Genomic DNA, 206,872 nt, shown 5'->3' with positions numbered 1-206,872 from the left:
ATTCCCAACTAAAAAACATGTTTCTAATTTATATAAAGCACTGGATGATGTTTCTCAAAATACATGGTACATTAAGGATAAATGGGAATTGGAATTAAATATAATAATTGAAGACAAAACCTGGGAGGACATGTGTGAAGGTTGTCACAAGGGAATAAATAGCCAGTTGTGGAAGGAATTTGATTGGAAACTCAAAACTAGATATTTCAATACTCCTCTGGTCATTTCTTCATACGTGAAAACACCATCCATAGAATTATGTTGGAGAAATTGTGGGGGAGTTGGAGACCATACACACATTTTTTGGGATTGTCCAATAATTTCAGGGTTCTGGAAAAATGTTAAAAAGGAAATTGAAAGGTGTTTGGGGTTGAATATTCCTTCTGGACCCGAGTTATTTCTGCTGGGAATTATACCCGAGGAGTTGCGTGGATGGAGTTACATATTAAGGATACTTTTACTGATTGCTAAGAAAATGATAACAGTAAATTGGAGGGAGGTAAAACCACCTACTATAACCCAATGGAAACAGAGACTGAAGCAGGTTTATATAATGGAGGAAATGACGGCAAGGTTACAATTAAAAATGGAAAGTTTCATACTTAAATGGACTTCTGTAATATTGTACTTGGGTGTTTCGGTGTATGTGTAGAGGTCTAAGAGTGCTGAGTAGGGGTTGTTGAGTCTATAAAAATGCTTCGAATGTTGGATATCTGCTGTATATTGTATTGTATTGTGAAGTCATGTCTCCTGCTGTTCCCTGCCTTGTCCTGTACTGTCTGAGGAATGCTGTGTTTTTGAAGTTTGTCAAGCTGTTTTTCTGTTTTTCTTTGATTTCTTTTATTGTCTCTGTTTTTGTTATGTATTTTTGTTTTCTTGTATTCACATTTATGTTTGATTTCTGTTTCATTGTTCGTGTTTCATTTTTTGAAATAAAAACAAAGTTCAAAAAAAAAATAACGTGCCATCCTTACTAATCCTGATCACCACTGAAACAAAATCCACACTCCCTTTGGCTGCTATGGCAATATAAACCAATACAGTAATTTATTTAATGTTGAAATTTGAACACTGTCAGAGTTTCGATAGCTGGGAGGTTCCAAAAGCTCAGACAGCTTTGCAACAAGGATTGGAAATCGATATGAGCAGGGAGACACCAAGAGCTGTGTGTGCGCGTGTGTGTGTGTGTGTGTGTGTGTGTGTGTGTGTGTGTGTGTGTGTGTGTGTGTGTGTGTGTGAGTGCGAGTGCGTGTGCGTGTGCGTATGTGTGCACGTGCATGTGCATGTGTGTGTGTTGGGGCACGTTGGAGGAGCAGTTGTAGATGATGAAGGTGTTTAGAGGAAGGCTCTACAGTTACTGGGCAGCCATACCATACTGTAACATGATAGGATGAACAAATATCCTTGGTGAGGGAAACATGACACACATACACAGATATACACACACCCACACAATTAGGCGTCTTTGTTTTTACAATAGGGGTGTGATGTGATAATTAGGTATACATTCCAAGCATATTGTATATGCTTGCAGGTAGGCTATTTATTGTCTGCACATAGCTGTGTTCATGTACAGACGCTCTAACTCTCCTGTCTCTCTATCTCTCTGCTGTGTGTGTGTGTGTGTGTGTGTGTGTGTGTGTGTGTGTGTGTGTGTGTGTGTGTGTGACTGTGTGTGTGTGTGTGTGTGTGTGTGTGTGTGTGTGTGTGTGTGTGTGTGTGTGTGTGTGTGTGTGTGTGTGTGTGTGTGTGTGTGCCTGCAGTCTGTGTGCACATTATATATATATTACCCTCTGTTGTTAAACTCTGACGCAGGCTTACTATTATCACCATGCATATTTCATGGGTCCCAGATGACACACGTATCCATTACTGTCCTGACCAGCGCTAGCGTTTACCTCAGACCATGATCACAGTAGAGAGATGAAGGAGTTCCGCTAGAAGTGGGAGTATAGTGGCTGGATAATGCAAAGACAAAATGTGTTAACTGTGGAGGGGAGGGTGTGCAGGTACAGGAAAAAGGTTACAAAAAGTGACAATAGCTGGAGAAAAGATCGATTTGTGGTGACAGAATAGATGTCCTTGGATAAAAGATGCATCGGGACAGGAGGGGTCTTTTGGAACCTTGTTACTGACAGATTATTGATTGGTGAAATTGCTGGCAATTATGTGAAGGTGGTTACTGTTGCTATGAGATTGATGTACTAAGGAGAGAAGACTCACTTGTATAATCCGTCAAATCGGCACATAACAAAAACCATGGCTGACATTCAGGTAAGAGCTATTCAAAATATATAGCCCAGATTGTCAATTAAAGTAGAAAGTATCCTTTTTCTTATTCAATAATGCAACTGCTGTGGCTCATCAAATCAACATTTGACAATTTCATTAATTTTAGCCTATTAGCCTACTATAATTACAAATTAACCTGGAATAATTATTTCCTCATACATCACATTTCAGCAAAGTATCTGTTTAATGTCATTCAGATAGTGTTTTAAACATGGTGTAAGGGACTGTTATCCTCTTTACAACTACTTTTTCATTGACATTTATTGAATAAAATCATGTGGTTTCTGAACTAGTGTACATTTTCAATTTCAACAAGCCCTGAATCCTGCAATTTGTGATCACGCAATATCATTGGCTAACAGCCCTCCTAAACCCCTAACCACACCAACCACATGCCAGTAACTACACTTAACTATCTCTAACATAATGCCTAAATGCAAATATTTTAACCAAATACCTAAACTTAACCATCTCTAACATGACACCAAACATTTAACAACCAGGATTTATGTCGCCTCTGCATGTTCGCACAATTCATCGTGGGTAAGAGCCACTACCTAAATAAATAAAAGAAAGTTTTCTTCAGTTACTGTAAATTAGGGGTTAAAAGTATGTCTCAAACAATTCAGTTCGGTCACAAACAAAGCTCGACTTACACCTGTTTCTTTGTGCAGGGAACTACATCTCCCATTTCCAGTGCTGGCATTTCAGGCTCGGACAATGCCTCTGAGGCCTTCCTTCCAGTTCAGCCAGATCTAATAGCCAGTGGGTCTTCTGGAGAGCCATGCCAGATTACTCCAAGTCCCACACACAATGCCCAGGCAACACACCTTCAACCCCAGGAGCACCTCAATGATGTGTGCACCGTGACTCCCCCCACACCCTCTGATGGCTGTGTCCTTACTTCCAACTTGACATCGATGCTTTCAGCAGACCAGACTGGGAGCCACAGCGCCACTACACGACACGACAGTGGGTCTTCTGGAGAGCCATGCCAGAGTACTACTCCAAGTCCCACACACAATGCCCAGGCAACACACCTTCAACCCCAGGAGCACCTCAATGATGTGTCCACCGTGACACCCTCTGATGGCTGTGTCCTTACTTCCAACTTGACATGTATGCTTTCAGCAGACCAGACTGGGAGCCACAGCGCCACTACACGACAGCCAGCCGTTACCTCGCTTTACCCAAGCCTCGAACATTGGTCGTCATCATCTCCTCAAGCGCCTGCTAGTTCCAAAGTGATGGCTGTGTCATCCATCACCCCTGCCACTCTCCTCACACTCATGCCCCACTTTGGTCCTGCCATACAGCAATGGGCAGATGGTGGCCATCGTGAAAAAGTATACCCTGACCTATCATCTTTTTCTGAGGTCAGCCCGGAGGCTGACACTCCAGACACAGCGGCTTCAAACCCTGGTGCCTCAGCCATGCTCATGCCGTGCCCACATCCAATTGTCAAACTCTCACCAACTCCCAACAGTGACAATCCTCAAGACGTTCAGCAAAGGAAGTCATCTGGAGGGATCCCAGTAGAGGAGGGATTGGTTGGGATTACATTACCCAAAGATCCTCCTGATCAGCAACCAGGTATACAGTAACTGAATGGTAAAACCGAGGCTGATGGATATAGGATACTGTAGTATGGCGACTGGTAGTGTGGGTGTGTGGCCAAACTGTTCCGGGGATTCTGCACTAAATTTGACCCTCTGCTCTTATAGTTGAGCTATGCTTAATGCCGATTTCATCAGGGAACCTGTATATATTTCAGAGAAAAGATGCTTTACTTACCAGATTTACATACACTGTAAACCCTCATTTCCTTTTGCAGTTCCTTTGCATGTATTGTATGTAAAAACAACATATAGGCTATGCATAATACAATCACAAATTTCCATACATTTACATTACATAATATCGCCACATCGTCAGTTTGTCCATAAGGTGTTGCAATGCTTCGGATAAGTTCTGCATGCCGCCATGTTGCCTTTTTGGGCAACAGAACTTCATGATGCATGTGTATGGACCTCATTCAGAGCTCACATCAAAGCTGCCTCCAACCTCCCCTTGTTAAAAAGCACAATGTTTGTCTGGCCCCAAACAAACAATACCATACCGGTATTTCACTTTGTAATTGTGGGGACATTTTTGAAAGTCCATGCTCAGATGAGTGTTGAAATTATTCCAGTCTAGACCTGCGTGCGTGCGCATCCTGTGCATGTTTGGAGACTTTGGAGACTTGCTTTTTGCGTTTATTGATAGGGAACAGTATACAGACAGGAAAGGGGGAGAAAGATGGGGAGTGACACACGGCAAAGGCCGTCGGGCTCGGAAGTCGAACCACTCCGTCCGGCTGGCTCGGCAGCCTAGGTCCCCAGACGGTTGAGCGAACCGTCTGGGCCATATAACTTGATTTTTTAAGTATTCTCACTATAAATGCTATGGACACTTTCATACAACTGTTCAACAGTTCAAGTTGTTGACAATGACATGCATCTTCTCTATAAACAGATTGATAGCACATTCTTCTAATTATAATAGTGCGAGTAATGTGAGTGTCAGAGTACATTTTTATACAGAGTTAATTTTATACAGGATAGAAGGAAAGGTAGGTAAGTATTTCAATGTGTATATTTCAAAGGTCGCGTGCACGCATCCGCCTGGGTGGCGGCAGACTGCTGGGCGAGTGCTGGCGCTTTGGCATGGGGGGTCAGATCAACATTATGGAATGAATTCTGTACTGGCCATATATGGAGCGTGTCTTGAGTGTACAGGGTTTGATGAGGTCAGATCAACATATGGAATGTCAGAACAGGTCAGCTTCATATGGAGATCTAAGGGTGGCAGCGGGGTCAGTGTCTTGAGTGTACAGGGTTTGATGAGGTCATTTCAACATATGGAATGTCAGAACAGGTCAGCTTCATATGGAGATCTAAGGGTGGCAGCGGGGTCAGTGTCTTGAGTGTACACTGTAGTGTACAGGGTTTGTACCCGGCCCAGGTAGGGCCAGGCTTTAAGTTTTGGGCCTGTTGAGAACTCTAGTTTTCGGCTGTACTGTACAGGTACTGTAACAGCAAACATTTAAACATAGAGAAGTCCTTACATACTTTTTAATGAGTCAAGTTATGACTGTAATATTGTAAATCGTATATGACTGTGTATATTCTTATCTCTTACAGATGGTCAGCCTTCACAGCATGTCTGTCCACCTTTAGAGATCCTGCTGGCTGTCGGCATCCCTGTCTTCATAATGTTGGTCATCGCTACTGCCATCTTAGGTGACCGGCATGTTTCCAATACTGTAACCTAGTCTGATGTAGATAACACCAGCCAACTAGCTCTAGCTTCTAAGCTCTACTATTATATAGCCTACCATGTGGACTCGGAGTATGTTTAACCAAATGTGTTTAAATATTGTACAGGATGAACTTTATTTTATTTATTAGTTTGATACTTAATTCTATTTCCCATTCTGTCTTAATTTAGCAAGGTAGAAGATGTGTATAGGGTTATAGGGTCATAAATAGTACTATGTGCCATCTTGCTACGGTAGCATTTTTGTCGACTGAAGTTAAAACACCCATGGCTAGCAGGGATTTAGGGAATTGTGGTATTTGATTTGAGAAAGTGCAGAATTTGTAGGCCTACATATAAAAGGTCAGACAGTTGGAGGTTGAAGGTACTATATAATTGATCAAAGCTGGTACGAATGTCTTCTTTAAAGAGATAGTGCTAAAGCTCTGTCTATCCCAATGAGCAAATATGGAATCAAACATTGCTGGTTGTTGATACTGTATTATGTGTAGCAAAGGGAAGCATATTCTAGCCAGCTTGTTGTTGCTGCTGCCCGATTTTCAAAGATGATAATTATGATTAAAAGATTAGTGTATTGTCTGGGTGTGTGCTGGCTGTTGTAGCATGCCAAAGATTACAAGATTGTGACTCTAATTGGCACCATCTGATATGCAATATTTAGTATTTTGGCTGTCCAGAAATATAGCTGCAATTTTGGCAACTTTTGACTTGTTCTGTTGTAATGAGCCTTTGTTAAGTCTTGGATTCCTACCGCACAATAATTAATCCAGTATTGGTCGAGAACAACTGTTTCCTCCACCATGTCTCCTAATTGATGAAGCGGCATGGCACCTCTGTTTCCTAATCCCTACAACTATATATGTCCCATTGAAGAAGAACCTCTGTACACCTCCCTCCCACTACATCCTATTCATGAAGCACCTTTCACCTCTATGTCTCATTGATGGAGACTTATATATTTTGCTATGCTTTTTTGTAATTTTACCTTTCGGTGGCTCTTGTCAGCAGTCAAACAATGAATTGTCACGTAATTATCATAAACTAGAAAAAGTGCCCTTCTGGGCACAGGTCTCCACCAGGAGGATAGGACTGTGTGAGATGTTTGGCAAAATGTTTAGGATTAATATAAACATGTTTTTGAGGCATTTTGTTCCAAAAATGTGTTTTGCAAAAATCAACCTGTTGGTGGCGCTATAACAGGCCAATGTGAAAAGGGTGGGATATATTCCTCAGCCTAGTAAGAAAATGTGTGAAATATTTCACGTAAATTGCATGCTGCGTTCATGATTTGAGGCTTTTGTTCAAAACGGGGCAATCGTGCAAACTGTGAAAGCTAATTATAGCCAATGAGGATGGAATATGAAATATCGGACAGATCCGACTTGAGCACATGACCATAGAGATAGTGTGTAACGATTTGTGAGATTTTTGGACAGAATCTGGAGGAGTAATATCAAAAAATGTGTTTTACAAAAGTTGGCCTCCTGGTGGCGCTATAAAAGGCAGATGCGGAAAATGCAGGTCAACGGTTTGTCCTTGGCCTCTAGGGAGTGTGCATGCAACGTTTCACACAGATCGGTGCAGTTTTAGGTAAAACATGTGAAAAGCTGCCTCATGGTGGCGCTATAACAGGCCGTTCTGGAAAATGTGGGGCAGAGGTTCATCGTTGGCATCCAGGGAGTGTGTGTGCAAAGTTTGGCATCGACCAGGTTAACGGTGCCGGAGATTAGCTGGTAACGGACGGACGGAAGGACACACGGACGGACGCACACACACACACACACACACGGACGGAGTGCAAAACGGACGGAAGGACACACGGACGGACGCACACACACACACACACACGGACGGAGTGCAAAACATACTCTCTCCCCATGCCTTCGGCCTGGTGGAGACAATAAACACATTGGGTTGGGGTGCAACAAGCATGGATCTATAATTCTGCGTCATTGTTGAAAAGCTTTGTGGATCCCTGTCCAAGGACAATACAGTAAATGACAACTACAAGGAGTGATGGCTCATTGTAAGACAATAAGAATAATGTATGCACTTGACTTATTAGTACTCATTTATAAATTGCAGAAACCTCTGATGTATGTACAGTATGTGTGACTCTTCCCTGGGCGTATATCTATTCTACGTCTGAGCATAGACATGGTAACGCCCCACCTGCCTCTGATTGGCCTACCGACACTGCTGGCCTTACCAGACTTTCCTACTGTATGCTGGATAGACGTAGAATAGATATACGCCTTCCCCGGGGGTGTGTTGTCAATGGTTTCCTAGGAGGATGCATCAAATCTCTGGTTGTTTGGGGTGGACTAGGCATCATTTCCCTGATTGGCCAATATGATCCATCGGTTTCACTGATTGGCACAGCTTTGCGTTACGTTTGTGCCGCTGCGGCACTATAAGTGGTAGCGTGTACAATGGATCTACAGTATAGGCGAAACATTGATTTGATTCCATTTCACAGTCCAGATTTTTGGAAGCCCTACATACCTTTCATAAATAATTACTTGCGTGAGTAGAGCGCGCAAGTACTGTAATCGGCTATGTCGGTCGTATGTTAGTGGCATCCCTCGGCCAATCAGGGATTGGCTGATGATGTAACTAAGGTACGTTTGGTGATCGGCTGGGTATGTATGTATGTATGTATGTATGTATGTATGTATGTATGTATGTATGTATGTATGTATGTATGTATGTATGTATGTATGTATGTATGTATAAGAATGGTGGTCACTTATTGGCTGTTGATGGTGACGTAACTAAGGTACATTTCAAGGTTGTTATAAGGTCAATAACAGGTCTAAAGGATTTAGAACAGCAGTTGTAATAGACATTAGTTAGTAGCAGTACTGGCGCGCTCTGCTTGAAGTTGGCACCTCGACAGAGTGCATCTCTAGTTATTTGTCCATGATCAGCATGTTAATGCCTACAAAATCTAATTGATTATTCAGCATATAAGGTGATGTTTTTGTGACTTTATTGTGTAATACTAATACTAGACTCCACAACACTGTTCACTTAACTTCCTTGTTTTTCTTTCCGGTGTATTGAAATTAGTGAAGTTCCTGTGTTTCCCCTCAAAACCACAAGACGTATCTCTTCTATGTTCGATGAAGACCAACTGCAGCAGCCCAACATACCCAACTGCCCTGCACAAGAACCCATTCAACCACACAGGAAATATCAGTGCAGGTAAATTATACCGTATGCTTAGCATTAGTACCGTCATTGTTTCACCTCATTAGTTTAACCCCTCCCATTTCTCCATCATTGTGCCTCTGTCAGCCTGCTCAGATTCAACCAGCGATGGTACGGGCAGTTGGCGTATTGTCGGGGGGACGTTGGCGGCGGAGAATGATTGGGGCTGGCAGAGCAGCTTACACTGGAGAGGGAAACATGTATGTGGAGGGGCAATCATCTCCCCACGCTGGGTCATCACTGCTGCTCACTGCTTCATTGAGTAAGAGCTGGAGAGTGGTAAGAAAGGTGGAATTATTGAGGACACTGATTGTAGGGGGAAAGACCCTGAAGATGGAGGGGCCCCTTCAGGGAGACATGGTGATCCCATTCTATTTTAGATGTGTAATGCCAAAGTAAAGTTAGACTTTGTTGCACAATGATGAAACCCAATTAAAATACCATGTATATAATACCTATAATAAATTAGGCTTTAAAGGTGACAGAATTTCAAGTTGCATAGGAAAAATCACACCCGTGTGAACTGAGTGGTGCAAGGTCTTATACAGCCTGATCAGCTGTGGTCTGACGTAATGTCAGTGACCATAGTAACCATGCTCATTCTTTTGGGCCCCACGTACAGGTACACACATGTACACAGACACAAACACGTATACAAACACGTATACAGACAAAGCTGGTTATTGGAGTGGTTTGCACCACTCAAAAATAGCACATCACATCTTATACTATATGAGAATATTTAAAAACAAATCTCCAAACTGTGCAATAAACTTCTTACCTATAGGTTTTAGTGATGGAACAAGAACTATATTTTCCCACAACAGGTACAACATGGTGCATGAAGAGGACTGGCAGGTGGTGGTGGACACAGTCAGTGTGGCAGATGAGTCTCATGGAAGACGCTACAGAGCGCTGCAGGTTCTCTATCACCCCCGCTTCAACAAAGACAACAATGACTACGATGTGGGTCTGCTGCGCACAGTCACTGACATCCATATGGAAGGTGAGAGGGGAGGGTTCCATCTGCTGGATGTTCATCTCCACACAGTTTATTGAAGTCTGCTCCTCAACAGCAACATTTAGATTCAACACTTCACAGTTGCCAACTTTGTACAGTCAGTTAGCTGCATATTATAGGATATAACTGGCACGTTGTAGAATTGACGATGACACACACACACACACACACACACACACACACACACACACAGTCACACACACACACACACACACACACACACACACACACACACACACACACACACACACACACACACACACACACACACACACACACACACACACACACACACACACACACACACACAATAACTCTTGTAATCATCCCTTCGTTTATGTAACAGTATGTAACAATGTTATTTTAGGTGGAGTCCGACCGGTGTGCTTGCCGAATCCAAGTGAGACGTTCCCAGCTGGAACCTCGTGTTGGATCACTGGCTGGGGATACACTCATGAAGGGGGTGTGTTGCTTGGTTACGCCCACACTACGATTTCATAGAAGTATTGTCCCCTCTGATCATACTGTTTATTGTATGTTGACTGTCACTTTATTATGTTCCCTGTTTCTTCAATCATCCATAATATTTATTTATTTTTCTCTTCTTTTTTAAGCTCTTAATTGGCATATTTACAGTATTTTGTATAATTTCCCCTTACATGTGTTCCAATGCCCAGTGCTATTCTATAGTCTAAACTCAGTTTTATTTGTCATTTGTCAGTTGTCACCTTTCCTCCCCTCATTCTCTTTCTCAGGTCATGTGTCAGATAATCTGAGACAAGCTCATGTGCAGGTGATATCTCAGTCCATATGCTCTCGCCCAAGTGTCTACGGCTCCTACCTAACTCCCAGAATGCTTTGTGCAGGGAAAATGGAAGGCGGTTTGGATTCCTGCCAGGTACCCAGTTCAGTTGCACAACATTTCAATGGAATCTTGTGTCAGATAAGACACATTAGTCAACAAAACTGACATACAACTTTGTCAACATGAAACAACACCCATTTATTATTTTGATGACTGATAAAACGTTTGTTCGGCCCATGTGGTTTGAAGGGAGACAGTGGAGGCCCTCTGGTGTGTCAGACAGCTGAGGGAGACTGGAGACTGGCAGGGATAGTGAGCTGGGGAGAAGGCTGTGCACGGCGCAATAAACCAGGAGTCTACACCAGAGTCACCCAACTGATGCACTGGGTTGGAAAATATTTAGAGGTATACAGAATATAGTAATCTCAGTGAGTGCACTGTGGCACTAATTTAGGGTTAGGGATTTTGGATTCTACTGAAGCCACCCACCAGTGGTTTGGATAAGTGTCCACAAATCGAATGATGTTTAGGTAGTAAGTAAATTACACTGTAAAAGTTAGTTATTTATTTTATTTATTTCACACAATCTGGGGAGATTTACAGTACGCTATGTAATACGTCCTAGTAAAATAAGGGTGTTCAGACTCTACTGTCTTTTATGTTTACTTACCGATTTATATATTATTTACCCTGGAAAAATGCATTGTATTGATATGGTGTATGACACTGACAGGCCACATGTTCTGCTTTCACAGAAGGACAAACCAGATGAATCAGAGGAATCACCAACAGCCACTACTACTAGTAGTATTACTACCACATCATAGTTGTTGTTCTTCTTATCACTGCATTTCATGGGCCAACGTGATCATACTGAAATAAAGCACAGTCAATTGTATCTGCTTCCTTTCTGTGTTGTTGCAGTTTATGTTTTACCAGGTACACTAGATCGGTGGTGGAAAAAGTGTCGTATATTACAGAGCCACATTACGATGAAATATCCATATAATGTTGTATAATGTCATGTTGTTGTGCAGGACAAACCTTCACTAGCTGAGTTCCTGCATGTAAGTTCTGAGAGGCTTGATATTAGCTGGCCCACAGACACATTCCAAGGAGGGCCTATGTGATCAGTTGAAAAGGTCTGCTATGAAATTGTAAAGGCTATTGTATTGAACCGTGGATACCATTGTGTTAACAATCTATAGAAGTGACCATCTACTTAGTATGCGGTGGTCTGGGGACGCACATGCACGTGCGTACACACATACAAGGGCGTTGGGGTGCACACCCTACATGCACTATTTGGGGAGAATTATAAAGAGGGTCTCAAATGTGCGGAGATCCAGAATCCAGGGAGAATCCAGTGAGAATCCACAGAATCCAGTCAGAGAGGTCAGTCGAGAATCCAGTCAGTCAGAGTGAGATCTATAGCCAGGTTCCAGATGAGATCGGGGACTGCTATATGGGACTGCTCTAGGATGGCTCTGGAGTTGACTGATCATGAATTTGGTAACTAAGCTTTGTCCTTAATAAAATGATACAGAAATAAGGACATGCCTGGCCTCTCCAATCATTTATGCAACAGGGTAAAAAGTGCTTCCTGGACACTCAATATATGACAAATAATGGCAATACACTACAAATAATGGCGAGCTAGATCGTGGCCTCATTGTTCGCGCTCGGGGGGGCAGTTTGCTCCTCTGGGACGGATTGAGGAAAAGAACTTTGTTTTGTCACGGAGTGTGTCTGGGAGTGCTTGGACTTGTTGTTTAGGTGATTGGAGTGCCATGACAACTTGTAGGGATTCAGAGTATTGGAATTGAGGATTTAAGTTTAGTTCAGTCTGCTCGGCGGGGACCGTCATCGTCTCTGCTACGGCTACGGTCAACCAGCGGCTTTCAGCAGTGGTGTGCGTCGTCATCACCATGGTTTTCATCACCACGGCAGCAGACGGCCGGAGAGAGGGGCTGCAGTCAGGGGTCAGCGAGCACCACCAGCGTCACCTCTTCAGCAGCGATCGTGAGGGGGGTCCGTTCTACTCTGCTCGGCTCGGCGATTCAGTGTTCAAAGGGAGGCGTTCATCAGCCGCGGGCACCGAGAGGAGGAGGCTCGGCTCAATTCAACAGTTCTACAGGCTCCCAGCAACGCATCACTTTGCAGCATGAGTTTCTGCCTTGCAGTGGCCTACTCTGTAAAGAGTTGCAGTGGCTTTTACGGGCGTCAACTTCTCATTTTCAGTCATTTTGTCATGACTGAAAGGGGGGAGATGGAGAAGTCAGTTCAGTTTGGGAGAGAGGACAGCTCGACAACAATTGTGCGGTGCATCAGGACACTGCATGCCATGCATACAACCTGTTGGCATGGACAGCCTCATTTGGCCATGCTGGCTGAAGGAACAGTCGACGTGAGATAACGAGAGGGGCAACGGTTACAGAAGAATCTTTATATCAGATGAATATCGTTACATCTGATTTCAAATGTGTGTCTGTGTTTGTCTAATTCAACATAATAGGCATGTATGTTGATGGTTTTGTCGTAGGGCATTTGAATTAGAGAAATTGACTTGATGGGGATGAATATGCCTAGATTTGGGAAAATGAATAATAATGTGTACCGGAATAATATTAGTAGATGTCTCTTTGTTAGACGAGAGGTAGTGGCCCTGCCGTACGCTTAAGTGTAATCCGTCCTAAGATTAGATAAAGGGCGTATTGTTATTCAACTAAATTTGTGAAGGGGGAAAAGTCAATGAAGGTATTTGGCCAAGACTGTGGAGTTATCTATTGTTACATAGATTACTCTGTTTTTTGACGTATATGTGTTGGAAGTTGATCTGTGAATCAGCTGCATGTTGTGAGGGATTAATGCTGATACTCAGATGTGATTTGTACCGTTATCGTTCATTGGGTTGAAAATAGTGGGGTTGTATCTGATGTTATCTGATGTTTTTCCCCGGCCTTGGAAATATGGAGGGTTGAAATAATGTATGGATAATTTCTGCATGTCCTAAAGGAAAACTAAACTTTTGAGGGTCAATAGTATTGGATGATTATAGCTATAATTTAGTCATGACATTAACTGAAGCTAGGTGTTTTAGATGTCACGATTGAAAGGTTATAACACACATTGATCTATAATTGGAGTGCTTTTGTGCTTTTGAGTAAAAGCAAAAGGGGTTGGAGAAGCGACAATGTATGGTGTTAAGTGTCAGATATGTGTACTAATCATTTATGCCATTATTCATGTTTGAGTTATGTGATTGTTGAAAGTGATAGGGATTATACTACAGAGAAGTTATTGGGGTGTAAACGATTTTTACTGTGTTTTTGTGTTAAAATGAAATGAAATGAAATGAGATGAAATGAGATGAAATGAAATGTAATGAAGTAAACACAGAGAGAGTCAAGCATACTGATGATGAGGATGTAAATGTAATGAAGATCACTGGTGATGATTTTAAGTAATTTGAATGCTGGAAACTTTTGAGGGTATTTTTGGATTCTATTGTAATTGTGTGATTTCTTTGAATTGCTGATGTTCCAGTAAGTAAGTCATGTATCGGCCAGAGGGAGGATTCTAATGTGGCTCCTTCCTATGAGTTTTGTGACACATGTTGGCTCATGTGTCAAGGGAGGAATGTGTCGTATATTACAGAGCCACATTACGATGAAATATCCATATAATGTTGTATAATGTCATGTTGTTGTGCAGGACAAACCTTCACTAGCTGAGTTCCTGCATGTAAGTTCTGAGAGGCTTGATATTAGCTGGCCCACAGACACATTCCAAGGAGGGCCTATGTGATCAGTTGAAAAGGTCTGCTATGAAATTGTAAAGGCTATTGTATTGAACCGTGGATACCATTGTGTTAACAATCTATAGAAGTGACCATCTACTTAGTATGCGGTGGTCTGGGGACGCACATGCACGTGCGTACACACATACAAGGGCGTTGGGGTGCACACCCTACATGCACTATTTGGGGAGAATTATAAAGAGGGTCTCAAATGTGCGGAGATCCAGAATCCAGGGAGAATCCAGTGAGAATCCACAGAATCCAGTCAGAGAGGTCAGTCGAGAATCCAGTCAGTCAGAGTGAGATCTATAGCCAGGTTCCAGATGAGATCGGGGACTGCTATATGGGACTGCTCTAGGATGGCTCTGGAGTTGACTGATCATGAATTTGGTAACTAAGCTTTGTCCTTAATAAAATGATACAGAAATAAGGACATGCCTGGCCTCTCCAATCATTTATGCAACAGGGTAAAAAGTGCTTCCTGGACACTCAATATATGACAAATAATGGCAATACACTACAAAAGTACTACATTTTGTTAAGTAAAAGTATCAATACTGCAATGTAGAAACACTCTGTTACGAGTAAAAGTTTTCGTAATCAAAATCTACTTGAGTAACAGTACAAACGTAGTGTCATCAAAATATACTAGAAAAGTACCAAAACTAAAAGTACTTGAATGTCACATTTCACTAGTAATTCTGTATATAAAAAGTTTGAGTATGGAAACAAGCCTTGAGGGCTTATCTGAATTATCCTTGAACTGTTAATAAAGTATTCAATCAATCAAGCAGGGCTAAAGTGGTTTAATATAGGTTTTGTAATAATAATGAAAATCTACAAAGTACTAAGTAACTAAACAATTCAAATAATCGTAGTGGAGTAAAAGTACAATATTTGTCTCTGAGATGTAGTGTAATACAAGTAAAAGTATAGAAATTTGAAAATACTCTAGTATAGTAAAAGTACCTCAAAGTTGTAGTTAAGTACAGTACTTGAGTACATGTACTTAGTTACTTTCCACCACTGCAGTAGATTTACTATATTTACCACATAAGTGTTTTCATATTTGTTGAGGAGATGTAGGGAGTAGCGTTGGTAGCTTGCAATTTTCAAAATGAGGAGGATGGGATATTTGAAGAAAAAGGAGGAAACTCGTTTTTTTTTATTGAGGTTCTGACAATTGGGAATGGACACTGGCACTGTAGTTTGCACTTTGATACAGTAGGTGGTGGTGTGCACCTCACAATACCGCCACAAAACCTTGAAGAAGAGGAATGACTATGACCAGTTTGACCACTGTGCGATAAGGTACAGTTCAGCCTAAGGAGAACATTGCAATCAACGATGACCCGTCACCTATTGCGCCATCATAACAATATTTGTGATGGCAGAAATCCAGCTTCCAAACGTATGACAGGGTAATGTTGTTCCTTTATAGTTCCTGAAATGGTACTGTTAGGTGGACTATTGCATCAGTGTAAAACTGGAGGGTTCGGGAAGTATTTCGCCATAAACCGCCGCTACATAAAGTTATTGGCAAGTTAAGTTAAGTTGTCAATCATTAGACAATTGGCATTTTTTGCAATAAGTTACAAGGACAGGGATATCATATACACACACCTCAGGTAACATACAGTTGCCGTTGGAATCGGAATTGCATGTCTGCGAATAATAATACCCTGTTCAGACGATTGGTTTACGGTGCTGATACTTTTGCTCGTTTTTTTTTCCCCAACAGTTGAAACAGAATGTGCTCGGTCATAAACATGGCAAAACCTGTCCAGGCTCTGGCCTTCACGCTTTGCATAAGATCAGCAACCAGGAGCTCGAGTCATGCTGCAGCCCACAGCAGACTCATCCGCACGGGCGTACCCAGCAGCCTGCAGCCCCTAAACGTCTCCCGAAGAACTTACTGCTCCAGGGCGCCGCTGGAAGGACTCTTCTTTAGACAGGTGAGCTTCAGTCATTGGCTGTTTGTATGGGCGGCAGGGGGAATATTATATCTAACATTAAACGATACGATACTTGAACAAGACATCCAAAACGAGAAATCCCTACGACCAGGGATGTTCTGACTGCCCAGTGCCTAGAGGAGGGGGGGGGGGGGAGTCGGGGGGCGTGTCGGGGCCACGGGGCTTATTCCTGGATCCCGCGAGTCTCTGGCAGACTCCTGGATTGTCATTTCATCAGAACACAGGTAATTTTTATATCTACTCTGTTAAAAGGTTTCTGGGGGAGGAGGACCACCAGACACCCGCTTGGGGGTGTGGGCAGTGCATGCAATCATTCAGAGATGTTGCAAAGTTGCATGGTTATTATTAAAGATGAGTCTTACATTGCTTCAGTCATCAAATTAATTATTGAGGAAATTGTACCCATCATATCCCAATGCTAGTAAATCAAGCCTGATACAAGTATCAAACTCCCCAAATTCACTAGAACACAGGTGTGCTACTCTGTTAAAATGTTCTGGATTCCCACAGTCCAATGTTGGCAGCCCTGACCATACCAATCCACATGCTTGTGGTATGGAATCCTGGATGGTTCGACTGTGTTGGAGTTTGGAAGCACTCGCTTTTAGTAAAGCAACATCCTGCTGCCTCCTGCATTATGTGCAAATTCAAAACAGGTGGTACGCAGGGCGTTGAGTGATTATCGAGCGCTTCCAAACACTTGGAATTTGGAATGAATTTTTTTGACATAAAGTAGCTCATGTCTACTGTGGATTTTTATGAAACAAACACTTTGCAGATAGTAAGAGGATCGTTCAATTCTAAAAAGGGCGTGGTCATTTTGGGGTATTTCGCCCCGGATAGAGAATTTCTCACAGTTCCTAAATTGTTTGCGGGGGTCATATTAGCCAAGAACAGTTGATATTCTCTGCTAAATTAAGTGCATACATAATATCTTAGCCAGGTCCTGGAGTATTTGTGTCCCCAGTCTCTCCCTGTTTCCTTAAGGCAGAAAAGCCACAAACATCTTTTAAAAAAAAGTTAGACTATTTTCTATTTAATTAATTGTAACAGTAACTTTTATAAATGATCTACTCCATCACCTCATACCCAATGTCATCATGTTTCTTCTTTATATCTGTTCAGTTGTTTGAGTCAGTGAGCAGTACCTATACATACCTGCTGGCAGACAGAGGGACCAAGGAAGCAATACTCATCGACCCTGTCCTGGAGACTGTTGACAGAGATCTGAAGCTTATGGATGAACTGGGGCTGACTCTGAAAATGGCAGGTATGGTTCTAAAATAAACTATTAATTTATAAAAGCTAATATGTGTGGTATTGTGTAGCTGTGTAAACCATCTTGAAGTATTTTTTTCTTTCTTCGATAATGCACACTGGGTTCAATCATCCACTTTGACCGCTGTGACTAACCATGTTACCGTGTCCACTTTGGTGTAAACTCACTCCTCAGCCTCACAGCTTGATTTAGATCATTTATGCATAAAATGGAATTGTTCAGACAGCCTTTGACAAAACAGTGGATATTAATAATTTAATATTTTACTGTCATGTAAAAGCTCAGACCACTTATTAATTTATAATTAATAATGATAGATAACTCAAATTGCTAAATTAAACAACGGTGTGTTTTTTGCATGGATATTTGGCTATACTATTTAAAATAAAATAATTAAAAAATATATATAATTTATTGATACTTTTGTCCCGTTTTATTATTGTTTCTCACCAAGTCCTTTCCTAGTCACTACGTCTTTAGCAGACCTTGTATTGAACTGTGCTTTTCCTATGTTAATAAAGTTTTCAATCAATCAATCAGGAGAAAACAAATAAAAGTAACAAATAAAATGTAAACTAATGCAATCCAGTTATTATGTATCCTTCATTTCATAACCATTAACTAACGTTACCGAACACTCCGCTACTGATTCAACATACTAATTTGGTGAACAGACCAATTTCCCCCAGACCAATACATTTGTGCAGTGGGACACACAAATTGTGCTTATTGTCGGCCACAGATGCTCAATTACTGACCCAAGTCGGCTTGTTGTGTTAGGGCCTCAATGCGCATCCTCTTTTTCCCAATAGTAAACACCCACTGCCATGCAGACCATATCACAGGCACAGGGCTGCTGAAGCAGAGACTGATAGTGTTGAAGAGTGCCATCTCTAAACACTGCGGTGCCATTGCAGATGTGCTCCTGTCAGACGGAGACCAGATTACCTTTGGAAATTATGTAAGGAAGAAACTTTCAACACAATTTACCGTGCTCAGATCTAATTTGATGGCTATAGACCAATTATTTGTTTACAAACATTGGGTCTGGGCACATGGTGACTGTTTCATGTAATCAATTCCCAACAGATCTCAAAACCTGTTGTTTTGGGGAGCGCTGGTTTCAGTCCTTTCAACCTCCTCTTGTGAGTTGGCTAGTGAGATGCACCCTAGGAGACATTTATACTTCAAAGCGCAACAGTGTTGTGCACAGAGAACAGCTGATATACAAGCTCACATCGTATCACAGATGTGACTGTTGTGAGCGTAGAGGTCTGCGTGCGTGACACCATCACGGGACGAAGCATACATTATACTTGATGGGCTGCAGGTGCGCGTGCAGACAACCAGGCTCTGCTGCCGTGTTCATGAGCGCACCTCCCGTTCTTATGACAGCGACTGGAGGTGTGGTTTTGAGGACAACTGTTTTGAATTGCTATTATTGTTCAAACAACAGAAACCAAGGACTATATATTTCAAGGGCAAGAGATCACAATAAAATTCCTAATCATTCTTCCTCCACACTGGGAGAAAAACAGCATCTGAAAGTTTGATGGGGCATTTTTTACACGCGAGTGCAGTTAGAACTTTTCCATTGCATCTTATAAGAGGTGGTGTTCTTCTGCTGCCTTTATGCACACGCATGCTGTTTCTTATCAGTGTGACGTCGTCTGTTAAGGCGTATATTAAATCTTTTTTCATTTTCATATTCGTCTCTAGACTAATGTGTAACAGTGGCAAGATAGTAGTATATAGAAGTATGACCTGGAATGGAAGTCAGGTAAAAAACAAATTAAAAGCACTATCTTTTATACAATTAGCCAAAACACACTAATAGATTTTTTGAATCTCAATTGAACAAATAAAAAAAGCATTGAAAGCTGTGAGACTGAAAATGGTCTATTATTTTACTTTCAGAATGCTATCATGCACTATTTGACCATTTATTTAATTGCTGTACTACAAATAAATGGTCAATATTTTCCATTATCAGGAGTGTTTCACCTCTCTGTTTCTTTGCTACACTCTGCTACACTTTATTCAATTGTGTTTACTCTGCCACTCCCTGCTTCCGCCACAGTACTTGACAGTGAGGGAGACTCCAGGACACACAGATGGGTGTGTAACACTGGTGACGGGTGACCAGAGCATGGCCTTTACTGGGGACGCACTGCTGATCAGAGGCTGTGGCAGGACAGACTTCCAGCAGGGTATACTTCATTCATCAGGAAGTTATTTAAAAATGTACAGGAGGTATTTATTTACCAAATGCTCTTGATTCTTGAGAGACTTACAAAGGTAGGTCATAGTAAGTGCCATGAACCTTCGGTCTGGCTTATTAGCCAGGCTACCATGAACCATGAAGTAAACACCATTTCTAACATTTATCTACACTAGTTCTTATACCCCGTTTGAATATATGAACACCAAATTATGCACAGTGTTGGTAATGCGATTAATGGTAATATATCACATTATTGATTGGGAGGGAATTGTTAACGGATGAGCTTGGGAAGTTGGGATGGGCATAAAATTAATATTATTATTAGGCAAGTGGTCTGGGGGGGGGGTCTGTGTATTCATGGGACTCGCATAAATACGTGTCTCTCTGTCTCACACACCCACACACACACATTGTCCAATGTATCCTTACTTACTTTTGACTAAAAACAAGGTATTCTGTTTATTTTTGTAATGTAGCTTAATGAACACATGGTGGCAGTATTAAATGTTTTTTGCCATGAGTGACATTCTCAACATAACTTTACTCCTCTTTCTCAGGTTGCCCCAAGAGGTTATATCAGTCAGTTCATCAAAAGATTTTCACACTGCCTGCTCACTGCCTAATCTACCCTGCACACGACTACAAAGGTTAGCTGAAATTCCCACCTTCCTTAGTCTCATAATAATTATTTTTGGTTAACTGATTTTAGATTAAATTAAATGTATTATTGGCTATTTATGGTAAGTACTACCAGCTTTGGATACAAAGAAACTGCACTTTGCTTACACGCTTTATTGTGAGAGAAAGAAATTGTGAATAAGTCCAAACTTACAAACATCCATGGGCTATATGTAGAGTAGACGGTTTTAAATAATACTGTAGATGAAGTATAAGACTGCCTGTCCAAATGTTGACCAGCCACATCCTCTAACCTCTTATCATCTTTTGAAGCAAGTCCAAGATAAAGTCAAAGGTCATCACACCTCAATTTCACACCTCAATTGAAACTGATCAATTATCGGTAACCATACGCATATCTTTTGGACGTGTCCTAAGTTACAGCAATTCTGGAATAATGTTTTTAATGACATTAACAGAGTGTTTGACACTCGGATACCACAACTGGGTTTGAAGGTAGGAAAAAGGTGTACCTCCTCCAGATATTGTTAACAGCGGCCAAAAAGACTATCACAATAAATTGGCTGGGAAAACACCCTCCAACCCACGAACAATGGCTGAATAAAGTAAAAGAAATTAGAGACATGGAAGAAATTACTTATTTGGTGAGGCTACAAAATGAGCAATTTATTAAGAAAAGGACGCCCTTCGCACGCATCGAGATTTAACATTACAAAGATGTATTTCTACAAAGAGATCATGAATGTTTAATGTGATATGATTGTACATTATGTGGGTAGATGCGCACTGTGACAGTATTTATAAAAATATGTATGGTACGTTCTGTAACTCGCATATACTATTTATCATACTCTTTGATTGATGGACCTCTTTGATTTGATTGATTCCCCTCTTTCCTTTTCTCTTTTTTTATTTTCTTTTTATTTCATGTCCGTTGACTGAACTACTCGATCAGATGTTGTCTTTCATGTTTACATTTCTTCACTTTATTATTATTGTTAGTATTATTATTTATGATTATTATTATTTTTCAAATGTGTTACTTTTAATGTTGCTGCTGTCTCCTTGGGGAGACAATGTTGTACTGAGAACTGAATGATGCTATGATGCTTGTGTATAAAATGTATTGTCTACCCCGGCAATGACAATAAAAACAATAAGTTGAAAAAAAAAGAAACTGATCAATATTGACTGGATGTGTTCCTGTCTATTAGGTCAGACAGTGTCCACGGTCGGTGAGGAGCGAAAGTTCAACCCCCGTCTGACCAAAAGCCTGCAAGAGTTTGTGGAAATCATGAACAATCTGAACCTTCCCAAGCCTGCTAAGATAGGTATGGAAGAAGAAAAGAAAAAAAAACGTGATTCTAGTAGTCAGTCTCTACTACAATGCCTCCATTATCCATGCACATAACACTTAATCCCTGGGGTATACTGTAAGAATTATCATGTGAATGAGTATTATCATGTGAATGAGTATGACAAAGCTGGATTCATCTCTGTGTTGCACAACGTTTTAAATATGAAACATGCAATGGTCTCTCCAGCTCACATTCACATTGGTGAAATTACTGTATAGTCAGCATTACTTACTATTTCAGAAAATTACATTGCTTTACTTTCTGTTTTTTCCCTTGTCAGATATTGCAGTGCCTGCTAACCTGGTTTGTGGACTACATGAGGTTTGAGTATTTAACAAAAGCAATGCTGTTACTGGCAGGCAACATGATCAGATTTACACTGTTGTGTTGACATAGGATTAACCAAAGCTAAATATTTGAATTTGATGTCAATATAATATTACGTTAAGGACAAGTTTGTATATTTTAAGTTTAAATGATACTTGCTGTTCATCAGCAAATGACAGATGAAGATCAGTTATAATTTGCTACACATGCACAGAAGCCTAAAAATAAAATGACTATTAAGCGATGTTTCAAAATTTTGTAGGGAATAGGGAAACGAAATGAATTATGCATATTCGCTATTGTACCATTATCTATTTTTTTAATAAATTTTGATTATTCTTTCAAATGTCAAAATGCGTTGCTCTTTGTGCAGCTGCTTGGTTATTAATAGCACAGAAGTTAAGAAGTAATGCTCAGACAGGAATGTTCTATTGAAAGTTTGGTTTAGTATTCATGAATGCTCAACTTAGACAATTGAGTCCTTCCACATGGCCTTCCCAGTGATTCCGGAGTCCTCTTGCCAAGGCAACGTACACACACACACACACTAAAGCCTTTTTGCATAGTAGGAAAATGAAACTCCTGTTTGCATTCAGATTTCAGAATCACTGAAGGCCATGTTTCCACTGTGAGAGTCCTTGTCATGGCTGTGCATGCCTGCATTCATATCTATTTATTGAATATGGCTATTAGAGTCATCTATTGAAATTCATCACTCTGTACTGAAATATAGCATCCTCACTTGAGAATGTCCACAGAGAAAACATATCTTGTATTGAGTATTTGTAGGGGATATACTGTATGCTTACTCTTCATGTCAGTCATTATGGCCCATTGACACTGTCAGGAGAGGAAGACCGGTTTGGGTGGATGTGCATGCCTTTGACCTGATCACACATAAACCGCTGTTCACTGCTTACGCTTCTGATCGTACACTTAAACCCCAAGGTATCCTTTCTTGTATTTCCAAGCAATGCTATATTCTCTTCCCACGTGAATATTGTTTACCCGAAAAGGTAATTGTATCTGCTTCTGCGGCTGTGAAATGCCTGCAAGTGTTTTGAACTCACTTGAAAGGCACATGGCAGGCTGACAGAATGTCTCTGTGGCTGCTGTGAACTTATGACTGACTGAGTGAACAATATCTGGTAAAAGAGCAAAGAAAAGTTCATTATCCATGTCACATGCACGTTGCTAGCACACAAATAAACACACACGGTCCAGCTGTCTGTCAGAGGCAGACAACCCTTCTCTCTCACCTAGCTTATGCTCCATCAGGCACACCTGTAGGCCTACCACATCAGGGGCGTGACCGACCATGTATGTATTAGTGTTACAAGTGGAAGATAGGCTATGGTGTTTTGGTGGCAGTGTTTTTTTTTCATAGAAAAGCCCTGTTTGGCTTTTGAAAAGAAAAGATGCCACTGCCAGCTGTTCTTTTACCCACTCTGTCCCCCATCTGCTCAGCCTCAGGTTAAGCCCCCCCCCCCACACCATCCACTTAAACAGTTTGCCACCCTGAACGTCCTCTGCCCATACTCTCCCACACGTCACTGGAAAAAATAATCTATACTCATTCAGAAAGAAGCTGTGAGGACTCGGAGGCGGTAGGGCAGTGTGATAAATGCTTTTCAGTGAAGGGAGAGGGGTTCTGCTCTAAGCAATAAATAACCAAGGGTCGAGTCTGAAAGGCGGAAGAGGTGTGTTGGCAACTTGGCACTGTGCCCAAGTCAAGTGACATTGTAACGACGTAGAACTATAGCTCCTGTAACAAAGAAAGTAAAGTGGTGTCGTCGCGCCAGTTCTGTGAATAAAAGTCCCACTACGGTGGGGACTGTACTGAAACTGGCGGTGTTGTTTCGAGTCGAGCCGCGCGCTTCACACAAAAAACTTTAGTGCCCGCCTCCCTTGCTCTCGCACATGCACTAGTACATTCCATTTCACCTGTTGACGCCGACAGCTCAGTGAGCTGCCACTTTTCATGGGAAACTATTTGGAGAGATTGAATCAAATCAAGCGAAGATAAAGATATCAAGGCGTAAGACGAAGCTGTCCATCCATACAGAAAACAAAGCAGAAACAGTGGACTGGACGGACGCTGAGAAAGTGAAAGCGCGCTGAAGTTCACCCAGTCGCTCTTCTTGACTTGCCAGTTGCCACAATATGCAGTTATTGAGGAACTATATCACTTTTCACTGAATTTCTGTCCGTTTTCTCAGGTAAGGTTTATTTCTCTGTGCCACTACCGTTCGTAACGAGTAGTTTCAAGTGAAGTTAACGACTTAATTTGTCACATGTTCACGTATGTTGACCTATTTAAGATGACAGAAACACTGAAATAATTTGTTAATTCATCTTTAATGGTTATTATCAAAGATGAATGAACAAACTTGATGTGTAGGGCGATCGAGTCGTCAATTAAAGTTTGGATTTCACATTTAGATAATTAAAGTTGCCAATTTAGTTTTTGTTATGCGAAATTACCTGCGCGCCTGCGAATGCCTACACACTTTCTTTGTCAATGAACAATCGTGGCTGATGCAGAATTACACTACTAACTTGTACGCGCCCTTTGCCCTAAATATGAGACATGATTAAGATATTTTTTTCATTAGGCATATGAGTTGCAATGGCCTGTTATTTATGAGTCTATACCTACAATAAGAATCATTATCCCATGGCAAGCTCAGTTTACGTTAACTCCCACTTTGTTTACAATGTTCTTGTGATATCCCCCGTTATCCACCCTCATCAGATTCAGAACAGAGCATAAACAAAGGGTGGGAGTGTATAGGGAGTGCTGCTGAGTGAATGAATTTCCCTGGGAGGGTTGGTGTCATGGGAATTCATAGGTTTGCGTTCAGTCATTCTCTCACACGCCTTGTTTTGGCCATTATGAACAAATCTATGTCTGAGCCCTTCCTCCCAGACTGTCATTAATGGCTCACTAGTTCCCTTGCATCAGGAGAGAAATTCTCAGGCAAATGGAATCTCTGTTGGAGCTGTTGAACGAGCACCAACGCCAGCAATAGTTACACGGGAGCCTGTGCCAATTAGTGCTGCATTGAGCACATTCCGTACTATACTATGCACAAACAAGATAGCCTAATGTGTATTACTCTTACTGAATGTAGAGCAGTAGCCTACAGCAGTTGTGCAGAGTATGCAAAACGTTCATCCATATAATTTAAATATGGGCATATGTATGCTTAGCCTGTATAAAAGCATAGTTTTTACTAGTTTGCATGTAATAACCATTTCTGACACATCCAGGGACTCTACCTCACACATCACAATAGATTTGATGATAAAGTTAAAAGTACATTAAAACCAATAAAAATCTGCACACCAGTATATTGCTCCGATTGTGGGTATTTTCTTTGATAAAGTACATTGCCACAGAATATCCTACAACCACCTGTGTTCTCAAGCCACCAGTTAGCAGTGAATACATTTTATGCCCTTGCCTTGCCCCTAGGTAAATGGTAAACGATCAAGGACCAAAAGAGACCTAGTGTTTCTATGACAGCTTCCTGCCTGCCGGCTCTCAGCCAATAGCTGTGTGCAGTGGGAGCTGAGGTCACTGGGTATTCTGGGGCACTTGATATGTCTGATGTCATTGTGCTCCTTCATGGCAGGATGTCATCGTTTGTAAAGAAATTGGAAATGTGTCTGGAAATATTGCGTGAAACACTGACTGACTGATGTCATGATGTTGAGTCTATAATTGATTTGACAGACTAAGGCTTAGAGATGGGTCTATTTGACTGAAACGACAACCTGTAATTTTGGCCTGTAAGTAATATGTCTCTTGCCCTTCCAGTCCACTGGCCTAACAACTGGAGCTGGTCTTGTACCCTCTGAAGATGGAACAGAACCAACATACTGCAGAGTAAACTAAATATAACATTTGCTTAGATTGACTAATGAAGTGTTATTGTCGTGCAGCCAATGTCCTTACAGGATTTATTGCTGACCGTGGCTCTGCAAAAGTCATAGCCAAGATATCCGATGGCCAACTACGGGACCTTCAACCAATCTGTGGTTCCCTGATTATGCAGATCTTCCTAAAATGGAACTAGAGAAAGCTTTTGTCTTGAGGGCAGTTTTTAACAAATACAATGAAGTAAATGTGGTGGTGAAAGTACTGCCAATGTGGAATTTCTGCTTTAGCCCACATGACTAGTACCCTCTTGTCCTTACAGGAAATACCAGTAAAGCTCAAAAGCACCAACAGATTAGGCCCTATCAAGACTACGGTCAGTTCTATTTAGACTATACAAAAGCCCTAAACAACCATGTTTCTGCCATAGCAAGATTTTTATATTCACTCTAATCAAGAGAATCATGAAGCATAGGTTCAATTAACTTTTTGAATTAATCATTGAACTGATACTGACTTGACTAATGACTATGACCCAGGCTTCTGTGCATTAATTTAATTCAAATGCCTCGGAAACCCATCCATCCATCTTCAACCGCTTATCCGTAGTCAGGTCGTGGGCTCCACCAGCGTCTTCCAAACTTCCCTCTCCAGAGCAACATTAGTGACTTCCTCCTGGGCGATCCCGAGACGTTCCAAGGCCAGTGAGTCGATGTATTTCCTCCAACTGCGCCTTGGTCTGCCCCGGGGTCTCCTCCCAGTGGGACGTACCTCGAGGACCTCCCTAGGGAGACGCCCGAGAGGCATCCTAACCAGATGCCCGAACCACCTAAACTGGCTCCATTCCAGGCGAAGGAGCAGCGGTTCTACTCCGAGACTCTCTCGTGTGACTGAACTTCTCACCCTATCTCTAAGGGAGATACCAGCCACCCTTCGGAAACCCAGACGTTTTTATTTCCAGAAAGAAAATGTGATCAAATGTGGTTAGACTCTACTAGGATCAGCTGCAAATTGCAGACAGGTGTTTTTTTATGGCTGTTTTGAAGGAGGGTAAGGAGTCACACTTTTTGATGTCTGTTGGTAGGGCATTCCACATTTTGGTGGCATAGTAGTAAAACAAATGTAACGCCATGTTTGTGCCGAATCTGGATGGAAAGAGATCAGTGAACAAAGTCTTATAATGTTAAAATGTGTGGAGTGAAAGGATGTTCAGTATGGACTATAGGAGATCAAATGCAACTGAAATTAGAACAGTGTGGCCTGTGGCCATAGGGTCGGAGAAACTTCACAGTGTGGATTGTCAAGTGTGATGTGAGAGTAAACTTGGCTGCTTTGAGCACATGGTGAGATAATGTGACAGAGATAGTGGCATTCCTCTCTCCCTAGTCCCCTCTAACTCCTGTACTCCTTCACATTTGGTGTGTGTCTTGTGTGTGTGTGTGTGTGTGTGTGTGTGTGTGTGTGTGTGTGTGTGTGTGTGTGTGTGTGTGTGTGTGTGTGTGTGTGTGTGTGTGTGTGTGTGTGTGTGTGTGTGTGTGTGTGTGTGTGTGTTTTCTGGGAAGTTATAATATGCTGTAGCACACACACACAGACACACACACACTCTTGAACTCTGTTTATTCTCTTTCTCTAATCTCCCATGCCACTCCCCTGCTATCTAGACCAATTAGTGTGGGCTCATTAAAACAACATTTTGTCATTTAATCTTCCTCTCCATCATGTTTGCCTCCCTTTGCTGCATGACTTTGCTCTCTTTTTGCCTCTTTTTGCTATCCAGCCCACTCTTTCTCACTCACTCCCCCCCCCCCCACACACACACACACACACACACACACACACACACACACACACACACACACACACACACAATCATGCACTCATTCATTCATTCTCTCTCACTCTTGTATGTGCATTGTGTTTGTTTAGCCTTCTGTTTGTTATGTTTGACATGTGCCTGTGTTGACATGAAAGCGTGGACTTTACTCGTGAATGCCTCTGGGTTGTACTGGTGGTGATACTGTATCTGCTGCTCTGAACTTTATCTAGCCTAGAGGTCAGGTGACAAACACTGGTTTTACTTAAAAGCTGACAGCTTTTATTGGAAGCATGAGCATCCCATGACGTGCAAGCATATAGAGTAATTTGATGTGGCATTTAATGTAAGTTATCATTTAATGTACCAAAGTAATGTACAGTATATTTGCAATCCAACCATATTATTTATCATAATCGGCAGTGAAAACACAGGAAGGGCTTCGTTCTAAAAGCTGCCAAATGTCTATATATTTTGGATATACTTATTAAAAAACTTTGATGACAAAAAATATATATATATTTTGGATAGAACATTTTAATTTTTTTGCACTTTTAGAAGCAGCTGTCCTGTTGTGTAGTTTTTGAGTGGTGCAACCACTCCCTTACGGAGCTATGTGTGTGGGTGGGTGGCTGGGAGAGCCCGCCTGGGGAGCAGGCGAACAGTTGCCCCACGTGTAGAATATGACCGGTCGAAGTGTCCATTTCACGGGGGAAATTCCATCGTCAATAGCAGTTTTCCTTTTCTTTTTTTAAATGATAATTTTTCCCATTGTTTATATTGCATCTGCAACTTCAAACCTGTAGAATAGTGACACGCCCACTTTGGTTTCCAGTATTTTTTGGTTCCAGTTCTGATTCCGAACCAAGTTTTCAGGGTTCAGAACCAATTCATTTTCAATGGAAACACTCAATTAGACGAGAAAAATAGAACAGAACTGGTTCAACCCTGGTGCAAAATATAATGGTCCTCCACCCGGGCGCGTTCCTGTGGGCATGGAAATTTCGGGCACCCCCACACGGAGTTGCACCACTCAGTTCACACGGGTGTGATTTTTTTATGTTGCACTAATTCTGCAAAAACAATGACCCCTCGGGGACTAATACATTTGAAGTCCGGCACACTGCAAAATACTCAACTATAATGTCACTCTGAGATTGTAAAGGGTTATTTTTGTACTCTTTCTGGGTTTAATGAACACTTGCTGCGAACTCTGCCCTCCCTGCCTCTGTGTGCCAGTCCAGCTGGTGTTTGGAACCCCTCACTCAAATACAGCATGTGGGTTGTATATTTATCTTGATGCTCCTTCTCCTCTGCCACCCCCTTCCTTCTTTCCATTGCCTGTAGCCTAATAAGGTCTGGATGGAGAAAAAGAGAAAATAAAGAGAGGACAGAGTGCCTGAGGAGAGGGTGGGAAAGGGTTTGACAATGGGAATCAAGAGTATTTTCCCACGTGTGTGTGTGTGTGTGTGTGTGTGTGTGTGTGTGTGTGTGTGTGTGTGTGTGTGTGTGTGTGTGTGTGTGTGTGTGTGTGTGTGTGTGTGTGTGTGTGTGTGTGTGTGTGTGTGTGTGTGTGTGTGAGCATTGTGCATACTGTACAGTATGTACAGTACTGTACATATAGCTTGAAATATACCCATAACAACAACAACATGTACTGTAATGCACTTTGATGTTACGGTTTTAACGATATTCGCTCTGGTTAACACACTTAAGCGGAGCAGATATAGGATTACACCATGAAGAGTCCTTCAAAGTGTTTAACCCCTTATTTTATATGCATTAATGCATATCTGTGGGCAAAGTTATGCTGTAGTATTGCATTGATCAGTCTTGTGGTGTTTATGCACCTCTCACTATGATGCACTTAAAAGGCCATGTATACCCCTGTCCTTAATGCAAACCCTGAAAAACAACCCAAAACCACCTCCCACCTTTCTTATACTATTACTTCCCATTTACCTCTCAAGGTGTTTTCTCTATTATCACCAGCCCAGTTTCTGTAATCCTGGAGGGATTTCAGTGGTTAATGCTTTAGGTCAGGGCTTGTTATTACTCAGCTGTGATAGCCCCTCTGTGATCTGTCACCTGATCCCTCGCACGCCTTCAATCAGCCACTGGATCAGATTACCACAACATTTAGTCAAGTCATGCCAGCAGAGGCCCCCTAAACTTTACCTCTCATTAAGTATCACCCCCACCTCCTCCTGACCTCAGAAATGCCCCGGCACACTATGGACAGCTCCAGGAGCCAATGGGAACCAGGGCTGAGGCCACCGTGGATCACACAAGTGGCTGGAGGATGGAGTCCAACCTCATCGGGGGCAGAGTCTGATACGGAGAGCAGCAGCACAGAGAGTGAGAAGGTAAGTGAATGTCTGCAACTCTGCATCCAAGTGATGCTTTTTTTTTTTAATGTTTTTTTTTGTGTGGCTATTGTATATTTCTAATGTAGCGTTCTGAATTGATGATTTTGTATGGTCAGCTATATAACATTTTCATCCACTCACAGTCCCGTACCAAACATCTAGAGGTGGGGTCAGCAAGGGTCTTGCCATCGCCCTCCATGTTCCAACAGCGAATCACAGAGATCGATCATCAGAAGGAGGAACTAAAGATTGAGGTGAGTTGATGAATGAAACTATGTGTCACTGATGACAACTCTGGAAAATAATTTGTCATGATGTCTACAGGAACATGCTTGCTGGCCATTGTTGGGGCCCGTTTGCCAGTGAACAGAGAGTCAAATCTGTTGCACAGGATAGTTGAATAAAACGTCTTCAGCTTCACGTTGCAGCCATATGCCATTTCCAGATGCCAACATACTCACAGTGAAATGGCATAGTCATCTGTTTCTCGGGCACCATTCACTGTCTATGATTATGATTATCTACTGTCCTCTCAGCTGCAGCTGGAGATAGCCCTGCTCCAAGGCGAGTTGCAGACGGAGAGGAAACAGCTGCACAGACACACACAGCAGCTACAGGCACTACAGAACGAGGCCAAACATATTGAGAAGCACAGACACACCGACAGACACAAAGTAAGAGACACTCCCTTCAGGTATTGTCTACCTGTCGTGTTTTACAGTGGTTCATAGTTGCCACACATGACGTGGGGAAGTGACTTGGCATGCATTGCACACGAACATTTTCCTATTGTGTGAATAATATACACAATTGTATGTAACCCTTTTGAGTTAATCACATAGAGGGTCAACCGTCCGTCTTTTCTGAGAAAAAACTGGGTGAGACGAAGAACACATTTTTATAACTAGAAATGCACTCTGTCGAGGTGCCAACTTGCACAACTTGCACAAGTAGGCAAAGTCTACATGGCCAAGTAGGCCATACATGGCCTACTTGTGCGCAAGCAGAGCGCGCCAGTACTGCTACTAACTAATGTCTATTACAACTGCTGTTCTAAATCCTTTAGACCCGTTATTGTCCTTATACCAACCTTGAAACGTACCTTAGTTACGTCACCATCAACAGCCAATTAGGGACCACCATTCTTACCCCGACATACATATACACATACCCAGCCGATCACCAAACGTATCTTAGTTAGTCATCAAGAATGGTGGTCCCTTATTGGCCGGTGGACAACACCGACATGTCATACAGTGGACAACACTGACATACATACCCAGCCGATCACAGTACTTGCGCGCTCTGCTTGCGCAAGTGGAAATGTGATGCCTTGGAGCCATAATCTCTTTCTATAGCAGAGGGTATGCAGTCTCTTGATCAGCAGCCATTAGTTAGACAGAAAGAAGCCAACTTAGCGTCCAACACATTACAATAGCTGCCTTCAATAAACTGAACGTTATGTTGACTTCTTCTACACTTATACTACTAGCATTTATGAAAGAAAAGTGACTTGCTATTGTGCTTCACATAAAACTGAAGATGAAATGTAATTAGCAACAGAATAAAAACATTTCAAACTTAACTGTGACTTTAGGAACGAGAGAGCCTGGAAAAGGAGAGGAGCAGAGTGGAGGAGTTCAGGAGGTGCTTTGAGGAGAAGGAGAGGCTGATCCCCAGTCAGCCAGAGAGCCAGAGAGTGCAGCTGGCACTGCAGCTACAGCAGGTGATGGCCTGATCTGCACAACAGCCACATTTACAAATGACTGTCTAGCTCCTATCTTCACTACTGTATACAGACTACAGCAACATTGAGCAACTGGTATTAGACATTTTAAACTACTGTCACTCATCATTGTCTCCACCAGGCTGAAGGCATAGGGAGAGAGTATGTTTTGCACGTGTGTGTGTGTCCGTCCGTCCGTCCGTCTGTTACCAGCTAATCTCCGGCACCTTTAACCTGGTTGATTTTGCACACACACTCCCTGGATGCCAACAATGAACCTCTGCCCCAAAGTTTCCAGAACGGCCTCTTATAGCGCCACCAGGAGGCCGACTTTTGAAAAACACATTTTTGGATATTACTCCTCCAGATTCTGTCCAAGAATCCCACAAATCGTTACACACTATCTCTATAGTCATGTGTTCAAGACGGATCTGTGCGATATTTCATATTCCATCCGAATTGGCTAACATTGGCTTTCAAAGTTTGCAGGATTTTGAACAAAAAGCCTCAAATCATGAATGCAGCGTGCAATTTACGTGAAATCTTCAAGGACTTTCCTACTAGGCTGAGGAATATATCCCACCCTTTTCACATTGGCCTGTTATAGCTCCACCAACAGGTGGATTTTTGCAGAACACATTTTTGGAACAAAATGCCTCAAATCATCCAATTGCCATCCAAGGCGTAAGAGAAAATGTTACCCTTTTCACATTGGCCTATTATAGCGCCACCAGGAGGCCACAACCTGACCTGCCCTGGTGGAGACCTGTGCCCTGAGGGGCACCTTTTCTAGTTATATACTACTATAATATACAGTTCAATTTGTACCTTATTTTGGTTATTGCCAAGCTGGTACTGAGGAAGAATGTATGGATCTCAAATTACTTACTTAACTTAATCCTCTTCGTGCTGGATTAAACATAATTACAGATTATTTGTAATTTTAAAAAATTAAGTTGTGTTGTTGACAGTGTCACAGAAATGAAATGAAATACATCTGCTACTCTGTGAACTGCCTTAAGGACATGGTGATGTGTGTCATGATATACTATGTTGACGCTTGACGGTGCTGCAGTATACTATATATATATATACAGTATATCGTCTGTCTGTCGCACATTCTAGCTGTGTGCCTTTCAGTGATTGCGCAGTACCTGTTTTACCTGATGTGTCTGAGCTAAAGACACAAACAGACTGTTTTACCTGATGTGTCTGAGCTAAAGACACAAACAGACTGCTTATTGTACCTGGTGTCTCTCAGAACATAATGATGACAGAGACATGGAACTTGTTTTATGGGTTGCATTTAATGAATGGTTCCGTTCCACCCAGTGGCTGTTTGTTGTTCCATGCTTTGTGAAGTCACAAGTGAACTGTTTAAGGGCATTTGACCAAAACAGGTTTGTTACCTATTTGCTTTACGGAGCAAAGGGCATACTGTAGATGAAAACAAGTGAAAGAGAGAGAGATCTCCATGCTGGCTCGCTACTGTTTGACATCACATTTTCTCACTCTGTTTTCACGTGCATGTCCTGTCTTGTTTTCTTTGTCTTATCTTTTGTCACTTCTGTGCTTCCAGTGTTATTGTCTTTGTTTATACTTCCGATGTGAACTTGGAACAGTGAATGCCGATAAGCATTGTTTGATTATTGAAATGAAAAGGAACTTCTAAACCTCTATGGATTAGCATCTATCGATAATCAAAGTTGTACTCTAAATTCCATTAGAATTACCTTGCTTTTACCAGTGATCAATTATTTTCTTGTAAACAGTAATAGCAGCAAAAAAATATATATATATACTTTTCAAAGCATGGCTTGCCAGTTCACACTTGTAAAAGAGACTGAAGTCCCTTGTCTTTTTTGAGTGGTGCAACCACTCCTATAGACAGCTATGTGTGTCCCTGGGTCCCTGGCTGGCTGGCTGTGTCCGAGCACGAAAATAGCGTTTGGTTGGTTTTCACCACCAAGTGTCACTGTTGTGCAGCCTACACACACATTGAATTACAAACATTTGGACAGTGAAGTTCATTCTCTTCCAAAACGGAATCATCATTTGCCAAGAAGATCTTCCAATGTACATTAGAAGCCTTAAAACAAATTTGTCTCTCTTGTACAGGAGAGAGAGAAGATGGAGGCTGCAGTTCGGACCTTTGATGACTGGGAGTTCCGTGTCTTGGAGCAAGAGACACACATAGATGAAGAAGAGGAGCAGAATGAGGAGGACAGAGGAATGGAAGTGAGGAAAGAGCGAGTGGGAGAGGGAGAGCTGGAACGGGAGATCTCAAATCAGCAGCATGCTATCAACACCACACAGGTAAGCTGTTAAACAGAGAATTTCACAGCTGCTCCAGACTTGTTTTACAAGCTTATCTACGTTGTCATGTGCTCTTAGTCACTGTTTACTGTGGTTGGCCAGCACCCAGCACGGGATTAACTGCTGCTCAGTCCATTGAGTGCATTAGTGTGAAATAGGGCTTTACACACACACTCTCTCTCTCTCACACACACACACACACACACACACACACACACACACACACACACACACACACACACACACACACACACACACACACACACACACACACACACACACACACACACACACCACACACACACACACACACACACACACACACGTGTTGTCTTTATCTCTCTTTCTGTCACTTTCTTTTACTTTTACTCTCACTGTAAAGCAAAGTATTTTCATTCTAGTAGAATGATGTGCCTCAGTTGTTTTTAAGCATAATTAATTCATGCAAACATACACGCATGCACGTGCGCACACACAGCTCTTTGTTTCCACAGCCGCCAGGGCGTGTTTGAGGGACCGTCCCTCAAACTGCCCCCCCCCCCCTTCCACCACCTCCAAACAAACACTGACATGAGCGTGAACTCTTCTCTCCTCTCACTCACCAGAATCACCCTGTCGTCAGTAATGACATTAGAGGCCGCCCTGAGAACCACAAAGGGGAATGATGAAAGAGAGGAAGAACAGGAGGTGGGGTGGGATTGGTTACAGGTGAGGAAGATGGGGAGACAAGGAACGATGGAGAATGAAACAGGAATTACTAGCAAAGTTCAGGGCTGGTCCATCAACTAAGAACTGAAAGAAAGACAAATGGGAGACAAGACAACACAGAAGTGGAGTTTTCACAGAGGGACTGACATGGGGATTTGAAGAGGTCTTTACCGCAGGGTGACCATGTTCAAAGATTTTGAAAGGCTTTTTGTATTTTGGTGCACATTGTTGGTTTCTATGACTTAGAATTAGAATTAGGAAGGATTAGAAGGGCACTCGGGTAGCGCATGGGTAAAGTACCTGCCCATGGGTAAAGTACCTGCCCATGGGTAAAGTACCTGCCCATGGGTAAAGTACCTGCCCATGGGTAAAGTACCTGCCCATGGGTAAAGTACCTGCCCACCACTGTGGAGTCTAGGGGTTTGAACCCAGCATGGTACTTCCAGCCTTGCCAATCGTCTATACAAACACAATTGGCCCATGTTCACGGGAGGGAAGCCGGTTGTAGGGAGAGTGATCTTTGTCACTGCACATGGTCCTATTTAATTGGCAGCACCTGTCAATGGGGAATGTTGAGCAGGATGGGGATTGGGGAATGTTGAGCTAGTAGAGGCGTAGGACGGAGGCATTACCTCTTCCCGGTAGGGGCTCCTCAATGGCATGTGAACCAGTAGGTTACAGCAGTGACAGAATTAGGATTAGACGGGTATTGGCTTAAAGTCCCTCAAAGTACATGACTGAGCTTTTTATCCCTGAAGTGATATTCTAAGTCACCTGACCAACATTTGTACATGTAGTGTGGCAGACTGTAAAGGGTTTTTTCCACACATATTTTGTAGACGGTAATGATAGCAAGGCCTGAATTTCCATCCAAATTTATAAACTAAACTATTAATGTGAATACACCCAGAATTTAAATAGATTCCAGATTGTGTCTCTTATGGTTTGAGAAGCGAGGCAGACTGCAGAGAGAATGAGAGCTGAGAGCTGAAGAACAGATGGGATTGTATGTGGTGGAGTTAAGGGAGTTTACTCAGCTGCACTGAAACCTCACTGGAGTTGACAGTTCATTGCTATACCTTTCTCTGTCTCTGTCTCTTTCTCTCTCTGACACATATGCTGTGTCCCAAAGGTGGAGACAACGAGCACAACATTGATGTCAAACAATCATCTGTCACATTGGCGAGCCTTTTAGCCTTGCTCTCATATATCGCTCTCATGCCCCAGCCCTTTAACTTGCAAATGGTTGTTTGATTTGCATTGTTCCTCCCCAAATGGACTGAGTTGCAATGACACACTGCATCGATTCACTGTCGTGTGATATTGTGTGCAGGAAAGTTTTGTTTACCTAATATTACAGCACATCATTATAGGCTACATTACATAACCTTGGCCCTAACAGCTAAAATGTCTGCTGTGGTAATGCATCTTTTGAATAGAATGCATGGCATTGTGTGCCGAGGGAATAATTCCCCTGATTTTCAGGAACGAGTCCAGCAGTTGGAGCGGCAGCTGAAAGAAATGGAGAGAGAGAAGGAGAGGGAGCTAAACGCATTGAGGAAAGAGAAGAGAGACTTGCTCCATACAACTCAAAAGGTAGGCATAAAAGACAAGTTTTACTGAGCTTCAGCATGTTAAACATCTTTTTGATTTAACTCTGTTTCCTCTAGTCTATACCATGTCTCTATCACCAGAGTCTGTTGATCTTCAGGTCAATTCCATTTATTCATCAAACTATTCACTCATTTGTTGGTTTATTTCTTCAATATTGTCCATAGACTCGTTTGATACGTTTAGCTCTTTTGTCACCATCTGTAACCTAATTTATTTATATTTAGTGGTCCAAAGTGTGTGGTTATGAGATGCTAATTGAACTGTGGTCAGGGTTTGTGGTGCAACCAATGGTATGCCTTTGATAAGAATTATGACAGCACCAGTTAAAACTAGGGGAGGAGACGGGGACAGGGAAGGAGTAGAGGGAGAGAGAGAGAACCTCAAGCTAGAGGGAGGGAGAGAGGGAGGAGTAAGAGATATGAGGGACGAAGGGTGACTGTCTGCTTTTGTATGACAGAGAGGAATAGAAGCTGGGAAGCAGTTTTTAAGTCCATGCAACAACAAAAAAGCAACGGTAAGCTCAAACCGATCAATTTATGGGCCTCTTTAGTGTGTGTTGTCAGGATTTCACTGAGCGGTTCTAGGTTAGGGAATGTACAGAGCTGGAGGGAGGGCAGAAGGGAGTGGCAGCCTACAGGAGGAGAGAGGGGCAGGCTGTAGGTCTGACTGTACAACCGGCTCTGTGTGACTACAGTGTGACTGTAACGTCCTGGTGCTGGATGATTATCGTGAGAACCTGCTGTATCAGGGAGAAGCTATGCTGAATACTCCTTCATAGCGGCCAGTGCTGGCATGCAATAGAGAGACAGACTAGAGTTAAACAAATGGCACATGTGCTGACTGAATTGCTCATGTGTTTGTGAGTCAGGGAGGGAGGGAGGGAAGGAAAGATAGTGAGAGCGATAATTCTTTAACTCATTAGGGCGATGCTAGGAAGTGGAGACAAGATTCCATTCTTAGTCATGTATGATATGTCTGTTGCTGTTCTCTTTGCCTCTCGCGGAGTATTTGTTACAGCTAAACATTGACCCCAGCTTTGTAGCATGTCTACTGGTGTTTTAGATTTTTTAGCCCGATTCATGACAGTTTAAAACTGTTTTTGTTGTTGTTTTACAGCAGAGTTTTTAAAGCTGAGTCTGACTTTGGTCACTCTTCTATCAGATTTTAAAAGAAAAGAAGCCACTCACCGATTGGTCAAACATCACAGGTTCCGCCCCCTGCATGATGTCACTTTCTCCGCCAACCATTCACAGTTCACCTCAGGTATGCTTTGCATCACCACAGATGGATGCATATTTGTATGAGGTTTAACGTCACCGCATTCATTTATGCTTATGTTTCACAACAATCTGCTACTTTTGTGCCAGGAACCATTTAAAGAATCTGCAAGTTTACCCCGACGACGAAGCTCACACCGCAAACTCACTGATAGGCCGCTTTCAGTACAAGGTGAGCTGCAATTGGCATTTATTAGTTTTCTTTTGTGATGTTATTAAACCAGGAGCACTTTGACCTGTAACAATGGGCCTTTCTCTTTCCATTCTTACCATTTTGTCCGTCTGTTTGTTCAGCTCCCTCCCTTTTCGTTTGAGTCGAAGGTGTGTCATATTATTGCTGTGCTATAAGCAAGACTTACCTGTATAGACCGGATGAGCCAGTAGAGTTTCTGTGTATTGGGTTGACTACTGTGACTCAAACTGAGTCACTGCTGTGAGTCAAACATTATACACACCTGACAGAATGTCAGGATAGTTAGATCTATGTTGAGGGCTGTGTGTGTGTGTGTGTGTGTGTGTGTGTGTGTGTGTGTGTGTGTGTGTGTGTGTGTGTGTGTGTGTGTGTGTGTGTGTGTGTGTGTGTGTGTGTGTGTGTGTGTGTGTGTGTGTGTGTGTGTGTGTGTGTGTGTGTGTGTGTGTGTGTGTGTGTGTGTGTGTTACTTATTACCTAAGAATGAGGCTAAAATTGTGAAAATAGCTGACCTACAGGGACAACATCTCGCATTATGGAACTGAGTGAAACTAAATGTAATGCCTCAACTCCTACAATTCCAAGTGCTTGTCGGGGCGGGGGATCCCCAGTTCACATTATGCTCATTTTGGGGGGCCACGGCCTGAAAAGGTTGAGAACCAATGGATTAGGTGCCGATTTTAATGTAATTAGTATGTAGATTCATTGCGTGATTCCTCCCTAAACATTCTCCCATCCTAGTATCTCATTGCTTTGCTTTCCTCGTGCCACCTTATGTAACACAATTTGCACCTTAATGCGTATTGTCCTGGTGTGTTTGGCTCTTCTCTTCCTCATGCAGGCCTGGTGAGGACAGAGCCAGACAGCCAGAGCCCAGAGGCCCTTGCTTCCCCCCTCACGTCCCACAGACTAAGCAATGGGCACAGCAATGGGCACCGACTTGGGCATAGCAATGGCGGCGGGCTCCTCACGCCGTGCAACAGCGCCAGCAGCTCTCGCGCTGCCAGGTCAGTTGTGTAGCTCTTTTGATGGATGTCAAAGGAATAGAAATACAGTGCGGGGGGTGAGGGTTGATACACTTGAAGACTTTTCATGGAGAGCACAGAAAAGGAATGTTACTGATACTACATTCCATTCTACACCGGACAGTCTTTGTGGATGTGAATGGTTTCTAAAAACGACATAAAGTTGGTTGAAGTTCTAAGTCTAAGTCACACTAGCAGTGTGCATATGACATTTTAATTTTTTACACATTCATGTGACCAGCCCATGACATCAGTGACGTTTCCTTGACTTCCATTATGAAATTAAAGTTAAATAATAGAGAACTTATGTAATTAGTATAAAGCATGAAGTGGAGGTACTTCTAGCCTACTGGCAGTTTGCACAATAAATCTAGGCCTGTGATAGGTACAATGGTTAGGCAGAATTAGCTCCTGACTGACACACACACACACACACACACACACACACACACACACACACACACAGGCACACCACATCTGTAAAAGAACAGAAATTTGGGAAAGTGAAATGATTATTATTACCGTTGATGGCAGTTCTCTATCTAAAAATACCAGGACATTTTATTTTAAATAATGCATATTAGCAGAATCTGTGTTTTGTTTGTAATTGTTTATATTCTATTAGTGTGATTTTTGAGACCTGCTTCTGCATGCAAAAAGAGTGAACGGAATCATTACTTCTGCTTCCACTCTCACAGCGCACAGACAAAAGATAAAGATGATCAATAATATTTTGACTTATATCATGCTCAACATTGCTTTAAACAATGTATTGTCATGCCCGCAGCCCGTGCCTGGGACTGCTGGACCTGGTGGAGATAGAGAAGAGGCTGAGGGAGGCCAAGGCGGAGAGAGAGAGACTGCTCAGAGAGAGGGTGAGTCACCTGCAGGAACACTGACTGACAGACATTCCTAATCGCCACCGACACACTGCATTAGACATGGCTGTCTGACCGTTGATGGACACCCACGCAACTCACACGTGACCACCAGACCAAGAAAACAGCCAGCAAGCAGACGGCTGGACGCCTCTTCTAATGCATGTATTCAGTATGGGCCACAAATTAGGACGGTAAATGTTCAGCCATATGCTTGTGATTTGGCTCTGCGGGTGAAGCCTTGTGAGTTCACTGCCAACTAAGGTTGTTTGCGATTAGATTGGTTGTTTTTCAAGTCGGCTTTACAACAATGTAGTCACTCTTTTTTTGTTTTAGGAAAATGGTAAATCAATCAACTGAATAAATCAACTTACTTCCGCTGTGGTGGTGTGAAATAATGTGCTTCTAATGTGTTTCTGTTTTATAACGTAAGTAAGCATAAAATGGCAGCCATGTGAATATAGCAGAACTCGATAACAGAACTCTGTATGGACTATGGACACAATGTTTTTACAGAGAGCACCATGCCCAATTGCCCATGTTTCATGCAACAGAGTTCTTTGATGCAAACCTTGAGGGGATATGTAAAAATATCTCAACCTCATTCGTGTGTGTGTGTGTGTGTGTGTGTGTGTGTGTGTGTGTGTGTGTGTGTGTGTGTGTGTGTGTGTGTGTGTGTGTGTGTGTGTGTGTGTGTGTGTGTGTGCAGGAAGAGCGGCGGCGTTTGTTGGTGGAGGAGAGACGACAGAGAGAGCTCAGCTCTCCCAGCAGGACAGAGCCATCAGAGACAGAGACACCACCGAGGACAGGCCCTGACCCACAGGAGCAGCCAACCCCCACGTCAGTCCCCACCTCCCCAGAGGTAACCAACTACAGCACCAAGAAGCCTATCTCACAGAATTTCCCCGCCCCCCTTAATACGCCCCCTTTCGGGGTTAGTGGTGATAGCGTGACGTCACTCCATAGACGCTTCATGTTAACAGAGGTAATTTAAGAAGTCTACAACTTTTGTTTTCTCAAGGTAAGGTTTGTTCTATCTGTTCGAGCTGATTTACCATATTGTTTGCTTCATAATAATATTGGTCTGTCACATTTTTACATTAGAAAATGTACTTAGATTCTCCAGAGAAAAAAACGTGTAAATGCTCATGTTAAAGTCACCACTATTTACCGGAAGTGGGCGTGAAAAACGGGCTGTGAGATAGGCCTAGTATCAGCCTCAAGTCAGACAGAGGCTAGTTCCAACTTACTACACATGGTGTAGATTTAATTGCCATTTTTGCCAGGTTCTTGAAAAGCGCCTGGACTACATTTGTACCAACCACTACTGACGACCGTAAAGATGATTTTAGTTGCGACCTTACTAGCGACCTAGTCATGATTGGCTGACTCCTAAGCCAATGATAGAGTCTGAATGGCATAAGAACGCCACAATGCGGAGTGAGTGGCAACAGAAGCTAATGTTATGAGCTAACTGGAGCTAGAGGACCACCATAACAAAACACAGTGAGTGAATCAACAAAAGAACGTTGGAAACGAACAAGAGCTTGTTGCACCTGGCAGTTATGACAGAGTCATACTTGTTTTTTCCTATCCATCGATCAGATCAACATGGCGTTGACTAAACCTGAGTTATACTTATTTGTGGGCGGGTGTCGCTCACCGAAAACAGCTGATATACAAGCTCACAAGTCGTCACAGTGTGACACGTGAGCTTGTTGATCAGCTGACACTGGCACGCAACCAAGTAGAAGTCAGGCTTAGGGGAACGGAGTGGACACTCAGTGTTTGTGTGTGTGTGTGTGTGTGTGTGTGTGTGTGTGTGTGTGTGTGTGTGTGTGTGTGCGTGTGTGTTTTCAGCAGCACAGCCTCCCCCTCTTCCTCTCTCCGAACTTTGACCTCCGGGCCCATGTGGAGTCGCTGGGTCACGGGGTGGCTGGGTGCATGGGTCTGCGCATGACCCCACGGCGCTGCGCCGGCTTTCTGACCAAACGAGGGGGCAGGGTGAAGACCTGGAGGAGGAGATGGTTCCTGTTTGACATGGACCACCGACGACTAGCGTACTACACAGGTCAGACAAGGCCAGCAGAACGAAGCCTGATTTATTAGTTGCACGCCAGTGTCACGAAAACAGCAGGTCTGCATGCTCACAATGCGTTGTGATTGGCTAAAATCAAATGAAGTCTTCTTGTGTAGTTCATGATGAATGAAGCCATTGCAAATCACAATTTTGTAGTCAGTCTATATTTACCACACACTGTACTCTCTCTGTTCTCATGCTGCAGACTGTGATGAGAGGAAACTGAAGGGGGTGATATACTTCCAAGCAATAGAGGAAGTGTACTATGACCATCTACGTACAGCCACAACGGTGAGTAAATCTGGGAATAAATAATAATAAGTGTGTCAGTTTAGGTTATGATCATTATAAACCTCCACTGCCCTTGCAGAAGGTTTTCTCTTTTCTGTTTTGATCAAACTCATGTTGAAATTATTTAAAAGTGAAAAAGCTGTTATAAGTGAGCACTTATAACAGGATTTGTACAGGGTCATAACCCCTGATGCTGCTGGTCAGATTGTTGACCAGCAGGATTTCACTTTTTCCCTTTTGAGTATTTACATAGGGATTTTGGTCTTTGTTCTTATATTTTGATTAAGGATACACAATATGTCGGTCATATACTGTAGCTAACAGTGACAATAATTGCGTTAAAATGTTAGCATTAGACAGATTAAAAATAAATCCAGATATGGGTGGCCTGGCACAGTGGTAAGTTTCTTGCCTACCACTGTGGACACTGTGGGTTTGAATCCTCTATACCAGGGGTTCTCAACGTTTTTGGCTGGGACCCACGAAAATGCTTTGGCCATGTCTCGCGACCCCCGCCCCACCCCCCTCCCCACCACCAATACAAATTGGCCGCTACAATAACCTTAATAATAGAGAAGATACATCATAAATACATACTGAAACCAGATATAATCATTAAGGAAAGTTTATGCATGCACTATGTGTACTATATGTAAACTCTAAATTTCCATTTTCCAGCCAGTCCGTTTTTTAATGTCTTTTTTTAAATATTTTGGGGACCCCCCAAATAGGTTGAGAACCCCTGCTCTATGGTACTAACGACTTGGTCAGGCTTCTATATGATCCCAATTGGCCATGTTCGCGTGAGCCATAAATACCTTCTTTTAACCTACCATTTGCAATGGCTTCTCAGCTCAGTCTGGGGTATTTATAATGCATATACTGTATCTAATGTGCGGCTGAGCATAGATATGATAACGCTCTTGACTGGATAGTCTGATCTCTGCTGCGAGGTGGTGGAAAATAAGTAAGTATACGGTATCACTATGATACAAGAGAACTGCCTGTAACTTGTAAGTTTTATTTTTGTAGAAGAGGCACACTAATATTGTTTATGCCGTTTGCTTTGATTGAATGATTGATTGAACATTTACGCCGTAATATGATTTGATTTGATTTCATTCTAAATAAAGTGTTCTAAATAAAGTGTTTATTATTGTGTAATTTATTTGTATGTGTAAACGTGAAACATTGTACTGTAAGAAGGTCTCTTTTCCCTTCACCTTTATCCTTTTTAGTATAATAGTATTAGTTTACTATAATTAGATTAATACACGATAATCAACACTAACACTTTATTTAGAAGTACACACCCAAATCAAATCATAGTACATCGTACACGTGTGTTCAATCAATTATTCAATCAAAGCAAATGGCATAAACAATATTAGTTTGCCTCTTCTACAAAAATACGCATGCCAAGCTGTCATTCTCTTGTCTTATTTTCCCAATGCTCATACGCATTTATAATATTCCTCAGGTTGATTCAGAACCATGAGGCTATATACCTATTCATCCACTAGAGGGCAGTCACACATTTTGTCTGTGTAGACTGAAAAACATAAGATAATTTAAGATTAGCAGCTAGTCAAACTGCTATCACTGCAGCTTTAATCAGGCCTAAAGATTTGAGCCTGACCCGGCCCAGTAGACAAACATTTGGCCTGAGCCCGGCTCGAATCCTAAGAAAGATGTGACCTTTTTTTTGTTGAACAGCAGTAGTCTTTTTCCTCTTCAAATATATTATTGGCTATTCATACGCATAGCTCAGCTTCACAGTCATGGAGCTCACACAGCATTTTTCTTGAAGAAAGAGGGACCATGCAGAGAAAGGTTTTCCCTGCCACTACTGGCTCTACAGTTGACAAAGGTCGCTAGAGGTATTGTAGTACCTTGAACCTACACTCTGAGCACTGACAGATTCGACAGACAAACCCCTTTTCATTTTACCCTGTCTGTAGGTACTGTACTTATGTCAAACCAAATAGGCACTTACCATGGGTACATTATGACTAATGTACATATATTCCTAGTCCTTACACACATATTCTTTATTACTTATTCTTTGTTAATGTTATAGCTGCTACAATGTTGAAGAACCAAAACCAAATCATTGTAATAACCGGCCAAAATCTCAATATTGTGCATTCCTACTTTCTATGTGACTTGACATTTGCAAAACCTTTTACTTGGTGTTTCCTTTCTCCCAGTCTCCAAGGCCCAGTCTGACATTCTGTGTGAAGACGTACGAACGCCTCTTCTTCCTTGTGGCTCCCAGCGCTGAAGCCATGAGGATCTGGATGGATGTCATTGTCACAGCAACAGACGAGCACAGTCGTTACTGACCTCAACTCTGTGAGCCATGATTGGAGCTACTGACCTGGCAACACACTGTATACATTGTTTACCATATCTAAGGGAACAGTTTGCTTAGTTTATCCTGCAAATCTCTGACCCGACTCAGAAGCTACTTTGAACCCAGGATTATGAGACCTTGCTTGGCCTGCATGAGACTTTAATGTGTGGTGGATATGAATGCCAAATGGTCAAAATGGAAGAGGATTCCTAGGTGATGTGGCAGGGTCAAGGGCACTGTTTTCCTGTAATGGTGCCACACAAGTGCTTGCACAAGTACACTACTGAACTGCTATATAACAGTATCGGCTTTTGATTCGCCAGTTTGGCTGACCGGGTGTCATTGTCATTTGGAGATTTCACTGTGTGGAACTTTATCTCCCCCTTGTGGTCAGAGTCAAGTATTACAGGAAGTGCGCACTACAAACTCTATTTTCTTCAGAAACGGTAACAAACACTGTGCATTCAGTTTTAATATTTAACTTATTTGGTGATGTATATATGGATGTGATTTATATTTGAATGAAAACATACACTGTTAAGACTGCACTATTAAAAGGATATTCATACACTAATTCATTAATTTCTTCCGTGCTGTATACGGTGCGGCTAGATTAGTCGCCTGCTTATACAGTACACCTTCCCTCACTGATTAATTTCCATGGGTCGAGATGGCAAATGGAACATGCCTTTTCCCAAATACTCCAAGCCTGATGTAGTCCCCAAGTGTAGTGTTCCTGCCCAATTTGTGACTGGTATACCTCCAAATGTAGAGGTCTTGGGTGCAATCCTTGGCATACTCAGTCCAACTACCTCCTCTCAGATCCGAGCAGCTGCGAAAACAAATCAAAAGTAGGCCTATACATACTATGTCATCACAAATATGAATAAAAGCCATACTATAGAAGATGGCTTGTCTAAAAGCCCCACTAATTACACTCAACCGGACCAAAGTTGTTTGAATATTTAGTTTGACATTACTATCCATAATAGCTGATATGTTCTGTGCTGCAGCTATACGCAAAACGTGAAATGCACTTAAGAAAAAGTAATTATATTCACCATGTGTTAAAGAAAATAAAAATGTCATGTTATCCTGTCATCAAAAACGTCATACAATACTAAGACTATGTTGTACAAGCACTTGACATGTTGTTACATAAGAGATTTGGTGGGCTACACACACACACACACACACAGCTACCGGTATGTGTGGCATAATGACTTAACTTCCACCTGAGGATGTTCAAACTGTCCGGTGTTATGTACATGTTCCGATGATGGAAACCTGAATGTGTTACAGCAAATACACCAGATGTGCTAATTGTTAAGGACAACAGTAGGGAACAGACAAATTGTGTTTGTCTCACCTTACTACTAATGTCATGTTTTCTTTCTGGGCTCTGTTTTGTTTTTTTGCCCTCTAGTGGAGGATATTTCGCTAATTCGTCTAAAAGTGCCAAATTTTGCACAAATGTAGCCCAGCTGGGCATGCTCTAATGATTTAGGGGTCGCCACAGCGACCAAATCCATATGGCCACCATTAACAGCCAAAATGGCATTATGCTTTAAGCAGCATGTGACGTGTCAAACTAGGGAGTTGTCATGATTCTGAATGCATTCCAGGCATTAGTTTGCTAATGAAAAAATCACTCCTTGGGCTAAATTCACCCATAGCCACTTGCCCAAATATGCCCAAATGTGATGACCTCATCACATTTGGGCACATTTGTGATGCCGTTTTTATCCCTAAGCTCCTCAACTGTGACTGTCACTGCCACTGGACACAGTGAACCAGTCTTTTGCTCTGAGACTGTCCATAGTTCGAGCTCTTTAAGGCCAGTCAATATTTTATTGAAACAATATTTCAAGTAATTATATGAACATGACCTAGTGACATTTTGCATCTTATTTTCCAAGTTTTGTCAATACAACACTAATAATCCACCAAAATAACTTACTTCTTTCTTTGACCTCATTCCAAATAAAACAATGTTGCTTTATCGCCTTCGTTATATACATTGTATACACGCTGTGTGGATGTTGTCATCCACTCATGGACTATGAATTAACACTGAGATGCTTTATGTTCTATTTCTGTCATCAAGATAATTTGAGTTTGTGATCATGATCAATTATCTTATAGTATAGAATAATATAGATTTCAGTTTGGTTTAATGGAACAGATTTATGTTCAGGACGATTTGGTTGTCTGTGTGGACTGCTGTTCTTGTACTCTAACATTGTCTTATATTCATATAATAACTTTATTTTATTATCTATGACTATAAATTCTGAGAATGTCTGTCTGACTAGCTGACTGACTGTCCTTCACATATCTCCAGAATTGCTCATTTGATTAACTTTACACTTTTATATTGCTGAGGACCCAAAACGTGCATTAGTGTTCTTTGAAGTATGGCATCTTACTTTAATAAGGTAAAACGTTAATAATCTTGTTGCAATGAGGTATAGATTACTATTAGAGTACAGTATGTAGTACAACATATTCATTCTGTTTATGATGTTTGGAGATCTTCAAGAACTAGTATACTATGATGTGTGTTACATCATTTACTTAAAATGTTTGTGAAATGCATCTTTAGTAACAATAACATTCTGTTTACTGTAGTGTATATGTCCCCCCCCCCCCCCCCCCCCCCCTTATACTTTTTGTAGTCTACTTATAAAAATCTCTTTTATAAGTTGTGACATTTTCAGGCAGGACCTTTTAAAGAAATTCAGAAAAGTACATAATACGAAAATAGAAAACAGAACTAGTGTCTGGAGGAACAACTGAAGTCGTGTTTTAAAGGAGATGGTGGACTTATGAAAGAAACAAAAAAATCTGTGCTGTGTGCCACTCCCCCTGACATCTGTTGTGGCTGAACACCCTGTCAAACCAACAGTCTGGAATGTGGCATCAATTGGAACTGTTTGATTTGTCAACGATGGTAAAGTGTCAATTAGGATAAATCCGATTCAGAATACTTTTGAAATTAGACTCAGTATCTTAAGGAGAAGGAGTGTGTAGATCAGTTTGGAATATTTATCTGTATGCGGGTTCAGAAGGGATAGAGGAAACATTTGTTTTGTTACAGAATTAGCTTGTAGTCTAGAAGACGAAGGTGGATTACTATGAACTTCATCCTTGGTTTTGAGGTAAGAGTTAAAACCTTGGCATTCTCTAAAGGCAATTCATGATAATAGAGTAAACTGAACTAGGCAAACTGCATTAAATTCTATAAAAAATATATTTTTCTTACAGAGAGACATGACTGCACTTCTTCAATTCATCCTCATACCCTGTCTACTTCAAGGTGTGATACTTCACATTTTAATAGTTTGATGATTTATTTTCTTTTATATCTGAATTTAATTATGTTTTATCATGCTTCCCAGGTATTTTATGCCAAGACTGGGTAGCCGTCATGCCTCACAGTATAGACGCACTGAGTGGTTCCTGTGTGATCATCCCCTGTAATTTTCTCGTTGGCCCTGGATGGGATTCCTACCTGGATTCTTCTTGTAAAGCTATATGGAGAAGAGGCTGGAGGCGAACGCGAGTGTTTGATTCCAGTCTCACCAATGGAAATGCGATCTCAAACATCTTCCAGGGCAACCTGACAGGGAATTTGCTTCAGAAGAACTGCACCACCATCTTCAACAACGTTCCACACCATTACGCAGACTATTTCTTCAGACTTGAATGTGATAACGATCTGAAGTTCAGCTATGGAGCAAGTGTCAACATTAACGCAAAAGGTTTTTACTTCTGTTTTTTATCTTCTTTTTTTGTCCTCTTGGCTAACCCTAGGGCGTAAGTTTGGTTTTAACATTGGTAGGGCCACACTCGCAGTTGGACCATCATGTGTTTAGTATGGCACGTGCCATGTGGCCATATATGTGGTTGCTTAGATGTGGAGAGTTGTCTCCTATACAGTATGTTGAAAAGAAGAGAGTCCGCACACAGGATTGCTCCAATGGTGTTTTCTTTTTATTGAAACACCATAATATAAGACACAACGTTTCGACCGCAGGCGGCCTTCATCAGTATGTGCCTAAAATAATTTAAGTTCAAATCTCCCAGTTAGAATCACTAAGGCAAGCCATTCATATTAAGTCTGCCTGATATCCTCCTGTTTCTGCCCTTCTAATGGTGCCAGATTCTCCTGATAAAATGATGATCAGAATGTCAAATTTGTCAACATGTTTGTTTTGAGCTATTTTGGGGATACAGACGTGATCAGCCTCTCCTCAGACTGAAATGGTTCTGCACCTTAATTGGATGGTAGCCAGTGTTTGTGCTGTGCTGTAGCATTTTATTTTTGTGAGAAGCAGAATGTTTGGTTAAGCGGATAATATTATAAAATCTATATTGATAGATAATGATAGACAGACTATATGTCCCATAGGGACGTATAGTATACCTATATATACCTCAACCTATATGCCAATGGGCCAACCTGTTTGATCTAGCAAATGTCCCATCTTTGCGCTTTAGACACTCTGCCCAGACCGACCATAACACCATCCAGGGTGGAGGTGGAGGAAGGGACCTCAGTGACTTTGAAATGCACGGCTGCAGTCCCCTGTCCCATTCTTCCCCCAACTTTGATGTGGACAACCGGCCTCGGTGACATTGAGGAGAAAATCCAAAGCCAATTCATGACCTCTAATCTGACCTTCGTCGCTTCTCACCTCCATCATGGACAGAAGATCTCCTGCACTGCTCTCTACAAACGGCAGTCTAGCAACAGTGACCTCTCACTTGAAAGAAGTTTGACCATTAATATTCTTTGTAAGTATATAGTATCTGTCAGGAATAAACCACCTAACTCCAAACAAATACTGCCTCATCAAAGTTGGTGGTGTGACTTTATATATTGTCAATTACTTGCCTGAAGCACCTTTTAATACTTTCCATTGGTTCAATATGTTTTTTAACCAACACACAGACGTAAATTGTGTTCAATGATTTATGGAGGAAAAGAAAAACACCTTAAAAAATCGAGTTAGGTGGTTTCCTCCCGACAGCAACGATATGTTTTGTATATATCTTTTGTTTTACATTTCACATATTGTATGTTATGGTTGCACTGTGTTATGCTACATGTATACATTTCTACCAGATCCTCCTAATAACACATCAGTCAGCCACACTGGTCCAGTACTGGAGGGCACCTCTGTGACTCTGACCTGCAGCAGCAATGCCAACCCAGCTGTGGAGACCTACACCTGGCACAGAGTTGACGGAGATCAGGTGACATCAGTGGGTTTCAGGAGGATGCTTTCAATCAAAGTCTCAGAACACAACAGCCAGTTCTACTGTGAAGCCAGAAACAAATATGGGACCCAAAATTCCTCAGTCATTCAGATAGATGTGCAATGTAAGTTCAATTGATCATTGTGATGTCAGCAAGAGAATGGGGAAAAAAATGAAAATTACATTTATCTAACAATATGAGTTTGTGTCTCCATTGTCTCCAAGTTGCGCCCAAGGACACCTCAGTGTCAGTCAGTCCATTTACTTCAGTACCAGAGGGAAGCACTGTGACTCTGACATGCAGCAGTAAAGCCAACCCGGCTGTGAACAACTACACCTGGTACAGAGCTGACGGAGACAGCAAGGACATGGTAGAATATGGACATGGACAGACCATTACTATAGACGCTGCCGATCTGAGCCACAGTGGAAACTACTACTGCGAAGCAAGAAACCACCACGGGGAGGATATAACAACACCAGTGGAACTTGATATTTACTGTAAGTTTGATTTTCAAATGTTTTTTTGTGGCTTTCGTCTTTATTTTATAGTTTTTTTATGGAGGGATAGACAGTGGGCTGACAGGAAATGGGGGGGGGGGGGGGGGGGGGGGGTGACATGCAGTGAAGGCCGTTGGGATTGGGAGTCGAACCCGCTGCTGCACACTGCCAGACTACCAGCCAAGGTGCCTGGACCGCTGAGCCACAGCCCAGCCCTGTAAGTTTGTTTAACACAATAATACCACTGACGTGCATATATATATGTTTAGAAGCGACAATTACTCACGTACAGCTGTGCCACGCCACACACGGTTTGGGGCCAACAAGTCAGTCATGGGCTGCACACTATAGTGTCTGGGCCATTGACAAGAAGGTCATTGTCCTGACAACCTCCTGTCTATGTTAATGTCCTCATCACTGAGGTCTGTTGTATGTCTACATGCGTGCCAGTGTGGAGATTGTGTGTAGATGTTTGTTCTCTTTTGCCATAGTGGGGTGTTTGCTTATCAAGATGTCATTTCCAGATGCCCATAATGGAAACATTGTTTCCATCAACTGAATACCACTCATACTGTACATCTACTGTTAACTTAAAGAATACATGTTCCTAAATTGTTTTACTGTCATTCAGTATTTTATAATCCCATATACTCAGGTTCCTCCTGGCAATTAAAATACTAAATCCATAATAAGTGATGTCTTTCATCGAAGTCTGACAAAGAAATGTGTTTTCAGATTCTCCCAAGAACACATCAGTGTCAGTAAGTCCCTCTGGTCCAATACCAGACGGTAGCTCTGTAACACTGAGCTGCAGCAGTGAAGCCAACCCAGCAGTGGACAACTACACCTGGTACAGAGTGGAGGGAGGAGATGAGGAGGCCATTGCTTTTGAGAAGGACTTCACCTTCAATGTCACCAAGCTTTCCAGCGACGAGTACTACTGCCAAGCTCAGAACATCCATGGAGCTGACCACTCAGAGCCCATTAGTATTGATGTCAAATGTAAGACACATTGGGCAGTATTATGCGTGTCTTAAGTACCAGGTCTTATGACTTAACTTAAGACCTGGAGGCGTGATCAATGCCATTTGGCTATTCTGAGTAGCCAAACAGCATTGACCACGCCTCCAGGTCTTAAGTTAAGTCATAAGACCTGGTACTTAAGACACGCATAATACTGCCATTATCTAATTTCATTTTAATTTACCGTACCTTTAGATTTGCTTCATTTTATTTTGATGTTGTGATTCCTTTCCAGTGTGCAGGCAATATTTGATCTCAATCTTTGGAATGTTTGACATTGGCATCTTAGTAAAAATGAGAAAAAGGCTGCACACTCGTAGCCACGATGCTGTATATTTATTGACAAGAATCCAACGTTTCGACCTAGGAGGAAGGGAAGAAGACCATTCCCTGAAGAAGACCTCCTAGGTCGAAACGTTGTATTCTTGTCAATAAATATACAGCATCGTGGCTACGAGTGTGCGGCCTTTTTCTCATTTTTACTCATTTACTGCCTTAGGCCAGCACCTCACCAACACTGGTGTGCGCCCTTTCCTGTTTTGTCTACCTGACATTGGCATCTTGACATGACATCTTTCATCTGGAGACTGTTTTGGCCTTTGTTTCATAACTATAATACACGTTGATATATTTGCAGTTGCTCCTGTGATCCTGACCTCCTCCGGCTGTGTCAGGATTTTGTCTAAAATCAGATGTTCCTGCGAGAGCCACGGTAACCCGCCTCCCTCTCTGCAGTGGGAATTAGCTGGAGAATCGGTCAATGGCTCCGGCGACATCACCATTAAAGATTTGTTCCTGAGCAGCACAGTTCTGAGAAGCCTCATCACTTTGCGTGAAGTCGTAGAAGAAGAGATTCCAACTTTAGTCTGCCTCAGTACCAACACAATGGGATTTGATAGTTTTGCTTTCAACATGTCCTCCATTGAGACTCAACCAGGTATCATAATAAAACAATATACATATAGTTAATGCTTCTTCTGTCTTCCAGAAATTGCGTAATATTTAATTGTATCTTGTAGGCGTCCATACGACATCTCTGTTGATTGGCTCTGCTGTGGGGGCTGTGGGAATGATGCTCCTCTGTGTCCTTATGGAGATCATTTGCAGGTGTTTGACACCTTACACTCACTTTGAATATGAACTTCATGACATTTTTCATTTATAATAATTAGCTTTTTCCTTGTATTCAAGAATGACATTTTGCTTTGGTCTCATGCAGGAAAAAGAAAAAGACTCCTAAAATAGGACTGAAAGAGACATCAGAGCCGTTGGCTACTAATGAGGTAATGTGCTTGGAGACACAGTATGTAGGACTATGTTCAAACGTCTACATACAAACACAAGCATTTAAGGCAGACGACAAGCAGCAACAAAAACGTTTTTCACATTAAATTCAGAAGAGCATAAAATGGGTTTATTTTATATATAAAAATGTTATATAAACTTTACACATACCATCTGATCTAAGGAGTGCACCTCCAACATTTTCTAGTACTTAACTTACACTACAGTTATTATGAATTCAACAGTGAATGTTTTTTTTAATGACCCAGTGAGTAGAACGGAAATTGCTTTTGCTGTAAGTTTCTAGTCATATTCATAAGTATCCATGACTGGCTGCACAATCCAATATCGCAGTGACGTTCTCCATCCCTAGACCATTAAAATGTGCCCTATTTGTGTCCTTTTAGGCCACCTCACCACAAGTGGAGGCTATTTATGCCAATAAAGCCATGCTGATGGTGGGTGGAGCAGATGATGTAGAGACTCCCCATGGTGCAGGAGATGATGGAGAATGTCTCCATGGTGATCAAGGAGGTGATGGAGAGGGTCTCCATGGTGATCAAGGAGGTGATGGAGAGGGTCTCCATGGTGATCAAGGAGGTGATGGAGAGGGTCTCCTTGGTGATCAAGGAGGTGAAGGAGAGGAAGGAGGTGATGGAGAGGGTCTCCATGGTGATCAAGGAGGTGATGGAGAGGGTCTCCATGGTGATCAAGGAGGTGATGGAGAGGGTCTCCATGGTGATCAAGGAGGTGATGGAGAGTGTCTCCTTGGTGATCAAGGAGGTGATGGAGAGTGTCTCCATGGTGATCAAGGAGGTGATAGAGAGGGTCTCCATGGTGATCAAGGAGGTGATGGAGAGTGTCTCCTTGGTGATCAAGGAGGTGATGGAGAGTGTCTCCTTGGTGATCAAGGAGGTGATGGAGAGTGTCTCCATGGGGAAGGAGATGGTGGAGACACTCTCCATTACGCCACCGTGGATTTTGCAGAATTACAGGCGAGGTCAGAGGGCCAGTGTGAGGAAGGGGAGATCAGAGGACTGGCTTCCAAGACGGCCGAATATGCAGAGCTCCGTTTCAACTCTGGAGGATGTAGCGGAGCAGAAGCTGACGTGGAAGAGATGCCAGCAGACACCGCTTTTGGGCAGGGGAGCGACATGAATGATAAAAGGGTTCAAGCCGAGCAGGGAGATGGAAATGGGGTAATAACGGAAACAATCGTTTCTGGTCTTCCAGAGCTGTAGGACATATATAGTTCCAGGTTTAGTATTCACCTGTCAGTAGAGGCCCAACGGGAACATTGGAGGCAGAACAACTCATCAAACAGTCTACGGCAGTGGTTCTCAACCTGTGGGCACTGGTGGGCTAAGAGGGTATTTTAATGATATAATAAGATAAGATTAACAATAAATAAGAACTTCAATTATACTATGCATTCCATTGATCCGAGGTGGTGGAATTGTTTGATTGATCAATAAAATGAACTGAAAATGCACGCGACCCACCCATCTGACCACTTAACACAGTGTGAAATGTCGGGTGTGCGGTCAATGGGGTGGGGTGCAAAAGAGGGCCCTGATCCAGAAAAGGTTGAGAACCACTGATCGATACCATGGTGAGCTGCATAACAGTCAGAAAGAGTGTTAACTGGAGGTCAGGTCACCAAACCTTATATGTCCGAAACGTTTTTTTTTGTTGCAATAATTGCAAAAATTGCAAAAGGATGAAATATATAACCCTTAGACCTGGAACCCTATACATCACTATAGCCTACATTTCAAACCGGGAACCCCTTTTGGGGTAGTTGTTGCTATACAGTATGTACAGTATATAGCAACATTCTTTTCATTTCATTTACATTTTTTTTTATAATTTGAAGTTTTTCAGAAAACTTAGGTCAGGATTTAGAAGGCAATTTTAGAATCGGCCTCAGGTCTAAAAGGGATATGGTTTTAGACATATGGCATTTATTTTCTCTGTCCCGACCATTTTCTCTACTCTACATGCTAAAAAACTTCTCAGAAATGTATTGTCCTCAGGTTATTGACCTCCCTCTGTATGATGTTCTGCAAACTAATAATTTACTGTTGTCTGAGTTTAGTAATGTTTCTAATATCCCTCTTGCTGTCTGTATTAATTTATTAATATTTTGAGTGTTATTTATGAACAGTGTGATGTCAAGGTATTTGTGTTATGTTTGATTGCTTATAAAAACATTTATCAAAGTATAAAAGCTGGTACATGATATTGATCAGAAGTAAAAACAAATGTATAATAAAATGTCATGGGTGATTGAACCATATAGCTTGTGTTGCAGAAGTAAATCACTGTCAAGCTGATGCATAATATTGCAAATACCCTCCATTGAGAAACCATTTCAGTTACCCCAGCATTGCATGAAGTTTCCAAACCAATGCCAAACATTCCAAAATGACATTAATCTGCCAGGAAATGATTGCATTCGGCCTGTCTGTGTCTATGTCACATTTCTTGTTCATGCAACCAGTGGGCCATTGTCATTTTTTGAGTGGTGTAAACCACTCCTACAACTGGCTTTGTTAGTGCAGAAAAAATGAGCATGGTTGCTATGTTCACCCTGTTCACCCGGCTGTGATTTAATTACGTCAGACATGATTTTTGAGTGGTGTAAACCACTCCTACAACTGGCTTTGTTAGTGCAGAAAAAATTAGCATGGTTGCTATGTTCACCCTGTTCACCCGGGTGTGATTTCATTACGTCAGACATGATTTAATTACGTCAGACAGGCTATATTACACCACTCAGTTCACACGGGTGTGATTTTTTGAAATACTTTGGTCACAAATAGCAATTTGTGACCAATTTTTCATTCATTATTTTGACATTGGGACATTGGCAACACCATTTCATAGAGGTGTAAATCATAATACCGATACAACTCAATATTAGAAATGTGTGCCACATTGGCATAATCACATGCAGATCCCCGCCAGGCCATTTTCTTTTTTTCCATGGTTTTCGACAATGGAAAAAAACGACATACTACTATAGTATGTAGTAAGTATACGACCATAATATGAAATAAATTGTGTGTGTTTTATTTTATGAAATAAAATACTATAGTAATGAAATAAAATACTATAGTATGTCGTTTTTCATGGTTTTCGACGATAAAAAAATGTGCTGTGCATCAAAGGTATCTTTAGTGCATTTAAGGGTTATCGTGGATGTTAATCAGATAATAGAGGAAAAACCGTGACAGAACATGACAGAACACAGAGCGCCTGGTAGCTCAGTATGTTAAGTGGCTGTCCACATGATCAAGATGTTGTGGGTTCAAATCCCACTCTGGTCTTTACTCTGAAACTTTACTTTGAAGAAAGAAGAAGATAAAAGTGCCCGGAAATCTCACTCAGACAGGCTAAGGTAGTGATGGTGCAGTGGTGAAGAAAAGAACATTGAAGTTTATGCATTATGGTGTGGCGAACCACTCGCGGGTTCAAGCCTAATGCCACTAACTAACATGTCCTGATCCTACTGGCTGACCATGATAATTGCGCAGGATTATATGGGAGTGGGACGGTGGGTGGTGGTGCCCCCCGGTCGTTTCGGACAATAAAATGAGGTGGCTATGAAACAAAAATCCAGATCTGTCTGAAATACTGATAAGGAGGGAGAGGAAGGGGTGTGGTGAGAGAGAGGAAGGGGTGTCTCAACTTATTTAACTTAAACGCCCAATGCATTCTCAATGGCAATAGCACAAACTTTGGCATGCTACTAGTCCTACATACTTACACCTAGAAACCCCATTCAAACCTATTTAGGTTCATCTTATGGTGGACATGTTTGCCTGAAAAGGAATCTTTGAAATGTGTCATAGTTTTAGAAATATAGTGCTTTCAAATTTGAGAAATTTACAATGGGGCTCCATGGCAGATATTGGCATGTCAAAAAAGCACTTTCACCTAGAAACTCCATTCACACTTTTTATAATTCAGTTTACTGTGGAGACACATGCTGGAACTTTTTACTTTGAAATGTTTTGTAGTTTCTGAGTTATTTAACTTAAACGCCCAATGCATTCTCAATGGCAATAGCACAAACTTTGGCATGCTACTAGTCCTACATACTTACACCTAGAAACCCCATTCAAACCTATTTAGGTTCATCTTATGGTGGACATGTTTGCCTGAAAAGGAATCTTTGAAATGTTTCATAGTTTTAGAAATATAGTGCTTTCAAATTTGAGAAATGTACAATGGGGCTCAATGGCAGATATTGGCACGTCATAACAGCACTTTCACCTAGGAACTCCATTCATACTTTTTATAATTCAGCTTACTGTGGAGACACATGCTGGAACTTTTTACTTTGAAATGTTTTGTAGTTTCTGAGTTATTTAACTTAAACGCCCAATGCATTCTCAATGGCAATAGCACAAACTTTGGCATGCTACTAGTCCTACATACTTACACCTAGAAACCCCAGTCAAACCTATTTAGGTTCATCTTATGGTGGACATGTTTGCCTGAAAAGGAATCTTTGAAATATTTCATAGTTTTAGAAATATAGTGCTTTCAAATTTGAGAAATGTACAATGGGGCTCAATGGCAGATATTGGCACGTCATAAAAGCACTTTCACCTAGGAACTCCATTCATACTTTTTATATTTCAGCTTACTGTGGAGACACATGCTGGAACTTTTTACTTTGAAATGTTTTGTAGTTTCTGAGTTATTTAACTTAAACGCCCAATGCATTCTCAATGGCAATAGCACAAACTTTGGCATGCTACTAGTCCTACATACTTACACCTAGAAACCCCATTCAAACCTATTTAGGTTCATCTTATGGTGGACATGTTTGCCTGAAAAGGAATCTTTGAAATGTTTAATAGTTTTAGAAATATAGTGCTTTCAAATTTGAGAAATGTACAATGGGGCTCAATGGCAGATATTGGCACGTCAAAAAAGCACTTTCACCTAGAAACTCCATTCACACTTTTTATAATTCAGCTTACTGTGGAGACACATGCTGGAACTTTTTACTTTGAAATGTTTTGTAGTGTCTGAGTTATTTAACTTAAACGCCCAATGCATTCTCAATGGCAATAGCACAAACTTTGGCATGCTACTAGTCCTACATACTTACACCTAGAAACCCCATTCAAACCTATTTAGGTTCATCTTATGGTGGACATGTTTGCCTGAAAAGGAATCTTTGAAATGTTTCATAGTTTTAGAAATATAGTGCTTTCAAATTTGAGAAATGTACAATGGGGCTCAATGGCAGATATTGGCACGTCATAACAGCACTTTCACCTAGGAACTCCATTCATACTTTTTATAATTCAGCTTACTGTGGAGACACATGCTGGAACTTTTTACTTTGAAATGTTTTGTAGTTTCTGAGTTATTTAACTTAAACGCCCAATGCATTCTCAATGGCAATAGCACAAACTTTGGCATGCTACTAGTCCTACATACTTACACCTAGAAACCCCAGTCAAACCTATTTAGGTTCATCTTATGGTGGACATGTTTGCCTGAAAAGGAATCTTTGAAATATTTCATAGTTTTAGAAATATAGTGCTTTCAAATTTGAGAAATGTACAATGGGGCTCAATGGCAGATATTGGCACGTCATAAAAGCACTTTCACCTAGGAACTCCATTCATACTTTTTATATTTCAGCTTACTGTGGAGACACATGCTGGAACTTTTTACTTTGAAATGTTTTGTAGTTTCTGAGTTATTTAACTTAAACGCCCAATGCATTCTCAATGGCAATAGCACAAACTTTGGCATGCTACTAGTCCTACATACTTACACCTAGAAACCCCATTCAAACCTATTTAGGTTCATCTTATGGTGGACATGTTTGCCTGAAAAGGAATCTTTGAAATGTTTAATAGTTTTAGAAATATAGTGCTTTCAAATTTGAGAAATGTACAATGGGGCTCAATGGCAGATATTGGCACGTCAAAAAAGCACTTTCACCTAGAAACTCCATTCACACTTTTTATAATTCAGCTTACTGTGGAGACACATGCTGGAACTTTTTACTTTGAAATGTTTTGTAGTGTCTGAGTTATTTAACTTAAACGCCCAATGCATTCTCAATGGCAATAGCACAAACTTTGGCATGCTACTAGTCCTACATACTTACACCTAGAAACCCCATTCAAACCTATTTAGGTTCATCTTATGGTGGACATGTTTGCCTGAAAATGAATCTTTTAAATGTGTCATAGTTTTAGAAATATAGTGCTTTCAAATTTGAGAAATTTACAATGGGGCTCATTGGCAGATATTGGCACGTCAAAAAAGCACTTTCACCTAGAAACTCCATTCACACTTTTTATAATTCAGCTTACTGTGGAGACATGCTGGAACTTTTTACTTTGAAATGTTTTGTAGTTTCTGAGTTATTTAACTTAAACGCCCAATGCATTCTCAATGGCAATAGCACAAACTTTGGCATGCTACTAGTCCTACATACTTACACCTAGAAACCCCATTCAAACCTATTTAGGTTCATCTTATGGTGGACATGTTTGCCTGAAAAGGAATCTTTGAAATGTGTCATAGTTTTAGAAATATAGTGCTTTCAAATTTGAGAAATGTACAATGGGGCTCAATGGCAGATATTGGCACGTCATAAAAGCACTTTCACCTAGGAACTCCATTCATACTTTTTATAATTCAGCTTACTGTGGAGACACATGCTGGAACTTTTTACTTTGAAATGTTTTGTAGTTTCTGAGTTATTTAACTTAAACGCCCAATGCATTCTCAATGGCAATAGCACAAACTTTGGCATGCTACTAGTCCTACATACTTACACATAGAAACCCCAGTCAAACCTATTTAGGTTCATCTTATGGTGGACATGTTTGCCTGAAAAGGAATCTTTGAAATGTTTAATAGTTTTAGAAATATAGTGCTTTCAAATTTGAGAAATGTACAATGGGGCTCAATGGCAGATATTGGCACGTCAAAAAAGCACTTTCACCTAGAAACTCCATTCACACTTTTTATAATTCAGCTTACTGTGGAGACACATGCTGGAACTTTTTACTTTGAAATGTTTTGTAGTGTCTGAGTTATTTAACTTAAACGCCCAATGCATTCTCAATGGCAATAGCACAAACTTTGGCATGCTACTAGTCCTACATACTTACACCTAGAAACCCCATTCAAACCTATTTAGGTTCATCTTATGGTGGACATGTTTTCCTGAAAATGAATCTTTGAAATGTGTCATAGTTTTAGAAATATAGTGCTTTCAAATTTGAGAAATTTACAATGGGGCTCATTGGCAGATATTGGCACGTCAAAAAAGCACTTTCACCTAGAAACTCCATTCACACTTTTTATAATTCAGCTTACTGTGGAGACATGCTGGAACTTTTTACTTTGAAATGTTTTGTAGTTTCTGAGTTATTTAACTTAAACGCCCAATGCATTCTCAATGGCAATAGCACAAACTTTGGCATGCTACTAGTCCTACATACTTACACCTAGAAACCCCATTCAAACCTATTTAGGTTCATCTTATGGTGGACATGTTTGCCTGAAAAGGAATCTTTGAAATGTTTAATAGTTTTAGAAATATAGTGCTTTCAAATTTGAGAAATGTACAATGGGGCTCAATGGCAGATATTGGCACGTCAAAAAAGCACTTTCACCTAGAAACTCCATTCACACTTTTTATAATTCAGCTTACTGTGGAGACACATGCTGGAACTTTTTACTTTGAAATGTTTTGTAGTGTCTGAGTTATTTAACTTAAACGCCCAATGCATTCTCAATGGCAATAGCACAAACTTTGGCATGCTACTAGTCCTACATACTTACACCTAGAAACCCCATTCAAACCTATTTAGGTTCATCTTATGGTGGACATGTTTTCCTGAAAATGAATCTTTGAAATGTGTCATAGTTTTAGAAATATAGTGCTTTCAAATTTGAGAAATTTACAATGGGGCTCATTGGCAGATATTGGCACGTCAAAAAAGCACTTTCACCTAGAAACTCCATTCACACTTTTTATAATTCAGCTTACTGTGGAGACATGCTGGAACTTTTTACTTTGAAATGTTTTGTAGTTTCTGAGTTATTTAACTTAAACGCCCAATGCATTCTCAATGGCAATAGCACAAACTTTGGCATGCTACTAGTCCTACATACTTACACCTAGAAACCCCATTCAAACCTATTTAGGTTCATCTTATGGTGGACATGTTTGCCTGAAAAGGAATCTTTGAAATGTGTCATAGTTTTAGAAATATAGTGCTTTCAAATTTGAGAAATGTACAATGGGGCTCAATGGCAGATATTGGCACGTCATAAAAGCACTTTCACCTAGGAACTCCATTCATACTTTTTATAATTCAGCTTACTGTGGAGACACATGCTGGAACTTTTTACTTTGAAATGTTTTGTAGTTTCTGAGTTATTTAACTTAAACGCCCAATGCATTCTCAATGGCAATAGCACAAACTTTGGCATGCTACTAGTCCTACATACTTACACATAGAAACCCCAGTCAAACCTATTTAGGTTCATCTTATGGTGGACATGTTTGCCTGAAAAGGAATCTTTGAAATGTTTAATAGTTTTAGAAATATAGTGCTTTCAAATTTGAGAAATGTACAATGGGGCTCAATGGCAGATATTGGCACGTCAAAAAAGCACTTTCACCTAGAAACTCCATTCACACTTTTTATAATTCAGCTTACTGTGGAGACACATGCTGGAACTTTTTACTTTGAAATGTTTTGTAGTGTCTGAGTTATTTAACTTAAACGCCCAATGCATTCTCAATGGCAATAGCACAAACTTTGGCATGCTACTAGTCCTACATACTTACACCTAGAAACCCCATTCAAACCTGTTTAGGTTCATCTTATGGTGGACATGTTTGCCTGAAAATGAATCTTTGAAATGTGTCATAGTTTTAGAAATATAGTGCTTTCAAATTTGAGAAATTTACAATGGGGCTCATTGGCAGATATTGGCACGTCAAAAAAGCACTTTCACCTAGAAACTCCATTCACACTTTTTATAATTCAGCTTACTGTGGAGACATGCTGGAACTTTTTACTTTGAAATGTTTTGTAGTTTCTGAGTTATTTAACTTAAACGCCCAATGCATTCTCAATGGCAATAGCACAAACTTTGGCATGCTACTAGTCCTACATACTTACACCTAGAAACCCCAGTCAAACCTATTTAGGTTCATCTTATGGTGGACATGTTTGCCTGAAAAGGAATCTTTGAAATGTGTCATAGTTTTAGAAATATAGTGCTTTCAAATTTGAGAAATGTACAATGGGGCTCAATGGCAGATATTGGCACGTCATAAAAGCACTTTCACCTAGGAACTCCATTCATACTTTTTATAATTCAGCTTACTGTGGAGACACATGCTGGAACTTTTTACTTTGAAATGTTTTGTAGTTTCTGAGTTATTTAACTTAAACGCCCAATGCATTCTCAATGGCAATAGCACAAACTTTGGCATGCTACTAGTCCTACATACTTACACATAGAAACCCCAGTCAAACCTATTTAGGTTCATCTTATGGTGGACATGTTTGCCTGAAAAGGAATCTTTGAAATGTTTAATAGTTTTAGAAATATAGTGCTTTCAAATTTGAGAAATGTACAATGGGGCTCAATGGCAGATATTGGCACGTCAAAAAAGCACTTTCACCTAGAAACTCCATTCACACTTTTTATAATTCAGCTTACTGTGGAGACACATGCTGGAACTTTTTAATGGAGTTGGTACAACATAAGTTCAGGAGGAAGACCACGCCTTCAATGATAAATCGTTGACTAACACTGCTCCTCCTCAATCTACCCTAAGCTCCATCCTCGGCCAACTTCCTGCAACACTCTGTGATCAATCACCATGGTAACCCATCCAGTACCTCCCCTCGACTTATCTACCATGGTAACTGATAACCTTCCACCCAAACCCCTCCCCTTTCTCCACGTATTTATACCTGCACGTCTACCTGCCATTTCGTGCTTGGTTCTTCGTATGACTCACGTCACGTATCTCTCAGTCACACGGCCGCTTCCGTGTTTGCTCCTCCGCCGAATCCCCGTCCGATTTCAAAGTAATCATTACTTAACTTACCCTCAACTTAAGTTACCTTGCCACCACGGACGGACCACACTATCAGCATTCAGCACCGTCCCCCGTCGGAGAAACCTCGGACAGACGCCACCAACGCCAGCCAGCCACCCCGTATTCCAGCGCTGACACCCCGCCATCAACTGCTTCCTCATCGATCTCGTTAATGCCGTCTCACTGAACCGCCGTTCAGTTTATTCTTCCAACGCCAACCTGGCCCATCGACGTCGCGGGACACAAACACCACCGCGATCCGAGAGACCACCTCTCTCCCCCCCCGCTGCAACTTCAAAACCGGCACACTTCTTGCCACGGACCTGTCGCCTTCGCTGATTCGATGACGTCACTCCCAAATGCTGCGCTGACTGAGGCTGAGTTACACACCCGCCCACCAAGCAACTACAACACACAAAGCTAAGTTTCCTTCAACACCTTTCATTCATACTACCCAGCCAACATGTCCATCTGGGCCCCACATGGGTTTTGACATGGGCTAATGGGCTCGGGTTCCAAGTGGGCCGTGCATCCAGTTTCCACAAAGGGCCCCCTTTACAAACCGCCGTGTAAGCACAGCTGGACAACGTTCTCTCTGCGGTGCCCTTCACGCCCACTCGCCGTAGCTATTGGCCGTACTGACAGCCTCTAGTTTTCATCACAACCACGCATTCTAATGCGCTACAATTCAATCATCCGCGTGTTCGTTTCCTCATGCTCCACGATCATGCAGATCACCCCCTCCTAACCTATTGAATTCATTCACCCTCCATTCAGCCTTTTACCCACCCACCCCTCACCCACCCAGTTCTACTAGTCCCCTCTCTTTGACATCTACAGTCAAAACAATTTACTGATCGTCTGCTCATTAACATCTGACGTAACGAGCATTTACCCAGTTATCTGCCCGCATGCTGGGCATCCGCTAACATCATCGGACATCTTCAGTCTAAACAATTTACTGATTGTGTGCTCATTAACTTTGACTTGCAGCCTTCATCCAGCCCTCCTTCCCCTCCCCCCCACCTCTCCTGGCACTGCGTGCTCCCTCCTTCCCTCCCTCGGCAGGGCGCTTCCTTCCCGCCTCCCTTCCCTCCCTCCTTCCCTCCCTCGGCACAGGGCGCCTCCCTCCCCCTTTGCAGCCTTCTTCCAGCCCTCCTTCCCTCCCTCCTTCCCCTCCCCTCCCGCCTCCCCCGGCACAGCGTGCTCCCTCCCTACCTCCCTCGGCAGGGCGCTTCCTTCCCGCCTCCCTTCCCTCCCTCCTTCCCTCCCTCGGCACAGGGTGCCTCCCTCCTTCCCTCCCTCGGCACAGCGTGCCTCCTTCCACCCCTTCCTACCTCCCTCGGCACAGCGTGCCTCCTTCCACTCCTTCCTACCTCCCCCGGCACAGCGTGCCCCCTTTACTCCCTCCTTCCCCTCCCTGCCTCCCTCCATCGACACAGCGTGCCACCGCCCCTCTGCACTACATGCTCAAGAATCGATTACCCCGTGATGCCGTTCGATGACAAGGATCAACTACCCAGTGACATCGGTCCATTACAAGAATCAATCGAATCTACCAGATCATCGTCGCGGCTTCCTTTGGGCTTAATTGACCAGCCGCCCGCTTCTCCACGCTCAAACAACCATCACAGTTCACAACACCAAACGGAAGCTCGTCCAGACCATTAAACTCCACCCTAACCGCCTCCAACCTACCATTCCGTCCCAAACCATCATGGGGGGAAGACCCTACGACGACTCATCCCGGGTCACCGGCACGACTATAAACCACACCTACCTACCAAGCTCTCCGTCGGCGCTACTCACCCCCATTCTCTAACACCATAGACCTGCTTCGCAAATCCCACCATCAAGCAACAACTTCCCTACAGACTCCTGTCGGAAGCTCCTACCCCTCGTCTCATTCCACGTCACCCGGCTTCCCGAGAGCCTCTAAAGAACTAGTCACGTCATCCTCCTCGCCTCAAACCATCACCTCAAACCCACGTAGGACGAATCGACTCTCTCCTCGGACCACGTCAACCTCTCCTGCATTCCCTGGGTTCCCAGGGTACTCGGAATTCAGTACTTCAATCTCGCATGCAACCTCGCACGCATCAGACAAGGCGCCCTCGGGTCTAAGAAACGCCCACCTCGCCACCGTCAAGTAACTGTTTCTTACGCACTCCTCTCTTGGGGTCCTGTAATGACGGAGTGCGCCGTCTCAGACGTCAGCCTAGACGGACGCCTCTCTCTCCGGGCCGTCTCAGATGTCAGCCAAGACGGACGCCTCTCTCTTCGGACCCCAGGCCAATACTCAGGGTCCAATACCCCCATCGGAGCCCACACGGGCATCTCTCAGGGCCGCCGCCCCTCAATCCCGGGCTACGCCCTTCATCCTCCCCCCTCAGGGCTTCGCCCTTCATCCCCCCTCAGGGCTTCGCCCTTCATCCTACCTGGCCTTCGTCCACCACCTCCCCCCCCCACAGAGCTTCGCAACGAGCTGGCTCTTCCTTCACCTCCCCCAGGGGCTTAGTCTTCACAGAGCTTCGCAACGAGCTGGCTCTTCCTTCATCCCTCCCCCTCACCCCCTCCCCCCTCCTGTAACGCCAAATCATCCATGTCTTCCTCACCCCTCGAACCTCCCCCCCCCCCCCTTTCACCCGTCACCCAGCCCCTCGGAAACCTCCTACGTCCTCACTCCCCCCCTCCTTCCCCTATTCCCAACCCCTCGTCCTCCTCCCTTCCCCCTCGTCCCCACGGACAGCCAAGGCCATCCCACGCATATCAATATGCACGCATATCAACATGCACCTCATTTCTATCATTCCTTTTCATGTTCCACTTCTCTTCTAAATAAACTCTAAACCATGTCAAACGATGTTCGATTGAATGTGTGGTCTGTACTAGTGAAATGGAGTTGGTACAACATAAGTTCAGGAGGAAGACCACGCCTTCAATGATAAATCGTTGACTAACACTGCTCCTCCTCAATCTACCCTAAGCTCCATCCTCGGCCAACTTCCTGCAACACTCTGTGATCAATCACCATGGTAACCCATCCAGTACCTCCCCTCGACTTATCTACCATGGTAACTGATAACCTTCCACCCAAACCCCTCCCCTTTCTCCACGTATTTATACCTGCACGTCTACCTGCCATTTCGTGCTTGGTTCTTCGTATCCCTCCCTCCCTCCCTTTTCCAGACCTAGAGTCTGGTCAGCCTGACTTTTCTTCCGCCGCCAAGGGGAAGTTTTTTGTCACCACTTCAGAAATTGCTTGCGCCCCGTCGCAATTGCCTACTCAGGATAGGACAACATCGGGTCTCCACAAGAGTGCACCGAGACAACTTGCAGTGTTCCACACCTTAACCAGTTTAATTGCAACCATATCCTCATTTTCAGGTTCCAGATGGGGGTCCTGTAATGACGGAGTGCGCCGTCTCAGACGTCAGCCTAGACGGACGCCTCTCTCTCCGGGCCGTCTCAGATGTCAGCCAAGACGGACGCCTCTCTCTTCGGACCCCAGGCCAATACTCAGGGTCCAATACCCCCATCGGAGCCCACACGGGCATCTCTCAGGGCCGCCGCCCCTCAATCCCGGGCTACGCCCTTCATCCTCCCCCCTCAGGGCTTCGCCCTTCATCCCCCCTCAGGGCTTCGCCCTTCATCCTACCTGGCCTTCGTCCACCACCTCCCCCCCCCACAGAGCTTCGCAACGAGCTGGCTCTTCCTTCACCTCCCCCAGGGGCTTAGTCTTCACAGAGCTTCGCAACGAGCTGGCTCTTCCTTCATCCCTCCCCCTCACCCCCTCCCCCCTCCTGTAACGCCAAATCATCCATGTCTTCCTCACCCCTCGAACCTCCCCCCCCCCCCCCTTTCACCCGTCACCCAGCCCCTCGGAAACCTCCTACGTCCTCACTCCCCCCCTCCTTCCCCTATTCCCAACCCCTCGTCCTCCTCCCTTCCCCCTCGTCCCCACGGACAGCCAAGGCCATCCCACGCATATCAATATGCACGCATATCAACATGCACCTCATTTCTATCATTCCTTTTCATGTTCCACTTCTCTTCTAAATAAACTCTAAACCATGTCAAACGATGTTCGATTGAATGTGTGGTCTGTACTAGTGAACTTTGAAATGTTTTGTAGTGTCTGAGTTATTTAACTTAAACGCCCAATGCATTCTCAATGGCAATAGCACAAACTTTGGCATGCTACTAGTCCTACATACTTACACCTAGAAACCCCATTCAAACCTATTTAGGTTCATCTTATGGTGGACATGTTTGCCTGAAAATGAATCTTTGAAATGTGTCATAGTTTTAGAAATATAGTGCTTTCAAATTTGAGAAATTTACAATGGGGCTCATTGGCAGATATTGGCACGTCAAAAAAGCACTTTCACCTAGAAACTCCATTCACACTTTTTATAATTCAGCTTACTGTGGAGACATGCTGGAACTTTTTACTTTGAAATGTTTTGTAGTTTCTGAGTTATTTAACTTAAACGCCCAATGCATTCTCAATGGCAATAGCACAAACTTTGGCATGCTACTAGTCCTACATACTTACACCTAGAAACCCCATTCAAACCTATTTAGGTTCATCTTATGGTGGACATGTTTGCCTGAAAAGGAATCTTTGAAATGTGTCATAGTTTTAGAAATATAGTGCTTTCAAATTTGAGAAATGTACAATGGGGCTCAATGGCAGATATTGGCACGTCATAAAAGCACTTTCACCTAGGAACTCCATTCATACTTTTTATAATTCAGCTTACTGTGGAGACACATGCTGGAACTTTTTACTTTGAAATGTTTTGTAGTTTCTGAGTTATTTAACTTAAACGCCCAATGCATTCTCAATGGCAATAGCACAAACTTTGGCATGCTACTAGTCCTACATACTTACACATAGAAACCCCAGTCAAACCTATTTAGGTTCATCTTATGGTGGACATGTTTGCCTGAAAAGGAATCTTTGAAATGTTTAATAGTTTTAGAAATATAGTGCTTTCAAATTTGAGAAATGTACAATGGGGCTCAATGGCAGATATTGGCACGTCAAAAAAGCACTTTCACCTAGAAACTCCATTCACACTTTTTATAATTCAGCTTACTGTGGAGACACATGCTGGAACTTTTTACTTTGAAATGTTTTGTAGTGTCTGAGTTATTTAACTTAAACGCCCAATGCATTCTCAATGGCAATAGCACAAACTTTGGCATGCTACTAGTCCTACATACTTACACCTAGAAACCCCATTCAAACCTATTTAGGTTCATCTTATGGTGGACATGTTTGCCTGAAAATGAATCTTTGAAATGTGTCATAGTTTTAGAAATATAGTGCTTTCAAATTTGAGAAATTTACAATGGGGCTCATTGGCAGATATTGGTAGCCTGGCTAATAAACCAGACTAATATCACACAACACTGTCGCGGTATATCAGTCTGGGCTGGCTCCACTTGGATTTCATTTCCCGGGGAACATTTTCTCTTTGACGCAATTGGTCAGAGCTACTGTCAGTCAAAAGTCTCAAGCATTGAACGTCACTGTACCAAAGCCCGCCTATATTGCATACCGTGTCCCGATTGGTCCGACCTGTTCTCTGCTGTAGGAAAGAGGCGTGCTACTGAGCCTCGCCAGACCGTAATCCGCTGGTAGGCAACTTTTTTTTGCCAACGGCTGATTCGGTCTGGTTTATTAACCAGGCTAAGATATTGGCACGTCAAAAAAGCACTTTCACCTAGAAACTCCATTCACACTTTTTATAATTCAGCTTACTGTGGAGACATGCTGGAACTTTTTACTTTGAAATGTTTTGTAGTTTCTGAGTTATTTAACTTAAACGCCCAATGCATTCTCAATGGCAATAGCACAAACTTTGGCATGCTACTAGTCCTACATACTTACACCTAGAAACCCCATTCAAACCTATTTAGGTTCATCTTATGGTGGACATGTTTGCCTGAAAAGGAATCTTTGAAATGTGTCATAGTTTTAGAAATATAGTGCTTTCAAATTTGAGAAATGTACAATGGGGCTCAATGGCAGATATTGGCACGTCATAAAAGCACTTTCACCTAGGAACTCCATTCATACTTTTTATAATTTAGCTTACTGTGGAGACACATGCTGGAACTTTTTACTTTGAAATGTTTTGTAGTTTCTGAGTTATTTAACTTAAACGCCCAATGCATTCTCAATGGCAATAGCACAAACTTTGGCATGCTACTAGTCCTACATACTTACACATAGAAACCCCAGTCAAACCTATTTAGGTTCATCTTATGGTGGACATGTTTGCCTGAAAAGGAATCTTTGAAATGTTTCATAGTTTTAGAAATATAGTGCTTTCAAATTTGAGAAATGTACAATGGGGCTCAATGGCAGATATTGGCACGTCATAAAAGCACTTTCACCTAGGAACTCCATTCATACTTTTTATAATTCAGCTTACTGTGGAGACACATGCTGGAACTTTTTACTTTGAAATGTTTTGTAGTTTCTGAGTTATTTAACTTAAACGCCCAATGCATTCTCAATGGCAATAGCACAAACTTTGTCATGCTACTAGTCCTACATACTTACACATAGAAACCCCAGTCAAACCTATTTAGGTTCATCTTATGGTGGACATGTTTGCCTGAAAAGGAATCTTTGAAATGTTTCATAGTTTTAGAAATATAGTGCTTTCAAATTTGAGAAATGTACAATGGGGCTCAATGGCAGATATTGGCACGTCATAAAAGCACTTTCACCTAGGAACTCCATTCATACTTTTTATAATTCAGCTTACTGTGGAGACACATGCTGGAACTTTTTACTTTGAAATGTTTTGTAGTTTCTGAGTTATTTAACTTAAACGCCCAATGCATTCTCAATGGCAATAGCACAAACTTTGGCATGCTACTAGTCCTACATACTTACACATAGAAACCCCAGTCAAACCTATTTAGGTTCATCTTATGGTGGACATGTTTGCCTGAAAAGGAATCTTTGAAATGTTTCATAGTTTTAGAAATATAGTGCTTTCAAATTTGAGAAATGTACAATGGGGCTCAATGGCAGATATTGGCACGTCATAAAAGCACTTTCACCTAGGAACTCCATTCATACTTTTTATAATTCAGCTTACTGTGGAGACACATGCTGGAACTTTTTACTTTGAAATGTTTTGTAGTTTCTGAGTTATTTAACTTAAACGCCCAATGCATTCTCAATGGCAATAGCACAAACTTTGGCATGCTACTAGTCCTACATACTTACACCTAGAAACCCCAGTCAAACCTATTTAGGTTCATCTTATGGTGGACATGTTTGCCTGAAAAGGAATCTTTGAAATGTTTCATAGTTTTAGAAATATAGTGCTTTCAAATTTGAGAAATGTACAATGGGGCTCAATGGCAGATATTGGCACGTCAAAAAAGCACTTTCACCTAGGAACTCCATTCATACTTTTTATATTTCAGCTTACTGTGGAGACACATGCTGGAACTTTTTACTTTGAAATGTTTTGTAGTTTCTGAGTTATTTAACTTAAACGCCCAATGCATTCTCAATGGCAATAGCACAAACTTTGGCATGCAACTAGTCCTACATACTTACACCTAGAAACCCCATTCAAACCTATTTAGGTTCATCTTATGGTGGACATGTTTGCCTGAAAAGGAATCTTTGAAATGTGTCATAGTTTTAGAAATATAGTGCTTTCAAATTTGAGAAATTTACAATGGGGCTCATTGGCAGATATTGGCACGTCAAAAAAGCACTTTCACCTAGAAACTCCATTCACACTTTTTATAATTCAGCTTACTGTGGAGACATGCTGGAACTTTTTACTTTGAAATGTTTTGTAGTTTCTGAGTTATTTAACTTAAACGCCCAATGCATTCTCAATGGCAATAGCACAAACTTTGGCATGCTACTAGTCCTACATACTTACACCTAGAAACCCCATTCAAACCTATTTAGGTTCATCTTATGGTGGACATGTTTGCCTGAAAAGGAATCTTTGAAATGTGTCATAGTTTTAGAAATATAGTGCTTTCAAATTTGAGAAATGTACAATGGGGCTCAATGGCAGATATTGGCACGTCATAAAAGCACCTTCACCTAGGAACTCCATTCATACTTTTTATAATTCAGCTTACTGTGGAGACACATGCTGGAACTTTTTTCTTTGAAATGTTTTGTAGTTTCTGAGTTATTTAACTTAAACGCCCAATGCATTCTCAATGGCAATAGCACAAACTTTGGCATGCTACTAGTCCTACATACTTACACATAGAAACCCCAGTCAAACCTATTTAGGTTCATCTTATGGTGGACATGTTTGCCTGAAAAGGAATCTTTGAAATGTTTAATAGTTTTAGAAATATAGTGCTTTCAAATTTGAGAAATGTACAATGGGGCTCAATGGCAGATATTGGCACGTCAAAAAAGCACTTTCACCTAGAAACTCCATTCACACTTTTTATAATTCAGCTTACTGTGGAGACACATGCTGGAACTTTTTACTTTGAAATGTTTTGTAGTGTCTGAGTTATTTAACTTAAACGCCCAATGCATTCTCAATGGCAATAGCACAAACTTTGGCATGCTACTAGTCCTACATACTTACACCTAGAAACCCCATTCAAACCTATTTAGGTTCATCTTATGGTGGACATGTTTGCCTGACAATGAATCTTTGAAATGTGTCATAGTTTTAGAAATATAGTGCTTTCAAATTTGAGAAATTTACAATGGGGCTCATTGGCAGATATTGGCACGTCAAAAAAGCACTTTCACCTAGAAACTCCATTCACACTTTTTATAATTCAGCTTACTGTGGAGACATGCTGGAACTTTTTACTTTGAAATGTTTTGTAGTTTCTGAGTTATTTAACTTAAACGCCCAATGCATTCTCAATGGCAATAGCACAAACTTTGGCATGCTACTAGTCCTACATACTTACACCTAGAAACCCCATTCAAACCTATTTAGGTTCATCTTATGGTGGACATGTTTGCCTGACAATGAATCTTTGAAATGTGTCATAGTTTTAGAAATATAGTGCTTTCAAATTTGAGAAATGTACAATGGGGCTCAATGGCAGATATTGGCACGTCATAAAAGCACTTTCACCTAGGAACTCCATTCATACTTTTTATAATTCAGCTTACTGTGGAGACACATGCTGGAACTTTTTACTTTGAAATGTTTTGTAGTTTCTGAGTTATTTAACTTAAACGCCCAATGCATTCTCAATGGCAATAGCACAAACTTTGTCATGCTACTAGTCCTACATACTTACACATAGAAACCCCAGTCAAACCTATTTAGGTTCATCTTATGGTGGACATGTTTGCCTGAAAAGGAATCTTTGAAATGTTTCATAGTTTTAGAAATATAGTGCTTTCAAATTTGAGAAATGTACAATGGGGCTCAATGGCAGATATTGGCACGTCATAAAAGCACTTTCACCTAGGAACTCCATTCATACTTTTTATAATTCAGCTTACTGTGGAGACACATGCTGGAACTTTTTACTTTGAAATGTTTTGTAGTTTCTGAGTTATTTAACTTAAACGCCCAATGCATTCTCAATGGCAATAGCACAAACTTTGGCATGCTACTAGTCCTACATACTTACACATAGAAACCCCAGTCAAACCTATTTAGGTTCATCTTATGGTGGACATGTTTGCCTGAAAAGGAATCTTTGAAATGTTTCATAGTTTTAGAAATATAGTGCTTTCAAATTTGAGAAATGTACAATGGGGCTCAATGGCAGATATTGGCACGTCATAAAAGCACTTTCACCTAGGAACTCCATTCATACTTTTTATAATTCAGCTTACTGTGGAGACACATGCTGGAACTTTTTACTTTGAAATGTTTTGTAGTTTCTGAGTTATTTAACTTAAACGCCCAATGCATTCTCAATGGCAATAGCACAAACTTTGGCATGCTACTAGTCCTACATACTTACACCTAGAAACCCCAGTCAAACCTATTTAGGTTCATCTTATGGTGTACATGTTTGCCTGAAAAGGAATCTTTGAAATGTTTCATAGTTTTAGAAATATAGTGCTTTCAAATTTGAGAAATGTACAATGGGGCTCAATGGCAGATATTGGCACGTCAAAAAAGCACTTTCACCTAGGAACTCCATTCATACTTTTTATATTTCAGCTTACTGTGGAGACACATGCTGGAACTTTTTACTTTGAAATGTTTTGTAGTTTCTGAGTTATTTAACTTAAACGCCCAATGCATTCTCAATGGCAATAGCACAAACTTTGGCATGCAACTAGTCCTACATACTTACACCTAGAAACCCCATTCAAACCTATTTAGGTTCATCTTATGGTGGACATGTTTGCCTGAAAAGGAATCTTTGAAATGTGTCATAGTTTTAGAAATATAGTGCTTTCAAATTTGAGAAATTTACAATGGGGCTCATTGGCAGATATTGGCACGTCAAAAAAGCACTTTCACCTAGAAACTCCATTCACACTTTTTATAATTCAGCTTACTGTGGAGACATGCTGGAACTTTTTACTTTGAAATGTTTTGTAGTTTCTGAGTTATTTAACTTAAACGCCCAATGCATTCTCAATGGCAATAGCACAAACTTTGGCATGCTACTAGTCCTACATACTTACACATAGAAACCCCAGTCAAACCTATTTAGGTTCATCTTATGGTGGACATGTTTGCCTGAAAAGGAATCTTTGAAATGTTTCATAGTTTTAGAAATATAGTGCTTTCAAATTTGAGAAATGTACAATGGGGCTCAATGGCAGATATTGGCACGTCATAAAAGCACTTTCACCTAGGAACTCCATTCATACTTTTTATAATTCAGCTTACTGTGGAGACACATGCTGGAACTTTTTACTTTGAAATGTTTTGTAGTTTCTGAGTTATTTAACTTAAACGCCCAATGCATTCTCAATGGCAATAGCACAAACTTTGGCATGCTACTAGTCCTACATACTTACACCTAGAAACCCCAGTCAAACCTATTTAGGTTCATCTTATGGTGGACATGTTTGCCTGAAAAGGAATCTTTGAAATGTTTCATAGTTTTAGAAATATAGTGCTTTCAAATTTGAGAAATGTACAATGGGGCTCAATGGCAGATATTGGCACGTCAAAAAAGCACTTTCACCTAGGAACTCCATTCATACTTTTTATATTTCAGCTTACTGTGGAGACACATGCTGGAACTTTTTACTTTGAAATGTTTTGTAGTTTCTGAGTTATTTAACTTAAACGCCCAATGCATTCTCAATGGCAATAGCACAAACTTTGGCATGCAACTAGTCCTACATACTTACACCTAGAAACCCCATTCAAACCTATTTAGGTTCATCTTATGGTGGACATGTTTGCCTGAAAAGGAATCTTTGAAATGTGTCATAGTTTTAGAAATATAGTGCTTTCAAATTTGAGAAATTTACAATGGGGCTCATTGGCAGATATTGGCACGTCAAAAAAGCACTTTCACCTAGAAACTCCATTCACACTTTTTATAATTCAGCTTACTGTGGAGACATGCTGGAACTTTTTACTTTGAAATGTTTTGTAGTTTCTGAGTTATTTAACTTAAACGCCCAATGCATTCTCAATGGCAATAGCACAAACTTTGGCATGCTACTAGTCCTACATACTTACACCTAGAAACCCCATTCAAACCTATTTAGGTTCATCTTATGGTGGACATGTTTGCCTGAAAAGGAATCTTTGAAATGTGTCATAGTTTTAGAAATATAGTGCTTTCAAATTTGAGAAATGTACAATGGGGCTCAATGGCAGATATTGGCACGTCATAAAAGCACTTTCACCTAGGAACTCCATTCATACTTTTTATAATTCAGCTTACTGTGGAGACACATGCTGGAACTTTTTTCTTTGAAATGTTTTGTAGTTTCTGAGTTATTTAACTTAAACGCCCAATGCATTCTCAATGGCAATAGCACAAACTTTGGCATGCTACTAGTCCTACATACTTACACATAGAAACCCCATTCAAACCTATTTAGGTTCATCTTATGGTGGACATGTTTGCCTGACAATGAATCTTTGAAATGTGTCATAGTTTTAGAAATATAGTGCTTTCAAATTTGAGAAATGTACAATGGGGCTCATTGGCAGATATTGGCACGTCAAAAAAGCACTTTCACCTAGAAACTCCATTCACACTTTTTATAATTCAGCTTACTGTGGAGACATGCTGGAACTTTTTACTTTGAAATGTTTTGTAGTTTCTGAGTTATTTAACTTAAACGCCCAATGCATTCTCAATGGCAATAGCACAAACTTTGGCATGCTACTAGTCCTACATACTTACACCTAGAAACCCCATTCAAACCTATTTAGGTTCATCTTATGGTGGACATGTTTGCCTGAAAAGGAATCTTTGAAATGTGTCATAGTTTTAGAAATATAGTGCTTTCAAATTTGAGAAATGTACAATGGGGCTCAATAGCAGATATTGGCACGTCATAAAAGCACTTTCACCTAGGAACTCCATTCATACTTTTTATAATTCAGCTTACTGTGGAGACACATGCTGGAACTTTTTACTTTGAAATGTTTTGTAGTTTCTGAGTTATTTAACTTAAACGCCCAATGCATTCTCAATGGCAATAGCACAAACTTTGGCATGCTACTAGTCCTACATACTTACACATAGAAACCCCAGTCAAACCTATTTAGGTTCATCTTATGGTGGACATGTTTGCCTGAAAAGGAATCTTTGAAATGTTTCATAGTTTTAGAAATATAGTGCTTTCAAATTTGAGAAATGTACAATGGGGCTCAATGGCAGATATTGGCACGTCATAAAAGCACTTTCACCTAGGAACTCCATTCATACTTTTTATAATTCAGCTTACTGTGGAGACACATGCTGGAACTTTTTACTTTGAAATGTTTTGTAGTTTCTGAGTTATTTAACTTAAACGCCCAATGCATTCTCAATGGCAATAGCACAAACTTTGGCATGCTACTAGTCCTACATACTTACACATAGAAACCCCAGTCAAACCTATTTAGGTTCATCTTATGGTGGACATGTTTGCCTGAAAAGGAATCTTTGAAATGTTTCATAGTTTTAGAAATATAGTGCTTTCAAATTTGAGAAATGTACAATGGGGCTCAATGGCAGATATTGGCACGTCATAAAAGCACTTTCACCTAGGAACTCCATTCATACTTTTTATAATTCAGCTTACTGTGGAGACACATGCTGGAACTTTTTACTTTGAAATGTTTTGTAGTTTCTGAGTTATTTAACTTAAACGCCCAATGCATTCTCAATGGCAATAGCACAAACTTTGGCATGCTACTAGTCCTACATACTTACACCTAGAAACCCCAGTCAAACCTATTTAGGTTCATCTTATGGTGGACATGTTTGCCTGAAAAGGAATCTTTGAAATGTGTCATAGTTTTAGAAATATAGTGCTTTCAAATTTGAGAAATGTACAATGGGGCTCAATGGCAGATATTGGCACGTCATAAAAGCACTTTCACCTAGGAACTCCATTCATACTTTTTATAATTCAGCTTACTGTGGAGACACATGCTGGAACTTTTTACTTTGAAATGTTTTGTAGTTTCTGAGTTATTTAACTTAAACGCCCAATGCATTCTCAATGGCAATAGCACAAACTTTGGCATGCTACTAGTCCTACATACTTACACATAGAAACCCCAGTCAAACCTATTTAGGTTCATCTTATGGTGGACATGTTTGCCTGAAAAGGAATCTTTGAAATGTTTCATAGTTTTAGAAATATAGTGCTTTCAAATTTGAGAAATGTACAATGGGGCTCAATGGCAGATATTGGCACGTCATAAAAGCACTTTCACCTAGGAACTCCATTCATACTTTTTATAATTCAGCTTACTGTGGAGACACATGCTGGAACTTTTTACTTTGAAATGTTTTGTAGTTTCTGAGTTATTTAACTTAAACGCCCAATGCATTCTCAATGGCAATAGCACAAACTTTGGCATGCTACTAGTCCTACATACTTACACCTAGAAACCCCAGTCAAACCTATTTAGGTTCATCTTATGGTGGACATGTTTGCCTGAAAAGGAATCTTTGAAATGTGTCATAGTTTTAGAAATATAGTGCTTTCAAATTTGAGAAATTTACAATGGGGCTCATTGGCAGATATTGGCACGTCAAAAAAGCACTTTCACCTAGAAACTCCATTCACACTTTTTATAATTCAGCTTACTGTGGAGACATGCTGGAACTTTTTACTTTGAAATGTTTTGTAGTTTCTGAGTTATTTAACTTAAACGCCCAATGCATTCTCAATGGCAATAGCACAAACTTTGGCATGCTACTAGTCCTACATACTTACACCTAGAAACCCCATTCAAACCTATTTAGGTTCATCTTATGGTGGACATGTTTGCCTGAAAAGGAATCTTTGAAATGTGTCATAGTTTTAGAAATATAGTGCTTTCAAATTTGAGAAATTTACAATGGGGCTCATTGGCAGATATTGGCACGTCAAAAAAGCACTTTCACCTAGAAACTCCATTCACACTTTTTATAATTCAGCTTACTGTGGAGACATGCTGGAACTTTTTACTTTGAAATGTTTTGTAGTTTCTGAGTTATTTAACTTAAACGCCCAATGCATTCTCAATGGCAATAGCACAAATGTTGGCATGCTACTAGTCCTACATACTTACACCTAGAAACCCCATTCAAACCTATTTAGGTTCATCTTATGGTGGACATGTTTGCCTGAAAAGGAATCTTTGAAATTTGTCATAGTTTTAGAAATATAGTGCTTTCAAATTTGAGAAATTTACAATGGGGCTCATTGGCAGATATTGGCACGTCAAAAAAGCACTTTCACCTAGAAACTCCATTCACACTTTTGATAATTCAGTTTACTGTGGAGACACATGCTGGAACTTTTTACTTTGAAATGTTTTGTAGTTTCTGAGTTATTTAACTTAAACGCCCAATGCATTCTCAATGGCAATAGCACAAACTTTTGCATGCTACTAGAGACTTTGAAATGTTTTGTAATTTCTGAGTTATACTGTAGGTACCAACCTACAGCTTGCATGGCAACAGTGAACTAACAAGAGCCTTTTATTTGAGTCAAGAGGGGAGTGTAATTTGGCTTTGCATGTAGGTAGGCTATAGTCACTGTTTGCTATAGCAAATGAGCAGAACAGTCTCAAAACACAGAGTTGGTTACAGTCTTAGGTTAGTACAAGCATACTGTATACGATTTAGTAATTGTTTTTGTCACAATTAAACCCAAGACCTGGATCAAAAATCTAGATTTTTACTAAACCTGAACCTTTTTTGAGAAGCAGGGAAAAAGTAAGTAAATAATATCTATTTATCTTATACAAGCAAAATGTCAACTAAATTAAAATAGACAATCTGTTGTGAAACATTGTCTTTTAAATATTTTATGTCAGCTTTAGAATTTTAAAGTGATCTGTTTCTGTGGACAAAAATATTTTAGAAAAGCTATTATTATTCATATTGTTATATTTTACTCTTAGCTGGTTCATTACTATGAATGTCCCAGTAGCCTAGTTGCTCAAGAATTACTCAAAGGAAAACATCGTCATCACATGCACGCTCCAGACAGAGAAAGATGGAGAGGTATAAATGTATGTGTATGAGGAAAGAGCGCGAGGAAGACAGCATAGACCATTATAATATTATTATTCAAGCATGCCTCCAGGCAGAGATTTGCACTCTATTACACACTATTTCTTTACCTTTCAGTTTCAAGTCATGCAGAATACTGTATATGTTGTTCAGTTAATTATTTCACTATTTCTGTCCTGTGGTTTAGAATCACAGTCATGAAGCTACAGAGTGTGATCATCCTCTCAGTCGACATCCTTATCTTCCTGATAGGCCTGCCGGCAAACATGTTGGCACTGTACGCCTTCAGTACCCAGATCAGTGTCAGGCCAAGTCCAACAGCCATCCTGCTCCTCAACCTGACTGTCTCAGACCTCATTTTCCTTGCTGTACTTCCCCTCAAGATGTATGAGGCTGCATGCGATATGCAGTGGAACCTGCCTCACTATGTCTGCACTATGTCTGCCTTCATCTTCTTCTGCACCATCTACACCAGCTCCCTGCTACTGATGGCGGTTAGTGTTGTGCGCTACATCGGGGTAGCTTTCCCGGTCGCCTACTGGCAGCTGTACAGGCCTGTATACCCCATAGTGATGAGTGCTGTCATCTGGTTAGTCTCACTAGCCCACTGTAGCATTGTTATCTTCATCGAGCACCACCCATCCCTCTCCAATACAAACTCCACCATGTGCTATGAAGACTTCTCACCGAAGCAGTTGGCAGTCCTTCTCCCTATGCGCATGGAGTTTTTTGTAGTCCTTTGCATAATACCCCTTATAATTTGTGTATTTTGCTACCTGGCCTGCATTTGGATTCTCTACACACGCCCTGGGATACCTCAAGTGCAGAAACGGAAGGCCATCGGCATGGCCCTGGGGACTCTAGCTGTGTTCCTGGTTTGTGTGCTTCCATATAACCTTTCCCATGTTGCAGGCTACTTTCAAGCTACCAGTCCTCAATGGAGGTACTATACGCTGCTTCTCAGCACCCTTAACACATGCCTGGACCCCATCATCTTCTACTTCTCCTCATCCACCTTTCGTATTTCCATGTGCCAATCCTCATCCACACCAACATAGGAGGCCTTTTCTATGTTTCACCAGTTTCAATTGAAACGGGCCTCCACCATCAGGGGGGTCTCCAAGCTCTGACTGATCATCAGGCGTCAGTCAACCCCCGCTGTTACTCTCTCTCTCACAATGTTAAGTTACACCTATTTCCTATTAATAACCTGGGTAAATGTGTGGCATTGGGAGGTAAAGGGGAGACACTTTTCCTGTGATGTTCCACAGAGGTGAATTCTGGGTCTTCAATGGATGTCTCAGGTTAAATGAGCAAAAATCTGAGATCAATATATTCAGCTCCCCAAATTCCGCCCACTCCTTCAAATCAGAAATTGGTAGGGTATGATTCTACTTCAGCCTCAGGGTTGTTCAATCATGTTACATCCAGCTGAGGAACATTGCCAGAATAAAGTCTTTCCTGTCTTTTGCAGACCTTGAAAAGGTCAAGCTTGTATTCACCTTGTATTTCCCAAACAATATCCCGTTTCCAATTGGTACAGAATTCAGCTGCTAGACTGCTGATTCTAAGACATATGACCATATCACCCATCTTAGCTGCTCTCCACTGGTTGCCTGTGAATTTCAGAATAGATTTTATTATTACCGATGACTGTTAAAGCCCTGCCTGGACAGGTTTCCAGTTATATTTTAAATTATGCTAGTCCACTATAAGGCTGTGTGCACTGTGCAGCCTTAGATCCTCAGATACTGTATAGGGCCAAGTACAGGAAATCTATGGAAAATACAGGATCAACCTCAAACTAATTGCAAAAAAAAAAAAAACTCAGCTGATTTTTTATCTTCAATATATCCTGATTTTGTATCTTCAACATATCCTGAATAACAGAAAAAAGTTGCCTGGAATTGTCTGAGGGGAAAGTTTAGAAAACAGCATGGCCACCATTGACATCCAATATAAGGCAAATATTTTGTAGATTAACTTTTGCTTTAAGTAGCATGTGACATTTCTAGAGGGTTTTCATGATGCTGGATCCATTCCAAGCATTAGTTTTGCATAAAATTCAGGATATATTGAAGATACAAAATCAGCTGAGTTTGGTTTTTTGCAATTAGTTTGAGGTCAAGTTACATTATTCCTGGACTTGCTTGGATCGATCAGGCTTTCCGGCCCCAGCACGGGAAGCTAGACTTTGGAACACCTTGCATGAGGTTCTAAGGTTAGCAAAATCATTATAATTTCTGAAAACCTACTTTTATGTCAAATCTCTTTCTTATTGTAATTTAAAGTTGTTTTTATCTCCATTAACTCAGTTTTTAACTATAGTTAGTTTAAGTCTTAAACCCTAGATAATGTACTTTGTTGTTTTTAGGTATAAACTGATACCAGGATGAAGAACAGGAGACCAAAGTTTAGACCCAAATGTAGTGCCGTCTTTACCTTTAAAATTAGGGAATTGCCCTTTAAATCCTGAATTTACCAAGACAGCTTCTTGAACCATAAAAAATAGAAAGACCTTAAAAAGTTATTTGAAGACGCAGACGCAAGAAACTTTTTAAGGTTTTAACAATATTTTAGTAGGTATTAATCAATTTACAGAGAAATATGTTGGAATTCGGATAGTACAATTACAAAATAATTTAGAGCAATAATCCAATGGTCCGGGCGCCGAATTCTGCTCTCCTGAGCATTGTTCATTGCTTTGTACTGTAGATGACGTTAGTTTGTTGATATTAGTCTATTGGCTGGAGATGATTCATATCCGCAATGTCAGATGACAAGACCAGGGTTGGCGATGGTTGGCGATCTCTCATTAGTCCAGCACATTGATGATGCTGAAGTCGGCGTGACGGAGAGTCACAAGATAGGAAGTGTCTCGATTCCTCTGCAGTTGGGTGCGTTGCCCTGGCAACCTGATGATAAAACTCTTTCCCTATACTGACTTCCCACTTCTCCCACCACAGCCAAGGTCACACTGATAACGCAGCTGCATGCAAACTAAATGCACTGTACCACAGTTTTTACAGTATAATATAAATATGATAAAATAGGGCACATGCATGGTGACATGACATTATAGGATTAGAGGAACAACCCTGTGTAAACATGGAGTAGGGGTAAAATTATGATAAGGCCTTTCTAACCTAACCCACAGAATATGGTGAAGTGACCAACTGGACATTAGTTGTAAACACGATAACAATTTATCTATCAGTTGTCTAGTCTCTCAGGGGTCTATAGTAGACCACTAGACCCCCTCCTTTTCCCCCCTCTACACCAAATACTTTCTCTGAAAACAGCAATCTACAAGTTCACACTGTGTCGCAACACATTGTGAGCTTGTAGATCTACTAATTTCACTGATTATTTGGCTCAGCCTCAGATAAGGACACTAGGGTTAATTTTTATCTGGTTCCATAAAGCACTTTGTAAATTTGTAAAAATGCTATTCAAATAAATTCATAAATCAATCATTAACATTTTGTATCACAAGAAGTTAATTTGCAGCGTGATGGAATGCCACAAGACCAAGCTTAAGTCAGCATTATGTATTTTATGTGGTTTGCACCAGTTATTCCATTCATATGCAAAGCCTTACTGTGCTTTTGTTGCGTTTGTTTTGCATTGTATCTATAAAAGCACCTCACACACTGACCTCACTCCATCGGTCATGTTGAACCTAAAATGCAAAGACATTGACACTGTCACAAGGTGCTGAGGTGAAATTCTAATGTTTTATTACTTTAATGTCAGCCATTTTCCATTTATTTTATATACTTGTTCATTTATTTTTCCATGGGAAATGAAAATGTTATTTTGCCCATTGCTGTTTACTTTTTGCAGTGCAGCTTTCAGGTACCATTTCTTCCTTTATTTAGCGAGGGCCAGCCACTCTTCTACACTCATGCATCCTGTATGCACACATGTAGAATATGCCTGCAAAATAAAATGTAAGTGAATGTTTGTAAATTAATCAAATGCAGTCATAATAGTGAAAACATCTTCCAAAACACTGATTAAACAAGCTAATGTAACCATAATATGGTTACATTAGCTTGTGCCAAATAAGTCTGAGCACATAATTATTATGTGCTCAGACTTATTTGGCACAATACAGTACTAAGCAATTCACAGTACTAGGCTATTTTCCCCTCAAATAAGCAGGCAAATTAAGCAGGCACAAGAATATGAATGTGTGGAACCAATGTGTGAATGGGTTTTTAAGATGACTTTTGCCATTTTGCCCTATATTTTCGTCCATGCTAAACCCCTTATCCCTAAACTACTTTGCCTTTCTTCACTATTTTGAAAAACATTTTTGATTAGTTAAACTAGCCATTCTACAAGCTCATAATGTGTCCATGTAGATTGGCTATTTTAACTATTCAAAAATTGTGAAACAAGGCAAAGTAGTTTAGGGATAAGGGGTTTAGCATGGATGAAAATAGAGCCCTTGTAGCCCTTCAGTGTAGAGAGACAGCTAACTAAATTCAGAGGGAGAGGAGCTACATGCAAGACAGAGATCAGATTGGGGTCGGGTCGGATCTAAAGTTCAAACCAGTGTCCTCACACTCACAAAGAGCATGTGGTCTGTGCACTAAAGCCCCATTTAGACTGCAGTCACATCCAGTCAAATCAGATTCAAATCAGATTTATTTCTCAAATCAGATCTTTTGGCACGACCGTTCACTGCATTTGCAATGTGACCAGATCGGATCTGTCACAGATCTGAGTGTTCAGACTGGCAGCCAAATCCAGCCTTACTCAGATCTGTGCCACATCCAGATTGGAATCCGATTTGTTTAAACTAGAACGGTGCCTGGTGGTAGCGCATCGAGTCGGTAACGATGTAAGTTAGAGATACATGCCCTACCCGGCTATGCAATACCCGTTGTACCCGTGTCAGAGTACCCGTTCCACCCATCTGTCTGTGTCCCTTTATTCCATGGAGTTCTGTGTCAGGCATGCCCAAATATGAAGTGTTGTTATGTAAGAGGCCAGCTCCATATGGAGATATAGGGGTGATCAGGTCCAGAGCCGGGGCAGAGGCCTTTTGTGGCGGCTCTGGACAACTGTGTGTCCGGTCCGACTGACTCGACACCGGGCACTGCACTGCAGACATTCTGTAAGGTGTTCATTGGATTTCATGGAAACTGTTGCAACAATACGTTTTTAATAAGGCCCCATACTGTAGTTGGTAATATACAGTAGCGTGTGTTCCAATAATTGGCAGTTAACTGAGTGTACAGTATGTGCATTATTTAAATACACATATGTAACTCAACTTTCAATTAACTCATTACTTGTGTGGCATGGGAAATCACACCTGTGTCTAATTTATACTATGGTTGGTGTTGCTCACCAAAAATAATATAATCAAATAATATTCAGTGAGCGACATGATTGTGTGATGAAGCATGCCTATAAATTAGACTTCATGCCAGAGAAGTCCACTTCCTGATCTCTGATTACCTGCAAAGAACGTCATGAGCAAGGCCACCCAGCCTAGTATGTAGGACCAAGAGAAGCGCCAGTCGCCAAAGCGCTTGCCCAAGAAGTTCACTGTCACCCCAGTGTAAATGGCCATTGCAAGCAGAACAAAGAGAGCTGGCAGAGGATGACAGACACAATACATATTTAAATCGATTTCCACTTTTGAAGGTTAGTTCAGTTGTCTGATAATTCAATGAATGGGCTAAACATCAGAAATTTAAAACATAACAGACTTTTATGCGATGGTATCAGAATTGGATTTCAAAGCAGTGTACTGTAGGTTTGTTACCGTTGGTTTTCTCCAGCATCCAAGCTCATTGAGTTTAGACTTTCCCAGATGTATCAGTATATGATTTATGATTTATGATCGCCTGGCTACACAAGACTATATAGTTCAGTTGCTATGCAGATAATGAAATAATATAAAGAATCTGTCATTCTCTTTGTTTATATAAAATACATTCCTGTGTTGACTTGCAGGTCACTCTCTGCTTAAATAAAGTTATACAAACATTATGTGAGATATATTTACTCTTTACTTTCGGCAGGTGTTTTGTTATCTGGCATTACTCACTCGAGACAAAGAACATGATCCCAGCAGCAAAAGAGCGATTGAACCTCTCAAAGGCAGAGAAGTGGGCAAAGGACAGTATGCCAGCAATGATGCCAGCAAAGCATGACATGGCAGAGAGGATCATGAAAGCACGAGTGGCATTCCAGTAGGCTATGTGAGAGAGAGAGAGAGAGAGAGAGAGAGAGAGAGAGAGGGAGAGGGAGAGGGAGAGAGAGGGAGAGAGAGGGAGAGAGAGAGAGATAGAGAGAGAGAGAGAGAGAGAGAGAGAGATATAGAGAGAGAGAGAGAGAGGGAGAGAGAGAGAGAGAGAGAGAGATGGAGAGAGAGAGAGAGGGAGAGAGAGAGAGAGAGAGAGAGAGTGAGAGAGGGAAGGGTCATTTTTAATGGGGAAAAAAATCTTCTTTGGGGAAAAAAGATAATTAGAAGATATCTCAACTTCTTTAAAGTATTATATAGTTTAGTAATATCATTTTCTATGCATGGGTGTTTGGTAATAACGGCAATAGTATTCAATATATTGCATATATTGATATTCCTCATTTCCTCTACAGGACCAATTGTGAGAGCAAGGCCAAAGCGATGGTGGATAGGCTATATACATTTAGAATGAAACTCTTCATACTATTACTGGGACCCAACTGTTTGGGACCTTTTTAATTTCCTGTAATGTTATGATCAACACTTACATTTTTAGATGCAACAACAGTCATACTTCTGTTGTAGCGTATAGCCAGTATTTCTTGACAGAAAACTGAAATGTATTAATAGGTGTATGCTGTTATCTTGCACGAGGTCTTCCTCTCCGTGTATGTAATCCACTACTCATTCTTGCACATTTACTGTATTTGCAATTAAAAGTATTTTGATTAGGGAAAATACTAATTCATTGACATCCTAGGGGCTGTATAGGGGCTAATAAAGGCATAACCTTACTCGTAGTTATCAGTAGATATGGTTATGTAATCCAGAATGACCATAGTTAGAAGTCCATTCATTTAAGTCCTCCTAGATATTGTCGTGTAATTTCTAATAAATGAACCAAAATTAAAGTCTATTTTCAACTAAGGTCAGTACGGTTAAACAGCTGGTTTGAAATCAATCTAGAATGTTCTCACCAAAAGGAGCTATTGTTAAACGTCTGAGCGAGCAACACCTTACAAGGACAGGATGCGATCCTTTTGTTCTAAGTTTGTTAGAGGCCCACAGAAGGTGTGAAGCAGCTGGCAGTATCTGATTTCGGCTTGAGACTTTAACTTTCTATATTTCTGTTGGACTTTCTTAAAATATCTTAAAACACTCTTCTGTTACTATAGAATAGATAAACGCTAGGAAACTAATACATAGACTAGGTTACTAAACTATTAGTGCATTCAGTAACTAATCTAAAATGTACTCTTAACATAGGGTTATTTTTATTATAATTTCATGTACCAAGTTAAAACAGCTCATTCATTTCTTAAATAGAGTCAGTTCAGTTTAATGTAATTCTGTTTAGTTTCATACTGTTCTGTCATGTTTCAGTTAAGTTACATATAATTCTGTTTAGTTTTATATAGTTCTGTCATGTTTATAATTTCATATATCATATTGTATTCTTAAAAGCATTGCTATGGAGTTGTAATATCTCAAGTTGTAAAAATAGCTTTGGTATAGGAGAACGCAGCTTAGCATAGGTCCCGCCTTCGCGAGAACCGGATACCCTGTTCAGCGGCTTTCTATTGGACGAGGCCGCTGACAGAGTAGGCGGGACTATGCGTTGGCTTGTGAGACATAAGCCTGAGCGCATCTCATATCGGGAGTCTGATCCGGCGTCGATATTGGAACCACGGAACGCTGTGTGTTGAATGCTCAGACTCAGGCATAAGACTTTTATCTTGTGCAGTGTTATAACGGCTGTTTCGACTTTGTACTTGGCGAAAATAAATACGGAGTTGACCTTTGAAGCTACAATCCATCGAGCGTCCATCCCTTTTTGTCCTTTGAATGCACTGCTGATCCAGACCGGAAACGACAATATGACCATGGCCAGAAGGATCAAATGTGAAGGTTCAAGTGGTTCCAGCAGTGTGTGTTGTCCACTCACCAATGCTGTCAGTCTGCATGTAACACTTGCCAGACATGCAGTATCTCCACAAGCCCTGATGGGCAAAGCTGCCAGAGAGACGATACTGCATCCAGTAGTCTGTAGCTGTAGAGACCACCAACAGGATGTTCCCCACAATTGCACAGAACAGGCCCCCTCCCATGAAGCTGTACATCCTGAGTGGCACTGCAAGCGAAGGCTCCACACACTGTGGAGGAAAAGGACAAGAGATGGTTATTGTTGCAGTGGAGTAAAAGGTGCTTTGTGTGTGCAGTAAATATTTCTTGGGCAGTTTTGGTTGCTTTTAGTTTCAAATTGTATTCAACAAGGAAAACCATATGGTCAAGTTGGGGGAGGATCGAGTCAACACAAAGAGCCCACTATAAATACAGTACTTGTAGAATTGGACAAATTCCTCCCAATTGCTACTAGAACTAGTTGCATGCCTTCTGAAAGATTAATACAGGGCCTTTAAAAAAATCATATCGTGGAAGTTCATTTTCTTCCATAATATAATTCAAAAAGTGAACTTTTTATATACTATTCATATATTCTAGATTAATTGTGCATAGTGAAATATTTTAAACCTTTTTTGTTTCAATCTTGATGATTGTGGCATACAGCTCATGAAAATTTAAAAAAAATCCTATCTCAAAATATTTTATGAGACCACATTTATACCATCTGAATAGTATGAAACAAATTATTTCATCAATGGGGTGATCAGCCTGTGGCACCATTAAGGTGTTGAATTTAGTGTCTCACACCTTCCTCTTGACAATATAACGCATAGATTCTCTGTGGGGTTCAGGTCAGGCCAATTGGCTGGTCAGTTAAGCACAGTAATACCATGGTCAGTACACCAATTACTAGTAGTTTTGGTACTGTGGGCAGGTGCCAAATTGAGCTGGAAAGGAAAATCATCATCTCCATGAAGCTTGTCTCCAGTGTGAAGTTTTCACTGTCAGTGGACCAACACCAGCAGATGGCCCCAAATCATCATTGTGTTTTACCAATTCCAGAGTCAACACAACCATCTATTAGGATATTTTACAGCAATGTGTGCTTGCGTATGTTGACAAGCTTTATGGATATACTGGTTTTCCAGTAGAACTTGGCACCTGCCCACAGTGCCAAAACTACTAGTAATTGGTGTGCTGACCATGGTATTACTGTGCTTAACTGACCAGCCAACTGGCCTGACCTGAACTCACTGAACACACTATATTCAACAATACAAATGATTTTAATCTTTTAATCTGGGTTTCCATAACACCTCAACAGTGCCACAGGCTTATCACCTCCAATGCATGTCCCATTGATGAAATCATTTGTTTAAAAGTACCCCAGACCATGTATTGAGTGCATAAATTAACATACTTTTCAGATAGTTGACATTTCTGTATTATGTGTTTTTTAGTGGTCTCATAAAATATTCTAATATTTTGAGATAGGATTTTTGCCACAATGCCACAATCATCAAGATTTAAAAAAAGGTTTTAAATATTTAACTGTATGCGTAATGAATCTAGAATATATGACATTTTCACTTTTTGAATTATATTCCGGAAGAAAACATTTCCACAATATTCCATTTTTTTAGAAGGACCTGGTGGATTGTTTTGAGAGTTTCTTGGTTGTTTCCAGGTGTCAGCCAGATAATATTATCAGTCCATATGCAGTAGGCTACTGTACCTCTCAAGGGCACTTTTGACCTTCTCTCTTTGCACTATTTTCCACCCAAAGGTAGCCTACCTACATATCTGAAAGTATATTTTAACATTTGATATTTTGCACAATAGAATCAGGAACCGTGAATATTTGAATTTTATTTGTGTATATTTGTGTACTTGATCATGTAAATAATACAGCCCCATTATTTCGCCTTATATATCCCTTACTTTGCATATTTTCCATGCTATTCCTTTTTTATTTAACAATGTAACTGCTGTCAAAGGAAGCTTGCACAAACTAATTTCACCCACTCCTTTATTTGTAAATGCATTGCGTGAACTAGTTGATTTGACTCCAACATACAGCCTTCAGCTCAAACATTTCTTGTGGTTAGGCTACAGTAGTTACTGTAGTAGCCTGTGGCTATTAGCTCTTAAGCCTTCCATGACAACCACTTGGAAGATAGTTGGGTAATGGAAATAAAATTATAATATTTTTACTATAAAAACTGGGTGCTCGAGTGGTGCAGTGGTACCACCGCAAAGGCTGTGGGTTCGATTCCACCGCGGTGCATCCGGCTTGGTCTATGGCTGGGGAGTTGGACAAGATAGGCTCTACATCCTCCCGGTGGGGGCTCCTTACTGGCAGGTGAGTCAATAGGATACAATAGCAGTGACAACACACAACTGTGTGTGGGGAGGAATTCTACATTGGGGAGAAAATGGGGTATTTAAAAAGAAAGAATGTAATACTATAAGTATAAATTATTCAATCGTGTCAAATCAGGACATGGAGACAGTAAAGGGAATGGGGATACTATCATGCTTTTGATTAGCATTTCCCTCATTTGTTGATGGTTATCATCATGTATAGAATAAATCAATACAATCCATATTGATTGGAGAAAACCATCTCAGTGAACATTGCCATTTCACCATAAACACAGCAAACAAGGTTATATGGACACAAAGGCTAGTGGCTAAAAAACAGAAAATAAAGGTTGTAGTTCTCATATTCACACAGATTTTACTCCAGTGACATCACTGTAGTAAACCTCTCAGCACAACTTCAGCAGCATTTCAGAAACACAACATTTTTTATCAGAGTTATGACTAATATAACATTACCTTTCCAACATATAGAGTAGAGGTAATGTTTAAAAGTGTGAATAGTGTCCCTTTTGATTATTTAACTGAGTTTAAGTCATGCTAATATTTACTATAATTTATTTATATTTAATACATAAATATACTAGGTAGTAATGGACATAATACTGTACACAAACCATTGGTCTGTGGGAACTAGACATGCACATTTAACATTGCCAATTGAAACACCACATACACATTCCAATGTCTACTTCAGCATCTTATAATCACACATAACAGCAAAAGTAACAGGAGACAGTCGCCCTAATCACAATACACTATTGCTACATTTGTTTTTCTTAATATAGCCAATGTGGCCTACCTGCTAAACATATGCACAGTAAGCCCTGATATGATGCATAGCAAATTCAAAGCACACAAACTTCACAAGGTTCAGTATTTGAGGTTAAATATACTGTAGACCTATCCAAGTAATGGTTGCAGATGTTTATAAATACTTCCTCAAAACTCAGAATGTGACAGGAACAGCGCTCTGATAGACAATCTTGATTATGTTACAAAACAGATTAAGTCCAGTGACATTTTGCAACTATTGAAATAGCTACTGTAACTAACCATTAGCCATTTTAAAACAATTGGAGGATGTTGAACTGTCAAGACAATAAATATTTGACAGATCACAATGGCCTTGTTGGTCTAGAATACAAATAAAAGGCATAATACTTTGCTAAGCATCAAACCAACTTGGCTGTGACTGTAAATATATCACAGGCCTATCTGTGCACGTGACATGCACTAAAAGAGCAAAAACTGAGATGTTGAGCATGCACAGGGTTCTGCCACAATCATTGTAAACAATGTATATTTTTAAATACTTTTTGAATGAACTGGAATCACAAGAGAATGACTTTTAATTTTGTTTTGGCTAACCCTATGTATACTTGAAGAAGTTGAAGGCTGGATGTACAGTAGGGTCACATAGTGAGGGCCGTTCTCTTGGCCCTTAGCACTGCATAACATGTATCAAATAATGGCCCTTTCATCAGCTCTTATCAAAAGACTAGGGTACATCTTACCTGAATTCTTCAGGATAAATAAACCCTCTTTAAGTGTCAACCTTTCCTCAGGGAAAGAGTGAGAGAGCGCAAGCCTGGACTGAGCAAAATGTCAAAGAGGACCCCCTAGGCTGAATTCCAAAAAGTTATCCCCTCCGCTTTTCTGTTGATGGAGGCAAAATCTACACAAAACAAATGCACTTGAGCTGGTGGGTGAAGCAGCACGTGACCCTTTCACATTCAACTAGGTGGGAGAATTTGGGAGTGTAGATCATGTACGGGTGGGGGAGCGGTGTGTAGGGGGACAACGGGGGTGGGGTTGTGTGAGGGATACGAGGCCGATGTACCACAGTCCCGTCGTCTGTTGTTGTACCAAGCATTCTGGAACTGTGGATGTGCAGAGGCTTGCAGTACTGCTGCAGTCAATGCAACATGCTGAAGCGCACAATTTCTTTCACACGGTTGGCTGGGTGGGACGGTGGGGCGTGGGGCCAGATACATGTTTAGAACAGACACATGACCAAATGGCTGCTTAAATAAAGTCTCTTGCACACACTCCATACAGCACAGCGTTGGCCCTGCGTGTTCACCTTAAGGAGAGTTGCGGTGCACAAAACTTGCATAGTGAAGAACGTATTCAATACTGTATACAGTATTAATAATAGGATTAACACAGGAAGTTCATAGACATTTAGATTTTTTAATTCACATACGTTAAACGTTATCAAGACAACTGCTTATAACACTCGCCATGTTAATGATTCTAACCACATGAACCCCAGTGTCCCTAATGTATATTTGGCATGTCATAACAGACGTTTTGTGTTGTTTGTCTGTGTTTTAAAAGAATAAAAACACTGTTGAGCACAAGCTATTGTGCGGACTTCCCTTTCTTCTGCACAATGTCATAACAGGCGAACATTAACAGGTGAAAGTAGCCAATCTACAAGCTCAAAATTCAATGCACAAGCTCACGTTGTGAGCTTGTGCTTCGTCTTGTTTCAAAGATATTTTGTGTGGAGGTGGAAAAGGAAGTCACGTAAACAAAGTTGAAGTAGTTAAATTATTTTGAATATCTGGTCGCACGGCCAGGTGTTTGCTGGTCATACTGGCCTTGAAAGTCATGCAGTTAACGCAGAAATCTGGGAACCCTGGGAAAATACAGGGACGTATTCCGTTACAGTATAAACATTTGCATAAATGTATTGTACATTAACAATATCACAAAACAATCACACTCACACCTGATGATGTCATTGACCAAAGAACATGAAGAGGATGGCAGGATGATTGGAGCATCTGGTGGAAAAGGATGAGGAAAAGTTAACATCTGGGTATGTGAACAAGCCTCACCAGCAGTCAGCATTAGGATGCTGGGATAGTAATCTCTAATGTAATATTGTAAATAGCTGACATTCAGGAACACTGGAAACTGTCTCTGGGCGACTGGCAATAATGTAGTAATATAATGTTGCCCGTTTAAGCTATATAAAAAAGCAGTCTGAGAGAGAATAACATCAATTACGGTATCTATATTTTAGCTTTGAGTAAGAGTAGCTCGGCCCCGCTACAAACTGTGAACTGAAATGGTCAGTGCAATTTAAAACATGAATGACATTTTATGGTGAATACTCCTTGCATTGTCACTTACATTCCACATTCACTGTTGTGACTGGTGAGCTGGCCTCTCCCATGGCATTCCCAGCGAAGCAACGGAATGATCCAATGTCTCTGGTCAGCTCCATGAGGCGGAGGTGCTCAGTGTTCTCGCTGTGCTGGATGACATGTTGTCCCTGCATCTGGTACCATCTAAAGGAGCTCAGTGGTGGGTAGCCCTGACCCAGGCAGGAGAGGGTGACTCTTTCTCCCACCATCGGACGCTCCGGTGACTGGCTGATGGTCACATTTGTCGGAGGCGCTGGAAAAGACATATCCTATGAATGAGGCCATCCTATCCTATACTATGATACATTCTAAAATTGAGAATATCACTTAATTTGAAGCACTTGAGACATTTCTTTTGAATGATCTCTTTGCAAAGAAGACATTTCACTATCTTTAACAAAGAGTTTGAGAAGTGTTTTTGTTGGCTGTGAGTGTTGTTGACCATACATGTTACAGACAAGGTGTAATTAACCATTTAAACCCTATTATACTTTGTTGACCAGGGTACCCCAGGGGTCTGTACTTGGCCAACTCCCTTTTCCCTCTACTTCAAGTCTCTTCACCAAATATTGCTCTGCTAGTTTCGCTGAATGATTGTCTATTTTCAGCAAATGCTCACCTATGACGACATGTCCAGAATAGGAATACTAGGGTTCATGTGGTTAAAGTCATCTTTTGAGAACTCACATTCAGCTATGATCTCATAAGCAGCTGAAGAGTTGGCCGTTTCTCCCACCATCGGAAGCACCGGTGACTGGCTGATGGTCACATTTGTCGGAGGCGCTGGAAAAGACATATCCATGCAAGTGTACTTCCTATTAATGAGGCCATCTATACTATGATCAGTGGTGTGCTGTGGATTTTTTAACTAGTATGGTTGTATTTTAATGACGTCACATGCACGCGCATGCATGTGCACATAGCCACTCAGCTCGTGCTAGTTGAAATACTGTATTCAATATATAATGGAAAACCAGCTATTCTAATGTTTATATTTCTTATTATTTAGTTGCATGGTAAATTTGTTTGCTTTATTTGTTTCAATTAATTATTTTCTTTTGAGAACTCACATTCAGCTATGATCTCATAAGCAGCTGAAGAGTTGGTCGTTTCTCCCATCTCCCATCGGACCGGTGACTGGATGGTCACATTTGTCTGAGGCACTGTAAAAGAGTAAGACATATCCATGTAAGTGTTCATATACTATGATACATTCTAAGATTTCTTTTGAATTTGCAAAGACATTTCACTACCTTTAACAAAGAAGTGTTTTTTGTTGGCAGCCAGTGAGTGTTGTTGACCATACATGTCATAGACAAGGTGTACAGTAATTAACCACTAAAACCCTATTATACTTTTTTGACCAGGGTACCCCAGGGGTTTGTACTATTTCCGCTGAATGATTGTCTATTTTCACCAAATGCTCACCTATTATGACATGTCCAGAATAAGAATGCTAAGGTTCATGTGTGTGTTATGTACCTGTATATGGTCATCTTTTGAGAACTCACATTCAGCTATGATCTCATAAGCAGCTGAAGAGTTGGCTGTGCCCAGAGCATTGACTGCCGTGCAGTGGAAAATGTTCTTGCCAGGGTTCAGCCTGGAGACTGTGATAGTCTTTGTGGTGCGTTTCAGAGCTGTGGACAGGCCTTCCTTCACACTGTACCACAAGAAGGAACTGGCAGGAGGGTTAGCATCACTGGTACATGTGAGGGACACATCTGTATGAACTCTAACCACTGTCAAGTTTCCACGGATGTCCACAGACCTGGGGGAATCTGTAATAGGGCCAGATGATGTCCACAGACCTGGGGGAATCTGTAATAGGGCCAGATGATGTCCACAGACCTGGGGGAATCTGTAATAGGGCCAGATGATGTCCCAAGATAAAAGCACAACCGTGGAACATACAGTATTGCGTGCAACATTGTTTCAGAGTGATGTCTGTCGCAACAGCTCACTTTCCTTTCTTTGTATTATTTATTAGTTCCTCCTCATTTTGGTGCCGACACAGGTGCTTAGAAAAGAATGGGTTTAGTTTTTACACTGTATTACCTTTGCAGGTATCCTTACTTCACATTTAGTTGACTGCTCTGTACATCAATCCATAGCTCTAATGACTAACTGGACAAAGGTTTCAGTTCAAGATTAGCCTGGCTCCAGCTCTGAATAGCTACCATTAAAAAATATATTGAAACGAAATGAAAGTGTGTGTGTCAGGCTAGTTCAAGATCTCAAGCTAGTGGATTTCTCAAGCATTGCAAAATAGTACCCTCTACTGCACAGAGTAAAACCTACATGTACTCTCAGCCTCATCTACTCAAAGGTGATTATTTGCACAAACAAATCACACATTAATGATACAGTAACATGGTCATTGTTAACAATGGTGACAGGACTCACAGCTCACGTTGAGAACCAACTTTTCAGTAGCGCTCTGTCCTCCTGGGTGCATGACCTCACACCCAATGGCCCTGCCATGATCCTCCGCTTTGGCAGTGAATGTAAAAACAGAGCGGAGACGCCAGCGACCGTCTCCCTCATCCGTGTTGTTCACCTCTGACTCACCTCTTTGCTTCCCAAAGGAAAGGGAGGGAGGATGTGCGGGACAGGAGTGGATAACCTCACAAGAAACCCTCACATGGCGTCCCTCCACCTGCTCCCCACTGACAGCCATTTCTGGCGTAGCTGCAGTTTCTGTAAAATAAGTAGGCTATTAAGTATACTATTTATATACATTTGTAAAATACAAAAAGGCACGATAAATGGTAAGTGACATTGTTCTGACATGAGTAATTCACAACTTTCAAAAATAAATATTCACAGGGATGGTATGTTTCAATGCTATTCCAGGTTTTCAATGACCTACACATTTCTCATCAAAAATCACTGTTTCATGTACTTCATTACATCCCTGACTCCTGAGTGTTAGCTGACAGTTACCTTTGACTACCAGGGTTACCACCGTCTGATAGAAGTTAAACCTAGCTTGATCGATCCAGGGATAGATTGTCTCTCCATTGTCCTGGGCAATCATGTCATTAATCTTTAAAGTACAATTTCCATCAGCAGCATTGCCCAGAAGTTCAGTTCTGCCTCTGAAGTTCTCCATTACTTCTTGCGGCTGAGTTCTACTGTATACCAATGGGTAGCGTGAAGGTATCTTGGAATACAGGTACCAAAAAACATCATGAGGCTTGTGATAACTTGGGTGAGTGAAGGAACAGGGGATGACCACACAGGACCCAGTGAAGGCAGAAACCTCGGTTGGAATGCTAACACTCCACTTCTCACCCACCGCTAATGCAGTCCAAACCACTGAAGACAAAAGTTGATAGAGGATTAAAGCCTATAGCAAATACAAATAAATGTGCATAAGACAAAAAAATATATGATCAAAAGTACCTTGAAGGACAAAACAGTGATGTTTTCGAAAGGCCATGATCCTGGGTCCTGAGTGAAACATAAAGGTTAATGTTATTCATGCAATTTTCTGCTATACAGAATAGAAAAGATGAAAATAAATCAAAAACCCATAGTAATGTGATTAATATCTGAAAACCAGATGCATTTACATTACATTCCACTTGCAGATGCAAAAAAATGCAAAAGAATGTTTAAAATACCTTAACATACCTCAACAGTTCCTTGTCGTCTCTGATGATCAGTCCTTGAGAGTCTTCACGTGCAACACTGTTTTTGATCTGTGGTCAAATCGGTATAGCCACTCCCTCACATACAACCCATGATCAAACTGGTATCATTTCCAAACAACTGTGTTTGTAGATGCTATAGCAGACACTCATCAAAACATCCACACACAATAATAGAGCACAGACCGGAAGGGAGAAGCAGACACCATCAAGGCCAAATGATATGAACAAAATACAAATTTTCATCACTATCTGTATTTCCCTAAGTCAGTTCAAACATGCACAGTAGCATATGTATATTGTGTCAGCTACAGTTGCACAAAAGAAAAGGAAAAACAGGAAACATCTAGCTGCAAGTGATCTTTAAGAGCTTTAACAGTTAATTACAAGAAATAAACAAAATGGCATGTACTGTACTGAAACTAGAGTACAACAGATACCAAAAAAGACAATTAAGCCAAATAGTAGGAAAATGAGGCAATGTTTTAAGAGAATAGAGTGACATTGGACAGGAATGCAGAACTGTTATGAACTATAGTAAATAAGAACCAGGAATATCTTGACATATATTCTGGCAAGAAAGATTAACATAGGACATTTTACAAGAAATAATTGTTATATTATGCACAAAACAAGTTGTCACTGATCAATTCAGCCTGCCTTAAAGACAGGCTACATTATTGATGCAAACATTAACTGAATTTACATTTGCTTTATTGTAAAAAAAAAAAATAGCATGGTTACAGTAGGCCTACATAAAAAAAAAATCACACCCGTGTGAACTGAGTGGTGTAAGGTTTTATATAGCATGATCAGTTGTGGTCTGACGTAATGTCTGACGTAATGAAATCACAGCCGCGTGAACTGAGTGACCACTTTCCTAGATCTAGGCTATTGAGTTCAGTATTGAGCATCTCTGTTTCTCTGGTGGTTAGTTGAAAAAAAAATATGTTAAGTAAAAAAAAGCTATCATTTTTGATAAATGTATATAAAAAAAATATTAAAAAAATGTATATAAAAAAAATATATATCAGTTATTATAATCACATTTATTTATGTAAAGAATCAATTAACTTGCATTGTTTTTTATCGATTTTATTTATTTCTAATGCTGAGATACTTACATTTTTCTTTGTGTTATTTGTGTTTATTTTAATACTAATTCTAAACGAAACAATCTCTGATTTTAATTCATCTAAATGTTCAATAAACTTATTCCTATTATTAATATTCAATTCAATTAAATAATCTTCGGACTCACCCAACATTTTGGCAATAATATCATGTTGACAAGTTATCCATAGCTCTTCATTCTTCATTGCTATATCTTGTGTTTTTAAAATTATCTTTAATCCTGATTTACAGGTCACAGATTTGACATTGCATCCAAAACAAAAGTACTGTTTATTCTTCAATGCAATGACAGTATCATCACAACTTTTACATTTACCCATTGACGAATCTTCCAACTTAAAATCAGTAATCGTTCCAAAATAACTAATTAATATAACTGTTTCTAAGTTATGTTCACTGTTCATATTAAAAGAAAGATCTTTTAACTCTATTGGTTTCTCACTTAATATTTCTTCCTTACCTTCTTTTTCAAACCATAATCTTAATTCAACAACTTCTGGTATATCAAGGTCTCTGTATAATATAGTATCTGTATTTCCACTCAACTGTTTCTCTCTAAACATAGTTACGCTGGTTCTTTTTAAAATTAAAATAGGAAAAGGAGACATAGTATCCATTTCAGTTGAATCTCCCCAAGCTGTATATATAATCTTTTTTGATGAATCCATTAGTAGTAATTCTCTTTTCTTACGTTCTCCAAAACGTGTATTGCAAATTTCGACTTCTGAGAAATGAATGCAAACTCCCACTACATCTATAACATCCCTTACATTTAAAAATTCTATATCAGCAATCTTGGTGAAAGTAAAATTTGGTAGCTGAATATCTAAATTATCAGTAAATGGAATAATTGCTGTATTTGATGTCAGTGTAATTTCATATTCATCACTACCCTTATAAAATGTATGGTTTACACTTTTAAATTGTCCGTCAGAGATTAAATAGCTCTTGTCTTCTTCAATCAAATTAAAAAACTTTTTGCATTGTTGATCAAATGCTAATATCTTAATTCTTCCACTGTTGTCTGCAACTTGAAAATGGAAGTATATTCCATTTTTATATTTACGTTCTTGACTTTTACTAAGCACTTGTACCAAAATTGTCCAATTATTATGTTTTGATAATGAACTTAAATTCAATATGTTAGTTATCTCCTTACTGTTCTTTTTACTTCTTTTATTAGGAGATACATCTGTAGATAATTCCATTGTTTTAAGTATGTCTAGACTTTGACTATCTTATCTGTGACTATTTAGTCTGTTCAGGTACGTCTGTCAACAATATCGTCTTTCACTGTCTTTAAAGATATTTGGCTTCAAGAGTTTTGAAGACTAAAACTGTATTAAAGATTTTTGGTTCCTTGGCAGCAAATTCTCCAAGATTCAAGACCAAATGATCTCTCTGCAGGTATCTTATCTCTGAATATCTAGTCTGGTCAGGAAGGTCTATCTTGGTCCGTCTTGACACCGTCTTTAAAGATGTTTAACACCTTCTTAAAGATTTTTGGTTCCTGTGATGTAATATCCTCTATCTTGGCTTCAATAATCTTCAAGACTCTAAAATTCTATTAAAGATTTTTGGTTCCTTGGCAGCAAATTCTCCAAGACTCAAGACCAAATGATGTCTCTGCAGGTATCTTATCTCTGAATATCTAGTGTGGTCAGGAAGGTCTATCTTGGTCCGTCTTGACACCGTCTTTAAAGATGTTCAACACCTTCTTAAAGATTCTTGGTTCCTGTGATGTAATATCCTCTATCCTATCTTCAATAATCTTCAAGACTCTAAAATTCTATTAAAGATTTTTGATTCCTTGACAGCAAATTCTCCAAGACTCAAGATCAAATGATCTCTCTGCAGGTATCTTATCTCTGAATATCTAGTCTGGTCAGGAGGTCTATCTTGGTCCGTCTTGACACCGTCTTTAAAGATGTTCAACACCTTCTTAAAGATTTTTGGTTCCTGTGATGTAATATCCTCTATCCTATCTTCAATAATCTTCAAGACTCTAAAATTCTATTAAAGATTTTTGATTCCTTGACAGCAAATTCTCCAAGACTCAAGATCAAATGATCTCTCTGCAGGTATCTTATCTCTGAATATCTAGTCTGGTCAGGAGGTCTATCTTGGTCCGTCTTGACACCGTCTTTAAAGATGTTCCTTGGTTCCTTGGCTACAAATTCTCCTAGACTTAAGACCAAATGATCTTTTTGCAGGTGTCTTATCTCTGAATATGTAGTTTTGTCAGGAAGGTGTCTCTTGGCATCTATTTTGGCAAAGAGCAGCTCACTATGCGTTTATATAGTCTTATAAAATTTCTTACAAACAATATTAACATCTGGTGAAGAATAATGATAGACATTGCTTATAAGTTATTTTGAGATCACTCTGACGTGATGTCTGTGACGTCAATGAGGTCACACAATAACCATAGTAACCATGCTCTTCAGTATGTGTAACCAGTTACAGGTACATGCATATTCAGACAGTATGATGTAAGGTGGAGACGGCTTCAGTGGAACAGCGTAACTGAGGCGCCAACCTATACTGATCCCGGGTGCCGTGTACATTCCGGTACATAATTTCTATTCCATACCTTGAGTATTCGTGGTTGTCTTTAGTGTTATCAACAAAGCGTCATGGTCTTTGGCTGTGTAGTATGGACTGTACAAAGAGGGATGTGCAGTGACTTCTTTGTTATTGCGGAAATAGGCGTGGTCTATGTGTCCTCCATCATAATGGGTTGCTTCTTGTATGATTTGAGTGAAGCCTATTTTATGAAGTGATTGTGAAACATGATTGTTGCAGTTTTCAGCAAAGCATATGTTGAAGTCACCGCAGATCAGGGTTGTCTTCTCTGAGTTGATTAACTGTATCAAATGTTGAACCAAGGCGTTATTACCTTTGCTTTTGTAGACACTGATTATGTCTATGTCTGCAGAACTCATCATTGTGATTTGCATATTGTCATGGTTAAAATCTTTATGATGTTTAACTTTTTCTGGTTTGTAGTAAGTTGCTAATCCCTTGCCAGGTCCGATATTGTTTAGATGAAGTGAAAAGCCATTAATCTGCAAATATTGGTCATGGCTGTTGTTGTTTATGAGCCATGTTTCACTTAAACATATAATGTCAGCATAAGTCAGAATTGGGTCTACTTGAATTTCGGGCAGTTTTGGCAATAAGGAATGGCAGTTGAGAGCTGCTACTTTCATAGACCGTGCATGTGTCTTTTCCCATTCTGTAGGATTCATGTTAATGCAAACATTCTCCATTCTCTCTAGTTCCTGCAGGGCCTTTGTATCTGCACGTAGTTTTTCCTTTGGTAGAGAGTTGAGTATGTAGAGTTGTTCTAAGGATGGGACTCTGCTTAGCATGACATATCCCATGGCTGGCTGGAAGATTGTTCTTAAATCCATAACTGCTTTTTCGGGTTTTGGAATTTCTTGTCCTTGGAATTTATGACATGTTGTAGCATAGCAAACTACTACTGGGAATTGATAGACTGTTGCAATGCTGGATGCATGAGTTTGTTTTTTTGAGAGGCTGTATGTGAATTGAATTTTTTCTATTGGTGTACAGCCAGGGTACTTTGACTGGAGTGTTGCTTGTGTTATACACCTGTTTGCCCCTCGATATTCTTCATAGAATCTAACCATCAGTTTGATTACTCTTTGTTGTTCGTCTTTGATGACTGCAGCAAGGGTTCCTCTTGAACCATTGGTCAAACCATCAAGAGTATCCAGATTGTGAATGAGCATCACCGGAGCATCGATCTTGAGCCTCAAGGTTTGGAGAAACGCTGAATTCCCAACTGTTCCTTTTACATTGAGTTTAGGTTCAAAGTTTGGAATTGTTGGATGATGATTAATGGCTTCAATTTCTATCATTTCTGTTTTAAGTTCATTTAGTCTCAGATTATTTTGTTTGTTCACTGTTGCATTAGTAGCGCTAATGTATGTTGCACCAACTGTGTCGGAATGGCCTTCAGGTCTGATTCTGGTAGCTAGAACTATTAGATCTTCTTCAGTCTGGTGACCCACTCTGAGTCTGTTGAGAATATCAGCATATGTATGGTCATCTCCTTGTCTGTGATTCTCCTCTAATGTGATGATTTCAAACAGTTCCCAATGAGGTCGGATCTGAAAGGGTATTTTGTAGTCCTCACACTGGGGTTCATCAAAAATATACCTTGCTTGGCATGGTTTGAGCTGCATTATATCACCGAAGAAGAACATTGCAAGACCTCCAAATATCTTTTCGGGTTGCAGCATGATTTCACGAAGTCGAAAATCAAGCATGTAGAGCATATCTGCTTTGACCATGGAAATTTCATCCACAATGATCGCCTTAAGGTTCTTAAGCTCTATCCTTGTGTTGTCGCGTTTCTTATCACTCAATGGATAGTACTGATTACCGAAGTTGAACCCAAACGTTGTGTGTAGTGTTTGACCTCTGATTTTAGAGGCTGCTGTTCCAGTTGGGGCAGTGATCAACACATGTGGGTATTCTGGGTTGTCACCAGTCTTATGTAGAATCTGATGAAGCCATTGTTTCAGGATATTGATGACAGTAGATTTTCCACAACCTGCCCCACCATTTACCATCAGCATTGGAGATTTTGGTAGAGGATTTTTCTCTTTTAATGCCTTAACAAGATCTCTTGCATATTTTATGCCCTTTTCCACAACCTTCCTCTGATGATAGTCAAGGTTTCTTGTTTTTGTCCAAAGGATGTCTATAGCGTCTATTTCAATAGGTCGAAATACTTTTTCCGATTGATTACATTCTTGTGGTAGTGCATGATTATCAGGATCAAGGTGATGAAAATCTGGATGAGGTAGAGGACCTAGCAGATTACAGTCAAGAATGTCTTGCTCCCCTTCTGGATTTAACATGGCCTCCACCTCTGTATTTCGTGAAGACTCTTGTACTGCCAGCCTTGCTTCTTCCACGCTGTTTAGGTGTTCCATGACATGTCTCTTAACCATTATTATCTCTTGCTGTAGCTTTGTGTATTCTGCATTTTTGTCATTTTCATCTAAAATACTATCAATTCTTCGAAATATCTTGTCAATGTCTTCCTCTTGTCTGTATGGTCTATATAGGAGCAGTTCTGAAAACCAATATGAGTGTGTATCTGTGATTTTCTTGAACTTGTGAAGTCTCATTACAGCAGGTTTGCTCCTCTTCCTCATGTATGGTGGTTCATCTGGATGTATGTGTGTTAATGGGAAAATTGGTGGAAGGGGTTTATCAGATATTCCTTCCCGGGAAGTGATGAAGAAATGTAGCTTATCTTTAGGATTGGCAGATGATGGAGAAATTCGTTGTGGATGCTCTTCGTCTGCTGCGAATTTCCAAGCAGTACTGTACATTTTGGCAAATTGGGCCAAGCAAATATCTTCCATATCTACTGCCCTTCTTTCATATTTGGACACAATGTCATGTTTCTCTACATATTCCCCTTCCTTTCCTGGAATATTAACCTTTGGAATGTGAGTGTACTGTGGATCATCGTCAACTCTAATGAGAAACTTGTATCTCTCTTCTCTGCGATTTGTGGGAACAAAGACTGAAATTATATTGGAGTCTCTAAAATGGAAGTCTGGGAATAACTTATAGACTGCTTCTGCTTCTCCCATTTGTCGATGTAAAATGAAGGTATTCATGAGTGTTAACATCTTTTCTTTTAGAGTACTTGATTGTGTTTCTTTTAAGGCATCAAGGAGAAACTTCATTGTTCCAGTGTCATCCTTTGTGTAATATTCAGAGATGTAGGTTATCACAGCATGGTAGTCCAATGTAATTTGCAGATCAGTGTTACCATTCCAGGCTTCAGTCCACTCAGGATTGTAATTATTGACAAAGATTTCGTCTATGTCCCTTGCCATAATGAGAGAGTAGCCTCCTGTACTTGTCTTCAAAGCTTCGAGATAGGAATCAAAGTTGGTATCATTCAGACCGGCCATTTTGAGGACTTCCTTAATCCTCTTCTCTCGTTTTGTTTCATATTCCTGTTTGTCATGTGGATTGATGGTGGGAAATTGCATAAAGATTTTGGACACAACCTTGTCATCAAGCAATATTTCCTTCACTGCTTCAAGTAAGTCTTTGCGTTTCTTTCTGTTTATTGTATCTGCTTTGAATGCATCACCTATCATTTTACAGGGTGAAGCTATCACTGTGGTCCATACAGGGAATTTCGGGAAAGAGAATCTGCAGGTGGTGTTATATTTTCTGCAGGCTTTTGTGTGTTTGTGGCAGTTTACTGCTTTTACAATTTTAGATACTTTTTCTCCGACAACAGCAGGACTGAGGGTGACGGAAGTAAACGTGTTAGCAAAGTTGATAACGGCTCTTTCCTCATATTCGTGTAAGTCATCGAGGGTTTGAAATTTCTTGAAAGCCGACTTCAGGCCAAAGAATTTGAAAGTGTTGAGAAGATCTTCTGAGGTCAAAGTGGTTAAGTGAAGTTTATTAAGAATATGAATCAAAGTTTGTCTCTTATCTTCTTCTACACTGTCCTTCTTAACAATGACAGTGTGAAGAAGTTCTTTGATTATTATATGGATGTCCACAGTTTCATTCTTCGTAAACACATCTTCAATGTCACGAATATGTATTCCATTATGGATTTTCATTTCCATTTTCTCCATATCCACCCAGATAACTCCATGATTATGACCTGCTCCCCTGCCTTGGAACTCCAGCTTGGTTGAGTAGTATTCCACGGACATTGGATTATGAGGATTTAGCATAATCTCTCTAATGAAGGCCTGCACTCTATGCTTGTAGTTTCTTGTGGCAGTGACAACATTGTTTCGAAGAATCTCATGGATTGACTGTCCTTCTTCTGTTTGTAGATACTCATACAAAGGAAGAGAAGACTGACCTCCATTGAAATGGACAATAGTTATTTCTTCTTCCTCTTCTTCTCCATCACTCTCTTTGATTTTCTTTTGCAGTATATATTCAATCCTCAAACCCCTTTCTCTTAGAATAGGAGTGATATTTTCTTCCCAGCGCATATCTGCACAACTCAAAGTGAAGAAGAATTGGAATGGACCAAGATTATCCAATCTGGCCATCATTTCATATTTGCCTTTCTTGTGGTAACTAGGAGTGTTGGAGATACTGTCAAACACTGAGAAAGCATTCTCAAGGTTATACATAGTTTCTCCCGATGTTGAGATGGACTTCTTTCCTCTCATGAAGGAAATATTTATGTTTCTCTGAAGCTGTTTCTTTTCAATATAAGAAAGAGCTGCAAAAAGGTAGCTGGGATCATCTCTGAATCTTGAATCCATATTTCTCAATCTTTGAATAAAGTAATATTGATCAGTGAGTTTAACTTCTCTTGGATAGTGTAAGTTGAATTTTCCATCTGGATACTTCATTGGAAAAGCCATGGAATCCCAGTCTTTACTATATAGGATATTTTCTGGAATTTTTCCTTCACCAGGCGCAAATACAAGCACATTTGAATCTCTCTGCTGGTTTTCATCGTGAAATGCCTCTGGACATCTTGCCGTTACACAGACTGAATCGTCATAATCAATTTGAAACTTTCTGATCGGGTCATTCTCTCTGTATTCTGCTTCTTCTTTCTCTTCATCATTTTGTATTTCATTTGTCTCTACCGAGTCTGCTGTATCAACATCCTGCCCATTGGTGTCCCTACTGTTTTGCGATACGTGTTGTTGAATGATGGATATGTCATCAATATCATCGGAGATAATTATATCATTAACCTCATCAAGACTTTCATCCATAATTGCATCTTCATTTATGTAGAGAAGGTGTGATCCTAGAAGGTCCCTCTGTTCACATTTCTTTCGGAAGATGGAAGGATCTGAGTAGAATTGATAATGAGGGTTTGCACTGTCCTTCAAAAACTGCATTGCTTCGAACAGTTGTACAGGATTTATAGTTGTGTGATGAACATAATTCTCGTATGTCTTCTTGCGCTTCAGCTTCACATCAATGATAATTATACCAGCGTCAGATGGAGTCCTGGGAAGAGTTTGCAAAGTGTTCATCACATCATCGTCTCCTATGGGAATGTTAATAAGTCTGTCTTTCACAGCTGGCATCAACGAAACTGGAAGTCTGAATATTTTCTGAAACAAGATCTTCTTGGAAATAAGATTATTTGACAATTCTGACAGTTGGAGATGGCTCGGTACAAAGATAACCTTCAGACCATTAGCAGCTGACATGGGTGGCATTTCTCCTTTATAAAGATATTTCTTACAAGTGTGACAGAGATACCAGTTTGTGTTAAGATCAATGTAGACACTGAATTTAGGATTCTTCAATTTCTTTTCAAAAATGTCTTCAAATAAATTGACAATTTTGTCATTGCATGTTCTTTCAATAGAACTAATGATATTGTCATCAATGATGGTAACTCCATTTTCAAACATCATTTGTTCACAACAACAGCACGGGAAGACCGGACCATATTTGACATACCTTCTGAAATTTTCTAGCCTGTCTTGTCGTGTTTGCCCTTTCTGCATCCTGGCTTGTTTCCTGTGTGTTGCAATGTTTTCTTTTTGTTGAGGTGTTCTTTTAGTCCTTCCAAGTGTCATCCTTTCTTTGTTTTTCTTTCTAACCTCTTTCTGTGTAATTTTTTTCTTCTTTGGTCTTTCTTTTTCTACTCTTGTTATTGAATTTTGTAACTGCCGAATTTGACATTTTTCTTCGTCACTTCTGTCTGTAGTTTTAATTTGGAGCAGAGTGGTTTTCATATGTGTTACAATGTTTTTGTTTTCAAGTTCTTTGTGTTGAGGTGTTCTTTTAGGTCTTCCAAGTATTTTCCTTTTAGTTCTTCCGAGTGTCGTCCTTTCTCTGTTTTTCTTTCTAACCTCTTTCTGTGTCATTTTTTTCTTCTTTGGTCTTTCTTTTTCTACTCTTCTTATTGAATTTCGTAATCGCTGAATTTGACGTTTTTCTTCGTCACTTCTGTCTGTAGTTTTAATTTGGAGCAGAGTGGCTTTTTTTTTAATATCAATTTTATGTTGTTTCATTTTATGTGAATGGAAAGTATCGTCTTCTGATATTCTTTTCCTTGAAAATGATCTGTGACCATGCAGTTGATTCAACTGGGGTGTTTGTCAGCCTAATCAGCTATGAACTGTGGTCTGGTCAGGAGGGTCTGGCTGGGGTCTGGTCAGGAGGGTCTATCTTGGCAAAAAGCAGCCGTCTTGTCTATTGGGCTCCCACCGTCTTTAAAGATCGGGTCTGGTCAGGAGGGTCTGTCTCGGCAATATCTTTCGCTAGGTAGACTCGGTGGTAGACTCGTCAGCCTAATCAGCTATGAACTGTGGTCTGGTCAGGAGGGTCTGGCTGGGGTCTGGTCAGGAGGGTCTATCTTGGCAAAAAGCAGCCGTCTTGTCTATTGGGCTCCCACCGTTTTTAAAGATCGGGTCTGGTCAGGAGGGTCTGTCTCGGCAATATCTTTCGCTAGGTAGACTCGGTGGTAGACTCGTCAGCCTAATCAGCTATGAACTGTGGTCTGGTCAGGAGGGTCTGGCTGGGGTCTGGTCAGGAGGGTCTATCTTGGCAAAAAGCAGCCGTCTTGTCTATTGGGCTCCCACCGTCTTTAAAGATCGGGTCTGGTCAGGAGGGTCTGTCCCGGCAAAAAGCAGCCGTCTCGTCTATTGGCCTTGTTTGATTCTGATAGGGTCGTCTTCGGGTCTGGTCAGGAGGGTCTGTCTCGGCAATATCTTTCGCTAAGTAGACTCGTAGGTAGACTCGTCTTCTGATGTGATGATTTGTGAACATGAAGTTGATTCACCTGGAGTTTTTGTCCGATGTGAAGTATTATATAAGGTAAGGTATTATATACCCTGATCAGCTCCGATCTGACGTAATGAAATCACACAAAATATGTTAAGTAAAAAAAGCTATCATTTTTGATAAATGTATGTATCACACCCGGATGTGATTTCACAACTGGCTGTTTTTGCGCAGAGAAAATGACCACGGTTGCTACGGTCATCCAGTTCACCCGGGTGTGATTTAATTACGTCAGAAATTATTTTGAACATAGCAACCATGCTCATTTTTTTCTGCACACAAAAGCCAGTTGTAGGAGTGGTTTACACCACTCAAAAATGTTGTAGAATAGATGTAAAATAGCAAAACAAGCAATCTCTCTCCCCTAGTGGGATAAATTGTATATGCCATCAACTACTGGTAATATAAATTATGTAATATTTACATTATAATTGTATAAATAAATAAATAACATTTCATTAAAACAATCAAAGTATGAAAAAAGAATAGACACCCAGCAACTATTGATAGTCACTCTAAATCAAGATAACTGAACATATAAAATATGCATAAAGAATTAATAAAATTACATACAGGGAGTAGACAACAGTGGATTGTAATTATACATGATGACAACAAGTGTTAAACAGTTGTGGCAAATCTCACAGGTGGAGGAGGGACAAATGTGGGGAGGGGAATCGATCTCTCGGATGAATTGCTCTGAAAGAAATTAAAATGCATTTACTCATTGCATAATTGTAATTGGCTTTTCTTTTTAAATCTGACAGGGAGGGTACCTGATGTAATCTGTTGTAGTCCGGGGGAGGTTTCAGACCTCCTGTCAGCAGGTCATGGGGGACTAACATTATATCTGGTGGTGTATGTGTTGTCACCGCCTGTGACAGAGGAGAGTAGGAAATTAAGCTCAAACGAACCGCAATAAAACACATTAATTAAAATCCTTCCCACTTGACATCCAAATGCTAACCTTGACAACATTGGACTTTGGATAGCTTCTCTGTTGACCTACAGTATGAAAACAGATTATAGTGTTAATGGGATAAGTGTCAGAATTTAAAAGCCACATGTTCAAACAATTTCACAGGTGATTAGGGTTTGGTGCTGAAGAAAGATGAGCGTTACCTTTTTTCTTGTAGCACGTGACACAGAGGCAGATGAGGCTAATGAGGAGGACGAGGAAGAGGAGGCTGCAGGGAATTCCTGCTGCAATGCCCGCGATAGCTGGGCCTTTTAGTCCCTCACCTACAGTTAAAGATACCACAAATTATAGTGGAGTAAAGGACTTTAGGACTGTGCCTGCTGGGCCTGATGAATACTGAACATCAGGCAATAATTGAGTACCACAGACGAATAACAGTCTAAGTCCACACTATTGATCCATAATATATAAATGATAGATAAGGGTTCAGGACAACGAGGCCTTTTCGTGGAGGGGTCAGTCTGAAATTTGGACTGTTTTTCGTCTGTGGTACTCAATTGTTTGGTTGAAATAAATTTCTAATAATGTCCTTATTGACTGAGTCCTTCATATCATACCTGGTCCAATTCTATGGACCTCAGATGGCTCTCCGGTGGTTCGACCAACATTTGGGATGATGCGGAACCTGTATGTAGATTTGGGATCCAGGGTAGAGATATCTGTACTTCGAGTGGAGCCAGGTTTCTGCTGAATGGTTTCGAACTGCCTTGAGGCCCCTCTATTGTGTGCTTGATTAACATATTTGGTGTCAATGAGATCAGGTCCTTTCATTTGGATGGCAAAACCTGAAACAGAGCATATGTGATCATGTTTGAATCAAAATGATAAGATAAGAGCAAATTATTATGTATTTATCTGTAGCCCCAATTGACACCTGGCCCCATGATATTTAAAATAACATACATTCTGAAATATCAACCAAGTTTTAAACCCAGGCCTCCTGTGTGGGTGACCAATAAATTAAACAAGTGTACAAGTTTAACAAAATGGGCCATAACTACCACAATCATTTTGTACTTTTCCAACACAAAACCTAGTGCTCAACCAATGCCTTGGCATATTGAGCAATATTTACACCCCTATGTTTAGAGTTTTTGTTTTCAACATACCATGTCATTGTTCCTCCTGCAGTTTTGCTGACATGCACATTCTTTTAAAAGGAAGGCTAGGTTCCCAAATTCCCATGCAATGTAAGGCTTATTGGTGGGTGGGGGTTATCGGTAAGTCGGTAACACTGTTCTAGCCAAAATCATGGTTACTTTACCTGTAACAACAGAGGTAGGCGGGACCTCCCAGGTCAATGTGATGATGGTTCCATCTTGATTAGGGAACAGACTGGAATCCGAGATGGTGGGGCCTGGAGAGAGAGAGAGAGAGAGAGAGTGGGGTGGATTGTGAGAGACAGCTAGGGGGGGGGGGGGAGAGAGAGAGCAAAGGGGGGAGTGCAAGGAGACTATGGAGCCTTGTTTAAGCGAGAAAGCAATCTCAGGTATTACTTAGCATTCTGTCTAAGGGTTCATTGTGCAGCTGAGATCTTGCTAACACTCTCGTCGTGCCCATGCTCTACATAATAATGTGTAGGCAACTTACTCCTTACTACTTTAATACAAATATCTAAACTGGAAAGATAATAGGTTATGGTAAAAAACAAAACAAAAAAAAGCCTATAAACAAAACAAAATACAAGAAAGCACTGACAAAGAAAACACTATACCTTGTAACTGAGTGTCCCTTGTTTGGCTGCCCAGTGGGTTTGTACAAGTACAGGTGTAGTTTTCCAGGAGAAAGCTGCTGATGTTGAAATCTCTACTACTGAGCTGTGTGGTGTCAGGACTGATCTGGTACTGCATCCCATTGGTTAAAGATTCATTCCCTTTCGACCATGAGATGACAGCTGTAGGTGAGGCTTGACTGATGCACTGAATGGTGACAAGTATTTTGCCACTCATCTCAATTGTGGTCCTGACAATTGGTAAGAACGCCATAGGACTTCCTGGCAAATATAAAGATTTTACAAAAGTGAGTAAGCGCATCATGGGGCACCTGGGGCTCTATACTGTACTAGGCCCCCTCCTGTATTTCCTCTACATCTTCGGCAAAAATATCTAATCTACAAGCTCACATGTCACAATGTGAGCTTGTAGATCAGCTATTTTTGCCTAAAGTTCACCCCCTAGGGTTCATATAGTTAGGCATATATACTGTCTGGGAATGTCTGAAACTTACGTGCAGTAACGTTACAGTTATTCTGTTGGAGTGGGTGATCAGCAAAGCATATAACGGTTTTCCCGCTGAGTTCCTGTGAGGCAGTCATTGTCAAGCTAAACTCCGCAGCACCACTACTGCTGTTGGTCAGAGCAGGGAATGAGAGCAGGGCCTTTGGTGTGCCCCCAGGCCACTGACACTTGTACTGCAGGTCACTGTTGTCAGAGACTGAATGAACAGAGCACAGTGGGCTACCCGAGGGCCTCTCTGTCCAACAAGAGATTAGATTATGTATTACTGTTGAATTATAAAAGAACTAACAGAAACATTAATTCATTACTACTAAATCACTATGGTTGATCACTGCAGTTTGCATAAAACATAAATAATTAATCAATGTTTCCTCTATAGGACAGATTACAGTTTGAATTGAAGCTGTCTAAAGACATTGGGAGTAGTGCAACCCTTCATACACCTTAAGAGTATGCCCAGTATATTCTGCATACCGTAAACATTGATGGTCACATTCCTCCGTCGCCGTTTTCCAGTCTTCTCATTGAGTAACATGCAGGTGTACACACCTCCCTGATGACTGGCTTGTAAATTAGTCAGATTGAGGAATCCTTTGTGGGAACTGGGAAGGATCTGTCCTCCAAAGATCCAGTCAGCAGATGGCACTGGGAAACCCTCAGACTGACAGGAGAGGTTGACGGAATCCCCAGACACATAGAAGGGCTGTTTTGGACTGACCACAACTCTGGGTTGATCTGGTCCATCTGTAGGAAAACCATAAAGCATGGAAGAGACATGAGTTTCATTACAAAATCCACTGATGGAAAAATATGATTACACTTGACTGTAAGCATTACAATTCAAAGATTTGGGCAACGTTTCGGTCCGATCCGAAAAATAAAAGTTGCGTTTTTCATAAACTAGAATTACGGTAACAAAATCGGTCAAGCAGTTTGCAAGATTAGCCCCAGACTCTCTTTCTCCCCCCAAAACACGACAGGAGTATTATAACCGTGTAGTCTCCCTAAGAAATCTCTACTCTGGTTATCAAGAGCAAGTTAACTAGATAGGGACACTCATTGGAGCGCATGTCTGAGAGAGAATTGTGGTGGTGATTATGAGATTTTGAATTCACAAAATGTGAAAAGATATTCACATCATAAAACACCAGAGAACTATTATTTCAGAAAGTTGCCACAATTAAATGAGATGTGTAAAGTCAGATAAAGAAAAAATCTTTCTTTTGGTGTGCAGAAAACAGCAGATAGGGAAAAGCTGGCTATTTTGCTCTTTCTTTATACTTGTGGGTGGAGTTGAGTATGAGGTCATATCAAAATAGCCGTCATGTATTATGGTAAATTAGTGTGAAGAGTCTTACACAGCACAGTGACGTTCTTGTAAGTCGTAACATTGCTATAGGGGTTCCTCAGGTTCAAACTGTACTGTCCTGTGTCGTTGCGGTTTGGCTGACTGATCACAAGACTCTTTTGCTTGACTGAGTAGTGGGAGCTGTCCTTTATCTCCTTTCTGTTGAAGTACCACGTCCACCGCTGAGGCGCACCTTGCACTGTGCTATAACGCAGAGTGAAGCTGATGGATTCCTCCACGACATCATCAGGTTCCACATTTACAGTAACATCCTGAATGAGTTCTGCAAAAGAAAAGGTTAGTGTTACTGTTGAACACACACACACACACACACACACACACACACACACACACACACACACACACACACACACACACACACACACACACACACACACACACACACACACACACACACACACACACACACACACACACACACACACACACACAGGTTAATCTAATAGGTGAATTGCGAGGGCACTTGCTGGGCGAATTCATTAAACCGGATGAGCCCTGTTGATTTTGGTAACCCCAAGGCCTTTCCATTAGCACCACCCTTTGGTCAAATTGTCCAACTGCACACTAGATAACAAAAAAAAATGTGGTGTGTGTGTGTGTGTGTGTGTGTGTGTGTACCTCACAAACTATTCCATAGCCTAATAATAAACACAATATTAAATTCAGCCCATCTTCATTTGAGGTACTACTACTAGAAACACTAGGAACATCCTCAAGGAACCCTGAGGGCCCCATTTGAGATATACTGCTCTAGAATCCATCTTTGAGTTTTGACATGTCTGCAAACAATTACCTCATATACTTACCATATACTTTTAGAGTGAAAAAAGCAGAGGCTATATCCAGTCCAGCCTTTGTTATTTCTATAGTGTAGTTGTTGCTGTACCCAAGCTGTACATTTACAAAAGTAAGGGATCCATTTGTTTCAAGCTTCAATACTCCTTTGTAGCTATCTGCTATATCCGGGGGGAAAGTAGTGGAGCCAATAGTCCAGGTGACCACGGGTAGAGTATCCATAAACCACCGAACCACAGGATCTGGAGCACCACTGATGGACACAGCCAACGTCACATTGCTGCCAACTTTGGCATTGACCAGTTTGGGCCCAGGGGATGAAATGTCCAATTCACAACGCACACCTGAATCAATAGAACAGGGAAATTACTTGGGTAAGTAGCACTAATTTATATAAGGTATCTCAATCTCTCTCTATAGAGGTCCATCCATCCAGATAGAGACACTGACACACACACACACACACACACACACACACACACACACACACACACACACACACACACACTTGTCCTCACATGGTGTCATTTAAAATCTCTGTCACACTGTGTGTGTGTGTGTGTGTGTGTGTGTGTGTGTGTGTGTGTGTGTGTGTGTGTGTCAATTTCAGTCTTCTTACCTGAAATAGTCAACAACGTCAATAAAATTGCCCCCACTGAGTGTCCCGGGAGGATATCGAATGTGTTCAGCCACATATCTAAGGAAATGGTAGTCGAGCTCGATCACTTTAACCGTGCGCTGTCACTGCTGTGTTTGAGACTGAGTGTGTCTCCCCTGCAACTTCTAAACCAGAAAGGCTTTTAAATGTCCTTGAAACTTCAACCTGAGTGACGGTCAATGGCTCCTATGTCCTCCAGGTGCGCTGTGATCATACTGGGAAAACGCTGATGTTGCACGTGAGACCACACCTCCATCTATTTGAAAATAAAACATACTCATGTCCTACAGTAAGCCTGAAAAAACATAATAAGGGTGGCTCAGACGTCTTTTGCAGTCAATGAGAGAGAGAGAGAGAGAGAGAGAGAGAGAGAGAGAGAGAGAGAGAGAGAGAGAGAGAGAGAGAGAGAGAGAATGCCTACATTTGTCTACATTTATTTTGGTTCACTTCAGTGGGTCCAGATTGGTTTTGGAGTTGTGGCAAGCTCAGTAACACAACACCACAGTAGGAACTTTGGACATCAACAATGTAGACTAGAGACTGAGTAGTAAAGCAACTTAAGCAAGAACACAACACCAGACTAGTATGCTGATGCAGTGCTCAAACAAAGCTTGCAGAATCAGAAAAACATGATCACACTGCCATCTGGTGGTGTGTGCGGTGAATGACAGGACAGGAGTGAGGTTGAGCTCCTGTCCATCATCTTCCTAGTTGAAATCTGGCCATGGTGTTATCATAGTTTGAGCCATTGTTGAATACTTCATTCAAGTGCAGTCAGTAAGGATAACACAGAAATCACACCCGTGTGAACTGAGTGGTGTAAGGTATTATATAGCCTGATCAGCTGTGGTCTGACATAATGTCTGACGTAATGAAATCACACCTGTGTGAACTGGGTGACCATAGCAACCATGCTCATTTTTTGGTACGAACAGACACGTAAACTAACTAAGCTGAAATCACACCCGGGTGAACTGGGTGACCATAGCAACCATGCTCATTTTTTGGTACGAACAGACACGTAAACTAACAAAGCCAGTTGTAGGAGTGGTTTACACCACTCAAAAAGCAGTCCTGGGGACTTGTTTCCATTATGGTCTTATAAAGCCTTATAAAGGGGGACCTTGATGTTGGAGAGGGGCCGCCATATTTCCACACTCAATCCAGTCCAGAGGGCCACATTGTCAGGCAGAAACCTCTCATCTCTGTATTTTACCTTTTTCCGTAATGAATGGCCTACTACATCATTCTACTGTATGTCATACAAAAATAGCAATCTACAAGCTCAAAACGCACGAGCTTGTAGATCTGCTATTTTTGCTATGTTTTAACTGGAATCCTGAATACTTTTTTGCCATTTTTAAATTGGAAAAGTAAACGTTTTATTTAATTTCAAATGCATTTAGTTTACTTATGTTAACTTATGAACTTAATTGCAAATACATTGGACATAAAAAAGAATAAAATGTAATACTAGTCATTAATTAAGCTACTAATATAGATTTATATTAGTAATAAGTAATTAAAGCAGGTCATGTTTGCATGTTTGGAATTGAAACAGTTGAAATCAATAATTTATCAATATTCCAATGTTAACCTGCGGGCCAAATTAAGTGACGGTAGGGGCCATGTGTGGCAACCGGGCTGCCAGTTGCCCATATATAAAGCGTAACCTTTCAATTCCTTTCAACGCTGCCTACAACAGGAACTTCTTCATGACTCAAAGATGGTCTGGCAGGGATTGCCTGCCGTTGTGCACAGGTTGAAGTAGTACTGTAGCAGAGCAGGGATTCAAGTGAATTATGAATTCAAGAATTTGTCACTTGGATTTAAATCTAGACTCAAGTCACAATTATATTTAGCCTATTGAGACCAGAGTCGATCTACTAGGGAGAGTTGATATAGGCTACTTGAGACTTTCATATTTGAACTGAAAGTTTGCGTTTAGAGTTTAATATTTAACCCATTCAAAAAATCCCTTGTACACATCGAAAAATGTTAGTCTGGCAGCCGACAGGCTTCTTTTGTTTAAAGTGGGAAATTTGGTGTATAGTCTTTTTTATTGGCCTAAAATATTGTCTATATACATACATTCATGAATCCACTTGCTGAGCAGCTGTTAGTATTGGGCAATCTTTTTCATAGGGGTTTCTTGTGACCTACCATTAACATCCTATGGCTAGCAAAAATGTCAAATTCCTTTTGCTTTAAGTAGCATGTGACATGTCAAACTAGGGGTTTTTCATGATTCTAAATCCATTCCAAGCATTAGTTTTGCAAAAAATACACTCCTTGGGCTAAAAGCAGCCATAGCCACTTCCCCAAATGTGCCCAACATGTGCTGACCTCATCACATTTGTCATGATGTCTATGGCCTTTTCTTTTGCCCAAGGAGTGTATTTTGTGCAAAACTAATGCTTGGAATGGATTCAGAATCATAAAAACCCCCTAGTTTGACATGTCACATGCTACTTAAAGCAAAATGAAAGTTTGACATTTTTGCCTGCCATAGGGTGTTAATGGTAGGGTCACAAGAAACCTCTATACAAAAAATTGCCCAATACTTTCAGTCGGTCAGAAAGTAGATTCATGAATGTATGTATATAGACAATATTTTAGGCCAATAAAAAAGACTATATACCAAATTTCCCACCCGTCCACCTCGGCTGCCGGACTATTAATATATATTTTACATATCACTATTATATATAAATATTATATAATATAATGTTTTTTGAAGCAGTGAAATTTGTACTTGTGAAGTTGTGAAATAAATACTGTCATTCTTATTTGTATTTATTTTTCAGAAACTGAGACAAATGTTTCCATCACATATGCAAGCAAGGAAAGAGTATCTTGGATGTGGTACAATATCTTTTTCATATACACTGATTAAATATCCTGCATCAGTGTTGGCTGAGTTACACTTCCTCTCTTCAGTGAAAAATACAACCCACCGACCAGCATGTGTGAGCATGTAAGTTACAGTACAATTGTTCACAAACAGTATATTGAAACTTGACTTTGCAGATTTTTTGAATGTTGCTATCAGCTCTTACTTTATAATCACTTAATGTCATTGATTGATTGAAAAATGTATTAACAGTTTGCAGAATTACAGTACATTTCAAGCACAAACTCAATACAAAGGCTGTTAACTGTGAGTGGACGACCCAATTAAGCATTACACTTGTTTCCAATAGGGTCCACAATGTTCAAATCATCAAAAACATTTAGAGACGTACAAATAGACACTTCTATATAGACAAAGGACAGCACAGGAATTCATCATAAAGGAGGTAAAAAGGGAAAAGAAACATATAAAGTGAGGGGAAAAAAAGGGGTGGGCGGTGGGGATTCACGTTCAGCTCCGTTCATTTGTTTGTTTTCCTTGGAGGAGCTGCGTTGGGTCCCCAAGTCGGCTCCGTGGCCGTACCTTGAGTTGGCTGTTTACAGGGGCCAGTTTCGAATTGCAGCCGTCCGTAGGTGCCCTTTGAGAGCGGTTTTGAAGGAGTCAAGGGATTCGCATGTCTTAATGACTGTTGGTAGGGCATGTACAACCCGAATCTGGGTTGTACATGGTTCGTTGCACTCCCTCTGGTGTTGTGGGTGTGGACTTCGTTAACATTAAGGAAGTATCTAGACAGGTACATGGGTATCTTGGTGGTGTATCGAATCTTGTGGACCAGACCCATTGCAAGATGCTGTACTCTGTCGTCGACCCTAAGCCATTCCAGCCTGTCGAAGTGGGCAGGGGTGAGGTGGGTTCGGGGGGCGAGGTCAAGTAGGAGCCTGACCAGTTTGTTTTGGGAAGTCTGGAGCCTGGTTTTAAGGGTTTTAATGGTCATGCCCCTTGGATTGTTTAGTTTTATAATGAAATAATGAAACTTGAAAGTGTTTGATTTAATTTAAGTGTCTTATGTGCTAATGCAGATAATGGGGGAAAAAGCAAGAAGAAACAAAATGTATGACAAATCACATAAAAATAAATTGCATGTGCCAGGCCTCACTTCTCCTCCCCAATAGCAGCAGCCACTATCTTCTCAGCATCAGACGCCATCTCATCGATGGCCCCATTGAGGGCCTGCAGCATGGCAGTGAAGGACCGACCAGCACCAGCAGCTTGTGGCATAGCCATCGCCACCAGCTTAGATGAAGCTGAAGCCAAGTCCTTCTCTGCAGCTGCAGCCTTCTTCAATCGCTTTTTCACTCCCGCCTTTGTAACCTCTGCTGACAGGTCACTGGTCCGTAAGGCTTTGAGCGTTGCTGGGTCCACACCCCTTTGCCGGGCTAGCCTTTCGACTGAGTCGTCATCTAGACATAATGATGTCCGTGCTTTGTTCAGGATCCTCACTCCTACACTGGCATCAACCATAGATGACACCAAGGGAACAGGGATAGCAGATACCCCACCTGAAAGCGAGGCAGCTGCCCAAACCTGTGCTTTAAAAGAATCCCTTTTCTGGGAGACCAAGGTGGAGGTGAGGGTTGGCAGTGCCTGCAGGAGTGCATTGACTCTTATCTCTGGGAGGTCCCTGCATATGTCCTCCAGCAGGACAGGGAAGTCCAACTTCTCCAAGGCTGATGGTCTCACTAGGTAGATTTTCGGCAGGGCCACCCCCTCTGCCTTTAGAATCCCCAGACTGGCGTTCCTCTTGTCCTCCAGGCTATTTTCTGTGTCGTTTTCTGAAGCTAGTAGAGTAAAGTACACAGTTTCTCGCTGTAATGAGCGGGCCTCCAAAAACACAGCCACGCTGTTAGGTTGTGGAGACTCTGTGAATGTCATGAAGACAGCATTATAGCGCAGGAATTTTACCTGGTCCATGTATGCCTGAGGTGCAACAGGTGAAGTGGTTGGGACTGGCGGCAAATCCCACAGGCGAAAGTCAGGATGTTTTGGGTTGGGGTACACTGCCAATAAATCTGGGTCAGTATTGGGTGGAGATAGGGCAGACCCCTCATCACCAGGCCCGAGGCCATGGAGTGCATTGATAAAGGACACCTTTTCATCTCCACGGTCCCCCACTACAGCCATGTTGATCCTGCTGATGAGAAGATCCTCCTTGACATCTTTGGACTCTTTGAGGGTGTCCATAAGGCGCTTTAGGCTTTTAGCCATTTCTGGGGAGGGGGGAAAGATAATTTGCAGGCAGGATTAGTGGGTATTGTGTCAGCTGTAGTGCATACCTGTATATTGTACTTCTATCAAGGGTGCCATTTCCATAATCGCATTTTTTTAGGATACTAGCAAATTATATGAGGGCATAGCAGGGTTTTTTGATACCTGGGTGTAAACAAAATTACTATCGGTGGGGAAATGATATTCATGACAGGCTTAGGGCCGATTCATACTCCTATTTTACCGCTGTTTCGGCGCTGTAGTGCCGAAATGATTTCGGCTCGTCAGAAATTTCCAGTATCACCGAAGCGCCGACTTTAGGACGGTACCCGCCCCCCCGAACCTCAAATGACGTCACATTGTAGGCTCTACAGAGCCGAACCGACTTTTATTCGGCTCTAAAATAGGAGTATGAATCGCGCCATACACTTACGATCCCAAAACACAAAATAATATAATAATAATATTCTCTCTGTGTTACAGAAAAACAGTTACATATTTTACCAATTTATGAATGTCCCTGATGATTGTTTGACTTGATTGATTAAAAAAAAAAACATTTAAAAGATCTGAAGATTAATTTGGTTTTCATTTGAGTCCAAACAATATTTTTAATTTTACCTTAAAGCTGGATTGCAAATTAGCACTACGGGCAGAGTGAGAGTTGCCAATTTGTGAGAGAAATAAGCATTCAGGTCTATGAAAACAAACCAAAAAGAAGCAACTAATGGGCTATTTGAAAATAGCCAATCTACAAGCTCACAACGCGTTGCGTTGATCTGCTGTTTTCAAAACAATCATGGGATTATATTATTATTATTATTTTCTTTTATAAAATGTGGAATATTCTTTGAAACATTTTACCAACAACACAAATCTTGTATGGGGGTTCTTGGTACAAAATATGTCTAGATCTAGGTTGTAGTTGGACAAATACATTAATCTGGAGGTCCTTAAAAACAAGCCCCCAAAAAAACGCAACCTGCAAATTGTAGTTCCAGGCTGCAACTACAATTTTTTACAAACAACCTTACAGAAAAACAATCCCAAAGTCGCTTATAATAAAACGGCATGGCAACACTGTCTTTGAGTGTGAGCAATGAGATGCGAACCTGGGGTCTGGAAGGCTCAGAGCTGCAGCCATTGGCTCATGATACGAGCACACGACCAATGGGACAGAGCATTCAGTGTTGCTAAAATACCCTCCCCCTTCACCCCACACCCTTGGACGATGGCGTCTAGCCGCAGCTCTAACTAACTGCAGCCAGGCCCGTTCCACGAAACTTGGATTAGAGATTAAGCCGGGATTTAACTGATATCCTGGTTTAATATATCCTGGAACAGCGATTAACCGGTTTCATGAAAGCTGGTTAATCTTGCCAGATTAATTTAACCAGTTAACCTGGATATGTTGAGGCTTGATTCGGTTTCATGAAAGTGATGCTACATTAGTTACCATGGAAACTAATGCTTTGGATTTAGCCTGCTCCGGACCAGGCTAACAGCCAGGTTTAACCTAATCCTGATGTCTTTACTGTTCATTAAGCAGTCAAATTGATCACAAACCAATGATGTTTTCCACACTTATTCAATTATTATAGGTTTATGTTGCCTTATTTTTATCGGTCTGCATTAAAGGACTAATTTAAGCACTATATAAAATCAAAAAAACAAAATATATAGGCTGCACAACATCATGACAGCTTGTGAGCTTGTAGATCAGCTGCTTTTGGTGAATGTTCCCCAGAATAGGTTTGCTGTCGTGCAAGTGCACGGTTAAGAAGAATTATTATATTATATTATATTATATTATATTATATTATATTATATTATATTATATTATATTATATTATATTATATTATATTATATTATATTATATTATATTATATTTGTTTTTGTAAAAGTGAAAACCACTAAATATTACCATTACTCATTGTTTTACAACATATTACCATTGTAACGTTTCACCCACTATTGAACCCATGACCCACAGTTCACCAGTCTGGCCCCTGTCTGGACAACAACCCCCTTCCCCAAAGGTAGCTCCCTCAGAGGAGGGAGTTATGGCAAAATATCACAATGCGACAATATCATTATGCTTACAATATTAAGAATTCTGTTTTAAGTTAATAGTAGTGGTAAAATGTAAACTATATTTTTGGGGTAGTTAATCATTCAGTCTATCCACTGTTGAGAGTATGTTCTCTCTTTAATTACAGCAGCAGTATTTATTTTAGAAGCTTAAGTCCTTGTATCAGTAAGTCTTGAATAGATTAGTAATGATACTGAGATATACAGAAGGGGGCAGTAATGCAACTATTAATGATGCAAACTGCCATAATACCCCATGAAGAAGAAGGATCAGTAAATCTGTGTTCCACCGAATGGGTCTAGAAACAAAAAGCCAGGCTCTGCATTCAGCCAGGCTTTATGATCCTGGCTCGATAAATCCGCCCATTCTAAGCCTCGCTTGGCTTTAGTGGAACAGAATAAACCAGGCTGTAAAGACCAGGATTTAAAAAGCCTGGTTTTGGCCTAAATCCTGGATTAGTTAATCCAAGTTTTGTGGAACAGGCCGTGCATGTGACGAGCGGCGCTGACAGGCGCAACACAGCAGTGTCACACAGACAAACACGTACCTCTCCCATTTGGAAAACATTTGAAACAGTAAAGTTTATAACGTTTTATAATAAGCCATTACAAAATAAAAAATAAAAAAAATAAAAACGATTTTTCGACTCATACGTTTTTGAGTCGCGGAAGGCATGAGTCGAAAATCGAGTCGATTTTCAACTTTTTTCAACATCCCTATGTACAACCCCCATTCAACACATATACATGATTCCACCTGTACAACCCCCATTCAACACACAGACATGTAAAGTACATCGATCATACCGATAAAACATGCTCAACTACACATAATTCACAATATGTGCCCCATTTGACTGCAGTGTTTATGACAGGAAGACTAGAATGAAATACAGAAAATGTGCTCTCGAATACCCCAAACGTCTCTGAGCGCCTCGTACACCGCCCCTCCAACCACTAATCTATAGTGTAAGTATTTTAATTCACCACCAGGTCTTACCTACTGTGACTGAGAGGTGGAGTGTTGAGACTCAGGAGCCTTTTAGATTCTTCAAGTGGGGAGATGCGTTGGATAAGGCTTCATATATACTGCACGGTACACACATGTGTTATCAGTGGGTGTGTTGCAGACTTGCAGGTGGAGTCATTCATGACCAATCAAATTATGACTTTTCATTGTGAAGTGCTGAGTGCAACAATTCAGGTAATTTAAGTTTCAGTAATTAGTAGTTTCAGGTAAAAAAATATATATATATACAAGGAACAAGGAACCTTGTACCTTCCTTGTATATATATATTTTTTTTACCTTCCTTGTCTGGTTAAATTTGGTAATGTGTAAAAAGGCTGAGTCACACTTGTTGTTCACAGCGCACACCTGACAAAAGACCATTGATATGAAGACATCTCCCTTCAGGAACTAAAAACGCCGGGACAACGCTCCACACGTCCCAAACTTTTCTCCCTTCTGAGGAGATGATAAAAAGTTATCACCACACACCTGACAAAAGACCATTGATATGAAGACATCTCCCTTCAGGAACTAAAAACTGAATCTGAATGGCTTTGTGTTACTGCTATTGTCCTGGCTCTGTTCTAATTAGCCATTTAGGAGTTTAGCATTTAAGGGTTTGTTTACTATCCTGTTCCCTGTAGGCCTATTGGATTGGTATTGTTTAAGCCGTGTGGAAATTTGGTGTTGTAGGAATAGCAAGTAAGACGAATGGCTATTTCTATCTTTGAATCAGAATGTGCGGAACGGCACGTCTGTTTATTTCACACACTTCAAGCATACTGACAACACAACACGCACACCCCAACTTCCTTGTTTACCCCGAAATCCCCGCCCACTCTCTTAGGGTGAATTATGTCCCTAGAAAGTCACTACACAGGCCCCCCCAGAATTCACCATAGAACAGAAAAAGAAAGTCACTGTAAACGAAGAGGGGGGCGAATGGTCCGACCTCGTAAACGTACTCCGCTGACTGCAGGGAGGCAGGAACGTGAGACAGAGGCAGCCCGTGGTGTGCAGGGGGAACGGGGGCAAAGGTCACGGCCTGATCCAGAAGCAAGGAACGTTGACGAGGAGCTGACCAGGGAGTCGTGGCTGAAGGGACGAAATCCCCCGGGACCCGCAGTGGCTGGCCGTAAACCAACTCGGCCGATGAGGAGAGGAGATCCTCCTTGGGAGCTGTCCTGATGCCCAGCATAACCCACGGGAGCTTGTCGATCCAGGCATTGTCTGTGAGGGTGGCCCTCAGAGCAGCTTTCATACTGCGATGAAAACGCTCGCACATGCCGTTGCCCTGCGGGTGGTATGCAGTGGTGCGGTGGAGCTTTATGCCCAGGCCCTCAGCAACAGCAGTCCACAGCTCAGACGTGAACTGGGAACCACGGTCACTGGACAGGTCAGACGGGGCGCCGAAACGAGCAACCCAGGTCCCGATAAACGCCCGGGCCACCTCAGCAGTCGTAGTCGAAGACAGCGGAACGGCCTCCGGCCAGCGGGTTGTCCTGTCCACCATGGTAAGAAGGTGGGTGAAGCCATGGGAAGGAGGCAGAGGACCCACCAGGTCCACGTTGATGTGGTCAAAGCGCCGTTCTGGCACCAGGAACGGCGCCAGAGGGGCCTTTAGTGTGACGGTGCACTTTAGATCGTTGGCACGCCACGCAGGTGGTCACCAAGTCCCGGACATCCTTTTTGAGCACGACAGGCCTAGGCTGGCCCAGCGAGACGTCGCACAGGAGTGTGGCACCGGCGCCGGCGAAGGCCACATCCTGCCACTGAAGCCCTGTGATCGCCGTCCTGTAAGCCTGCACGTCCGGATCCGCAGCCTGATCCGCAGCCATGCGGGCATAGTCGATGCCCAGATGAACGGCCCCAACGACGGCTCGGGACAGGCAATCAGCAACGAGGTTGGTCTTGCCGGCGACATGACGTATGTCTGTTGTAAATTCCGAGATGTAGGAGAGGTGACGCTGTTGGCGTGCAGACCACGGTTCAGCCACCTTTGCCATGGCAAAAGTCAACGGTCTGTGGTCCACAAACGCTGTGAAGGAGCGAGCCTCCAGCAGAAACCGGAAGTGACGGACAGCCAGGTAGAGGCCCAGGAGCTCCCGATCCAAAGTGCTGTACTTGCGCTCGTTGGGACGCAGCTGGCGACTGAAGAAGGCGAGGGGCTGCCAGAAACCGTCGACCCACTGCTCGTGCACTCCACCGACGGCATAGTCCGAAGCATCAGTAGTGATGGCGATGGGAGCCCCGGGCAACGGGTGGGCTAGCATGGTGGCAGTAGCAAGAGTGTCCTTGGCAGCCCTGAACGCGCTGTCCCTCTCCGGGGACCAGTCCACAGCATGCTTGGGGGCTTTGCGTTTAAGGGCCTCATACAGGGGTCGCATGACATGGGCCGCCCGGGGCAGGAAACGGTGATAAAACGTTACCATGCCGATGAACTCTTGGAGAAATCTGACAGTATGCGGCCTGGGAAAGGCTGCGACGGCTTCCACCTTCGATGGGAGGGGAACAGCCCCCTCACGTGTAACTCGGTGCCCGAGGAAATCAATGGTCGCCAGACCGAACTGGCACTTAACCAGGTTGATGATGAGGCCATGTGCGCTGAGCCGCTCGAACACAGTCCGGAGGTGCGACAGGTGCTCAGTCCTGGAGGTGCTAGCAATCAAAATGGCATCGAGAAAGACGAAAAGGAAAGGCAGGTCCCGCAACACTGAGTCCATGAGGCGCTGGAACGTCTGTGCAGCGTTCTTGAGTCCGAACGGCATGCGCAGAAACTCGAACAGGCCGAACGGAGTAATCACAGCCGTTTTGGGGACGTCCAGCGCGTGGACAGGCACCTGGTGGTACCCACGTACCAGATCCACCTTGGAAAAAATGACCTTCCCAGCCAGGTGGGCGGAAAAATCCTGGATGTGCGGCACCGGATAACGATCCGGCGTAGTCGCCTCGTTAAGGCGGCGGTAATCGCCACACGGGCGCCACCCACCGGCAGGCTTAGAGATCATATGAAGAGGGGAAGCCCACGGGCTGCTGGAGCGGCGAATGATGCCGAGGCGCTCCATGGACTCGAACTCCGCTTTGGCGATGTGAAGTTTAGCAGGGTCGAGACGCCGAGCCCGAGCATAGACCGGAGAACCAGCAGTGGCCATGTGATGCTCCACACCATGCTTTGCCGTGGACGACGAGAAGGTAGGCTGTGTGAGGGCCGGGAACCCTACGAGGAGCCGGAGGTACTCATCTGCGGTGGAGAGCACATTGGACAGTCCGACAGCATCCGCCCCACCGAGAGTGCACGCGTACGAACAGTAGGTGGCCGCATCGATTAAACGGCGGTTTTTCACGTCCACCAGTAGTCCATAAGCGCACAGGAAATCCGCGCCGATGAGAGGAAAGGACACATCCGCCAACACAAAGTCCCAGGTGAACTTCTGCCCACCGAAACCCAGAGACACATGCCTGGTGCCGTAGGTGCGGATAGGCGTACCATTAGCAGCTTTCATTGGGGGGCCGTGTCCGGCGGCCTGCATGTCCGCCACAGTAGCCGGTAGGATGCTGCTCTGCGCACCCGAGTCACACAGGAACCGCCGTCCGGAGTTTGTATCCTGAATGAAAAGTAGCCTGCCAGGACTGCCAGCACACAGGGCCACTACCGTGCGCCGGCTCTGGCGTTTCCCGATGCGTCAAAAGAACACGGTGGTCGGCACCGCTTGGCATTGGGGCCAAACCTTGCATGGTAATAGCACAAGCCAGTGTCCCGCCCCTGGCGTGGGGCTGTCGCTGCAACAGAGACTGTCGAGGCGTGGGGCAGTGGTGAAGAGGGCAGGGCAGGCTGCCATGCCGCTGCACATTGTTGCTGGCCAGCGAGGAAAAACTTGTCAGCCTCCGCAGCCAGGGCACGGCAGTCTGTTATTTTAGTGTTGGCCAGAGCGGCCCGTACCTGAGAAGGCAGCTGTCGCAGGAAGAGGTGGATGAAGAGGAAATCCGGCTTGTTTGGTCCCATGAGGTTCAGCATCCTATCCATCAGTTCAGACGGTTTATTATCCCCCAGACCTTGCAGGGAGAAGAGATGGTCGGCGCGCTCCGCCTCAGAAAGCTGGAATGTCTTCAGCAGGTGACTCTTGAGCGCGTCGTATTTAGCCGCCCGTGGAGGAGAAACAATTAAACTCTCCACTCTCAGTGCTGTCGTACTTCCGAGGGCCGAGACGACATGATAGTACTTAGCAACGTCGTCGGTAATGCCCCGCAACGCGAACTGAGCTTCTGTCTGTGCGAACCATGTTGCTGGAGAAGCTTCCCAAAACTCCGGTAATTTGATCGGAGCGTTTGTCGCCATAGTTACGTTCAGGTTACGTCAAGTCACTGGAAACGACCAGCAGACGAATGTCGGGGTCACCAATGTAGGAATAGCAAGTAAGACGAATGGCTATTTCTATCTTTGAATCAGAATGTGCGGAACGGCACGTCTGTTTATTTCACACACTTCAAGCATACTGACAACACAACACGCACACCCCAACTTCCTTGTTTACCCCGAAATCCCCGCCCACTCTCTTAGGGTGAATTATGTCCCTAGAAAGTCACTACAGTGTTTAATTTTAAAATCCACTGCTTCTCTGCATATCTCCTTTCCCCCTCTGTCCAGGTTTGATTAGATTCTAATCCACAAACCTCCAAGGCACTAATCCCATGGGTCATGAAATGTTGAACAATTAATAAAGTTGTTTCTTTTGCATTATTTATATTATATCTATGTTGGTTTAGTCTATCTACTATTGTGTTTCTAGTTTCACCCACATATTGTAGGTTGCATTTGTTGCATGTAATTAGATAGACACAGTTACTAGTATTAGCCTGTATGATTTGATTTATTCCCACCATTCTCATTGTGGTTCTATTTTTCACTTGTTGTTTAGGTCTGAAGTAATCCGGTTTCTTGCGTATCGGTCTGTCTGTCTCCTTTAGTTTGCTATGTACAAGGTAATCTTTCAAGTTTTTGTTCTTTGTTAATCTGCTTAGGCCGGTCGAATAGGTAGTAACCAAAGCTAGTTTGGGACTCTGGTCCCTTTCTTTCACCTCTAGAAATGTGTCATGTGTTTTTCTAAGGAAGGTTCTTGTGTAACCCCGTTTCCGCAAGGCGTTAAATAGAGTTTGACATGCTATTTTAAAATCACTTTGTTGTGTGCAGATTCTGTGGAATCTCAACAGCTGTGATTTGACTATGCCTCTGTAAGTGTGTGGTGGATGAAAGGAGGTTTTATGTAGGAGAGCGTGTGTGTCGGTTTCTTTGAGATGGTTAACATTGGTAGACAACTTGACTGCGTGTGCGTGCGTCTGTTTTGATTTGTGAGTTCTCTTGGCACAGTACCATGGGTGTGTACGCACAACAAAACCATGATGCTTCTATGCAACGATTGGTATGAAGCTGAGAAGGGCCATGCCAGTGTCGGCTATGGGGATTAATGTGGTTGACACGCACTGTAGGAGGAGAAGATGAGTTCAGATATGTACCAGTGCCACTGTCTGCTATTTTGTTTAAAGCTGCATTACACCTCAAGCAGACTGTAATTATGAAACCTTTTAATTAATTGTCTGGTTTAGGTGTTATTTTGTTCATAAAGTGCATGCTATTCTTGTGTGATCCTGTGTGAACACAGGATTTGATATATCCAGACTAACATTATTGTCTCCACCAGGCCGAAGGCATGGGGAGAGAGTATGTTTTGCACTCCGTCCGTCCGTCCGTGTGTCCGTCCGTGTGTCCGTCCGTCTGTGAACAGCTAATCTCCGGCACCGTTAACCCGGTCGATGTCAAATTTTGCACACACACTCCCTGGATGCCAACGATGAACCTCTGCCCCATAATTTCCAGAACGGCCTGTTATAGCGCCACCAGGAGGCCGCTTTGTGCAAAACAAGTTTTTGGACAGTACACCTACAGATTTTGTCCAAACATCACGCAAATTGGTACACAGTCTCTCTAGAGCCATTCAACGAAACGGGTCTTTCAGATTTCTCAGACTCCATCCTGATTGGCTAAGATTGGCTTCCAAAGTTTGCAGGAGTGCTCAGTTTCAAACAAAATGCTGCAAATCATGGACACATCGTGTGATATCTGTGAAATTGTGCACGCACATTCCCACTAGGCAGAGGAAGAAATGCCACATGAACATTTTCAACTCAGCCTCATGGTGGCGCTATAACTCGCCGAAAAGTGTTTTTACCTCTAACTGCACGGATCTGTGGATAACTTTGTATGCCAACTCCCTAGAGGCCAAGGAAAAACCTTTGCCTGGAATTTTCTGCTCTTTATAGCGCCACCAGGAGGCCGACATATGTAAAACACATTTTCTAATATTACTCCTTCAGATTTTATCCAAATTTCACGCAAATCGGTACACATGCTCTCCATAGTCATGTGATCAAGACGCGTTTGTTTGATTTCTCATGATCCACCTTCATTGCCTACGATTGGCTTCTAAACCTTTCAGGAGTAGCCCGCTTTGTACCCGTTTTGTACAAATGGCCACAATTACTCAACGCAGCGTCCGATTGCGGTGAACCTGTGCATGCATATTCCCACCAGGCCAAGCCGCGTCACACACACACACACACACACACACACACACACACACACACACACACACAGTGTCTGTCTGTCTGTCTGTCTGTCTGTCTGTCTGTCTGTCTGTCTCTGCCTGACTTTCTCTCTCTCTCTCTCCCTCCCCCACCCATCTCTGTCTCTCTCTCCCTCCCCCACCCCTCCTCTCTCTCCCTCTCAGTCTCTCTCTCTCTCCCTCACTAGAACATGCCATGCACACACATTTGCCTGCTGCAGTTGGCAGAGCAGTGGAAAATAATACAATGAATAAAAACGAATTACCAGACAGAGCAAATTATACATCCTCAACATTTTATTTAATAATAATACCTCGGATGTGAGGGGTTCCAATTATCTGTCACAAACTTTTCCACCGGACAAGTAAACTTTTAATAACCTTGTCCAGAAAGATGTATTACTTGTACCGGACAAGTATACCTACTATAAAATGGTGGACAATCTTGAGGATTTCTGTGTAAAGTGGGGGGAGGATTGTGTACAGTGGGGAATGATGACGAACTGCTCTTCTCTTTCTGATCTGGTTTTGGAGCCTCGCTGTGTTTCTGTGTTTTTATCCTTCTAATTTGCTTGCATATAACTTATAGGTGAGGTCATGTACTGGTCTATATGCAGTGTAAAGAACTCTTTAAAATCTCTCTCTCCATCTCCCTCTCTCTCACTCTCTCTCTCACTCTCTCTCTCTCTCTCTCTCTCTCCCTTCCTCCCCCATCCCAAATCATGTCTGTCTGTCTGTCTGTCTGTCTGTCTGTCTGTCTGTCTGTCTGTCTGTCTGTCTGTCTGTCTGTCTGTCTGTCTGTCTGTCTGTCTCTATCCCTCCCTCCCTCCCTCCCCCTCTCTCTCTCTCTCTCTCTCTCTCTCTCTCTCTCTCTCTGTCACTCCCTCTCTCTCTCTCTCTCTCTCGCGCTCTCTCTCTCTCCTTTTTACGTTCAGTTCTCTGTTTAAGAGTTCACTGAAGTGCTCTGCCCAGCATGCTAGGATGTCATTCTTGTCAGTGAGCAGGACAAGCCAAGCAAAAGCTTGGCTTGTTGGTGCTGCTTCTTCTGGCTGCAAGCCTTATCATCAAGATGTTGTTTGTGGAGTCTGGAGTCTGTTGATGAGGTTGTTGATCTCGTGCAGTGCTTCCGTAATGTTTTCTTCTAGCGCAGTAGCAATTTGTGAATAGCAATGTTTTACATGCAGCCTGTTTGCATCCATCATTACTCCTCTACTTCTCATAGATTATTTCCACCTGGCCTTAGAACCAGGCAGGGCAGCACAACAAAGGTGAATATGAAGACCGTATAGGCAACCTCTTCACTCCCATCCACAGACTGCACTTTATGTCCTGTTATTCGCATTGATTCTTTGTGAATTTTGATTTCCCTAAAGCTGAAGTTGTTGGCAAGTTGATTTTATGTGAAATCATTCCTACAACTCTACATAGGATCTGACAGGAAATAATGTCTCTTTTCTTTTTCACGTTTGCAGCCATTTATATCATTGATCAACCCCTGAAGTTTCGTGGAAATATCCCTCGGTTTAATATGTTGCCCTATTCATCCCCATTATATCTAATGGGGTCTAATATTGTGGCGGCCATATTGGATTTCCAGCAAAAACATTACCGGGTTGTCCATATAGGTTGTGATCCTACGGGGTCATAGATATTATTTCTGGTGGACAACCTTTGATGTTATGGCAAATGCAGGTTTCCTAAAAAAGGGTTTGCCCCCTGGGTATAATAGGATCTGACAGGAAAAGTAATGTCTCTTTTCTTTTTCACATTTGCAGCCATTTAGACAATATGCAAGCTCAAGAATATATGTCCCTTCTGTGCAATGAATCTTAGCCAATGGATTAATATTGCTTGTGTTTGCCAAAACAGTCAACAATCATGGTAGAAATCATGGTAAAGCACTATTCCGGGTAGCCACCATCTTGTAAATATGCACAATAAGGGTCCAGACACACCCAATAATAAAAAATAGGTATTCCATTGAGTCTCTCATGGTCAGAAAACATGAAATAGACACTGAGTTTATGTTTCTAGTTCATCTGGTTCAGAAGTTAGAGCCAAACGTATTTTCTGGGTGCTAATATTGTGGCGGCCATATTGGATTTCGTGGAAACTTGCAATACAAAAAATGTTCGTATATATATCATTGATCAACCTGTGAAGTTTCGTGAAAATATCCCTGTTTAAAATGTTGCCCTATTCATAACTATTAGGGGCTAATATTGGGGCGGCCATATTGGATTTCCAGCAAAAGATTGACTGGGTTGTCCATATAGGTTGTGATTGTGACTGACTAGGCCTAAACTGTGACTGCACTAAATGGAGTTGGAACAACAGATGTTCAGGAGGCGGAGAAACACACATTGACCCTACCCTTCAGGCCACTCTTCGCCCTCCACGCCAATCTACCTGTCCCTATTTATACCTGCCCAGTACCACCCAGAATCCTCCATGTTTCGCCTGCCTCGCTGGGTCGCACACTAGCCGCCTTCCTACAGGCTTCTCACATCCCAACCCCACCCCCTTCACCTACATAGTAGCTCCTTCCCCCGCTCCCCTCAAAGGAGCTTATCGGCAGATTCGGCACTAGGAATACTGCATTCACTTCGCCAAAGTGGAACAAACGATTAAAACAAAACTCTCTCTCCTCCTCAGGTTCCTGCTGGGGGGTGACTGTCCATGCGCACCGTAAGACGAATGCCTTACGACGAACGCCATACGACCTCCAGGGTCGGCGACCCCCCCCTGGAACCTATACACACCTGAATTAATTCATTCATTCCTTCATCCCTCCATTTCCTTACTGTCAATAAATCCTTAAACCTCCCCAATGGTGTGTTTTCTCCAACTAGTGAATGGTATACTGTGTGGGCGCTAATGTAGAAAACTGATCTCATTTCCAAGTCCATGCTACTTTGTCTTTTTAATAGTTCTGAGTAGTTAGGACTGAAGGTGGTTCAGTAAAGCAAGCTCACCTAGCCTGATTATCAGACTGTAGCTTTCTTGAAGCTTCAGTCTGACATTGTCTCCTGTCTGAGCGATTTCAAGGGGGAGGGGATTAGAATTTCCCTCAACCAGTAGCCATTGGTGTTGTTTTTCCCTCCTTCCTCTGTGTGTTGCGCTGCGTGATGACGCTGAAAACGGGACTCGGCGCTGATTGGTTGTTCGTTAGACCCACCCCCACCACCGATTCTCATTGGATAATACATTTTTGTACCGAATAAATTATAGGTTCACAGTCAGTGTTTCCACACCTAAGCGCAAAACGGTCGACAGCCACACACGTCTTAAGCTGTGCGCAGCTTATTTTCCGAGTTTTTAGACAGCTGGTGGATGGAAATTAAGCTCCACCTCCGCGGACGACTTGCGCGGAGGAGAGCGTTTCCGGGAATCTGGCCGTCGCGCAAGTCGTCCGCGGAGGTGGAGCTTAATTTCCATCCACCAGCTGTCTAAAAACGCGGAAAAAGAAGCTGAGCACAGCCGAGAACCAAGGGGCCAATAAGGCTATTCAACGTTGAAGCACTGGGCCCTAGTGGTAGGAGGAGGGACTACAGGCGGACCCGTGGATTCATGACCGGGAAACCCCGTGCAGCTGGGCTTTAACATTGAGCGCTCAGTTGCACTTCCGCATTTGACCACCAAAATTTGGTGGTCAAATGCGGAAGTAGACGTTCTGAGACGGTACTTCCGGCAGTCTTCCGGGTGCTTCAAAACGCCACTGAGCAACTTCCACTGACATGAATAGCTGGGGGGGCGGAGCTTCGCGCCAGTTCAGTCTCTGCGCGGCTCTTTAGATCATAGATATATATAAACTCTAGATAGCTCACCCGCGCTGTTGGCCAATGGAGAGCGACGTCGTTACGTGGCGGCCATCTTACCTCGGGACACATAACATTGTGTCTATGGGGCATGTACTCTTAATTGACCATAACTTGCTCAATTTTCAACCGATTTTCAAACGGTTTGGTTTGTTATAAACGTCAGAGACGTCCGCATACTTATATGCTTTTATACGACGTTCATAGAAAAAACATAAATTAAGCAGATAATCGTCCTGAATCATAGCCACGTTGACAACGTTTGTAATAAACCAACCCGTTTGTAAATCCGTCAAGATTTGAGCGAGTTATGACTGTTTCTGTTTGAGCTGCCATTGAACATACTGTACTGTAGCCCCGAAGTAAGATGGCTGCCGGATGAACGACGTCAGAAACTCCGCCTTGAGCCATCTAGTGTTTATATATATCTATGCTTTAGATAGTGAGGCAGCACCTAGTGCAACACCAGACCAAGAGACGCAGTCCACTCAGAGAGTGGGCGGGGTCTTTGGGCTGGATCCAGGCTAAAGCTCACCACAAAACGACAGCTTTGTTCATTTGCCACGCCATATTTCTTCTTCCTTTGTATAGGTTTAAGGCGAATGTGCAATTCTTTAATGCATTCAATAACGAATCAAGCCATTCTCAACAGTGACTGAGCCGGGTGCCCGCTGGCCTAGTGGTCAGGCACATGTGGCCACATTCATAGGCTCTCTAGGTGAGGGCATATATGAAAAAAAGGCACCTTACCCTAAAAAAATTGCAACAGAAGGTTTCTCAACTGTTTTGTGTAGTATTAGGTGTCCTTAATAACATACTAAAAGTTTACCAAAGTTTGACCATGCGAAAGGTGTTATTTTCAAGATGGCGTCCAAGATGGCCAAAAAATCATTAAAATAGCCTAACTCCTTCATTATTTATCGTAGACAAGTATTTTTTGTGTCTAACCCTATGTTTTTGAGGCCTGTGAATCCATTGGACTTGTCAAAATGGCAGAGATAGAATCAGATCATTGTGAAATCCAATATTTTATATTTTACTCTATTAAAACTCTCTGAAATGGACACCCATTTCAAGTTAAAAGGATATACCCAGGGGGCAAAGGGGGTTGACCTGCATTTGTCATAACATACAAAGTTGTCCACCAGAAATAATATCTATGACCCCCTAGGATCACAACCTATATGGACAACTCGGTCAATTTTGTTGTGAAAGTCCAATATGGCCGCCCCCAATATTAGCCCCTATTAGTTATAATGGGGGGTGAATAGGGCAACATTTTAAACTGAGAGATATTTCCACGAAACTTCTCAGGTTGATCAATGATATGAATACGAACATTTTTTGTATTGCAAGTTTCCATGAAATCCAATATGGCCGCCACAATATGGCCGCCACAATATTAGCACCAAGAAAATAGGTTTTGGCTCTAACTTCTGAACCAGATGAGCTAGAAATGCAAACTCGGTGTCTATTTCATGGTTTCTGACCATGAGAGACTCAATGGAATACCTATTTTTATTATTGGGTGTGTCTGGACCCTTATTGTGCATATTTACAAGATGGTGGCTACCCAAAATAGTGCTTTACCATGATTTCTACCATGATTGTTGACTGTTTTGGCAAACACAAGCAATATTAATCCATTGGCTAAGATTCATGGCACAGAAGGAACATATTTTCTTGAGCTTGCATATTGTCAAAATGGCTGCAAACATGAAAAAGAAAAGAGATATTACATTTCCTGTCAGATCCTATTACCCAGGGGGGCAAACCACCCCTTTTTGGATACCTGCATTTGCCATAACATCAAAGGTTGTCCACCAGAAATATCTATGACCCAATAGAATCACAACCTATATGGACACACCGGTCAATTTCTTTGCTGGAAATCCAATATGGCCACCACAATATTAACCCCCTTTAGCCTATAATGTGGGTGAATAGGGCAACAATTTTAACTGAGGGATATTTCCACGAAACTTCACAGGTTGATCAATGATATGAATACCATAATGGTTTGTATTGGAAGTTTCCATGATATCCAATATGGCCACCACAATACTAGCACCCAGAAAATAGGTTTGGCTCTAAATTCTGAACCAGATGAGCTATAAATACAAACTCATGGTTTCTAACCACGAGAGATATATACTGTAAATATTTTAGCCATAATTTCCCTCTATTAAGTATTATTGTTCTGGGGTGTTTCTTTGCAGAAAGACATCCCTCTGGCTGTATTTTGGTTTTGTTCTACTGTTTCTGTTGGCATTTCCTCTGTTTATGTTGACAATCATCCCTGGCAGGGACGTGCATCGCCAAGCCGGACATCCCTTCACTGAGTATGGATGGTCTCTCAGTGATGGTCCCCTGTCCATCTAGAGCCAGCCTGGCCTATGCCAGAAAATCTGTTCATGTGCCAGGGACTGGAGACAAGATGCAGCAGGAGCTTCACTCCATTCCTGACTGGGGATGCATCACCATTATCTTGGACTCTGGCTGGCATCCTGTCATGAAAGGACGCGATGAGAGAGATCAATGTCCCTGGACAGCCAAACTTGCCAGGGATCTGCCACAGGCCCTCACGATTGACTGTGTGAAAGGCCTTGGTGAGGTCGACAAACACCATATAGAGACCCTTCTGCTCTCTGCACTTTTCTTGCAGCTGGCAAATGGAAAAGATCATGTTACAGGTACCTCTGCCTCCGTGGAAACCACATTGGGATCCAGGGACAACATTCTCAGCATGGCTGATTAGCCGGTTGAGGATGATTCTTGCTAAGATCTTTACTGTGATGTTCAGGACTCAGGAGGGCTATACCATGATGGTTATCGCAGTATGCCCTGTCCCCTTTCCTCTTGTAAACATGCACTATGGATGCGTCCTTGAAGTCTGGAGGGACTTCCCCCTATCCAGATTACCTGGTACAGGTGCCATGCCTCCATTCCTGTAGATGTCTGCAGGCAACCCATCACCTCCTGGTGCCTTTCCAGAAGTGGGTTGTTGGAGTGCTTTCACTGTCTCTGCACTGGTGGGGGGGGGGGGTCAGCCAGATCAGCTTTGATTGGCAGCTGGGGTATCGTGGCAATATCCTCTTCGGAAATTGAGGACTCTCAACACCTCACTGAAGTGCTCTTCCCAGTGTGCTAGGATGTCACTCTTGTCAGTGAGCAGGACACTTGTCAGAGGAGTGGTCTGGAGTTGAGCCAGTGGTTTTGGGCCCATAAAGAGCACACAGAATGATGCATGCATCTGAGACATTCCCAGTCAGCAATGGAGTGAAGCCCCTGCTGCATCTTGTCTCCAGTCCCTGGCACATGAACAGATTTTCTGGCAACCTTTGATACAGCTACATGATATTGTCTTGTTCATTGACATAGGCCAGGCTGGCTCTGTAGATGGACAGGGGACTGCATTCCCGTCACTGAGAGACCATCCATACTCAGCGATGCACGTCCCTGCCAGGGATGATTGTTAACATAAACAGAGGAAATTCCAACAAACAGTAGAACAAAACCAAAATACAGCCAGAGGGATGTCTTTCTGCAAAGAAACACCCCAGAACAATAATATCTTTCGTGGTTAGAAACCATGAGTTTGTATTTATAGCTCATCTGGTTCAGAAGCCAAACCTATTTTCTGGGTGCTAGTATTGTGGTGGCCATATTGGATATCATGGAAACTTCCAATACAAACCATTATGGTATTCATATCATTGATCAACCTGTGAAGTTTCGTGGAAATATCCCTCAGTTAAAAATGTTGCCCTATTCACCTGCATTATAGGCTAATGGGGGCTAATATTGTGGTGGCCATATTGCATTTCCAGCAAAGAAATTGACCGGTGTGTCCATATAGGTTGTGATTCTATTGGGTCATAGATATTTCTGGTGGTCAACCTTTGATGTTATGGCAAATGCAGGTATCCAAAAAGGGGTGGTTTGCCCCCCTGGGTAATAGGATCTGACAGGAAATGTAATGTCTCTTTTCTTTTTCATGTTTGCAGCCATTTTGACAATATGCAAGCTCAAGAAAATATGTTCCTTCTGTGCCATGAATCTTAGCCAATGGATTAATATTGCTTGTGTTTGTCAAAACAGTCAACAATCATGGTAGAAATCATGGTAAAGCACTATTTCGGGTAGCCACCATCTTGTAAATATGCACAATAAGGGTCCAGACACACCCAATAATAAAAATAGGTATTCCATTGAGTCTCTCATGGTCAGAAACCATGAAATAGAACGGTGTAGTATGAAAAAAGCAAAAAAAAAAAATAGGGGTTAGCGGTACTGAGCCTTCACGTGGCGGCCCTGTTTTGACTAATTTCACAGTACCACACAGTAATAATGCATTTATTCCTTAAGTAAATTGTTGAAAGCTTCAACATAATTTGAATTACAAGTAAAATCACCAATGATGGGCATTATGGCACGTGGAAAAAGGATAAATGTAAATTTATATTGGAAAGCGTTCATTTTGAACCTTTAAAACCACTTATAACCACCTTATAACCACTTTTTCAAATACACTAGTTATTATAATCATAACTCTAATTTATATAAGCTAATTGGATTCCTACATAACTAAAACATAGGGTTAGACACCAAAATTACTTGTCTAGGATGAATAATGGATGAGTAATGGTCTTTTAAGAACTGGCGGCGGCCATCTTGAAAATGACACCTTTCGCATGGTCAAACTTTGGTAAACTTTTAGTATGTTATTAAGGACACCTAATACTACACAAAACAGTTGAGAAACCTTCTGTTGCAATTTTTTTGGGGTCAAACCATAATTGCACCTGTCTACTCCTGTGTCGCAGCGCGACGCGTTGTGAGCTTGTAGATCTGCTATTTTCAGCATGCAACCAAGTGTAAAATGACTTATACTGGATCTCTCGTCCACTAGTCCCTTCCTAACATTTTAGTCTAGTTTTTATTTGTTGACGAAATTGTCAGTATAGTCTTATAGTTTTAGTCACCATAGCTTAGTTTTCATTTAGTTTCCATTTAGTTTCCCAGTGAAAAAAGGTAGTCGATGAACATTTTCCGCCTTAGTTTTAGTCGACGAGGTCCTCCTCCGAGCTAAACTCAAATAACTTCTGCAGCTGTTCTGGTATTAAACAATTAAACAGTTTTTCGCTTTCTACACAACTAATAATGTTCGTAGTTCAACTAAATCCATAATTTTCATCAAGGCTGATAACATAAAAAGACTGTTGTATGTGCTCTGAAATCTTTTCATAAATGTTTTTGTAACATGAACAAACAAGTGATATTACTCTTCTACATGTTGCCCCACACTTCCAAACAGTAAATAAAATATGGTAAAACCATCACACAATACAACATCCTCACTATACTCATGTCTAAATCATATTTTACCTTGTTCAAAATAAACACTCTTAGCCACCTTAGCTTTAACCTATGATATGTGATTTTTATGTAGGCCTACATGTCATTGTAATATTATTATCAATTGTGATTGCAGTATTAGGTCAAATTGTAAGGATTATAATATTATCCAAGTACTAATCTAGGTTACTACTTGCTGTTACACATTAAGTCAAGACACAGCACACACAGTTCAATCTGAAACCCATCGGCTAATACCGGGAAAACAGCGACCCCTGTTGTTAGTCAACAGTCTGTCTTGAGAGACTACACAGTTCAATCCTGTCAGTGAAATCTGAAATCATCTAGTCCACGTGGTGGCACTCGGTGCCACAACAACCTCTTCTATGTGGCATGCCTGACAGGACAGGACAGGCATGTTTGTTAGTTTATATATCCATTATAACCATAATCATGGATGGAGAAAACTTAAAATAGCTGATCTACAAACTCACAGCTTGTTACAATTTGACCCGCTGTGGTCTTGTAGGTCAGAGTAGACAGCTGGAGGCACGGTGGCACAGTCGGTAGCGCTTATAGCGCTGTCGCCTCATTATGGATAATTGTTATGGAATTAGATGGTTCTTCGTCTCAACTGCTCGATTAGTCTAGCCGTTGGGGGGGGGGGGGGGGACAGAATAAAACAATGTGCTTTACTGCTGTTCAGATTCAGAGTTGATCTGATTCCAATCTAGATCTTATTTGGTCTGCCAGTGTGAATACAATTACAATTTAGACAGTTGGCAGACGCTCTTAATCCAGAGCGATACACACCCACGAAACCCCCTCAACGTTGCAGCTTGCAATGGAAGCACCGTCTGTAGCAAGTTCCAAAACCCCAGTGTTGCATTGAAGATTTGATTTCTGGTAATGACGTCACGTCACGTCGCTTAACTAACACCTACAGTCCTATAGGATTTAGCACAATGGACCCTTGATATGTAGTGGTGTCAAAAATAATCAGCAATGCATCAACATTCGGCCATGCACGATTCTGCATCAATGCAGCAACGTGACATAATCGCTAACCGAAGTGAAGCGGAAATATAATGATATATAATTCATAATATAAGTAGGCTATTATAATACTGTGTATAATATTATATATAATCTAGAGGACAGGACTGCCAGCTGCCAGTAATAGTATACAGTGAATATTGGACCATGATGCCACATTTAATGCCACCTGCCAGTAGGCCTATACAGTGGATTTCTTCCAAGACTCAATATGCAGGTTTTCTTCAGAATAGACAATGCATATTTATTCATGTAGTGTATAATATCATATTATGGATCTTTTTCTTGTACTTACTGTCTGGAACTTTTATTGTGTTTGTTTGTCTTGTTTAGCGTTGTTAAAAAGGCCTTCACAATACCATTGTTGGATAGGTTGCTATAGTTGCCCATTATAGTCGTTATGGATACCATGAGTCAGACCCCGTCACAGAATGTCTGGAACTCCATATACTTTATGGCAGTGGTCCTCAAATCCTCTGGACTCAGGGCACCCCTTTAAAGAACGTTTTCATCCACGGCACATTGTTCATTATCAGAATCTTATGTCATATACGTACATTTGGAAATCTTTCCCCCTAAGATACAGTATGTCACGAGGAGAACATGAGAGAAAATATCAGTTTCCATTATACTAGATTCCATTATACAGACTGAAAATAACTTTTATACGTTTAACCACTTGAACCCCAGGATATAACGCATCACCACGTTGTGAGCTTGTAGATCGGCTATTTTTGGGTGAAGACATGATTTGGTGTGGCCTTGTCAGTTACTGGGAAGTCAGAGGTGAAGAGATTCCACAGAAAAGATTAGATTCTCAAGAAGGCGAAGGGGAAGGAGGATTGTTTGGGCTGATAACGTGCCATGGCTAACTGCCCAGCCACTGTGCTTTCTGCTCTACAGGGGCGGATACACATTTTCCAGCGAAAACAACTGACAAAATGGTTAGCAAAAACACTCCTAGACTTCATTCATATGCCCAGCCTTTATTGTTTTTTCTTTTCTTTTTTTTAACAAAACGCCCGTGGCTAGGGTTAAGTCATCATTATCAGGAAATTTGCTCATAAAACAGACCTGGCCTACTTGAGTTGTTTTTTCATCTACACTGTAGGATGCAAGTACAGTGCAACTCACGTCTGTTTGACTAAATCTAGAGGGTCTACGTGATTATACTGAAGTGCTGTTGTTCCACGGCACCCTATAGGGTGTCACCCATTCTGTATGGAGACTTACATAATGTAAGTCTGACATCATAGACTCCAAGTTGGCTATAGCATCAAGCACTATATCCAACGGTATAAAAGGCAACAGAATGTCAGTGATAGATCCCCAGAATCCACCCTCAGACCTGGAGGACCCTGATGAGGACCCGAGTCTTAGTGCTTTTTCTGGTTTTATCCTCTTAGCAGTTATTGTATTGACCTGTACCTTCCTTGGACTGTACCCACTCTGCAAACTGTTAATACAATTATTATTATTGTTTTAACTCTTTATTTTTGAATTTTTGAATATGTAAGACATAAAAGACACACAAGGCAAACAATAAAATAAAAAGAAAACAGAAAAAACAAAAACAAAAAACAGAATAAAACAGAAGAGGTCATGGGATGTACAGCAACAACAATACATATTACAGAATTTTGGAATCCTTACATTCATTAACAACAGGAAAGACCCAGGAAAGACCCATATTCATTCCACATCCGCCCCCAGCTAAATACTCCACTACTACTACTATCCATTTTAATCAATGAATGAATGAATCAATGAATGAATGAATCAATCAATCAATCAATCAATCAATCAATCAATAATTCAATCAATCAATCAATCATGTGCTGGCGCAGCACAAAATAATCACACTCATGTGAAGTGATTATATCACCCCGATAACGTCTTACGTTGTCATTTAGTAGTATAGATTTATTTAGCACAGTATAAATAACAATGCAATAAACATACTGTTATGGAAATAATATATGTCCATCCGGGTGAATGTATATCTTAGAAGTTTATTCAGAAGAACAGCAACGAGCAAACAACATCTCTCAGTCCACCAGGCTTAGCCTGTATCACTCAAACTTTCTCTCTCAGTACATCTCTCTCTCGTCGTCTCCATCCCACTAGCCTTCCTCAGCTTCTCCGTAAGTCCTCTCTTATACCCCAGAAGCAAGTCCACAGATAAACATGAGGTTTTCACAAAGGTACAATACAATACAGAGACGCCCTGACTGTCTTGGCTGTCCGCCCCCCTCCTGAGACGGGAACTACCTAGTGATACCTATTCAGGCCCAGCAGGGTCTCATAACAAACAATAGGTGTGACATGGTCTTTTACATACAGCTTGATCAAAGGGTTGATTGGATTAAGACAGGCTTTCAGGCCAAGTTGTCATTGCTCACAAACACGACCAGACAGACTAGCATGGAACAATATACTATACATATTTCCCACAACAATACAACAAATAAAACACCCAGAACATGATTGTAAACAAGAAATATGGAAATACATGATTGCAGTATGTTAGAAATAATAATATATAATAAGGGTAATAATAATAATGGCATTAATGGTATTATTATTAATAATAATAATAATAAGAAGAAGAAGAAGAAGAAGAAGAAGAAGAAGAAGAAGAAGAAGAAGAAGAAGAAGAAGAAGAAGAAGAAGAAGAAGAAGAAGAAGAAGAAGAAGAAGAAGAAGAAGAAGAACTGACACAGACCAGTACGGAACTAGTATAGGGTTGTTGTTTAAATAAGTCATATAAAGTCATATACAACTATAATACACCCTATTTCTATCCTACAAAAGAAAGCAATAAGAATTGTCAACCGGGCCGATTATTATGCACCATTATTCATTAAAAACCGCACGTTGAAATTTGAAGATTTAGTCAACCTCAACACGGCAAAAATAATGTAAGTCGCTTCCAGTCAGCATGCAGGAGTTGTTTAAGCCCAGGGAAAGCATGTACGAACTCAGGGGAATCGGAATTAAAAAATATATATATATATATCACAAACCAATATCAAAGAGAGAAGTTTATCTGCCATTGGGGTGAACCTATGGAACAAACTAGGCACCGAACTCAAATTGAGCAACTCCATCATAACATTTAAGAGAAGATATATAGCAATGGTAATTGATAAATATATAGAATCACTCTAATTATATGGCGGTAGTATGGTGGTGATGATTGCATAGTATATAGTATCCCGTATGCGTGCATGCGAGCACGTGTGTGTGGGTTAAGGTATTTGTATGTATATGGGTGTGTGTATGGGGGAATACACATGCATACAACAAATCATAGACAATATATTCATGTGTACGAGGCAACCACTTTGTGTACGTGTGTATGTGTGTGTGTGTGTGTGTGTGTGTGTGTGTGTGTGTGTGTGTGTGTGTGTGTGTGTGTTCGTTCATGTACACACACACACACACACACACACGCTTTTTTATGTGAACACACGTACACACACCCATACACACATATAAACACACACACATATATATATATATACACACATAATAATAATGACAATAATAATATTATTGGAATTATTGAGAGCAATATTAATATTATTTGGGGGTAAGGGTTAATTAATACTAGAAAACTGTCATCATTTTCTCATCAATCATGTATCAATAAATCTGGAAATGCTTTTTCTGTCAAAAATGTAACGTCCAGCATTGTTTTTCTTTTCACTCCATTTTATAAGTGCAACAACCTTGAATCTTGTTTTCCTTATTTTGGCTTTTGTTTTCCTTTTTATGTAATAATTCAGTAAATTGTCAATAAGGTGGGCATAATAAGCTTCGGCTTCAGCCCTTTCCTTTTTGGTCAATTGTAAAACACAAACCTTTGTATATTGTATGTACAACAGATGTGATAAATGACCGAGACAACTAAACTAACTAACTAACTAACTAAGTCAAAGGTGTTTAATGCCAATATGAAAGTTTATTCCAGTATTGTTTGTGGCATACAAGTTAGTGAAGACAATTTAATCTGAAGTGCTGCTAAGTGAGCAGGGCTGAGCAGGAACCTAAAACAAAGAACGAAGCAACATTTACCTAATACTTTATCCACAAAACACACAGCCACACAGAGCAAGAGGTGTGTGTGCTGATTTCACAACCTGCGTTGACAAAACAAAACAAAACAAAAAAAAACAAGATCACACTCGAGTGATTTAAAACTGATGTGTTCATAGGCCACGCACGTACACAACAGAATCTAACTCCCGTTTTCGGTGGAAAATTCCTGAGGTCTGACTTCCCAGTAACTGATCATCAACACTAGTTGTCAGTTACATCAGGTGAGGACGGCAGATAGTTTGTTTGCTTTAATGCCAACACACATATACACACACTCGCGCACACACACACACACACACACACACACACACACACACACACACACACACACACACACACACACACACACACACACACACACACACACACACACACACAGACTTTTAGATTAGATTTTAGATTATGTTCCGGGGTTTTGATACATAAAGCATGATGAAATGTTGAATGTTTTGCCTTCTATAGGTTGTTAATAGTATGGTCACATATTATGCCAATCCTGAAAATTGCTCAACATATGCAAGTTAGCATCCGGCATTTTCTACATGCTGGGGACCCATACTCAACAACAACATTTATAACACTAGACCTGTATGTGCCCGTCGCCCACCGGTCTATTTGGGAACGATGCAACTTGGGAGTTTAATAAACGAAAGTCCTCAATTTTAGACGTGTCTTGCTGTGTCGGCTATGTGCAACAATGGTTTGTTGTCAACGATGGTTTGTTGCCAGCCTGGATGCATTTCAGACAGCACATAGCTGGAGATCTCTGTGGCTGTGTGCCTGTGTGTGAAGAGTGCAACCTGGCTGTGAGAAGTGTGCAAACAGACTGCGAGAAGTGTAGTTGGCAATAAATTCGGCCCACTGGCAGAGCCTGATTGGTTGAGCCTCAATGGTCTGAGGCAGAGGCTGGAAATTGCACAGGTGCAAGGAGTTGGCCTCATTAGGCCCACTGGCAGAGCCTGGCCCAGGTGAAAGGAGTTGGCCTCATTAGGCCCACTGGCAGAGCCTGGCCCAGGTGAAAGGAGTTGGCCTCATTAGGCCCACTGGCAGAGCCTGGCCCAGGTGAAAGGAGTTGGCCTCATTAGGCCCACTGGCAGAGCCTGGCCCAGGTGAAAGGAGTTGGCCTCATTAGGGCCACTGGCAGAGCCTGGCCCAGGTGAAAGGAGTTGGCCTCATTAGGCCCACTGGCAGAGCCTGGCCCAGGTGAAAGGAGTTGGCCTCATTAGGCCCACTGGCAGAGCCTGGCCCAGGTGAAAGGAGTTGGCCTCATTAGGGCCACTGGCAGAGCCTGACCAGAGCCTTTTGTGGCTCTGGTCAGGGGTGTCCACACTTTTTGAGAGGCAGAAGTCACTCAATGACATATGGCATTCAAACATGACATCATGACTCATGTGGCAGCCAAGTCTATGGACTTTTAATATTTGCTTTAAGCAGGGGCATTTAGGGGCATGTCATGTGGTCTACCTGCACAGCTTTTGTGATCTACTGGTAGGTCAGGTAGAAAAGGTAGATTCTATGGTAGATCCTACCTTTTCGTGAGAAGTAGGCCTATTTGTGTTTGTGAGAAGCACTTGTTTTCGTGAGAAGCATTCGTGTTCGTGAGAAGCATTCGTGTTCGTGAGAAGCATTTGTTTTCGTGAGAAGCGTTAGTTTTCGTGATACTTTTTCTTCCCATTGTTCGAACGGCATGCCTTGGCTTGGCATGGCAAACCACAACTATTCAAGCTACCTTTTGCCAAAACTAAAACTAGTTTAGCTGACGTAGAACGTCTCTATAATTATGATACACAGCCACAAACCCCCTCAACGTTGCAGCTAAGTGGCCCTCTTGCAATGGAAGCACCATCTGTAGCTTCTGATCCAATTAGTGAAATCCAAAACCCCAGTGTTGAATTGATGATTTGATCTATGTTGTCTATTCCCGCCCATTCTGGGCGGGAACCCCTTTTGGTGTTCTAACCCTTCTGGATGGGAACCCATCTTGGGGTGCTGTACAGTATGTACAGTATTAAAAAAATGATTTTGCTATATAAATATTTGAAGGATTTCAGAAAACTTTTTATTTTGTCTGTTTTGTTTAGTCTTCACAGTATACCATTGTTGGATAGGTTGCTGTAGTTGTCCTGTCCACTAGTTGTTATGGATACCACCATGATCGAGTCAGGTAAATGGTAAATGGTGCATTTATATAGCGCCTTTATCCAAGGCGCTTTACAGAGATTGTGCATTACATTCACCCATTCACACACACATTCATACACCGATGGCAGCGGAAACCATGCAAGGCACCAACTAGCAATTAGGGGTTAATCGGGAGCAATTAGGGGTTCAGTGTCTTGCTCAAGAACAGTTCGACAGTAACTCTGGGGGAGCCCGGGTTCGAACTGGCAACCTTGCGGTTCCCATCCAGACACTCTACCCCTGACCCACCGCCTCCCCTGTTACGAATGTCTGGAACTCCATATACTTTATGGCAGTGGTTCTCAAATCCTTTGAACTCAGGGCACCCCTTTAAAGAACTTTTCCATCCACGGCTCATTTTCAGAATCTTATGTCATATACGGTACGTACATTTGGAAATCTTCCCCCCTAAGATACAGCATGTCACAAGGAGAACTTGAGAGAGAATATCAGTTTCCATTACATATAGGACAGACTGAAAATAACTTTTATACTTAGTTTATAGTTTATACTATACTGAAGACGAGATTTGGTGTGGCCTTAAATGACCTGGCAGTGACATATGGTGACGCATCGACTTTGTCAGTTACTGGGAAGTCAGAGGTGAAGAGATTCCACAGAAAAGATAAGATTCTCAAGAAGGCGAAGGGGAAGGAGGTGTACCTGATTGTTGGGCTGACAACGTGCCATGGCTAACTGCCAGGCCACTGTGCTTTCTGCTCTACAGGGGCGGATACACCTTTTCCAGCGAAAACAGCTGACAAAATGGTTAGCAAAAAACAGGTTCACTCCTAGACTTCATTCCTATGCCCAGCCTTTATTGTTTGTTTTTGTTTTTTTAACAAAACGCCCGTGGCTAGGGTTAAGTCATCATTATCAGGAAATGCGCTCAGAAAACAGACCTGTATTGCACGGTAAGCCTACTTGAGTTGTTTTTTCAACTGCAAGTACAGTGCAACTCACGTCTGTTTGACTAAATCTAGAGGGTCTGTCTAGGACTAGACTAGAGGGTGATGTCCAAATGTCAGGAAATTGCAGTGGCTCAAACCCTGTCCATATAATGTTTACTTGTATTAATAATAACCTAACATGGTTCATATATTTTATATAGTAATTAGAATTGATTTGCCTCCTGTGTGAATAGGATGGGATAGGGTATGTGTATGCTACTGTATTTTAGTGTAAGTCATAATGGTGGTAGGTTACTTTAATTTGATTAAGTGATATTTGAAAGATTTGTTATGACTCAATAACAATTGTCACATTTAATAATGAGCTACAGAATGGCCTACACAATACAGAATTGTATGCTTTAAACTTGGGTTTTACAAAATGGGACTTAAAAAAACTGAAGAAATGATCAAACATTATCCTTAAAGCAGGAACCAAGGTGTTTATGCAAAGACAGCAGATATATAACTATATGTGAGCATGCTGATGAATGATGACGTTCAGTAAACGCATACTTGACCCCCTGCAGAGAAAAATAATTTGGTTGACTGTAGCAGTTACGTGAAATCACTCTGAATCCAATGCTAAACGTTTGCCATTCACTGCTGTCATAAGTCTACTCAATACAGTTTTGTTTAAAGCGGGGCTTGAACCGGGGACACTGAACGTTTGCTGTAAAGTCTACTCATACAGTTTGCTTAAAGCGGGGCTTGAACTGGTGACACTGGGATCCGTACTTCCCCTTCCTAGAAACGCTAGTTTTAACATTTCAGTGCTTTTTGAAAATATTCGGATACATTATCGCTTGCAGCAGGATTGTACATGAAGCTGAGTTAGAATTGCATCCATTCCCTTCCATTTTCTCAAGTTTTCTCTCCTTTTCTCTTCTTTCTTCTCTTTTCTTTCTTCCCCCTCCATTTTTCTTCTTCCTCCCCTCTTACAGTCTAGTGTTCCCCAGCTTTAGCTCAGTTGGTAGAGCTCGTGCCTTCAGACCACAAGGTTGTGAGTTCAAATCCGGGTACCGACAACTCAGCTCGTCAGTCATATTGTCTCCACCAGGCTTGTCCGTCAAGTTTTTGGACAGTACACCTACAGATTTTTTCCAAACATCACGCAAATTGGTACACAGTCTCTCTAGAGCCATTCAACGAAACAGGTCTTTCAGATTTGTCAGACTCCATCCTGATTGGCTAAGATTGGCTTCCAAAGTTCACAGGAGTGCTCAGTTTCAAACAAAATGCTGCAAATCATGAACACATTGTGTGATTTCCGTGAAATTGTGCACGCACATTCCCACTAGGCCGAGGAAGAAATGCCACATGAACATTTTCAACTCAGCCTCATGGTGGCGCTATAACTGGCCGAAAAGTGTTTTTACCTCTAACTGCACGGATCTGTGGATAACTTTGTATGCCAACTCCCTAGAGGCCAAGGAAAAACCTTTTCCTGGAATTTTTCACATCTGCTCTTTATAGCGCCACCAGGAGGCCGACATATGTAAAACACATTTTCTAATATTACTTCTTCAGATTTTATCCAAATTTCACACAAATCGGTACACATGCTCTCCATAGTCATGTGATCAAGACGGGTTTGTTTGATTTCTCATAATCCACCCTCATTGGCTACGATTGGCTTCTAAACTTTTCAGGAGTAGCCCGCTTTGTACCCGTTTTGTACAAATCGCCACAACTACTCAACGCAGCGTCCGATTGTGGTGAAACTGTGCAAGCGTATTACCACTAGGCTTTGGAAGAAATGCCACTTGACAGTTTTCAAATCAGTGGTGGCCAAGCCACCCACCCACGCACACACACACACACACACACACACACACGTTTATATTGCTCCTAAACATTTGCTCCTAAACACAGGTCTCCTGGTGGAGACCTGTGCCCAGAAGGGCACTTTTTCTAGTTTATAGCTACTTAGTCCCTGTTTTGAATTTGTCAGAGTTACATATACAGGCCTCTAGTTATAATACATAGATTGATTATCCCATTACTTATTACCGCAATTCACAATAAACTGTTTAACATATGATACAGTACATTGACCAAAACTCAGGGGCACAGAGGGCATTTTATACATATTTGGGGGGTTTGCGTGTGCGAAACGTTGCATGAGGCGGGGGGAGATCACCTTCACTTTTTGCCTCTGGGAGCCTGCCAAAACTTAAAGCTCTTACTGCACATGTTGCATAGCATTCAGACAGTTCTCTAATTAATTTATCATTAGCTGCTCTTTAGCAGCTTCTTTAACAAATTGTACAGCTGCTGTCATGAGGTACAGGCATCTTCTGCATCTCCAACTTCTGCATCATCATCATCATCAGCTGGATCATCTGATCGTGCGACCTGTCAGCCGCAACCTGTCTCGCAACGTCTTGCTGTTGTTGTCTCTCGAGAGCCGCCACCTGGTCAGCCAACCGATGTGCCTCCGCTCCACTAGCCTTTGCCGCTTGTTCGGCCAGGACCTGAAATAACACATTGACACATTACACAACACCATACGATAAACATAACTTATACAATTGGCACACACACACACTTGTCCTCACATGGTGTCATTTAAAATCTCTCACTCACACTGTGTGTGTGTGTGTGTGTGTGTCTTCTTACCTGAAATAGTCAACAACGTCAATAAAATTGCCCTCACTGAGTGTCCCGGGAAGGATATCGAATGTGTTCAGCCACATATCTAAGGAAATGGTAGTCGAGCTCGATCACTTTAACCGTGGAGTTGTGGCAAGCTCAGTAACACAACACCACAGTAGGAACTTTGGACATCAACAATGTATACTAGAGACTGTCAGTAAAGCAAGCCAAGAACACAACACCAGACTAGTATGCTGATGCAGTGCTCAAAGCTTTCAGAATCAGAAAAACATGATCACACTGCCATCTACTGGTGGTGTGTGCGAATGACAGGACAGGAGTGAGGTTGTGCTTGTGTCCTGTCCTGTCCATCATCTTCCTAGTTGAAATCTGGCCATGGTGTTATTATAGTTTGAGCCATTGTAGAATACTTCATTCAAGTGCAGTCAGTAAGGATAACACAAAAAGCAGTCCTGGGGACTTGTTTCCATTATGGTCTTATAAAGCAGGGGGGGGACCTTGATGTTGGAGAGGGGCCGCCATATTTCCACACTCAATCCAGTCCAGAGGGCCACATTGTCAGGCAGAAACCTCTCATCTCTGTATTTTACCTTTTTTCGCTATGTTTTAACTGGAATCCTGAATACTTTTTTGCCATTTTTAAATTGGAAAAGTAAACGTTTTATTTAATTTCAAATGCATTTAGTTTACTTATGTTAACTTATGAACTTAATTGCAAATACATTGGACATAAAAAAGACAATAAAATGTAATACTAGTCATTAATTAAGCTACTAATATAGATTTATATTAGTAATAAGTAATTAAAGCAGGTCATGTTTGCATGTTTGGAATTGAAACAGTTGAAATTAATAATTTATCAATATTCCAATGTTAACCTGCGGGCCAAATTAAGTGACGGTAGGGGCCATGTGTGGCAACCGGGCTGCCAGTTGCCCATATATAAAGCGTAACCTTTCAATTCCTTTCAACGCTGCCTACAACAGGAACTTCTTCATGACTCAAAGATGGTCTGGCAGGGATTGCCTGCCGTTGTGCACAGGTTGAAGTAGTACTGTAGCAGAGCAGGGATTCAAGTGAATTATGAATTCAAGAATTTGTCACTTGGATTTAAATCTAGACTCAAGTCACAATTATATTTAGCGTATTGAGACCAGAGTCGATCTACTATAGGGAGAGTTGATATAGGCTACTTGAGACTTTCATATTTGAACTGAAAGTTTGCGTTTAGAGTTTAATATTTAACCCATTAAAAAAATCCCTTGTACACATCGAAACATTTTATAGTCTGGCAGCCGACAGGCTTCTTTTGTTTAAAGTGGGAAATTTGGTGTATAGTCTTTTTTTTGGCCTAAAATATTGTCTGTATACATACATTCATGAATCCACTTGCTGAGCAGCTGTTAGTATTGGGCAATCTTTTTCATAGGGGTTTCTTGTGACCCTACCATTAACATCCTATGGCTAGCAGAAATGTAAAATGTTCCTTTTGCTTTAAGTAGCATGTGACATGTCAAACTAGGGGTTTTTCATGATTCTAAATCCATTCCAAGCATTAGTTTTGCACAAAATACACTCCTTGGGCTAAAAGCAGCCATAGCCACTTGCCCAAATGTGCCCAACATGTGCTGACCTCATTACATTTGTCATGATGTCTATGGCCTTTTTTTAGCCCAAGGAGTGTATTTTGTGCAAAACTAATGCTTGGAATGGATTCAGAATCATAAAAAAACCCTAGTTTGACATGTCACATGCTACTTAAAGCAAAAGGAAAGTTTGACATTTTTGCCTGCCATAGTATGTTAATGGTAGGGTCACAAGAAACCTCTATACAAAAAATTGCCCAATACTTTCAGTCGGTCAGCAAGTAGATTCATGAATGTATATAGACAATATTTTAGGCCAATAAAAAAGACTATATACCACATTTCCCACCCGTCCACCTCGGCTGCCGGACTATTAATATATATTTTACATATCACTATTATATATAAATATTATATAATATATAATATAATGTTTTTTGAAGCAGTGAAATTTGTACTTGTGAAGTTGTGAAATAAATACTGTCATTCTTATTTTTATTTATTTTTCAGAAACTGAGACAAATGTTTCCATCACATATGCAAGCAAGGAAAGAGTATCTTGGATGTGGTACAATATCTTTTTCATATACACTGATTAAATATCCTGCATCAGTGTTGGCTGAGTTACACTTCCTCTCTTCAGTGAAAAATACAACCCACCGACCAGCATGTGTGAGCATGTAAGTTACAGTACAATTGTTCACAAACAGTATATTGAAACTTGACTTTGCGTTGCAGATTTTTTGAATGTTGCTATCAGCTCTTACTTTATAATTACTTAATGTCATGCCCCTTGGATTGTTTAGTTTTTTTCCAGAGACAATAATGAAACTTGAAAGTGTTTGATTTAATTTAAGTGTCTTATGTGCTAATGCAGATAATGGGGAAAAAAGCAAGAAGAAACAAAATGTATGAAAAATCACATAAAAATAAATTGCATGTGCCAGGCCTCACTTCTCCTCCCCAATAGCAACAGCCACTATCTTCTCAGCATCAGACGCCATCTCATCGATGGCCCCATTGAGGGCCTGCAGCATGGCAGTGAAGGACCGACCAGCACTGCGGGCTTGTCTAGGCATAGCCATCGCCACCAGCTTAGATGAAACTGAAGCCAAGTCCTTCTCTGCAGCCTTCAATCGCTTTTTCACTCCCCCCTTTGTAACCTCTGCTGACAGGTCACTGGTCCGTAAGGCTTTGAGCGTTGCTGGGTCCACACCCCTTTGCCGGGCTAGCCTTTCGATTGAGTCATCATCTAGACATAATGATGTCCGTGCTTTGTTCAGGATCCTCACTCCTACACTGGCATCAACCATAGATGACACCAAGGGAACAGGGATAGCAGATACCCCACCTGAAAGCGAGGCAGCTGCCCAAACCAGTGCTTTAAAAGAATCCCTTTTCTGGGAGACCAAGGTGGAGGTGAGGGTTGGCAGTGCCAGCAGGAGTGCATTGGCTCTTATCTCTGGGAGGTCCCTGCATATGTCCTCCAGCAGGACAGGGAAGTCCAACTTCTCCAAGGCTGATGGTCTCACTAGGTAGATTTTCGGCAGGGCCACCCCCTCAGCCTTTAGAATCCCCAGACTGGTGTTCCTCTTGTCCTCCAGGCTATTTTCTGTGTCGTTTTCTGAAGCTAGTAGAGTAAAGTACACAGTTTCTCGCTGTAATGAGCGGGCCTCCAAAAACACAGCCACGCTGTTAGGTTGTGGAGACTCTGTGAATGTCATGAAGACAGCATTATAGCGCAGGAATTTTACCTGGTCCATGTATGCCTGAGGTGCAACAGGTGAAGTGGTTGGGACTGGCGGCAAATCCCACAGGCGAAAGTCAGGATGTTTTGGGTTGGGGTACACTGCCAATAAATCTGGGTCAGTATCGGGTGGAGATAGGGCAGACCCCTCATCACCAGGCCCGAGGCCATGGAGTGCATTGATAAAGGACATCTTTTCATCTCCACGGTCCCCCACTACAGCCAAGTTGATCCTGCTGATGAGAAGATCCTCCACAGCCTCCTTGACATCTGATAATTTGTTGTTTTCCATGGACTCTTTGAGGGTCTCCATAAGGCTTAGGCTTAAGCCTAGGCTATCAGCCATTTCTGGGGAGGGGGGAAAGATAATTTGCAGGCAGGATTAGTGGGCATTGTGTCAGCTGTAGTGCATACCTGTATATTGTACTTCTATCAAGGGTGCCATTTCCATAATCGCATGGATTTGTCTTATGATCGTTTTTTTAGGATACTAGCAAATTATATGAGGGCATAGCAGGGCTTTTTGATACCTGGATGTAAACAAAATTACTATCGGTGGGGAAATGATATTCATGACAGGCTTACACTTACGATCCCAAAACACAAAATAATATAATAATAATATTCTCTCTGTGTTACAGAAAAACAGTTACATATTTTACCAATTTATGAATGTCCCTGATGATTGTTTGACTTGATTGATTAAAAAATATATATATATTTAAAAGATCTGAAGATTAATTTGGTTTTCATTTGAGTCCAAACAATATTTTTAACCTTACCTTAAAGCTGGATTGAAAATTAGCACTACGGGCAGAATTTGATCGCTTAAAAGGTCTGTTCTCAGTCCTCAACAACAAACAATGGACCACATCATGGGATGTATCTCTGCTCCTCAATGCACTGGAGATGACCTGGCCGAACCAAATGCCGCTGCACTCGCCTGTGCCAACCACTGGAAAGACGTGATATAGAGGATGGCCAGACACAACGAAGAAGTCCTCAACTGCAGATTCCTCGTCAAGATTCTGCTACTATAGCCTACATCTGACGGTCTATTTAAAGGCTCTGTGCAGTTAGTGGAACATTCTAATCCTGTAAGCTCATCCATAATCCTGAATGATGGAGTGCACACACATGGATACTGTTGATACAGAGACAATGTAACATGCTGACATAAACATATGCTACTGCACACACTTTAATGGAATGCACACATACGATATACTATTTTCTAATAAAACACAGAATCAGTTTTTCCCCCTGACCATGTCGATATGGAATCCAAGCTAATAGAAACTGAAGTTAGCATGCTATTGTTCTCCAATTAAAAATACAAATAATATTAAATCTAATTTGTAATTACCTACCGGTGATGTCACTGGTAGGTGGGTTTCTGAACTGTCCACATCCCTTCTCTGACACACAAAGTGAGCAGACAAAAATGTTACCACATTTTAATAAGCATTAGTGAGTACCAATTATATCTTATAGGATGAAAATGGATTTACTTTACTGGAGTATTTCCAATTTTCAATACTTTATACTTCTACCCGACTACATATCGGGGGTAAATGTTGTACTTTTACCTCACTACAATTATTTGAAAACTTGAGTTACTACAGTAGTTACTTTGTAGATTTTGATTATTACAAAACATACATTAACCACGTCAGCCCAATAGGCTTAGATGCACTTTGGAAATAGCAGCTCACAATGTTGTGAGCTTGTAGATCGGCTATTTTAAGGATTTTTAAACTAATCAAACAGTATTGAAAATTAGAAATAGTAAAGTAAAAAATACCTCAAAATAAGTACAGTAAGCTGCTTGTACCTAGAGACTAGGGGGTGCAACTGCCACCCTTGTAGAATATGAAACATAATACTAATTTCAAACCTTTTCATTTAATGATTTTCACTTTATTTATCTTTGCATGGAAGTGAAGACAGATGGATTTGCTTGAGGAAAGGAAACACATGTTTTTAAATAAAAAAAAGCGAGCAAACAACATATCACTGAAATCGTATTGTCATTAAGTACTAACAGTGCTAATCTGCAGATAGATTGCAAAATCCTGATGAGAATTATTGTGTCAGTGATATAGAAAAAAAATCCTCTTCATAATAATTATGATCACCACAAAGTATAGAATGTACAAAGTTTGCTTTACAACACTATGTGACAAGATATTAGATAATACATACTTGATACTTCTCCAGTGTGTTTACAAAAAATATAAAGCCCATTGAGGCATTCAGAGATAGAGAGGTTATTGGCTGTTTGTTTGTTTGTTTGTTTTGATCATTTCATATATATGTCATATACAGTATGGTAATAATAGCTGACTGACTGATACTGAGGTTCCTGGCTTGACTGATACACACATTTTAGAGTGTGTGGCTATTTCCAAACATCAGGTAGTATGACTAGTTATGAAATAATTTAAGCGTTGAGTCACTAAATGGCTGTGTCACCAAAATAAATGACTTGCCACGCAGGCACAGACTATTATTACAATGTCCATAGTGTCCATAGATTACTTACATATATGCCTGCTAGCAAAAGTCATGCAGGGTATTTACATACTGTCATCACTTTACCCATTCTTATACAGCTTATTAATATATTATCAACACAATAATTATCTAGTTAGACCATTAGTGACTTTGATATTACATTACATGAGTTGATCAAGTGTCTTTGAATAGCACAGCCAACTGGTTCACATTGTGTCATTTGATGCAAACCCATGAGAATAAAGGATAATTCAAGATTGAGTTATACTTAGCGTGTACGTTTCTCACACTGAAAATAGCTGATCTATAAGCTCACAACACATCACGCTTATACATACTATTTTCAGTGCACAGCACCGGCACACAAAGTATAAATCAGATATTATACTTTGTTTTGCACTACCTTTTCGCATGACAAAATGTACAGATATTCAACTGAACACAGTATGTAACTTTTGTCGAGCGACATTGTTGAAAAGATCATACAACAAAGTATAAATTAAGCCTAAAGCATCAATTTTCAACATCAACCACAACCATGTACAAACACACTTTGAGAAGCAGTCTCAGGTAAAGTGGACTCTAAACACCCTTAAGATCCCATTGATCAGTGTCCTCTGATCTCTCAGCACTGTTTGAATACACACACGCACACACACGCATTGTCTCAACGAGATACATTTAGGCCGGCTGCACAACTACTGCACTGGAGTATGCTGTGTTGTAATTCAGTGTTTCCGGTACCTATCCCATAAAATCTATGCTTTGGGAGATATCTTAAAAAAGATGGAATGAAATCGGCATAAGACATTCTTTGTTGCATTTCTGTGCTTTACACTCTTCAAAACTGTTCAGCTCTAGAGCAGACTTTCAAGGTCTGTCTTCAGCTCACCTGAAGGTACAAAACCTGCTAATTTCTTATCCTACAGAGATGACAGTGACAGATTCCCAACATTTTCATTAACCATCAAAGGCTACTGATTTACAGTGCACAGATAATATGTATGAATAGGATGCAGACCATTATCTGCAACAATTATCTTCTCGGGACATCTTGGCATGTAAATAAAATAACTGGACTGAGAGGAGAAGCAAACTCCTTTCCTCTCAGCCCAGAATCAAGAATATAGCTAAGAAAACATAAAGAGCAGTCTCCCCTTTCCTTGATGCTTCGACAGGCAGCAGACACAGTGACTATGGTAGCAGACAGATATAAATGAAATAGTCATGACTAAAGCCTAATTTTAACTTTTTCGCCAGTTTTCAAGGCAACAATGCTACTACACATGTGCTCTGAAAATCTGTTATTTTCAGCAAGTATAAATTAGGCTTAGGCAAGAACCAGGAGAGGCCCAGATGTCCAATACTGATGGGCAACATTGACAATAAGGATGAAGATGATGGATGAATGAATCAAACTGACACAACATCCATTAGGGACTTGAGGCCATGTATTGCAAGAGTTGGTTGATGAGATTTCTGAGAATTCAGAGGGCTATATTTATGTTGTCCAATGAGTCATTCTCCAACCCAGCAAGTTTGAGTTGTCCCATATGGTGGTGTTACTTGCATTCCATGGAGAAGGTGTGTGTGGGGAGCGGGTACTTCGAATCTGGAGTAATGAGCAAGCGAGAGGTCATCGCATGAGGAAGATTTTCCAGTTGAGATTATTCAGTTTATGGGGTACATGGCCCTGGAGTAGAAAGGTACATGGGGAGGCAAGGGGAGTATGGCTGCCACTGCGTCTCGCATAGCCGAGGGATCAGGGAAGGATCGCGATTCATTTGGCTTTGATCTCACTATAGTCGCTGCCATCATCCCCCCTCCCCAAGGGCCCCTCCCTGGACCTGGCCCCGATAAACTCCAGAGCAGCATAATTCAGCTCTTGCCTCTCCAGGTGTGCAAGAGAGCCAACAGGTTGGTAATCCCCCTCTTCTCCCTGTGGAAAGAAAGACAATGAATGATCGAGTCACAATGCACCTGCAGTATAATGTCAGAGAGACATGAGTGACACGAAAAAGCTTAATGCTAGGGAGAAAGGACACTATTAGTGATTATTGGTCAACGTAGGGTAAGTGTTAACAAGGAGGTTTGATTCTGTTAATTTAGCAGTTCCAGTTAGCAGTGACGCGGCCATGCAAGAGCAATTTTGGATGTCGAAGGCAGTACAGAACAAAGCCGATATGTAGCCGGATGCTGTCTCTCACTGAGAGATGTGACATTTTTGGAGGGGGATGTGTTTAGGAACCTTACCGTGGTCTCCTCTAGAATGGAGTTAAACTTTGAGCCCAACAGCTCTGTCTTAAGCTGTGCAAGAGTTAGGGAAGAGAAACAGAGACAGAAAAACGCAGAGAAGCGATAAAAGCAAGAGAAAACAGTGTTGGAAAGGTCATGGTTGTAGCTACTTTCAATGGTAGTGGGAAAGATTGGGTCTAGGAATTAAAAGTGCTTAGATTTCTCCGCTTTCAGAGGTTAAATGGAGTTTCACACTTTATTACTTAGTTTCACAACACAAAACTAGCCCCAAAGCCGGACCAAACTAGCCCCAGAACAGGACATAATTAATAGGGCCTGCTCTTAACACAGAGTGATTGTAGTAGTCTAATGGTAACAGTCAGAGAATGGTCCTCCAACCCATCCTCCATAATAATCATAATCAGTGACATCAACATGTCTCACCACTTTCTTCCTCAGACTTTGTTTGTCCTTCTTGACTGCGCTGTAGTACAAAGCTGGGTTCTCCAGTTTACAGACCAGGTCCTGCCCAGGGTTGCCATTCTCTCTGGGGGACGGAGTCACATAATCAGACTCGGTCTCTCTCTGCCGCTAACGCAGGGCGACACTCCAAGCCTGGGCATCCATTTTAAAACAACAAGCTCTACGAGGTTATGCTCGCAGCCAAATGTGGTCAACGTGGTTATTTTCATGGGTTTAGTTGCTGAGATCACGTTCTACTTCAGAAGGGATTTGCAATGCCTAATCCCTTCTGAAGCACGTTTATTCTGGCCAAATATGCCACTTTGGTTAAGAAGGCTACCTGGGTTTCATTTAGCATAGCAGGTCAGGGGTATAAAGCAGTGTCAAAGCAGGGAATTGTGCCTGCAAACTTTGGTTAGTCCAGCTTGCTAACCCACTCGAGGCAGCCAATATGGATCTCCAAGGAGTTCAAAAGAAACTGGTGATGGCAAATAAAGAAGTTGCAATACATGACTCTGTCTCCCACGGCCTTCGATCCAACACTCACTCATGTGTACACAAGTGTGCTTTAGAATGGATGACTAGGCTTAAGTGTTTCCTTGTATTCCATCAAAAGAAGACTTTAACAGGAAAATGTGTACCCAAGGCCCAAGCCTTGCAGGATGCTCTCCATTAGTACATGAAGTATGCTCACTTTTTGTTGTTGTGCCCCACGTATCTCACTGCTGCAATGATGAAGGCTATGACCGCCACTCCTCCAATGGTGCCAACTATAACTGCCATCATGTACTTTTCTGAAATAACAGTGATCCAAAGTGAAAAGGAGGGCATATTGATTAGATTATGTATCATAGTCACTTACGAATGACATTTGGGTGATTTAACAAAAAGGTCAAACAATATCTAGTAATGACTACTACTAGTAATAGTAATACTACTACTTAAAATAATATTAATATTTATACATTTTGGCAGCCACAATATATAGCTACAATATAAGAAACTGGCTTTGTTTTCGCCAGCCTGTCAGGCTCCACTTACTCTCTTGCTGTAGTTCCAGAAGTACGCTCTCCGTTCCGTACGTGTTAGTGATGCTACAGTGGACGTTGACTGGGCTGCCATTGCCCGCTCGCTCGCCTTTCTCCCTCAGCTTGATCATGCCCGTGGAGGTGTGTCCGTCGGTGTGCGTGTAGAAGTTGTACCGGCCGTCTGTTTCGTTGATGGTGATGTTCAGGTCAGGGAGGTAGAACTCGATAGTGGGCTCAGGGTTGCCTGTGGCCATGCACACGCACTGGACACCCTCCCTCACCACAGTGCACTTTGATTCTTCCAGCAGGATCGGGGCATCTGGGGAATGTATAGTGAGGTATAGTGAATATAATTAGGTCACAGATTATCAAACTGGGGTCTGTGGACCAACAGGGGCCCTTGAGGGGGTTCCAGAGGGCCCTGTTAGTGTTAGTTAAATGACTGAAGCAAATTGACTCTTATAGGTCTGTAACTCTGAGAGTGTACAAATGAGACCTAACACTGAGGAATTTACAGTGTAGATTGGGATCCCAGAGATTTATATTCACAGAGTTATTTTGGAATCACTTGGCATGACCACAATGCAAAGTGCACAATAAAGTGTTTATTTATAAAAAGTATAAAAAGCTTTACACTCTCAGAGTTAGTTAACAATGATGATTTAACTTTGTAGCCAATTGTCTTTGATGACAGTACCTGTAGCGGTCTGTGTGAATTGGAATCTATAAATATGGGTGGAAAAACACAGCAAAATGGTGCAGTACTATTTCCAGGGGACCCACTCACACTCGACAGTGATGTTGAGGGAGCTGCTGGCTCGGCCATGCTCGTTCTCAGCCAGGCAGCGGTACTGTCCGTCCCCCTGCGGCGTGATCTCCACTATGTCCAGCACTGACAGTTCATCTGCAGTGATGGTGCCCACCAGCTCCCCGTCCTTCAGCCAGGTCAGCGTGGGTGCTGGGCTGCCTTGTGTGCTGCAGTGGAGGGCCAGTGTAGAGCCCTCCAGGATGGTCAGAGAATTGTTCACCAGGGGCTCACGGGGAGGATCTGCAAGTAAAACACAGGGAGGCACCCGTCCCGGAATGCTTTAATTGTTCTGTCCTGAGCTGGTTCTGATAAACCTAAATGTGGAACTGCTTTTTTTTTTTTTTTTAAGAGTTACTAGAGTGAGGACCAATCCTTTTCCCAGTTCTCATCACACGTCGTTCTATTATATTGTCTTTCTCATTTTTTGAAAATAAAATCTGCATCTAATTTCATTTCATTTTATCGCTGGAAGAAACTGCAGCCACTCAATGTTAATAGTATTTTTGTAATTGCGACCATAGGTCGCAGATTACTTGCAAAAAAACCTGTAAAACCTGTCAGTCGTTCCGTCTCACCACCATATATGGCCATATATCAGTCCCTCACGCCTCGTGACACATCACACCAACATATAGCTGTCAGTCCATCACCCCTTGTGACACGCTCCATATATGGCCGTCTCCATATATAAAGATCATGACACTGACCTCATCAAACCCTGGATAGCCATACATGGAGAAGACTGGATCATCACCTAGACCTGCATTATACTGTATGGAGCCGGCCATCAACCTCAAACCCTGTCCATATATTGAGCTGACCTGTTCTGACATTCCATATGTTCCTTGCCCACCTGTCTCTTCGATGTCTCCGTTTTGACTGATACCTGTCCATTCAAACTCTAAATGGGCCGCCCAAGGCCGGCGAAAACAGACCCGAAAATGAAGGCCCGGACCTACCTGGGCCCTCATCAAACCCTGTACACTCAAGACACTGCCCAGCTGCCACCCTTAGATCTCCATATATGGAGCTGACCTGTTCTGACATTCCATATGTTGATCTGACCTCATCAAATCCTGTACACTCAAGACACGCTCCATATATGGCCAGACCTTGTCAAACCCTGTACACTCATAGAGTTATAAAATAATAGAGACATCACCGAGAGGAAACACTGAAGCGGAATGGACATGGTGGCCGAAAGTATAGGTACCGCAGCTCGAGCCGCACTGGGCCATAAACATGAACGCACCGAGCCAATACACAACAGCGGTGGCTCTCGTTCATGACTCGCTCGCACACGCGGTATTCGTTCATGTTTTGGGCCCAGTGCGTTCACGTATGCCCTAAATGCATCCCACAATGCACACTGTTCCAACCCGGAAGACGGGGTGGATGGGACTGGACTACACTCAAGACACCACCCCCGCTGCCACCCTTAGATCTCCATATTGAGATCGCCCAGCAGTCACCCAGGCGGATGCGTGCACGCGGACAAGGTCGCTTCTCGTCTTACTGGTCTGTGTATTTGACTAGGGTTTGACTGGATTGTTGAATTTCTACAATGACCATAATGCTTTGCTGCGCTGCTCCTTGTGAAGAGGGGGAGGCTGCGTGGAGGTGTGACTTGTAGTCCAGGAAGGAAGTGAGACCTCATTTATATGACAAAGTTTGGTCATGAACATGGCGTCATGACTAAAATATAAAAAAATGCATATTACACACATACTGTAAACACCCCTGGAAAGTGTTTCTTGTGTCCTAAACATAATTAAAATGAGATCTGGTTGCAAAAGGGGTGAAGTGGCCCTTTAACATAATGGAAATTATAATGAAGATTGTTCTGTTGAGAGCAAGTAGCCAATGAGGATAATCAGCCACTACTCATGATGAGTCACACCTGCAGATGGTTTGATGTACGACAAGATAAAAAAAACAATCTTCTTTTATTCAGCTAGCACTTCTACATGAACATTGTAAAGAAAAGGGGGGAAAAAATGGTAGGGACTACAATATTTGTATTTGTTTGCATCTATTGTCTCAATCTTTGCACCCTTTAAGCCTGATTCATACATATTTGTGCACGGGTCACGGGTGTCACAGCATGACACATTGGGAGCTTCAAGCTTGTAGATCAGCTATTTATACCGCATGGCATGGCACGTGATCTAGTATAACCCAGTCCTGCCTTACTGTGCCATTTTTGCAGTGTATCGGTCGGGAGATGTGTCTGTCACTTACACTTGACACCCAGGTACATGGAGGTGTTCATGACACCGTAGCCGTTGTCCCCGACACAGGTGTAGAGTCCCTCCTGAGATGGCGTCACGTCGTCCAGGGAAAGCGAGGCATTGGACGCCGTGTCCCACAGCAGCTCCTGATCCCCGAACATCCAGGAGATCCTGGGAGGAGGGTTACTGTCCACCTCGCAGTGCAGCATCACAGAGCTGCCTTCCATCACCTCGGAGGAGACATTCACCCACACTGAGCGAGGAGGATCTGGGAGGCCAGAAAAGCAGGATGATACAATGTAAGATTCAGTGTTAATCTAACTTGGAGAGTGCATGGGTGGACCTGTAAGAGTCCATATGTATACCGTTGTACACCCTCAGAGTGAATTAACACAGGACTTTACAGTCTACATGCATTTGTGATGTGCATTACGTGTGTGAGACATGTTTTTAGGATGGGTACAACTTTACTAAAGTACACATGACCACACCACAGGCACATGCACACAAACAGGCAGGTAGGTTTCTAAGATACAGTTACCAACTTTGACAGAAGAACAACAAAGGTCATTGGGAAAACCCATCCATGAAGCTGAAATATTACAAGCAATATCCTTGATGCGCAGTGGAAAGTGTCCAGGTCCTGATGGGTTGCCAGTTGAATGGTTCAGGGCCTACAAAGATAAACTTACTCCATACCTTGCTAAAACATTTAATTACAGCTTCAACACTGCTCACCATTTACCCGAAACAATGACATTAGCCAATATTTGTTTGATTTTGAAAAAGGACAAAGACCCTGAGGACCCGGCGTCATATAGGCCTATATCACTCCTCAATGTGGATGCAAAAATTTTAGCTAAAGTATTGACCTTGAGGCTTGAACCACTAATATCAATCCTTGTGAAACCTGAGCAGACTGGCTTCATAAAGGGGAGGAGCTCCACTAATAACATAAGGAGGCTTTTGAACATAATTCAGATGGCCTCTGATTGGGACATGCAGGGTTTGGTGGTTTCGTTGGATTCTCTGAAAGCTTTTGACAGAATCCAGTGGCCCTTTCTTTTCCGTGCTATGGAGCAATTCGAACTAGGTCCGAAATTCATTGATTGGGTAAAGCTGTTATATCGGTCACATAAGGCAACTGTAACTACCAACTCTTATTGCTCTGATCCATTTTCTTTGGGACGTGGGACACCTCAAGGATGCCCCTTGAGCCCCTTAATGTTTGCGCTCGCCATCGAGCCCTTGGCAGAGCTCATAAGGTCAACACCATCGATTATAGGCTTTAATGTTGATGGCAAAACGCATAAGATCTCGCTATACGCAGACGATGTCCTCTTGTACCTGGTTGACATTGATACCACTATCCCAAGTTTGCTCGATTGTCTACAGCAATTTGGACATGTATCAGGCTTTAAGGTGAACCTAACAAAAACTGAGGCCATGCCTATTGGGGCCCTAGCGGGCTCTGCTCCACCTGACAGATTTCCCTTTAACTGGTCACCTAGGGGTATAACATATCTTGGAATAAGAATTTGTCCCTCTCTCAGAAAACTGTTTAAGCTTAATCTTAGACCAATCACGTTGCGCATTAAGGAAGACTTACAGAGGTGGGGAACTCTACCTGTGTCATGGCTAGGTAGGATAAGTGTGCTCAAAATGAATATCCTGCCTAGGCTGTTGTACCCTCTACAGATGTTGCCAAATTCAATCCCCAACAGCTTTTTCTCTGATCTGGATAAGATATTTACACAATTTCTGTGGCAGGGTAAAAGGCCTAGAATGAAAATAAGTAAGCTTCAAAGACACAAGGATGAGGGTGGATTGGGGGTTCCGAACTTACGTTTTTACTACTGGGCAGCACAAATGCGGTACATATATGAATGGGTGAACCCAGACATAACAAACACATGGATCGATATTGAATCTCAAAACTGTGGTATGTTGACACTTGAGGTCTGCCCCTTTGTGAATCATAACAAAGCTAAATTGGAGGTTGATCAGAACTTCATTGTCTTAAATACGCTGAACACCTGGAATAACATCAAAGTCCATTTTAAACTTAAAAAACATTTTTCACCTTTGGCTCCTATATGGAAGAACCCAGATTTTCTTCCCTCATATCAGGACCCAGTATTCAGGGTTTGGCATGATAAGGGACTGGACCAGCTTGCTAAACTATATAACAGAGGCACAATGGAGTCATTTGAGAATCTAAGGAATAAATATTCATTGCAACAGTCACATTTCTTTAGATTTTTACAAATCCGTCATTATGTAACAAAGAACATGCAAGCCCCTGAGCCTAGGACATCCTTCTTAGAAAATATTCTTACACGTCCTGTGCCAGAAAGATTTATTTCCTATCTGTATGAATGTTTTGATATAAGTTCAAACCACTCCACTGATCATATTCGAAGGCAGTGGCAGATTGACTTGGAATGTCAGATAGAAGACAATACTTGGACAACAATTATAGGAAATACACTTACTATTTTGAGTTGCAATAATGATAGAGAAAGACAATTCAAAATTTTACACAGACTCCATTATACACCTCTACTGAGAAGCAAGCTTGGTCTCAGCTCTCCTAACTGTAATAAATGTGACACAGAAGTTGGTACATATGCACATATGCTTTGGAAATGTACAAAGATACAGGTGTTTTGGAATGAGGTGAAGAATGAGCTGGACACCTTGCTTGGATATAATTTGAACTTGTCACCTCTCCAGTGTGTACTAGCAGCTAAGGTATCCAGTGCAAGGACCAGACACAACGCCAAATTGGTTGGAATACTCTTATACATAGCGAGGAAGACTATACTCAAGCTTTGGATTCATAGAGACGTTCCTACACTGGATGATTGGTACAAGGAGGTAATGACTGTGGTTCCTCTGGAGAAACTGACTTATCTCCTCCGTGATAACATGGAAGGGTTCACAAAGGTATGGGAACCAGTCTTAGATGCAGTGGACCCTTCTAGACTGTGCTTCAATGTACCTTATTGAACAGTAGTGAATAACAAAGACTCTGGTGACCTGTAATGTAATCATGTCAAGACTGTGGTGTACTCGTTTTGTCTTTTTCTTTTGGGTTTGTGTTTGTTTTTTTGTCTGTGCATTGTAATGTCTGTATTGTGGTTCTTGTTGTTTTCCTATGTTATGTTGAAAAAAGAAAAATGTGGTTCTATATACATTGAATTGTGATTGAACAGTTGTGAAATCTCAGAGCCTCAATAAAAATACATTTAAAGAAACAGGCAGGTAGGGTTTAAACATGAACATGTGTGTTTTTGTCTCTGTGTGTGTGTGTGTGTGTGTGTGTGTGTGTGTGTGCGTGGTTATGGTCAACATTGTAAATGGATTGGGGGATTTTCATTTATTCAAATAATCATCTGTAGGTTGCCCAGAAAAGATTATTACATTTTGGTTAAAAAATTTCAAAAATCATGGTCACAATTGAGAGAAATAGATTTAGACATGTTGGTGCAGGCAGGGTTTCCTACTGTAGGTGCATTTGTTTATTTTGATTTTGAATATCGTTGTTGTGGGGAGGAAACCACCTAACTCAGATTTTGAGTTTTCTTTTTTTATTGATTTTTTTTTCCATAAATCAGTGCTATTGAACACCACCGTCTGTGTGTTGGTTAAACAAATATTGAACCAATGAAAAGTAGTAAAAAGCGCTTCGGACAAAACCTCTTAACTCCATTGGACCCTCAAACTGTCTGCTAATATATATAAAGTCACAACAACAACTTTGATGAGGCAGTATTGCTTTGTTTTCAAAATAGGTTTTCTTCATTTCCTACAAAGAATCCTGAAAAATAATGAACATGTTGGTGGGGTGGTCTCTTCCCGACAGCAGAGATATGAAACATCTGTTACTTACACTTGACATCTAGGGAGATGAGCCTCTCATAGACCAACGTGGTGTTGGGGTAGTAGACCCTGCAGCCCAGCAGTTGTCCATTGTGCATGGGCCTGGGGGTGAAGGTGAGAGTGCTGGAGAGCACCGCTGTGTTGCTTTCCTCCATGTAGTCTGTGGTGAACTCCGGGTCGGGCAGATAGTCTGTGTACATCCATTGGATCTCTGGAGTCATTTCTGGACAGTTGTCTGGAGCGTAGCACGTCAGCTCCAGATTCTCATCACTGACGATCTCCTCTGGGACGTCAATGTTGGGTTGGTCTGGGGGAAAGATACAAAGGACAATATAACATTGTGCTACTTCGGTGAGTAATCTACTGTACACAGTAAAATCCTCAGTATCAGTCACGGGTCAATTTGGTTCCATTTGTACACTTTCGGTGTTACAAATTTCACATTTTTTTAATCATTTATTAAATGAACACTGAAGATGTTACTGTAGGCCTGGCCTATATGCAATGCTGTGTGTACTGTGACCCTACTTAAGGCCTTTTTACACCCCGATCAGTCAACTTACCTAGAACTTTAAGCTCAGCAAAATCTGGGTATGTGTAAATGTTGGCGCCCCCCAGGTCAGCGCGAAAGTAGTATCTCCCTGTGTGCTCTGTGCCAATGTTGTTGATGAGTAGGGTGCAGTTCCTCTGGTGTAAGTCACCCAACAACTTGGTGCGGCCCTTATAGCTCTCATGGACAACATCTGTGCGTGATTTGAACACTACAGGTGGGAAGAGCTGAGGGTAGGGTTGACCGAAGTACCAAATACCGTGAATTCCACGGTACGGCCTGATGCCAGCGGGATACATAAAGGTACATGGGATGACAACGCAGGAGTTAGTCATGGTGGAGATGTCTCGAGGTACCCATACGTTCCACTGGGAAGTGACATCTAAGAGAAGAGCAGAGACAAGTGTATAGTGAGATGCACTGAGAAGCATGCAAGCCCATTAGATGCACTATCCATAAGGGGATGCTTTCATTATATGGAATTATTAGAAACATATTCTCTCTCTCTCTCTCTCTCTCTCTCTCTCTCTCTCTCTCTCTCTCTCTCTCTCTCTCTCTCTATTTTCAAATGCTTCTGCCTATCAGTGTACATCGGGAGCACTGAAGAATTTGTCATAAATAAAGTCTCACCTCCCCCCACTTCTGTTTTGCCTTTGCCACAGTCACATAATAAGTACTATAATGTAAAATATATATACATGTATGAACATAATCAATAGATACATTGTTATACAAAACGAAGCAACTTTTGTGTCAGCTTTTGCTTATAGCCAACTCATGTATGGTGATGATATTGTCCTGTTTTGTATTGTTTGTATGTCGGAAACCACTACTGTTGCTGTAAACACAATTGCCCTTCTGGGACATTAATAAAGACCTTGAACCTTGAACCTTGAACCTTGTTGTAGAAAATTAATAAAGCCCAAAGACGAGCAGAGACATCCATGAGCCATTCTCATGGGGAGATAGAATTAACAAAACTTTGCATGGAGGAAGCATTATGTCTAGATCATGACTCAGCCAACATTATTGGATCAAAATGGAGGGCAGCCAGCCTGTACTCAGTGTACTGGAAAGAAGACAAGCTCACTGCATTTTTGCCACAAGAATATGCAGAAGTAGAGCAAACTAAGCCACAGAGGCTTTGAAATCTTCACTCAAGGCTCACTTTTTCTCCCTGGCCTTTAATCATATTAGCTGACCCTGGCCCCTTGCTGTGTAGTGTTGCTGTAACCTTCTGTCTTTTGTCTTTTGCTTGTGTAATGCTTGTTTTTTCCCCTGTTTTTTCTGCTGTTTTGTTTTCTGATTTTTAACTTGTACAGCGCTTTGGTCAGCCATTTACAGCCGGTTAGATTTGAGTTGTGTGACCTTGTAAGTTTGTCGCTGTTTAAATTCTCACCTAGCATTTAAGTAAGAGGGGTCTCTCCAGTCCTCTCTATCTTTTTATTAAACAGAAAATACATTTTGAGGTGGGTTGACAATTTCTTCCAATCAGGAGAGAGAACCCATTTATTAGCTTTAATTGTATAGTGTTCCAGCTAGTTGTTTCATCACTTCCAATTTCACTTGTTTATCCTGTATTCTGTATGTGTTATCTCTCCTGATTGGATGAAGTACTGTAAATATCCCGACCTGAAATTGTATTTTCTGTTTACTGCTGGAGAGCCGGGGAAACGCCTGTTACTTTACAAACAATCTATAGTAATGAATACAGGGCTTTAACAAAAACAAAAACTATCACTTAGAGCAGTGGTTCCCAAACCAAAGGACCCCCATTTGAAAAGATATGCCAGGGACCCCCATAAGAGAAGATTTTTACAGCTCTAGCAGTAATTCTCAACCCATTTAATTTCAAGGACCCCCAGTTTGACATGCATATTTAATGGCATTTCTATCTCTGGGACCCCCAATTTATAATAGTAAAATCAATGTTAATTTAACTCTGAGAGTGTACAAATAGAACCAAACAGGGTCCGTTTGGTTCCATTTGTACACTCTCAGAGTTACAGACCCATAAGGGTCCATTTGGTTCCAAACTATCATTAGCTGGGGACCCCCTAGAACTCCCTCAAGGACCCCTGGGGGTCCCCGGACCCCACTTTGGGAACCACTGACTTAGAGTACCTTTAATAGGTTCTACTGTTTACCATCAAATGGAGAAGAGGAAGATTAACATGTTACCTTTGATTATTAGCAATAGTGGCAAAAGCAGCTCTAAACACCACATGGTATCTGGTTAGCGTATCATAGACTTCTGGAACAGATAAGAGACATTCAGTCAATGTAGAGTTGTAATACAGTACACACACAATGAATCGAGTCATTTTCAAAATACTTGTAAACTGCATGATATATAATTAACTACATAAACTATAATAGAATAAAGATTTGGGGTCCTTCTGTCTCTTAATGTAGAGAGCTTAACAGCCTGATTTATGGGTTCCATTTCCATAAGAGAAACCTGTTATATTTAGTGCATCTTTACAAAAAAATGTTGAATGACTGATTGGGGTTCACCTTGGCTTGAAATGTTGATCGGGAGCAATGGACAGAGAGAGGGTCCTGTAGGACAGCTTGCCAGCAGCTTCACCAGAGGGCGCTCAATCACACCCAGACAGCTTGACAGCCTTTGCACGCCACTCCGCTGCAAAAAAAGAAACAAGTGACATCAGCATCATCAGATGATGAGTGATGACATCAGTTGTGTGAGCGTAGGCCCTAGACTCACACAAGGGATATGCAAATGAGTTTACACTCAAACGCAAATGTAAACACACACACACACACACACACACACACACACACACACACACACACACACACACACACACACACACACACAAGCACCTGTTTGTGCCTCCTCAGTGGAGTCAGTCATTATCACAGTCATACGTAATCCAATGAGCAATCAACGACAGTCACTGTTAGCCCTGCTCTAGCAGTGCACCATGACACACTACAGTATATGAAACCTCAGTGTGCCATACAATGTCATCAACCTCGTCACCATTCCCATGGTTGTTATGGACGCATCTGCCAGTTAATGTGTCCTCTTTTATGTCATAACCACTGTAATGTAGTTATTATAGAAGGCTAGAAAGACTATAGTAAGTCTAGGTTTTTGTGTGAACAAATTTCATAGTGTTTCCAAGTAGTTTGTTTTACCGTACTGTTTTCTTGTTATAGTTAGCACATTTATATTGATGTACTGTATCATCAATTATTAGGCCTCCGTAAGTCTTGAAATAAGCTATACAAATAAACTCTTCATCTTAAGAGTAGTAATTGAAGTAAAGGTCACTACTTTATTACTGCTAGTAGGAGCAATAGTGGGTAACAGTACTAAGGCTAGAAATTAAGAAATAGCCTTAATTATAGTGGTAGAAGTATAAATATAAGTACTGGTAATAGTATTAGTGCTAATACAGTAGATAATACTGTCAGTGAACAAATTAGAATGCTTCCAAGGCCCATGGGTGACCTCAATGAAGGCATCATTTGGCCTAGTATTCCAAACAGATTCCTCACGTGGACATGGACTAAGTACTAGTAGCAGTTACAATAGAAATGGAGGTTTAGCAGCCGGGTGGAGCAGCCGTCGGTGCAGATGGCAGGCCTAAGGCTGGATTGTGTTTCAGAGCTATGTGATTAACACATCAAAACATCTTCAGATATTTTTCACCAATATAAGGCATAAGCCCTGTTGATATAGAGAGTGGGGATTAATTAGTTTAGCAATATGATAGGGAGTCATTCATTGTATGCAAGTCTATAGAGGACCCAATATGCATTGGCAAAATGTCACACATTCCCAAATGCCATGCTTTCAAAACTATTTACACTTTGAAGACTCGCTATCTGTCTCCGCCATCTGCCTCCCACTCTCTTCACGACCCACCACATTTTTCTTCTTCATTCAAATAAACACACATCACAACTTGGATTAATGATGAGATGTCTTGACCTGGTCACCCTAAACCATAATGCCGCACTGTAGGCCTGTGACAATCCTAACTTTTCTCCAGTGTTGCGTCTGCACTCCAACAAAAGGCCAAGAGCTGGGCAGTGGGTCCAGGCACTAGGCAGAGAGGCCGTGCATCAGCAATGGCAGCAGAGAATAGCCAGGCGGGGTCACTAAAACCCCACCAAACATGAAAACAACAGCACCATTGACAAAGCAGACAAATGACTGGCACAGAGCAAACATATACGTGTGCGTGTGCACAGGCATACACGCACAAACCACACCACTTGCCTCATACCAGCCTCAGCACCAGGCTCCAGCTCCCGCTTGATTTGGGCTTTTGATTCCTTCTGTTGGTTTGAATGCCAGTGTTTTTTCCCCGGAGGTGGTTCCCTTCTTCTGCAGGGTGACGGAACCTAGACGCCGGGTGCCATGTGTGGACAGACAGGGGACAAGGCAAAAAAAAAAGAAAAGTCTGTGTGAGCTCTGGTGTACAGTATGTGAATGCGTGTGGTGGGCAGTTTTGAATATGCATTCAGACATTTCTGGGCTTGCTTCTAGGCCCACTCTATGCATTCCTCTCCTCTGTTCCACCATTAGCGACCTGTTCCATGCGTCTCAGTGCATCAGACTAATGGCCTGATTCATGACTCCTGCTCAGGTCAACCAAAATGTATGCTTCCATTAGTTCACTGTTCCCTCTATGCATCATGAACAAATGCTGACTCATGGAATCCACTAATGATGATACGAAGGATCATGTCAAAAAATGGTCAATTCATTTTGAATTGAGATTAGACAAGACTACTTATTAGGCTTATTACTTACTTAGTTAGACTAGGCTACAAAACAGATTGCTATCCTTTTATAGATATACATACAAAATGACAGTACTCAGTGTGATATCAAGCAGGTTTTGGGGTTAGGAGCACACATACACTTAAATGACACCATGTGAGGACAAACTGGTGTGTGTGTGTGTGTGTGTGTGTGTGTGTGTGTGTGTGTGTGTGTGTGTGTGTGTGTGTGTGTGTGTGTGTGTGTGTGTGTGTGTAATGGGGGAAAAACTGTGGGAATGTCAATCATTCATCTTTATAGCCATCAAATCTTTAGAGACATCAAATATTTGGCCAGCTGAGGCATGTCTGTGGGCGAAGAACACAAGTTGGACCCATCAGGACGCTCAGACGACCTCCTACTTTACATATCAATGTAACAAAAGGAAACTTGTTTCTTAAAATGGTGCTGCAATTGTTTTTCATTACATGTAGGGTGAGTCACCATCTTTAGGCTCCGGGCCAAGTGGTGGCATCGACTGAGCCACCGATATTCTCAAGGGAATCCCTCCACAAACACAAGTAACTCTTGAGAACGTCTCCAGCCAGGAGAGTGGATAATAGAAGGGTGTGGGGGGGGGGGGGGGGGGGGGGGGGGTAGCGAGGAAGAATGCTGCATTGACGGCGTCAAGCCATGTATAAATGAATACGCGCATGCCATAACCCCCCTACACACACACGCAACACAAGGATATGCCAACACACTCCTCACTGTGAGGCTTACAGCAAAACAGCAGCTATGTGACCTTCCTCTCCACCCCCTACTAACCCCACTCTACTCTGCCGTTACGCATGGGACAAAGCAGAGGCTCGCCAGGCTGTGGTCATTGTGTATGGTATAATATACCGTACAGTGTACGTGTACGGCGTACACGTACTTACACTGTAAGTAAGTGTGCGTGTGCCACACGTGTGCTTTACATAGTATAAACATAGGCTATACACACAGTAGCAGAGCATAATGTGACAATTCAATGCCTTATTCCCAATAGTTTTATCTATATGAGTTTGTGACCTGGTCAAAACTAAATGTCCAACTTCTGTTGAAAATAAGTTATACATATAGTCATACTACAAGAGCACAATTATAATGTCAGCAATCGCTGAAACAAAAAATGAACATGACACCTTTTATGAGTCATTGTAAATAATTGAAACAATACATTATGACCCAAATGACACAAACACTCAACTGTGCCAAAATGAACATTTGTATTATTAATATAATATAAAGTGCGTGTTCAAGAGATGTGTCTTAGGGGAATAATGGGTACCCTGTATGCACAACACTGCCCATTGTGCAAGGGAGAAACTGGAGGATTTTTTTCCCCGGAACAGGCCCGCTCACAGCTTGCGCTTTGCTGTTTGCCCATGACGCGTGTTGGTCCATCAGCTAAAACCCCCACTAAAATACTCAAAGGACCAGATGGTCTTAAAACATGACTGCTCACCCTCCTACGCACAGCTCATGGAGCTGGGAGGGGGCCCTCAAAGTAGCCCATTGCCAATATCGAGGCACACATTCTGTTCAAGGTACTGCTGAGCACTCTGGCATCAAAGGATGGAGGATAGGTTTGACTTTTAAATAATCACAAGCAGGGCAGATTGGTATTGCTGGATTTGATGATTATGATTGAGATGGAGGGAACTCTTTAAAGGATTCTGACACGGTGCCTGTGTCAGAATCAGAAACATCTTAGTCAGAGATTTTAAGTAGAAGGTTGTCTTGTGTTTTTTTCATAGATTTGTGCCTGTTGTACTTAATCGTATGACAGTGTTGCACATCTACGCGTTTCAAAGCAAGCGTGTACAGTAGATTTGCTATTCTATAGATATTTGTTTTTAAATCTTGAAAGTTTTTTAAATAGTTTTTTTTTAATAGATATTGAACCAATGAAAACTATTAACAAGAGCTTGTTACTAAATATAACTACACTGGATCTATTGGAACACAGGTTCATTTTATTTTTTCATTTCCTGAACGGTTTTGCATTTTCCGTCCGGCAGCAACATTCTGCATGGTGCTGTATTCTATGCCTGGCAACCCCAGTGCCTCTGAATCAGCTCAGTGGTCCCCAGCCCAATGCACAGATGGTGAACCACAGGCCTCAACTCGCATTAGACTATACTCCCTTTCCGCTCTCAACAGTAGGGGGCGACAAACAGAGCACTCACAGGCCAAAATCCTGATCCCATACCCATGTACAGTATGTCCATCCCCAATAGCCTTTCATTTCTACACAGGCATTTCCCTTTTGGAACCAAATAAAACAGCTTTTTGAGTTGAATTGCAGAATAACAGCCACTCAGCCAGTAAGAGGGTTCCTTAAAGAATGTATAAGCATAATGGCATTGTTCAGTATTAACCTGTGAATTAACCAATGGGAAGGTAATAGAAGTACACGATACAGTGTTCGTTTACTAAACTTTGCTAGATTTGTATGCTAATCAGCCAGATGTGGACCACATTATGTATAATACAGACAACAAGGAACTAATGTAATCACAACATCTCTTTAAACATGTCCATAGGTTCCTGGTGGTGGTACACATGTTCATTCTACTGCACCTTGTTGTAACTTTGTTTTGAAAGAAGAAGAAAAAAGTTGACTTAATACTAAGCACACACAGGCTGTCTAACTGACTCAGTATAGCTTGATTAATTTTGGGTAGAATCTGAAGCTGTTCTACCTGGCATCAGATGTCTGTTTGCATGTGGTGATACACTGTGGTAATCACAGGAGCTGCTCATCCAAATGTGGCTCAAGCAGGAAAATCTGTGGTGTAATAATTTGCAGGGCTTTTAGGAGCTCCAGCACGCACGCACACGCACACGCACACGCACACACACACACACACACACACACACACACACACAGTTGTGTGTTCGTGACTTTGTGCACGTGCATACCTGCCTGTTTGTGTGCGGTCAATCATGTGTACTTTAGTAAATTTGTACCAGTCCTAAAAACATCTCACACATACAAATACCCCCCCCCCCCCCACACACACACACACACAAACACACACACACACACACACACTGTGTCATCATTCACAATCTCAAGTGTGAACTGTGAGCATATCACTCATTCCTATGTTTAATGTATTAATACAAATGACAACTTAAGAGCAACAGGTAATCAGACATCTCCGTCAAGCCACGGATAACAAATCATGTCTTTAAAACTATTGAACCACTGGGCACAGCCAGATGCCACCATACTAGAAACAGCATTGCGCAGAGCAGAAACATTGAGCATCAAGGGATAAAAATATAGACACATCATGAATGTTCCACTTACCTTCACAGGTGAATGTGGTAGACTTCCAACTGAGGAAGATCCTGTTTAAACGGTGCCAGCAGCTTTGTCCCCAAGGCTCACATGTACAAACTCACAAAGTGTCACACCAGCTCGCTGCCAACAAGACCTCTCGCCACTCTCTGTACCAAGCCCCAACGGTGGGGAATAAACTGCCCCCCCCCCACCCCCCACCTTCACCACCAACATCACCATCACCCCTCCCATATGGAAATCAGTCCCCGAGTGTAGCAGCATTGTTCTGAGCCTTCGCCCCAAGGCTAAGCCATTCATAAATACGCACCCCACTCTACACCGGGTCACAATGGCCCACACTGTACTCTATCGCCCCAACAAATATGGGTGAGGCTTTGAGCTCCAAGGCCTTTCCAAACAAACACATGCGGTTAGTTTACACTGGACGGGACTGAACATATTCATTTATTTTGGATTGATGGAGTGTGCATCCTCTTGTTTTTGTTTTAGGTCACTATGCTAAAGGGCAACAAGCAGGATCGGTCAGGGGACAAGGATGGGTAGGGACACAAACAAACAACCAGGGAGCACATGGGGATGGGGGTGTTGGTGGAGGGGACCCTCTCTGAACCCCCTCAATGGCAGATGATGTGACAAAGAATTCCATATGAAGGATTTACCTTCATTACACGTGATGTCAAAGGCAATGTAAAGTCCTTGAGTTCCACTTTGTACTACAAGAAAAACTAAAAACTATTCATCTTACTAAATAACCCCCATGTTCTAACATTGTCCAGCGTATGACAGGGGTGTATGAAAACAAACACCAACATCTGTATAAGGAGAAGGTCCTATTTGAGATAAGCCTAACTATTCATGGATGTCCCTCTTTACACAAGCAATACTGAACCACACAATAAAACACGGAGTGTTAATAACTCCAACAGCGTAGAAATGGACTATGGATTTGACCATGCAACGCTATTTTGTAGATCCACATTGACGCCATTAACCTTGAGAGACATACAGTTCTAACGTATGTTCAGGTATAGGTACACTAGAGGTTGTAATAATGGAGATCATTTTGATCAATGGTCTGCTAACCACATCACACACAGCAATTTGCTAGAACTCACTTAGGTCCATGGTCAATGACAGTGACTGCCAAATGCTGACGTCAGACCATATTAGCCTCATTCATCACCATCAATAATCACAAATACAGTATATCTCATAAAGCATACATGAGACATGTACGATTGAGCACATTGTTGTTGTTGCACAGTGCACAGTAAAATCATTTAAAAGTTAAATGAACACTTGGGATTTCACTGTGTAAAGCGATTAGCCCTGCCACTGTTCTGAACCCCCAAGACTCCTCCACCAAGGCCATCACCCCCTCAACCTCCCCCACGCCCCTCTGGACACTGTAGCTATTGTCTCCCATGGCCTTCTGGGACAGCGGAGCAGCACAGCTAGAGCCTGACACCGCACAACACTGGGAAGTCGATGTGCACAGATAATTGTCTTTTAACCACAACAATCCCCTTTTTCTCTGCTCCATTGCTCGTTTTGCTCCCTTCTCTTTCTATCTCCCCCTCGTTCCTTTCTCTCGTTGGACCTTTTCTCTTGTCGTAGCAGGCATTAGCTAATTCCACACCGTGTTCGCTGGCTCTCTGTATACAGGTCATATTCATGTCCTATTGTTTTTTGGTGACAGGCACACAGAAATAAAACTGATTATCATTTTGTTTTGCTGCCTTCTATGTTAAAGCTTTTTATCCCACGATTTTACAACCCATTGTTTCACCCAGTGTCAATTATCTAATGTTATTTTAAAAAATGTTAAAAAAAGAAAAAACCTTTATTATTTATGATTTTTATCTCCGGAACCGGAAAGTAAAATCCTGTGTTACTTTAACCGAGTGTACAAATTTGGAACCAAAAGAACCTAAGGGCCCATTCCATGTGTACATTCTCTGAGTTGCAGACCTGTGCAGGTCCATTTGGTTCCTAAATGTTATAATTTAACCCCCATGTAGGACCCCTGTCGGTCCCCAGACCTCAAATTGTGTACCACTGCTGTAGACAAACAATGATGTCATCATGTATGCCAAACACACAGATATATAGACAGTGTTTTACGGTTTGTCTTGCACAGACAGAGGGGCGAGGTGGGGAGGGTCAAACATTGTGCTGGATGAAGATGAGCAGGGCAGTGAGAGGTGACAAGACAAATCACTGACAATGGGTTCATTGTGCCTCAATCAACTTTACTGGACAGCCATGATGGATGGATGATGTTTTGAAATGCATGGACAGCTTTTGGGGACAAACAGACACTGGCTTGTGCATTTATCTATTAACTAGCAGGTGTGCTCCTAGTTTATTACAGTCTCGTAATAGTCGTAGTCTTGTACGAGTTGTCTCGTAAACTTTAGGCGTTTAGCAGACGCGTATAGAATGTGTTTCACCAAGAGTGAGCATTTATGATAAAGGGTTCAGAATCTCACTCAGTGAAACTGAGCTTTTGTCACTCAGCTACTGATTGCGTGGCCCTAGGTGTCTGTACCTGTTCTGATTGCGTGGCCCTAGGTGTCTGTACCTGGCTCCCTTCTTTTTTCCCTCCACACCAAATCCAGAAACAGACAATCTACATCTGTAGATCTGAATGTTCGCTAATTATGACATGCCCAGAATAGAGAATGAAGGGTTCATGTGGTTAAAAGGAACATCTACAGTAGACATATTCACCCTACCTGGTTTCTCCAAGTTAGGGTATAAATAGTCTCGCATAGCCAGACAACTATTCCACAATCTCCGAATGCTATATACTACACATCCCAAAAGCGGAGAAAATAAAAGTATCTTTAAATAAAACATTTGCATGTCTGTAAAGACGAAACAGAAGGGGGGGAAGACTCCGGCATCTCATACGCTTTATCCCTCCCTGGATAATTTTCAGTGCTTCCGTTTTCCAGACTGTATGACGGAAGCATCTGAAAATTGTGGGAGGCAACTGTCTGGCTCACAAAACTAGGGTGGGTGTATGTATGTATGTATGTATGTATAGATATAGATATAGATATGTATAGATATAGATAAAGATATATATGTGTGTGTGTGTGTGTGTGTGTGTGTGTGTGTGTGTGTGTGTGTGTGTGTGTGTGTGTGTGTGTGTATGTGTGTGTGTGTGTGTGTTTTCTATCATTAAATAGTTTTATTATGTCCATGTATTATGAATAAATACAAACGTGAGCAAATGTAAGAACATTGAATTTGTTTATGATGCAAGACACATAACCCCCAACCGCTCACCCAATTTCGCCACGGGAACAAGGAACAAGTCTGCAAAAGGGTTTTGTGATTTCAATTTTCAAAATATGAACTTGTGATGCAGACATTTATCTTTGTCCATCTGTCCAAAAACCTAAGAATTAGAACAGAGCTCTGGATTATTGTCCCCATTTCACACGATATATCCACTGGCAAAATTGCTGTCCCTATATAGGCTATGTCACATGGGATTTTATTCCCTGTGGTGCATCCGGATCTGTCCTATACTTGGCTCACTTTGCCACATTAATAAACTTCATTAGAAGGAGTTGAAGCATGATATTGTCTTGTTGACTTGTTACAGTAATAATGGTCAGATTTTTTGACAATTACTTGCTGTCTTTTTCAATACCGTTTGTTTTGGCAGCCATCCTGATTCAAGATATCAATCAGGAATTGTAGAAATGTGTTTCAGTGTGCTCAAGATAGACACAACACAATGCACAAATCAGGATTGTTGAAAAAGACAGGATTGTGTGGATTTTAAATTGTATAGTTTCAGATGCATTAGAGGCCTTTGGCAGTAAATGAACAAAACATTTCAACCCCAGTCTCAAGCCTTCATATCAAGGATGGATTTACATATCAAATATGTTTTGCCATTTTCATGTGTAGTACCTAATGCTTTCTGTATACTACAGAAAAATATAACATTATGTATTGTTTCAAGTCACATAAGTTATTTTGGTAATTGCACGAGATTATACATGGAATGGCACTGAACATAAAGCACTCAGCAGAACATTCTCAGCTATATACTGTAGATCTTAAGGACATAGCAGGCTTATACATAGCCCCTACTGCATAGATGCTGTACATCACCCTATCTCATGAGTCATGGTTAGTCACTAGTGGTGCAGCACAACAATAAGACCACAAGAGTGCAACTTTCCCATAAAAGGTAATGGGACTTTGGACAATAGGGATGCAACAGTTAATCAGACTAATCCATTTAATTAGTTGGAAAATAAATAAAAACACGTCTCTATTATTACATGAATCGAAAACGTAACGAAGAGAATAATCTTTAACCATATAGTCGCAGCTCTGTTGGACACATGATTCCTTCGCTGTGGAAGTGCTATATGCACAGACAATATATCCACAAATAACTCATTCATAAACTGCAGGACAAACAGTCAAATAATGTTTTTCTTTTTCATTTGTTTCTCATTTCTGAGTAAGATAACTTTTGGATAACCACCACCAGCCTGTGACATAATTCCCTCTATCTTAACACTCCTCAGTATTTTCCATTTTCAGTTCCATAACTTCCATTACCAATGTCAGTTACTGTATGAACATTGTAATAGCAAAAATTCATCTGCACAAGTTCAAATATCGTTGAAATTCCGTAGTCACATTTGATTTGATTGTTGATCTGATATATAAATACATAGAGACTTGATCTGATATATATCTGATATACATTTGATTTGATTGTTGATTTGATATATAAATACATAGAGACTTGATCTGATATATAAATAGAGACTTTTAAATTATTTTGCACACAAATTTGACTCTTTATTTGTATTTATCATATTCTAGTGTCCTTTTTGCCTTGCCTTACACATAACACACGTACACCCGTAATCAAACCTAAACCTAACAACCAAATGTCATTGACGATTCACACTACATTTAAAATGTACACAAAGCAACTTTTACTAGCAGTAGACATTAAAAGACAGCAGAAGTTGAGGAGCAGCAGTTCTTACCTTGTTAGCGGGTCTGTACACAGTGAGAGGCTTAGCTGCAATGCCCACCAGAGAAATACCAGCATGTCCACTTCTCCTCTGGCATCTGCCTTCCTCCTGTTTACTCCCCTCGCCTTACTTCCTTTCTCCTACTCTCTCTCTCTCTCTGAGGCAATCTAGGATGGTGAAATCATTTGTTGAATTTAGACTGTTGTGATTAAACACTTGGGATTTATGATTATATTTATGTGTACATGTTTAACCACAGGAACCCTAGTGTCCCTACTTTGGTCATAACAGGTGAACATATAGCCGATCTACAAGCTCACAAGGCATTGTTGTGAACTTGTAGATAAGCGATTTTCAAAGAGACTTGGTGTAGAGGGACAAAAGGAATAGGTTAAATATAGACCCCTGGAGGTACCTGGTCACCCAATGTATTGATTAAAACGGATATATACTTGATATAAGTTAAGTTGCTACCTGAAAGTGCAATGCAGGCCATTGATTTTTTTGTATTAGGTAAAGGCATGGCCATGGCCCAGTAGATAGACCGACTTCAGTCTACACTACAGTATTCTCTGTAAGGAACTACACAAAAATGTAAATTAAATATGTAATATGAGAGGAAACATACTCACCTATGGCTTGGATTCTAAACATTATCTACATATACACAGGACCAAAATACTACAGGACCCAGCATATACACATACACAAATACTGTTGTTATAGGTTGTCTATGTACTGTAGGTAGAATTACCTAATAAGACACAACAAGCCAATAGCATTTCATTCCAGAGATGCAAAATAGTGGCATCTAGTGGTACAACACTGCAAATTGAACAAGTTATTTCACAACAATACAGGCCCATTTATAAAAGCTTTATTGTAAAATGTAGTATATTACATTGAACTAAACATGATTATAAAAAGACGGTATGACAAGTAGACCAGACAGTGGAGTTTAAAATTGAAACCAAGTACAAAAGAAGAAAAAACAAAACAACAACACTTAAAAGCTGAAATACTATTCTATGCAACAAAAATTCTAGCAAAGCTAGGATCAAATGTATTAATTATGTGAAACACTTAAACCCATGCAGCAAGTAAAAACAAATAACCAACACTCTTAAGATTACTTGAATGTCACCATCACACTCCATTCACACAACGTAATAAAAAAAAAGTTATAAAACTATAACTTAATCAACCAGACTTGTAGAGTGCAGAAGTTAAATTATTTATATCATAAGGCACTTGTGGCTGCCACAATGTTTTGTAAATTACGAGGCACGCAATAAACTACATTTCTGCTACTCGCCCTGCAAATAGATATGTACATATGATACTATATCCAGCATCAATTTGTGATCAGAGTTCCTGTCAAACATTTCATATATAAAAAAAAATTGAATCATCAACAGCAACATGAACAATATTTACAGTCTGAATTACACTGGTCTGTTTATCAGAACAGGTTGTTGACATCACGTCGCTCTACACCACCAGGCTCTCTCGACTCACAGCGCCGTTCTGTAACAACATTGGTGCTGGGTTAGAGTTGGAAAACCAAACTTGGAATAAGTACATCAATTACAATTGAATCATGTTAAATGCCTTAAGAGGAAGTCAGCAATTTGTCAGGTTATTTCTTTCCAAGGCCAATTTATGCTTCGCGCGACAACGACCAGTGTCGAATGACATGTCGTACAACAAAAGAGAGGTCAAAACGACAAAATGTGTTCTTCACAGGCAAATGACCTGTAAAAATGTATGGTCAGAGAGTGAGTCATGAGTACGCAACATTATATGAAATGTGCGCACATTTCATATGTTGTGTACTTGGTTGGGAAGACAAAGTAAGTCCTGCATTCACTTTCACTTTATATTTTGTGGTGATGTTGTCGGCAAGTCACAGACAGTATGGAATACTGAAAACTCAGATGTTGTGAGACACGTAGTGTGACGTGTCTTGACACTCAAAGCATAAATTGACCATCGGCTTCCAATCCACAGTCTACAATAAGTTACTCTGTAGAAGAGCATAAAGCACTCAACGTCTAGAGACGCAACTCACCTTGCGCAGGTTGCTTCTCTTGGAGGAGGACACACTCTCGTCTTCAGAGGCGTAAGGTGGGGGCGGTGGTGGTGGGAAGTCGTCACGGCGATTAGGATAGGATGCGGGTGGGGACAGGGGAAGGGCCGGGGCTCCACGCGGCGCCCTGCCGCGGTCCGACCGGTCGCTCTCACTGTCCAAGCGCTCGCGGCTCTTGGCCCTCTGCTGCTCGCCCAGTTTCTTTCTCTCCATGGCCTCTCGCAGGAAGCTGTCGTCATAGGCGTCCCGCCCACCTCTGCCGCCGCCCCCGCCGCCACGCCCGCGTTCTTTCTCCAGGTCCATCAGGTCGTCGCGGCTGCGGCTGCGTTTGCCCTGGAGGCCGCCTCCGCTTCCGCCTCCTCGCCGCCGCTCGTCAGGGGAATAGTCACGCCGTCTGCGGTCGTCATGGTCGTAGCCACTGCGTGCGCTGCTGCTCCACTCGTCATCCGAACTGCATGGTGACAACACACGGTAGTGGGTCAAACAAGAGGTCACACCCTCTAGGAATACTGTTTAACACACGATCTGGTCTAACGTAGCAAAACTTGATCCGTTTCATGAAGACAGATCAGAGTTGGAAAACCAACTCTAATATCTCACAAATATATTTGCAAATAAATATTAAACAGTTGGGTTTTTCAAGAATGTGTATAGTATATATGTAGATAGCATTGATTTTTCTCTCTCTTCTGCATTTTTTCACTACAGTTTGATTTATCTTTTTCTCATTGCTCTCCCTGTCCCCCACCCACCCTTCACAAAACATTATTTCACCCACTTTACAAATCTAAACCTGTGTTGTGACAATAAAGTTGATTTGCAAGATTCTGAATTGCACAATTCAAATGTCATAGCAAAGTACTAAATTGACATTCTCCTTTTCTTATGAAGCAAACCACACATATTCACAATCACTAAATTATACCAAAAACCCAGCCCACATCTTTGGTAATGAGTGTCAAACAGACAAGTCCCATCATGTTATGCCGTGCTTGCTTAGACCTGCCGTTTTCAATAAGGACACACATTTTTTACAAGGCTGTTGAAGATGACATACTATAGAAAGTGAAGCTTCTACTCTTACAAACTTGCACCCACTGGATAAAAACATTGTCGCACTGGATAAAAGTATTGGCTACATACAGTACCAAATACATAAATCAAATAATTGATGTTAAGGGAGGAGGAAGAATGCTTTTGCTGCAGAATGTAACTGAAGCTTGCGTCCAAGAAAGCAAACTCACCCTCTCCTGTGTCTGGGGCTGGGCCCATCGTCACGGCGATGTGGGGGGTAGTCGTCTCGGGGATAGCGGCGGGCGATATCATCAAGGTCGTCCATGGACTGGGCACGGCCGCGGGCCCCCATGTTGCCCCTTGAGGGGCCTCTGTCTCCGTGGCGAGGGTAGTCATCCCGCCGCTGGCCCTGCTGGGACACGCTGCTGATGGTGCTCATGGCTTCGTCATGGTCGTAGCCTCGGGCCTGTGGGGGAGGCTGAGGACGACCTCCGCGACCTCTGGGCTCGAGGCCGTCGTGCAGAGAACTCACTTCACTCATGACGTCCACTGGGAGAGGCAGAGAGAGAAATATAAGAAGAGAGACAGGAAAGCAGGACATAGGGCAGTGATTCTCAAAGTATATTATTGCGGCCACATACTGCGGTTGTACGGCCCAGAGGAGTCACCAGGTCTGGTTGGGTCCATGTTAGCCAGCTCCCGCTCCATGTAGTAGATGGCCCGCGTGGCATTCCCGTCTGGGTCCACTTGGATACGGTAGCCACTGCGATCTCCTGGAACAAGGATAATCAAATTCAGATTGCAACCTTGTGTTACCAGTAAAAACACAAGCACTACTCCAAGATTTGCACAGTAAGCTGAACAGACACCACCAGATCCCTGTTAAATACTCACACGGTATGTGTCTAATGAGCCAGAGTGTGGGCCGTGACAAAACAACAAAAAACTGAATCTGGACACTTGTTGCTAACTAAAACCACTCAGCCCTTCAAATCAATGCAAGTGAACACACAAAATCCAGTCCCTAGTCAAATCAAGCACACAATAATTCTCAAAAATCACAAATGTGTCGGATTTATTTTTTAATTTCCAATGGGTGTTATCGATTGCAGAGCAGACCAAAATGTTTCTTGAACAAAACGTGCAGCACATCCACATTTCTGGAAACATTTGAGGAATGAAATAAGTAATATAATGCAGGAACAGAGTTTGCACGCATGCATGCATGCAAACTTCCTGCATTATATTACTTATTTAATTCCTCAAATACGTATGTACATACATACGTATGTACATACGTACATACATATTTTTTTTTAAGTAAGTTTGTGATTGTGAAAGCAGTAATAAAGGAGCATCCCAGATAGTGCAGGACAATCACACTTTGCATTTGACAGTTGCTTAAATTAGCAGGTCAACTGCACTGTCATAAGTTGTGTGTTTGAAATTGAAATGCTTTCTAACTTAATGTGGGACCTATACAACATGCATGCCAGCATGCCCTTATTTGTAAAACCTTCCTTTGAACCATACATTGTTTGGCAGACGTTCAATCACTGAAGGGTTTTAAGCTGCAGGTGTGTACATGGCAGTGGATGACAAAATTGTCTCCAATACATCATGTAGGGCCATGCCAGTGAGTGGCTTGATGACAGCATCAGTAAAATGTGCACCGTCATTGACAATGTTGTAAACAGGATGCTTAGCATTCTATATGGGTTTCATACCTAATGTGTGTGCATTATCATAACAATATTGTAAATTGCTTCATAAAAATGTACATTCCTTCCTTGTAGGTAGCTACAAAAAGATGCCTACTGGAGACATTTTTACATTGTATCCAACATAAATCAAGTCAAAACATGGCTTCAATGTAGTCGCAGAATATGCTGTGAAGCATTTGAAAGACAGGATGTAGTACTAGTGGCACTAATAGACTTGGCAGTTTGTGTATGCATTGTCTCAGCTACTCACTGTGGTCCCCGCCGTTGTCTGGGTCATGCAACAGAGGCACCTGAGAGCCTTGTCCCACTGCAGAGAGACAAAACCACACAGAAACATGAGTCATAAACAAGGCTCAAAACCTGAAAAGCTCCCAGACAATTACCAGAAACTGCTGACTAGCTTCCACTCAAAATCTCAGAGAGTATATATTCTTTGTTTACTTTTTTACTTTCAACTCTGGCCCTTGTGTTCAATTTCAACATTAGTGTGTGTGTCTGTGTACTACTCACTTGAGCTGGCTCCATCATATTCACGGCCATAACCATTCATGGGAGGGGGGCCCCCACCTCCATTGGGCAATGGAAGCAGGGGCATTCCAGGCTGCATTCCCCCAGTGTATGGTGGCTGGGCATACATACTGGGGGCATAGAGCGTTGGAGCATAATGACTCGGTATGCCTTTCTTCACTGCTTTGCCTGCTTCATACACTAGGAAAGAAGAAAAGGGTCATGCTATCTCCTGTTGTTAGATCCATAAGGGAGGGAAGAGGTATGCAGGTGATGGCCTTTTGTCAATCTGTGTGGATATACACAATCAATGAAATGCCATGGACAAGTACAAAGGTAAAAACAGGATAAAACAGATATGACATAATGCTAAGACTGTTCCGCTTCTAGGCTCTGTCCTAATATCAGTTGCGCTGCATACTGTACATTTGTAATAAAGTTGCTGTGTACAAGGAATGTGGTATGCACTGCAATGTTGATTTGACACTCCCATGTACATTTTCACAACACTAAATCCGACAAAAAAAGTGAAAAAAGCTCATCTGCCAATAGACTTAAGTGAGGTGCTGGAGTCACAAAAGTTTAGATGTGAAAAAAAATAAAGGGAGGCTCCGCACACTCCAATCTGTGCACAATCGGGTATTTCTTATTGCAAGCTTTCGGTCTATTAAACTTCTTCAGGCATCAAAACTAAATCCCAAACTCCTATCCCTATTGGTATATAGGGTGTGTGTGTGTGTGTGGAGTGTATATCAGAGACGCATACTTCCCACAGATTACAACCACACACGGAGATTTTGAAAACATGACCAATGACAAAAAACTCCCATATCTGCTGGGCGAAGTACAACAATGTGCAAACACAGCAGCAAGATTCGTGAGTTGCTGTGATAGGAGAAGGATATCAAACGGAACACAACCACCCTAAAGACTAATCATTGTGTATATTCCTGCACTATACCTGCATCCAGTGACCTTGGTACAATATAGAAATTGATCTATTGAAGATTCTGACGTTCAAATGTATATATTTTTTGTTTTGATTGTATTGCTGTATTGTTGTATTGTGCTTTCTGCTTTGGCAATGTAAACGTATGTTTTCTCATGCCAATAAAGCCCTTTGAATTGAATTGTATATGTGTGTCAGGGGAGGGGGTGGAGGGGTACTTACGTGCTCGTGGGCAACAGCAGCGTTCGGGACAACAAGGGCAGCTGATGTAACAGCAGCAGGTATGTGGACAGCACTGGCACCAGCAAATCCCGATGAGGAGCAGAAGCAACAGGAATCCCATGACCACCAGCACAACTAACAGCCAATCTGAAAGGAGAAAGCAGCAGAGTACAGTAGGTGGAGGGATGACACATCTCTAGCACTATTACTTCCTCTTGCTACGATTTCCTAAAAAGGAAAGACAGTTGGACATGCTGCACATTCAATCATAAAAAAACCTCTTTGCTCTGTATGTGTGTGTTGCCAATTGCCATGCCAACAACTTGTGATTTTGTTTTGTTTTTCCAAGCCTTTTAGGGAACCTCAATGATAATGATCAACACAACAGAGAAATGCCAGTATACCATATAAAAGTCCATTCACAATATCACGTTATTCCTTCTTTGATATTTTGTACTTAGTTTTCCAACCAACAATGCATTAAAGTTGATGTCTTATCTGACAGGAATTCTGAAACGATTTGTTCTTAATAGAGACAGCAAGCAATAAAGCAGAACATATTCTATGAATAGGACAGACTAATTAATCACAGTCTATAATTATTAAAGACTCCACTGACTCATATAGTGCAAGGGGCATGTCATGTTTTCTAAATTGTGGCCTTCTTTCATATTCATAACTAAACCAAAACCTTATCTACTGAGGTCTACAGTTGGAGGCCATCGATATTGTCCTTTTCTTTTTGCTGAGGTTTGCGTGATCTGCGCAAAACCCCTTTTGGTGTTTTAAACATTATGTTATAATTTAGCTATTGAAAAATAGCAGATCTACAAGCTCATAGCGCGCCACCGAGTGGCGCGCTACGAGCTTGTAGGTCTGCTATTTTTGAAAAATCGTGAAAATATTTATTTCAGAAAACTGGAGGATTTAGAAGGATTTTTTTTAAATTTTGAGGTCAGGCCTAAATGGGTCAAATGATAAGGGACAATATCGGTGGCACCCAACTGTAAGTACAAGACCCACACATTGATATTAGGGAGTGGCACTTTTTTTGGCCCATGGCCTAAAAGGAAACGTAAAAGGAAACTTGTACATATTTTGCAATAATCCAAATTGGATTGATAAAAACACATGGAGTGTTTAGTGTAGTGTAGTACACAACGCAATGCAATGTGCTTTGAGGTTTAGTAAAACCAGACAATCAGGTTTGACATTCCCATTGCAGACTACGGTTTGTCTCAGGGGTGTCTGCTCATGCACATGAGAGTAACACCACCACCACTGAACACGAAAAGATAGAATACAGTTATATTAACCCTCCCTTAAAATGGTGACTGTTATGGTAGAGTGCAATTGTTCTGCAGAGGAGAATGTACAGGAGTGAAACTGATAAGGAACTGTGAGATGAATGCCCTTGTTGTTACAAGGTACCCAGAGACTGTCCCTGTGCTCAAAGTCAGGCTGTTGTAGCAGCCAATCCATATTAAAAGAAAGAGAATGGAAGACAGATACATGGAAAATGAGTGAGAATGAATAGCTTGTTTTCCTCTCTCTGGATTAAGAGCGTCTGGGAAATGCCTACATTGTAAATTGTAATAGTTTTCCACATAGATTGGGGTGGAGGCAATTTTACATTAAGCTTTTGTTTTGAAATGACCTAATGACCTGCACGACAACATACTTGCATGTGTTTCAGTTACTACAGATTAGTCTTTTAATATAGTCTTTTAGACTGAAGCTATAGTATGAGATGTATACGTTTTGAACATACATAAATGGTAGTAATATCAAGTAGGGCCACTATTATAAACCCGAGTTTCATATACGACATGTTTACTAAAGTTATCCCCAAGAAATTGAAACTAATGTGTCTACTATTGGACTAAATATGACTAAACTCTATTAAGGGGCTTGTAGTACTACCTTCCATAACCAGTAAGTCAATGCCAGGCAGGAGGTCAGTAGTATTTGACTTTCTCTCTGTGAAAGAAAGATAAAGCCATAATTACTTAAAGTGCCCCTGTATATCTATCTGTGCTGCCTACAAATTGTGCAGTGGCACTGAAACCTGTAAACCTCAATGTATTTACCTACATTCATCAGCCTGCACTGCCTGCAGTGTGACTCAGCTAGCGCAAACACCAAATCCATGACAAAACAAAAAACCTGATTTCTGGCATAAACTCCTCCCAGAAACCCACAAATATGAATTGAATGAGTTTCAGGTTCCGTTCATAGGACGTGTCCACACGTCATAGGGAATCCAATCGACGGATGCATAGGACGTGTGTACACCTATATTTTATTTTCAAATGTAAGACTTATTTTCTTCGTTCGACCTCAGCCTAACCTCCAAAGAACCCCATCAAGTAGCCTATGTTTTTTCAGACGGTCTGGTATACCATAATTATTCCATGCGAAATGGAATAATAATTATACACTGTAGGCTAGTCAATGGAGGAAATGATTAGCAGACGGTAATACATTTTTTCCCAAAAAAACCTTGGCACAGCATACTACGTATAGCCTATAACGGGACTACACCACTGGTAATAGTCAAAGTAAAGCCAAGATGATGAGTTGTACTTTATTGATCCCTATGGTGTTCAGGCCCAGCTCTAAGGCCAGTGCTTTATTCCAGGGGTTCTCAACCCGTGGGTCGCGACCCCTCGGGGGGGTCCCCAAATTATTTTGAAAAAGAAAAAAAAAAAAGGGGGGGGGGGGGGCATTCAGTTTGCAACTGAATGGCTGGAAAGTGGGAAATGAAGAGTTTACATATAGTACATAGTACATGCATACACCTTCCCTAATGATTATATCTGGTTTCAGTATTTATTTATGGTGTATTGTCTCTATTATTAAGGTTATTGTAGCAGTCAATTTATATTGGGGGTCGGGAGGGGGCGGGGCGGGGGTCCCGAGACATTGCCAAAGCATTTCCGGGGGTCCCCGGCCAAAAACGTTGAGAACCCCTGCTTTATTCAATGGCACTAGCAGGAGAGTGAGTGAGTGTGTGATAAATATGTTCTGATGGGGGTACTTACCAAGAACTATTAGCTCTGTATAATCTTCACCGTTTCCAGTGAGGTCCTGGGCAGACACCACAGAACAGATATAGACACCACTGTCACCCCATGCTGTCTGGGCCAAGTTCAAATCAGCATCTGTGAGAAACAAGAGGAGTGTTTGAACCCACAGCTGATGATATACTGACCACTTTGAAGTGGCCCAAGCTATTTCAACAACAGGATTATTCTAATCTTCCAACCCATTTTCTCTCCCCTAACCTCGTCCTTGTCCAACCTTGTAAAGCCAATGCTAGTCTGATTGCATGGCGTTATTTTTAATGCGAGAAACAAATTATGTCCTGCTCTTCTATCCCCAGAACCATAATTACTGTCTCTTGGATGAAGGAGATGTCCAAACACTGTCACCTGTCAGAGAGGTATTGGTTTCTGACACATTTACCCACAGAAGCACAAGTGTTTCTGAGGTAGTGTGTGTAGTCATGTAGCCATGTGTAGCCCCAAAAGATTTCTTGGAGTATGTGATGCTAAATGGAATGCCCAGGTTCAACATAGAAACAGTTCAAACTGCAGACTACTTGTCATGGTATATGCAAATAAATTTTTTTTTTTTTAAACACACATTCATAATAAACCTTTAGTATAACACAATTCAAGGGTGCAGCACAATTAATTATGTATCTAACTGTATACTATTTATGTTACTAACTAATGCAGAGTGCAGACATCTACATTCATCCAGTGTAGGGAGTATGAAAGTGCACAGGAAAATTGGATTAACACACATCAACCGCCTTGAGAAAGGCTATGGCTGAAACATCAGGTGGTAACATCCATTATTTGTTGATATCAATAAAACCATGAACAAAAGAGAATATCGATTTCTGTGTGTGCACCTCATTTTATTTTAATTGTTTTGAGCACCTCATTTTCCAGCCTGCTATTTACATTCTTTCTTGATCGACACCACGACTACAGACTACAAAAGACAGCTTATCTGCAGTGTTTCCCGTTAGGACCTTCTTCATGAGGATTTTTTATCACGCTGCCCAAAATGCAAGAGCCACTCACTGTTCAAGACGCTGATCTTACGTCCCTGGTATTCTGGGCCAAGCGTGACGGAACTTCCCTGCTTGGACACCACAGTGCGCACTGTCCTAAGGTTGTCACTACACTCAATGTTGGCATCATAGTTGGGGTTGTTCTGTGACAAAACGTTCTCTGCACTGCTGGGGTTCAGTGCAGCCTGGATGGGGTCTCGACAATACGACTTGTACCTCCAGGTGACAACGGGCGGATTCCCAGAGGCGGTCGTCTGGTAGTTGCACTGGAGGAGAACAGGCTGAAAAAGAATGACAATGTACCTCCTTGTAGGGCACTGTACAGATATGGCCATGGTAGACCCTGGTGGGAAAGAGAAATAGGACAGGTTACAATGAGGAAATACTTTCGTTTGTGTTGTTTATTAGATTCTCTCAGAATACATCATTTTAAAGCCCACTGTCATTTAGAGCCTAGGCTATGTCCGTCCAATATTTCATACCATCTATAACTGTGCCATGCTGTCATTTTCTCGGTTGATAGACTGAGTCAGTGCGTGTAATGATGAGTAATGACACACCTTTGATTTCATTAGAGCAGCCTGGAGGCAGGCACTACATGTTTTGGGGACTCTTGAGATTCTGAGTAGCACTTAGGACAAGTAAATTGCCATGCTATGTACTGTAACTGACTTATGAGACAGTATGGGAAATTGAAAAGTTGTGAAGTTGCAGATGGGTGCCCACTTGATCCAGCCAACACCCCACCATAACCACAACCATTTGACTGGCTCACTCACATCCATAAACCTTAACACCATTGATCTACCGGTATTCTAGCCTTGATCAAGACTTTTTGCATATATGATTAAATATCAATAAATAAAATACATATATGATAGTCTTGAATTACATTTGATCGGCTCCTGTGTATTGATAAAGGTCTATAGTTGCACATAGGACATAGGTGTTTAAAAGATCTGATAAGTGAAGTAAGGAACTCCCTAATGAACTTAAAATCTGTGATTGACTGATTGAGTAGCCTACCTACTTTATTAACTGTCCTGTACAAAAGTACAGGACAGTTCAATACAAGGTCTAGCTGCTAAGATAATTTATAACCCAAGAAAGCACTATGGCTTCATTGGCTTGTTTCCATTGGGGTCCTTCGTATTCAATTAATCTGTACCAAATGTTTGTTTTGTTTTCTTGAGTAGACTATGCTAATCTTCACATATTGTACAACAGTAGGTGCCATAGGTGGGCGACTGGGCGCATCAGATCTAGGCTAGCTAGCCTACTTGTTGTTGGCCTACACACTCGCTGTGAGTATTGAGTAGGCCAGAAAAGAAGAAAAAACATAGCCTGGCTATAATAATAAAAATGTCAAAACAAAACAAACATTGGGAAACGAATTTAATTGAAATCTTCTTTAATGAAAGATAATAATCACCAACATTACATGAGGCCTTACAAGGTTTCGAGCACATAAAGCATTATCAACAGGAAGCGGGCCCACCCTTTTAGGAGGAAAAAAGAAAAAGAAAAAGTCGAGCCTAGCCTACCTGTTGCCATCAGGACGGCCGCGACCAATGTCCAAAACATTTTTAAATCCACTTTTCCTGGGGGTCCGAGCCGACGCAACTATTGTAAAACTTCCAAGGAGTTAATTAAAATCGAAACCATGTAATTTAATGTTTCATGTTCTCAACCAGGTAACTCCATTTTGGGTCTTTGTTTGGCTACTGTCGATAACACTCCGTGCTCTGCTGCGCCAGGTCTAACCGACAGGTGAGGTGAGTCTACACACAGGAGGCAGGCTCCATTGCGAAATATGGGTGTGGGTGAAACCTTAGTGTTATTTTGTTTCCAACAGTAGTCCAGATTAACAACACATGCCTTGTTCTGAAAACAATTCGTAACTACACTAAACTAAACTAATTCCATTCTTTTAAAGTTCGTTTCAGTAGAGCGGTTTCATATGGCTGTGATATGCCATCTCCACCTATCGGCGAGTTGGTACGGTCCAGAGAGAATGACACAAGCCAAGGAGTTAATTTTTAACGTGTGTAATGTATGTATGTGTGTGTATGTGTGTGTGTGTGTGTGTGTGTGTGTGTGTGTGTTGTGCTTATGACTTATATTCAGTGAATAATGAAACATATTTTTTTTCTACCATTTAATTGGACAAAGCATGATATTTGATCACAGTCATTTAACCTCTGCTGAGGTTGATTCATCAAAATTGACTAGAACAGTCCTATCTATGCATGATTTGATTATGTTCAGTGGTGAAAGGTACTTAAATACATTATGGGCTCCATCTTGCGCCACCCCTTACCCCTTATCCCTAAACTTATTTGCAATTTTTTACTATTTTAAAATTGTTCAACTAGCCAATCTACATCGACACGTTGTTAGCTTGTAGATCGGCTATTTGTAATATTTTAAAATGTTTTAAAATAGTAAAAAATGGCAAATACATTTAGGGATAAGGGGTAACTATATCAAATAAGTAAATACTGTAGCCAACTTATTCCACCCCAAACAAAACATTAATAGTTAATACATAAAATTACTACTACTAATAATTACAATATTATTGTGAAATCATTCTTTTACATTTATATGTACGTATATTATTTTGATGCCAATGCTTTTGCATTTTTACTCAAGTAACGTTTTGAACACAGGTACAGTTAAGTATTCCACCAGAGTCTTCCACCACCAGTTATCCGTCACACCACAGAATCTTTGCTGTAAAGGTAAGGAAAACACAGTCACAATGTGATATTTAGTTTGAGACAACCTGTTATTAAAGCCATATCATATGTCAAGGAAAAAAGAATATATGACTTAAATACTCAAACTGACCACAATGGTAAAAAGCATTAAAAATAATAATAATTTATATTATTTTGTACAGGGGATCAATATACTGATCACTGCAGGAGATACAGTACTGAATTAGCAACTTGTTAGAAATAAAGTTCTGAATGTGAAATTCCATGAATGTCCTTTGTACCTCACTTCCTCTCTGCAGCAGTACAGCAACACAAACACCATCAACACTATGGCAACTGTAAACGTACAATTGATGATACAATTGTTGTCATACATTGTGGCTTATGGCATTCCCCCAAAAAATCTTGAAATCTCGAAATGTATTAATTAAATAATGTTAATACATACCTGTAAAAATGCCAAGAGGCAGAATCCGAATTAGAGGTCTGAAGGCCTTGGTATTGTCAGATTTGAGAGTTGCTAAAGAAGAAGAAAAATAAATTAACTGGTTGGTAGAATTATGATCTCATCAGAAGGATCCACCACCAACCACTCTTTTAACTAGCCTATTACACGTGTGAATACCGTAGGTCAGTTGTTTCCAAAAGGTTATATAATGAATTTCTTTATGTTCAGCATTATTATCATTGCTTAAAGTTCAATGTAAACGAGATACCGCAAGCTAAATTAAAGGTGTTTTAGTGGGCCACTCCCTTACGGAGCTATGTGTGTGGGTGGGTGGCTGGGTGGGTGGCTGGCTGGCTGGGTCTGAGCACGAAAACAGCATGGTTGTTTTTCACCACCTGTGCACAACCTAACACACACACGCACATATTAACTGTGTATATATGATGATTTTGGGTGTGCCAGTACAGTACAGTAGAGGGTACAGTAGAGGGACACCCACAAGGTAACTCTGTCATTTCGCAACCGTTTCGGACGTGGGGCGGCACGCCGGAACCGACCCGGACCCCTGGGCGCGTTCCTGGGGATCTGGATGTTCCGGGGACCCCCACATGGTAACTCTGTCATTTCTCTACCATTTCGGACGCAGGGCGGCTCGCCGGAATCGGGCCGGCACCCTGGGTGCGTTCCTGTGGGTCTGGAACTCCCCCCACCACCCCACACGGAGTTGCACCACTCACTTCACACGTGTGTGATTTTTTCTTCATTCTAATTATTTTGTTCGGCCCAAACAAATGTGTTTATTGTCATGATTTGTCAGGAGCCGAGTTGGCTTTGTCCGAGGCTTTAAGGTCTTTAAATAAATACTTTCTGAAAGGTCTATGGAAAAATGAATGGGAAATTCTCTTGTGGTGCCCTCGTCGTTCTGAAAGGGGGCGCGACTGCGACGCTCTATTCCTTTCACAGAAATGCTACACTGTACCATAAACCTGTGATCACTGACAATGGCTTTATATATATTGAAGGATAACACATAAGTCAAGTCATTGGTTGTCAAAACGACACCACTTTTATGATTAAGGAATCAGTTGAGTAAATGAAGGATGCTTTCACATAGATGTCCTTATGCTTAAGCAATCATTTATCTTAACTAGGCCTACTACATCACTGTGACACACATTTTAACATTTGAGGGCTAAGAGGTTCTGTGGCGAGTTTCTGATGTTTCACAAATAGCAGGCTTCTATGCTAAGGTGGAGTTTGGCACTAATAGTTTGAGTAAAAGACAGCTAGGGGCAACAGTGGACACACAGAAGTACAGTATACTTGTCTGAGGCCATTACTGCTGAACTCAACAAATAGGTTCATACTTATTATGGTTGTGTAATGCGTGTATGGACATGGACTTTATTTGAATATGCTGTGCAGCTAATATTCTTTAGCGAGCTAAATTCTTACTTAGGGTTAGGGTTAGGTTACTGTTGTTACCAGGGTCTTTTTCCATGGATGGACAGGCTGTTGAAGACAAGAGGCAGTTTTTTTATTAGAAATATAACATGGTGCAGTTTATACTGCATTCGCATTTAGTTTACAGTACTGTTGCTGTATATTGTTCAAATTTTCTAAAATTTAATTAATCAGTAAATTGACAAAAAAAAGTCAAAGAAATTGACTGATAGCATACATCAATTGCATGTAACATTTCCAAAATGTTAGCTGTCTCTTTTGAGTACAAAAGCATTGTTATTGTTTACCACGCAGTGGGTCATTACTCATTATTGTCAAGTAACTTGTAAAAAGCCATTTATGTACAGTACATTTGCAAGAATACATTTCTCTTTTTGGAAATGTATAGGATAATGTATCTAATTTGTGGAGGGAGAAAAACTATAACTTACCATTGGGGTAAATCATCTCTGAAGTGTCACCTTCCACATCCAGCCATTGAAACCGTATTGAGCAGATGATGATGATATATTGGCCAAAACACACGTTGCACTTCCTGTTGGGGGAGAAGTTGATGGTGGAGCATTCTGTGAAGTTTTCATTGTGGTTTCTCTGGTAGACAAGTGTGTCACCTGGTCCATATATCTTCTTCAGGTTTTGACATGTGTGGTTCGTGCAGGGAAAGCAGGTGCCTGGAGATAATACAAATAGAGATACAGCAGCATGAGACAGGATAAACAAAACACAAATAAATCTCAAAATAATCACTAATGGAGGTGATTATGTCCTGGATTTTGAGACTGTGGTTGTATTGGGAATGTCTTCTTATGTTCAAGTGTGTGGCATTGTGTGAATGTGAAGTATAAAGCCCTAACAAATACTTATACTTGCAAAATTGTTCTCAGAATGAATAAGGAAGAAGTATATTGACATTAAAACAAAAACGACAAAAAACACGACCACGCACAGAACCTTCCATAATCCTATTCATAAAGGGGCTCGGTTAAAAACCAAAACCACACTATCAAGGGGTTGGACTTTGAATCACTGGAGAGAAACAGAGTGGATGCTCATCTCTGTTGCTGCTCTAGGAACTCCTACCGGTTGGTCAGGGTTGTTCAGTGGCGTGATGAAAAGAAGCGGGTCCGCGAAGTCACTTGTATTGGAGGTGACACCTGCTAGGCTACACCGTTCCTATCAAACCAACCACTAGGGGCCATGAGAGACAAGGCAAGACTCAAGTACAAATGCAATTTAAAACTGACATAATGACTAAATTGGGGGACATTTTTAAATTGAAAAAGAAAAAAAACCCAAAAACATGAAAGGTTTTCACTTACGGTTTTGCACAACTGCGATCTGAGCATCTTCTGGGGATCCTAGAATATAGCGTCATATAACGTCAATATTAAGTCGCATAACATGTCAAACTACACAGCAAAATGCTCTGTTTTAATACTAATTTTATACTCTCAGATTTGAAAAAGAATGTAAAGGATCTTGAAGTCATGTACATGCTATCAAAATTACAATACAATACATACCTGTACTGAATGTGTTGTCAGAAAGTGTTGCTAAAGAAAAAAGAAAGAATAACAACTGGTTGGTAGTATCATTACTTCAACAAAGGACCCACAAACCAACATTGTAACTATTACGCATGTGAATAGGTCAGTTGTTTTCAAAATGTTATTTAATCTGTTTCCTGATGTTCATCATTATTATTGCAATGTACCGAAGTTCAAAGTTCAATCCAGAAGAGGAACAGATAAACACCAAAATAATATCAGCACGTAAATTAAGGTTTTAACAGTGAGCTGGGCCACCATGAGCTGCCAGAACAACGTGTAGTAATAATAAATAATAATACATACAAGCATACAATTATTCTAGGTATTTTCTCAAAAGTACTCAAAGTCGATTGTGTGCATTGGAATACATTCTACAAGTGTGCACACTGCACAGTGCAACACCCTTCTTCAAACAATTCCTCCATTTAAGGTTTTTACTCTCATCTTCTGTCCTAGACACAGCCCTGGAATTTCCCTTGAGTGCACCTAATATTCAGTGACCACACATGTTCATGTTCCTTTCACAGAAATGCCAGACTGTGAGATAAAAATGATGACTGATAATGGCTGTATATACATTGTTTTAAATTGCCAATTACCTTGTATCTCTGTGTCATTCCGTAGACCTAAATAATGCCTAGGCAAATGCAATCAAGGTACAAAGCCAGTATTTTCCCACTAAAAATACATGTGGTTCAAAAGTCCACCTTTATATAAGAACTTGTTTTTTTTTTGTTTTTTTGAAAGATTTTTTTTTTGCGGCTTACGCCTTTTATTGGTTTTTGAAGGGACAGACAGTAGGCTGACAGGAAACGGGAGAGAGATGGGGGAAGACATGCAGTAAAGGCCGTGTCGGGCTCGGGAGTCGAACCCGCGACACACTGCGACTGGATTACCAGTAGGGTGCCCAGACGGTTACGCCACCGCCTGGGCATATAAGAACTTGTTAAAAAAATATTTATTTCGTAAGTACTTTATTTTATGATGTATTTTTACTTGACATATTTGCATTTCAATGTTTTGCTTTCTATTGTTGTTTTTTGCCCTTGTTTTAATGATTGTTTTACCTTGTTGACCACTGTACAGCACTTTGTAACATTGTTTCGAAATGTGCTTTATAAATAAAATGTACTTACTTACTTACTATATCTTTCAAAAGCAATTATAAATGTTTTGATAGGGTTATAGGGCTTTATGAGAGTCACACACGCCAGTACTGTAGAACTCAACAAATAGGTTAATACTTACTTTCCATGGTTGGACAGACTGTTGAAGAGACACACTTGATTAGAAATATCATGTTGGTCAGGTAATACTGTAGGTACACTGTACATTTAATTTAACATACTGTAGAAATGTATCTCTTGATGAACACACAATCTTGTATCTTTTAAAAGGTAATTTTAAATTTGCGGACCAAAAGTGTACCTTTGTTGAAAATCATGTATAATTATTTAATGTATCTCATTTGTGGAGAGAGAAAGTTATAACTTACTTCAATATGTGCATGTAACATTGAATTTTAACATAGAATTCTATTCCAATTGTTAGCTCTCTTTTGAGAACAAAATTTGTTTGAAGTTTACCACACAGTGGGTCGTTATTGTCAACCAACTTCATCTTGTATCTACTAAAAATTATTTATGTTGAGTATTTACAAGAATAAATGTCTCTTTTTGGAAATGTATAGTTAGATACTGTATCTCATTTGTGGAGAGACAAAAACTATAACTCACCCTTGGGGTAAATCATCTCTGAAGTGTCACCTTCCACATCCAGCCATTTAAATGGTATTGAGCAGATGATGATGATATATTGGCCAAAACACACGTTGCACTTCCTGTTGGGGGAGAAGTTGATGGTGGAGCATTCTGTGAAGTTTTCATTGTGGTTTCTCTGGTAGACAAGTGTGTCACCTGGTCCATATATCTTCTTCAGGTTCTGACATTTGATGTCCATGCAGGGAAAGCAGGTGCCTGGAGATAATTCATTCATTCATTAAAAATAAATTCATTAATTAAAAGAAAAGAAGAGAAAATACACTGGTTTCCCTCCCTAAAGTGTATTCCCTTACTAGTCTCTCATCTGTATAATAATAATACCAGTCCATTTTCACTTGTTCCTTGCCACACAAAGCCTTCCAGCAATTACTAACCAGTTCCTGAACCTTCTCGATGAACTCCAGGCTGCCCTGCCTGGACTTTGACTCTACCTGATCTCTACCAGTTAAGTTTGCCTTCGTTATTTGCTATCCTGGTTCTTACCACGCTGGGCACAATATGCACTCAATGCGCTGTATTATAAAACTCAATACGCTGTATTATAAAACTGTATTATAAAACGCATATAACTCATAGAAAGGTGAAATAAGTCTCTGTGTGTGTGTGTGTGTACGTCTGTAATCCACGCAACTCGAGAACCGTTCGCCCCACCGACTTCAAATTCGACACACTTGTTCCACACCCCCACAGGGAGTGCAGTGCCCGGTGTCGAGTCGGTAAGCTTGTAAGATTTTACAAGCATTCCGGCCAATCACAATTAGAGTCCTCACTTTTCTGTCCTCACTTTTTGTCCAGACCTTTTAAGCCCTCAGCCAATCAAATCATCGCTATGGGGCACACACACACACACACACACACACACACACACACACACACACACACACACACACACACACACACACACACACACACACACACACACACACACACACACACACACACACACACACACACACACACACACACACACACACACACACACACACACACACACACACACACACACACACACACAAAGCTGGGCATAGGAGGGGCTAGCACCCCTCAAACATTGTGCTATTTTATCATGAACATTACATTAGTGAGGACCAATTATATGAAGATGAAAAAGTTGTGAAGTCGTCCTTTAAAAGAACTAAAATCCACACCCATTACCATCATGATCATATTCATAGAATATTTTCACTTACGGTTTTGCCACACTGCAGTCTGAGCATCTTTGGGCAATCCTAAAATCAGAGGAACATACCAAGTCAAAGAATTTCACATCAAAATGCTCAATTTAAACACATTTTTAACCTTCTCAGACTTAACCCATTTATACCTGGTTGTTTTACCTTTGAATCCAGATGCTACCTCTGTGTCTCAATAGTTATTGCTATACATGTAGCAACAACATGTATAACATGTATATTTTTATGTAAAAATAAATAAAATAAGAATTTGAAGTTTTTCCGAAAACTTAGGTTAGGTTTTAGAAGGAGTTTTTAGAATCGGCCTCAGGTGTCAATGGGTTAAAGGACCTCACTAATACTCATTATAAGATACCATATCTGCTCAGTATTTTTCATGAATCCAAAAAACAATGGCTTCTATTTCAGCATGCTAACTTTCCAGTAAGAGCTTATAGCTTGGATTCCTCAGTGATGATTGTATTGGTAGACAGGTTTCTGAACTTTCTGCCCAGTGCCCACCAAAGACACGGTGAGTAGACACTACTAGACAGACATTGTACCATCTTATAATGAGCATTAAAGGAAGGACCAATTATATGAAGACTGTTGAAAAGGGGTGACGTGCTCCTTAAAATGAACACGATTGTTACTGTGTAACAACATATAGGTCAACCACATTACCACGGTCTAACAGATGCTTCTATCCAAAAGCAACAAAAGAATCATTAACTGATTATTTCATCGTCCTTGTGTAAAAAGTTGTAGTTCCCCTAAAATATCAAATTATTGTTAATGTAAATAGTAAATATGATTTTATATTCAAGTAAACCATCTCAGATTATTAACTGAAAAGTGTAAAAGAGCATGCACAATGCACATCCATGCCACAGGTAGAGAGGACATACATGATAAATAGTTATGAAGAACACACACTGTAACTCTAAGCATATCATCATTAACCACATACCAACAGCTCCTTCTTGTGCCATAGAAATGGGTAGACAACATCCACTTGCTACCAAAAATGTAAGAAACGCTGGAAATGAATCATGAAGAATATAGAAAATTAACTTAAAAGTGAATATAACAGAAGGAATGGAATGGCACGCACACATAAAAAACAAACAAAAAAAACAACACATATAATGTAAGAAAATGTAATGAAATTACATTTCCAATCCATCCCATGTCTTCGTCTTGGTTTGCTTCTTCTTCTTCTCTCATTTTGGCCTTTGGGCATTTCTTGAGCAAGGCCCATCACGTTACCATTTCTGTCTTGCTCAAATAGTCCACTCTCTCCTTTTGATAGAGGCATGGTCTCATTCTCATTGGCTGAGACAATGGTAGGAGGAGCTTCTTTAGCATTTTCGTTAAAAAAAGGATGACACTGACGGTGACTCTTCTCCATTGAGACACCTCCCTTTGGAGCAGTCTTAGACAGGGTATGGGTGTCATAGCCTGTAGTAGACTCTTCAATGGGCAGATCTGGCATCTCAGAGGAGCAGTACCAAACATACTGCTCTTCCTTAGGGATTGGCTTAACAAAGCTGCCAACAGCTTCCACAGGTGCCGAACTTTCATATGGAAGATACTCACTCCACCGGTGCTCCATGTCGGAAGAGAAGCCATCATAGCTGAATATATAAGGGAGAGAGGTTGTTCCGATATAATTTAACATGAATGAAATGTAAATTCATATTTTTTTTTATTACAGTGTATAACCATATAGTATTATAAAACGCATACAACTCATAGAAAGGTGAAATAAGTCTCTGTGTGTGTGTACGTCTGTAATCCACGCAACTCAAGAACCGTTCGCCCCACCGACTTCAAATTCGACACACTTGTTCCACACCCCCACAGGGAGTGCAGTGCCCGGTGTCGAGTCGGTCAGACCCACGGTTGTCCAGAACCGCCACAAAAGGCCTCTGCCTGGGCCCTTGACAGCCCACCCAGGCTCCATAAGAGCTGGCCTGCATGTTCTGACATCACAACACTCCATATTTAGGCATGCCTGACACAGAACTCCATATATAGGAATAAAGGAACACAGAGAGACAGATACAGAAATCTCCATAGGCATAAAAGGGACACAGACAGATGGGTGGAACGGGACGGGTACTCTGACACCACGCTAGACAGGAACGCCCAAAAACGTCACATCCGGTTTTAGCCTGGGGTAAGAATTTTCTATGGCTGCCAATGCAACTTGGTCCAATCCTTAATCACATACGGACAAACATCTATGCCGATGCTATCTAACTTGCGGAGGTAGCGTGCCTTGTCCACGGGCAACAGATCTTTCAACGTATGGCATTGCAAATACGTTTGATAATCGCTACTCTGCTCAATATTGTTTTTAAAATGCCGCAAATTGCATTGCAGTAAACGAGAGCAAATCACAACTTCCCCCGGTTGTGGGCGGAGTCACAGTTTGAGGCGCTGATTACGTGCCGTGGTGTCAGTGTATAGGTATTGATCTCCAACTTCCATCGTTACCGACTCGTGCTCTACAGCCGGACACCGTTTACACTTACAGCTTGTAGATCTGCTATTTTCAAATGATTTTTGTACATTTTATACATTTGAAAACTTGTGAAATGGGACATTCTGCTTGAGTTGCCCCATTTTCAACTTTTTGTATTTTAGGCCTATTTTGTTACCAATAGTCCTACTTTTGTACTTTTAGTCTACTCAAGTAGATTTTTAATTCTGGACTTTTACTTAATTCTGGACTTATTTCTACATTACACTACAGTATTGATACTTTTTAAGTAGCCTAGCGGTAAAATAAAAACAATACTTTCCAAGTTAAAACACATATTTTGAAAGGTAAATATATATAATAAGGCTTACCCGCTCTCCTGCAATGGCCAGCCACCTGTAATAAATTAACATTTTTTAACTGAATGAACAAACCTTTGAAATTACTGGGCAATAAATTAATAAGAAAATCACTGAAGTGAGTGTGGGGGTCCCCGGGGGGTCCGCGGAAGTTCCAGACCCCCTGAACGCGGCCAGGGTGCCGGCCCGGTTCCGGCGAGCAGCCCCGGGGCCGCTTCCGAAACGGTCGAGAAATGACAGAGTTACCATGTGGGGGTCCCCGTGGGGGTCCATGGGGGCAGAGTAATCTAGTAAGAGAGTAACAATGGAATGCGGAAGTGCTCATTCTATCTCAATGGGATATAGTTCCAGCCTTCCAGCCATCTAGCCCTGAAACATGACTGCCATGATAATCAACATGACAGTCATGACGCAACTGCAGCCTGTTTTACGCGATCGCTACATTTACAGTCCAAACGTGTATATAAACATTCCGTTTTCAAATATAAAGTACTCACAATTTGTTCCACGGGTGTTAGAAATTTGCTGGTACAGCGATTAGCATTGCTGCATCCCGCGTTGTTTAATAAGAAGCATTTTTATCCGAGCTCCCCGGCTACCTTTCTCAAACGGGGTTCGTTTGGGAAATACAAAGTTGCACACCGGGAGCGCACTCGCCTATTAGTCTGTATTGGCAGTGCTGTCAGCGTGCATATATCGAACACACCCAGTGTTTCAGACTGCCACACTCCTCCCGACCGATAGGGGCGCCTAGTTGAAAGCCAATGGCAAAAAAACAGCTCGGATAAAAATGCTTTTTATTAAACAACGCGGGATGCAGCAATGCTAATCGCTGTACCAACAAATCTCTAACACCCGTGGGACAAATTGTGAGTACTTTATATTTGAAAACGGAATGTTTATATACACGTTTGGACTGTAAATGTAGCGATCGCGTAAAACAGGCTGCAGTTGCGTCATGACTGTCATGATGATTATCATGGCAGTCATGTTTCAGGGCTACCAGCCATCGGACTCGAGCAATGTTTGCAACTATAGCCCATAGGCACCCGCTTTGCGGGACGGTCGAGGAATGATAGAGTTACCGGGTCCCCGGGGGTCCCCAGCTGGAACATCCAGACCCCCAGAAATGCGGCCAGAGTTGTTTAGGCTACTTGCTTCGCAATTGACCCACTACACGGTGAAAAAATGTTTTCACTGAAAGGAATCGTCCTGAATGTCCACGCAGAGAAAATAAATAGACAGCCTATAGCCGGTTGACGATCTAGCGCGACAAAATTGACAAATAAATGTTATAGAATATTTTAAGTTGAATACACACTGATTAATGTCACTGTCAGTAGGCTAGGGTTGGCGCCGCTGCAACTTTATACGGCTTATAGCTCTGGTCCATATAGTATAGGCTGCAGGTGTTTTGCCGGCATCCGCGCGTCGCTAATAGCCTACATGACAAATTCATACCGGCGGGGCCGCGGATTACCACCATACCATTTATATAGGCCTACCATTCCGTTACTTCATCCCAAATACTGCATTTCAAAATAACCGGTACCAAACTTACTTTCGGACCGAGTCTGATGATTCTGCTCAAAGACTTCCATGATCTGTTGATGATAGCCTACTTGCAAAAATCGGCAGCAGTCCAGTCAATCGGTTGCTTAATCCCAGGTCAAGGAAATGATTCTCAGGAAATGGTATTAGTTGGTAAAAGAAAAAAGAAGAAAAAAAAAGCAGGAAGGGTGTCATTTCAATTACAATATCTCCCTCTGGTGGAACAGCTGGCGGCTGCTGGCCCACTCCAATATTCAAACAGAATGAGGTGAGGTTATAACCGGAGTCAGGTTAGTGAGGTTAGGCCTAGACCTACACTATAATTTGGCTGGTTTTCAGACCGGTCCATGAAAAACACAGAGACAGAAATGAAAAAAAGAGTGTGTTAAACATAATCAATCAAGAACATGCATTGTCCATGCAGCATCTGATTGAAAACCCTTTAAAGGCCCTATCTGGAATTGCTTGACCATTATTGTAATGACCAGTGAGTGGAAGATTCACATTAAGCAACATCACAAGATATACTATACTCAACCTCTCATACAACCAATGTGTGTGCATGCATGGTGCCTCCACAATATATGCTATTCCTACCCCTGTCACCCATGTTTTACACACACACACACACACACTCTCTCTCACACTCTCACACTCTCTCTCTCTCTCTCTCTCTCTCTCTCTCTCTCTCTCTCTCTCTCTCTCTCTCTCTCTCTCTCTCTCTCTCTCTCTCTCTCTCTCTCTCTCTCTCTCTCTCTCTCTCTCTCTCTCTCTCTCTCTCTCTCTCTCTCTCTCTCTCTCTCTCTCTCTCTCTCTCTCTCTCTCTCTCTCTCTCTCTCTCTCTCTCTCTGTCGCGGGAAGGCTCGCCAGAACCGGGCCGCACCCGTGGCGCGTTCATGGGGGTCTGAATGTTGCGGGGACCCCCCGGGGACCTCCACATCGTACAGTTGCACCGCTCACTTCACACATGTGTGATTTTAAGAGCTTTGCAGAGCCCCCTTTCTTCTGTGATGGTTGAACACCCACACATGAGACCCAGAGAGACAATAATAGGCATGTTTCTGGTGGAAGCTACCTCCCTTGGTTAGTTTATGAGTCTCTTCATCTCTTGTATACTAGTTCTAGTATAGTCTCTCCCATAGATAAGCGAAGTAGTCCAACAGAGGCAAGGCGTGGCGGTATGCAAACATGATATATGGGGCAAGTGTAACGGACACAGGAGATGGACATGAGCGAAAACAACGTTTCTGGCCTTGAGACTATCTCCTGGCAGAGACAAAAATACAAAATATATTTACATGACTTTGTAGTGGGTAAACATTTCCTGACGGCTACTGGCCAAAATCAATGACCTGTTGATGTGGCCTTGCTGAAGCTTAATCTCAATGACTCTTATAGTTCTTCTAATTCAACATTTTCCGTAATTACACTATATTATCAGACAGAACTCACCTATGGTCATGAAGTGTGGGTCATGACGAATACAAGCGGCCGAAAATGAGTTTTCTTCGACGGGTGGCTGGCATCTCCCTTAGAGATAGGGTGAGAAGTTCAGTCACACGAGAGAGACTCGGAGTAGAACCGCTGCTCCTTCGCCTGGAAAGGAGTCAGCTGAGGTGGTTCGGGCATCTGGTTAGGATGCCTCTCGGGCGCCTCCCTAGGGAGGTCCTCGACGCACGTCCGACTGGGAGAAGACCCCGGGGCAGACCAAGGCGCAGTTGGAGGAAATACATCGACTCACTGGCCTTGGAACGTCTTGGAATCCCCCAGGAGGAAGTCACTGATGTTGCTCTGGAGAGGGAAGTCTGGAGCACTCTGGTGGAGCTGTTGCCCCCGCGACCCGACTACGGATAAGCGGTTGAAGATGGATGGATGGATGGACAGTAATACAAATTTAATTTTGTCAGCATTTATAGGCCCTACTTCTGAACCTAGATAGCTGATATCATACAGAGAGTGCATGGTTGCATAAGCACGGGGTCAGAGGGCATATTGATATTTTTTCCACAACGCCAATGACGTTCCCTGTGGGAAGTCAGCAGCTTCACATTTCTGTTCCAGTGGCCTTTAATCCCGATTCAAAAAAAAAAGAAGAAGAATATTCTACATCTCATGAAGTCTTGAATTCATGGAGATTTTTTCACATTCCTGCAGAGCCAATCATTTGATGACATCGTCAGTATAGGAGACTTGGGAGACTCCGCTGGTCATCAAATTATTGGCTCAGGAATGCAACAAAAACAAAAAAAATCTCCATGTTTTCTAGGCTTCATGGGGTGTCATTTTTTGGGGTGAAATACTCCTTTAAGACGGTTGCATGCACGTGGAAAATAGCTGATCTACCGTGAGTTTGTAGATCAGCTATTTTTTCTTTTTTTGAACTTTGTTTTTATTTCAGTTTAGGCAATTTTTCTTACAACTGCTTTTTTTCTTTTTTTTTCACAACCTCAGCTGTTTCATACTTTCACAGAATATATATATATATTTCCTATCTACTTCCTATCTAAAACTCTCGAACGTGCTGTCTTTAAACAACTGTCCTCCTATCTCCACCAGAACAACCTCCTGGACTCCAACCAGTCTGGGTTCAAAGTGGGTCACTCGACAGAGACTGCCCTGCTGGCAGTGACGGAGTCGCTCCATGCCGCTAGAGCGAACTCTCTCTCCTCCGTCCTGATACTCCTGGACCTGTCAGCGTTCGACACGGTGAACCATCTGATCCTCCTCTCCACCCTCGAGGGGATGGGTGTCTCAGGCTCTGCACTCTCCCTGTTTGCATCCTACCTGACGGGTCGCTCCTACCAGGTGATGCTGAGAGGGTCTGTGTCAGAACCACACAGGCTCACAACTGGGGTTCCCCAAGGCTCGGTTCTGGGTCCTCTTCTTTTCTCTCTCTACACTACATCTCTGGGTGCTGTCATCCACTCCCATGGCTTTTCCTACCACTGCTATGCCGATGACACCCAGCTGATCCTCTCATTCCCCCCCTCTGATACCCAAGTGGAGGCACGCATTGCTGCTTGTCTGGCTGACATCTCGGCGTGGATGTCGACAAACCACCTGAAGCTCAACCTGGACAAGACCGAGCTGATGTTCCTCCCGGGGAAGGGCTGTCCGCACCGAGACATGGCCATCACCATTGATAATGCTGTGGTGACCTCAACTCGGACTGCGAAGAATCTGGGTGTGACCCTGGACGATCAACTGACGTTCTCGGCAAACATTGCATCAGTGACAAGGTCCTGCAGATTCCTCCTCTACAACATCAGGAGGATTCGCCCCTTCCTCACGGAGAAGGCAGCCCAGGTGCTCATCCAGGCTCTCGTCATCTCCCGCCTGGACTACTGCAACTCCCTCCTTGCTGGTGCTCCGGCATCTGCCATCAGACCTCTGGAGCTTGTTCAGAAAGCTGCGGCTCGTCTGGTGTTCAACCGCCCCAAGTTCTCCCACACAACCATCCTTCTCCGTTCTCTACACTGGCTCCCCGTAGCGGCTCGCATCCAGTTCAAAACCCTGGTGTTAGCCTATAGGGCAGTGAAAGGAACAGCTCCTTCCTACCTCCGGGCTATGGTCGATGCCTACACCCCTGCCCGACCACTTCGGTCTGCCACCTCGGGGCGACTGATTGCCTCGTCACTCAAGGGTCCTTCTGGCCGATCCACACGGTCACGACTCTTTTCTGTTCTGGCCCCACAGTGGTGGAATGAACTTCCCACTGATGTTAGGACAGCAGAGTCACTGCCCATATTTCGCCGCAGGTTGAAAACCCACCTCTTCAGGAAACACTACCCTTCCTCTCTGCCTGACCTACTTGTTGTTAACTAGTTGTACGAACGCTTGTTTTCTATTGTTGTATTGTTTATTGGATCTTGTTTAGTCGATACACTTAATTGTTTTAGCTCATGCTCATTTGATTTAGCTATTTTGTCTCATCTGTTTAAGGAAATAGGTAGCTGATATATTGCACTTTTACCTTAGCGCTAGGTATACTCTTGGTTGCTTGTTTTTTGCAGAAAATGCACTAAAGACTTCTGGTGATTAGTAGTTTTTGTTCCCTACCTATGTTGAATACACTTATTGTAAGTCGCTTTGGATAAAAGCGTCTGCTAAATGACTAATGTAATGTAATGTAATGTATATTATACACTCATACACACAAACAACTTCACATACCTTTACAAGTATTCACAATAAAACAAGGAAATAAAATACTACAAGTATTCACCATAAAACAAGGAAATAAAATACAAGTAGCGAGACAAAAACAACAGAGCGTCGACAACAATGGGAAGTGAACAAAACTGAAAACAGACATGACAGAGGAAAGAGTATGAGCACATCAGAAGGTCTGGGGAGAAGTGTATTCAGTGAGTCGTTACTCGAGATTCCGAAACCTGCTACCTCATTAGTAGAGGCAGTACAGGACTCCATCTTTTACTAAATACGTTTGGTTGAAGCCTCAGGGCATAAGTAATTTGTTCCATCTGGTAAATGTCCCATATTTTTTCCACCCACATACTGTATGTTGGCGGGCTGGTTTTAGCCATTTAATTGTAATGCATTTGATGGCCGCTGTAAGCAGCACATGCAATAAATATATTTTGGCTCTACCCTCCAGACCTTCCGGCAACATTCCTAACAACATTACTATGGGATCCTCCGGAATGTTTTGACCGAAAACTTATTTTAATGCTTCAGATACCTCTCTCCAGAATGGTCTCAAATTGGGGCATGTCCAG

At 41.5% G+C, this 206,872-nt stretch overlaps 12 protein-coding genes across 26 annotated transcripts; 4 read left to right on the top strand and 8 right to left on the bottom strand.

Annotated features, from left to right (window-relative positions):
- The first annotated feature begins 15,690 nt into the window (after positions 1-15,690).
- On the top strand, positions 15,691-22,599 carry ethe1 (ETHE1 persulfide dioxygenase). 5 transcript variants are annotated; one of them, XM_079504610.1, is made up of 8 exons: positions 15,691-15,759; positions 16,190-16,403; positions 17,550-17,694; positions 18,516-18,664; positions 19,784-19,913; positions 20,485-20,574; positions 21,781-21,897; positions 22,205-22,599. In XM_079504610.1, the coding sequence occupies exons 2-8, from the start codon at positions 16,200-16,202 to the stop codon at positions 22,249-22,251; spliced, it is 882 nt and encodes a 293-aa protein (XP_079360736.1). In that variant the 5' UTR covers positions 15,691-15,759; positions 16,190-16,199; the 3' UTR covers positions 22,252-22,599. The 5 variants fall into 5 exon arrangements, with proteins under 5 accessions (XP_079360736.1, XP_079360734.1, XP_079360732.1 ...); XM_079504608.1 differs by having other exon boundaries at positions 15,732-15,859; XM_079504606.1 differs by having other exon boundaries at positions 15,734-15,869.
- Positions 22,600-24,100: 1,501 nt separating this feature from the next.
- Positions 24,101-45,347, top strand: phldb3 (pleckstrin homology-like domain, family B, member 3). 2 transcript variants are annotated; one of them, XM_079504596.1, is made up of 15 exons: positions 24,101-24,470; positions 30,165-30,313; positions 30,460-30,570; positions 30,853-30,990; positions 31,914-32,042; positions 34,161-34,358; positions 36,552-36,662; positions 37,842-37,943; positions 38,048-38,129; positions 38,989-39,154; positions 39,960-40,047; positions 40,760-40,912; positions 41,914-42,121; positions 42,336-42,421; positions 44,632-45,347. In XM_079504596.1, exons 2-15 carry the CDS (start codon positions 30,167-30,169, stop codon positions 44,764-44,766), a joined length of 1,854 nt encoding a protein of 617 aa, XP_079360722.1. In that variant the 5' UTR covers positions 24,101-24,470; positions 30,165-30,166; the 3' UTR covers positions 44,767-45,347. The 2 variants fall into 2 exon arrangements, with proteins under 2 accessions (XP_079360722.1, XP_079360721.1); XM_079504595.1 differs by having other exon boundaries at positions 24,105-24,470; positions 41,911-42,121.
- Positions 45,348-48,064: 2,717 nt separating this feature from the next.
- Positions 48,065-54,091, top strand: LOC306925059 (myelin-associated glycoprotein-like; the record flags this gene model as incomplete). The annotated part of the gene is made up of 10 exons (XM_079503741.1): positions 48,065-48,096; positions 48,179-48,541; positions 49,909-50,166; positions 50,268-50,543; positions 51,279-51,545; positions 52,204-52,503; positions 52,586-52,673; positions 52,786-52,849; positions 53,349-53,709; positions 53,763-54,091. Exons 2-10 carry the CDS (start codon positions 48,208-48,210, stop codon positions 54,089-54,091), a joined length of 2,277 nt encoding a protein of 758 aa, XP_079359867.1. The 5' UTR covers positions 48,065-48,096; positions 48,179-48,207.
- A 24,727-nt stretch (positions 54,092-78,818) lies between these two features.
- LOC306925058 (free fatty acid receptor 2) lies at positions 78,819-79,679 on the top strand (the record flags this gene model as incomplete). The annotated part of the gene is made up of 1 exon (XM_079503740.1): positions 78,819-79,679. One exon carries the CDS (start codon positions 78,819-78,821, stop codon positions 79,677-79,679), a length of 861 nt encoding a protein of 286 aa, XP_079359866.1.
- A 2,819-nt stretch (positions 79,680-82,498) lies between these two features.
- Positions 82,499-86,949, bottom strand: lim2.5 (lens intrinsic membrane protein 2.5; the record flags this gene model as incomplete). Its single annotated transcript, XM_079504113.1, has 4 exons — positions 82,499-82,560; positions 84,097-84,231; positions 84,692-84,841; positions 86,775-86,949. The coding sequence occupies 4 exons, from the start codon at positions 86,947-86,949 to the stop codon at positions 82,499-82,501; spliced, it is 522 nt and encodes a 173-aa protein (XP_079360239.1).
- A 4,416-nt stretch (positions 86,950-91,365) lies between these two features.
- Positions 91,366-96,694, bottom strand: LOC306925321 (myelin-associated glycoprotein-like). 3 transcript variants are annotated; one of them, XM_079504090.1, is made up of 10 exons: positions 95,917-96,694; positions 95,686-95,733; positions 95,224-95,598; positions 94,684-94,977; positions 93,789-94,058; positions 93,348-93,440; positions 92,965-93,060; positions 92,264-92,530; positions 91,857-91,911; positions 91,366-91,763 (listed from the first exon to the last, which is right to left on the bottom strand). In XM_079504090.1, exons 2-10 carry the CDS (start codon positions 95,720-95,722, stop codon positions 91,742-91,744), a joined length of 1,509 nt encoding a protein of 502 aa, XP_079360216.1. In that variant the 5' UTR covers positions 95,723-95,733; positions 95,917-96,694; the 3' UTR covers positions 91,366-91,741. The 3 variants fall into 3 exon arrangements, with proteins under 3 accessions (XP_079360216.1, XP_079360217.1, XP_079360215.1); XM_079504091.1 differs by lacking the exon at positions 92,965-93,060 and having other exon boundaries at positions 91,855-91,911; XM_079504089.1 differs by having other exon boundaries at positions 91,631-91,911.
- Positions 96,695-107,192: 10,498 nt separating this feature from the next.
- vsig10l (V-set and immunoglobulin domain containing 10 like) lies at positions 107,193-113,428 on the bottom strand. Its single transcript, XM_079504081.1, has 12 exons — positions 112,871-113,428; positions 112,263-112,595; positions 111,446-111,718; positions 110,562-110,831; positions 110,077-110,322; positions 109,565-109,843; positions 109,115-109,207; positions 108,408-108,635; positions 107,994-108,113; positions 107,839-107,876; positions 107,648-107,746; positions 107,193-107,570 (listed from the first exon to the last, which is right to left on the bottom strand). The coding sequence occupies exons 1-12, from the start codon at positions 112,944-112,946 to the stop codon at positions 107,493-107,495; spliced, it is 2,133 nt and encodes a 710-aa protein (XP_079360207.1). The 5' UTR covers positions 112,947-113,428; the 3' UTR covers positions 107,193-107,492.
- A 2,486-nt stretch (positions 113,429-115,914) lies between these two features.
- Positions 115,915-152,021, bottom strand: LOC306925330 (interferon-inducible GTPase 5-like). 2 transcript variants are annotated; one of them, XR_013790239.1, is made up of 3 exons: positions 151,949-152,021; positions 150,146-151,514; positions 115,915-115,926 (listed from the first exon to the last, which is right to left on the bottom strand). XR_013790239.1 is itself a non-coding variant. In XM_079504105.1 (2 exons), exon 2 carries the CDS (start codon positions 151,510-151,512, stop codon positions 150,370-150,372), a length of 1,143 nt encoding a protein of 380 aa, XP_079360231.1. In that variant the 5' UTR covers positions 151,513-151,514; positions 151,949-152,021; the 3' UTR covers positions 149,914-150,369. The 2 variants fall into 2 exon arrangements, 1 of the variants encoding a protein (XP_079360231.1); XM_079504105.1 differs by lacking the exon at positions 115,915-115,926 and having other exon boundaries at positions 149,914-151,514.
- On the bottom strand, positions 116,832-118,028 carry LOC306925057 (interferon-inducible GTPase 5-like; the record flags this gene model as incomplete). Its single annotated transcript, XM_079503739.1, has 1 exon — positions 116,832-118,028. One exon carries the CDS (start codon positions 118,026-118,028, stop codon positions 116,916-116,918), a length of 1,113 nt encoding a protein of 370 aa, XP_079359865.1. The 3' UTR covers positions 116,832-116,915.
- Positions 152,022-154,523: 2,502 nt separating the features above from the next.
- mag (myelin associated glycoprotein) lies at positions 154,524-173,114 on the bottom strand. Of its 3 annotated transcripts, XM_079504088.1 has the most exons (13): positions 172,988-173,114; positions 169,138-169,262; positions 167,400-167,526; positions 167,064-167,136; positions 164,896-165,264; positions 164,343-164,639; positions 160,458-160,715; positions 158,196-158,456; positions 157,422-157,727; positions 157,075-157,174; positions 156,363-156,465; positions 155,937-155,990; positions 154,524-155,622 (listed from the first exon to the last, which is right to left on the bottom strand). In XM_079504088.1, the coding sequence occupies exons 4-13, from the start codon at positions 167,107-167,109 to the stop codon at positions 155,464-155,466; spliced, it is 1,953 nt and encodes a 650-aa protein (XP_079360214.1). In that variant the 5' UTR covers positions 167,110-167,136; positions 167,400-167,526; positions 169,138-169,262; positions 172,988-173,114; the 3' UTR covers positions 154,524-155,463. The 3 variants fall into 3 exon arrangements, with proteins under 3 accessions (XP_079360214.1, XP_079360212.1, XP_079360213.1); XM_079504086.1 differs by lacking the exon at positions 155,937-155,990; XM_079504087.1 differs by lacking the exons at positions 155,937-155,990; positions 156,363-156,465.
- A 5,753-nt stretch (positions 173,115-178,867) lies between these two features.
- On the bottom strand, positions 178,868-190,557 carry lsr (lipolysis stimulated lipoprotein receptor). Of its 4 annotated transcripts, none has more exons than XM_079504082.1 (11): positions 190,142-190,557; positions 188,608-188,940; positions 187,555-187,674; positions 186,434-186,490; positions 184,511-184,657; positions 183,343-183,540; positions 183,083-183,139; positions 181,750-181,881; positions 181,339-181,657; positions 180,077-180,545; positions 178,868-179,532 (listed from the first exon to the last, which is right to left on the bottom strand). In XM_079504082.1, the coding sequence occupies exons 1-11, from the start codon at positions 190,179-190,181 to the stop codon at positions 179,497-179,499; spliced, it is 1,908 nt and encodes a 635-aa protein (XP_079360208.1). In that variant the 5' UTR covers positions 190,182-190,557; the 3' UTR covers positions 178,868-179,496. The 4 variants fall into 4 exon arrangements, with proteins under 4 accessions (XP_079360208.1, XP_079360209.1, XP_079360210.1 ...); XM_079504083.1 differs by having other exon boundaries at positions 181,750-181,878; XM_079504084.1 differs by lacking the exon at positions 186,434-186,490 and having other exon boundaries at positions 190,142-190,552.
- A 219-nt stretch (positions 190,558-190,776) lies between these two features.
- On the bottom strand, positions 190,777-202,269 carry LOC306925324 (uncharacterized protein). Of its 2 annotated transcripts, none has more exons than XM_079504097.1 (14): positions 202,144-202,269; positions 200,595-200,619; positions 198,909-199,372; positions 198,706-198,774; positions 197,754-197,792; positions 196,519-196,758; positions 196,031-196,048; positions 194,756-194,785; positions 194,552-194,590; positions 193,664-193,903; positions 193,224-193,280; positions 191,769-191,840; positions 191,602-191,656; positions 190,777-191,333 (listed from the first exon to the last, which is right to left on the bottom strand). In XM_079504097.1, the coding sequence occupies exons 1-14, from the start codon at positions 202,181-202,183 to the stop codon at positions 191,315-191,317; spliced, it is 1,407 nt and encodes a 468-aa protein (XP_079360223.1). In that variant the 5' UTR covers positions 202,184-202,269; the 3' UTR covers positions 190,777-191,314. The 2 variants fall into 2 exon arrangements, with proteins under 2 accessions (XP_079360223.1, XP_079360224.1); XM_079504098.1 differs by having other exon boundaries at positions 193,245-193,280.
- Between the last annotated feature and the right edge of the window lie 4,603 nt (positions 202,270-206,872).

The sequence above is a fragment of the Electrona antarctica genome (genome assembly GCF_951216825.1).
Source record: "Electrona antarctica genome assembly, chromosome: 6".
In the NCBI taxonomy this organism is placed as follows: domain Eukaryota; kingdom Metazoa; phylum Chordata; class Actinopteri; order Myctophiformes; family Myctophidae; genus Electrona; species Electrona antarctica.
Note: the sequence above shows the minus strand (reverse complement) of the source record. Positions and strands in the feature narration are given on the sequence as shown.

Excerpts from the sequence above, each read along its gene's own strand:
- ethe1 (XM_079504610.1), top strand. The coding sequence starts at position 16,200 with ATGTGCTCGGTCATAAACATGGCAAAACCTGTCCAGGCTCTGGCCTTC. Across the intron at positions 18,665-19,783 it reads AGATTACCTTTGGAAATTAT|TACTTGACAGTGAGGGAGAC; the intron begins GTAAGGAAGAAA and ends CTTCCGCCACAG. Across the intron at positions 20,575-21,780 it reads CCCTGCACACGACTACAAAG|GTCAGACAGTGTCCACGGTC; the intron begins GTTAGCTGAAAT and ends CCTGTCTATTAG.
- phldb3 (XM_079504595.1), top strand. The coding sequence starts at position 30,167 with ATGCCCCGGCACACTATGGACAGCTCCAGGAGCCAATGGGAACCAGGG. Across the intron at positions 40,913-41,910 it reads CAGTCCCCACCTCCCCAGAG|CAGCACAGCCTCCCCCTCTT; the intron begins GTAACCAACTAC and ends GTGTGTTTTCAG. Across the intron at positions 42,122-42,335 it reads ACGACTAGCGTACTACACAG|ACTGTGATGAGAGGAAACTG; the intron begins GTCAGACAAGGC and ends CTCATGCTGCAG.
- LOC306925321 (XM_079504089.1), bottom strand. The coding sequence starts at position 95,722 with ATGGCCTTTCGAAAACATCACTGTTTTGTCCTTCAAG. Across the intron at positions 93,441-93,788 it reads TTATGAGATCATAGCTGAAT|TGCCTCAGACAAATGTGACC; the intron begins GTGAGTTCTCAA and ends ACTCTTTTACAG. Across the intron at positions 93,061-93,347 it reads TTATGAGATCATAGCTGAAT|CGCCTCCGACAAATGTGACC; the intron begins GTGAGTTCTCAA and ends TGTCTTTTCCAG.
- vsig10l (XM_079504081.1), bottom strand. The coding sequence starts at position 112,946 with ATGTGGCTGAACACATTCGATATCCTCCCGGGACACTCAGTGGGGGCA. Across the intron at positions 110,832-111,445 it reads CAAGAACGTCACTGTGCTGT|ATGGACCAGATCAACCCAGA; the intron begins GTAAGACTCTTC and ends GTTTTCCTACAG. Across the intron at positions 109,844-110,076 it reads TAACTGTAACGTTACTGCAC|GAAGTCCTATGGCGTTCTTA; the intron begins GTAAGTTTCAGA and ends TATATTTGCCAG.
- LOC306925330 (XM_079504105.1), bottom strand. The coding sequence starts at position 151,512 with ATGGCTGATAGCCTAGGCTTAAGCCTAAGCCTTATGGAGACCCTCAAA.
- mag (XM_079504088.1), bottom strand. The coding sequence starts at position 167,109 with ATGTGGTGTTTAGAGCTGCTTTTGCCACTATTGCTAATAATCAAAG. Across the intron at positions 157,175-157,421 it reads TCTGGAACTACAGCAAGAGA|AAAAGTACATGATGGCAGTT; the intron begins GTAAGTGGAGCC and ends CTGTTATTTCAG. Across the intron at positions 156,466-157,074 it reads GTGGGGCACAACAACAAAAA|AGAGAATGGCAACCCTGGGC; the intron begins GTGAGCATACTT and ends TCCGTCCCCCAG.
- lsr (XM_079504082.1), bottom strand. The coding sequence starts at position 190,181 with ATGTTTTGGACATTGGTCGCGGCCGTCCTGATGGCAACAG. Across the intron at positions 186,491-187,554 it reads TACAGAGCTAATAGTTCTTG|AGAGAAAGTCAAATACTACT; the intron begins GTAAGTACCCCC and ends TTTCTTTCACAG. Across the intron at positions 181,882-183,082 it reads AGACAACGGCGGGGACCACA|GAGATCGCAGTGGCTACCGT; the intron begins GTGAGTAGCTGA and ends TCCTTGTTCCAG.
- LOC306925324 (XM_079504097.1), bottom strand. The coding sequence starts at position 202,183 with ATGGAAGTCTTTGAGCAGAATCATCAGACTCGGTCCGAAA. Across the intron at positions 199,373-200,594 it reads TGGCCATTGCAGGAGAGCGG|CTATGATGGCTTCTCTTCCG; the intron begins GTAAGCCTTATT and ends TTATATATTCAG. Across the intron at positions 194,591-194,755 it reads TGACAACACATTCAGTACAG|GATCCCCAGAAGATGCTCAG; the intron begins GTATGTATTGTA and ends GCTATATTCTAG.